Here is a 263,114-nt window from a genome sequence, read left to right as displayed (position 1 = left end):
GCGAGAGGGGAGAGAGAGAGAGAGAGAGAGAGAGAGAGAGAGAAGAGAGAGAGGGGAGAGAGAGAGAGAGAGAGAGAGAGAGGGGAGAGAAGCAACGTCCAGCCCCTGCAGTCACAAGCGAGCGAAGAAGGCAGCAGCAGCAGCATAGAGCACTGAAGGCAGCCCGAGTCTCCTCTATACACACACACACACACACACACTCACACACACACGCACCTGAGGGCCGCAGAGGATTACAAACCACGAGGAATAGTCTGACAGCCCGGGACCAACTTGTTTGTTAACATGAATATATATGTATAAATATAGGGGAAAATCCTGCAGCGTTTTTCCAAAAAAAAACTTCAACGCACAACTCCGCTATTGCAAGTGCACTTAGACTTTGCGGAGCCTTCATTCAGTAATCACTGCTGCTTGAGCCAGATATGGACTTTTTCCTCTTCTTTTTGTGTTGTGGATTGCGGTGAAATATTTGGACGTCAGTTTTTGACTTGCAACGAGGTCGGCTGGACTTCGCAGCCCTGGTGAGAATTTACTGGAAGAGCCTTTTTTTGAACCTCCATCCAACATGCGACCTATCGCATCCAAACTCAGCTATCTGTGAGTGCCTCTATCCTCCTGCACCTTCATCTCTTCACACACAGCTCCTCCGCGCAGCTCCCAAACCAATTCAACTTCCCTTCTCTTTCTTTGCAGGTGTCTACACTTGTTTGCATTCTGCTACTACGCTGAGGTATGTCACTTCCTTCCATCTCTTTGTCATTATTGTATTGTTTTATTTTATATTGAGCGTTAAAATGCGGATGATATCACTTGGGAATCTAAGAAAAACGCATATGGTGATCGAAGCGCGCGACGCACGGCGCAGGGGTAAAAAGGTGAGAGGTTCATTGCAACATTATATGATAACGATATCGGATGGCTGCTGGGGAGAGCGCGCGACCAGCTTGGCATGGTTTGCTGATTAACACGCACCGGGCCTGGCACGGGACGCGGTGGCACAGACGAGAGGCAGAGGGGAAACACTTGGGCGAAAAAATGTCAATGGGTTCAAAAGTAAGCACGGGGATCCAGTGTTTTCAGTCAGCAGCGAGTCATTCCATCACTGACAGGGAGATCCAAATTCAGATGTATGAAGTTAAAAGAGGCTGCGCGCATTCTCTCCTCATGCGCACAACCTGTAATCACACCGCGCGTCTGTTTTGGAAGCCGTTCATTTAATTTTGGTCCTGGAAGTTGTTACACTTGTCACTCGGGGGAGGTAAACAACAACAAGCTGTTTTTGCGTTAGGATATCTATCCTCTCTGTGATTCCCAACAGTAACCCCAACCCAATTTTATTTTTAATATCAGTAAAATACATAAATAATAATAAAAAAAAACTAAAAAGACGAATGAACACATACTGATGATTGTACATAAATAATAATAAAAAAAAAACTAAAAAGACGAATGAACACATACTGATGATTGTGGTGACATCTAATTTCTGACAGGTAACCAATCAGTCCCCGCCTAATTTCACGCAGCATGTAAGCGAGCAGAGCAAAGTGACGGACCGCGTGAGCCGCAGGTTGATCCGGGTCTACCAGCTGTACAGCCGGACCAGCGGCAAGCATGTGCAGGTCCTGCCCAACAAGAAGATCAACGCCATGGCCGACGACGGTGACGTGCACGGTAAGAGAAAAACACCCTGAACATCAGTAGACACACAAGCGTTCTGTGGTGCCCAACGGCGACAAAGATCCTCCTCTATAACCCACCGAGTTCTTTTAAATATTCAGTGGATCCCTTAGATTCAAATAATTACATTTTCTTTATTTTTTATACATATATGTTCAGCCCAAATGCAATGAATTATCTCGATACATGTCATGTTTATTTTCCATTCACGCCATATACATCTTCAATTGTCCACAGGCTACTCGTGCAATTTAAATTCGGGTTGGATTAAATGTCGCCATGCATTTTTTTTTCATCTCCCCTCATCACATTGTATCTCCGCTGGTCTGCACATCGTTTTACAATTCCGTTTTTATTCAAAGATATTTAAAACAAATCGTATCAGTCTACTTTTCTTTTCTTTTGAAGTCACCATGCAGTCTTCATTTCGATTTTGCTCTGTGATTGAAATTATTCCCAGAATTCTTTTTTTCTGACTTGGCTTGCAGCCAATATTCTACATGAAACTTGTGCAGAAGGCCTGAAGCATTAAAAAAAAACAAATCTGAGATGTGAAAATGAGATGAAATCACTAAATCTTTGTCGCATACTTTATTTTTATTTCTTTCATAAACAAGTGTGAATCGGCATAAACAACGAGAGAAGGGATTAGAATTGGTTCCCATTCATGCAGTCTATTTCCGTCTGGTTTCAAAACGGCAAAGTGGATCCCCTCCCTTATCATCCGCATTATGTGAAGCCTCTACCTTTAAACAAACCAGTTCACTGACTGAGGTGGGTTTTTGTGATCGAAAGTTTCTGTGAACTCCGAGCTCACAGAAACCGTCCGCCGGATTGTAGGCAGTGCTGGAGGTGATCCTCCAGAGATCCCACCCGGTCTGGAAGAGCCATTAGAAGGCATCTCAGTTCTCTACCTTCCGAACATTTCCTGCCCCCCCCCCCACACACACTCCAACCCTCCACCACCAACCCCATTCTGTCCGGTCTGAATCAAACTGGGCCTCGCTGAGCTTTGCAGCCGCTCCAGCCTGCACTTTGTTTTGTTTCAGTTCACTAGAGTACATATTCAAAACGATGCGTTTGCTGCACTGGGGAATCAAATTGTAGTCGTTGCGATCATGTCACGTTGTGCGTCCTCAACAGGAGAACGTGAGCTACTCGTGTCACCTGGAGGAAGAGAGAAAAAGTGTGTCACGGGAAAGACAGCCTCCCACGTCTGTCTTTGACTCAGACTCGGCTGAAGCTGCCACTTCTAGCCACAGCTGTAATTCTCGGACGTCGTGTAGTGGCTAGTCAGTGGGTTGACGACCCCGGTGACCCTTGAGGCCGATGCCATGGACGCACTTTTATATGAGGCGGCGTGGGTTAGAAAAGGTATCTTAATGTTTCTGGAGAAACATCGACGACAATGTAACATCGTTGCATCTGTCAAAAGTTATGATTTCTTGCTGAAAAGCAACGTTAAAACAAAAAAACTTTCCACAAAGTCCTTGCTCTGTGTGAGTATGTCTCGGGGAAATAGAGATAAATATGAAGATTTATGTGTGAGGTCAACGCAGATTTATTTGAAGAGGAATTCTCAATGGGCCTGCCAGGGTCGCTCCTCTTTAGCTTTCAAAGAATCGGGAGACACGTGGTTTCATCATTCTGCAAGAATTCAGCTCGCACAAAATCCCCAGGAACAGTCCCAAGGGTTCTGGTGTGTGTGTGTAAGCAGAGAGAGTATGCATGCTTGGAAACGCACTCAAGCATTTCCGCGTGTGTTGCATGCTTTTATGTCCAGCGTGCGCACGCTGTTGAGCCATTCATTCAGGTTATAATGTTTTATGGAATATCAGGAAAAAGGGCACGTCAACCCTTTTTTACAGAGCGTCCTGCTCTCGGCTCGCTCACCAAATTCTTCTTTTTGTTTCGATCCCTTTAGCTAAACTCATCGTGGAGACGGACACGTTCGGGAGCCGAGTGCGCATCAAGGGAGCCGAGACGGGCTTCTACATCTGCATGAACAAGAGGGGGAAGCTCATCGGCAAGGTGAGAGGAAAAGTCGATCTCGAGCAGCAGAAGGCAAGAGTTCTGTCCGGTGGACTTCTGTTTTGTAAAAAGGCAAACTGTTGAGAGCGGAGAATTCAAAAACGTCATTAGCTCCGGTGCTCCATGCCATAATCTTGGAATATATTTTGGGAGAAGTGTTTTTAAAGATTGACGTCTACAGTAGGAACCAATGAGCTTGGAGCTGAGAGCCACAGACAGAAGGTCGGAAAGTATGGAGACAGACACATCGTTTTATATGGGATTTGTTGACGATAAGATTATTAAAAAAGAATTCCAACCTTCAGACCATATCTTCAAAACCACTGGGAGCATTCCTTTTGTTTAGACTCACAACTTTTAAGGTGCTACACGCAAAAGTTAGAGGGAATCTATTGCCTCCAAGCAGCTGAGCCGCCGGCTTGCAGCTAACAGCGCAAACGACAGCAACGGTGCCGACGGAGCTTTTACCTGGGGGTGAGCGTTACGCTTCCGCGGACGACGACAAGCCTCCATTGTATTTTCCGCAAAAGCTTCTCGCACACACATGAGATGCCACGAAATTGTGACGAGTAAACGTTTTGGATCTTTTATCCTCCGTGTGGGTTCATCCTCTTGCGTCGAAACTGACATTCTCAAAGCTCCTCGAAGTTCTCAATTTTCTAGAAAATGAATCTTTCAGAAAAGATGACGTGCAAGATTATGTGTGGTGATTTCCTCTAGTTTAGAGGGCTAATGATAGTTATACATTTAAACATGAGCTTCTTGGTTTGGGTATAGTTTAGTCCCGGATGTGTATTCGTTGCTGTCATGTGAGTGTGTAGGTGTGTCTGTTTGAGGCTCGGGCTATCTCACTGTGACGGCTAACAAACAGAGCTGCCAGCACCCCCCCACCCCCACCCCACACTCACGTACACACACACACACGCACACACTAACCCCTCCACCCACCCAGCACCCTGCCTCGCACACCATCTGCCCCGAGCTACCGGCCCATGTCACAGCCTGTCCTGGCCCCAGCAGTGTGTGTGTGTGTGTGTGTGTGTGTGAATCGAAGAAAGAGAGAATGAACACAGAGTGTCTTTTTCGACTATTTTTGACACACTGCTCGCTACAGTAGGCCGGCACTGCGCGTCCAAGTCAAGAGCTGCGTCAGCTGACCCTTACTGTACCTTTGACACTTGCCAACCGGAATTCACTCCCCCCCCCCCCCCCCGAGCTGCACTGGCGTCTTCGTGTGGGGCCCATAACTGAACACATGAAGTGGGTCGGGCTCCATCGATTGTCATTCAATTTCAAGCAGACCCGCTCGGTTAACTTTAAACCACAAATGCAACAGGAGATCAAACCGGAGGGGGTAAAAGTGACACTTTTGGGGGGGGGGGGTTTATGGCTGGAGGATCCAGCTACTGACCCGCAAAGGGCCGCTGGATGTTTGCTGGAGGGGGAAGAAGAGTCATCGCTTACTGTCATCCCCCCTCTCTCTGATCTGTAATGACTGTAGCATATGCCGCATGCACAAGGGGGAGGGCTGTATGTGTGTTTGTGTGTGTGTGTGTGTGCTGCACAGGGAGGCCTTTATACATGCAATATCTTTCCCCATCTGTAAGTCTTCCCACTAACCGCATATCTTGTGTTTTTCCCCGCGCAGAATAACGGACACGGTCGCGATTGCATCTTCACCGAAATCGTGCTGGAGAACAACTACACGGCGCTGCGCAACGCCCGCTACGAGAGCTGGTACATGGCCTTCACCCGGCGCGGGCGGCCGCGGAAGGGCTCGCGGACGCGCCAGCACCAGCGCGAGGTCCACTTCATGAAGCGGCTGCCCAAGGGGCAGCAGCCCGCCCATACGAGCCACCAGCGCCTGTTCGACTTCGTCCACTACCCCTTCAGGCAAAGGACTAAGCGCACGCGCTACTCGTCAGAGCGCTGAGGATGCCGGGATATGGAGGAGAGAGAGAAAGAGAGAGAGAGACTCACGGGACTGACCGAATCATCCAGCAGCCTGCATCCCCCCCCCCCCCCAAAAAGACATTTTTATACTGAACATAGCTACTATATCTTAATATGTAGATTGTTTTATTTTTCTCTTAGTGAAAAAAAAGCTGTACATAGATGAAAACATGAGGAATCTATTTTTGTACTCCAGACATAGTACTGACCTGTGTAAAAAACAACAGTTTGAGGTAACACTTTCTATGACCATGTTTATAACGCATTGTAAACATACTTCATGCGTTGTTATCTGCTTATATATCAGATGGTAGTTATAAGCACCTATTATCACTGTTATAATGCATTATAATACGATAATCTAAGTGGTCACTGTTTTCTTTATGTAAAGTGAGAAATCATTTTACAACATGTTGTGTGTTGCGTAGATTTAATGATATTTTCCCCTTTACTTCAATAAAAACAATGGCCACTTAGAGTATCTTATAATCACATTATAATGTGCTATAACAAATATTTTAATGTGTCGTAAAAAATATCATAAAAATGCTCTAATGTATGGAAATTATAATACACTATTATCCTTTGAAAAAAGTAATTGTGAAGTATTATGAGACTTCACCTTATAAGTCATGATGAATGCTTTATAATTATTCTGACTATAAGCATTATGAATACAACTAGAATTATTCAGTGCTATAAGCAGATTATAAAACATTATTAAAACAGGTATTTTTAGAAGGCATTATAGACATAGAACGTGTTACCGGTTTGTTTTCAGATGCACATAACTAATTGTCTGACTTATTGGGACATCTTAGTACAGTGTGCGTTGTGTTTTTTTCCATTTCTTTATGACCACTGGAGTCTTTTTTTTGGACTCTCGCCTGCTGCTCAAGGAGACTTGAAGGGCCCTGATTGGCCGCACTGCCAGGAACATGCCGTGTGTTGCTGCGACACTGCAGTGTTCAGATTGTCCCGACTGTATCTTTTGTCACACGGTGGAACGATGTGGCAGCTATGTTTGATCATCGCAGGGTTTCCCGCTGTGACTGTGCTTCTGACGTGTACAAAATGCAGTGTGTGAGGAACCCCCGACACACCCACTACCCCCCCCCCCTCCTACACCCTCTTGTGTTTTCGTTGCCCTCTGAATGTCTTGTTTTTTTTTATACATATATAAATATATTTTTATTTGAGGATGTGTAAAATAATTTTAAGGATGGAATATTTATTAAAAATGTGGAATAAATGTACATTAAAATACTGATATTAAACTCTTGTTTGGTACACCCTTGTTTTGGGTCCATTTGTGTGGAAAACCCCCAAAAGACACAGAGCAGTTTGCAGAGCGACCTAATCCTCTCCCAGGATCATAAGCTGTGTGCAAAACACAGCATGAAACAAAGTTAACATTTTAACATATGCTCAAGGGTTGTCAAAGATACGTTTTGGACCAGCAACATCTGAAACGAATCGTGATTTAGCGATTTAATACGACACATTTAATGCTGTGTCCTGTCCATTTATGTGCACAAATCATTCATACTCATTCAAAGGCACAAATCAGTTCAATGTGTGTGTTTTCTGTTGGGCTCCTTTGTGCACTTGCTCTAAAAAAATTGTGTTTTTCATATGTAATATGTCAATGTGCTTTTCCACAAAAAGAGGCTAAAACTGTTTGAAAACAATCAAAACTAAATAGGGGATAATCGATATTATTGAAGTCGATATTTATAGTATGTTACTTTCCAATTAGTTCCTGACTACTGCTTGATGAATAAAGTACATCATAACCCTCTTGAGAATTTTGATGCTTTTAAATGTCTTTAAAAAAGTCGCTAGTTAAGACAACAAAAGTCATCATGCCGACTAACATTAGTTTTTTACTTCTGCCGATTGCATTCCCAATTCACAAATCATAAAAGTGGTGATCGTTTGTGAAGCTTATTTTGCTGAGCAAAACGTCTGAGCATCATAAAAGTTTTGTTTGCCACAGATGTTATTATTTTCTGCACGAATCCAAAATCCAATGAAAGAACCCCATTGGCTTTTTGTCAAGGGAACCGGTGTGATGCTGAATTCTGGGGTTGGCCGATACAAATATGTCACCCCTGCAGAACTTCATGGCTTTTGAGCACGGGGTTTTGGTCTCTGTACAGTCAGGCAAGATGGTGCAACATTTGGCGAAGTAACTGTGATGACAATGGCCTTCTTCAGGCAGCAGCGCAGTCACTGCTCCAATTGTTGTTGACAAGAAATGGTATCTGTTTGTGGACGACTTGAACAAATAAGTAGCCCAGTTGCCAGGGAGACATGTTGTTATTACGCATTTCTGCAAACCATGGATGTTGATTGTGGAATTCTTTTGCATTCATTCACTCTGAGAAAGTGTCGCAGTAATGTTATTGCGTCACAATGTTAACTGTGTGGCATTACGCGTTTCTGTAAGCGTGATACGAGGCTGATATGAAACATGTTCATTTTTTGGTTCAGAAATGTGCAATGCCAACAAAAGACATTGTCTATTCAGAGAGCTTTAGAGCTGTTTGTGGTTGTATTTTTTAACACAGAGCCAGGCTAACGCTTTCCCCCTGCTTCCAGTGTGATGCTAAGCTAGGCTAACCATGCCTTCACCTTGACTCCAGCTCTGTTCTTAACACAAAGACATGTGATTGATAGTTGATTGATAGTTGATTTAAGTTCCTTAATCTTGCATTCTCTACAATGACCAGCAGGAGGCGACTCCTACAGTTGCAAAAAGAGGTCAGATTATATGGAAGTCTATGAGAAAATTACCCTACTTCTGTCTTGATTTATTCCCTCAATAAACATCGTAATCATGAGTTTATGTTCTCAGTTGCTAGTTTAAAGTCTTCTTCAATACAGCAGATGTTCATTTCGTACATTATGGTCCCATTTAGAGTCTTGTGTGTTTTATGTTTTTAGTGTATAGCTTTTATTTATGATGGATTTAATGTAAAGTGTCTTTGAGTACTCTGAAAATCGCTCTATAAATAAAATGTATTGTTATTATTATTAAATGAACAATAAAGATGGGTATGTTTTAGGGCGGGGCTTACTGTGGTTGATAGGTTACTACAATGGCGATGTCCAGTTTGGGAGAAGTTTGTGTTTTCATCTAAGAACTTTTACCATTTCACCGTGTTTTCAGTTCATGAAAATAGTTTTAACACAAAAAAAAATAAAATAAAAATGTCTTATTCAGCATTTGGTCGTGCTCAACCCTCTTGTGTCTAGTTGCAAAAACAACAAGATGGAGAAGGCCAAAAACCAAGATGGTGAAAACCAAAATGGCACCCCTGAGGCTTCAAGACAGCAGTCCGCAAACCAGTAGGTGATGTCACGGTGACTACGTCCACTTCTTACATACAGCCTGTGCTGCCAGCCTACAGCAGGTGAGCTATTAGTAATGCTAACTATGCTAACCGCCGCTGCTAAATACTGCTGTGTACACGCAGCCCCTGCCAATCTCACAGGGCTCCGGTTGTAGTCTTTTCGTCAATACACCGTTGATGATTCATTTAGTGCTGACATCATGTCAACTTGTTTGTTAGTCGGCTGTATGTGGTCAGCTATCCATCACTGTCTTCTTGGTATGTCCACAGAAGCATTCAAAGTATATGCCAGTGATTGGAGGTGTTTACAGGTCTTCACATTTGTGGATACTTCACCTGACGTAGCCATGATATAAATACAAATCCAACAATAAGTGGATAGCTAGATATCTGTCAATACAATGGAGGTTTGTTTGTAGAAACAAACACGTGCTTCTTTTTTATGGTGTTGGCCTTAACTTTCTTACAGCATCTTCCAAACTGAACAGGAGGGAAACACTGTGGCACTTGGTTTTTCCTCCCCATATGAAACCTGACCAGGGACAGCTAACATAGGGAGGGTATTCTTAGTCTGATCCCAACAGGGATAACAAGGTCACCCCCCCCCCCCTTCCTTTTTAGCAGATAGCAGCATGTCAGTGTCAGAGCGCTGTTGTGGGGATGATACTGCCTGTTTGTTTTTAGGCTTTAGCTTCCATTGGGTTCTGTAACTCTCACTATCTCCACTGTTATTCTTTCATCTCCCGCCTTTATAACACCCCAGTGTATAATCTGATTGAACAATCCCACCAGGCACTAGCGTGTGTGTGTGTGTGTGTGTGTGTGTGTAGGCAGGTATGTTGCTGTGTGACACAGAGATAGTTCACTGTATGAATTTGGCGGTGCATGTGTGTAATATTGACCTCGTATTGGGTAAACGTCATCTACTTCTGAGATGACGATAAGATACGCTTTGATTTAAAAATATTTTTTTGCATTATTGATAAAACTTCATTATACAATATTCTTTAGCCTAAACGATATAAAACCTCTGCTGCATCCCTTTGTGTGTGTGTCTGTGTGTGTCTGTGTGTGTGTGTGTAAAACAGGGTCTGTTTCTCTTTGTTAGTCTGTGTGTTTGTTTGCCAGCAGGAGAGCAAATAGTTCCAGCATTGCTGACTTGAAAGTTTGCCCTATACATTTGTTGCAGACTGTTCATTCTCCTCTCACACTCTCACACTGGAGTTCTAAGGATCCAGCAACTGGCAACGCGTGCTATCAATTTCATGAACATGTTCCCACAATAATAATAAATAATTGCAACCTTAAAAAAAGAGGCTCAGATCAATTTAGGTGAATGTAGCAGTTTTTAAACTAAAAAAGCAGTGTGCACTGCAGTTCATTGGCTTCAGTGTAACTATGATGATAACAATGATACAATAACTAGACTCTTATGATGCGGTGCAATTGTTTGTGTGCATTCTGTGGCTGAGTCCACAACCTATCATTTTTCTATTCTCTGCGAAAATTCACAATATGAGACAAAACTGGTTTTTATTATGTAGGTGCAATGGACAGCGTTAGTCTTCAACGGGGCTCATGAACTAATGACTTTAACATGAAGCTATCGTTCAGCTATGGAGTGCAATCACTACAGTTTTATCTTTCGTACATATCCTTTGTTATATTCAATTTGCAATCACTTTCCACAATCTATCTTTAAATTCTGCATCTCTGTATTCTTTACTTTGTTTGTCATGAAGTGCTTTGTACTGGAAGACAAATAAATCAGCTGATTGGATGCCATTCTGGGTGAAGATGTTTGCATGTATGGTGGCTCTGAGTGGTCAAACAACTGACAGATGTAAAAGAATCACAGAAAAATCCAACCTGTTTTGAAAACGTTAATGATGACCGAAACTTTCGCAGTCGGTGTGTAAACGCAATTGACACAACGTTGAGGTCGTATTTATTTTTTAAACGTATGACAATTTCGGACAAAAAATACGGACTTAACCGACCCAGGCAGATTGAAGATATAGGCTAAAAGTTACAAATGATTTGGAGGAGTTAGAATGTTTTTGATGTTTAACTGACTTTAGCACGTACAGGAGGTGATGGCTGCAACTAAGAGTTATTTTCATCCGGCAACTGGTCGATTATTTCTAGGTCTATTGATGAATTGTTTTGTGTATAAACACTAGGTAATCCTGACCTATCAAAGGCTATCCGACCCAAAGCACTGAATTAAATGGTCTTGACAATACATGACATTAATCTGCTTAACTCCTTCCACATTGGATTAACAGAGGGATTTGTCCCTCAGGACTTCCCATAGAAGCTCACAGACACCAAATCAATCAATTAAAGCCAGTGCTCAGTGATAACTCAATGATGTAGCCTGATAATAAGGGGGAAAATACTGGTAAAATAGTTTTGATTGAAGAAAACAACAGTATGCAGATGACTCCATGAGTTTCTTCTCAAATCCAGGATTTGCAGATCCTCTGGAAGGCCCAGTATACTTTGTGTAAATTGATTCAATTAGGGTTCCAGTCTGCCCCCTCTCCATTACAGCCCCCACCATGTCCTCGAGTGTCTGTAAAGTCACAGTGAACCTCGGCGAACCTCAGTGAACTGGTTTGTGGGAAAAATCACACCTTCTGTGTCACCAATGCTGCCATGCAAATGTGGAGCAATTCCAGTGCCGAAAAAGCGGGGGGGGGACATCGCTTTCATCCATTTTATTGAGCCGCAACCATCATCCTTAACCCCGGATAAACAAACAGAGCTACCTTCTTCATTTGCTTAGGGAGCAATTTAACCCCTGCCTCGACCCCCCCTGTGGAGGCCGTAGAATAGCAGGGGTGACCGGAGAACGCGACCCTGCCTTCCTAAGCAGCCTCGGAAAAGCTACAAGCCGACACAGAAGCTGCCCCAATCTAAAAGCACTCGCAACCTTCAGCCACCTCATATACGCTCGGAAACATTCAGGAAGATGAGGATTTTTCCCAGGGAGCAGACCACTCTTGTTGACCCTCTGGGCTGACTTCCATATGAGCTCTAGATAGTCATATGACAATAGTAATCTCAACTTCTCCAAGGATCGTTGTCAAGAATATCAGTGGCTCATCAGGTGTGGAGAGACCTCCAAAGTTGCTGTTTTTTTAGATACATTTGGAACCTCATTTGCCCCTTCAAAGCTAAATTATGAATAGATTACTAGCCTCAGACTCGGTCTTGAAGGATCAAGAAATGATTTATCTTGAATCAAACAAGTCTATTGAAGTCTATCAACTGCTTTCAGAAGTGACAAATGGTACAAAAAGGGATATAAAGACAGCTTGTATTCAGTTGAAAACTTTTGTCAGGTGTTTATTGGATGTTGCTTGCAGCTGGGATGTCCACGTTCCAATTTTTCATCTTGACTTTTGCCGTCTGAATTTTATCAATCTAATCTTACTTTCTTTGATCTAAAAGTATGGACAACTGAATCAGAGGAACTTGAAAACTTGAATTTGTAAATCCTATAAAATGCTTTCATGACACAAAGGAGAAATTAAAACCACATAAATACAGAAAGATGGTTTGCAAAAAGTAAAGTATTTCAATTTCATAAACTATGTGCTGTTTAAATTTAAACATTTAGTACCTAACCTTTCTCTCCATATTTTTGATTCAGTGATTGTTTTCCTTCTCTTTTGGTCGTTTTGTTGTTGTGTTTGTTAGTTTCTTGGCTGTACAACTACCAGCTCTGGTGTTTTGACAGTGTTGTGACAGTTGGAGAGAATTATATAGAGACATAAAGCTCATAAAGGATGGTCTTTTGTGGTTCTTCTAGGTTTATTTTCATGACCCACCTCACACATTTAATTTTATTGAACTACAAAAAATGATTATAAATGACAAAACTAATTTACAGTATTGCACAATAGGAAAACGAAAAGAATAAATTCAATGTACAAAGAGTGTGAGTTATTTCTTACTGTACCGAGCCCACTAACCGACACTTGTCTGAGGATGTTCAGGAGCGCCAAGTGCTGAAGCGGTAAGGTGGATGGATTCTCTATCAAAAATGACAGGCTGCCCATTAAATCCAGGCCCCCATTCAGCAGCGCTAACAAAAGCCACCAGTCCGACCAGGCTGGATAATTGAAACGCAAACAACTGATCAAAGTGAAGCTCCAGCTCGTCAGTTTCATTGTTTGTGTACGGGCCTTATGCGGGACCTGTTGACTTTTCCAATTGGAGCTGTAAACTTTTGTTTGTCCATGCATTTCCAAGACTGATTGTCAGTCTGATCTGAACAATTACCAGCTAAATGTGTTTGCCAGCGCAGGCAGAGCACCCCTGTCCCTCTTTGCTGCCCTAAAAAGATCAAAAGGGAAGACCCCCCCTTCCATAGCCCCCTTGAAACACCCTCCACCGCAACCCCCAAACGTCCCCTCCACTCCCCCGTAACCCTCCTCCCAACCTCTTCATTTCCTTTTAGCCATGACAGTTCAGCTGGAAAGCCAACCATAAATGATTTTTTTCGACGGCCCAGTGTTTGGGACATGCCCTTTTTAGAGGGAGCAAGGCTTTCAACAAGGGGGCATGTCTTTTTTTTTTTTTTTTAAAGGAAGAAAGAAAAACGATCTGCATATTTCAATTATGTGCGGTTGTGCTCAGCTGATCAAAGAGCTTTGGGGATGCCACTCGTAACTGCAGGCTTGAGGACCCTCATGATGTGAATGAGCACAAATTGATGCTACTGATGCTAAACGGTTAAGCGCCTCACAAAATGTCATGAGGTCAATCAACTTTTGGTAGTCATTTGACCGTGACACAACCTTGGCAGTTTTAGTGTCTAAACAGCCCTCAGGGCCGTGCTGGGCTGGATTCCACTTTCATTCTATTGCTCAGTGTCTGTATAAATCACCATATGAGGCGAGGAGAGGAAGCTGGTGCACATTTTGGCCTGGAGAGAGATTTTGACCAAACAAAAACCAGATGAAATGATTCACTGTATGATCATACACTGAAAAACACCACAATAGAATTTAGTGAAATCAACGAGCCAAACTAATTATTATTATTGAGCAAGAGGAAGAGTGCAGTAGAAAGCCCTGGAAAAAGCCACGATTTTAAAGTTATTTTTTTTACTTTTGATGATTTCATAATATATTCTGTTTTTCACGCTCATTATTAACAAATACAAAATGAAAAGTCTTTTAATTTGGGTGGACTAACCCTTTAAATTTTTACTTTTTTTTTTTAAAAGACCCGTGTAGAATTTGAAATTAGTCCAATGAATGTCTGGCTGAGCGATCACGGAGCTCATTCAATTATTTGTATGTGGGTTAAAACTCTCCTGGAAACCATTTATTTTCAACTTTGAAGAAAAGTTCAAAAGTTAATTATCATAATTATAAGATAGTTGTGAAGATAAAGCTATCTATGTCACAATAACTACTTCTGTTTGTCATTTTTCCTCGTTTTCCTTGCATTAACTGATAATGCTCTTTGTTTGGGGCTTGGAGCAAGTGATGTTAGTACCTTTAAAGACTACGTGGTTTTGTATAATGCACCAGTGGCGGGCCGTCAGGGCCTGCAAGGCCTTCTCTGCTGGCCTAAACAGAATCACAAAGTTATATCTATTTTATAATTTAATAATTTTTCTTAAATACACTACATGTATTATAATTTATATAAATATTTTTCCCATTATCTTATTTTCTCATTGCACAGCTACTGTCTTCCTCAGTTGCTCTGCTTCCAGTGCAGCTTGTTTTAAGTAGAGCTTTTATCCAATCAGATCTCACCTCTGTGTCTCTAGGTAAGAAGACAGGCCGAGGCCTGCAGACTCACAAGTGAATCCCTTTGCAGTTTAAGTGAATGGGGACGATATTGTTGATTGTCATAGTCTTCAACCAATCAGATCTTTAGTTTGACATGCTGGGCGTATTCTTTGACGTGCCAGAACCTGCTAGCTGGCTTAGCCATACGTGATTGGTCAGTGAGCTAGCCTGGCATGTTGGGCGGTGACAATCCCAAAATCTGCTGCCTCTGTCGAGCGGACATTTTCAGCCTCAAACGCATTAAAACTTATTCAAGAAATACAACTGGGGAGGCTCGACTGTCTTCACTGACATCCATGAATCGAGAACGACTTCTTACTGGAGCTAAAAACGCACGGATATACTGAACAACCGTGAGATTAAACTCTTTGTTAACAAAGAAAGTAGGAAGAACAGCTAAATAGTGAACAGCAGCTCTGGTAAATTAACTGCAGTAGCTTTAACTGCCATAAATATTTAGCGGGTGCACAGTAACAAGAAGACGCGCGAAGTGGATGCGGTCGATATACTCCGTACAAAGTGTTAAAGTTAAACTGTTAAAGTTAAGTTTACGTTTTTAAGTGATCTACTTTGAAGATTCATGTGTTTTCAAGTGGACTCGTTTTCCCTCTCGGTGTTGACCGACAAATAGAACCGTCAGCAACAAGAACTATCGAGTCGTGTATTTCCTGGAGGGAGAGATAGTAGAGTTACTACTCTGTTAATTTGTCTATCGTGTCGTTTTCATGATATGGGTAATATTGTTCCCTCTGATATGAATAATATTTGAATGGCCCGTGCTCTTGAGTGTGTGGCGGAATGCATGTTTTAGCTGAATTGATTTTTGACTCATTGTTCGTTAATGCCGGTATTCATGTATCTGCACTCGTGTATTTGTAGGTGTTGAGCTTCATTTTTATGAGTGCAGGCCCAGGTATAAAATGCACGGCCCGCCACTGTAATGCACTAATCTAAAATTTTGACATTGGTAGTTGCGGGTGATCGGGAGACACTCTTTACTTGGTTTTAGCCAGGTTTAATCTGCCTCGCCAATATCCAACTGTGGTCATTCTATATCTTCTACTAATGAAAGTTGCCGACCCTACACAAACATTTGGCAGGAAAACAAAATGCCACAAGCAGTCGTTGTGTGCAACCGGGTAGAGGCTACACAGAAAGCTGCTGGGGCCAGGAGAAAACGGAGCTGCTGCTAGCTGGAGTGGCAGTTGGGTGAAACTGTGGAGTCTATTCTGTGAATCACATTTTATCATATTTAGTTACATTGCTCAAAACTGGGGGTGGGAGCTGGGATGGCAAAGCATATTTTTAGGTGTGGTGGCTGCCACTTCTTGCTACCCTCTGGAATCACCACAGCCTGCTATTCCCCACCTACCCCGTAGTTGCCCTCTGTGTGCTCCCACCATAGTCACCTGATCCCCTCAGTCTCCAGCATTCGTTCTCTTATCTCCCATCCATATATAACAGACCTCTTTGCCCCAGCCACTTCATCTCAGCCTGTCCAGTAAAAGGAGGTTGTTGGGGAGCTTAACTCACAACCCGGCATTTCCCCACTCTGCCTCTCCAAGCCCAGTTGACTCAGTCTGGTCAACCCCTCACTGCCTCCGTGTTCAGGACTCTGGTAAGGATGAGACTTTCATGAGCAGTGTTGGCCGAGCAGGAACGGAGCACCGACAAGGAAGCCAGCGTGGTGGACGGTCGACAGTAGGGTCAAGCATCACTCCACCCCCTTCGGACTAGTCATTATAGTCATAGACCATGCTGGTCGGGTAACCATTTTGAACATTGAAGTTTTCACCTTATAAGTTCCCCACATTCTTGGTCAACAATGGCTTGTTAAACACAACCCTAACATGGAATTATTCTGGGTTGGAGTAGTTTCTGACTTTCTACCTGCCTCAAATTTGACATCACCATTAACAGCATGTGGGTGAGTGGAAACAGCCTTTTAACACTCTCAGTGTAAGTATTCTGTCATGCCATTTGGCGTAACTAATGCGCCGCCTGTTTTCAAGGGCTTTGGTCAATGATGTCCTGCAGGACATGTTGAAATGCTTTCACTTTGTCTACTTGGACAACATTCAGATTTTCTTCCAGAACATAGGCGGTGCCAGGAAGGGTTTTGATGGTGCTGTAGTAACTCTGAGGACAGCCATAGTACCCCTCTAGCACCCATAAGAAATGTCTGTGGTTTATTCATCATTTTTATATAATTTTAATGCCTTAGAATACCTACATTTTACTTTACTGTGGATTTGTGCGTGTGTATGGTGTTGAAATAGAAATTAAACGGTGGTGACTTGCACATTAAGGGGAAACTCTAAATTTTAGAGCACCCTCACTGAAAAGTCCAGGAAACCCAAAGCACCAGCAAAAAAAAAAACTCTGGCGCAGGAACACTTGCTGGGATAGTTCCACATCCGGACAGTCACCTTACAGGACTTAAGGTTTTTAGCTGGGATCGTTCCAATGGATTCTGCCGAGGTCAGCACCGTCAACGTGGTCTCCACCCACCAACCGCAAGCAGCAGCTTTCTAACTTCTCTTGAAAACTCATCCGTTAATACAATTGTGTTGCCACCCCTTTACATTCCCATACCTCTTGTGGTCTCCCCAAGCCGAGGAGGGTTTCCAGACTTAGCGTCCATCCTGATCCTCCCAGATCCCAAAGAGCCGATGCTGATGGTTCTGATGTTTGGGTTGGGGCTGTGTTGTCCCAGGGCTTGGCAACCAAATGACTTCTCCCACGTTTTTACCGACAGAGCCGAATTAAGACATTGGCAATCGAGAGCTGCTGGTGGTTAAATTGGCATTGGAGTGGAGAAATTGGATGATTGGTGTAGACCAGGGGTGCCCAATACGTCGATCGCGGAGGTAGTGCGGGTAGATCGCATGCCATTCAAAAAAAATTAGATGTCCGCATGGCATTTGCCACTTGATTTTCTAACACACGGGTCACCACGCATGCGCGGTCAACCGCACGAGCTCCTGCAAAACTCCGGCGAGCTAATTAGTTAGCCTTCCAATTTATTTCTACTGAAGAAGCTAAAGCTGCAGCGCCATGATTTGGGAAACTTCCAAAACCTCGCGTCAGAAGTGGAGACTCGTGAGACTCGTGAGACTCGAGAAGGCGTGTGCGTAACTTGACAGCGCGCGCTACACAGAGCAGGTTGACAAGTGTCTGTCAGAGTTTGACAAACGCTTTCAAGACTTTGCTTTACTCGAGCCAGTTGCTACACTTACTGTATGTGCTGCACATTTCGGGAAGATATTGAGGTTGATTCACTCGCATCAAAAATGTCAACGCTGTTTCACCTGAACTCGTCTGGAGTAGAGGATGAGATGTTGACACTGCAAGCTGACATTCAGCTGAAGTCCAGGGCTCATGGACAGTTTCTCACAGAGGAAAAGTACCCAAACATGAGGACATGTGATACCTTCTTGACTGCATTATTCAGCTCTACTCATTTATGTGAGTCAGCCTTTTCCCACATGAAGAACATTAAGTCCAAACACCGTTCCACCATGACTGATGATCATTTGAAGTCTGCTTGAGGCGGCTACCAGCAGCTACTGTCCGGACTATGCAACTCTGGCCAATCCCATTCAGTGCAAGTCATCAGAGTAAGGGAATGACCAAAGATGTACAGAATTGTATTGTGCCATAAGGGTTCATGCAGTTATGTAAGGTACGCCAACATATATTGTAAATATAAAGTGTACTCAGTATATATATATATCTCTATATATATATATATATATATATATATATATATATATATATATATATATATATATCTCTATATATATATATATATATATATATATATATATATATATATATATATATATATATATATATATATATATATATATATATATATATATATATATATATATATATATATATATATATTAGGGGTGTAACGGTTCACAAAATCCACGGTTGGGTTGGGTACGATACAGTGGAGCCACGGTTCGGTACGTTTCGGTACAGTAGAAAACTATAAATGCCAGAGAAATGTACTTGATTTTAAAATGTATTTATTCATTACAACTAACATCATGAAGTTATTCTTTGACTTTGAACAATGATGGAACTATACCTGAGTGACTCATCTTCTGGGGTGTCTTCTTAGCAACACATAAGCATAAAAAACAAAAACTGCTCCTTAATGTTATGTAGTATTGTTACTTACATCTTCTCCATCATCATTTTAGTATGAACAATGATGGGACTAAACCTGAGTGAACGTGGCTCTTCATCAATAAAGGACGGATACGTTTGGAAACTCTGGGGTTGCCTCTTCGTGTGGGTGGTCGGAAACGGATAAGTTCGCTACTTGATTGGTTCTTAGCAGTCATGACGTGTCCTTCCCTGATTCGTGACACCCCTATCACGTGACCGTTTCCCGGAAAATCATCAGAATCAGCTTTATTGGCCATGTATGGGTACGAATACATGGAATTTGTCTCCGGTTTCCACTCTGCTCTCAATGTACATACACTATTTTACAATAAACAGGAAAAAATATATAAAGAATAAAAAAGGGCAGCAAAAAAGTAGGACAGATATATACAATAAACAACAACATCGATTATGGATCGACTACCAGGTTAATTTAACATGGAGCACTGATTACAGGCGTTTCTGACCTTATTGTATTTACTAGCAGCTGTTGTTCAGTTAAAGTCTACATTTTTGCGGAGGAAGCAGCTGTTAATGGAGCGATTTATTTCCTGATTCAACAGCGGCAGGAAGTCAGTGATGACAGTGGGAGCAACTCAACGCTGATAGGCTATCACGCCACAGCGTCACGCGATTATTTCGCAGAAGTTGAAAAATGTCAACTCACGCGTTGCCGATTTTGCCGCAAAAACGCGTCCAACGCGCCGCGCCATCGCAAAATCGCGGCGGGCCAATCTCATCGCGTCTGTGCATAGATTTTGTATGTAATCTCGACGCGTGTCAAAAAATTGACGCGTCCGGTGTGAACGCACCTTCAGACACTCTGTGGTTGTTTAAACTACTTACTTTTTCACTGAGGGTGACAGCTTTAGTTTTTATTGAACATCCTTTTCCCAGTGCAGATTTGTACACTTTGCCGATTGCAATTTTTAACTTTGTTTAACCTGTTTTGTTTTTACTTTACGTCTGACTGTTTTAATATTTTTGCCGTGCTCTAATCCTAATTTCCCCTTTCCTGTCTCATTATCGTGGCATGTTTTATAGTTTCATTTTATTGTTTTATTGAAAAGTAAAGTGCTATATACATATATATAACATAATATTGTCACATACAACACTCAAAGGTAGGTAAATATAACATTTTTAATTTAAATAAACGAATTTATTTCAAGAAATAAACGCACGATGAATTCACACAACGTCACAAGCTATTTGGACAGACAAAAGTTTGTGAAATGCAGAGACGCACAGGAGAGAGCCCAGCGCTACACGTCATCACGTCCAGTTACGTAGGGAAGTCGTCATCAGCTGTCATTGCTGAAATGACTTCCTGTTTCCTCTGTCATGATCACCGTACAACGCTAATAGTCCTGCTGCTTTCTAAAGATGAGATATTTAGTTTACTACGTTCGAAACCCGCTTTTACAAAGTAGCCCCGCGTGCGGGTGCGACGCACGGCAGAGACCCGGACACAGCGTGCGCGAGGAGGCAAGGCAGCGCTGTCAGCATGCTGTTATCGCAGCTGCCGGAAGATGTTCTCTATCATATATTGTCTTATTTGGGCTACAAATCCCTCAGTTGCCTCTCTCAAGTTTGTAAAACCACTTACCACTTTGTGAACCGGGACGCCGTGTGGAGGAACATTGCCAAAGAATGTTTAAACACTGGAATCTCTCGGAACGGGACGGACATGTAAGATAACAGTCGCACACTGATGACAAACCTGCTGTGTATTTTTCTTTATTGTTTTAGCCTCGCGTTAGCCTGGGCTAGTGCATTGACGGTGTTTACTGAATGTTCATCCTTGAGCCGCATTGACTGTGTGTTTACCATTAGTCAGTTTATTTACCTTCCTGGATAGAGTAGCAGGTCACAGAACACCAATGGCAGCAATATTTTTACACAAACCATTTGACAGACAATACGCATGGAGCTTACTGGCCCCTGGAGTTCTGGGGCCCTGGGGCCGGTGCTTGTTTTAGCTCTGGAACATATTGCTTTTTGTCTGAGATATTTTGGAAAACCAGTTATAAAAGGTTCTGGTATATTTGCTGCCTTGCAGCTGAAATCATCAAAGGAATACAGTAAATGTCGGAGTTGAGTTCATCAACTACTCAGTTAAAAGGAATGGTTGGCACCCCCCTAGACCGCCGGGGCACCTTGTGATTTATTATGTTGACAACAATGAGAATGATGGCTCAAAACTACTTCAGGGGTCTCCAACCGTTTAGAATCAAAATGAAAGTGGTTGACTCACTCCAGTTGCTGGGAACTTTTGGTGAAGTGGCACTCAACGCTACATGTTTACACTTGCACTGCAAATGAGGCACAGACTTTATTCAGTTTAGTGAAAAAAACAACCTCTGTCACCCATTCCTCATGAAAATAGTAATCTATTTGTGGATAATCCTGAGTTATGAAACCACTGACTTTGAAAACAGTTTTTTTTTTAAACAACATTTTTCATTACTGTGCGCGCCACAAAATAAATTCCATTCACCTCCATTGTTTTGGAGTTCAGGCAAAAATCACATAGACAGATATCTCTAAACCTCAGATCAGAAAACTTGATATAAAACTTTTTAACACAGTGTTCCAGTATGTCCGCTACCGTTGCATCGATGGGATGGGCATGTTTTAAATCGTAAACTAGCCAATCATTTCAAAATAAACAGTGGTGATAGGATAGTGTTGTATAACTGTCGCTGTCATTGCAGATATCCTTCCATCCCGCTGAAGGAGAGGGTGAAGATAGCTCAAAACTGGTACGACGGGGTCTGCAAAAAGGCAATTCCTCTCAAATGGAAAACAAAGTGAGTGAGTATTCTCCCTATTAACTGTTTAAAAGCTCAAATACTTTGACCTTATTTTCTACATATCACCTAGACAATATGCAGTGTAACAAATGAGAAAATCTATCCAAAAATTTGAATTCTGAGCTTGTGTACTGTGCATGATGTGTTTTACAGTAGGATAAGGCCTCTGGGCTGGGCTAACCTATATAAAGCTAGGCTAACCATGTCCTGACTGTCTCCATACTTAACACACATGCATTTGATTTAAATCCATCTTCTCAACTAACTCTCGCAAAGAAAGCACATCAGCGCGTTGTTTCTCTCAAATTTCGTATCTTGTTTTCAGATTGTTGCCGTGGTTGCAGCTTGATGGGAACGTACTGTTTCTGTCTCAGGCTGCCAATATTGGAGCGTACCATCTGCGCCCGGACTCTGGGAGGCTCCAGCGTAACCCGTTTAAAATCTACTTTGGCCACAAGGGCGATGTCTGCCGCTTCGTCCTGACAGACTCTCACCTGATCAGCGGTGGAAGGTTACCACGTGTTCTATTTGTTCTTCCCTTTTGAGTTTATAACAGTTATACAGTGATAGCTATCAACCCATGCTGGAAGATGACTTGCATATATTTTTTCCTCAATGAAGGCTGACGTGATAATCCTGATCGTTTCAAACTCGTCCTGAAAAATGACTCCTCTTTTCTCAGTGATGGCAAGATCCTGGTTCACAGCAGGAGGAGGGACATGTCGGTGGAGTTGTCGGGTCACAACCAGGAAGTCAACTGCCTGGACTCTAAAGATGGACTCATCGTCAGTGGATCCAGAGACCGAACAACCCGGGTCAGAACGACCTCTTACGATCCAGATTTATGGTTGCGATGCACAGTTCCAAACGACGAATTGGCGCATTAGCGCCACCAACTGGTTAAATAAAATAAGTCAGGAGAGGTCTTATTTTGCAAGAGAAGGCAAATATGCTCATATTTCTGCAAAATAATTGCTGAAGTTTGAAGCTGTAGTTTGAAGCCAAGTGTTTTGTATTTATTTATATTTATAGTATACTTTAACAGTTCGTATATTGTTCAATTTGAAGAAAAAAGTATCGGTTCAGGCACCGTTCAGGCACCGGTATCGTTTTAAAAGTATCGTTTTAGCAGCGGTATCGGAAAAAACCCAAACGATACCCAACCCTAATCTTACACAGCGCCTGGAAATTGCAAAAAACGACACTAGAAATTCATACAAAATTCAAAATGGCTGACTTCCGGTTGGGTTTAGAGCATAGTCCCCTAAGACCTTTTTTTAAGTCTACATGTGATACATCTGCTTACCAAATTGTATTAATCTCGGTGAAACGTACTGCGAGGGCTGCATCGTTGAAATATTGTAGGAGGCGCTATCGAGCAGAGTTGCCACACTGAAGCATTAAAATCACATCAGATAACTACATTCAGGATTTCAAATGTGTTTGGCATGGTAAACAAACAAATATGAGTACGTTGCGTCATGTCTACCAAGAGAAAAGGGCTCTATATTTCATGTGCATAACAGTATGGTCTTGTGATATACTGGCTCCAGCAACCCCACAGCCCCATAAAGATAAGCGGTTACAGATGATGATGGATGGATGGAAGGACATAGTATGTTTGTTTTTGTATACATTATTAAATGTCCTTACTAGAGACTTTTGTTTCTCTAGATTTGGAGTCTGACCTCCAGCTGCCCCAGAGACACCATCCCCATGCATGACAGAGTGTGGTCTGTTGCTATTAGTCCCACATTGAGGTAAGCATTTGCTCAGCATCACGCACAAGAGTTTGGTTAATAACAGGAGCCACAAGTAAAAAATATTCTGGTACGCTCGGAAGAGCAGCAGACAGAGGGGCAAGAATGCGCTTCTTTAAAATCAGTGATTGATGTTAGAGGCCGGTAGATTGATCACATTTCTATTTTCAATTACGATTTACGTTTGATTACGTTTAATGGACTGCATTCTGCATGCTCTTGTTTTGTCTTGTGTTATTTAAATCCAGCGCACCGCTTCGATGTTATCGTTCATATTAATATCCTCTATGATTAGTCTGACCAGCTATTCTGGCAGGTAACCCATGTTTGGCTGCTAAGGTATTTAACACACAGTAAAAAAAATAAAATAAAATTTAAGTTTAAACCTTTTTTAAATTCATCTATTTATTTATTTTATTTCTTGGTAACATTTTCTATGACGCCTATGTCGATAATGCATTAATAATAATGCGTTATAATGTGCTCATAGCCTTGTATGCTTATAGGTATACACACCTAAATATTCATAGTACTTAATAACAATAATCATTACACATTGTAAAGCATTTTATAATGACTTAAATGGTCAAGTACCATGATACTTCATAACTGCTGGTCACTCACTGACAATTTGACCTTGACATAAAAGTGAAATATACAAGTCAAAAAATTATTTTCACAATGTTTTGTGAAAATATATGCAAGAACGCACAAAACATTGTGAAAATAATTTTTTGATTAAAGGGCCATAACATAAAATAAGTAATTCAATTGAACACAATTTATTGAGGGACATTTAGATTTCAATAATTTAATGTTTCCCCAAAAACTCACTCTAAACCCTAAAAATATAGATAATAGCTGAAGCAATTCTACTTGACTTGTATATTTCACTTTTATGTCAAGGTCAATGGCCACTTATCGTTTATCATAATAGTGATTGTAATGCATGATAAAAAAAAAATACAACTATGGGGATTATAATACACTTTGATCCTTACAAAATGACAGGGAATGACCAGCAGTTATGGAATATTATTATACTTCACCTTACAAATCATTATAAATTATTATATATATATATAATATATAATTATTGCATATTTAATCATATTATTGATTAAAGCATTAAACATATTTTGAGTGCTTAAAGCAGATTATAAGGACATGATAACATTATCAGCATGTTTATAATGCATTATAGATATGGAGAAAGTGTTACCGCCATATCTTCTCACCAATCCAACTGAATAGATTTCGAAAAGGAATAATTGTATTGTATTTTAGGAAATGTAGTCTGCGATACTTTGAGATCTGTGATGTGTGTGAGACACGGCACCTCACTACTACCATTCAACATTGATTCAAGGACACATTTTTTTTTCCCGTACTGTAATTTGCTTCTTGCTTGTTCAGCTTTTTCTCTCTCTGTCTCTCTGTCTCTCTCTCTCTCTCTCTCTCTCTCTCTCTCTCTCTCTCTCTCTCTCTCTCTCTCTCTCTCTCTCTCTCTCTCTCTCGCTCTCTGGCATTGCATGTACACTAATCTCCTATTTTGTGTTTTAGTTTTTCAAAATGTATTGCTTACTCTATTTTGTAACGCTACATTTCTCACCACCTTTGTCCACGTTATAGATATCGAGTAAACACTTATAGAATATAGTGAAAGTTCCTGACTGAAATGGGCTTGAGGGAGCAGAAGCCAGCTCTTTGTAGTGGTGCTTTCGAGGAGCCCTTTGATTTCTCAGCCGCGTTTACACTCTTAATAACACACACCATTGACAACACGCAGGCAGATGCAGAGCGCTGTAACAGTATCCTGACTTCACCCACCTGCCCGTCCAGCGGAGAAAGGCAGGTGATCGTCCATCTCGCTGCAATGTTGGAAACATCACATATCGCACCAAATGATCGCCTGCTCCGCATACAGCTTCAGGAATTATTAGAAACAAAGCGCAGTGGTTAATGTAAGCGTCCGAGGCTTCCGCATAGCAGGACACGGCCTATGTTATATATATTCTTTGGCTGTTTTTGACCAAATTACGAACTGGCTACGTTACCGCATCACGACACGGACAATCTCCTGATGAGGGCTCCATGCGTGAAAGGGAAACTCCAGAAATCTGTCAGACGTTTATTTGACAAAAGGGCTTATTTTTTTAATAGTGTTTACTTTCCAGTGTCTCACAATATACAAAATCGCAACATCTGATAACTGTTGGATTGTGTCGGATGCACGTGTGTCCATCCATAACCCCAACATCACACCTGTAACTTCCCTACATCGAGGACACAGTACTTTCTACATAGGCACATCATTGTCGAGTCATCCAACATCGACAGAAACCGAGCCGTTCTGGAGCAGGTCTAACCCGAACCCATTCTACTCAATATTTTTACCTCTAACCCTAAAAGGAATTTGAATCATTAAAACCTAACCATAATCCAGTCATGGCTTGGTACTTAAACTCTATAAAAAAATACTAGAAGCTGATAAAAGGGCGTAATTTTCAGCCAAAAATTTTAACTGTTTCACTCAAGGGAATAGATCCAATATGTCAGCAAACATGCATGGGGGCCTCGTTCGTCTGATCCAGGCCTTGCAGCGTCTCTCAGATCTGAGAGTAGCCGGCAGATTATCCACATCATTAATTTCTCCAATTTGCTGGCTGAAATAGCAGGCCGGGCCTCAGCCCGCCGCCCCCTCATAATGGAAACTACCTCTCACTGACCAACGACCTGGTTAATTACAATTTCTCCTGGAAACCAGGTGTCAACTCACTGATAAACCTGCTTAACTTCTGCCCGCACACACCCAGTAAAGCTCCTGGTTTTCACCCCAGTCGCTGAAGCACAAGCCGAGCTAAAACTTACAAAGGATACGACGGCACAAATGATGATGCAGTAATTACACGTTTGTTGTAGAACTGAAACCGGCTTCACACTGTGAATGGTCTTTTAAACATCCTGAGAATTTCTATGTTGTTTTGTCTTCAGACAGATTTTTATGCCCCTGCGACAGCCGTGGCCCGAGGCATTATATTTTCGGGTTTGTTATTAATCCGTCTGTATGTACGTACATCCTATTCATTCTGTTGAAGTAGATGTCTCAGGAACGCTTGGAGGGAATTTCTTAAAATCTGGCTCAACCCTCCACTTGGACTTAAGCTTGAACTTATTAGAATTTGGTTGTCAACGGTCACCTCAATAAAACACATTTTTGGCTATAACTCAAGAATTTCTATGCGAATTTTGACAATTTCACACAAATTTTTAGAAAGATAAAATGATGAAGTGATAACATTTCGGACAGACATGTATGATGGTGAGAAATACTGGAATATTGCATCTTAACAAAATGGGGAGGAAGTGTGTGAAAATCACTGTCTTGTCTTTAAAGTCTCACCTTTTTTGAAATATCAAACCTACATAGTTTTTAAATATTCTGTGTGTACGGTTTCTTTCTGTAGGCTTTCATTGAAGACTATGCTTAAAATACTACTACAGAACTTAAACGATTGTTGAGAGATTACTGAATAATTATTTTAAAATGTAATGTCAGTTTAAAATTATGTTTTTAAACATCTGCTGAATATAGATATTAAAAATAGGTGACAGACTCCTTCCCATTCTCAGTGGACTAGTATGCCAATTTGTCCTTTTTCTGGTGTGTCTCGTTCAACGCCGGAAAACAGTTTTAGTAAACGGTGAATATGTCACGATGGTTACTCGTTTTTTTACACCTATTATTATTATTATTATTATTATTATTATTATTATTATTCACTCTCTCTTTCAATCCTTTAAACCAGAGTTGGTGATTTTTTTTGAACAGAGGAAAGACGAAGACAGTTTTGATGGGTTTTATTTAGTTTCTGGCAAGTTTGTATGAGGTGTGTTTCGATGACCAGCAAGGTAAAAATGACTGATGTCTGACTGGAGTCTGGTGGCTTTAAGGAGAGCATATTAATTGTATTTTTGGTTTGTTAATACATTTGAATAATTATCCAAATTCCTGTTGATAATATTATCGTATATTTCCTTTAACTCGTGTCGTGTTTCCATCACTGCCGAGAAGATACCCGGTACTTCTGACTGAATCATTTGTTCCGGCAACGAATGCTGATTGTAACCGTTTCCACTCCAGACAAAAGCCAGATGTTAGTGGGTGGTGTTGGTTGTTTTTTTGTCCAATGGGAAAAGAGGCTTTTCTTTCCTCTGATCACTTACAGGGAATTACCACAGAAACGTCACTCTCAACCAAGCAATTTATGGCAGTTCATGTGTGCTGAAGTTCTACAACCCATTCCTAATTCATTAGAAATAATGATTCAGATTAGGAGCATATCAGAATCAGCTACGCATACATGGCCAACGAAGCTGATACATATATAAAAATCATCACGTTCCCTTGTGCAATATCTATTTTTCATTGCTACATATTGTATTTTCAATCTTCAGCAGATCAGTGGTCAGCTCCTTGTCTGCCACTGTGCGTTATGATAGTTTGGCCGTGTTTTAGACGACGGTTTAATAATGACCAAAATAAATTGGCACTGTCAATAATTCTATCTGTACATTGTGTGATACAGGCATCAACTGGTGCACGTCAAATGCCGTTAATTACATACAGTGTATCGTCAACCACCTGGAGAAAAATCAACTTCTGTCGAGCTGATAATCTATATACTCAACACGACTCCATCCACCACACACATCTCAGCCCACCTCTGTTTCCATCCCTGTGCTTCTGTTGATCCACTGGATATCATCTCAAGGTCTGTGAGTGAGGATTATGTGACTGCGGTGAAATGCCAAGGCTAGTGCTGGACGGCCGCCCCCGTCCGCGCTGCCTCGGAACAGATATCGATCCTATCTGTTGCTTTGGACCATGCCCCCCCCCCTTACAGATTGCTTTTCTTGATCATATTTCTTTTTCCACACCATATTGTGTACTCGCACTCTATGCCCACTGATGGAGCTCATATTGGGCAGGTTCAATGAACTATGACGAGGCACTACAGGAGGTTACAGGGGTAAAATAGGCTCCGATACGTTTTTCTCACAATGTTACCCTCCAACACGTTGTCGTCACACACTGACGTTTGGTCAGGTCTCTTGGCGACACTGGGTAGCCCAGCTCGTCCAACTCTTAACGTTGTGAATTCAAATGCAAACTTGCTTAGGTTTAGGCAACAAAAGCACTTAGGTTTAGGAAAAACATCACGGTAGGGCTTAAAATAAGGAGGTAAACTAAATAAAATGGAACAAGGTAACAGAAGTACAGAAAACATATCACTTCAAAATAACGTTGGGACAAAACCGTCGGTCTCCTGGTAGAAAGTCCTGCTTTTGCTTGAGCCATCCACCTCCAATTCCTCCCGCACCGAGTAGGTTTCTTTGGTCTTTCTACTACGTTCACACTTCCGGAGCGTTTTCTCTGAGCATCTAATAATGAGGCGGATGGTTTTACATTATAGTTCCATGAAAGTCTGGTGCGTTTCATACAGATGCTAAAGGGTGGCTTGTGCATTGGTGTCGGATGCCGAGGGGTGTAACAAAGTTTTGGTATTTGATGCTCTTGATACATCATTTCGCCTTTTATGGTCAGTATATAAATTCCTTTTCCTATTTTACTTTGCCACTTTTAACTTTTTTTAATGAAATCAAAAATCATTCTGAAAACTTATTTAAATTTACCAAAATGGAAATAAATGAAATAATTAGTGTGCAATGTCTTGATTGGCATGTAGAAGATAAAAAAGGGCTGAACATACTTTGTATTGTTCATTGAGGTCCACGAGAGAATTCTACAATTGTTGATATAAATGGTGTTTTTCTGTCATTCCATAATTGAATAGTAGCCTTTGTTGACCTCTACTGCAAACAGACTCGGGTCTTAATTTGGAGCAAGCTTATTTGTTTCACGACATGTCTTTTATTTCCCTTGTACCATGAATAATGCAAACGCAAAACATCCTCCATTGCCTTGTTACATTCAGGATAATGTGCATTTCTACAGCGGCAATTCAATCAGTCGCCAAGAAAAACCGGGTCGGATCATATTCACCATACCTCTCACTTCCTCGTTTTAACACAAATACTTTAATCATGCACTTGTTATTTTAATTCCCCTCGACTTTTCTACAGTGATGTTGCAGGATCATCATACACCTTCCTCCAGGCGACACAGCTGAGGCTGATCAGACCTACTGTTGTGTCCAGGTGACTAGCTAGCTACTTCCTTTGTGGTTTTCCTCTTGCTCCACAGCTATGTCGGGGCTCTCTCTGCCGCATCTATGGTGTTGGCTGTCGTAGGCTCTGGGCAAGGACTGCGAAGCCCCTGCATCCAACTTCAACCAGGATTCAGCTTGCCCTCCTGCTAACTTGCCCGCATTCACAAACCAGAGGTGAGCTTCCTCTCGAAGGCCTTGGCCAAGCGATCTTCCCAGGGATCTATGACTTCCACTATGAGGACTTGCCTCAGGATTCGGACGTGAGGACAAGTCCCTTGCATCCTGTCCTGGCGGCACCCAGCTCTTGTAATGATGATGGCCTGTGTTGAGGGGCGGGACCTCTTGCTGTACTGCACCTCCATTGCTGCCTCCAGCTTCTCCTTAACTCTCGTCCTACAAACGTATTCAACATAAAAAGACTCCTGACCGGGGTCCCCAAGAACAAACTGCCGTAAGAGGCAACCATCATAGCAAAATGCTCACTCATTTCTTCTCAGTCATTGTTAGTTATGCAATTAATGTCATCTGATGGAAAAAAACTGTTGACCAGCTTCCACTGCTTGCCATCTCCTACCAGTCCTCAACTCGATTTTGACCACGTTTGGGTCAAACAACTCCCTGTCTTGCAACACCCCCCTAGTTTTCGTCATCTTGAAATTGTCTTCCAAGGATCTGATTGGCAGTCGCAGCCAGCTCAGACTCCTAGGCTGCCAAAGGCAATGTGAGAATGTATTTTCCTCTCCAAAGCCCTCAACTGTCAAGACCCGCACCACGTCCACCAGCCGGGGTCACATGATTCTGGGCCGAATGCCGTGCTGGTAAAGCCATGCTTTAAACCATTTAGCAATTCTGACCAGTCCACTGCTCACAGGCAAATCAATGCAGGTGGATCAGTGTTGATGAGGTGTCCCTCAGGGTACTTTCAAACATCTTGATGGTAGGGGTGCTAGAATAAAAGGAGAAAGTCCGAACAGCAGAGTTGTGAGTGCAACATGACTAATTAGAGCTGTGGAAATGGACATTAAACGGGATTCACCTCGTCAGACATTATAGTACAGTTGAAATTATTTGTATATCACCTTTAATTTGAGGATTATGGATAGATTCTATTAGAGATGAGTGTCCACTCTGTGTCTCTCTCTGCTCTCTCTCCTGCTGTATACCCGGTGTGTGTGGGTCCAGGCAATAGGAAGAGGGGCAGGTGGTTAGCGAATAGCTGACTGAGCTGTTTCCTGCAGACCCTGCTGTCATTCAAACAAGACCCAACAGGTCTGAGTGTGGGCCAGGCAGTTGCAGATGTGGAGCGGCAGGTCAGCTCTCGCACCAAGTCACCATGGACGATGAGGTTTCTTGGACAAGGCTGGCTTTGAGCTGGGTGCTCGTCCAGGTCATAGTTGTCTTCTGTGGACAAACGTTTTAGATTTGTTTGGGATCTCTCATTGGGTTTTTCTTCTTCCTGCCAGTCTGCATCCATGGTGCTGCTGCTAAATATAACCTTTTTGCAGATTAACTTTTTACAAGTCCTGTGAAATAAGAAAAGATGCCCAACAGTTGGGGATTAAGATGTATGGCTGTTTAAACACTGCTGCATGTATTTGTCTGCAGGATTCCCTTCACAAGAGTGAAACGTATAGACTTTCAGCTTCAGTGTGTTGATCGTCATAACATCCATCTTTTTATTTATTTATTTTTATTTATTTTTTTAAAGCTGGGTTCATGCTTGCCACAATGTTCCCGCCGCCAACTCAGAATGACTTCATCACATAAATTGCGCCAAGCTTGAAGGCTCTACAAGTTGAGCCCAGTTCACAGTTCATCTGGTTTGCAGAAACTGAGGTATGCTGTGCATGTCGAGAAAGTAATGGAGCACAAACAAAAGTGCTTTCTGCTGCTGAGCTGTAAAGTGCTGCTTGAAAAGACACTTTTGGAATGGCAAGTGTGTTCATCTTCCAAGAGGAAGGCTGGATGTGAGAAAGTATCCCTTTCTAGATTTCATCTCCATTAAAATAATTTTGAAAAATCAGTGTTGAATTTTGTTAAAACATTTAAACTCCTACAGTAAATAAGGTTTGGGACCTAAAATGTGCTGTAACTCCTCGGTTCATTTTCACATTTGCGGACTCCAAATTAGTTATTTTGAAAAATACTCAAGTCACCTCATATAGCAAGTATTGGGATGAAGATGGAGCGAGCTATGTTGCAGGTACCTTGCATAATCTGTATGGAAGAAGTGGATTTAGTGACATTATTTATTGGTTTGTTGACTGCCGTTTGAAGCCTAGAGTTCAGCATTTTGGCTGTTGCCAACTTTTGTGTTTTTGCTGTTACCACCTTGGTTGCAATGTTGGCACCGTGTTAACCGCGCCCTACAGCATACCCTGATATTATACTCTAAATCAGGGGTGTCAAACATACGGCCCGCGGACCGGATCCGGCCCGCCACGTCATTTTATGTGGCCCGCGAATCCGCCAGAAAAAAAAAAGAAAATGATTTTTTTTTATTTTTTTTTACAAAAATTTAAAGTTAGATGTGAAAATAAAAATATCCCCATGGTCGAAATTATGAGATAGAAAGTCGAAGTGATGAGATGGCATGTTGTCTGTGTGCCGACATTAAAACTATCACAACAGGTGGACAGGAGATGCAACAGCCCATAAAGAGGATTTCCAACAAGTTTCTCAACATGCGTACTTCTCTGTACTGAAACGTCATCAGTCTCAGCCCAAGTACTGTTCCAATTCAAAGTTCACATCGAGCCAAGCACGGCCCTAATGCCCGGATGTGGCTCGCTCTGCCCATTTTACCCGGGATGCATCAGAGGTGACTTGTCTGTACTTGGGACAGCCAAATATCCCAGAATGCATTTTGCACCAGCAACAGGAAACAATGGCGGAGGAGAAATCACACAACTGGAAGTACGTGTTGTGGAAGTCACAGATATCCCGGGAAACTAAACTAACTATGTTAGGAGTAACGTAGTTACATTTACACCGTCTTACATTTACAACCGGCCCTTTGAGGGCGACCGTGATGCTGATGTGGCCCCAGAGTGAAAATGAGTTTGACACCCCTGCTCTAAATGGACCATCATTTACGAAATGAACATGCTGGATTGAAGAAAACTTGAAACTAGCGATTGAGACCATAAACTCATGCTTCCAATGTTTACTGAGGGAATAAATCAATTCAGAAGTATGGTCGTTTATCGATAGACTTCTATTAAATCTGACATCCTTTTGTAACCAGAGGAGTCGCCCCCTGATGGCCATTAGGAAGAATGCAAGTCTTCTGCATTGGCTTCACTTTTCAAACCCGGAGGTTACTGCCTGGTACCATGTCTGAAAATTTGCAATTTACAGTCCAGTAAAATAAGAAAATCTTACACCCCTCTCACAATAAAACTCAGATGGTAACCCAGAAAGCCAACAGCAATATTGCCATCTGTCTGTCCTGCCAGACTAGGCGAGTATCCTGATTTGGAGCTTGGTTGGGGTTTGGCATTTTGGGGAAGGGGGTACGCTACACTGACCACTAGTGTGGCGAAGGGGAGGGGAGGGCAGGGCAGTGAAGGGAGAAGCTACCCTGAAGAGAGGTGAGAACGGGGGTGGTGGGGGGGCCGCTACAATTGTTTTGTCGAGAATTCCTCAAGCACAACTACAAAGATGTCGCAGGGGCCAAAAGCGCTTTTGAAAGTCTCAAAAAGAAAATGATTGTTTGATAAACCGTCCCCGATTCGGCACTTTCTCACCACCGCCGGGGGAGGACGACCTTTGACCTCCGGTATCAAAGTACAGGGTGACGCCACAGCAGCCACCCAGCCAGCTAGAGCTGGCCCTCTCTCCGACTGCGCCCCCACCACCACCACCACCACCCGGGCTCACACACTCAAATTTCACCCCCACTGCTCTGCCCCACTCAACCGCAAGAAAAAGCCCCAAAATTCATGTCTCTCTCTTTGGTCTCCCGAGCCGTCCCTGTGGCTCAGGAGTCAAGAATTCAATTAGTTAAAAAAGGAGAAGAAAAGAGCGAGGCTGCAACAATGCAGCGATAAGGGGGCAGAATGTGCGTTCCCACACGTTAAATACAGGGCGCTTTCCCTGGGGCCCACAGAGCCAGAGGACCCGCACCGCAGGAGGCGAGAATAATCACAGCTCCCTCTGAACCCCCTCATTACACACTCGCACACATGCACACCTTACATTCCTCACACACACAGATAGCTTCATGTCGACACGTATTACAGGCAGACATTCCCGTCGAAGAGAGACACACCTCGCAGACTCCCCACACTTACTGCATATATAAACACACGCTGAGAGAAACGTCCAGCACGCAAATTCACATCAGATAAAGACCTCTCATTACGTGCTGGCCTCATACAGGTGTTCTCAGGTCTCAAGTTTACCAGGGAAGAGTGTTTTCATGCCAGACACACTCATGCCTCATGTGAGACACGACAAAAAACACCAACAATGGTCCAAGTCTGGGACAATACAACTCATACATGCAGCTGAATGAATGATAGAGATGTAGTTTTGTCTTTATGTCGTTTATGTACAGCATATCATACAAAAATACACAAGACATGAGTTCTTAGCTTGTTAAACTTCTGTCATGACCAAGTAACGCCTACTGTTTGTTTCTGTTCATTTGAGGAACAAGTGTGATTTTCCTAAAAAGCAATGCATAGACTCATAGAAAAGTAATCATTTATGATACACGATGACTAACTCAAAGAGCTGGGCCGATCCATTCAATTCAATTCTGTGTTTTATATTATGTACAACACGTACTTTACGCTTTAACTTTAAAGATTTTTTGGGTGTTCTAATTCTCATAATATATTCTGATTCATTTGCACTTATTTGAAACATTTCGTCAAAGTCAGCAAAGTGATTGTTAAGTCAAACCTGATGTTGCCGTACACATAAAATAATCACCCCAATCACTTCCACACAGCGAGGCAGGCAGCTTATTGATCAAACACCGGTATCGGATCGGCTCTCGATATCAGCAGATACCTAAAGTCCAGGTGGAGGTGTCGTAACAAAAGAAAAAGTCTGATCAGTGCATCCCGACTCATGACCAACTGTGTGTGATGGTGTCTGTACGGCAGAGACGCTCCGCTCTGCCAGGAGTTTTTTTGTTTTCTATTTTGCTGTCTTCTGGATGTTTCTGGGCCTCAACCGGGCGCCAGATCGTGAGCAGGCATCCGAGGGGAAGCTTTGAAAATGGCGGACACAGGTGTTTGAAAAAACGCAACCCATAAAGTGCCTTTAAAGTTAGTTTAGTTCCACTTGTATTGTAATATTCTCCAGTATTGCTGATTTGATCAATGTAATAGGACGTTGCTTGATCTTTAGCTGTTGAGGGTATTTTTGGGATGTTTTGTCCCCAGGACTGGGTGAAATGGTTGAAAACAATTAATCAATCAGTTCACTGAGATAAAATTGTAAATAATTTTAATAATCAGTAAATCACAACATTTTATCACTGTAAGAATTGTTGTGCTTTTGACTGATGGTAGAAAAAAAAGTAAAGACATTTTGGACTCCATTATTCATTGATTCATCAACAATCACATCAATGGACAAATTAAATGAAACAAACATGAGCAATATTAACAAGCTTGATATATAAAACAATTTGGTAAAAATATGCAAAATGATATAAAATAACCAAATTGATTGTCAATGGAAGAAGCTGTTCTGTCATTTATTACATGCAACATACAGTAATGTAGTCATAAGCAGATAGAGGTGTTTATTTATATAATAACTATAACACATAGTGGATGCTGCTAACAGATACATATGTATTTTTAGGAGCAGTTATAGTTGTTAAATGCTTTACGTTAATAACTTCCTTATATAAACTGTGTTCTGAAGAAATGATTGAATGTTTATACACTGCTTATATATGCTCAAAGCAGTAACGTGTTACCTTATTTTATTATAGGTTACTTGTAGAAATGGTTGTTGTTTTACAATCTAAATAGTTTATTTATCCTCATAGTGGAGAATGTTTGGTACTTTCACTTAATAAATAACTTAAATCATCCGAATTTGTTGTAGATTAATTTTCAGACTAATGTGTGTGTTCAATGAATTGTTAGTTTTTTATTTGTGAAGGAAGGCTCGCAGGTTCATACAAATAATACTTTGAGGATTTTGAGTGATCTTTTCAATGGAATTCATTCATAGTTATTTTCCATTTGCTGAGTATATTTAGTGATTGAGAGAAATCACTGTTCCTGAAGTGTTAAAGTATACATGTGTGTGGTGATCCGGGCAGCGAGGAGCCCTAACAGCGTGGGAGTGTGCGCTGTGTACCGGTGGCGCTGTTATTCATACAGCACATTATCCTAATGAGCGTCACTCCCACCACATTTTGAGCAGGAGAAAGCTCTGTGATCACTGAAGCTCCGCTTCTAGTGCATCCCAATATAAAAGTTGTCGGTCGCGCTCCTCGCTGACCCCGGCCATACAAACACTTTCCACAGAGACCTCCTTCCACTGACTCGAAACCAGAATGTCACAGAGTGATTGTGACTTTAACTTGTGTGGTTTTCTCATTTGTTTCTCAACAAATCCTTCTCCAGCGTCCGTTCATTGACTTGCTCGTTCTAAAGAAGTCCAAATAGTTTTGCTGTGCTCTGGTCCTCATAGATGGAGCTCAGTGCGATGAAGTGTGTTTCCTCCTGATGAAGGCCTTTGCTCATTTCTGAGTATCCATTCATTAGTAAACATTATTCCATCAATCAATCAAAGTATCCGTGAATCATCACATCGTTAAGGATTTAAGATTAATAATTTCTCATTGGGTTGACAAACTCTTTTTCAGCCTCAACGTGTGATACACACGAGTCAAGAAGTTTTAAGGTAGTGTGTCTGTGTATGTATGTATGTATATGTATATGTATGTATATATATTGATCTATATATGTGTATATATATATATATATATATATATATATATATATAATAGCTATTCAGCCGGTGTTCACAACTTTATCTTCATGTGTAATCGATGCAATTTGAAATATACACCTTGAAAACTGCAAACCTATCTCCTTTTTTTTGTTTGTTAAATTCTCAGCAGCGATAACAATGATATCATACATATTATACATATTCCAAACAAAACAACTTTAAAAACTCAGAAAATATAATTTAAATTAATATTTTTTTGTTGTTGCTTATTTTGGTCAGACACGTATGCAACGCTGATTACCGTAATATGTGTGGTATTTGTTATGAATGTACGTTGGTACATAGAGGGTGATAAGACGCTGTACCTGGAGGGGCTTAGGACCCAGGGGAATGCAGGTGAAGGAAACAGGAAGAGACCGAAGAGACGCCACACAAACAGCTGTTCACCGCTCGCTGCCGGTTCTTGCGTTAAAACTGTCCGCTTAATAATAATAAAAAAACGTAACGCGTTGACTTGCCCAGCACTAATATATATATATACACATACATACAGAGGGGGGGTTTCAAAGTAAAAACTCTCAAAATATAACATAAATGGTTTCACTGTCCATGATTATATTTTGCCACATGCCACCAGTCGTGAGGGTTACACTTTGTCACTTTGTCATGACAAACATACATCACAGAATTCATTCATGACTCGTCAAAAAACAGAAAAAAAGATGTGAAATTACATCATGCTACATTTACAGTACCTTATCCCGTAAATGTTGCTCATGGCAACAGTGAGAGCTTTTATTATATATATACAGCGCTTAAGGGGACGGCTAGCGAACATTAGCGTGTTGTTGTGTCTGGTTTGTGTGTGTGTGTGTGTGGGTGGGTGGACGGTTGTGCGGGGTCCCAGTCTGTTCCAGCCGGGTGAACAGAGTCGAGGGGCCGGCTGAGGAATGTCACGGTGACCCTACACACAGGAGACACAAACAGAAGCCAAAAGGGCCACGGGGGTGGGGTGGGGTGGGACGGGACGGGACGGGACAACAGTGTCCAGGCATAGATGTGTGTGTGTCCATGCGTAACAGTGTGAATTTGTGAGAGAAAGTGCATGTTTGTGTGCATGCATATGTTTGCCCATGCATATCGGTGTGTAAGAAAGGGCTAGAGGGGGCACGGGAGAGGAGTCTGGGAGTGAAAGAAAGAAAGAAAGCCAGAGAGAGAGAGAGTGTGTGTGTGTCAGCGGGGGTCAGCTCTTGCACCCTTTGGCCATTGTCTCCCTCCCTGACCGATATAAAAGCATCATAACCCTTTGAGCTCAGACATATTTAGAAAGCAGATAAAAGCACTTTTTACAAACTAGATACACGTCGGGCACAAAGCCCGGGGTCAAGCGCAACAAATTAACAACCCTCTTTCTGACGGGAGGTGGGGGGTGGGGGGACGGGGGGGCTGACGGGGTAAAGCTAAACCGCCCCTGGAGTCCATAGCAAAATGCCTCCACATTCCCAGCGCTGGGATGTGGCCTGTTCTCTTGCATTCATGTGTAATTGGTCCTCTGGGCAGAGGCTGAGATAAATGCTGACTTACTTTTTTGTGTTTGCATTATGTCCTCTTAACAGAAGACTTGTTTGGAATTCCCTAATTTCAACAAAAGTCAAGACGGCCATTATGGAAGAATTTAAATAATTTGTCACTCAGGGTCACAAGCGCCATCACAGCCAGGTTGCACACATTGAAGTCCCATTCTGTTGAACTGTTGCATTGTTTAGGTAAACTTTTAAATTTGGAAAAATATCGGCCATATTATACCACGAGCAGAACTGTAGTTACACCAGCTCAAAGTGAAATTCATCATGACAGCTACGGCCACGTAAACGCGACAATGAATGGTTTCTCTTTTCCCCCTCTTTAACAGGGTTCCATCTCACGTTGACACAATAAGTTCATTTGTTTGACTAAGTAATCTAATCAAAACAATGTTGATTCAGGCAAAAATGCTCAGCATTTACCAAGCGAGTTGTAACATCATGGTAGAGTAAAAGGTCTAAGGTTTTGTTGGTCACACACATCAAGCACTTAACCAGTTTGCAAATTCTAACCTTTCATATGTTAAATGATTAACCAATCAATTGATGGAAAAATGCCATCATTGGGCCAGATGTGTCATCTCACTTCAATTATGTGCGTCAATAGAGCATTTCCATGTCTGCGCTTTTAAGCCAGACAAGTGTTCAGTCTTATTCAATGTCGATTCTCAAAAAAAACAAGAGAAAACACGAACTTCGCTCACTCCCGAGCATGTGACCACTTTGTAACCGGTACTGACAAACATCATCTTCACTTTATCAACATCACAGAAAATAGGATGGAGTGCCCTCTAGGATGCCCTTTCACTGGAGAAAACGTGACAAAGTGCCGTCTAGGATGTCCTTCCAGTGGTGCCATTTTTAAATGTTGTCACCTCTGTCACAGGTGGCAATGCCTGGGGGTGTTCGATCTGTAACCCTTGCTTGTCTCTGACTATAGCTGTTTAAAATAGAGATAGCGGGTTTGTTGCATTTGGGAATATTGTCATAGCAGCGGCGCTGATCTTTTAGCTGCACCGCTGTATGCAGGGGAGACTCTGGAGCCATAGAACTGCCACTGATTGCGTTTGCAAACGAATATTACTGTATTACACACCCCCACCGAACAATCTAACCACAAACTACTTTTTTTAGCAGCAGCTTAAATTCCTACACACTTGTTGATCAGTACATGTATGGAGGAGGGGCTTCATGTTGTTGGTGTGTGCTGAGCTGGGATCAGTGGATGCTGACAGTCTGGACAGCAGCAGTGTGTTGGTGGTGGTCTTGTGCGGTCAGCGTGTTGATTTGGAGCTAACAATGTTGGTACTGTTGGACTCAACTCCCAGCAGGTGCTCTCACACTTTCTATGCGTCTCTGTGTGTGTTATTGCTGTGTGTTTGCGCGCATGACAGTGTTGTGAACGTCTATAGATGTGTCTCCCTCCCTTCATTTCGGTGATTTTTTGCTTCTGTGTGCGAGGCTGGGTTCCCACTGAGGACTCCCTTAGTTTGTGTGACCCTGCCACACAGGCCCTTAGATAATACAGCCAGCTGATGAGGTTACCCAAACGGCAGCAGAGGCCCAGCATGCTGCTAATGATGAGAGGAGGAGTAAGGGGGGAGGCACACATCGGGACCCTGTTTGGTCAGAGATATGACAGTGTGTGTGCGCGTTTAGGGGGGACACTTGCCCCACATTAGGCGAGTGAGGCTCTGACCTTAGCAGCTATAATATCAGTGCAAGCTCTGACCCCAGATCAGGCCTGGTTGGCCCATCGGCAGGTCGAGAGAGCTTGGGGAGACAAGGGGGGAGTAGTACTTTCATTGTGTGGCCGATGTCCTCTGTCCTGCCTCTGCCAGCGCCACGACCCAGTGAGGGGTGAGTAATGTGAGTAATGGAGAGTAATAGGGTCCAGATAGTGAGTGTGACCGTAACCCTATTGTATCCTGTGTCAGCAGGGTCAGAGGTCCCCCACCGCGCATACTGGTCCCGGCCCCACCCGACCCATTTGGGTCATAAATGAGTTTACCCAACACTAATCACCGAGGAACTGCCGATGGGCTGCACTGCTTAATGGGCCTGACAGCTGCCTGTATGCCGCACTTAGACCCCCCCTCCTGCCACCCCTTCAACCCCCGCAACATATCCCACTTCTCACCACTCCCTTTGGCAGTGTATGTTTTGATGCCAACAGCGTCATGCTTGCTACAGTATGGGCCGCTGCGTAGCCTTTTTACGTCCTTTTAGAGAAGTGATTTGGGAGCCCTGCGGGATGAGCCCTGGCCTGGGACCTTTGTTGCCTCTCGGTTCACCGTCTCGCTCTCTCGCCTTGTTTCCTGTCAGTTCTACTGTCCACCCAAATGCTACGTTAACTGCAGAATAATAGAGCGCTGCAGGGATTATGTATTTTTAAAGGCCAACCAAAGAAGTTAGCATTATACTGGTTCCCTCGACAGAAGGTCAATGGGGTTTTTCTTTTGGAAAAGTAGTCTCATTTAGCCACTAGTTAGCAACCTTTTTTAAGACATGTAAAAGCTTAATGATGTATTTTGTGTCGTAAAACTAAACTTTAATATCTCTTCAGCTTGTGTTAACCACAGACCTTATTTTAGGCATCTTAAAAAAATATACCAACATTCAAAAAAAACATTGACTTTGGGATGAGGGAACCAGATGTGCAAAAATGCTAACTCATAGTTTTAGGACTCATTCCCAGAGCGCTCTCTTGATGCACTATCCATAATTAAATTCACATTTAGTTTCATTAATAGAGGCTTTGCAAGATATAATGTATTTGTATGATTATGATCAAGAAAACTTTCTCTAACTGATTTTTCAATCCTTGCATCTTTCAGTAAAGTAGCTGACATGAATTACAAATTCAATGATTTTATGCAGCTAGTTGATGTCAAGCAGATCTTCCTTTTTAGGCAAAACCTCATCAATTCGGGGTGCCCTGGTGGATTTAAAGTTGACATTTAGTTTGAGATTGAAAACTTTTTCATCGATGAAGAATAAACTCTTACGCCTTATTGATGGTTGGTCGCTAGAATCATTTCTGCTGCTTGTGCAGGCCATGACGAGACCCTTTCCTAGCAGCTGATATAAGTAGGGGTGCAGATAAGGCTGCAATAATGCATGTGCAATACAAATCAGAAATCCTTCACATCAATTCTAAGTCAGGTCCTTTCCATAATGTTGTCAGACAGTTATGATGATAATAATCTGAGCCTGTCGGTGCAAAAACAAGCACCATTAGTTGACATGCATTGATGGTGAGGAGTTGCTTGATATTATTACTTTGCAGCCCGTTTCATGAGCGCGCTCCCTCAATACTGGAGCAATTTAAAAAGTTCGTTAAAAAGTCTAAATAGGCCAGTAAGCGCGGCCCTTAAGCATAAACTGCTTTATGGTCTGTTTTACTCTAAATGGACTGTAATTTGCTAAATGAATCATGCTGTGTTGAAGAAGACTTGAAACGAGCGATTGAGACCTTAAAATCGTGTGTGATGAATCTTACTGGATACCCGGAGCTTTATGACTTCACCAACCGTAGTTATCATGATCTGAACCGAAAACACACTTTCTGGGGGCAGATTTTTCCCATACTCGATATTTCCGGTAAGTTGTTTTTATTAATTTATTCATGTACTTATTGTAACTATTACGTAGCGTACAGTTTTGGCATGCATTTGGCAAATGCCGAACAAACAATGATAATTTAAAAAGAGACAGCATACTGTACAAACGCATGTCTGTTCGGGCAGCAAAAAGACAGTACGGTACGACTGTCCTTCCTGATCAGGGCCTCACAGTGTTTAAATATCACATGTAAAAATAGTGCTTCTTTTTCGTCAGCCAAGATATGTCTGCAGGCCCATCCTCTGGGGAATTAAAAGCACACTGCTGGTGGGAGAAGCTACATTTCACATTCTGATGAGGTCAATTACCATCATCACTGTAAACAAAATGTTTTTTGTATTATCACTACTGTATAGACTTTCTTTTAGGATGATAAAGAGAACGTGGGTGACGATGTGACAGCAGCACTGGTCACATTCTGACAGTGTTCCTGACCTATGGCTCTACCACAGCTGGAGCTAATCGCTTCCTTCCCTTCACTGTGGTTAACAGGCAGGGAGTTAACCTTGGGGTCAGCATAAATGTGGTTTCTGCTTTGAACGTACATACAGTTCACACCCTGAAACAAGAAGCTGTAAAGCTGTCATAATCGTCAGATTTTCATCTTTTCGACGGTCCTTGAACCCATCATGTGTGACTAATGCTTCCGTTAGAAACCGCAATAAATCCTAAAATTGTAAAATTCCATCAAAAACATTTTATTCTTTATTCCTCATCTAAAATTGTGCTAAAATTGTGTGTTAATTTGTTTTAACCAGATCCTGTAAAAATCATTAAATTCTGACCTCAGCGATACTAGGAAGCCATGATTGATTTGGCTGAGACAGTCACTTGACTAAAATTCTGTGAAACTTCAACTTAACTGCTTACTGCTGAACACAGAGCATCGAGGAGAGGTTGTATGTAGAGGTTGTAAAAATGTGAATAGTTTAATATGTAGCACGTGGAGCCTCTTTTCTTTCCCCAAAATTGGTAATACTTGTGGCCAATTTTTGTAAACTAAATGATCAAAGAAATGACGTTACGTTATGCACAACAGACATTTTAGAGTTCTACTTCTAGTCATGTTGTGCCGTTTCCATAGAGGTGCAGGATATTGCAGTGAAAAACAAGGCCACAGAGAGAAAAGTGTGACAGGAGGGAAAATACTCCGAAACCGCTTGGGGTTCAGAGGGTTAATGTGTCCTTGTGTGTGAACTGTTTTAGTAAAGGCAAGGCAAGTTTATTTGTACAGCACATTTCAACAACAAGGTAATTCAAAGTGCTTCACATAAAACCATTAAAAGCATCAAAACATAAGGCAAAAGAAAAGGAGATTTAAAAACAATTAAAGAAACAGTGTAAGAAATAAAATGCAGTAGTAAAATGCAGAAATGCAGGAAATTGATTAATATATGAATTGAATGTGGTTCAATTAAAGGCAGCAGCAAACAGAAAAGTCTTCAATCTTGATTTAAATGAGCTGAGGGTCTCAGCAGACCTGCAGCTTTCTGGGACTTTGTTCCAGATATGTGGAGCAGAAAAACTGAACGCTGCTTCTCCATGTTTAGTTCTGACTCTGGGAACAGAAAGTAGACCGGTCCCAGACGACCTGAGGGGTCGGGATGGTTCATAAGGTAGCAGCAGATCAGAGATGTATTTTGGTCCCAAACCATTCAGTGCTTTGTAAACCAACAGCAGGATTTTAAAGTCAATTCTTTGTTGGACAGGAAGCCAGTGCAAAGACCTCAGAACTGGAGTGATGTGATCCACCCTCCTGGTCTTAGTGAGGACTCGAGCTGCAGCGTTCTGAATCAGCTGCAGCTTTCTGACGGACTTTTTACAGAGACCTGTAAACACACCGTTACAGTAGTCCAGTCTGCTGAAGATAAATGCGTGGACAAGTTTTTCCAAATCCTGTTGAGACATAAGTCCTCTAATCCTTGATATATTCTTCAGGTGATAGTAGGCTGATTTTGTAATTGTCTTGATATGGCTGTTCAGGTTGAGGTCTGAATCCATAACTACACCTAGATTTCTGGCTTGGTTTGTGGGTTTTAACATCAGTGACTGAAGCTGAGCGGTGATTTTCAATTGTTCGTCCTTGGTACCAAAAACAATTACTTCTGTTTTATCTTTGTTTAATTGAAGACAATTCTGGCACATCCAGATGTTGGTTTGTTCAATGCAGTTACCCAGCCCTTGTATGGGATTATAGTCCCCTGGTGACATAGTTATGTAGATTTGGAATAAGTACAGAACCATGTTTGTATTTTAAAATCCAAAGTCTTTGAATTGACGCCCTTAGATTTAGAGCCCTCCTTTGGCTTACCAGAACATAGGGTCTAAATATCGGCCTGGCAGCGTCGTTGATGCTGGCAGCGAGAAGTTACTATGTTCAAGGTTCAGAGGTGTCTGTGTTTAAAGACTGCAGTCAGAGCTGCCCACCCTCCTGCAAGAATTCAACAGATATGTATCTCCGTAGCAATCTCGCTTCTCCATCCGCTTCGTGATTCCAAAGAAATGGAGTTTATTTTTTCACTCTCTGCTTCCGTCTCTTCCATCTACAGCACATGTGTCAAACTCAAGGCCCGCGGGCCGGTTCGGCCCGCCACGTAATTTTATGTGGCCCGCGAATCCGCCAGCAAAAGAATTTAAAAAAAGATTTTTTTTTCTTTCTTTTTTTGGAAAAATTATTAAAAGTTAGACTTGAAAATAAAAGTATCCCCATGGTCGAAATTATGAGATAGAAAGTTGAAATTATGAGATAGGATGTTGTCTGTGTACCGACATTAAAACTATCACAACAGGTGGACAGGAGAGGCAACAGCCCGAAAAGAGGTTTTCCAACAATTGAAAAAGATCGACAAATAATCCCGAAATGTCCACGAAGAGAAAAATTGATGCAGAGGGAAGAAAATGTAATGAAAGATGGGAAAGAGAATACATGTTTGTGCTTCAAGGAGAAAAATGGGTCTGTCTTCTGTGTTATGAGGCGTGTCGGTGATGAAGGATACAATTCACGTCGGCATTTTGACACCAAACACGGAGCTAAATTTAGCCTCCAAGAAAAACATCAAACTGTCCAAGAATTAAAAGGCAGACTGCAATCACAGCAGAATATATTCACACAGCTACAGCCCAGTGCATGCTGAAGGTATGTGAGCAGAGCTCCGACCAGATACAGACTTTTACAAATGTCAGTTTCTGAAGAAACACCATCGCAGACCGAGTTCATGAACTAGCAGCAATCTAACAACACAGCTAGCTAAGAGACGAGCAGGTACTTGTATTGTTAATGAACTGTTGATGAAAGCACAGACAACACGGATACATCATCTATCCATGTTCATCAGACCTGACTCTCAGTGAGCAGCTCTTGGATGTAGCTGCCATGCACAGGACGACGACAGGGAGGAACATTAGTGATGCAGAGAGGTGACACAAACAGCTTTGAACAAAGTTAATGTCATAACTTGTGTTTGATATTTGTCTTTGTTATTTTCTTTCATAGTTTGATCTTTGATAGAGTAATGTGGGTTTCTTAACCCTCAATTAAAATGATTTATGTTATAATAACAGAAATGTGTTTAAATATCATTTTTCATTCATATAACTGCATGTACAATATTTTTACACTTGAATAAACAATAATGAAATGCAGAGAGTTATTTAACAATATGTTAGGGAGAAGTTAGTTATACAGTCTTACAGTTACAACCGGCCCTTTGAGGGCGACCGTGATGCTGATGTGGCCCAGAGTGGAAATGAGTTTGAGACCCTGCTCTAGAGTATTCGTCATCCAGCCAACAGCATTTGTCAGTAACTATCTCCGTGTGTAAAAGGTGGGCCCTCCCCCCTGTCCGTCAACCCTGTAGGAGGTCACTAAGCCCTGAGACTCGGGCCCGGCCCAACAGAAGCCCCCCTACCACCAGCACCCCTGGCCACCACCCCACCCTCTACATAGCTTCTAACACCCCAACACACCCCGTCAGCCCCACTCCCACAGCTCTCCTCCCCTCTCCTTTCACTGCTCCCCCACCTCTCCACATGCGTGGTATTCACCGTGCATACCTAGGCTGCTAATTCCAACCTGCCACTCCAATCAAAGGATCACGACTGTTGTAGTTTTCTTCTCCTTTCTTCTGCTGGGAAACAATGTTTGGTGGATGGAGGCAGGGACTAGTTTGTGTGTGTATGTGTGTGTGTATGTTTTGTGCTGTTTTGTGACGAGCAAGGAGAACCATTCTTTGTGTTAAACCCAAGAGTGGTAGACAAGTCCTACATGGCAGTGTGTGCATGCCACCAGTGAAGTGCACTTTCACAGTAAGAGTTGACAACAGCGACAGATGTGACTAAAAGTGTGGCCCTCCTAATTGATGACATAAAAATCACCATTTCCCTTTTTGTACAACGTTAACTTGATAAATCAAGTCAAACAATGTAGTCAAGACCACTTAAACAGAGACCAAGCCATGACCGAGATCTGAGTTTATCGAGACCGAGATAAGAGCAAGACGTTGACGTGTTAAGACCAATGCGAGTCCCACACTGCATGACACACTTACACTATTGCACAATCACAGGTAAATCAGACAATCCTCTTTGCCAGAGACAAAGACATGACCAAGTATAAATGCAGCCGATTCCGAGACGAGACCTTCAAAAAGTGGTCTTGAGATCGGTCTCGAGACCAAGAGAGATCCTTGAAAGAGATACTTGTAAAAATAAGCATGAATTCAGTCAGCTGAAACTACATACTACTGGGAGGTGAAGCATCCAACCATGTTTGAGCTGGACGTAATTATTATTTTTTTGCACCAAATTATACATTTTTTCATCAAAAAACAAGTGACAAATAAATAAAAAATGGAAATAATGGTTCGTTGCATCAGTTTGAGTTCAGCTGGTATTAAGTGGTTTGTGACTATTCATTCTCTCTCGCTCTCTCTCTCTCTCTCTCTCTCTAGATCCTTTGTAACGGGCACTGCATGCTGCGAGAACTTCTCCCCTCTTCGCGTCTGGGATGTTGAACGGTAAGTCGAGAAGCTGCTCTGACATGCTACAGCATTGTAACTTGCAACACTCCAGATGTTCAATCATCCCACACAAGTCTCCTGCTGAATGATACATGCATCATTGAAAGAATTGTGACTGTGAACCATGGTTGTTGTGAGTTGCACAGCCCAGGCCCTTCAGTAGCATCACCTGAAAGGGTTCCAGGTGGAACCTTGAAAAGGTCCTACCAGAAACCCAAAAGGGTTTTCCTATGGGGACAAGCTGAAGAACCCTTTATTATTTCTAAGAATGATGAATGAATGCTGGTTTGAGGCAGTTCATATGACAGTTCAAAGACCAGCCCACCCTCCTCTTGAAGAATTTATAAAGTCTTTGCTGCTTAGACCCAACATCATTCAACTGATATTGCATCTATATCGATATTATATCTCAATATATATTATTTTTACACAAGTAAGGTGTGATTTTGATCATTGCTCAGATATGTCTTTTTTTTATCAAACAACTTTAATAGGCCAAAATTAATTAGGAAATCAGGTCCGTTCATAAAACAACCAAAGTGTCAATAGCAACTGAGCTATCCTATAAACATTTATCATCTTTGACATTAGTAACGTGCATGCGCACGAGTTGAGATGTTGTAGGTCATTTTATCATGGACATTATACATAGTGTAAATTTAACACAGATTTGTCCAAGTGATTAGTTTGTGAATGTCATCCATCACTCTCTCAGTGAAATCCTGGAAGCAGCAGCCTGACACACAAACAGGTGAGAGCTGATGTCACAGTGAAAGTGTCAGGCTATGCACTTTCTCTCACTGCCTCACCTTGTTGGCTTCCTTGTAGACTAGCCCACCTTCCTCTTCCTCCTCCTAACATTTCTTTTTACGATCGACACTTGAAATGATGAAGGCACTTGCAAATGAAAAGTTAGTACAAAATGTAAACCATACTTTGGTAATTCAATTTTTACCTCGATATTGTTCTTTTTCTAAATGTACCAAAACACTGGCAACGAGGAAGATCTTCGGTGGATAATAATGAGAATAAATATGAAACAAAATTCAAATCATACCCTCTAAAATAAAAATAAATCTGATTTTGAATTGACATTTAATACCATTGCTAAGCTTGTAGACTAGCCCACCCTCCTCTTCCTCCTCTCCCATTCAACCAAACCTTGTCTCAGTAGAGACACGCTCATAATAGTCATCATCATCAACTCCTCTTAGTATATCCTTTTGCACACATACATATGTGTCTTACTACAGTACAGGTGCACTACTGAGTCCAGTGCATTATAGGTTAAACATACTGTGATTATGGAGAAGTTGAACACCTAATTTGCCAGATTAATGTTCCCACACGGCTTCTGTTGATGTGACTTTTTCCAACGTACAATATGACTGCATCAGTGCTTGTACGCGGCGACAGCATGGCCCCTTGAAGCGCTGGTTTCAAAACACCATGGGACGTGCTATTCTTGAGCGAGGAGCAGCTCAAAATGAGGGGGCCTCTGAAAATTCCTGTCTCTGAAAAGCGAGGCTTAAACCTGATACATCCCCTCCAAGGCTGCTGTAATTCCCAGCTTTACCTGGGCCAATTAAAACAGCCCGACGCGACAACACAAAAAAAGCTGCTTCCTGCGCCCAAATGGCCTGGAAATCTGAGGAGGGGAGAAGACAGGAGACACGGGGAGAGGAAAGGAAGGGGCGGGCAGGCAGGTTATGCTGGAGATTGCAGGTGGTGAGGGGCAATTGACATGGTCACAAGGTGTAGCAGATTATGCATATATCCTCCAAAGGTCCAAGTGATTTCTTTCTTTCTTTCACTGAATCTTTACTCTTTACTGTAATGAGCTGTCATTTTTAGATATCCCACGTCATCAATTCGTATGTAATCCACGTGATCGTGAACCATGAAGTATAAACACTGCAAAAGCCCACACATAGCAGGTGGGTTGGAAAGTGGATGAGGATAGGTCAAAACTACGAGCGGTGTTTCACCCAGGCGACCACTGTTCGTGCCCCATGTGGAACAAGAGGTCGACATAGATTTATTTGTATTTCATGATCTGTTCCTAAACCTAACGAAGTAGTTTTGTTGCCTAAACCTAACTACCGGTAAGTAGTTTTGTTGCCTAAACCTAACTACCGGTAAGTAGTTTTGTTGCCTAAACCTAACTACCGGTAAGTAGTTTTGTTGCCTAAACCTAACTACCGGTAAGTAGTTTTGTTGCCTACACCTAACTACCGGTAAGTAGTTTTGTTGCCTACACCTAACTACCGGTAAGTAGTTTTGTTGCCTAAACCTAACTACCGGTAAGTAGTTTTGTTGCCTAAACCTAACTACCGGTAAGTGGTTTTGTTGCCTAAACCTAACTACCGGTAAGTAGTTTTGTTGCCTAAACCTAACTACCGGTAAGTAGTTTTGTTGCCTAAACCTAACTACCGGTAAGTAGTTTTGTTGCCTAAACCTAACTACCGGTAAGTAGTTTTGTTGCCTAAACCTAACTAAGTAGTTTTGTTGCCTTAACCTAACTAAGTTGTTTATTTGAAGACAGAAGTTTATTTTGAAAAGACTGTGTGCATGTAAAACACTGAAATTAACATGTGTTCCTGGCCTTTCTTAGAAAACTGCGTGATGAGGAGCAAGTTAAGATATTATTTGAGGATACTTTGTTTTCTATTAGCAATCAGCTGGAGCTTTTTCTATCTGCAGGTCTGTCAGTAGAGTGGTTCAGAAGGCATTACAAGTCTGGAACAAATGAAAGAATGTCATCTTAGGAGTGGAAATGGAAATAGTAGCTAAAAGAGTTTCCCTCTTGCCTTAGCTTACCTTTAAAAAAAGGTATTGGTCATGAATGGCAGGTAGACACATCCTTATGGTCTTTGCTGCTATCGTCCTTACATACTGTAAGTCCATGGTAAACAAGCACCCTGAGGGTGTCTTACACGGTCATACCAGGCTGCGTGTGGGATGGGTGCAGGGTGAAGGTGATCAGGGTGCATTGTTCATGCTTACGCTTATCGTATATGTCGAAGCATTTAAACTGTGTACACACGCTTTAAAAGTTAGGTTCAAGAATTGCATGTTGTTATGGATTTGGAGAATCAGTTGACCCGTAGCATCTCTGTCAAACCGATTTTCACTCTACAAATGTGTCAGTTGATCCCGTGATAATGACACCATGCTGACACAGATGCACCGAGGCACCCTTGAGCGTCTGTATGAGCCACACCAGACATTCAACTGACTCTAATGTAAACCCATCCACGTCAGTAGTAGAGGGTCAGTTTTAGGGACGTAGTTTAAAGAGAAAAACTGTCCGCTTAAGGAGGAGGTCCAGTTGGGCAGACGACTCAAAAAGCAGACTTTCACCCAGGAGACCGTTGCTTGTGTCCCACATGAAACCAAGTCAAGGTTGACTTATTTTACCTTACTTTTGTTATGTAACTTATGTACTTATCCAGCGTGTATGTAAGGTACAAGCATACTTATTTTAACCCAAACCACAACGTTTTCTAAACCTAACTTAGTCATTTTGTTGTGTGAGTAAACGTAAACGCTAGTCAAACCTGCTGTGCAAGTTTATTTTGAGAAGACACTATGCAAACAATTGCAGACTATCACTCAGGAGAACACTGTTGGTGTCCCATGTGAAACCAAGTACATTTTTGACTCATTTTACTAATTTCTGTTACGTATCTTACGTACTTAACAACCAGTTTCATAAAACATACCTGCTTCATGTAATTAAGGTACTTATTTTAACGCAATGATGTATACTATGATGTTTTCCAAAGCCTAACTAAGTTGTTTTGTTACATAACTAGACCTCAAAAGTAAGTAAACCTACGATGGAAGTTTATTTTGAAAAGCATGCATGAAACCGTCCCTGACACGTCCCAAACAGCCGCTCGAGGGGAATCTGTGGCGGCATAGTTTGAAGCGTAGGGCCAAGCGTTGATATTGGACCGAGAATGTGTTGCTCATTAATGGTCTGTTGCAACAGCCTTCTTTTGGCCATTTTTCGAAATGTTTTCTCAAACTGGAAGTTGATTTAAAATATGATTTTACTGTCAAGAATTTTGTGTATGGAGAATACTCCACAATGTGTCTGTTGTGAGGAAAAATAGCTTGTAGACAAACCGGCTTCAGCCACTGCAGATACCTTCTCCCCTGCCATGACACAGCACTGTCAGACCCTACACACCCACCAGCATTAAACTACACCCTGTGCATTAGCGCAACAGCATGTCCCTTTGATCCGACAGGCACCTGAGCCAAAACACTGTTACACCTGCAGCGCCTAACAACGGCTGGCAAAAACAGCTGCTGCCGCCACCGCTGCTAGATCACAGCAAAGAGGCCGCAAACTTCCAGGAAGGATTCCAGCAGTCACTTCCTGTTTTTGTGTGAAGAGAATTGTGGCGGCAACGTCTCACTGTCAGGTCTCATAATTCTTCCTTTTTGTCAAATCACGTCAAATCATTTTTATTTTACTTTAGACGTGCTGTTTTACAAGTTTCAGTTGGGGCTCGGTGAAGAGCAGAAGTTAAACATGCTGAACGATAAGTAGTTTTTACTCCAAGATTTTGCAATTTGAAAGAGTTTAAAATCCAAGATTTTTTTAACCAACTGTAAAAAGTGAACTGCTAAAAGAAAAACTTAAGTCAGGTTTACCAGTAAGCTTTTTTCAAACAGTTAATTTGAATAAAGAAACCCTGGAGCTCCTCAACAATGAGTAACTTTGATCAGTTTTTCTAAAAAAAACTTAAAATAATCATTTGGATCACAACTACAGTTTTGGTCAGGAAAATTCAGATGTTTTTCGGAAATGATCCACCCGTCAACCATTTTCCCTTTGTTGGCACCGATTGACTAACCGCAGGTTGAAAAAGCTTTGATTTGATTGATTTTAATCGAATTCAACACTTTCTCTTATTCTCTCTGTTGCAATCAATTCTGTCTTTTTTGTTCTTTTTTCATCTCGGCGGCACAAAGAGCTCTTACGATCAGCCGTGTAGGGGGGGCGATCCCACAGAAGTAGCGCCATTGGAGCAGCACCCCGACTTTTTCACAGCGTCTTCGCTCATGGCTAAACACAGAGGGGGTGAAGACAGCATCAAAGAGAAAGGACCCTGACCATCGTTCCCAACTCGAAAAAGTCCCCACTGTTACTTCAGAAAAGGAGCCCTCCTTTTTTTTCCACAATCAAATGGCCAGGCTAGGATTCCTCACATTCCTGACACTGAAAAGAGCGGAGTGAAATGTCGGGGTGGACGCTCTGTTATACAAATTGCAGCAGGCATTGTCTTTGCAGTATGCAAACATTTTTTTAAAAAAGGTGGTCGTTGCTGATGCGCCCCTTCCTTTCCACAAGGAAAGCTCGCCTTCCTGCCGCGGGGAGCTCAGAGGTGCCGGGTAAATTGGATTGACGTGCAGCAGGTTGCTCCCCTCTTGTTTGTTTTAGGGAGTAAAAACCTCAGCGGGGCGTCTTTTCTCTACCTGTCTGACGGCTTTTGACGAGAGGGCCTGTTTTCCCAGTGCGTCCCCCGGGCTCCTGTTTAGAGCTCAACCTCCTAAACACACACACACGCACACACACACAGCTTTTCTTTGGCCATCCCCACCACTAAAGGATAATGCCTTCAGCTTCTTCTATTTTTTCCCTCGACATTGTCTGTTCATTAATGATTCCTTTCACAACTCGTGTGTGTGTGTGTGTGTGGCCCCTATAAAGCCAACCAGACTCCTGCAGAGAAACCAGACAGGCTTAAATCAGGACTTAGACCCTGTATGTCACACAGCCAGCAGCCCCTTCATAACAATCACTAAGTCCCCCCCCCCCAAAGGGCCACTAGTCTGCCCATCTCACAAAGTAGCTGCAGCTCAAACTGCAATGATTCTCGTGATTTGCATTTGAATCTTTGTGATTTTATTTTTACATGAGGCTTAAAGGATCATTCTCATTAGGTTACACTCTGGCTCCTATTCTTTATAGTTTGCCATCGTGTGTTCCTGTTGCAATTACATTGTAAATCCATCAAAATGAAATCGTAGTATGACTTATATATTTTCCAGTAGACGATGTCTTGTCTTCATCATGGTGGTATTTGGTTCTCAGTCCATCAATTAGCCACGTGACCTATGATTATAATGTCATGTATACATAGTGTTTATGGTGATTTATAAGTTCAGTAATTCAATATGATAATGTATCATCTTAGTCATTGTGACATCACCCATTGGTTTGTAGACTGCCGTTTTGAAGCATCCATTTTGGCGATTTAGGTTACGGCCAGCGCCATTGTTTCGCAACCAATGAACGGAAGTTACCATATTTGGAATGCAGAGGAGTGACGTAGGGACGCCATGATAGCTCGCGAGTAGTTCTTCTCTTTGACACTAAGTGGGCGGACCCAGTCACCATTGTAGAACTACATTTAATTGGTTACAATGCTCATTTTTAGATTGGCCGGATATCAATCTTACAGAACGGATCATTTGTATAAACATGGGACAGAGTTCATGATTTATTCAAACATGTTACAAAGGTAGTGGTTAGTACAAACGAGACATGATGTGAAGATATGACAGTTAATGATTTCCTAAAAAATGTTAGAAGTGATCATTTGTACAAAAATATAACGGGTGTGATTTTGAACAAAATACACAATCATTGTTAATAATTATTGTGAGGAATAATTAACATTGGCATGTGATCAGACAGTCTCTTCACATATATTATTATTATTATTATTAAAAGGTGCTCTGTGCAACTTTGTTATTCAGGAAGTTTGTATCAAACAAGTAGCCCTTTGTACTACTCAGTACCCTTGAAGTAGCTCAGTTGCCAAAAGGTTGGTGACCCCTGCTCGAAATGGACCATAATCTACCAAATGAACATCATTCAGTACTTGAAACTATATGTTGAACCCATAAAGTCATGTTTACAATGTTTACTGAGGTAATAAATCAAGTGAGAAGTAGGGTAACTTCTTTTTGCAACCAGAGGAGTCGCCCCCTGCTGGTCAGTAGAGAGAATGCAAGTTTTAAGACACTTCCGCATAGGCTACACTCGGCAGAATCTGAGGTTGCCGCCTGATTTCAACGGAATGATATCGTGATCAAATCATATGTTGAGATATCGTGATGCACAGCTCCGTCGTCTAAATTGATAATAAGCACATAACTACAATTTCTCAAACTCTGAAGAGATAAAAATTCTGCTCAGAGTAATATTGCGTAAATAAAGTTGTATTTTGAGTGAGTCATTTACTTAGGTACACAATGTTACACTTCAGAAGCAACCAAATCAGTTTGGTGATCTATTGTAGTGTTTAGTAATAGTAATGGTTGCGAATTAACAATCTCAGATCACACGTTTAACAGAGCACTCTGTTAGTTAATGAAAATTCATAATGGTTAGAACTTTCCAAAGTCCGTAAAAGATCAAGTGTTTTTTCTTGGCCAATCATTTACTATTTTACCACTATAACAATCTTGACTTCACTCGCCTTTCTGACCTGGTTCTTCCTGTTCTTGCTTTCTTTCTCTCTGTCCTCTTCCCTTCCTCTTTGCACTGACAATCACACACAAACATATCGCATTCAGCGAGATAAATAAAAGACGCACAATCAACAACAGATCAAGTGTAACTTCTGAACACTGTATTTGTAGATCAGAGCCTGCATGTCCCAGAAGGAAGTTCTGTCTTTTCAGAAGGTTAATGTGTTGGCACAGAGCTGTTGCGATCCGGCCCCCAGTAATTGAACTTAATTCCAATAACAAACCAGTATCATGTGAAATTTCGCGGATGACGGCAAACAACAAATTCGGTATCCGCATTTCTACATCTTTGGTAATTACGACCAATTTGACACAAAGTTCTCTGTCAGAGCATTCACAAATTAGATTTGTTAACATGATCAATACCTACTTCTTCTTTTCCTTTGCATTGGCGGATTTCCAACCTTAAAGGTGCATTGCGCCACCTACTCTAAGCCTATGTAACATCATGACTTCATAAAGGACGCCGGATATTATATCACTTTAAATAAAGTCCTTTGAACCTGCAATTCTATGTCCCCTGCCTCTAACAGACAAGTTCGCAAAATGTATTGTTAGAGGGCTAAAAATGATTTCAGCAAATAATAATAATTAGCCTAAATATTACTAATAATTATTAGTGTTTATTCGGGGTGTTGAAAAAGAGTGTAAAATAACCAATGGAGCAGACACCATTTATTACTTCTTAACTTCAAGGATAACTACAAGAAGAACACTCCCGTGTTTGACCCCTCCACCATCCTCCCCTACCTCCTCCCTATACGCGGTCTTTAATCAAAACATCTGTCTGTCCCGGGAACTCATGTATCCGCCGATACAACAGATCCAAATTCATTGAGTTGTTGCAATGTGCTGTTAAGAGGTCGCAGCCATTTCACGTATTCCTTTGAGATCCGACTGCTTACAACGTCATCCTCATACAGTGTGGCGTCACCACATTTTCCCACCGATTCAGGGTCGTTGACTTTAACAGCGACACGGGCCAGCTCACACCTTATGATGTTCTTGCGAAGTGCATCGCCAACGCTCTGAGGACGCGCTCTGCACGCCGGCTATGACTCAGCCAATCAGCTGTGACTTTAGAGCCTGCTTCAGGCCAGACCCAGGTATGCAACATTGCTGGACCCAGACAAGCCATTAGAGAGGATGGTCAGATCAGAAACATTGCACCGCATGCTCACTGACAGATGCAGTCATTTTGACAGATTACACGCTCATGCCTCCATCCTGTAATCACACGCGGCCTCATAAAAGCCAGCGACCTACCAATTTGAGAATCCCTGCTGTTTTTGCGCTGTGATACAGCTCGTTCGCATGGTGCTATTACCAGCTTTAAGATCCCCGCGCAGATGTCGGGTCAGTTTTATGGACGCCCAGCTTTTATTTTTCTTTCATATTTGGGTGTTTGTAACTGTTTTTGACTTTCCGAGCAGATTGTAATCATCTTGTTTGAAGGATGTTGGAGGGTATGGGGTTATGAATTGAGGATCTGTTTTCAGTTAGAGTGGCCCGTGCTGTGATGGAGACATCATTATTTAGTTATGAATGAACAGGCTCGTATCCCTTTGGCTTGAATGGGCTTCTTTTTGTGTTGCATGCGCTAAGCTCCTTGGTTTTAGTGGTAAGGGGAAAATGAGGGGTCACTACCCCACACAGACACAAACTCAGCCTCATCACAGACTCCCCATTGGCCTGGGCTTAGTCATGAGACCCTGGCAATGAGAAAGCTCTCACCCAATAAGGTGCCCTGTGGGGAAAGCCCTGGTCCAATAAGAAGGCCCACCTGGGGTAAGGCTGGGGGATTACCAGCCTGAGCCTGCGGATTGAGCTCCGGGGTGAGGGAGGCGGGGCACGAGTCACAGCGCGGGGGCTACTCGGTCGCCAAGGCTGGCGGCCTCCTTTAAATGGTTGCTACGGAGCAGGTATCAAACGTGCCAGAGTCGCACACAGTCACGGTCATGGAGGGTATTAAGTGGCAACAAAGAGACAGTTATTCTGCAATAATCCGCCCTGCTGAGTGCAAGTTATTCTCCAATAATCAAGAGGCGAGGAGCAGGCAGGACGGAGCTGTGATCACAAGAGCATGGTGCTGCATGGAGCTTGACTTGCGTGCGGCACACACACACACACACACATACACAGGTCACACCACATCAACCCAGGCACACAAACTTTATTTATCACTTGTACATATCCCCAGTCCCACACTCACTAACCCAGACCGGCTTTGTCAGTGTGTATTCCAAGTTACCACAATTGTGTTGAAAATGTCGCTGAAATCCAATCAAGACAGCAATGATACTATTAGTAACTACAAGGCACCTGCAGATCTCAGCCAAGGCCAATCCACTCCAAAATGTAACAGGCTCTTCCTTCAACCTTCCACCAAAGGTCATGGAAATCAGGCCAGTCGTTTTTCAGTGATCTTGCAGACAGAAAGACAAACAAATCAAACAAAAAAAAGAACCTCCTTGTTGGCATGGTGATAATATGGTGATATAATTATGCCATATAAATGACAATATAATGGTATTTATATCTTACAAGTATTTGAGCAAATGTGTCCAGGATTCCGCCCAGTGTACGGTCAGATGTCTGTGAACCTGAACAATTAAAACATGTAATTATGACATATTTGAGATTTGGAGGATTTGACAGTTCAATGTAAACGTATATATGCATTTGCATCAATGTGATGAAGTTTCTTGTTGTCAATAATTAATGAATAATAATTAATAACTTTCTCATTTGATTTTCCATCGAATGTCACCACATATTGATGTCAGAATATGAAATTGCACTGTTTTAGGGGATTAGGGAATTGCCCAGGTCTACAATTTTCTATAATGTGAAAAATAGATTGTGGAATGAAGTTGCTGAAAGGTGCACAAATAGGTCATTTCCAACCTTCAGTGTATGCATGACACTAGATAGACTGATAGCTAGATAGCAGTCAGGCATGTATTCAGTGGATGTCTGGGGCCTGCCAGGGTTAGTCCCATGTCACCGATTCCATTTGTGATCTTCAAGGAGAGGATCTAAAGACACAGCCAGTGGGAGGTCAGTCTTCGTTTTTGGGAACCTCAAAATTCCTCCATGCTCTTTGCAGACGATGTGGTTCTGTTGGTTCGATCAGTCCGTGACCTTCAATACTCACTGGGGTGTGTTTGCATTCAGGATGAGAGTCGTCAGCACTAATAGGGTACTATTAGGCGTACAGGTACAACATAAGCGGGAAATGGAATGGTAGACAGATGTAACATACGGGATCAGGGGACATACCATGCCTTAATTATATTCCTCACGCTAAATGTGTGTACATTCTTTTTAGGTGCTGTGTGATACTAAATGCATTTGAAGTGGCTTCACGAGATGTGTTTTTTTTAAAAAGCAGAGCACGGAGCTTGTCAGAACATTCCTGTGCTGTAGTCACTCACAACAATCTCCATAGCTAAAGTGAAAGGTAATTGATTTAACCAATTCAATCAGTAACTGTTTGTGAATTCTTTATGGGCTGGGAGAGTCAGTAGCATTCCCATCCATCCAAAGATGCACGGTATGGTTTCCTCTATAGATCAGCATTGACAAAATATCTTCTAAACAAGTTTGTGTTGGATTTCGAATCAAACCAAATATCTTTTCAGTTTAGAGCTCATGATTTATAGTTAGTTTCATATTTATTCTCATTATTATCTACCCAAGATCTTCACTGTCAGTGTTTTGGTACATAAAACAAAACGAAATAGTTTAATGAAATCTTAAGTAAAGAGGTAGAAATGAAACACGAAAGTATGGTTTACATTTGTACTACCTTGTGATTTGTATTACTTGTTAGAAGAAATGTTATAAAAGTCAGTTTTAGGTGAAATGTAATCCATTTTAAATGAAGCCAAACTAGAGAAACAGTGTTCTCCATTAAATAATTGTCACATTCAATTTTTCGTTCTTGAATTCACATGTGGTTCCCAGATGTGTCACATGTGAATTATCATATCCCACATGTGAAAACACAGATTTCACATGTTCCTTTCTGCTCTCTTTTCACCCTCTTCCCCTCCCTCCCCCACCAGGTCGGAGTGTGTTTGCAGTCTGGGCTCAGAGTTTCGTCGCGGGGCCGGTGTGTTGGACATGGTCTTTGAGTCTCCGTTCCAGCTCTTCACATGTGGCTACGATACCTTCATCCGACTGTGGGACCTCCGACTCAGCCCACGGTACGCCACCATGGTGATCTCAGTCTCCCTGAGACCTTGTAGGATCTGTTTGTTAAATAGTGACACCTACAGTGCACCTACTGTACAGTGCTTCAGACCTTTACCACACCATGCTTGACACCAAATCTACCACTGAGGACACTTATTATGGGAATTCGCGGTCTTAGCACGAAACACTTGGGGAATTTACATTCTACCACAGCTATGAACATTATCTGTGAAAAAGAAAATGTAACATTTTCTGAAAAACACAGTAAATGGGTTCAAATGTCCACAAATGTTTTAGCTTGTGAGCTGTTTGGAATTGCAGTGCTTCAGTTTTTATTGCACTGAAAGTAGTTGAAGTGTCAGATGAAGTGGAAGCATTTAAAATGGGTTGAGGTGTAATATAAAGTGTAATTACTGAAAGTATTTGAAATGTTAAGTCCAGCAGTTGCATTGTTTGACGAGTAAGCACTGAAAGTTTTATTAATATAAATCTACAATTCAATTTCTACTTTTCATGAAAGAAAACCAAGTTGTTTTTATAGTTTTTAGAAATGTCTTTCTATCGTAAATGGAAGTTGGGCGTCCAGCTCTTTGAGCTGTTTAGACACATTTTCGCCTCTTCCTCCGGCACCACCACGTAGCATGAAGAGTAGGCGGCAGTATGCACCTTTTGCTTTATAACTTTGCTTTGTGTTCTGCCAGCACCATCTTCTTATATAATATTAACAGGAAAATGCATTTCTATCAACAAGGTCACGTAAACTCATTGCCTTTACTGGATGAGGACCGATCATCACTGTTGTGCATCGTCAAACCTAAAAGGCCCATTCTGAGCCAGGAGGAACCCTGTGATTTTAGCTGACAGCGGTATTTCTAAAAACCATGCAGGTAACTTAAAGTGCAAAAGCTTATCATTACTCATCTTTGTGACTAATTAGTCAAATGTTAGGGCGGCCCTAATAGCAGTATTTATGATTGCTAATCATTTTGACCTTATTCAAAACCCACAATGCCACGGGGAAAATTTAACTTGGGTCTCAAGTCCGTGCATCAGATTTATCTTGGTTCTGAATCTTGAGCGATCCAGTCAGCTGGCCAATCTTAGTGTATTTATGCACACAAAGTTTGGTTACTTTATGCAAACATGTGCAATCATGAAATGTGAAATCCACCACAGTTCCCTAATTATTGTCCTATTGTTCAGAAATAACATTCATGGTGTAAAACTCATTCTGAGCCGAGGTTTTATCTCCAGCAGTGTAAGCACGGGGAGCCCACATTCAGCCCCCCCTGTGGTATCCATATTAATGCAGCAGCCCTCACTTCGGTATATGTCGGCAACATGACTGGGGAGGGCAGCATTTATTTCGGACAGCAGGGGTTAGAGGGGTTTCAGGTTGTATTTGGGGGGGGGGGGGGGGGGGATCAGTCAAGTGAGACAAATCAGATCTGATTGGCAGATCGCTCTGGGGACTTCGCAAGGGGCTGGGTTGGGGTGAAGGTTGGCAGAGGGGGGTCCCTCTTTAGATATCAATAATTCATGCGCCCAAACCGAACTGGCCTCCAAAAAGGCTCCCAGGGTCAGCCAGGAGGTTCAGGTTGTCTGGAAGTTGGGGGCTCAACACCAAAGAGAAATGCACTCTGACAGATAAAAAACAAATGGTTGCCATGGTGATTAATACATCTAATGAATGATTGTTGTCCTCTCCTCTATATAAACAAGTAACATATAGTTATATAAAATCAGAATATATGTGATTTTATATTGTTATATCTACGTATTCTACCATGTTGTGATAGAGCGCATTTTCTCTCTATAGATAAACTCACCAGACTGGGATGTTTGTCTTTGGTTAGTCCTGCAAATGAAATGCCTTCATCACGTCAATGGAAACATAATATTGACATAAATCAGTCCATGGTATGAATATTGACATGGACACAAAAGAACCATGGATCTGACAGTGAAGACGTTTAGATTTTCTCACTTTATATGCCCAACCATAACAGTATATAAAACAGCATAATGGGTTATGGGTGATGAATGTCAGATACAGTGTTACGTAATTGATAATTAAAGTTACATTTTCAGGAATGACAAGTGGAACACGGCTCAATGAAGATGAGAAGTAACGAATGATTTTCTACGTTGGACTGAGGTTCAAAAATGGAGCGATGTGTTCCAACATAGCTCAGTAAAGCTGGGGAATACTTCAAATGATCATTCATCAGCTTTCAGCTCGACAATAATGTGAATATGATGCCGTTGTGTTATCTTTCTACAAATGACTGATGGCCACACAAATGATTCAAGCCATGATTTGATTGAGATTTTGTTTTTCAACATAAAGTTTTGACTCGTGCATTGCAGTAGAACACTGTTTATTGCTTTGAACATCAGTTTATTTCATGTGCGATTCTTTTGTTTGCCATACATCAGATAATTAGCCCTATTTCTCTCCAATATTTATTCCCATTTCACAGTTTGAGTTGAATGTGTGTTTCACCTTCAAGATGCAATGACAATGGGTGACCTCCCCATGTTCTAGAATGAGTGTGCATTTGTATGTATCGTGTGTGTGTGTGTGTGTGTGTGTGTGTGTGTGTGTGTGTGTGTGTGTGCGTGTGTGTGTGTGAGTGTGTGAGAGAGAGAGAGAGAGAGAGTCCAGACGTCTTTGCTGCCCCATTGTCTGCCCCTGGTGTCTCTCCATCACTTATTGATGAGGCTGCACTAATGGAGGATCAATGTCTATTGGCAGAAAATACTTATCCCCAAAATACTTCCCCTCTCTTAACCACAGCCACTGCCAGCACAGCCCTGCTTTACTGCTCACTCAGCCCCCTGCAGCATGTGCGCACATGCCACTCACACACAAACACACACGCACACGCAGCTTGACCTCCTTGTTAACAACAGTATAGAGCAGGGGTCTTCAACGTTTTTCAGACTAAGGACCCCGAAACTGATAGAGAGATGGAGCAGGGACCCCTGACTATATATGTTGTATAAAATTGTGTTTTATAATGTGTTTTCTCACTCTCTTCCCAAACACACCCGAGACTGCACCGATCTTTCCATGTTCAAATCACAAATCAAAACTCAGCTTTTCAGAACTGCTTTTAATGTGTGACGGATGTTGTGTGTTCTATGTGTTTAGTGTATGGCTTTTTTATGATGATTTTAATGTTCGGAAAGTGTTTTTGAGAATTTTGAAAAGTGCTTTATAAATAAAATATATTATTATTATTATTATTTTGATTATATAACGACTCAAAAAAAAGTGACTGTTTTGTGTGTTGTTTTTGCATAGATTTAATGACCTATAACTTATAAACACATTATAATGCATTGTATGACTGATTATAGTGTATTAGAACTATGGGACTTATACACTTACGCACTATACAAATATGTAAATGATACTCTATGATATTTTATTCTGCAAAAATGCCTCTGGACACAAATATAAAAAAGTAAAACACAACTTTATCTTCAGTCCAGACTTATACATTATCTCTGCCAGTTGAAACCCTTTGAGAATCGGACATGATGTGGTGCTTCGTCTCAACGCGTGTGTGTAAACGCTCCCATCCTTCCAAAACAGGAAGTGTGTGATGGAGTGGGAGGAGCCTGATGACAGCGCGCTGTACTGTATCCAGACGGACGGGAATCACATGATAGCCAGCGGCTCCTCGTACTACGGCGTCGTGCGACTCTGGGACAAACGGCAGACGGAATGCCTGCAGGTATGTGGGCTATGTTACGTTCTCAATGTGTGGATTGGCTACAGTACCGTGCTTTTAAAGACCACTTTAAAACAACATCATATGAAGTGAATACCAGATGGTAAACAATCAACTTAAAACTGTGATGATGTGATTTCATGATCTGTTTTGTGTGCAGTTCTTCCACCTGAGCTCACGGCCGGTGAGCAGCCCGGTGTACTGCCTGAGGTTTAGCAGCTCTCACCTGCACGCAGCCCTGGCCACCTCCCTGCACTCACTGGACTTCAGACAGAACCCCATCCACATTAGATGATACACACACACACTGTTCAAATTAATCTGTTCAATAAAGCTGTCTATTTTCACACAAAAAGGAGCTGCTTATTCTGAGTATTTTCCATGATTTTGGTTTTGGGAGAACTGAGCTTTTTCTCCATGTCACAGTGACATAATATTCCATAAAGTGGGTGGGCTTATAAGAGAGAAGGATGGTGAAAGGGGCCAAGATATCCAGATTTTTAGTCCCTGGTGCTCTTTTAGGCTCCAAGAACCCTTAACGACTACATTTCCTATCATGCAACCGTATAGCATCTGTCATTGGTTAATGCCAGGCTGCAACCTTTGGTTCTGAAAAGTGAAGCCAATAAGGACGTCCCTTGAATCTGCATTCTTTCTAATTGTCATCAACTATTACCACTTTCGTGGTTCATCCCAGAAAGTAGAGAACATGATGAATGCAGGTTCATCACAATTTTGTTTGTGTCCATGTATGTATATATATACATATATATAAATGTATATATATATATATGTACATTCATATATATATATACATTTATATATATACATTTATATATATACATATATATAAATGTATATATATATATTTATACATACATATATATCTCATTCAAAAACCTCTGTTTGCATCGGATAAATATCAATGAGATTTTTGAATCGCAACAATCTGTGTTGATAAACTCAAAAGCGCTGAAAGCGAGCTGGACAGGACTCGTTTGTTGGAGGTGAGAAGCATGCTGGTGCCTGCTGGGGGAGAAGGGCTAATCCGTTAGCTTGAGGCACTGAGAGCACAAATGCTCAACACATTCAAAAAAAAATCATGTGCGCACTCTGTCTGCAGAGCCAGTGAATAAGTCCCGGTGAGGAAAAACACAGATCGGCCCTTTTCCTCCACAACAATTTGGAGTGACTGCCCCGAAGCTTTTTGAAGGGATTAAAGCGCATTAGCCTCTTGACAAAAAAAACATCTCATCACTGTGGAAACACACTGTTTGGGTTTACATACATTTGACCCCTGCACCTGAGATCACACACTGGAGGGGGAACCCCCCCCCCCCAAATCCACACTGTACAATGTTAGGATCCATTTGATGGATGTGGATCAAATCTACGTCATCGCACATCTATGATTATCAAACCACACGTACAGTGCACATGGTGTTTCACACACTGGAACGGAACAGCTGGAGTGTGTGTGGGTGTGTGGGTGGGCAGTCGAAGGAGTCAGTGGAAAGGAAGGAAGGTTCAAACTGCACAGGACTGTGGAGTAGATTTATTTAAAGTAGCGGCAGCAGTTTCATTTCTTGTGATAACAGCAGTGGTTTTTGGCCGTTGCCAAAACAATTGTCTTTCATCAGAATCACCTTTATCCTCCAAGTATTTGTACCAGGCGACAACCTCCAGTTCTGAAGAGTGAAGAGTGTGTTATACTTGCATTCTCTCTGCTGACCAGTTGCAAAAAGAAGTCTATGAGAAAATGACTCTACTTCTCACTTGATTCTTTCCCTCAGTAAACATTGTAATCGTGAGTTTATGGTCTCAATCACCAGTTTCAAGTCTTCTTCAGTACAGCTTGATGTTCATTTAGTAAATGATGGTCTATTTCGAGTCAAATAGACCATAAAGCCGAGTATGATTTAAGGCGGGGCTACCTTGTGATTGATAGGTCGCTACCGCTGTCAGAGTCGTATGTGGCGTCACTACGTCACTCTTCCTCAGTCCAAATATGGTCACTTCCATTCACTGGTTGCAAAAAAACCAAACTGTTGACGGCCAAATTGCCAAACTCGTGGCACGTCCACTTCTTATATGCAGTCTATGATTTGTACACATACAAGGAATTCAACTCAGTTTTTTGCATTGCTCTCATTGGGCCTTATGCAATAACCACTCAACAGATTGGTTCTTAAGTGGCTCATATGAAAGATTTAGGAGAAAGGTTCGCATTATATCCGACAAGTTACTATTTTTTGTGCGTTTTCCTGCGAGTAGCCCACAAGTAAATACATACATGACCAACAACAACACAAGAACAGTAGTGCATTCCTGTTATTTGAAATTGCATCAGGAGGAATGCAAACAGCAGCAACAAAACAATTTTCTGGGCAATATGGCCGATCTTCACATAAAGAATTAAAAATCAGGGAATTATTGGCCATCTTACTTTTACTATGTTTGAGCACCAAGCATCATTGATTTAAACACAGAGTCCGCCTCCTCTCGTCCCACCGGAGTCCTGCGCACTCCTGCGGTCTGCCCGTCGAGTGCAGCCTGATCCAGGACGCCACAATGGAGTCAGTCAGCGACCTCACGTTGCTAGGCTTGCCTGAGTATTCCAGCGACCGGACATCACGAAGAAGCAGACTGGGTGGTGGAGCAGCCTCCTAGCTGGGTTAGCTTGGTTTCCATCTCGGCTCTCCTCCCTCTCGACCCCGCTTTCATTGGCGTTTGGTTCAGCAGGTCTGGCCGGGTGGTTATCGTGTCCAGGGCCGCTCCCCACGAATGTATCCGGTCCCCATGCTTCTTTCTCCGATGTTGCTGAGTGTATTCTGTCATGTGCCATTAGTGCTCCAACAGTAAAGACAAAAAATAGGAAAATTCATGGGAGCTGCCGGCCACAGCATGTACATGCGCCGCAGTTGCAATTTATTCAAAATAAACCTCTGGTTTCACAGGAAAGATCTTACTTGGTCCCATCCACCGCCAATCCTGCCCGCCCTGTGTGGACCTTTGCAGTCGTTATACTTCGTGGGTCATGATTACGTTGATAACATACGAAATGATTTCGTGGGATATCTTCGAATTACGGCTCATAATTTTAGGTATAGCTTTAGGTATAGCTACCAACGCTTAATGGGAACGGCCTGTACAATATTCTTGTATTCTGGAATTTTCTCTCAGATTACGAACACAATTCGCGAGTGATCCAGACCTGTCGTAGGAGTCATGTGCCATTAGCCTGCTGTTTTCCAGGTTTGTCTCTCATGGATTGTATATTTCATTTCTTTAAAGCAATTTTGAGTTAAAAAAAAACTTTATTATTTACAGTTCATAATTATCCTGTTTGGCTTTTGAATAATCAGCTAATTTATATAGCCTTACAAGATTACCATTCATTTACTATTATTATTATTATTATTATAGTATAACACTACAATATCCATATTGACATCTTAAATGACTTCTCTTACTGTAGTTTGATGTAGCTCACTGGTTCTCATGTCCAACAAGGGATTATTGGCATCATTTCATCCGAGCTCACTTTCACTTTGACATTCAAATAAATTGGTTTCGGTCATCTGGATAAAATTGTTGTTTGTTTCCATCCTGTCGACCCGTTGGAGCAATCGTCATGTTCCCAGATTTAAGAGAGTGAAATGGGACAATAACTGATACAACTTGATGAAATAATGGACAAAACTCTGAGAATAAGACTGACGTTGGAGAAACAAGACCCTTCAAGCCTTCACATAGAAGGTGTGCGAGTGTTTGAAACATACAGTAGAACTCTAACAAGGCCGTGTATGAGTTTGTGCGTTGCTCTAGCAGTCACTCATGTCCGGGGCTGTCCACACACTGTGAGTCTGGGCTGGCCATTAATGGCATATATTAGATCATGTCGTCCATTAGCTAATATGCCAGGGCCACATAAGAGGAGTGGCCAAGGTGCGTACAGACATTGCACACTCATGCAGGAGATGTGACCACCAGGGACTCCTGACACTTGAATTAATCATAGAGGGCGGGGACGAGGGCCGTCTCCACAACAACACGCTACACGCCAGATTTTCTTGGTGGAGTATTTTATCAAACATGATCAGTAATTAGTACTTTAGCCAGGGCCAGTAATATGAAAGAAAACAACGTCTAATTAAGCTTATAACAGCAGCAGCAACAGTAGTGGTGTGGCCGTACTACAATCATTGAATTATTCGTAACATTTGATACAGTAAAGAATGTTAAAAATACAGGTACTGGTGTCCTATCAGTCATTGCAATGTCCCTGGTTCAGATCTCTCTCACCTCTCGAGCACCTTTGCACTTAGCACTCCAATCTGCCTTGTTGTCAATGTCAAATGTCTCTGACTGTATGTTTTATGATGGTTTTATGTTAGGTTTTTTATCGAAAGGACCAGACTGTAACATTGTGCTCATCCATCCAACCAACAAAAAAAACAACAACCAACCAACCAACCAACCAACCAACCCACCCACTGGTTGGAAGGAAATCTTCTGCCATTTACATAAAAGTACTGTCGTACTGTCAAAAGTCCTAGAAAGAATTCTGCTGGACAGAATACAGGACTTCATCACCTCCACAGATAACCAGTTGGGCTTCAAAGCCAAACATGGCACTGACTTGTGTATATATGCCTTAAAGGAAATTGTAAACAAATACAGAGGTCAAAACTCATCACTTCTTATGTGTTTTATTGATGCCTCCAAAGCTTTTGATCGTGTTAATCATAGTAAATTATTTTTTAAACTGAGCCAAAGAGGTGTCCCCACATACACAGTGAGAATTCTGGCTTACTGGTATGCGCACCAGAGTATGAGAGTAAAATGGGGTAAAAGTGTGTCAGCCCCATTTGGGGTTAGCAATGGTGTCAGACAAGTTCTGTTTAATCTGTATATTGATGATCTGTCCAAGCAACTGACAGCCTGTACTACTGGGTGCATGATGGGTAATACTCTGGTTAATCACATCATGTCTGCAGATGATCTGGTGATCTTTAGTCCTTCTAGCGCTGGTCTTCAGCAGCTCCTCACTATATGTACTGTGTACGGTGTGGAACATGACATCAAATACAACGCCAGTAAGAGTGCTCTCCTGATCTGTAGAACTAAAGAGGACAAATGTCTAAACTTCCCTGACTTCAAATTGTCTGACAATAATCTTGGTGTCTGTGGTGAAGTAAAATATCTTGGTCATTTTTTAACAGAACACATGACTGATGATAACGACATTTCCAGGCAATGTGGTATGATGTATGCACAAGCAAACAGTCTCTCACGTTAGTCTGGTCTGTGTACAGATGGAGTGAAGATGTCTGTTCAGAGCATATTGTACTCCACTCTACACTGCACACTTGTGGTCAAACTACAAAAAAAAGAGTCTACAGAGACTTCAAGTAGCGTACAATGACGCCATGAGAATACTTTTAAAGAGGCCGAGATGGAGTAGTGCTGGTGAAATGTTTGTGGCTGCACGAGTCAACACTTTCCAAACTGTTTTAAGAAATCTCATGTATAAGGCAAGGCAAGTTTATTTGTATAGCACATTTCAACAACAAGGTAATTCAAAGTGCTTCACATAAAACCATTAAAAGCATCAAAACAAACATCCTGTTGGACAGGAAGCCAGTGCAAAGACCTCAGAACTGGAGTGATGTGATCCACCCTCCTGGTCTTAGTGAGGACTCGAGCTGCAGCGTTCTGAATCAGCTGCAGCTTTCTGGCTTGGTTTGTGGGTTTTAACATCAGTGATTGAAGCTGAGCGGTGATTTTCAATTGTTCGTCCTTGGTACCAAAAACAATTACTTCTGTTTTATCTTTGTTTAATTGAAGAAAATTCTGGCACATCCAGTTGTTGATTTGTTCAATGCAGTTACCCAGCCCTTGTCCTACACATGACATCATTGCACTTCTGTCCATCCTGGGAGAGGGATCCCTCATCTATTGCTCTCCCACAGGTTTCTTCCTCTTTCCTCCCTGTTAAAGGGGTTTTTGGGGAGTTTTTCCTGTTCCGATGTGAGGGTCCCGGGACAAGAGGATGTCAAACGTGTAGATATTGTAAAGCCCTCTGAGGAAAATTTGTAATTTGTGATTTTGGGCTGTACAAAAATAAATTGAATTGAAATTGAATTGAATTGTATGGGATTATAGTCCCCTGGTGACATAGTTATGTAGATTTGTGTGTCGTCTGCATAATTATGATAACACACTTTGTTGTTTTCCATAATCTGAGCTAGTGGAAGCATGTAGATGTTGAACAGAAGAGGCCCCAGTATTGAACCTTGGGGAACACCACATGTCATTTTAGTCAGCTCTGATGTGTAATCAGCTACAGACACAAAGTATTCTCGGCCCTTCAAGTAGGATTCAAACCAGTTAAGTGCTGTGCCAGAGAGTCCATCTGTCGACTGAAGGACTCTGTAAATGGGATCATACTTGTTTTAACCAACATAAGGTTTAGCACCACATGCTACCAGTCCCAGCTGTGGCGACATTGGTACAGCTGTCTCTTTGTAAGGAATTGCTAGGCCTATGTACTTTTATTGTTTGTGTCTGTCTTTTTATATATCTGTCTGTATGGACCCCGAGTCTGAAATAAAGTCTATCTATCTATCTGTCTAAAAGGTCAAACAGGCTTGTGAAGTATACAAAAAACATGATTAATTCTGACAGAGAAATGTGGCAGGATTGCTTTCCCACACTCTGACTTGGGTTAGGGTTAGGCTACTTGGTTAAGGTTAGAAAAAAGATTGTGGTTTATCTTCAAATAAAAACATAACTTAATTCAACATAAAATGTTGGTTTCACGTGGACATTGCTTTCCTGGGGGAAAGTACCTTCGACCCGCCCGAAGTATATTGTCTTGCTTGTTGTACTCATAATTATACCACGTTACTACCAATAACAGCCGCTTGTCACTTGTCCTGAGCTAAAGCAGAAAATAAAAAAATCGACATTCAATGCATCTGTGGTTTGTAGAAACATACAATGCCAACACTGTTTTCCTTGCAACTTGGCAGCCGAAGTGCAACCAGTAAGAGAAAACTTCATTTAAAATCCCACTGACATTTGTAGTAACGCAAATAACAAGAAAAATTCTGCCTGCCTCTCTTACAAAACCATTCTAATGTTGTTGTTTATTCAATATTTTTGTCTTAACTGCCTTTACCGACTATCAACTTCAGACGGACCAAATGGACAAAACTACGTTACAATTACAAAAGTGACCATGCTGCTACTCCGTTAAATCTCAGCTTCTAGAATATGCATCTACCTTCTGTAGTAGATGTTTGGGTCCAGTGGATGAACGGCCTGGCATTGAGCGGTATGTTTTCTTGTCTGCACATGTCTTTCCTCCTCTGTAGTGTCACTCAAGGTTTTGGAGCTTAGACCGCCGCCTTGCCCTCTCATCCCTGATACCTGTGTGTCGGGTGACATCATCCATTTCAGAAGGTGCTGCTACATCATGAGGCACAAAGCTGCTGTCGAGCATCGGCCCCATAAAAAAACATGCCACACACTTCAAACGAATCTTTGTTTTTTTAAAGCAGCTGCATTATGCTCCACCTCTCTTTAGTTTCTCTCTTTCATGGAATATTGTCAAGCACATAATGGCTAACCTTTGACCTGCTTCGTTTTAGTTGAGTGGCAGCCATACGTCTAAAACATAATTGCTGTGTAATTAATGGGTCAGTTTCTGATTGGTCTTTATACTGCAGAATATATATAATTATACTGAGAATCTGCAGAAACGTCCAATCAATGTGATTTCTAGCCTACTAGGTTGACTCAAACATATACATGGGTCTGTGGCCCAAATAAAGTGTCCAAACAATTCAACCACCCACTGATACACCTATTGAGGCTGCTGCTACTGTTGTGGTCCTTGATTTTTTTTTTGTAAGCAATCGAGGAAATGCTACCCACGGAGCAGGGACCTTTTGACTGGCCCAATAACTGAATCTAGGCCCTGGCTCTTCTGATTCACATCATGAAGGTCAGGTAAAAGAAGTTCCTGGCCCCCTGGGAAAGTTTCTGCAGTGGAAATAATCAAAATCAAAGTGGTGCCATCCCAACAGATGCATCCACACCCAGCCAAAAGACAATATTTCACAGGAAATTATACAAAACAATCATGGCGGCGACAGGGAGATGATGGTCGGCCACGCTGACGCGTAAATCAAACTGGGGTCCTTTATAACTAAGTCTTTGCTCACTAACTATCTGACAAACATGCTGCACAGAAGTGCTGGGCGGACAAATTTCCATCAAGAAATAGTTTCAACATATACAGTCAGGGCGTAAGTATTTGGACTGTGACACAATTTTTCTAATTTTGCTTATTTACACAACTCCAATGGATTTTAAACCAATCAGTCAACATGTGGTTGAAGTGTAGACTTTCTGTGAGGGTTCACGGTTTTCTGTGAGGGTTTCGGGGTAGAGCAGAGGCTCAGGCGCAGACACAGGAAACAAGGTGAGGTAGAATGCAAGGTTCTTTACTGGGCACCAAGCAATCAAGAACAGGAACCAAAAACAACTCCAACAGGGAAAGGAAAAAAATCCAAACTGAATTACTAAAAATAGGGATAAAAGTGCCTGTAATTCCTAAACGGTTCATGTGATTTTTTTGTTTTCTGCATTGAATTAAAGCTGAAAGTCTACACTTCAACCACATATTGACTGATTAGCTTCAAATCCATTGGAGTTTAGTAAATAAGCAAAATTTGAAAAATTGTGTCATAGTCCAAATACTTATGGTCCGAACTGTACCTCCAAAACTACAAACTGTGTTTTTTGCATGTTTGTGAGCAGACTAAATGAGATGTAACATGTGAATCGCTAAGCTTAGAGCTGTTGGAATGTGTATTTTATTACTTACAATAACATCAAACACTATGACTTTTTTATGATTTCTTATGTTGAAGATAGTGTGCGATTACTTTTTTGACATGCTAGGACTTTTTTTTTTACATGCTAGGACTATTTTAGACATATTATCCTATGAATTCTTTGGGGCACACCTTTTTTGACATGCTATTCTATGCTAACAGGCTACCAGGTCCACCTGTTTCCAGTCTTTATGTTGCGTGAGGCTAACCTGGTGTCTGACCCAAGCTCTGTGCCTAACACACGGGCATGAGTTTGACATCCGTCCTCTTATCACATTCAAGCGGTTTTCCCAGAATGTTGAAGACATTCTGTCCATGTTCTTCTGTCTGGCAAAAACTGTATCAGCATTCAGGAGGGTCACTGTCTTTGGTCACCACTCGTTTGACACCTCACCTGAGCCCATGGGAACTTCCACAGCTATCGACTCCAAGTGCCGCTCCAGCTCGCCTAAACAAACACGGAGCGTCCACTGCAGGCACCTGTCACACATGGAAATCCACCAGCTTAATGACTCATTCCCTTTCACACAATGGCTAACCTGTAATTTACCCCCAGCACTTAACAGGACCGCCACCGTAACACGAGGAGATGTGAAGAATCGACCGCTGTTTTCTTTGGCCAAGTTCACTGGAGCTGAATGGAACGGACCGCGTCTCTTTTCACTGGATGTGAGGCTTGCTTCCTCCAGCTCTTTACGGGCCGGCTCTCGGCTGCGGAGGTGGTGGCAGAGACTGTGGGGGGGATCGGATATCAGAAGCAAACACTTATTACTCGAGTTTTTTTGCGTGGTTTCTGGACACGTTATTGGGTTCAATGTGTTGGTTCACGGAGCAGTCTGTCTTTCTTGTGACCTGAGGAGCTTCAGCTTGGCTTCCGGGGGGGGACACTTCTACTGGTTGAGGCCTACTGAAGACATATGTGTACCAACGGGGCCATCTGGTGTTCACACAGTGATCACGGCAGCAGTGGGACAGTCATGAACACTTTTTCTTTACCTTGAGACACTGTTTGTATTTGTGCATTGTCTGTCACACCCCTTGTTGAATCCCAATCTTAACAATATTGCTGTTGATGTGAGAAATCTCTAACAAGTGAGCTGCATCTGAAATTCATTTTCACATTTAGAACAACTGAAAACTACTTTGCGCTTCTGTCACATGAGACCAAATTCATGTCACTTTATACCACGATGTACCACAAAGCACACGTTCATATGTGAGATCGATTTCGTCGCGTAATACTTTCATTTTTCAGATATTACACACTCGATGTGAAAGAACGTCGGGAACTGCATCTGAAATTCATTTTCACATTTGAAATAACCAATAACTACTTTGTGCTTCTGTCATGCGAGTCCAAATTAAGGTGTCACTTTACACCATAATGTACATATGTACATATGTATGTATGTGAAATCGATCTTGTCACATAAGACTTGTTGCATTGTTTCATTTTTCAGATATTACACGTGACGTGAAGAATGCTGAATGAGCATTAATCCGCCGCTGAACATAGTCCCAAACGAATGCGCTATTTTCTCCTGTTTGATTAACGTTTGCTTAAAGCTACAGTGACCGGCTGTTTATTTCTTTAAAAGTAAAAACATGTTTGTGAGGAACAGTGTATTGATCAATTATTTGTGAGGTAAAAGGGTGTCTCTGTCTTCCCCGCTACAGGGAAATATCTTTATCGATGCAACCATAGTGGAACATGAACAAACTGCCACACATGGGTGTGTGTGTAGCTGTCACATCAATAATACACACACTCACATCATCTAAAATACCTTTTATAAAATAAATTAACTGTATCTGTGCCCCCCCCCCCCCCCCCAAGCCCACAGCCCCCATATCAAACCCTCCCAGCCCTTACCCCTCACCTGTCAGTCATTCCCGTATCCCTGGTGCTCAGGGGACCACAGGCCTGTCAGACCTCCAGCAGCCCCCTCAAAGCCCGTCAAAAACCCACCCGTCCCTCCCCTACCTCACCCCCCATCCTTTTCGGGCCCTGCCAAACAAAAATAAAGTCACATTAAAGGGAGAGTGGCCAGGGTCTACTGCTTTGCAGATCAGTCAGTGGATACCTGATTGTCACTCACGGGGCCGGGCCCTTAATCCTATTGTCTCTCCGACAGGATTACTCTCTTGTGGTCCTTCTCTCCCTGTGGCTGCGTGCGGGAGAAAGGCCAGATTAAGGGGATTAGCGCGTATCCTCCTGACTTGTCAAACTGGGATGTAAGGAACCATTGACTTTCTTGGGGGACACTGAATGAGCGAAGGCTGAGAGGTGCCTATAAGAAGAGGTCATGAAAGGCGGCGAACAAGCCGAAATTCCCTGAAAGGACAATGTGATTTGTTTGCTTTTGTTCCCTCGGACTGGGCCACAAAAGTTCAAAGGAGAAGAGAGATGGAAGGAAAAGGGAAGAGAGAGGAGGGGAAGTTAACTCGGCCGATTTCATATCACTACAGAGATTCATGACAGTCAACTAACTGCTTCAGCATAACTCTGCTGTACGGGACTATTAAACTGGCCGACTTGTGTGGAGTGAACACTGGAGGGGGCAAAACTCCAGTGACACATTAAGTATAAAAAACAGCTCTGTAAATTCCCTGAGTTACAATCCAAATTTTAAAGTCGCAATGTGTAAGATCTGATCAGAATTTAGTTTTAAACATTTAAAAAAAGTAACTAATATTATCAACAGCATGTGATGAGGTTACAGTGTTGGCGTTATGTCAAAGACGTCTATGTGATGCGTAGCAGAGATGTCTACTGAAATTAGCATGCGAACCAGCTAGCCCCGGACTCATCCTGTCTTGTAATACCACTTGTACCTTCGAGAGGTGATAGTGAGTCACTGTAGTGTCCAGTCTGTCCTCAGTCCAGCATAAGAGGACAGAGAAGTAGAGCTGCCTTCGAGGGCCTCTCCATAATGGTGATGGTCTATGTACGCTTTGATAGTTTGTTGACTGGATGAAATCCAATGGGGCAGAAAAGAGTGGTGCCTCCAGGGGGTGCTCGAGAGGAACAATGTAATGGTGGTCTAATGGTATAATAATTGATATTAAATATAATTTTTTTTAATTTAAGTGGGATTTTTCACAAAACATGAATTATAAAAATTCCCTTTGTAACATTTTAATTAAAAAACTTACAATTTAATAAATAAATGCACTTCTGTCTTTTATGTACACACTAGCTAGGTTTTGGTTGGAGAGATTTAGTGATATTTTACTCCAGTAAAGCAACACCAAAATATAGAAACGCTCTGTTACAAGTAAAAGTCCTGTATTCAAGGTTTTGCTTAAAGGAACAGTGTGTTGCATTCAAGGGGATCTATCTGCAGAATTGGAGTATAACATCAATGATACGTCTCCTTTAATGTGTAATCGCCTGAAAATGTAAATGGTTGGGTTTTTGATACCGTAGAATAAGCTGTTTGTATCTACATAAGGACAGTACACGCTGCACATTTAATTAAAATGACTTCAGTAATAGCATTAAAATATGATACTCAAGTATCAGAAGTATTCTGCAGGATTTGGGGGATTATTGTTAATTCAGATAAACACAGCATATTTTCCCCATGCAAACTTTTCTCAGATCTATCGAGATAATTACCTCGTTCATCAGAAAAACAGGGCAAATATTGTTTGCGTGAATTCAACACTTCCGTATTTGAAAAGACTGTTGACTGCTGGTGCTGAGGTAAAATAGACCCCGCCTGCCTGGTGATCGATGATGCGCCAGTCATTGAAAGCACCATTTCAGAGTGACAACAGAATTGGCCAATTGCTGTCCAAAGAAATACCGGCTACCTTGAATAATGGACCAATGGCTGAGAGTTCTCAGATTGTTTAACCGAACTTGTTTTGTTTTGGTTAGCCACCGAGCCTGACGTTTTATTAACAATGCGACTGTTAATTTACAGTTTAGCGGTTAAGGTATACTAGTGTCTGATATTTTATGGCGATGGGGTCACTTAAGTTCCTCGTTGGACAGGAAAATTCAGCGACGGAGGCCACAGTCACAGAGGTAAAAGCTAACTTAGCCGACGTTTTTTGAACAGCTAACGTTAGCTTAGCTAGTTAGTTAGCTCCATTAACTTAGTTAGCGTGTTGACTAAAACTTATTACCCCGAGTTTGACTGAAAAAGTATTTTTTTTCATTATTTGGTTGCTACTTACTAGCTTGTGCGTTGATATACTAATACACGTCGCTGCTTGGAGGCCAGTTTTATTCGCCCCAACAGTTGCAAACATGGGTAATGTAACTAAAGTTAGCAGTGCTGTTGAAATAGTAACTTATATTAGAAGCTAACTCGGGTAACGTTAGCAATAATACTCGTTTTGATTTCTGTTTTCACGTTAACTGAGGTGAGGTGTTTAAGGAAATACAAACCGTAGTGACACTATCTAACTTAGCTAAATGTGGTTACAGATATCAAGATACAGACGATGTATTGATCACTTATGGTATCATACTCATGCTGATGGTTCAGAGACTGTGAAATGGGACAACAAGGTCTGCCAGCACTAGCTCCAAATCTTGAAAACTGTGACACATTGAAATCGAATCGAGCTGGTGAGCTAGTTTAATGTGGGGTCTCATCCACAGCAGTGGCTGCCTGTGTTACACAGTTCCAGTGAGGTCTGAGTGATGCAGCAGTGTTTACAGGCAATGTGACATCTGATTCCAAAGGCTCTGCCCAGTTGGATCCAGACAGGATTTCTGGGCAGCTGAGCTAAAGTTTGTTTACTTCAGCAGGAGAAGCAACAACATGTAAAACAGAGACAAAGGTTAGAGGTGAGACGGTAAAGCCATTATCTACAGAAAATTAATCGGAAACAATTTTTGACAATCAGTTTATTGTTTAAGTAGAGGGCAGGACTGTATCTCTTCCCGACATTAAGTACCCTCAGTCAAATTTGACTTGTGCATAACTCATTTATTCCGTATGTATCACAGGAAAGCTTGTGTAGAATGATTTGATCATTCCACAACTAGGGTTGTAATGATACACCAGTATTACTATAGTAAAATTACATTTGCTTTTCTACAGTATAGAAAGAAACTGACATGAGTGAGTTCGTGTGAGGCAAAGGTAAAAACAGGAGCAGTCTGAGTGTGTTGTCACGCACCTACAATATGCTAATTGTAAATAATCATAGGACATTATTTAAGTAGCTCGCAGCTGATGTTGTTCATTTAGTAGATAATGTTACATGCTATAGTGCTGCTAACATGTCAACTATGTTTAAGTATATTAATACATACATCAGTTTTATAATTGCATTTTTTATTGTAATTCTGTTTTCACTCTGACTAACATATAATAGTGATAAAAGTGTAAACCATGATATTTTCCGAGATGGTTATTGTACCGTGACAATCTCCTACCAAAACAACCTAAAATAATGGTGTTTGAATAAAAAATGCTGCTCAAAAGTACATTATAAAGTAAACACTTTGCGAGTGTATGGTCATATTTATTATAAAAAGTAATAAGGAAAGTATTTATAATGTGCTTGCGATGCAAGAGGGTGTTATGGAAAGTAATTTGTGTTTGTTTTTTGAATGCCCTGCTCTTGGTATTTCCGTGCCAGAATGCTGCAAGTTGTTTCCATTGCCTCTTCCATCCAGTGTGTGTAACAAGAGCGGTATGTCTGTGTATTTACAGGCCAGGCTGGTGTGCCAGGGAGTAAACAATCAGAGCTACATCTGCGAGTCGGGTCACTGCTGTGGAGAGACACAGTGCTGCAGCTACTACTATGAACTGTGGTGTGAGTTACCTACCTCCCCTGTATCCAGTGATAGTGTTTGAATGGTTTCTCGTCATGACACTTCTTAAATGACATGAAGCAGGAATACACAAAACCACAAGCGCATAAATGTGTCAACAAATCAATCCATACAGCTTATACTATGTACATTTGCTTTATCGTTTATTACTTTATCCACAAAGAATACACTTTAAATGAGAGTAAATCTGAAACAAAAGGGATGGCATAGATTGAGGATCTGATGTTTGATCACGATCAGGAGTTTTACCAGTTGAGCGAGTGGAGCCGGGCCCTGTGACTAATCTTTCACCTACAATCAGCACTTGTTTTGCCGTGCGGCTGCCCGGTTGTATCTCCTTAAAATGGCATGTGGGTGCTTCTGTAACTTAAGGACTCCCAGCCCTTCAGAACAATCTCTGGCATTTTTGATACAAAGAACGTCCAAGCCAACCAGTGGCCAAAGATTTATTGTAAAACTTAGTATATTTTTGTAATCTCTGTCATGGTGTGTGTCGGAGTAAAGCACAGAGAGAGGAGGTTTGAGGCGAGGACCGCGGTCCGGACCCAGACGGCGTTGTATCCGGACCCTGGCCCTACAACCGATAGATAATTGATAATTATTATATTTTGACAGAGCGCAGCTTTTCTAGCCTTTACGGCAATTGTTCAGCGGTCCAGGAAACACACCGACCAATTATATGCATTGTAAATCACATCATGTGATGCTACTCAGCCAATCAAATATGTGTATTTTGATAGACTCAAGTGAGATTTACACACACTGACTCACATCTTATTCATCGGCGAATAAGATGTGAGTCAGAGAAGTTATTAGAATTAGATTAGAATTATAATTCATCCAGTTCAAATTGAAAACTGACAATATATATTGTTCAGATGTTATTCAATTGAACTTTCTTCATTTGATTTGACAGTCAGTTGTTGAGCATCCCTATTGACCAATTTGTCGCTGCTTTAAAGTGGTTTACACTTGAATTTGAATTCCTGTTAATCTTGAGGATCTTTTATCTTTTTAACAACTCGGCACATTTATATCTCTGTATTCATTTGTTACATTTTGTTAAACAACGTTAAGAAAGCAATGTAAAGTGAAGCTTGATATTGAAAACGTCTGATTGGTGCATCCATAAGTTTTGGGTGTTATTGTCATACTGTTGGTGGTGTGTTTGTGTTTTTGTTCTGTGCTCTGCACTGATCTGACACCTGCTCTCATTCCCGCCTCTCTGAAGCTCTGTCCACCGGCCAGCAGACAAGAACCTGATATTATAGTATGTTATCCCCTATTGCTGCCTGCCGCATTTGGTCTTTACGAACAGAAATCATGTGTATGTGTTTGCGTATCGAACGGAGCAATGAGATCCAATCAAGTGGTCACATTCTAATGCCAGGTGTGAACTGACGGACATAGAGCTGTCCCCTTGTGGGGGTGCATGTTAAAGTCTGTAGGGTCTGACCAAAGACAGATCTCACCACTTTTTCAGCAGTGACACACCCACTGAAAGTTAGCACGTCATAGTAAACAACATTAAAATCGGACTTTTGGCCTATTTTGTCAATTAAGCAACGAAAAATATCATTTTTTAAACACATTTTATATTCGTTTGTCAGTACTGACGCTGATATTTTGACAGTTGTATGTATAATTCTTTTTTTTCTTTGCACTTTGCACCATTTGTCGAGATATGGATTAAGTGTGTTCTGTACTGTGGGCTCCCTGCAGGGTTCTGGCTGGTATGGACTCTGATCATTATCCTGACGTGCTGCTGCGTCTGTCAGCACTGGCGCTCCAAGCAGCGCTTCCAGCAGCAGCGCCGGCAGAACGAGATCAACCTCATCGCGTACCGAGAGGCTCGCAACAACTCCCAGCTACCCCTCTATCTCAGTGAGAGCCTGGCACGCTGCTGCCTCCGCACATTGCACACTTAGCTAGGCTCTACGTCTCTCACACATTGTGCATGTTTGAAAGTCCAATGAGCGGCAAGTTGTCAAACCTTCACTCACAAACTCCATCTACAACACACAAGACTGAACTTAGGTTCACATTTGCTCGTACTATTCTAGTACAATGCTCCAATATCTATATGTGTAGGTTCTCAGTCCTTGATTTGTGTAAAAATACATTCTCAAATTTAGCTGAAGATAACGAGGCTTTAGCAGTCAGCAGAGGAAGACAAATAAAGTGGGTGTCTTTTAGGGCTGCAACAACGAATCGATAATAATCGATTATTAAAATAGTTTTCATTATCGATTATCAAACTTCATTATCGATTCGTTGTGTCGCGCGATTATTACGCCACTCAATAAGTCGCGGAGATGTCAGTACCACCTAAGTCGGCCAAGGTGTGGGCGCATTTCACACTTAATAAATTGAAAAGGTGTGTTCATTGCAAGATATGCAAAAGCGACATGATATGTAGGGAGCAACACGGTGATGATTCAGTTTGTGAGTGTAGTGTAAAGAACAAGTTCTGACGTTCAAACAAATCCTGTTAAGTTTTGTGATTTGTATTTTTCTTTATTTTTTAGAAATTATTTATTGTTCTGACAGCTCAGGTCCCTTTAAACAAAAATATACATCTTTTTGTGCACATATGTATGTTTTTTGTGTTAGTCCATTTGTTTTTTAATTATTACTTTAACAGCTCAGGGATGTTCAAGGAGCAACCTGTTTGTGCACTTTCTGAAGATCAGTTCTGTTTTTGAATAAAGGGTTGGAAATTAATGCTTTTTTTTTTTTTTTATCCAATTAATCGATTATTAAAATAATCGTTCGTTGCAGCCCTAGTGTCTTTAAAAGTTACAGTCGTGCGTACAAAATTCCTACAAAAACACAACGTAGAGCTGAGGGGAACTGAAGAGTTGGGGATGTTTGACCTTTTTTTCACTGAAATCATGTCATTTGATTCGTGCAGCTTTAAACCCTACATTCCTTTGCGATCGTGAGAATGTTGGAGTAGAAAAACGAAATGGAATTAAGCTACGCTAAACATCCTCAGTCACTGTACACGACTGAGGCCCAATCCCAATCTCCACACCGACGAACTCTCAGACTTTGAGGCACGCTCCCGAAACGTCCACGTGGGTTTAGGGCTGTCTCCCCCCTGTCAAATCGTCAAGTGTTTTTTGGGGCTCTCTTGCAGACATTTTGAACTTTTTATGAACAAGTCTGCCCACAATTCATATCAATGTGACGTTAAACACGTGGTTATCAGGGGGGAAAAAGGGGAAACAAAGACGACGGCAAAATGTTCAGCCTGGCTTAATGAATTTACACAGACACATTAACATTAAGGATTTAAGATGGTTCATAAATACACATGAAGTCAGAGGTATGCTCATAGTAGTCATTTTGTTGTTGAAGCTGTTTTGAGAAAAACGAGGCAATAGATATTTGACGATCTTGTAAGGCCAGAGGCTGGAATACGCTCAAATCAGGGAGTCAAACAAATAAAAAATACGACCCACAGTTTATGACATTGTCAAGGTAATGTGATATGTCGCAGCAAAGTGTTTTTGTATATTATTTTAAGCCCTTGCAGCTGCTCACACTCAACCATTTAACAGGTGACATCAGTTAAGTCTCTGAGGATTCCGGGTTTAAGGCTTTAGGGGGGACACTGAGACTCGTCTTTCATTCTGGTCTGTATTGTGTCATTCTCCAGGATTCCTGCCCACCTACCTGCTGCCGGCCTATGAGGAGGTGGTTGACCGTCCCGTCACGCCGCCTCCCCCCTACACCCCTCTGCAATCAGCACCCTCACCCACGGACCCACCTGAGGAATCTCCCCGCCTCCACCTGGCCATCTCCGTACCCGGCGACGCGCCACTCCCCACCACTCCGGAGGTCGCGCAGACCCATCTCCACAGCGCTCACAATCCCAGCAAGGACTCGACACCGGGCAGGTACCGGCGCTTCACGGGGGACTCCGGCATCGAAGTGTGCGACGGCCAGGAGCTGTGGGATCAGCGCAGCCTTTTAGAGACAGAGGAAGAGACGGTGGAAGAGGGGGCGGGGCAAACGGAGGACCCGTGCGATAGCTGCGGTCCCGACTCCTTTGAGCGCAGCCACGTTAGCGATGCAGTCATTCATGAAAACACAGATGGACACACGGCTGTGGAGACAGAGCCACAGTCTCTTAGGTAATCCGCAATGATGTCTTTTAGTATAACAATGTCACACCGTTGGTGCTCAGGGGTTTGGTCTGTTTGATTAACACCAGTGTGTGTGTTACAGGCCTGGAGACGAATGGCAGATATGAGTTTGACTTTCTAAAACTTTAAAGTTACATCATGCAACTTCTGGTTTGAAGCAGCATTTACGTTTTTAGCCTAGCTCCTCTCCGCTCCTCTTCATTGTTGCTCATGTTGATCAGCTGTCTGCTTTGAAATGTTCTCCTGCCAGGAAGCAGCACTGATGTTCATTTTGTTTTCACATTTACTGAAACGGTTCTTTGCTCGGTGGTTCTCTGAGACCCAGAGCCCCACTTAACTCTGTCACTGACTAGCATTAGACTAGATCAGGGGTCTTCAACGTTTTTCAGGCCAAGGACCCCCAAACTGATAGAGAGATGGAGCAGGGACCCCCGACTATATATATTGTATATAATTGTGTTTTATATTAACTGGGCCTTGTGCTGTGTATAAACATACCTCTTTACTGTGCATTCAATACTAAGCTATTCAAATAATACACAGGTTCATATATTCACGTTTTTATTTTAAACATGTGCAAGGTACAGTGAGTAGGGAGGCCGTGCCACTGCCATTTATAAACATACCTTGTCAGCTGATACCAATGCCAATATCAACAATGTCTGTCAATTGCATGAGATAATCATGCACACAAGCTATTCAAATTGACGTTTTAATTTTAAACGTGGAAATGAAAAATGAGTGATGGCCTATTAGTGCCACTGCCATGCATATACATACCTGTTATCTTGCATACAATACTGAACTATTAAGATAATGGACACATTCATGTTTCGAGAAAAAAATTTAAAATATTTGTTTGTTTTTTTGTTTGTTTTTTAAATTGTTTAATCAACCAAATTTTTCGCAGACCCCCTGTTGAAGACCTCTGGACTAGATGATACCATGGTAGCTCAAACTCAACCAATACTTTGGTTTTTGCAGTGCTGATACTTGAGTTGTTTTTTTTCTCAAGCCAAATGCATAGTGATGAAAAATTATCCTGAATTTAAAAAGATGTTTGTTTCAAAAAGGATCCCTTCGTTCAACCAGACTGAGTGTAAAAGCAGTTATGTAATGTAAACCACCTTAAACGGTTCTTTTTGATTGTGGCTTATATGCTGATACTGATATCTGCGATAAACCCTACTACTATCTGTTATCCTTTCAATATCTCAGGTTGTAGTAGGGCATTACAGTTCTTCAGCATCAATGTGATGAACAAGAGGATCCGGGACAAGAGGATGTCAAATGTGTACATATTGTAAAGCCCTCTGAGGCAAATTTGTAATTTGATTTTGGGCGATACAAAAATAAATAGAATTGAATTGAATTGATGAAGTACCTCAAATTGCCGGGTACTTTTGCTGGATTCTTTTTTTTGTTCCAAAAACGGACTCTTCTGGCTGGTTGCTGCGTCTATAACAGCTTCTAGACAGATTTTCCACAAAGATGACTGTGACACGTGTTATCATCATGATCTAAAATGACATGTGGGTCTCATCCAATTTGCCCACAAGTTCGGAACGAGTTTTAAAGTTGAACTGGTAACTCAACTCCGTGCTACGTTTGGTGTAACTTATCGGTGTCAAAACTGCAGCCTAAGAGCCACACCGGCAACATTCTGTAGTTCTGTTGTCCACGGAGTTTTCAACTTCACAGACAAACCTATAAAAGAACTTCTACCTGTTGGACTCTGGTGTCTTCAGCTAGGCCTCTGTCGCAGACACATGCTGAATCTATAATTACACAAGACTTCGTTATGTCACACTTAATAGATACAAGCGTTGCAATAACAATGCCACACACAGAGACAACATTCAGTTTCACAGGACCATGTGAGCTGACGACGGAGCTACAGCCCCCAAAAACATCCACGTCTGTCCACTCTGTGAGATGCATGTTGTAGCTTTCAAGGGCAATTGTCATATGATTGGAGGTTTTGTTTCTTTGATATTGATGGCGACATGTTCGCTCTGATCAGAAGGATTTAAAGTCAAGTCAGTCAGCGAGACTTGACTTTAGTAAATGATTGAGCACTTAATGTGCTACAGTTTTGCAGGACAGTCGGAATTTACAGGGATCTCATTTCGAGATGCCATAGTGCCATAACGTGTAGCCTTGTATAGCTTTTTGAGGAGAAAGTTTAGGTGAACTTGATCACAGCTCAAGAGTCTCTTGGACTTCGAGTTAACTTAAGTAGCCCTTCAGTGCACCCCAATAATGGATTCATGTACCTGTAGATATGCAAATGAGAATATCTCAACATGTTGCTGTCAGTGTGTTTACTCTGCAAAAGGACACACAGGTTTGTGTCGGGAGTGTAGATCCATGAGCGTGTGTGTATGCAAAGGGCATGACTGACTGAAACACTCCATATCCCAATCTCCTCACTCACACGTGAGGCTTTAGTTCTGTCCCACTGTCAGATCATCAGTGTTTGAGGGCTCTCTGGCAGACATGTTGAGCCCTTCATGAACCCTTTCTGTAAATCAGCATTAGATGCTGACTTTGCCCAAGGGCATTACCCACAATTCATTGCAGTGGGTGTTAAACACAGGGTAACCAAAAAAAGCGCGGAGACGTAAAAAAAAAAAAGGTAAACAAAGAGAATGGCACAGGTGTGTTCAGCCTGTCATATTAAATTGACTCAAACATTGAGGGTTAAAGATGGAACAAAACAAATGAAATCAGGAAATGTATTTATTCATTGAACATTTAATTTTGTCATTGACGCTGTTTTGACAAAAAACGAGTCATTGGATTATTTGAAATGACCTCTCACCTTGTATAAAATACCCACAATTGGTATTGATTGATATCTTGCAGCAAAGTGCTGTCCCATTCGTATTTACACCATTTCAAGCCCTCGCAGTCTCTCACACTCAACCACTTACACCAGTAAGTCTCTGAGGGTTCAGGGTTTGAGGCTTTAGGGGGCATTGGGATTGGGACTTTTCTCCAACTGAGTCAGATGAGCACTTTTCCACGAATGCAGCATTTAATAGTGGTCTTCAGCACCCTGTGCTACACTCTGTATATATGCTCTTTATAACCTGCTAAATAAAAATTATATTTTTCTGTCGCATTTTTGTAAAAAATATGGTTATTAAAAGTTATGGAGAACACATGGCTACTGTCTTGTTTTTTAAGCAAAGTAAAGCTTTATTTATGCAACACACTATTCTAGCAGAGATCCATTGAGCCTCACAAACATTATAAATCAAGCTGGGCACTATATGTTGATTCTATACACAGTGTATACTGTATTTATACACACTGGATATTTTATCGTGCGTTAATGCAGTTTAAAAAAAATGCAATACACACCAATGATGTCAGCAAATCACCCAAACAAACAGTGGAGGGAGGCTTTGGCAGACTACGTTGGATGCAACGTGTGAGAGTATGAAGGTATATTTGTGTCTGTATTACGCAAACAAAAACAAAAATGTTTTGAGAGCAAATTTCTCGCATTGCAATCAAAAATCAAGTTTGTAAGTGAAAATATATCAACTGAGAATACATTTTGCTTATGAAATGAGAATTTTTGGCTGCAAAACAAAAACCTTTGCGCTCAAAAAATGATGGATGTAGTGGGCAGGGCATACGCTGCTGAATGAGCCAGGAGTTTCTATTGGTTGGGTTCGACTTGGCATCTGCTTCCACTGTAAACAATGAGGGGATGTACGTTGTAGCCCACTGTGGGCTAACGTTGCATGCACTCAGAAAGTGCGGCTTCATGTCAACACAGCAGCCCTCCATGTCGTTCTTAAAAATAAAAAAAAAACAGGAACAGGAAAATCTCCCCAAAAAACCTGTTTAACTGGGGGAAAACAGGAAGAAACCTTAGGGAGAGCAACAGAGGAGGAATCCCTCAAACAGGATGGACAGAAGTGCAATAGATGTCATGTGTACAGAATGAACAACACATTATTGAATGCATATGACAAAAAATATTTATGAGTAGTAAGCAGATGGAAAAATTTCAACTACGAATAATAACAGCAGTGGCTATAGTAGAATAACAATGATAACAAAAGCAGTAATGGTGTCGGCAATATAGAAAATATACAAATGTAGGGATTGGTCGGGGAGAGCCAAACCACTTCTCTGGTTTTAATCAGAAGTTCCACAGACTCTCTGACATTGGTTGGGAACAGCACTGGTACTTTACGGCCCCTCTTTCCCCGTACCTCTACCCTGATGAGATACCCGCATAGTTTCTTCTCAAAAGGTGACAGGCTCTCCAGAATTTCATCCTGCATACTGTGCAGGTATGTTTGGACTGCCATCCTTGGAACTTCTCCTTCACGACGGCGACTAAATAATATACCGGTAAGCTGTGTCAGAGAGCTTTTTTGTTACCCTCTTCAAGGCATTTCAAATGTGTTGAAATTTCCTGGATTGATCAAGTCCTTCAAATAGACAATGTCTTTGTCGAGTTGTCTTGCAACCATAACAAGTCTGGCAAGTTCCCTCATCTTATTTCTGATGTCTGCCCGATGTCGTCCAACTTCTCTGTTTTTAAGGAAAATTCTCACTCCCAATGAAATGATCAGCATGTCAGATTTCACCACTTGAGACACAGTGTCATATGTCATGTCTTCAAGAATTTCTTTAAGTCCGTTGGAAATTGCAGTGTCCACGGGCAACATCAGGGAACCACTTTACTGAACTTTTCTTTTCCCTGGTCCATCCTTTTTCACTTGTAGTTTGCAGCGCTTGTGATGCCTCCAGAGGTCTGTTTTGACATACATAGCAAAGCAGAACTTGCAAGGCAGATAGTCTGTTGCTGTTGATTGATAGATTGCTTGCCTTTTAGGTTTGATGTTTCCGTTACCGGAGGACAGAACTGAACAGTTATGGTGGTAGTTTCCCATCTTAATTTGCTCAAAAGAAGTTTGCGCATGGTCGATCCTTGATTGTATGCAAGTGCCTTAGCATCATCAAAAATTATAATAATCATAAATCATACAAATTGTCAATATTTGTGTTTTTGAACTATGGAATGTACCCAGTAATGTGTGTAAAATATGATATCTGCGCAAAATATATGCTTTTCCTGCTCGTCCTCTGCCCCTGTGTGCTCTCTGCTCGTGCTCTCTGTCTGTGTGTACGACACTCTGAGAACGCGCAGCTTGGGGGGCCTAATCGTTTTGGCCCAAAAGAGGCGGGTCTATGAAGCAGTTTAGCCAATTGCTGATTCAAGATACAAATGAGTGACATACAATTTAGCCAATCAGCGCCCTCAAATAGATTCAGCTTGGGGCCAGAACGATCAGGCCCCCTTAGCTGCGCGTTCTCGTCAGGGCTAGTCTCGAGAAACGCCATTTTAACGTCATGACAATGGCGAGTGCGAGCAGTAACGCTACTCTTCCAAGACTCAATCCTAACTCGGTAAAATCTCTCCTCCAAGACCCGTTTGAGAGGAGAACTTTGGCAGAGAAACTACAGGTAAAAGAACTGGGCCCAGAACAACCTGACATCACAATAACAGAGCAGACTGGCATGAAAGGGAAGCAGCACACGCGACACTTCTACAGAGACTGGTACACCAAGAAAGTTTGGCTAGCTGGATGCAGTCGTGCTAATGCCGTATTTTGCTTTCCATGCTTGCTTTTTAAAACAACGGGAGCAGAATCAGCATAGACAGTTACGGGAGTGAGGGACTTGAAGCACCTGTCTGAAAAAATAAGAAAACATGAGAACACCAGGACGCACATGGATAACTCCGTCAAGCTAGCCATATTGGGCAAAGTGAACATCGCAACTCAGCTGGACGACGGACACAGGATTGCAGTGAGGAAACACAATGAGGAGGTGGATAAAAACCGGCACATTCTATCCAAAAGAATTGATTGTGTGAAGTTTTGTGGGGCTTTTGAGTTGGCCTTGCGTGGGCATGACGAGACTGACTCCTCTGACAATCCTGGCGTTTTCAGGGGATTGGTGGATTTTGTTGCCTCCCTCGACGGTGTGCTGGAGGAGCACCTTAAGACAGCTAGCGTTAAAGTGGCAGCTGCCACATACAGTGGCAATCACTTCCTGTTGCAGGCGCAGCTGCCACATACAGTGGCAATCACTTCCTGTTGCAGGCCCAGCTGCCACGGAAAGTCGTGGCAGCTGAGCTTGCAACAGGAAGTGCCTGTACTAGCTGCCGCTGCCACGATTTGAGCTTGCCCTTTCTCCCTTGTTCTCTGCTTCTTGTTTCCTGCTCCTCTGACGACACCAGCTCTCCACCAATCACAGCTCCTCGGTGGCGGGCTCTTGTGGTGCCTTCAGGTGCTGTAGGAAATGTCTGATATTAACGTTTTTATTTTGTGGAATAAAAAAATCCCCTTTACAACTTTACAAATCAAACAATTTAGTTTGAAACAATATGAAACAAAATACGTTTACATGAAATATCAATATAATAACATTAACATCAAGTTACATGAGATCAAGTTAAAATGTTATTGATTACTTACATCACTTTTATGTTTAAAGTCTATAATCAATTTTTCTGTATTCTGAACACTGATCTTTGATATTTTTATCTTCTTCTTGTGAATTACTTTTTCTTTTTGTTCTTTTCTTTTAAAAGCATCAAATTTAAAACATGTCACATGTGAAAAGTCTCTCATATATTCACATGGAACACATGCACAAAAACATATATTTAAATTGTTTAAATGTAAACTACTTCAAACCACTTGAAAATAAACTCTTTCCAGTGAAGAAGCTCATGAGATGCGGTTGAAAGCAACAACCAAGCCCTCTCCTGGCAGATCCCATCAAAGCTTTATAATGTTATTTTTTACTGTTACAAAAAAAGTTTCGTTTTTTTTGTAATTTTTAGGAGCAATTACAAACACTGCAGGCCATCCTGTATCATATTACCATATATTAGATCGATTAGATAGATACTGCATAGATTTTGGCATTCATCTCCTTGTATAAATTCTGCTATTTTGCATGTTTGGGAGCAGAATTGCAGAAAAATACCAGAAGGCAATTCGTGTGTTTAACATTTTTTTTCTGCAAGTATGTATTTTCATTTGTTAAATTTTGTAATTTCTAGTGTCTGTTGTTATAATTTCTCACACACCTTTTTACTTTAACCACCAGTTGTCCCTGTTTTTCCTCTTGTAGATTGTATTTCAAGAAAATGTGTTATTATATAGGTTAAAGGTTTTCCTTGGTTGTTTTGGTAGCCCTTCACTCGTAATGTGCACCCTGAACAGAGTACATACTGTCGTGTTAAGTTGTTGTTTCTGTGTGTATTTGTAGAAAAGGAAAGAAATCACACAGTTCCGTTTTGCGTTGCTGAGGGAGCAGAGGTGTAGAAAATGATCAGAAGGCAAACAATTGGTGATATTTTGTCTTCTACAGAAACAAATAAATATTAGAAAACAATCACTTGAGTCGTCTCTTTCCATGCCCTACCCACAACTGTTACATATGGAAAAGATGGAGGGTAATTTAAGATTGGAATAAGAAGTTACGATATTGTATTAGTTTAAGTGCTTTTATTTTGTAGGTAACATACCACGTATCAGCGGAACCGGATGTTCTGCCATTAGCAATATGGCGCCTAACGTTAGTGGAAACAGCAGAGTCTCTTTGTTGTGTTGATAAAGTATCCGTTAGCTCCACCAGTACTGATCCATCAGAGTCTCTGTACGTCTGGATAAACCTGTCTGAATGGACTGTTAGCTCCACCTTTTTTTCTGGATGTTTTTCCTCTGACCCATCTCCCGGTAGCCTACAAAGCTATTGAAGTTAGCTTAGCATGCTAGCTGGAAACACACAGACAGGGACGGGAGTTAGCAACACAGCGCTAGTCAGAGTTTAATGTAGAGTAAGAGAGTTTGTGTGGAGAAAATGTCTAAAGTCCAAATGCTGAGATCTTTTGTCAACCAGCGACTAACTGCGGCTGCTGAAGAGATATTTGGTGTGTTTGAAAGAACGATAGCAGAGTACGAGGAGGAGAATGAGCGACAACGGAAACTATTGGACGCTGTTTTCAACCCTCAGCTTCGGTTACACAGAGCAGGTTGGTTCATTAAACACTCAGCATCTTTATGGCAGAAAGTAGATGAGATGAGAATGTGCAGCAATCTAAAATATGTTCATGTCACATAAGAGAGTTAATGGAATTGTTTCCTGGTCATGACAAAACACCAGCTGATGCATGGAATTTAACAATTATGCACATATATTGTATATAACAATTACTGTAGTGACTTTAACAAACATCCATTTTATATCTTATATCTTAAAGCCACTGGGGGGCGAACGGGAGAACTTGTTTGGACGTGTGTTCCACAATCATTTCACTGTCCAGTGCGCTGTCTTTCGATCCGTTGATCCATTTAATCCATTTGCACATTGACACCATAACAGAACACCACAGGGTAATAAAACACCTTGAAACTCCACATTGACACGGTCAAAAACTGTTAGCGTCCCGTCCACACACCCGATTTGTTTCTTCTTCTTCTGTGTTTAACGGCAGCTTGCATCCTTTTTGTTGCATTACTGCCATCTTGCGGTTTCAGTCAGTTCCTATGTTCCTACTACTAAACTTTCCCCATCAGTCCCGTTGCTCACAAAAAGTTTGTCAAGCACCGTCTTCCCAGATTACTAGATCCTCACCCTATTATATTATTCAACTATCTTCCTCTCATCCATAGTCTTTGCATTTCTCCCAGCATGCCCCTCCTTTCTGAGCTGTGTCTAATACAGGAGGTGATAACATGTTGTACAGTCTCTGGTGCCTGGCAGTGCTCACAGAGACCGGTTGGATGCTTCCCGATCATGTTTAGTGTGCTGCGTAGGTTGATGTGCTCTATTCTTAATCTTGATATTGTCACCTCTTCTCTCCTGTTTCCTCCCCTGTATCTTACGCTGCTCACTTTACCCTGAATTGATTGTAGGTGTCTCCTCCTCGTCTCCTGGTCCCAATGTTGTTGCCATACTTTGTTATTTTTCCTGATGATGCCCTTTCTCTCTGCTTTGGATAACTTGATACATACGTCTACTTTGTTTTCCTTTAGTGCTTGTTTGGCTAGTTTGTCCACTTTTTAATTTCCTCTGATACCTACATGGGCCTATATATATCTTCAGTGCCTCGTTCTATTGCTCTAGAGCAGGGATTCCCAAAGTGTGGTGCGCGCACCCCTGGGGGTGCGCGAGCTGCCTCTAGGGGGTGCGCGAGAGAAAAAATGTAATGGCGGTGCAGTCCCGTCTCCTAAAAATTACGTTCCCCCAAAACTAAAATGCATTCTCAATTGTGTTTGACGCATTACAAATACGTTTCTCATCAACGTATCTTTGCCATAGTCTTTATTATTTTTCTGTGATCTGCCTCGCCTCTACCCCGCCACCCACAAGTTATTGACCCGCGGCCTGTTCCGAGGGCTGACAGACCTGACGATCGGGTGCCTCGAGGCGGGGACGGCTGGAGACCATAAAACTAAGTCCCGGATTTCACCCGGGGGATATTCTGGAGGTATTGTGACCGGGTGATGTGCCGGGTGATGTGCCTCGTTGCTGGGGAGGTATGAGCCGAGAGTGGTGGGGTGTTATGGAGGTATATATTACAACTCGGTGTTGTTCCCGTGCGTGGATGAGCGCATTTCTGCCGGAGACAGGCGGCGTGTTGTGGTAGTATTCTGACCGCGTAATAGGGAGAAGGAGAGGCGGTGGTGGAGAGGGAAAAAAATGTGAAAGAGATGGTGGAATGTATGATTGGAGAGATAGAAGCAAACAAGTTGGACGTGATCCCGCGTCCAACAACAGTGTCGCGCCGCATCGATGCTTTGTCCGAAGACATCCTGGCTACATTAGTCGGTCGCGTGAAGAAGAGTGAGTTTTAGTCTCTGCAAGTAGACGAGTCTACAGATGTGGCCAATCTGGCCAATCGTCTGGTGAACGTCCGTTACCTTTTCGAAGGCACGGTGCAGGAAGAGTTTTTATGCGGCTATAAATAGGCTCTGTTGCTTTTTTTTAGGTGTGTGTGTGTGTGTGGGGGGGGGGGGGGGGAATTGGGGGTGCGTGAACCCGGTCTGGATGTAGAAGGGGGTGCGTGGCCTAAAAAGTTTGGGAACCGCTGCTCTAGAGTAATTTGCCATTATTTTAAGTAACAGATCTTGTCGAGTATTAGACACACCTGACTTCAGACTAACCAGTGCAGACATGAAGTCACTGCAAATGGTGGTCTGTGTTGTTCAACCCACTCTAGGGCCAAACAAATTGCATACAATTCAACTGTATACATCGCTAAAAAATTAGAATTGCGTTTAAATATTTCAAATTTGTGAACTGCAACAGCAGATCCTGTACTGTCTGTAGCTGGATCTTTTGATCCATCGGTAAAAACATGCACGTGCTCTGGGTATTTTCTGTGTATTCAAAGAACTCACTCACTAAATCAGTATCTTGCTGTTCCTATCCAGCCAATTAACCTGTGCCTTTCTTACCTCATCTTCCAGACATAATATTGAATCCAAGGTTCCCCTACCTTTCCGAAATCCACTCTGACATCCTACTAATATCTGTTGTTTCTCTAAATAATATATTAATCTTTCGTTTACCATGCGTTCCATAAGTTTACATATTTGTGATGTTTAGGGTTGGGTATCGTTTGGGTTTTTTCCGATACCGGTGCTAAAACGATACTTTTAAAACGATACCGGTGCCTAAACGGTGCCTGAACCGATACTTTTTTCTTCAAATTGAACAATATATGAACTGTTAAAGTAGGGCTGGGCGATATGGCCTAAAAAAAAAATCTCCGATTTTTTTACAAAAAATCCGATTCACGATTTAAATCGATTTTTTTCCCCCAAAATTTTTTGCAGATGACAGAAGCTGTTGAAAACAATTTTTTCTTTTATTTTGTGATGATTTTCCCAAGTAGGTTGATAAAAATAAAGTGCAAACAAAACCTGAACATTGTAGAAAGGTGCCTGTAGTATACAAAAAGTATTTGGTCACTCTTTTGTTTGCCTGAATCATTTAAATATAAAATTAAATTAAACATAACATTAAATGGCATTAAATAGTAGCCTTCCATTGTAAACAACTGTGCAAATGTAACTTTTTACAGTAAGCTTTTCTAACTGAATACACTGATACAAACACAGCATGAAATAAAATGTATATGACCCTTTAACATTCACATTTTCAAAAGTGCAACATCTGATCTAACATCAACATAACATATTTTGCACAGTAAATAAGTGCATGTAAACAAAATCAAGTGCATTCACAACATAACCAACAGTATTAAACAGTAGTGCATGTTTTTTCTAAATATTTTTTGCCAGGAAGACAAGCCTGTCTACTACCTCTGGCTTCAGGCATGCACGGTGGCATGTAACAATGCCCCCCCCCACACACTGAAAAGCCTCTCAGAGGGGGCACTTGTAGCTGGCACAGAGAGGTATTTCTTTGCTAAAGTACTTAGCCTTGGAAAGTTAAGTTGGTGACGCTTCCACCAGTCAAGTGGATCGGTGTCTGGGTCAACCTGCTGGACCACAGGTCAGTTGTTGCGGAGTAGAATGACATCCCCTCCAGCTCCGCAGAGATCCTTTGGCGTGTACTATTGTACAGCCGAGGCAAGGCAACGTCAGAAAAATGTTTACGGCTTGGTAGCACGTACCTGGGGTCCAAAGCTTTGAGACGGTGAATAAACCCCGGCTTTTCCACGGTGTATATGGGCACCATATCTTTTGCGATATACATCGCGACTGCATCCGTGATGGCTTTCCACCGGGCACTCTTCTTCTCATGCGGAGTACAGTTGGTGAATGTCTCCAAAATGCTGGGTTGTTTTTGTGAGGTGGCGGCGGCAGCAGTGAAGCTGCTGGCCGCCATTGTTTTAGTTTGTAAACAATGCGCGCGCACTCTACTACGGGAAAAAGGGGTGGGGGCGATTTTCTCGATTTTCAATAAAACACATCGCCTTAAAGCACACATTCGAATTAATCGATTAAATCGATTTATCGCCCAGCCCTATGTTAAAGTATACTATAAATATAAATATAAATAAATACAAAACACTTGGCTTCAAACTACAGCTTCAAACTTTTAACTATGAACAATATGTTAACTGTTAACATTTTACAGTATACTTAAATAAATATAAATAAATACAAAACACACACTCTGTACACACACTGCAGCTTCAAACGTCAGCAATTATTTTGCAGAAATATTTTCACGGCATATTTTCCTTCTCTGGCAAAATACGACACGTCTCATGACTTATTTTATTTTACCAGTTGGTGGCGGTAATGCGCCAATTCGTCGTTTGCCAACCGCCAGTTGGTCTCGAAGAAGAAGAAGAAGCTTTTGCGTGCCTGTGTTGTTGTGCTTATGAGCGACAGCGCTAAGTACCCCGTTGTAATAATACTATGAGTGAGGAGCGGAGGACCGAGTCCTGCTGCCAGGATGGAGTCATCAGAGTAGTGTAAAAAAAGTATTTCAATCGGCGCAGGCACCGAAATCTGCGTTACGTTTCGGTCCGGTAGGTACCGGACGTATAGGAACCGGTTCCATACCGGCTACCAAAACAGGCAGGGAACAGCCAGTGAGAGGGCAGCGAGGACACTCTTCACTAGCACAGTCGCTGTAAATATGAGCGAGAGCACTCTGCTACTGTAGAAACAGGTCAGAAAACAGTCCGTATAGTGAGAGGGGAGCGAGGACACTTATGAAAGGAGCGTCCGCTGGTCCGGCGCTCGATGGTCCGCTTGGTGAAACACACCGTTCCCTCTTAAGACAGCGATCGCTGTCTCTCATTTTCCATGCAGTTGATATGCACAATGTCCAACTCTCAGACACAGAGAGAAGCAGGTTTTTTATCTTTTCATGACCATCATTATTTTCAGTCAACAGTCACCATTAGGTTATGCTTCATTACGTTTTGGCAGCTGTGGAGGCTTGAATTCTACCCCACAGAGGGAAGGCTGCAGCTCACGCCACAACTGCTGTTTACAGTAGAGACGCTGCTATAATAAAATCTACCATAAACTGGTTTACAATCAAAAAGTATTGAATCCTACTGAATCTAATACAATTACATAGTGTAACACATTAATTACAGTATCTATAGATATTTATTCTCTGCGCAGAGAGGCATTTTACCCTGATCCCAGTAGAAGAGCTGCTGCCCTCCCGGTGAGACCAGAGGAAAGAGACCGAAGTCTTTCCGAAGTGACAAAAAAGGGCGTACAAAAATGACACAGGTCACACCTGGCTCCTACAATACGAAAGCTAAGGATTTGCAACTTTTGGCAAATACATCACACATTTTACAAGTATAGATGGTAAACTCCAAGTACTTGCTATCATTTTAATAACTACCTATAAAGAATATCTACCTGTAAAGATTCTACTCAGATACACTTCTAACTACAAATTCTAAAACAGTCCTACAATTATGAATCTTCTAATTATGAATTCTAAAACACTTCTAATTATGTTTTCTTAATTATGAATCATTGAACACTTCTATTATCATTTCTTAAAACACAGTTCTAAACCTATTTTTCCTACACAGCAGCAAGCACATGAGCATTTTAACAAGAACAATTCCTCCAAAGGGAAACTTTGTCTCACAGCCAGGTGAAACACACAACAGTTTTTAGTTTGTTTTACTTTCAATGAGGTCCAAATATGTCCTACAAAATGTGCAACATGTCTTCCCACATTATAGGAAAGTAGTGATATTAGTTGTTAACATGAAATTATAGTTTTCTTTAAAGGTGTGTATGTATTTAATTTCTTTCCACAGATGCCCAGCAGCTGGTGGTGGTTAAAGAAGAGCAGCAGGCGTGGAGCTCCAGTCTGGACCAGGAGGACCCAGAGCCCCCACACATTAAAGAGGAACAGGAGGAACTCTGGACCAGTCAGGAGGGAGAGCAGCTTCAAGGGCTGGAGGAGGCTGATATCAAGTTATCATTCCCTTCTGTGAAGAGTGAAGATGATGAAGAGGAAGCCCAGTACTCACAGCTTCATCAAAGGCAAACTGAACAGATGGAAATAGATGCTGATGGAGAGAACTGTGGAGGACCAGAACCAGGAAGAAACTCAGATCCAGATACTGATGAGAAGATTGAAGACTCTGTTGAACCTGAGACTGAACACAGTGATGATTGGAAGCAGACCAGAGAACCTCAGTCAGGTTTAAACTCTCTGAATAATGATGACGTGTGTGTCAGTGATTCAAGATGTAGTGATGGTGAGAAACCATTAAGCTGCTCTGAATGTGGGAAAAGATTTCGCCTCAAGAAAGATTTGAAGAAACATATGAGAGTCCACACAGGAGAGAGAACTTTCAGCTGCTCAGTCTGTGATGAACGTTTTTCACAGAGTGGATATTTACAGGTACACATGACATTTCACACAGGGGAGAAACCGTACAGCTGCTCAGTCTGTAATAAATCTTTTTCACAGAGGGGACATTTACAGGTACACATGAGATTTCACACAGGAGAGAAACCTTTCAGCTGCTCAGTCTGTAATACATCTTTTTCACAGAGTGGACATTTACAGAGACACATGAGAATCCACACAGGAGAGAAACCTTTCAGCTGCTCAGTCTGTAAGAACTCTTTTTCACGCAGTGGAGGTTTACAGAAACACATGAGAATCCACACAGGAGAGAAACCTTTCAGCTGCTCAGAGTGCGGTAAAAGTTTCACTGAAAGTGGAAGTCTGAAGAAACACATGAGAATCCACACAGGAGAGAAACCTTTCAGCTGCTCAGAGTGCGGTAAAAGTTTCACCAAAAGTGGAAATCTGATGAAACACATGAGATGTCACACAGGAGAATAACCTGCTCAGTCTGTAACAAATCTTTTTCACAGAGTGGACGCTTACAGAGACTCATGCTAACTCACATGGGCGAGAAACCTTTCAGTTGCTCAGTTTGTGATAAAAGATTTGTGTGCAATGCAGAACTGAAGGTGCACATGGTAAGTCACACAGGAGAGAACCCCCTTTAGTAGTGCTGGGCGGTATACCGGTTCTCATTTCTCGTATGATATCTATTTTTCACACACCGTCATACCGGTGCACAGCCGAAACAACTGCTGTCACTCTTCAACAGGCAGCAACATATATAGTTAGCCGCTAAGCATGCTCCGGTTGGAGCTAGTTGTCTTAAGTGTATTGAGAGGGAACCCTAGTCATGGTTATAACTTTATAACAACAATTAATAACCCTCTTTAACAGAGCAAACCACCACGACACAACAGTTTGTGACACAAACAATTTGTAACACTAATACATACATTTATAAAATTACACCGCCGAACAGCATGCTGGGTACAGCTCCCTAGCTAGCTAGCCCCCTAGCACAACAGTCTGCTAACAGCTAAAAGAAGCTCCGTCGCTACATTAAAGAACAGAGAAGAGCGATGCAGGAGGAACAAAGAAAGACCGGAGATGCACCAATACAATTTGTGCCCAAGAGAGGAGCTGCGGCTGCTGTTTGGAGGTTTTTTGGTTTTAAAACATCCGACGTAGATCAAAAGACGATATATTGTAAAGTTTGTTGAGCCGCTGTTATTGCCTCTGGTGGCAACACTAGCAATTTACTCCATCACCTCAGCCAAAAACATCTGTTAGAATACAAAGAGTGTATGCGATTACGGTCCTCTGATGCTTTTTTGGGTATTTTGGTCAGACACGTATGCAACGCTGATTACCGTGTGGTATTTGTTATAAATGTACGTTGGTACATAGAGGGTGATAAGAAGCTGTACATGGAGGGACTTAGGACCCAGGGGAATGTAGGTGAAGGAAACAGGAAGAGACCGAAGAGACGCCACACAAACGGCTGTTCACCATTTGCTGGCCGGTTGGCCGGCCGGTTCTTGTGTTAGTTTTCGGCGTTAATTAATTAATGCGTTAATGCGAAGAAGAAAAAATACCGTGAAACCGCCAGAATCGTACAAAATACCGTGATACACATTTTTGGTCATACCACCCAGCACTACCCTTTAGTTGTTTTGATAAATTTGACATTAATTCCACTCCCTCACTTGTAAACAAGACCCTGAGATACTTGGAATACCCTCTCTTGGGGCAGTGACTCACTTTCAACTTGAAGGGCGCGATCCACCGATTTCTGTCAGAGAAACATGGCCTTAGACTCGGAGGTACTGACTCATCCTGACCGCTTCCCACTGGGCTGACAAAGTGTCACGGCCCCCGGTCCTAAGCAGGAGAAATTCCGCTGAACAAGTCCAAAGAAACACACCAACCACTACGCAGTGATCTCAAGTCAGAGGCTTTTGTCCGGGCAGAGATAGGTCATCGTGTGTTTGTATTCTTGTTTGTTTTGTTTTCAGTTTAACTGTACTATTTACCGTATTATTGTGTATTATTCGGCCCACCGAGTCCCGGTCAGTGCTGTGTAACATAACTGTTGGGCTTGTTGCTGCTAGTGTAGTTCTACGCCGCTGAGCTTTGTTGTGTTTAAATCCGCCACCACGAGTAAAGTCAGTAAACTCTACTTTATTAGTTAAAGGTCCAGTGCCAAGGCTGCCGAACCTGAGTTCTCCAGTCGGGCTTCGGTGTGATGAAATTATAGTTGCTGTACTTTACTGCTGCGGTGAAGATCTGCTATGTTTTAGTGCTTTCTTCTTTTTTTCAAACCAACCCACGAACAAACGTCCGCACACACATACACTCCCCTCACAACGTGATTGCTTGTTGCTTTTAGGTAGTATAATTGTAACTGTATGACAGATGTTTTGTTTGTTTACAACATTATTGAATTTGATCAGCATTGTTGAGATAAATAAACTCTGTTATACTTTTTAAGAAGCAGTTTCTGTAATTATTTTTTCTCCACACGTGTTGTGATGATAACAGGATGTTATTGTCAGTGCTTGGATTCAAACCTTCACTGTTCACTTTCAATGTGGAATAGTACCGGAATGGTTCTGTAAATCCTTCGATACTGTGGGAAACTACTAAAGTATATTTGAGAGGGCTAATTATTTCATCTTGTAGCAGAAAGAAGAAAAAAATCATATCCGAACAGAAAATTGGAGGCAGAATTACAAGTTAAAGCTTCCTAGTTGACATGTGATGTCCGTTTAAAGTTTTTTTTTTGTCTTTTGTTTCAACTACAACAAATGCAGTCACACAATACAACATCCTGAACAGATGCACAAACAAGAAAGAAAACGACTGTTGTAAGGGCTGGTCTTAATACTTTAATTCCCCAATTAACTGTTTTATTTTCAAAAAAACAAAGGTTGTATGAATACGGCAACAAACGAGGTAATTTACTTTCAGAACTTTTAAACAAACACAATAGCCATAACTCTGTCTCATGTCTGAAAAACTTGAGCGGAAAACGTTGAAAATCTGAGGAGATTAATGCCATATTTACCAATAATTAGAAATGACTATTTAAATCAGAAATACATAAAAGTGACTCTCAAATAAACAGCTTTTTGGAACAACAGGCTTTGAATAATTCAATTACATTTACAGAAATAGAGAAAGCGATTGATGACATCCCCTCTGGGAAAGCAGCTGGTCCAGATGGTTTACCCCCAGAAATATACAAAGTATTCAAAGACATTTTTAGTCCACTCTTAAGTAAAATGTACGAATATTCCTTCCTGAATCAAAAACTACCTGAATCAACACAGACGGCTGCAATTTAATTAATACCAAAGCCTTATGCTGCGTTCACACCGGTCGCGTTGATTTTTTGACGCACTGCACAATCGCGTCCAACGTGCCGCCGGTTGTGTTCACACCAAACGCCGCAAAATCTCGTAGCGCCGGAGAGGGGGCGTGGTTTATCGTCCTGGAAGCCTCCATCTGGCCGCCATTTCTTTCCGCTGTCAACCATGAAAGGAATAAGGACAATTGCTGCTTTGTACGTGTTGTGGAAGTCCCTCAAACATCGGAATGCCAAACGCCGTCATGTCTGGTTCATAATATTGTTCAGAGGAGCTCCGTGGATTGTATCGAGCTGTATTCACTGTCTAGCAAGCCACCGGTCGCTGTTTACTACAGCTGTAGGAACACAAAATAAACTGATTTGGCTGTGATTCAACGGCAATAAACCGACAAAAAGGGACTTCGAAATAACTACATAATGATGCCGATTTGTACTTGTCTTCTCCGACAAAAAGGGACTCCGAAATAACTACGTAATGATGCCGATTTGTAGGTTACTGGTCTTCTCAATGGAGCTCTGATGGATCGGTGCTAGGCTATGCTAACAGTGTAGCAGCTCCACCAGCACTCAATAACGTCACGTAGACGTAAATACGGCAGCGTCTATTCATTGTTTGTACCGTATGGTTTACACACACACACACACACACACACACACACACACACACACACACACATGTATACACATAGTTTGGTCCGGTCTCTGTTGATATGAGGTATCGTAGAGCTCTGGGTGAACACAGACGGCTACAGGATTTATTTCCTGATTCAACAACGGCAGGAAGCCAGTGATGACAGGGGGAGCAACTCAACGCTGATAGGCTATCGCGCCACAGCGTCACGCGATTATGTCGCTGAAGTTGAAAAATTTCAACTCGCGTGTTGGCGATTTTGCGGCGTCCAACGCGTCCACCGCACTGCAATAACGCGTCCAACGCGCCGCGCTATCGCAAAATCGCGGCGCGCCAGTCTCATCGTGTCTGTGCATAGACTTTACGTAATCTCGACGCGCGTCAAAAAATCAACGCGACCGGTGTGAACGCAGCATTACTCATATACACCAATTAGTTTGCAATGTGTGGAAAACCAAATATTGACTAAGCTTTTAGCTAAAAGACTCGACCCCATCCTACCCACCGTCATCGGGCCTGATCAAACAGGATTTATGCAAGGTCGACATTCCTACACTAATGTGAGGCATCTATTGAGGGTCATTCAATATGCCAAAAACAAACCTCTAGACTCTATGATGGTCTCCTTAGATGCTGAGAAAGCGTTCGATCGTATGAAATGGCAATATATGTACAACATTTTGGAAAGTTTCTCTCTGGGTAATACATTTATAAGTTGGGTAAACTTATTGTACACCTCTCCACAATGAATGGGTATGGCTAACGGTCTCACTTCCCCTCCGGTTCACTCTCATCAAGGTTGTCCACTGCCCCTTTTAATGGTATTAACAGTGGGAAAATGGAGCATATTATTTTGTATGAGGACGATATACTGATATTTCTCTGCAACCCTAAACAATCAATTCCCTCTGTGATAGAAACAATCAATGAATTTAGTAGTCTCTCCGGCTATGAGATCAATGAGGGTAAATCTACTGCCCTACCACTTGGAGGCAGTAGAGACCCAGATAACAGTATATTATCTCCATTACATTTGTACTATAATGGCTTTAAATATCCAGGAATCCATATATTCTACCAACTGGTAGATCTGGTGAAGATGAATCTGTCTCCTATCCTTAAACTGGATTGACTTAGATCGGTGCCACTTCCTTGGCTCCGACGGACAGCTGTTACTAAAATGAATATACTTCCAAGAATTTTGTATCCCTTGCAAATGATACCTCATGACCTCCCAAGTAGCTTTTTTTTAAGATCTGCATAGGATCACATCTAAGTTAATGCGGAAAAACAGACGTCCTAAAATGAGACTGGAGAAACTCCAACAGCCAGTGGTAAATGGGGGTCTAGCAGTACCAAACTTTCAATACTATTATTGGTCTATACAGCTGGAAAAATTATCGGAATGGGGGGCGCAAGACCGTAAATCATTATGTTGAGACTTTGAATTGCAAGGATGTAACTGGTTCTCATCATCAAGTATAGCATTCTTAAATAATGTTAAACAAGCATCAGGCACTAGGGACGACTTTATTGTATATCAATTCTAAGCATTGTATTTGTGTAAAGAAGGCATTTTCCATCAACAGAAGATATTCTTTTCATGCACCAATTGTTTTTATTCCTTCCTGTGTTGACCCTGGTTTTAAAGAGTGGAACACATCTGGAATTCAGGTGATAAATGATCTCTACGAAGGTGGTACCATGAAATTGTTTAATCAACTTTAGGAAGAGTACGGGCTACCCAAGGTGCACTTTTTAGATTTTTACAAATTCGCAGTTTCTTAAACTCTGTACCCCAATATCAGGAGGGTCATGGACCAGAGCAGATAGACACAATGATTCCCCAGGTCAGCTGAAGAGGAAAACAATACTCACAGCAACATGCAATCATAGGAACGGGAGCTTAAAACTGCAATCACTGACCACCAATGGAAAACAATCATGTTAAATAGCGAAGGTATATGAAGTAATTACAAATCCCATCCTCAATTTAAGAATTTCTGTCCGGAAATTCATAAATTCAACACAAATACAAAAACACAAAAGACAAAACTCCACAAATCTCCTGCACGCTTCTTCTGTGCTTCTTTTTCTTGCCACCAAATTTCCCTTCAAAGTAAAACTTTGAATACCGTTAAGGCATATTTTGTCGATGGTGTGGTTGACTTAACTTAAGCGTCAATGATTCCAATCACAGCAGCTCCTCTCATCAACAGCAGACAGTTTAATGAGCAAAGCGTTCGGGAGTTTCACTAAGAACTGAGCTTTTTACAGAGTTCTTCTGAGTTTGGTTGGACCATGTCCTTTGAGGGATCTGAATCTCTTGTCCTTCGCTATAAAGCCAAATGTGACACTAGGTGGCAGAAGCTCCATTCTTTTACAGCTGTTGTGATTGGCTATCAACAGTCAAGCGCTTGTGTTACAACCAACAAAAACGATCTAAAATGTTGTTATGCTTCTTCTCCCTGTCTTTTCCCTCTTCATCAAAGTGCCCTTCAAAATAAAACTTTAAATACCTTTTAGGCAGACTCTGTGCTCTGTACTGGGAGAAATGAAAGGCTGATTCTCATGAATATATTTGTAGAACGTTTAAAGTCCTTTCTTTTATTGAATAAACACCTCAGTCATCATATTGTAACTGGTATGTGTAATCTCTAATTTTGTCTCTTATAGAACTTGAAGCCTGCAGATATAAATGTCCACTACAAAACACACTGCATGCACCAACAGAAATCTCTCTGTCTCCTGAAACAGAAACTCTCATCTGGTCTGGAAAGCATATTTGGGATGCTGTACGATAAATGTGAGATGTTTTATATTCATATTCGTATTCATTCTGCTTCTGTGATTGGAATCGTTGAAGCTTCCATTAACTGCACCTGCAGTATTTGACTATTACTTTGAAAAATCTGGTGTGATTCATTTCAGCTGCATTAAAAGCTGTAATAGTGTCATTCAATGAAAAACAACACACAGTTGTTCCTCTCTCCATTCGCTCTTGTCTTTCTTACAGCTGCTGTTATTATCAATACACCATGTGACCTTCATAATATGTGATGAACACATTTGGACTGAACTATTCAGCTCGACAGCAGCTCCTCTCATGAACAGCTTTTCTACAAGGACAGCTTATTTATATTTTGTAAATCATTTTTTAATATTTTTCACTTCTTCTGTGCTTCTGTTTGTTGTCATCTGAACACTGTCCACCAAATTTCCCTTCAAAATTAAACTTTGAACACCAGCATATTTTGTACCACTAAAAAAACATAGTGCTTGGGTTACACCGAACTTAAAAGCCGAGACTGTTGGTAGAAGCTGGATCTCTAGAGGAGAGCCGGGAGCCTCATGCTCTGGCTGACTGCTGACACAGACCTTTTGCTGGATGCATCAGCGGCTGCAGACGTTTTTGAACAAGAGGCGGGCTCATTGACACATGTGTCACACTTTGGCAGCAACTCGTTTCACAGAGCACAGGACCAGGAAGCTGCAGAGAGGGAATTTGCTCTACAGTGCCGAGATGTGAGTATACTGCTGGACAATGCTGTCAATAATCTGCCACAACTTTTTAAAGATGGACTGAAGTGCCTGATTGATGTTACAAGGAGACATTGTCAGCACTGATGTGTTTTTATTTTATCTCCTTCATCTACTTGTAAATAGGTCGAATATAGAATGTGAAATGAACACATTGCATTGTTATTACAGTCCTGTATTTGACTACTGAGGATGGATTCCGTCCTCTCTCCGACCACGGAAATGTCACTGATGACAATTATTTTTCGACAGAAGAGTTTTGGAACAGCTCTTGCGAGCCAAAGCTGTGATGATTGACATCATGTGAGCAGATTAACTGCAGACGGAAGATTCAGAAGAATTCAGATACAGCAATACAAGTCAAATACAGGAATATAATCACAATGCAACAACTAATTCTGTAGGTTTCTGCTTTTAGGGAAGTATTTAACTTGTGCTTGATATACAGAATTAGAAAATACCAAAGATTGTCTTTCTTTGATAATTAGATGTGTGCAGATGTCATTGGATCATATGAAAGCAAACGTGAGCTGCTGCTCTTAGCTAAGGAAGGTCATGCTGAGGAGACTGAGGTCTTTTGGAGTACAGGGAGCTCTCCTGAGGACCTTCTTTGACTCTGTGGTGGCATCAGCCATCTTCTTTGGAGTGGTCTGCTGGAGCAGCAGCATCTCGGCAGCAGACGGGAAGAGACTGAACAAACTTATCAAGAAGGCCAGCAGTGTGCTGGGGTGTCCACTGGATACGGTGGAGGTGGTGTGAGACAGGAGGATGATGGCTTAGCTATCAAATATACCCAGAGGGTACATCCCAAATCTCTTAATTGCATCCCTGTTTCCCTCACTGCTCACTTTCCAAGGAAACCATGCAGGGAGAGCGGAACGAGGAAATATGTTTTCAGAGACATGAGACGTCCTTTCCTCTGAAGCGTCACGTGAAGCGACGTCTGTTTCTGATGACGGAGGATCAGCTGATCACAGCTGGATCAGCTGTCAGTCTGCTTTAACAGCTGGAGATACTTTTGATAAGTTTGTGTCTGTTCACATGATCACTGTACTTAATAACAGTAACTAACTGAAACTTGTGTTTCATAGACCAAAATCCAAGACAGTGATTCCCACGCACATGGCCAAAGAATAAACATCAGTTTTTTAGATAATGCAGATTTTTGTTGTTGAATGTGGTTGTTCCATAATGTACCCCACAAATTCAATGTGTTTGAGACAATAACACCAATCTTTTGCGATTTAAATAGTTATCAAGGGGCTCAGTCCGAAATCTCCACGGACACCAGATCCCACCCTGCTTACACGCTGCGTGGGCTTGAGCTGCATGACTGCTGGCCATTTGGGTGACCTAAGCGTGTGTGCATTGCAGTGCCTCCTCCCCCAAAACGAGGAAAGACACACACACACGCACACACACTGTTAGACGAGTTGGAGTGTTTTGCGAAACTGTGAATGCCTTCTACACGGAATGCCCTGGTTATTAGGTGTTAACAGGCACCGTACTCCTGCTCAGCAAATCAACGAATAAAAAATGTAGAAAAACTCAAATGTAACCTGGAGAGGCATAGGGCTCTGTGTCTCGTGTAAGATGGCGCCTGCTGCACGGACGTGCAGTTACGAGACACACACACACGGCCCCACACATTAGCGGGGCTTTCCAGGTAACCAAGTGGTTGGGTATGTACTGAAGGTACCTTCCTGGTGACAGAGCAGGGTGACGTGGTGTTTTCACAGCCTTACACATCGTTTCACACAGGCTTCAACACCTGCGTTCTACATTAACCCTGGAGCCTGTCAACCATTAGCCCTTGGCCTGGCATGATGGCCGCATACCTACACACACATTTTTACTTGTTAACTTTTTATGTTTACTTTAAGCTTTGGTTAAGCTCGCATACAGCCTTACGTAAGGCATCGGACCACGTCCGCATTCTTGCCCCTTAACAGACAAGGGTCCCTTAAGGACAAGGGCGCAATTTATGCAGAATGGTACATATATATGAGAATACCCTGGTCTTACGTTGGGCAAAAAGGTGTATTATGTTTTACATCGTGCATTTTTTGTATTATCCTGTATCCCTGTAACCTGTTTGAACATACGATGATGTAAATGTGTCTGAGTATTATTATCAACCAGTGAGCACGGTGTGTCATACGTCCTGAGTACCAGTAGAGGTCGTTGTGTTAGAAAACGATATGTTTATCAATGTATGACTAAATTTAAGGGGGGTTACCATGCCCATGTCATGCCCCACAAAGGCACCAAGAGGGGGTTGAAACTTTCCCCCGGTGTTGCTCGAGTATAAATATTCTCGGTTTTAGACAATCGGGGCAGTAGTTGGGGAGAAGTCCACCAGGTCTGTACCTGCGTGGGGTTCAAATTTGAATTCTTACAAATCTCCGGACATTTGAAAACAGCTTGCTTCAGGGTTTTTAAATTATTGTTGATTTTTCTTATATATCTTTTTGTTAATCGATTTTTCTCTGTATTTGGACCAAAAGAATATACTTTGAATTGGACAGAAATAGATAAGTAACAACTTCTGTTCTGGGAAGCACGGCACGCACACCTACACATACTAACATCCGTTTCTATAGTTAAGAGAGACCCGGGGAAGTCCCGCTTCAAGCCGGTCCCAAAAAACGACCGTGAGTTTGAAAGAGCTTCATATCTGTTGGGCTCTGAGCAGGAAAATTAAGACTTTAAAACCGATCGAGCGATAGATTATACTATTTAGTATGTCAATGTTTGGCGATTCAGAGAAGAAAGCAAACGAGCTGTTGATTGTGCTTTTGTTGGTGATTTATTACCATTTGGTGCAATTGGCTGCCTACCGGTATAGGTTTCTCTTAGCGGAGGCTATCGAGGCAAATTTGGGGAAGTGCGCGGGAGCCACTCTCCCTCAGGCCAGGTGAGTGAGTCATATAGAGAGAGAACTGATCCTCTGCCTCTCTCCCCTTCACGCAGTCCCTTGCTGCACCAGGGCACTCACAGGGGGCGACCGGACATCGGGGCACGAGTCCTGTGATCCGTGGTCACCCCGGCGGCAGCTCGGGTCTACCGGCGAGGTCCTCTCAGTACGCCCACACACTTCTGAGGGATCCTCGTTTCACTTTTGTTCATTTCAAACAGAAGGCCTCCTATTTATTTTTTTTAGAAAGCGCGCGGGGGCGCTACACACACATACACACACATATTTGAAGGTGCAATCACATGTTTAAAAAAGGGATTGATGCGTCTCTGACTTTCTGAACTGTTTAGATAATCTCCGACTATCTCAGTTACTGCTAAAATTTCTCCATTCTTCATGCAAAAAAAGTAATGATTTCATTTAATGGTCATACTTCTTTTATGATTTTCAGTGCAACTGTAAATGAATGAAATTTTTTAAATATGGTGTCATTTGACATGAAGTAGAGAATGTATTCATCAAAGTGAGATTTGTTATCTCTGGCTTGAACTGAATGCACTTCCTGCCAACCAAAGCCATGGCCTCGGGCCAAACGGTCTACAGATAAGTGCAACACCAGGTTGGTGAGGGGTGTGTACCGTCTGTACTTTTCAGGGGACTGAAGAGGGAACTGTTGTGGAATATTTCCTTAACAAGTTCAGGAGTGAAGTTGGTTTTATCCAAAGTGTCTAACATAAAAACAGAGTCTCGATGAATGATCAAAGTTTCAAGAAGTCAATTTAATGTTTGCAAACAGAGAACACAAAACACCACCACGTATTGCAGTGAGCTGTGAATATGCTCTCCAGACACAAAATCCAAACAAGATATTTATACCGGCCGGCAGAGAGGAACAGATAAAACACAGGAGACTAAGGCAGAAATGTTTAGTCTAACAAGAATCAGTTGATATAGAGAAAGAACACGTCGGCTGTTTGTCCCGACTAAGATAGAAAAGTGACCTTTGTCCTAGACCAAATAGGTCAATGTGTTCAGACATCCAGACGCCTGTACAAATGAACTTTCTAAACAGCAATATGTCTCACAGAAAATATGACAGGAGGAGGTTAAAACATTTTCTATCATTACAGAACACAGAGAGATGGAGACCGGAGTGACAAAGAGGGAACAGTGGAGGAAGAAAAGAGAATATATCCTGGCATCAGCAGGAAATGTGGTGGGCCTGGGCAATGTGTGGAGATTCCCCTACCTGTGTTATAAGAACGGAGGAGGTAAGCTGGAACGCACTAGGTCCATAATAATGGAATATTTGAGATGATTTTTGAGATGACTTTTATAAGAATCACCAATGAGGTCTATATATACATGATTAAAGTTGCATATTTGATTACACAAGATAAAAATCAATCATTTATAATAGCTCTCACTCTGTAGACGATATTTGTTGACAACTCAGTATCTCCTCATTTTAATCAGCAAAAAAGCATGAAATAGTTTGAACAATGTACCAAGCGCATGCATTTTTTTCCTTGTTATAGGAAAGCTCATACATTGACTTTTCTGTTGGCACAAAGACGATTAATTGAATTGCTGTGGTTCCTCTCCTGCAGATTGAGGAACATGTTTATGGTGCCTTCAGGGGAAGTGGTTAAACAGCTGATTGGCCATGCTAGCTTCCCTTGTACAGTGAAACGTTCTTGTTATCCCTCAGGATGAATTGTTGATAACTTTGGCGATCCTCTGACATTGCCATCAGATCAGATTTCCTTTTCTTAGTGCATTTGTCCAATATTTTGGTTTACGCCGAATGGCGTGAAATGGCTCATGGTTCAAGAAAGTGTTTGATGATAACAATATAATAACATTCCAAAGACGAAACAAAAACTTTTGGAGCAGGTTTAGTTTGAGGTGAGGGGAACTCTGGGAACTCTGGAACTTCGAGAAAGACAGGTAATTTAAACGAGTTTCTCTCTGACTCCTCCCCCTTAAAGAGGCAGACACGCTGCTTTATTCCCTCGTTGATTCAGTTTGTATCGAAGAGCGAATCGAAGCACATTAATTACGATGATTAAATCCTGGGTGGATATTAGCTTGTGTTCTCTCAGGACAGTCTAAAGTCAAGTTTATGCGTTGTCAGTCATTTCTTTGAACAGCCGGGGGTCTTGCCCTCACATTCAATCATTTTGAACAGACTGCGTATAATCTCAACATTTTCAACAGCCTTTCAAGTGACGTGTTTAACTCAATTACATTTGTTGAAATAACAAATGAATAAAGAATGCTGTTGAGTCAAGATCCAAATAGATGTCTAACATTTCAAATCAACTGTCTTTTCACCTTTGAATCAAATAATGATTGTTAGTGGCAGCATAATATTGGATCAAATACTCTCGATTTTACTCACTTTATTCATACAGATTTATTTCCTCATCCCATTGCACAGCATTACTGGTCTCTGGTGTATTTTTGTGCATGCAGGTGTCTTCCTGTTGCCTTACTGTTTCTTTGCTGTGCTGTGTGGCGTGCCACTCTTCCTGCTGGAGACTGTGATTGGTCAGTACACACAGGAGGGCGCCATCACCTGCTGGACCAAGCTCTGCCCGCTGGCACAGGGTAATCACATTGTTCAATGATTGTGAGCATGAAAACATTGTGTCATTTAAAATGAACTAGAGCTGAAAACAAATTGCTGTTAGGATTAGGTTAGGGTTAGGAAAATAAGATCATTAATTCTCCTGCAACTGATCAAAAACCCAGGACCCACTGAGTCTTATCAAATTATTATTTTCTGTAGCCGACTTTTGTTAACATGCCACAGTACCATCACCTGAAACAGGACTCATAGCAGCGCAACAAACAGAGGAAGAGACAGTTAGAGACAAAAGAGAAAAGTGTAAATATATAGCCACTAAAGCGTGCTTTTGATTGGTAACCCTTGTGTTTTGCTGTATTGGCTTTACTTATGTTGGGACACACAGTCATGCTGGAAGCAGAGCCATTTTGACCCAGTTTCCCAGGATCCTTTAATTTTGACAGAAAGGTATTTATTTAGTGCCTAGCTGCTGTCACTCAAGGGACAAAATACAGGTTTTCCCCCAATCTGCAGAGTTGGGGCCTAATCATAGATGTGTAGAGAGAACTGGATACAGCATTAGAGGTGGGGCCCCATTCATTCCTTTAGAAGTGATCAGTTGCACACAAAGCAAAAAAAGTTAGAAAATGATACCTCGAATCTTCTGCAAACCAGAGGGTAATAAGCGCACTAGCTCACTTCGGTCCAGCTTGTTCAAGAGCTCATTCACATGAAGGAAGGAAGGAAAATATGACATATGTTGATTCGGCTATTGGGGCATACAAATGTAAGGACCTAATGATTTAAATAAGGGCTATTTAAGTGTGCTCTAGGACAGTGATTCTCAACTGGTGGGTCGCGGACCCATTTTAATCAGGGCAAGAGGTCCTTTTGCATTACAAATGGACGAATCTACAGACATAACAAACAAATCAGTTTTACTTGTTTACGTGAAACATGTGTGGCACGGGGGATTTGTCTGCACAAGAAAGCTCCCTACTACTACGACTGCAGAGGACATTTACAGCTCAGGTTCAAACTGAACTATTTAATGAAAAGATGGTGATCTTTTCATAAAATACATTTCAGAAGTTGAAAATTTGGGTTGCGGCTTGTCATTAAGGGGTGATGGTGGGTCCTGCAGCCAGACCAGTTGAGAACCACTGCTCTAGGAAGTTGATTTACCTCAACAACAACAAAAAGTATCAGCTGATTCTCTTTCCCAATGTAAGTTTAAGTCACTGGGCCCATCACTTGATGGACCATAGTTGTAATGCAGTTTGATGTTATATACTTTGTATAAGACACTGAAATAAAACAAAGATAAAAGGGCAGCTGCATTTATCTTTGGTTGGCTTAAACTAGACTTTCTTCCTGGACAGTACTCACAGTATTATCACGGTGCTGTAAGTGTTATATTTCGTAGTGCTCTATCAAATCACATCTTAAACTGAGGTTTGTCGGATGTCCTCTCCCTCCAGGGGCCGGCTATTCCACCATAGTGATCCAGCTTTATTCCAGATTCTACATCATCATCCTGGCCTGGGCCCTCCTCTACTTCTTCTATTGTTTCAGAGACCCTCTGCCCTGGGCCACCTGCAACAATCCGTGGAACACAGGTCAGTATGGGATGTAGGATGGTGGATCCGCAGCTGAAGTTAAAAGACCATACCGTGCTTGCTAACTCATTGTTAGCTCAGCTTCTCCACCTCACTGAAAACTGTCCTGGAGAAGTTCAGACATAGATTCACGTATTATGAGGGGGGGAAGCAGCAGAAAGTTAAAGCAAAGTGCAAGTGCCAGCAGACAAATTATATCTGCATTATGCTTTCTTTATACAGAATGAGCAAAGGTGGGGGCCGATGGCCAATGTTACAGACATTTTGGTCTCAGACTGATAGGAACAACAATGAAAAACAAACGACCAGCAACCAAAACAAGGGTCAGGACGGCATTTGCCGGTGAAACATTTTCACACAACACAGTTAGTTAACTTAGGCGCAGGCAAGAATGAATTCTTCTCCTGCACAACAGAGACCCGGTGAAGTTCAACAAAGTTCAGAGCAAAATGACTTATGCATGAATAAAATACACTGAGTAGAAATATATACTCAGTAAAAGTGTACCATTACACCAGAATACTAAGGGCTGTCACAAATCTGTCAGAGAGCGGTTTAAGAGCTAGGATTTATATACAGCGGTTGATGAGGCTGATGGAAGGCAGGTCTGCTGGCTGGGCGGAGTGACAACTGATGAACCACAGGTGAGGGAAAGTAGAGCCGGGAACTGAGTAAGGACACCCACACCCACAAAGACAGAAAGACAGATGGGGTAGACAGACACAGGAGGGAGGGGGAAACATAGGAGAACACTGGGAAACAGGTTGACGAAAGTCAATTCCTAACAAAGTCGCCAATGGCCAGAAACCAAGATGGTGACACACAAAACATCATACTAAAGGTGTCAAAACGGCAGTCCAATGGGTGACATAGTCCACTATGTCTACTTATCTCCAGTCTATAGAGATTTATAGAAATCCAATTGAAATCAGTTTTCAAACCACCTCTAAATGTGTTTTGGATCAATCTATCATCTTGAACCGCTTATCCTGTTCATGGTCGTAGGGCGGCTGGAGCCGATCCCAGCTGACATTGGGCGAAGGCAGGGTTCATTACATTACAGTCATTTAGCAGACGCTTTTATCCAAAGCGACTTACTTCACCCTGGACAGGTTGCCAGACTATCGCAGGGCTGACATAAATAGACACACAACCATTCAGTCTCACATCAACACCTACGGGCATGTGTTTGGGCCGTGGGAGGAAGCCAGAGAACCTGGAGAAAACCCACGCTGCCACGGGAAGAACACGCAAACTCCACACAGAAGGCCCGTCTAGCCCAAGAATGAAACCACTGTGCGGCCTCATTTAATGTGCTTTTTGCTGTTCCAGACTTTTAAAATCAAGCTTGATGCAATCTAGATATGGCAAAACACGAATTTGAGCGTATCTATGTGAATCAGAGAGGCTAAATTGGCCTCAGTGTGACTTTACACACACTTTCCAGCGGGCCACTTCAGCTGTCAGGTATGAGCAAATCAACGAGTGGGCGTTCGTCAAAGTTATTCTGCATTTTTGTGTGACTGGAGCCACCAAGCGAGGAAATAACCATGGCGGACAGCGGAGTAGAGTCACTCAGTGTTCCGTGGATGGTCACCTCGGAGGTAGTGCTATGTTAAGCAAACCCCATAAGATGTCACATGGAGAGAGAAATATGACTGGCTATTTTGAACACACATTTCCTGACAGAAATGGAGCAAAGAAAAAGAGCGAGGACGGTCAAACTTTGTGGATTTCCAAACACGCAGTGGATATATATTTTCAAAGCAGATTTTTCATAAAAGTTTTAAACTTGCATAGTTTATATCCACGTTTACTTGCTAGCAAACTGTGTTTCATGACTGAAAATAATGAGCAAATGTCAGTAACTGTGTGAGATCAACACGTAATCAGTGTGCTGTTCTATCAACAGACCGATGTGTGGACCTCGCCTCTGCGAACTGGACTGCAATACACAGTGGCAACCTGACAGGAAACTGGACATCTGGAAATCTCCCCAAGTCATCAGTCTCTGAGTTCTGGGAGTGAGTCAGTGTTTTCACAAAAAGCTAATAATAAATCACATGGGGCGGCAGCAGTGGATCAAGTATTGAGTACATTCTCTTTTCTTCTCAAATATGCAACTATTAATGACTGTCTGGTGTCCCCGTGCAGTAGAGGACTGCTGTCCATGTCTGGGGGAATAGAGGAGGTTGGCTCAGTGAAGTGGGAGCTGCTGCTGTGTCTCCTGGCCTGCTGGGTGGCCTGCTACTTCTGCATCTGGAAAGGAGTCCGTTTGACAGGAAAGGTCTGTCTTGGTTGTGAGGATTCAAGGGCCAAACCTTTGAAACTAAGAAAGCGCACTCAGTAGAGTTCAGTAGAGTGCAGGTCTCCAGGTGTGTCTGCAAAGACCGCTGCTGCAATGTTTGTTTGATTGAATGAACACAACCCACAATTGGCTAACCCCCCCCCCCCCACACACACAATGTGCAATGTGATATGAGGCACATGAGCTACGTGTCAGTGTGGTAAATCACAGAATGATGCTTCCAGTTACTACTTATGGATAGCTAACCTCCGTGGGAGGCTGCCGCAGTACAATATGTACATGAACATGTGCAGTACAGTATTGCAGCATTAGACTGAAAGGGCATGATGACAATCAACCTTAATTTAATATGGTGATTAAGGTCATAACATTATTGTTTGTATATTAAACAAAAGTCTGTTTGGAAATTTGCTGCTTCTGAAATTTCCAGGTGGTGTATTTCACGGCGGTGTTCCCCTATGTGATGCTGGCCATCCTGCTGGTCAGGGGGTTAACGCTGCCAGGAGCCTGGCAGGGCGTGGTGTACTACTTGTATCCAGATCCTTCTCGCCTGCTGGACTTTCAGGTGAGGCACTGTGGACAAATCATGCAGCTTTACAGTGTCTAGTTTGTTTGAGGGTAACGTTTTTCTTTTGTTGATGCTGCTGTTAGTGTCACAGCTACCTGCATTTAACAGTGACACACTGATATGACACTGATAACCTAACTACGTGTGTCTTTTATATGTTCATCAGGTGTGGCTGGAGGCTTGCGCTCAGGTCCTCTTCTCCTATGGTGTTGCATCAGGAACCCTGATCACACTGGGCAGCTACAACAAAGTCAACAACAATTGTTACAAGTAATCAGAATCAGAATCAGAATCAGAACCGTTTATTGCCAAGTACGTTACACATACAAGGAATTTGACTTGGTGTATTACAAAAGTATATCATAAAAGTGGCAAGTGTGTTTAAATATAGAAACATGTGCAAAGGGTATGTAACAGTAGGAAATTGTCCTGGGGATGTAAGAATGAGAGTCAGTGGGGAACCCAACTGCGGAAGGGTAGAAACTGTTCTTGTGGTGTGAGGTCTTGGTCCTGATGGACCGCAGCCTCCTGCCAGAGGGAAGAGGCTCTGCTCCAATCTTTCTTGCCCGCTTCAAGGTCCTGGAAGCGACAATGTATTAGAGGGACGGCAGATTGCAGCCAACCACCCTCTCAGCAGAGCGAATGATACGCTGCAGTCTGCCCTTGTCCTTGACTGTGGATGCAGCGTACCAGACGCTGATGGAGGAGCAGAGGATGGACTCAATCATTGTCTTTAGAAGGTTGAACTTCATCAGCTGCCTCATGAAGTACATCCTCTGCTGAGCCTTCTTGGTGATGGAGCCGATGTTAAGCTCCCACTTGAGGTCCTGGGTTATGGTGGAGCCCAGGAAGCGGAAGGACTTGACAGCGTCGACGGGGGAGTTACAAAGGGTATAGGGGCAGGTAGGCCTGTGTTCTTATGGAAAGCCAGAACCATCTCCACTGTCTTTAGAGCGTTGAGCTCTAGGTTGTTCAGACCGCACCAGGTCACCAGATGGTCAGTCTCCCACCTGTAGGCGGACTCATCCCCACCAGAGATGAGTCCAATGAGGGTGGTGTCATCCGTGAACTTCAGGAGCTTGACGGACTGGTGACTGGAGGTGCAGCTGTTGGTGTACAGGGAGAAGAGCAGAGGGGAAAGAACGCAGCCTTGAGGGGAACCGGTGCTGATGGTCCGAGAGGCTGAGACATTCCCAGCACCACATGCTGCTTCCTGTCAGACAGGAAGTCTGTAATCTACTTGCAGGTGGAGACAGGGATGTGCAGTTGATAGAGCTTGTCATGCATCAGAGACGGGATGATGGTGTTGAAGGCAGAGCTGAAGTCCAAAAAACAAGACAGTGACATATATTTTGTCTCTCCACTGTGTCCCCCCACTTCTGAGACAAAATATTCACCCTTGAATCGTCCCTTTTTGTGGAATGTCCGCATAGGTTTTTGTCTTTTTAGTCTCATTGTGGTGCCACAGTTCTCATTACTGCCCCCTGTGGCTCATGGGGGGAAAAACATTGCAGCTGTAAAGATAGCAGCTGTGTTTTTCCCTCCAGTGGCCACTTGAAGCAGCAATGAACCCATTTTGGCCACAATGGAAAACAAGCCACACAAAATTCAGCTTGGTCTGCTTGACATACGGTACTCGATCTACTTGATCAGCACTAGCTCATACGACACACTGTCCACCTCAATCAAATACGTTTACAGTTGTTTCGAACAGCCAGTCTCTCCTGGAAGACATTCATGGCGTTGCACTTGGTTGATCACATGAAAGATAACATAAATAGTTGAGTCAGTAATAAAATAGAGCAAGAGAGAGAGGTTCAAACCCTGCCTACTTTCTTTACTCCATACAGCAGTGGGTGTGCATGTCAGATTGTCGGGTTTGTAAAGTTACAGAAACGGTCAGACACAGCCCTCCAATTCGAATGTCGGAAAAGGAAATTTCAGATTTGAAGGACCTACAACCTGAGGTCTACCAGTTGCACAGCTGGGTCTCTGTCCTATTATACTGTCAGCCAGTGGCGGGCCGTGTATTTTATACCTTCAGTGCTGTCCTACTACAGTTGAACCACCTCCTAATAATCTTACGCCACAGCTACGGGTTATTATTTGTTTCGTGTAAAAACTGAATATTCACATAACACTGTAACATTTGACAAGTTAAATACAATGTTACATGAAGCTCAACACCTGTGAGGGCTACAAATACACTAACTGCAGAGTGCAGATACATGAACACGCGCATGACGGGATACTGCGTCATTAACGGACAATTCATATGGTCAAAATCAATCCAGCAAAACTGCGTCGCATAAACACGCATTCCGCGACACACTCAAGAGCACAGGCCATTCAAATATTATTCACATCAGACGGAACAATATGAAACATATAGAAACGATACGATAAAAAACGCTACTGCAGATGTAAAAAAACAAAAGCAGTTCACTTACCAAAGCTGCTGTTGGCCATTTGAAGACAAAGTATATCCTCCTTTGTTTCTTAACAAAGAGTTCAATGATGCAGTTGTACAGTATCCGTGCATTTCAATCCCAGTAAGAAGTCCTTCTCGATTCATGGACACCAGTGATGAAAGTCGAGCCTCCCCAGTTGTATTTCTTGAATATGTTTTAATGCGTTTGAGGGCTGAAAATGTCCGCTCGACAGAGGCAGCAGATATTGGGTTTGTCACCGCCCAACATGTCACGCTAGCCCACTGACCAATCAAGCCGCATGTTAATGCTGACACACTCGGCTAGGCCAGCTAGAAGGCTCTGGCACGTCAAAGAACACGCCCAACATGTCAAACTAAAAATCTGATTGATTGAAGACTATGACAACAAGACAGTAGCTATGCAATGAGATAATAAGCTAATGGGAAAAAGTATTTTGAATACATGTAGTGTATCTATGAAAAATAATTAAATTATAAAACAGCTATAACTTTGTGATTCTGTCGGGGCCAGCAGAGAAGGCCTTGCTGGCCCCGACAGCCCACCACTGCTGTCTGCACATTGCCCCACTCAGTTCTGCTCTGTGTGCTAAGCTCTGTGCGTGTCTGCAGGGACAGTCTGTGGTTGTGTGTGCTCAATAGCGGCACCAGCTTCATGTCCGGCTTCGCAGTCTTCGCGGCCCTGGGCTTCATGGCCGACAAACAGGGAATTCCCATTGACATGGTGGTTGATTCAGGTATGATTTAAATCCCAAAGCACCCGTCAAACAGCAGAATCAAATAAACCCTCGCACTTTTCCTGGAAAAGGACAAAAATCGAACACGAGACAATTTAAATGTCTCTTCTGTCCTCCCAGGCCCTGGGCTTGCATTCATCGTATTTCCTCAGGCTGTTGCCATGATGCCCCTTCCACAGCTGTGGGCCGCCTGCTTCTTCATTATGCTCATTCTGTTGGGACTGGACACAGTGGTAAGACCAAGGGGACACACGATGTACAGTCGGTGTCCTGCACAAAGTATTCACTTGAAGTAGAAAGACATGCTGCAACTGTTTATGCTGGATCAGTGAACACTTATGTAAAAATGTAGCTTCATATCGTTGTTGCTCGATGCTCAATGTCAGTCTGACGGTCAGTCGACTAGTTTGATTCACTCTGAAGTATCTCAGCATCTCAATATCTCAAATATTGGATGGATTGCCATGCAATTTTGTACAGACATTCGTAGTCCCTAGAGGATGAATCCACTGACCGTTCCTCCTTTTAGTGAATGTCTTGACAACTATATGATAGATTGCCATAAAATGTCATAAAGATATCCAGGGTGTCTGGAGCATTTTAATGACTTTAGTGGTGATCCTCGGACTTTCCATCCAGCGCAACCATCAAGTCAAAATATGAATTTGTCCAATATTTAGATTTCACATGGACGGAATAAGAAACAACTAAATCAGATTTTCTTATCAGGATCTCAAGTAATAAGTTTGTGTCTGGACCACCGGTGTGTGGACCAATCAGCGTCCTGTGATGAGCTACTGCCAGGTACAGCTGTGCCACATGTCATATTTAATTGACGTATCTTCAAAATGGCAGCTCAGAGGCATAGAATCAGAATCAGCTTTATTGCCCATGTGTGCGTACGCATACATGGAATTTGCCTCCAGTTTTCACATTGCTCTCAACGTACATACATAGAATATACAAATAAACAAGAAAATATAAAAACAAGGACATTAAAGAAAACAATGTAGAACAGAGAAACTAAGCATAAACATGTAACTTTAAACATTTATATTTAACTCATTTTGTTAAATGTCTCATCTGCTCTCACCTCTCGTCTCTTCCCGGCCTTCCTCCGCTCGCATCTCTCGTGGGCGGGAATCAAACGAGAGGAGAGGAGGCAAGGAAAGGAATCGAGGACAGATATATAGAAATAACAGAACAAAACTTAAAAGCCAGTCGATGCATTTAAAATAGTTTGGTTGAAAGTAGGGGACTGCCTTTAAATCAGTCTGCATTTACCTTTAAATGAATATGAATGATTCCAACAGTATCTGCTGTCCATACCTGCTTTATATTGAATGAAAAGCTTCACCCTCAGTTCATTCAATCCCTGCAGCCATCATTAAAAAGTGCCCCAGGTGTAGAGTGTATTTATCTGTCACCCAACCCTTTCCACCCAAAGGCTTCTATTGGTGGTTGCACCTCCACCTTTAAAATAGGGTCCCACACTTGTTTTGGAATGCTTTCCTATTGGTGAACTGTCATCGAGTATAACCTACACATGGAATGCATGTTTGATGTAAGAATTATGTAAAATTTGTCTTTTCTTTGTCTGTTTGTTTGTGTTAGTTTGCAGGTCTGGAAACTATCACGTCGTCAGTGATTGACATGTTCCCGGGGCAAATGCGCAGACCGTGGCGCAGAGAAATCTTCCTCTTCTTCTTCTGCTCCATCAGCTTCATCATACAGATCTCTCTCACCACTCAGGTACGACACACAGACCCAAACCCACCAGCCAACACTATTGGAGGCGTATTTTGACCCAACACACAACACTACATTAACGTACCTCTTCTGTGTTGTCCAGGGAGGAGTGTACCTCTTCCAGCTGGTTGATTACTACGGTGCCAATGGAATATGTATGTTATTTGTGTCTGCGGTCCAGTGTGTGGCTGTTGGCTGGGCCTTTGGTAAGTGGTATCATCACCATGTTTAAATGAAGCTGTAGCTCACGAGATGTAATAGCACTACCCAAGAATATGTCCAAGAGCTTTATAAACCACAGGAACTTTGTGCGATTCCACCAAAAGAACAAGGGGCCAAATTGACGACTCCACACTTCATAGTTTACATCCAGTACCAACATTTAGTGCCAATGCTTGAAATAGTCTGTCTATGATGTAGAAGGGCGGATACATTTTGACTTCCGGGAATCTCGACTGATTGCACGGCAGCCTCAAAGCGACAGCAATAGTGTCTTGACTACACCTTGCCAAGAAATAGGCCACGTACAGTATCGTTGTCATTGAACATAATTCATGATTTTGCAGAATCATCCCCACATCAGCGTTCATGTTTGAGTTGCCAATTTAAATTACTTTGTCATCCTTCCTGAACCCCAAATGGTCCTCTTGTAGGTGATAGATGTTTGATAAATCGTTAAATAAATCGTTATGTGAATATACAGTACGTTATTATTTTCTAGTTAGGGCTGTGCCACATCCAATCAATTTCATTTATTTATTTTTTTGTCGCTCAAGGGGGGTGCGGCGCCCTAGCGCCCTCTATTGGCACATGCTCGACACATTCGCAACCTGTCAGGTTGCCACTGTGTATTGCAGTCCAATTCGCAGAGGCGAGGTCCAAAAATCGAAGAAATAACAGACCTTGAAGCCTTCATCGATCAATATTCCCACGGACATGTAAACATGGAACCCAACACCGGCACCCAAATCCCGTACCCAGAGGCAGAACAGGCATCTAGTGCCAGTCTAATAACCTTGAGTTGCCTTTTTTGCTGGTTTTGAGGCTCCATATAAACCTGCTATATTTTAACAAGAGGTTCCAGGCCAATCTATGAGTCTGACATTCATCATGCTTCTACATCATACAGGGGCTGAGCGGATGTGTGACGCGGTGGAAGTTATGACGGGACAGAGGCCATGGGTTTTTTTCAAACTGTGCTGGCGCTACTTCACCCCTCTGATCTGCACGGTGAGTTACACACGGTCAACAGCTGCAGGTGACATGACATGAGGATTAAGATTGGGGTAGGGCAGCAACAAGGTAGCGAGTGTCTATCCAGGGCCCTTATATATATCAAGAGGCTCCTTTAGGACTATACGAAAATGCATTTTGTCAACTCTCTTAGCTTAGGAAATTACTCCTGACTCGTAACTCCTAACTCAAACAATCCCGTACCACCCTCTTTAAGTCTGCATGCGCCTTTATTTTCAATAAAAAAAATTGTATTTTTATGCCAATATTGGCTCTGAAAACACAGACGATAGGCTAACATGATGCAAGCCCTATGGATTATTCATATCAGAATAGGCCTAGTCGTGTTGACGGGGAGGGCCTGGGTCTACTTTATCGGCCCAGAACTGGTTTTCTTGGGGAAGTTTCTGACTTGGCACCATAAGTCTAAAACGAGGATAAACTAAGTGTTGACGTCCCCCTGCTCGTAACTCTGTCCACCCAGGCACCCACGCAACAGTGCTGTTTGAAAGGAGCTTTGATTGCACAAGCAAAACCTGTGTGACCAAAAGACTTCATACCATTTTGTCTTGGTTTACAATATCAGCAATACATTAAGGCAGAGCGACGTCACAGTGTTAATGCAGCCTATTTGTCTACAGAAGTATGAGTTTGTCGCTCTGCTTTTCCCTCAAGGTTTGCTTCTTCTGCTTCTTCCTGGACTACCGGCCCCTGACAACCAGTGGGGGGAATGTGTACCCAGACTGGGCCTACTGTCTGGGCTGGGCTATGGCCCTCTCCTCCGTGGTTGCAGTACCCATATGTGCTGTCGGCAAGATCTGCCTTGCAGAGGGCACCCTCAGACAGGCAAGAGCACCAACACATCGCAAGAGCACCAACACATCCCGTTTACTTTTTAAACATTCTGCTTTACTTTTGTAATATTTGTCATTGCCCCCAATAGACATTGTGTTAATTTAACTACCATTCTGTTTGTTTGATTGTGCTTTTTTCTTGTCCAAAACAGCGTCTGTTGGTCCTGTGGCGTCCAGTCAGTGATCCTGTTGGTCCTGAGACAAACGAAGAACCTGGAGATGAAACCGACCTTATGAGTCAGAATGAAGTGTCCGCCAAATGAAGCCTTTCATATTTGGATTTCAAATCTCAAAATCTCAAAAACGAGTGTCACTGTGTTCCCAAGCACTTCTTTTTCAGACACGACCGTCTTGCCGTCAAAGTACGTCACAACATTGAAAAGGTCAGAAAAATTGTCACAGACGTATCAGGCTCTAAAGCAGGGGTGTCAAACTCATTTTAACTCTGGGGCCACATCAGCATCACGGTCGCCCTCAAAGGGCCGGTTGTAAATGTAAGACGGTGTAAATGTAACTACTCCTAACATAACACCTACTAAGCAGAAATAGAGGTTATTTGTTCCATGGTTAATGGTGGACAGTTGAACGGCTTTCAGGGCGATAAGCCACGCCCCCTCTCCAGTGCGAATGAACACAAATAGCCTGACCGGCGGCGCAAATGGCTCAACTTTTTTTACACTCAAACATCTCCGCGACTTATTGAGTGGCGTAATAATCGCGCGACACAACGAATCGATAATGAAATTCGTTGCCAACTCTTTTAATAATCGATTTTATCGATTCGTTGTTGCAGCCCTACAGACAAGTGGAACAGCAGCTTACTTGATGACATCACCACCTCAGCTGGTCTCATGAGTTTAATCCGTTTTTTTCTGTAAAGTATTTTTACAATCAAACTAAATATGACAACCCTGCTATTTTCGTTTTCATTTAAAATCAAAAATGATATATTATTATTTACATATACATATATATACATACAATTACATATGTATATATATATATACATATATAAATAAATATATGGATCAGATCCCGCTAGCAACACCTCACATCTCCGAAATGTTGCATCTCCTGTCCACCTGTTGTGATAGTTTTAATGTCGGCACACAGACAACATGCTATCTCATCACTTCGACTTTCTATCTCATAATTTCGACCATGGGGATATTTTTATTTTCACATCTAACTTTAAATTTTTGTAAATTTCTTCTTTTTTTTTTAAACAGATTCTATTGGTCAAACCGACCAATAGAAACTCCTGATACATTCAGCAGCGTATGCCCCGCCCACTACACCCAACTCAGCTTTTGGCTTCAAAACTTTGGCTTCAAAACTTTAGTTTCAATACTTTTGGTTTCAAAGCTTTTGGATTCAAAACCAAAGCTTTTATTTTTTTAACCAAGCAAAACTGACAAATAAATTATTCTCAGTTTATATATTTGCTTTTAAAACTATTATTTTGCTTTTGAAACTTTTTTTTGCTTTTGAAACTTTTTTTTGCTTTTGAAACGTTTTTTGTTTGTTTGCGTAATAAAGACACAAATCTACCTTCATAAAATTATGTGGCGGGCCGGATCTGGCTCTAAAGCTACTGTGAGGGATTTACGGTGCTGGGAATTCATTTATTATTTATCATTGTTTAGTTTAGTAAGTGAGACTTACTGCTAATTTACCACAACTTCATCATCATAAGTCAATGAAGTAAATAACTAGGTTGATCTTTAATTCTTCCAGCGTTCTCTGTACTGAAAAATAGTGTCACAAACAAATAGACACGTGAACCTTCTTCACAATAATTTGACACCACTCCGTTCCGAAAAAAGCCATGATCTTCTTCCACACAGTCTTTTATTTGTAAATAATAAAAATGAACTCTTGAATATAAAACATACACATCGGTAGAGCCACATCTGTTGTACAAACAAGAAATGTTGCAGTGAATACTTCAGTCTTTCATCTAAAATCGTGGTTTGGGAGTGGGCTGTAAACAATCAGTAGTCCTGGAGTAATACTGACAAAGGAAAGGGCAGCCGGCTACACCGCCGAGGGTTTTTCAACAGAACCATCCGCAAAATATGTCCGCAAAAAATCACATTTCTCGTTGGCTTTAGAAGTCCAGTCCAAACCGTGATAGTGATGAACAGGAGGGAGGAGGATTTAAAGAGAAGAAAAGTTTGTTCCGATTAGTTAGCTTGTTTTTTTTCTGCAACTGGGACAAAAAAAAAAAGGCCCGCTTAGCGCCCCCTTGTGGCTCGGTGCCACTCAGCGGCTCGAGCACATCCACAGGACGCAAATTCCCTCGACGAGACCAGGAATGTTTGTGTGTCAGCGATGTTCCGTTTGTTCATAACTCAAGTTCAAGCTGCTCCTCCCGGTTTGTATGTACATGGTGTACAGTGTGTGTGACGGGTGTACGCTCAGATACACTCTTTATATTCATATATCTATATCTTTATAACTTCTGTCAAACTCATAATTATACTTCATATACATTTAGCTGTTATACACACATTCTCTATCTCTGTCTCTAGCCCCAACTGTCTTAAACTACGGTTTGGATATCGACGCCCTCAGAGATACGCCAGGGGGCTCCAGTGAGCTCAGTACTACAAAACAGCACTGCTTCTCAAAAGGGTTCGAAGAAACAAGTGAAAACAAAAGGAGAATTTGTTTTTGTTCCGGAGCCTTCCTAACAAGGATATTTCGACCCAGAGTGAAAGGCGTGGCCTGGGCGGAGTTTGAACCCCACCTTCCCCCCCTCTATCTGTATGGTTCGCTCCTGTCGGGGGGGGGGGGGGGGGGTGATGGCTTGGCTTTTCTCGATTTGTATTCATATTCAGTACGAGCAAAGTGTACAAGAACATGCAACATACAAGCTGGCCTAAAAGTATGTGGAACTAACACACACACAGTCTAGTCCTTTTATTTTTTTTCCCTGTTTTCTTTTATTATTATTTTTTTTTAGAATTGTTCGTTCATTTGTCTTGTCTTCTTATTTTACAAAAAAAAGAAGAAAAAAAAGTAGAAAACAAACAAAAAAAGAAAACGAACAGAACGAAAGAAACATGCATGCGGCTCGGGGCCGGGGGTGGGCTGGGGTCGGGGCGTCCCCAGAGTCATGCTGCTGCTCCCTCCTGGGGGGGGGGCAAATAGTGCACCATTGCTTGAAACACACACGTACACAGAGGGAGTCTGCACCTCGTGGTACCATTCTGAACTCTAAACAAAGACAGAAAAAAAACGATTCAAAATGAAAAAAGAAAATTGTCAATTACTCTGTCCGAATAAAGGCGTTGAGCTTTCCTTGTGCTTGCTGTCATCTGTCAAAACAAGGCTCCCTTCATCTAAAGAGCCGCCTCGGTTCGCTACTTGCTAGCTCCGGCGCATTGTTTACACCACTCATCCCCGTGGCCTAGCAGCAAGCTCTACTCTGATTGGCTGGAGGGCTAGGAGGTGGAGGACATTTTGTTCGGGGGGACTCTCATTGGGCATGCACCTATACCGATATCGGGCCGATACTGACTCAAATAGCTGGATCGGATATCTGTGACAAAGGGGCAGATCTATTCAATTTAGTTCTGTTGATGTGCTGAACATTACATCCTGGGATTTTAATTTGTGTCTAAGTTTTGATACATTTTGTTGCTGCATTATAAGTGATACATACAGCATATTAATTAAACACTGGTAGCGGATCGTAACTTGGCATCATCCGATACCCAAAGCCCAGGTATAGGTGGGGGGGGGGGGGGGGGGGGGGGGATCGGCACATCCCTATCTCTGATTGGGGCTGCACCAGAAAGGAAGGAGAAAAGAAAGAACAACATCAGCAAGAGGTGAAGAATGTCGGACAGGATCCTCCACTGCAGCAACAAGAGGAGAGCAACAAAGAAAGCAAAGCTTCGAAAAAACAAAGAGGAATACGGACGAGGGAAGGTGTGAGACGTGATTGTCGGACTCCAGCTAGGCTTTGATTGGCTAGTTCTGTCTCTGTCTCTCCCTCTCTCTCTCTCTCTCTCTCACACACACTCCTCTCTTGTTCCCTGTTGCTCCGTCTAGCTTTTTCATTGGTTGACCGAGGGCCCGTCATTCTCGCCCTCTGCTCAGTCCCGGTCCATCAGCTGTGGGTCCATTATTTTGTCATTTAAGGGATATTGAAAGGGGAGGGGGGGGGGGGGGGGGTGTTGCGGTCACCACTCGGTCACTAGGACCGAACGCCATGTGGCGGTCCTGAGTTGTCCAGTGACGTCTGAGACGCCAGTCGCGTAAGCGGAGCTAACGTAGGGTCCACCAATGAGGATGGTGGAAACAGTTTGTACCAGCCAATCACCGTGCTTGAGAGGTCCAGCTCCTCCAATAAGATCTGTGCTACGCCCATGAAGCATTTGTGGTCCAATCGTCCATAGTCACCCCATACTATCACCTAGAGGAGAGAAAAGAAGAGACGAGTTAGGCTATTTAAACCCAGTTTAGCTCTAAACTTGAATTCCACTTTTAACTCCATATTAACATCAGTTTATCCCTGGTTTCATTCTAGTTTAAATCCAGTTTAATTCAGGATGAATCCTGGTTTAACTCCACCTTAGCTCAGGTGGTTTATATCCTGCTTAAAATCCAGTTCTATTCAGGTTTAATCCTGGGTTATTTCGGGTATAATCCTGATTTGTTTAGTCTGCAAAGCATTGAGCTGGGGAAAGACATACAAATTATGGATATGTTTATCAATCATTTCTTTTCCCAAAAAATGCAGCCATGTGGACTCCGAGGCTTCAGAGTGACAAATCTGAAGTCTTTGAGACAAGTTCAAGTTAAGTCTCAAGTCAAGTCAGTGGCAGTAATGTTTAAAAAACAACAACTTTGTATTTAAGTTAGCTGCTACTCAAGTATTTTGTCAGTAAATAATTTCGTACTCAAGTAGTTATTTTGACAATTATTATTTTTGCTTCTACTTGAGAACTTGTTGTTGCAACATCAAAGTTGAGTCCTAAATGGGCATTCTCATTACAAACAGAGCAATGGTTGGTCGTTCAGTCTTTTTGAGATTAAAGTGAAGACACGCGCAGAAGATTACCTGAAGCACCTTGCCCTGGGGACTCTCCTCGAAGAGCAGGTGCTGCTGGTAGAGTGGCTCCAGGGTCTTTCGTGCAATCTTGGTTTTCTTTTTGGCTTTACAAGTTCCAGTATCCAGCAGGTACACCTTGACGTAGGGAGCTGGGGGTGTGGGGACGGGGTTTAGAGGGAGGGAAAAGGGAGAAAAGAGGGAGTGCAGATAGAAGGATGGAGGGAGAAGCTTTGTCAGGGTTGTGCCTGTGTTTAAGTTTGACATTCAAGCATCTTGTTTAAGGTTTGCGTGTGTGTGTGTGTGTGTGTGTGTTACCTGGGAGGGATTTGGAGCCTGGTTTGGAGGTAAGGCCTCGAGCCCTGATCACCTCCACCTCCAGCTGACCTTTCTTATCCATCAAACCGATCTGAACATCACCTGTGTGTATAGGAGGATATGTTTTTAAATCAGCACATACACAGTATATACAGTACGGTGGAGATGAAGTTGTATGTGTAAAATCAAACCTTATATCTGTAGTTTTCATTTTTGTATTACAAAGGTAGAAATGTCTGGGTGTGGAATGTGCAGTGGATTGAGAGGGAGCCATCACTCACCCATGGCAGGCGTGGCCAGTGTTTGCCGGCCAACCAGCTGACCGGGGCCTAAACCGTCCAGGAAGTCACTGAATTGACTGTCGGCACCCAACCGCATACCTGAGAAGATCAGACTGACACGCGCACACACACACAAAATGATTCAATAATTCCTACATCATCGCTCAAAACACACCATAAGATGTAATTAAAGGTACAAAATATGTTCCGAAAAATGGGTCTCTATTAAGTGCTTTTTTGGGGGGTTTTCGAGTGAGCAACTCAAACAATTCAATTCAATGTATTTTGTACAGCCCAAAATCACGAATCACAAATTTGCCTCAGAAGAAGATACCTGCAAGTAATTGTTGGGAAGTGGTTATGGCGCAGTGTGCGTCTGCTCGTGATGCATTCAGGCACGTTACACACGTAAAACGGCATTAAAATTGACGCGAAGTGTAAAAAGTATGCTTCAAGTCAAGCGTATGTGTTTGTTACGTGTGACCAGAAAATAATATTCTGTCGTAGTGGTTCTCCCCAGAGCTCTACGACACCTCAGATTAGTAGAGAGCGGATTAAACTACGTTTAAAAATGCATGTGTATGAACCATATGGTATAAACAATAACGACGTTCTCGTATTTACGCCTCGATGCTGTTATTTTGAGTTTTGATGGAGCAGCTACAGTGTTAGCATAGCCTAGCACCGATCGATCCGGGCTCCATTCACAAATTAAGAATTGTCGCCTTGCGGAGAGAACTAACAAAGCATGGATTTAGACGTTTTACAAATTGGCATCATCGTGTAGTTTGATTCAGATTCTCGTCATGGAAAGTCAAGTTTCGGTAAAATTGGCTTAGAATTTAAGCTTTAGACTAACCCTACTGGACGACACATTTACGGTTAAAGTAAATAAAGACACATTTATTAGAATAGCCATTAACACAGCCAACACATGTTTAGCCATACAACAGAAAGATGAAAAACCAGGACTATGGTTAAAATGAATTAACACAATGTATGCCAAACGGAAATCTGGCATCTACGTTATTTTATCCCCCCCCCCTAACCAATGTAGTTTAATGAATATTACAGATCCAAGACGAATCTGACAGAAAGGTGGGAATCAGTTAAAAAGTCGCAAATACCAAATCTGTTTACTACTTCAGCACCACGGACAGCGCTGTGGAGCGCTGATATTTCGGAGCCATGGAGTCTTTAGATTCCAACTTGCAAGAACCTCATAGATTCAACTGAACAAGCCCTCCACCCCTGCACTCTCTCTGCTTCTAGGGGATGGAGAGGTGGGTGGAGTGGGGGAAATTGTCATACATGAAGGTCTATGCTTCTCCGTACGTACTTCCCCTCAGAGCTGTAGCTGTTCATGCTGCCATCGGTCGACTCTCTGCTGGCCTGCCGGTTCATGGTCGACCCTCCCCGCGGGTACTCCACCGCCATGCCCGTCTCCACGCTCCTCTGGATGCTGCTGCTGCCGCCGCCCTTACCCACCTTCTTCCCTGCCGGTGCTTCTGTAGCAGAACAAGAGGCCGTTAAACAACTTTGCACAAGCCATTCTTTTTAACCGAGGCTCAGTTATCAGGCGTTCTCATGTGCACTGGGAATATGAGAAAAAAACTGGGACTTTAATACTTCTTTTTTGCATCAAGTAGTAACTCTGACAGGCCTGATAACTGTAGGCTGAGGTTCATCATTACGCAGGCCACCCCGTGCAAATCAGTATCCCATGTGACCTCAGCAACATCGCAAGACAGAATTTCTGTTACAAGATAAATACATAGCAATCTTTAGGATGCTAGAAAATTGTGTAAAAAGCATTTTTGGAAAATAGGAAGTAATATCGACTGTTTTCAGGTGATGAGGTCACTTCAGGAAGAAAACATGGCTGCGTCACTCTGCCCAAAACCAGAATGCTTGGCAGGGATGTGAAGGTAAAAACTCGGAAGGTTGAGGAAATCAAACATCTGGACTTAAAGGGGGAGTTCAGATCTTTTTAAAGCCTGACGTCCTTTCAGTCCACCCAAACAAATACCGGCGGTTCAGATTTAGTTCCTGCATTCTAACACGGAACAATTCGACTATTGAAACAATCTTTTGGTTCAGGCCAGGCTTTCTCGAAGAACTGAACTCGGTGGGGACAGAAGAGGGTGGAGTAAGGGAGCATGCCGGAGACAGAGTTCAGGAAGGGGCTGGGAACTGCTGTCTGTCTAACAGAGCTATTCTACAACTCGACCTCTCTGCCTCTGTCTGTCGGTCTGCCTGAGTTTGTTCTATTTTATCTGCATCTGTGTCTCTTCAAAAAAAGGTTTTTAAAGTGCATTGTGATGCTTGATTATTTAACTCTTGAACAACATAAAGAAAAAGATCAGAGAATGAACATAAATGCTACAGAAATGTATTTAATCCTGCTATACAATATAAAACCATGCTTGGTTTATTATTTACCAACAATGCACATTTCTGACCTGTAACTCCTTCGAAGTATCACCTGAAGTAAGTGTCTGACTGTCCTCCTTTCAAACTGACTGTCTGTCTTTCAGCCCAACTATTGCTTTACCTTTCTGTTTGTCCGCCGCCTTACCCGCCGCCGCCTCTGCAATAACACACAACAACAACAACAACAAAGCCAATAAAGAACAACATCATCATAAACAACAGCAACACTGGTAAAATTACATATATCAAATATTGGTTTCTGTGCCAAGAGGAGATCATTTCACGAAACTGTGATGCAATCGAGTGTTTTAACTGGGACGTGCAATGTACATACAGTGCAATTTATTCAAAATGTATTCGAAACATTTACATTATTACAGTCATTTAGCAGACGCGTTTATCCAAAGCGACTTACAATTGAGTTTCTATCACACCGTAGGCACGGTGCGGGAGCAATTTTGGGGTTAAGTGTCTCGCTCAAGGACACATCGACATGCGACTAGCGGAGCCGGGGATCGAACTGCCGATCCTCTGATTGAAGGACGGCCCTGCTCTCCACTTAGCCACAGTCGCCCTTAATGTAGTTTGTTTTTAAAAATGAAATGCGGGCAATGCATACTTTATTTATATTTTACATTTCCCCCCAAACACATTCTGTGTGTTGTCAAAACTCGACGGGGTAACCTTTGAGTTCACCACCGTGACCAGACACTATGACACGATGAGATACGAGTGTGGTGAAGTGAAACTTTCCACCAGAGGAAGCAGTGACACCCTGCTGCTCTTGTTACTCTTTAAAGCCATTCCGTGTATATAAAAAAAACAGAACAGATTTGCCCCCCCCCCCCCCAGAGGAAGTATGAAAAAAAGACACTGTAGCTGACAGTCACAATTGTCTCCTCTAATTGTCTCATTTTCCTAAAAAAACACGTATGCTTGAAAGATGCCGTAATCATGTGAAAATAATCTACATTCATTGAGTTAAGAAAAAAAGCTTTCAAGATAAATTTACTGCTTCAGCTTTACTGATGAACATTTCATATTTGCCTTTTAGTTTATCATCTTCCAAAAGCGAAGAATAAATCGCCACGCAACATGAAACAGACTGGTTGCCCTTAGAGGCTGCCAATCTTCTTGGCGATGGTATTATTTATTTACAGTAATTACACTAATGTCTTAAAATGATTACGCTGCTGATTCTCGACACAACGACACACCCAGCCTTCAGTAAGGTGTCTATGGTTGGTGTTGCCGTGTGGATGACTGTTTCTCTGACCTGTCTGGCTGAGTTGCGAGGTGCTCCGGCTGCGTCTGGACGGCAGGATGGCGACGACGCGCTGGCTGAGGCTCGAGCGCCGCTTCTTGATGCCGCTCCCCAGGCTCCCGAGCGCCGTGTCCGATTGGCTGCCGTCTGCATGCTCCGTGCCGTAGATCTCGCCGCTCACGCTGGTGCTCTTCATCATGTGGCGGCCCGATGCGCGCATGGCCCTGCTGATCATCGCTCGTCAAACCAAAGCTCAAGTTCGTTTTATGTGACTTACAATACCGAAAAGTATACGGGAATAATACACACAAAACTAAAAAAGAAAAGAGAGCGAGTTTGTGTGTGTGTGTGTACCTGAAGCGTCCCCGGGGTCTCTCCGACTGGATGGACATGTAGCTGGTGCTACTGATGCGAGAGGCACTGCTGGTTCGAGAGATGGCTGACACGTCGCTGACATCACTGTCCGAGGACTTATGGGAGACGTTCTCGCTGCTCCGCCTCTGGTCCTTGTAGAGCTGCGGGAAACACACATCACACAACAGGCTGGTGTCATCCAGCATTCATAGCAATGGTGGCAAGAGATAGCGCACCGTCATTCGTAGATGTGCCAACGGGATTTTTTAGTATGTTATCCACGTAATCTTGAACGAGGAAGTATAAAGACCGCTAAATTCAATTCAATTCATCCATCCATCCATTTTCCTCTGCTTATCCGGGGTCGGGTCGCGGTGGCAGCTGGCCAAGCAGGCTGACCCAGACCTTCATCTCACCGGCAACATGTTCCAGCTCATCCCCGGCGCCTCTCTTCACGACCCAGAGTTCGTGACCATAGGTGAGGGTAGGAACGTAGACCGACCGGTAAATTGAGATCTCCTGCTCCATCTTACCCTCACCTGAACAAGACCCCGAGATACTTGAACTCCTTCGCTTGAGGTAGGCACTCCGTCCCCACCTGGAGGGAGCAATCCACCGGTTTCCGGCAGAGCACCATGGCCTCAGATTTGGAGGTGCTAACTCTCATCCCCACCGCTTCACACTCGGCTGCAAACCGCCCCACTGAATGCTGGAGGTCATGATCCGAGGAGGCTAACAGGACCACGTCATCTGCAAACAGCGATCCCAAGACCCCCGAACCTGACGTTACCCCCCCCCCCCCAAGCTGCTCCTACATATCCTGTCCATGAAAGTCACGAACGCGACCGGTGACAAAGGGCAGCCCTGGCGGAGGCCAACACCCACCGGGAACGTGTCTGACTTATTGCCGAGAATACGGACACAGCTCCTACTGCAGTCGTACAGAGACCGGATGGCGCATTGTAACGGGTCCGGCACCCCATACTCCTGCAGCACCCCCAACAAGAACCCCCGAGGGACCCGGTCGAAAGCCTTCTCCAAGTCCACAAAGCACATGTAGACTGGTTGGGCAAACTCCCAGAACCCCTCCAGTAGTCTTGCGAGGGTAAAGAGCTGGTCCACTGTTCCACGGCCGGGACGGAATCCGCACTGCTCCTCTTGAATCCGAGGTTCGACAAACGGTCGGAGCCTCCTTTCCAGCACCCTGGCATAAGCCTTGCCCGGGAGGCTGAGTGGTGTGATACCCCGGTAATTCGAGCACACTCTCCGATCCCCCTTTTTGAAAATGGGAAGCACCAGTCCATCGACATTGAAGAGGTGTGCATCTCAGGGCGTATCTCATCCTACCCCCGGCGCCTTGTCACCAAGGAGCTTTTTGACCACCTTAGCGGCCTCCGCCATGGATATGGGTGTTAAGAAGTCCGATACACACAGATAGCAGCTAGCTGGTGACCTTTGTTGAGTATTTAGCAGCTAACGAGCCACATATTTAACAGAGAAGTGGGAAAAACCACTGTCTGCTGGATGTGTAAACAGGTTAACTGTTTTCTAATTCACACCAACTGTGTGAGGCCGTAACATCAAAGAGGAAAAATCTGTTTGCAAGGCCGGAATTTCCACGACAAAAATAAAATTGAATATTTTAATGCTTAATAGCTGGTTAAGTCTTAAAGTCCTGGTTTTACATATTCGGGCAAATATTTGTGCCCTGCTCAGTTTTACGTAGTCCTTACACATGGTTACAAAACCATGGTCCATCAACCAATCGGAATGATAAAGGTATAACTTCTCCACGATAAGACAAAGTGATCTGCCTTTTAGCGTGTCGTGGCAGGAAAAAACAAAGGTGGAAAATCATAACACCTGTGCTTTTTTTGTGCTGAGAAACGACGTCCTTTTATGTCTGTTCTTAACCACATTTCCTCGATGGAAAACGTCATGAGGAGTCATCAAAGAGAGATGTGGAGGACACAACCTGCCTCGGAGGCCAGCAAAAAACAGACGGGACGAAAGGCCCAAGCCGCGTCTCGGGAGGGAAACAAATAAACAAATCACACAAATTTCAAAATGACATTTTTCTCGCCGAAAGGTGACAAGTTTGCAACCCCTGGGAATCATTGAAAGCACATGTAGAGTTGAGCTCACAGAGCTGCCTCGGATAAATGCTTGCACATTCAAGGGAAAGTCAGGATATAAAAGCACAAAGTATATACTCAGAAATCAATAGTTAAAGTGTAATCAAAAGATAAGGTTTATGATCATTATATAACAAAATGTTTAATCAATTTGTAACGAATGTTTAATGCATATGTAAAACAAATGTAAAAACTGATTATAATAATGTTCTGTGTGACCGGAGCCGAGATGTGGGAAAAGTGTTTTGTCATGATGAGTCAGCAGAAAGAGTGAAGTTTGGAACAGATGTTTTTGGGTGTGGATCGGAAAAGCAGACGTGGCAGCAAAAGACTGTTGCAAAAGATGAGTAATATAGGCATAATATATATGATATAGAATAAGTCTGGTCATGTCCCCCACCCACTCAAGTGGGTGGGGGAATGAGATCATGTGTTGGATAGGAGGGGGCAGAACAGACAGCCCAAATCATGGATAAAAGGAGACGCTTGCAAGCTGCAAACTGGGATTTCTACACGAGAGCCGTCCAAGTGCTCTGAGAAGAAGATACGGACGATCATAACTGAAGTATTCGAGGACTTCGTCTCTGTTCACGGAAAGAAGACCGCAGTTCGTGGACAATAAGATTTAAAGACGGAGATTTTCCTCTCCCCACTGCTCGCCTTTAACAACTGAACAACGGAGAAGACGCAGCAGCCCTAGAAAGACTTTGTACTGAGTTTTGAGGACTGTTGAACGGACTCTGCTGCAGAGCAGGAGGACCGAGGGTCTGGCCGGACCTTCGCTCCTAACAACTCCAAAATAACCTTTTTCGTCGCACCTTTGGAAATCCAGCTCCAACCGAGCAGTCTCGGCATCTAAAAACCAATGAGTATAACCTGAGAAGAAAATTAAAGTAACGAATCAAGTGTAGTGACATTTTATGTGAGCTGTAGCTTAACCCTTGCAAACTAACTAAATATAACCTGCAATAAATATCTAATCTGCATTTAAAGTAAAATTCTCAAGTGCATTTATTTGCTTAAGTAGTAAAAGTTCCTCGTGGCAGTAAAAAGTTAAAGCCATTGTATGTCTAACAACTGAGTTCTGTAAGGTTATCCTAGAGACCGAATCCACTTAACAACCCCTTACGGTTTTAGAAAGAAGAGATCCTAGCCGTTAAAACCTAACCTGGCATTTACCAAGAGCACGGATCCATAAGAGGGAAGCTGCCATAACCGACGCGACTGGTGGGAGCGCCCGGGGTCAGGACTGGTCTCTCGGCCGAGCGCGCTCAGACCGGAGGAAGCAGGGTAGACGTCGGGAGTAACGGCAGTTAGCGGAGCCAGGCGAGTTCCCTCGCCAGAACACCAGCTCGACAATCTTTTAATAGAGAGCTGAGTCAGTAAGTAGCCCCGTATCGGGCCAGAAGTACCCCAGGATCTAACACGTGGCGCCCAACGTGGCGCCCAATTGTTTAGAAAACTTGACCAACTCTTATCACTTCTGGGTAATTTCGAAAGCCAAAAGAAACTGGCCTATCGTGATATCAATTATACCTGTGACTTTCCTGCAAAGAAAAAAACATAGGTAAGTGTATAAGCTGTGCAAGTAAGTTACACATGTGTAGGCATTTAACAGGGTGCCTTTAAAAGTAGCCTAAATACTGCTTATTGTAATATGAATCCTACTAATCAGTCTTACATGCAGAGTATTACTCAAATATTGGGGAAATATAATGAAATTCACTGCTACTTCAGCAACATTATGACAAATGCTCTCTGGCTGGAACCCTTATTGTCCTCTGTTCTCCCGCCGAGTTGGTTTCAAAGTGAGACTGCATGAAGCCCCCAAACACCCCCCACCCTACCCCCCAAAAAAAATAAATAAGAGTTGTGGCCCACCTCCCGTTTGTTCTTGAGGGGTCGGTCCAGGTCCTGTTGGCTGGAGGTGGCGGTAGCTGACGCCCGGTTGGAATGGACCCTCATCTGGAGCTGACGAACGCACTCCTCTGCTACCAGGGCTACACACACACAATACACACACAATACAAGACACTTAAAAAACACTGAAAAAACTTAAATCAGACACCGCACTGCAAGTTGACCCTATTTGCAGAACATAAACATGACGTCCTGAAAAAAAGTTGCAAACGCTATCACCGTGTTCATTAATCTTTAGCTCAAACAGCAAGTGTAATATTTCAGTCAATAGAAGCAACAGCCAATGCGAGGTTGCCAGGCAACCGGGAGATGCTCCAGAAAGTAACAGCGCCCGGTCCCCTCCCCCCCAAAGAAGTGTCCAGCACATAACCCTCCTGAAACTCTGACTGATTTCCTTCCTCTTTCCCTTAACACATCCATACATCATAGAGAGCGATGGAGAAAATGCCCCGCTGACCTTCAGCTGGCCTGTTTCGGACACCAGAAAGGATTCCTTAAAGGGATAGTTTGGATGTTTTAAAGTGGGGCTGTGAGAGGTACTTCTCAATAGTCGGTGTGTTGCTACAGTAGATGACTTTAGTGTTTGAGAGTTGGTTCAAATTCACCAAAGTCACACGGTAACACGAGCAAACTAACCTGTCGAGGCAGAGGTAAAATGACAGTTTTTTGTCAATGGAGTCTAGCAGCTTTGAAGAGCGTACAGATGGATATAACGGCTTTGGTTCCCCTTCTGAAAAAGGCTGTTTGAGGGCATGTAAAGTGGTGAAAATATTCTTAATATACACTTAAACTGATTTTTTTTAGCTTAAATATGTTTTGCTAGTGCCCTCTGTCCACAGCAGTACATTACTTTGCTCTCGTGCTGTTGCGTGCCGACCGCCATTTACTGCAGGTAATACACCGACTATTAAACAACCCCACTACGAAACATCCAAACTGGCCCATTAAACCACGATTTATATGTTTTTCATTTTCATACAGCATGTTCTGATGTGGGCATGTGAGTTTGCGATAATACAATTAATGATGTCTGAATTTCACTGCATCAGTCAACGCTGTACATGGTGATGAAGAAATCCCTCCTCACCTGGACTCGCGAATGCTTCAGTTGTAACACATAAAACCAATAGACCTCCGTTACCTTGTTCTACAGTGCTGCTCTTGGGGGGAAGCTGTGGGAGTTGCCTCACTCTGCGGGCGGAGCAGGACATCACTGAGGAGGAAAGAGACGCACCACCTTGGAGGTAGCCCCTGACACGGGATGGGAGTGATAGTGAGGCAGACAAAGGGTGGGGGGGAGAGAGAGAGGGGGGGGGGGAAGAAGAATGAAGGATGAAAAATATGGGGGATGAAAAAAAAGAGAAAATGAAATTAAAGTCAATATGTTTGTGACACTGCAGCTCCGGTTGGCACTCGCTGGATGGAGTTCACATTTCTGGAGTTGATCCGATTCAGATCAGCAGCATTTTCGACATTAAAAGTGGTTGAAATTCACGTGAGAAACACAAAACACTGAGCAGAACAACCACCAATGGAACCAGCTGTCAGCCCACATTTCTTTTCTTAAGACGTGCGACATCAAATATATAAAGTTGCATTTTTTGAATGAATGAAGCGACAGAATGTGGCTAGAGGGAAATAAATATATGCCGTCAAAATGAAAGAACAGCAACAATAGTTTGGTGAAAATCAGGAGCAAATTCACAAAGTGAAGCTCGTTCAGGGGGTCGATGGTGAGGGATCCTGTCGCAGGAAGAGCAGCAAATAAAGGTTAAGAGTGGAAGAACACAGAGAAGGTGAAAGCCTTGAAGCACAAATCCCACCACGTCTGCAGACACCCATTCATTTGTAATCCATTCTCACGACAGACCCGAGACCAGGCGTTCTTCAGAACCACCCACAACTACTCTGTCAACTCCATGTCTTTTGGCACGAAGCCAATCAAACCCATTGCATATTCTTATGATAATAATAATACTTTGATTATTCCATTAAGTATTAAATAAAATAAGATAATATAGAACTTCATGATTCCCTTCTTGTGCCAGAGTTTAATCGACGATTACAACAGAACAATAGGAGTAAAATATAAAACATATATGATCAATAGAGTCATAATTATGAAGTGACACCAGTGCAAAATAAAAATAGCAATAAAAGTGAGGTAAATATATTAATTTATAATTTTATATATAAAATAGAAAACGTTAATTACAAGAACATGAGATTAAAAACAAGAGTAAAAATATAAAATGTAAAAGTATTACTCACACCACTGCAAAAATTTGGATATTATTTCTTTCATCTTTACACGGATACAGCAACAGTTCCATTGTAACAAATTTCCGTTAAAACAATTCCATTTTACTGGCAATCCGCTCTGCCGTTTTACATTGAACAAAAAAAGCTTAACTCTACACTTCCAGGTCCGCTTCGAGCGTACACAGTCTTGACAACACGTACACACCAAATACACAAACACACAACAGCAGCTGCGAGGGCTGCGATGTTGCAAAGACGGGTCACAGAAACACAAAACACGTAAAACGCACGAGGGAGTGAGAGAGCAGCCCTGTCTTGTCCCTCTCCACCACAGTATCTATCTATCATTCTCGGGGAATCCCCTTACCAAGGGGCCGCAGTGGGGCCTTCTTTCCTCTGGAGCCCCTTAAGATGGAGGTGGGCTTGATTCTGGTACACGCACGCACACACACGCATAGTGACACAAGTGCCATACAAACCCAAAGCACCCGCAACACAGTGTGGAAGCAGCAGCGTGCAGGAACGGAAAAAAAAACGGGAAGAAAGATGGGGTCGAGAGAAAAAAAAGCAAAAGAATACAAATAAATATAAAGGTCATCCAAATCATGTGACATTCAAGTGAAAGTATTGGATGGGTAGCCATCAATTTTTGTACAATGTCCACCACAAGATGAATTCTATTAGTTATTTTTATATAAAACTTCCACCAGGTAAAAGTTTTTATTGACTTAAGTTTGCGACAAAGTAAACTGTAAAACTAATGACATTCCCATCATCCTAAAATGTACTTTGGGTGTAGTGCTATTGTAATTCGCAAATGTCAGCATATAACCTGCCCCAAACATAAACATTATACCTGCTAAATATCAGCATGTTAGCATTGACCAGGCGGCAACTTCTGGCTCTGAGAAGTGAAGCCAATGAAGAAGTGCCTTAAACGCGTGTCCTCTCGAATGGCCCGCCTCTGATCGTATAGAATCTCTATGAGAAAATGACTCTGCTTCTCACTTGATTTATTCCCTCAGTAAACATTGTGAACATGAGTTCATGGTCTCAATCTCTGGTTTCAAGTCTGATTCAATACAGCATGATGTTCATTTAGTAAACTACGGTCCATTTAGAGGCAAATAGACCATAAAGCAGGGTGTGCTTTAGGGCGGGGCTACCTTGGGTTTGACAGGTTGCTACCACGGTGTTGCCCTGTCTGGGAGTTGTCCCTGTTTTTGTCTTCGAATTTTATACCTTTCACAGTTAATTGAAACCGTTTTAGGCGCCTACACATCTCTTATTCAGCGTTCGGAAGCACTTAGCTCCACCCACTCGCGTCACTTCAGTTTGCTAGAAAACCATGGCTGGAGAGAAATTTAAGACAGTCACAACACTAATGACCGTAATTAGTTTGGAATTGATCTGGGCGTGAACTAAAAATGAACTTAATGCCTCAAGCTACATAAACAAATTCAACATTATATTTAACACCATTTGCCAATTAAATACCAATAAATGTTCACATTTCAACCATCAAACGAGGTCCAAGATTTATTGTGTGTCTATGAATTCCTGCTTTAATCTCAATCCCCATTCAGACTGGATTTGTGTCTCTTGGAGAGGTGGGGTGCTGACATGTGTTGGTCAGTGATGGCATCTCGTCCGGAGCACTCATGTGGGTTATTTTTTATAATTACAGCCAAGGGGGAGATAATACAAATCCTGCTATGGCGAAGGCAATGCACGCCCCACTCTGCCTCTGGTTGGCTTACCTTGATATTCTTACACTAACCCAAACCAAGCAAAACAAATTCAGATTCTGATAGATGTAAATAAGCCAACATCAACATTTGAGAACGAATATGACAACAGAAAAATCTAAATCCATTTTGGGAGACGGACACTGGTATTCTCTTTTGAGTGGGTTATATTTGTTTACATTTTGACAAATTGGCGCCAATAAAAGTATGCCAAAGTCAATATCTGTTTCTGGGGAGGCTTTTGTCTATCTCTTTTGGCTTTGCCCTATGGAATGTCTTTGTGTAGTTCAGCTTTGTCCTGTAATATCCAATCAGATACATTTCAGAGAAGCACAGTGAATATTGTGTTCCCCCCCCCATCCCCCTGTAATGGTAAGACAAGATGGCTTCTTTCAAACTGGTGAGTCGGGATGAAAAGCTACCAGCTGTTTGACATGTGCTGAGCCTGCAGTACATGCCTTACCTGCCGCTGTCTCCGAGCTTCCTGCCAAGAGCGTGACACTCTGGTGTCTCCAGGGTCCGAGGCTGCCTGGAGAATGGTGGATGAGTCAAAGGGGACAATACACAAAAGAATGAAAAATATGGATGGATGGATGAGAGGATGAGAGGATGGAAGAGAGCACGACGGAGGAGACATCATTTAGATTTAGAGCAGTCTGACTCTCTCAGGGGTTTGTCGGAAACAGGAAATATGGGGGCATGCTGTGATGAATGGTGTGATTGTGATATGAATAAGGGGTGTTACACACTCATGCATCATCTGGAACTGTGTGTGTGTGTGTTTGTGTATGTACCTCTTCTTTGTACTGAGGTGAATTAAATTCTCTGCAGAAGGCAGTAGCATCCACATTCTCCATTCATGGACATGAAGATGACAAGGATGACACACACACACACACACACACACACACATCTGGTATGAATTTATGGACATCATGGATTCGAAGTCATTGCTGAGCACTTTGCCTTGAAAAAATGAGAGCCTTCGTAGGACAAGGGAAGCACACAGAAGCTGCAGAAGGCGATTCCCAGAACAAAAAGTGCACTTTGGAAAGACTGAGGAAGCGAACTAAACAAGCCAGGGTTTCACAGCAAAACCAGTACAAACTACTAAGTTCAGAAGAAAACAAACCGGAAGGATAGGAAAAGCCACAGGACAGAAACGTTGGCGCCAACAACCATAACCAGGGACGAAAAACTATCGCTACAATTCTGCAACAAATTACAAACCAGAAAGACAACACCCACAAACTGAAAAACCATACAAGCAACCCTTTACACAATGTGAGTGACACAGTCCACAACAAAGTAGAACTTGTCTATACGCCTATACATGGGCACTCAGACTTTCATTTCAACAAGTTCTACATTGTATATCATGTTCACTTTCACTGTGTCCAGCTTATTGACCACAAACCAGAAATGAAGGCAAAGCGATAGAAGACTAAATTGAAAAAGAAAGTCAGGAATAGCTTGTGATTTTATCTTGTTTTTGTAAAAGAAAATAAAGTGAAACCCTGCAGTTGCAATTGCTGCTATTATTAGTTTAAAGAAAATAACAATTTATGGAATGACAAAGTTTAAACCATTTAGGGATGTATACGATTATCCGCCTTTTTTGTCGAGAGTTAGATGAGAAGATTGATACCACACTCAAATCGTTGTAAAATATGAAGCTAAAGCCAAGAGATACTAGCGTAGCATAGCATAAAGATATGAAATAGGGGTAAACAGCTGTGGGTATGTTCGAATTATGTCTCGTCTTTATAATCCATCCCCTTTGGCAGAACCAAGCTAGTTGATTACCCCAGTTACGAGTCTTTATGCTAAGCTAAGCTAACGTTCCCTTAGCTGTAACTTCATACTCAACAGGACAAATATGAGTACGGTGTGGATGTTCTCATCTAATAGTCAGCAAGTAAGTGAATAAGTGTGTTTTCTAAAAATGTTGAACTGTTTCTTAAAAGGGATATGAAATTTTGAGAATCAGACATTTTCCTGTTGTAATAAATGTGGCTGAAATAAGTCAGATTAAGCTTGTTCTTTATGATGCAAGATAAAGTCACTCACTTTTACCAGAGTAGAAAGAGTTGGAATAGTTTAGGTGGAAAATTCACTACCAGAGATATCACAACTCAGCAAAGAGATTAGAGCTAGCTGCGAAAATGCGGTAGAGCTTGACATCTGCCTGAACCCAATAAGACCCAACTGGACCCAGAGTATTTCAGTCAGTTCCTTACAATACTAGGGGTGGAAAAAACCCTTCTGTTTACACTTTGGAGGTTTGGTTAATAATGGCATCAGATTTTGAGGCATTAGTCAAGCTCTAAGAGGAAGCGGCTGAGGGGGTCCACAAAAGGGTACCTGTCATCTTCAGGGGACGCATGTTGGATAAGAATCCTGGGACTTGCCGGACGTCTCCGGGGCAGGGAATGGGATAAAGATTTTCTATGTGTACACATACAAAGTATATCACCCATATGACCAAATCAGCAAACCATTGCAAAATCAGAAAGCCACGCTATTCCATTATTCGGTATTAATGGGTGAACATATTTTTGGCCAACTTGGGGGGCAACAGAACACCTGACATACTATAATGTTTTTTGTTTTTTTTACCTGTGCCAAGGAGGTTATGTCGATGCCGTTTGTTTGTCCGGATTACGTAAAAGCTACTGGCCCAATTTTCAGGAAACAGAAGTGTGTTGCATGGGCCAAGGACCCAGAGTGCAAACGAATCACGGGGCGGATACACAAATCATTTGTGTATCCGCATTATAAGAACGTGCATGGCACTGGCGGAGGTCTGCGCTCTCTGAGTGCCCTACTCCTTACCTCCGCCAAGGATGTCATAATTTCAGTTTGTTTGTTTGTTCGTCAGTGGGATTAGGGAAAAACAGCTGGTCCAATGTTCACGAAACCTGGTGGAAAGGTGTAGCATGAACCAAGGAAGAACTCATGACATTTTGCAGCAGATCCAAACCACAGGGTGGATACACGAATAATCTTTTACATTTTGCCTTGGCGGAGGTCTCCCCTTCTAGTTATTTATAAATTTGTTGCCAACAAAATACCAACAATAAACCTGCATGCGACTTCCAGGATGAAGATGAATGGAGTACTGAGTATGTTGAGCCTTATCTTTTACACTGCAGTCACACTAGGCAGTTGTCACTTGACAAGTCAACGCCAATTGTGGACAGGATGAATCATTACAGGGACCCACAACTCTTTCAACGTACATATAGCATGTGAGTATCCTAACAAAATACACTTGAACACATTCCAACATATCCTAGAAGGTATTTTGATTACATTCTGGGTATGGTTTAGCAAGAAAGACGCCCTTGCAGCAGAAATCCCTGGATCAAGCAGGATTAGCTATTGCCGGTATTAAGAACTAAAGCTAGCAAATTAGTTGCATGAGTGGTTGAAGGGTTGATTCCACTCGAGCCGGGACTGTGTGACACTGTGCAGGGTGATGTTATCTTTAGATACAGTGATTAGGTAAGGTGCACAAGAAGAGGTGCACCGATTCTGTTGATAGGGTGCCGATCTTTGATGGGTCAACAAAGGTGTCTCGATGGGGATCTGAATAAATGATCGGAAATTTGGCAAAAAAAAAAAACTGCAGTTGAGCAATTCAACAAATGCAAGGATTACTAATGATCCTTGCCGATAGATCTACCCATGTCAGTTTTAGAAAATCATTGCACCTTCATAGACAGCTTGAGGATTGTGGCGAAACATGAGGGCTGCAGGGCAAAACAGCAGATATTAGAGTGGTGTACAGCGAAGGGGTCTTGGCTAGAGTGAGGATGGGGCAGGCTTAATCTTCAGCTAGGACCATTCAGAGGGCAAAGAACTACAAAGACCAGGAAAGGTAGAGGACAAGAGACTACTGGAGCTACAGGAGGGTTGGGGGGAGGGAGGGGGGGGGCAGAGGCTGGTACCTTTCAGTCTCTGGTGAGGGGGCGTGATTGTCTGGAGTCAGACAGTTGGCGCTAGCGCTCCTAACCCTGTCCAGAGAAGGCTGCAGATCACTAGAGGCACCACAGCACAACATGCCAATCCAATGGAGGAGGAGACAGGAGGAGAGGACAGACACACACACGGAGAGAGAAAAACAATTGACAAACAGAAAAAAAAGATGTTTTTAAGGAAAGGTTCGATTCCCAAAATCATAATGCTAGACTGAAAATGAAACTATCACTGGCTGGCTGGCGTAGGGGTTCGGAGTGTCTGCAAGTTGTCATGGAGATGGGGTACAGTGGAAACCTTTGTTTTTTGATTGCAAAGGATGGAACGTTCTCCGCACTTTGTCTCACAACCCGGCACTGCCAACGCTCATAATAAACCGTGAATGATAATCTGTGCGCATGTACGTGTGTGTGTGTCTTACCTAACGGTCACCTCATCTGTGAGCATTACGACGCGGTGTGTTGTGATGGAGCTGCGCGTTGCCACGACCATGTGCGATCCCGCGACAGAGCGTATCTTTCGGCATGCAGGCAGCGAGGAACTAGTCACAAGATGACAATTTCAAAAACAGCATGCATTTGCAAACGAAACAAAGAAATCTCAGATTGGAAAGGAATACGTGAAGCTCCTGCCGCTGCAGAAGATACTCACAAAAAAGGAAGTCCAACGACTTCTGCAGATAGCTCTAATATTGGAGATGATCAACTTTTGCTCCAATAAAAGAATGATGTGTCCTCTCAACAGGTTGAGAAAAATTCACACTGGCACCACGGAATGCATAAAGGACTCAGTATGCTTCAAACTAAGTGCTTGTCGAATCGTCTAACAATATCTGAAAGACCTTTTCCCAACATTGGAAACCCGACAATGTTTGCTAGATTCCATTCCATTGCAGGAAGGCTAGGTGTGCAGAGGTGCAAAGGCATTCTTTGAAATCCTTCATTCTTCCTCTGAGAGTATGAAAGAGTGCGCAGGTATCCCCGCTTTATTGCGTCAAGACTACAAAGGGGCGCAGAAACACACAATTCTTGGAAAAGGGAATTGGAGAGGCAAAGAGGAGGCTATGGTGGCAGACTTTTTTTTTAGAAGATCCAATTTTGCGAACCCCTTGTTCTGGAAGAAAAGTTGCATTTGTTTTCTCCAGAGAGAATTTTAAGGCGACTCATAGTTGTTGCACTTCCACAACTTGGATGGGAACGAAACTCTCTCAGTCTGATTAATAGTAGAGAAGACGAACACCCGTGTTAGACGATATGTGGTTCTTTGATTAAAAAAGTTGAATGTATAATGCTGTTTAAATTGATAATTTATCAAATTGATTATTTTCATTGAGACAAATATGAAAGTTAAATATGAAAATGAGGCATTATTTTTCATCAAATAAGCGCTAATTTGCAAACATTTCCAGAACAGAAAATTTTATATTTAAAGTTTTTATATTTGGTTTTTACAGAGGGAATTTGGGATATTTCTTTGGATCACTCCATAAATCAGAAAATACTGTTAAAGCCATTAAAATAAAAATCTGTTTTTGTGTCACAAGTTTTCCGGAATTGAATGTTTATATATGCAAATGAGGCATTATCTAATACTAACTTTTGGTGAATATGTTGGATGTCGTCTGTCCACTAGTCTGACAGAAGAGATATGGAGGCCAAATAGCAAAAAATCTCCAAAATTGAATGCTGTATTCTTGTCTGTAGTGTCTCCTCTTCCAAGTAAAAATTGAAATAGGACTACCGAGTATGGCACGTTGTTGGTTTGAAGCACACTGAACCCTTACCTGTGGACTTACCTGTTTGTATGTTTGTGGGTGCCGTTGAACAACAAAAGGGGCATCTTAGGTGGCAGTGTGTTATTGTGCCTAGTAGACCTCCTGATGTTAGCATGCATGCAGCAGACAGAAGTAGGAGAATGGGAGGAATGGGTGAAAGAGGAGAAAAAAACACAAGTCTGTGGGATTGTTGTGCACAACAGAAAACAGAAGGTTGTATAGGTCTAAAGAGGTGCCAACTTATCCAGTGATCTTATGTAATATGTCGTCCACATGCGCGTGTAACCAGCTCTATCGCGCTTCTATCTGAGAGGACCCGGTTGTAGAGGGAGACTTGTCTGTCACTTACCTCGATGACCGTGTGATCAAATAGCAATCTAAGACCCATGTGGAGGATAATCCAGTACGTGTTGATGAGCACATGTTAAATGACGGTAAAAGTCTTGACATGTCAAACTGTATTGTACGGTAGCGGAGTGCAGAGACAAGACCTGCAGAGAGACAAGCTTGTAGGAATAATGGAATAATGCAAGCATGGTCCTGTAGTGTCCTCTTGTGGATCTGAGTCAGCAGTGCAACTAAACAACCAGCTTGTTGGCTCCCTTTCCTCAATCTGATCTACCTGTTTCATTTTTCATACCATTACATTATTAAAAAAAGAAATGATGCTTCCAACACATGCTACTTTCCTGGCTGTCCACATTACCACATTACCCAAAGTCATCGTCACTGCTGTCAGTGGTCATAGTCTATATCTTTTCTTACTGTCCAGAACAGAACGCATGAAAAGACTAAAACCGCCATTGAATGCATCCTTGTGTGTGCCTCGATCCCACGAACACCGTCCTGGTGCCACAAATACTCACTACAGCACAGAATGTGGATTAATCCGCAGCTGAAAATAGTCCCCCGACAAATTCCCTCCTGTTTTGAATAATGTTTGCCAAAAACTACAACGCCCAGCTGTAAGTTGTTTGCCTTTCTTTTTTTTAAAATAAAAACCTGACCAGATTTTTAGATATTTACAGCATCAGTAGAAACAGATGGACTTGGGGCAGGGAGCCACAGACAGAGTAGAGAAGTGGGAGAGTATTGCGAGATAGAAAATTAATTCTTGGTTATTTGTTTTTCATGGGAATTGTTGACGATAACAAAACTATAGACTATCGGCGACCTTATCTTTTAAGTCCAGTTAACAATTTTACTTTTACTTGTGTGTGGTTTTTTTAAGTGACTTCCTTGTTTGCATTACATTGTGTAACATTGTGTCGCTGTTTAGACACACTTGTGTTACTTTTACGGCAAAAAAAAATAAGAGCCTCGATTTCAGCCGGATCATTTCTCACTATGCATGGAGAGACAAAATCGGACAAAAAACACTACGCACATACAATTATAACTGATCCCGAAACCCAAAATGTAAACAACGTGTCGTGATTGGCCGGGTTTACCTGGTGTGCAGGCACTCGGCACTTTTGCCTCGCATTGATTGGTGGATCATGATGACCTCACTGTGGTTACCATGGGTATGGATGACACATCAGGAAATGAACAACAGTCAAAAAATAAAACAGAAAAAAGACAGAAGAGCAGAAGGAGAAGAGGGTGAATAGGAAAGAGGAGCTGTGGCTGATCGCCATACAACACGACACACACGACACTCAGAAATGAACCGATTTTTGCGACCGAAGCCATTTTTGTCGAAACACTCCCCTTCAGTCACTTTATACAATATACAAATCAACACAGAGAAGCACACGTGGTTCCAGGCCCAAAAACAACAGGCATGAAAAAGAGAAATTCGGCGAGAAAGAGGGCAGAAAAACTAAATCAGGAAACATCTTTTCTTCATGACAATGAAAAGTGAAATTTTAGAAAATCTCATGATCGCGTTTACACTTAGGTGTCAAAACAGAATGAAGCAGAAACAGTTCTTGCACAAACCTCTGCTATCTCGTTCCAACTGTGTACACAAATAAGCAGTCAATGTCATACAAACAAACAAAAACATACAGTCAGAGAATTTCTTTTTTTTTTGCCAACCCAGCAACTCTGATGCCATTTATAGTCTAATTAGATACAAGCAGGTGCTCTCACCTGTCATCCAGGTACTCCTCCTGGTGGCGGCCCCTGGCGGCATCGTAGTGCCGGGTCGGAGAGCGTGAGCGGCGTGCGTGAGGAAGCTCGTCATCCAGACTTCTGAAAGACAAAGGAAGGAAAGAAGGCTTATGTCAGGTTAGCGGCCAAGCGGTATTGCAGGAGACTCTTGGCAGGCCTCGTTTGGCTCGGGCCAGTAAAAGCAGAGCTGGCAGCACTGTGTGTTCTGCATCAGACAGACATTTCATTGGTAGATGGACTCTGTTTGCTGGCTTCCAACAAACTCTCTCACTCGTCCTCTCTCCCTCCACCATGTGGCTTTTACCTCTTACAAGTGTCTCAATATCTTCCCACAAGGCTGATATTGGTCCTTCATTATCCATTGCTAGACTTCAGGCCATATCAACCGCCTAATTCGAGCAAAATATGCACGATATTTGGCAAAAAAAATGCCCATTTGGAGCTAAAGAAGTGGATTATGCTAGCATTAACTTGTCACTGTTGGAATTAATTGCAATCATTGTGACCATGAAGGGTAAATGTACAGCTTAACAGCTTAAAAACATTTGTGCGTGTCTCCCCAGCTCTGTTTTTGTCAAACTGGTTCATGTATCATGATGTTTCCAAAAGAGAACGAATGGTAAAATTCGGTATGTTGCTTCTTCAAAATAAAGTTCTCTCACCTCTGGGCGGGAACGTTGGGCGGCCGGGAACGCGTCCGCCCCTGCTCCTCGCGGTGCGGCGAGGCCGAGCGGGAGCGTATGTGATGGGCGGGCGTCCTCTGCTGGTCTGGCACCTCCAGGGTGGACTTAGACTCTCGCTGCCTCTCCCTGCCACGCCCGTCCGCTGCTGGGGGGGAAACAGCGGTACACACACACACATATATATATATATACATGAGGAAAAATGAAATCAGAAATGAGTGTAAATATGTCATATATAAAGGGAACTATTCAGTCGTCTGCAGTGGAAATGTACAGCCCAGACCCGCAGTTGATTTGCAGTTCAGTGAAATCTACAACCACCTCTGCAGCAAAACTGCAGAATATGAATTATAATTATCCAGGGACCCAGAAACATCAAAAAGTAGACATTATAAATTCTATATTTTATCCCGAAGGCTTGCATGAAATCAAACCCAATTTTTCCGATCTATTTATGGTCACATGCTGACATGAATATATTCATGTTTGGCAACTACAGCAGGAAAGTCTGTCTGAAGGATACAGACTATTTAAAGACCAGCTTAATAATAGAACTACTGCAGCTAGTTTTCTTCAGTGGTGTCCTGTATTTTTTAAATGTAGTGAAATCAAAACAAATAAAAACATTCTCTTTCTTTGGTGGCGTAGCGGAACTATATCTGAAGATACAAATAGAAACAAAGACTGGTCAGGGATCTGTGGCACTGTGCCAGGCTTTGTTCGTGGTGCCATGGCCGCTGGTTTTGTTTCCAAAAGAACAGCACTTCACAGCTCACAGCGGGGCCGCTGGCTTTGCTTTCAGTGCGACCAAGGTTTTTCATTCATTCCTGCCATGCATGGGAATGAAAAGAAAAAAGTTGGTCCAATCGGTATTTATTCCATCCCTTCCGTCTCTCTTTTCTAACTTGGGTGCTCATTTACAAGAATCACAGATCCATAGTCGGCTTGGACTGATACGTTGACACGATGAGCCGATACTCAACATCATAGAATTTGACCAGTTTTCAGGGATAGTTTCCGTTTTTTCCGCCTTTATTTTGGAGAAACAGAGAGTAGCGAGCACGGCGGTTGAAACGGAGCAGCAGCTAAATGTATTTAAGACATCTAAAAAAAAAAAAGCATCACCTGACCCGCCAGATGGTTTGTCGCACAGAACCATCTGAGAAGCAGTCAAAAGAATCGAACCAATCGAGGCAGCTGTGGACCAGCAACTCTCAAACCGTGTGAGGTAAAATGACTGTTTCTGTCAAAGGAGTCTTGTGGTTTTGGATATAACGGCAACTGCAAGGTGAAGCAGCGGAAATATTCTAAATACAGCATCCACTAAAAGTGATCGTGATTTTTTTTTGGAAGTGTCGAAAATATGTTTTGCTGCTGCCCTCGTCCTCAGTAGTACAACACTGAAGTATTCAGGATTTCCACCACAAATTTACTGTCAAGGTACAAAGTGTCCGAAACAGGCACAAATGACACGTTACTATGATATCCAGGATGATCACATTTTTCACTTTGATATGGAATTTGGTTAAACACACAGGTATCCACACCACATTTTACTTGTCAGGCGGAAATGGTGTTAAATCCTGGAAATAAATAAATGATATCAGCCTACATCAACACATCTACCAGTCCAACCCTACCACACAGACATTTTCAGTGTAGAGTTTACACTTAAACACACACACAAACAACAGGCGGAGTGTTTCAACAGACACAGTAAGAAATTACATTTTATATTTTAGATGGAGCCTCGTTCCATTTCCGAGGCAGCACCATGCCTGAGAGGTGCATGAAGCCTGGAGGGGTTCTCCCCATGGCAACATGGAGTCTATGACATCATAGCGTTTCCCATACACATGATTTATTTGTGGTGGCCTGTCACATTGTTATATCTATTTTGATTTTCGATTCTATTTCAAGGCAATAACACCGTCGGGCAGAGGTACAATAAAAAGCTTTGATGTCACATGACGACTTGAGTGTCATTAATCACAGTTTTTTCCATTCATTTCAATGCAATAAAACACATTTTAACTTCAGCTTTTCTTTAGTTTCTGCTGCATTTTGTGAAAAAATGACGGGACTCATTTTGGCACAAAACGTATTTCCATTCAAAAATGTAAAAGAATGCCAACACCTGTATCCAGCCAAGCAATGGCTCATAAACAAACACCACAAATAAAGTCGAGTTTGCGGGAAACACCGACAGTAATACTCAGAAGCAATCCCCACCCACCTTTAGACACTACTGCTGTACCTTCATCAAATGCAGGCTCTGTTACACGCTGAGAACCTAAACGTTATAGACACACACACACACACACATATGTATACGCCACACACACATATACGCATGCACGACTGCAGTGTTAAAGGGAAGGGTGGGGGAAAACAAACAAACATGTACATTGAAATACTTTGCTCACTGATAGTAAACCATACGCAATCCTTTCTCTCTTAAACAGTGAAGCACACACACACACACACACACACACACACACACACACACACAGGGGTAATGCATAAATATATACAATTCAAGGCATTTGCAGACTCAGACTTACGCTGCAGCTTCTTGCCGGGGGCGTCTGTGTGTCGTCGGGGCAGGTATGGAGAGGGTCGGGGCAGCGGTATGGATGAGACGTCGTGGGTTTGGAGTGGATACCAGTGGGGCTTGTCGTCCAGCAAGGCCGTCTCCAGCTCTATCAGGATCTGCTCAAGTCATAATCCACATAGTGATAAAAAGCTTTTGCTGCCGCGTCGTGGCCGCCAAAGGATTCGGACAGTAGAAGCCGTTTATGAAAATATACACTCACTGTCTGGAATTTAGTGCAAGTGATGCATTTCATGTTGTGAACAAGCTGGCATACTGACATGTATCGCCTCATAAAGTCAGTATGGCAAAGATGTTAGCAAACTATTTACACATTCAACAGACATAGAGCAACCCGGTCATTTTTATTTTCCAGGTGACAAATCCAAGTCCAATATTTGGTTTGGGCTCCATCAACTCTTGAGGGAGATGTCTGGCTCTTTGTCAGCCATCCGGTACTGAGAGCAGGTACGGTGGCTTTACGTGAGCTCATTTGATGGAAAACAACTCCCTGCTGTGACTGGAGTTCGAGCCACCGCGAACGTAAAAGATTTAAATCATCAGTGGAGAACCCCAAGAGTCAAAACTCATTTTCTTAAATCCCTGCACTTTTTTTCATTCAGTTGCATCACTGTGATAGGGTTGGACCAAATGTTTTAAGCTTCTATTGATGTTTTCAAATTAAACTTCGAATGTCTTCCAATCACTCTTAAAAGATTTGAAAAAGAATTGTTTGGGCCACATTCGAATGTTGATTTAGAATTTGATTGTCAACTTAAGGAACGAATCTTCAAACTATTTGGTACAAATACACAGAAAAATCCAAGATAACAGTATTTTTCTTACATAAGGTATTTCGTGTGTGTGTGTGTGTGTGTGTGTAGGTGTGTGTGTGTGTGTGTGTGTGTGTGTGTGTGTAGGTGTGTGTGTGTGTGTGTGTGTGTGTGTGTGTGTGTGTGTGTAGGTGTGTGTGTGTGTGTGTGTGTGTGTGTGTGGTACCTCTCCCATGAAGGTGCTGTCCTCGTCCGGTGACCTGGGTTGATCCCATATAGTCAGCTCCAGCATGTGGTTGCGGAAATCCCTGCGATGGACGTGAGGGTAAACGAACGTCTGGTTCCACTTGGGCTCACAGGTCTTCTTCATTGTTTTCGTCCTTCGTTTGCTCTTGTCACTGTGTTAAGCAATACAGACACTCAAGCCAACCAAGTTCCATTTTCAGCGGACTCACATCCACTGTTTGTCCAAACTTCCGAGCCACAAATCACATGCCTGCAGTGTATGCTATATTTGGAACTGAAGCCGTTATATCCGCCTATGTATGCTCTCTTCAAAGCCACGAGAATTCTTTGACAAAAACAGATACATCCCATCGCAGAACACTGCAGTTGTTGGTTTTACCGCTTAGATTTGTGTTTTTGTGACACTTTAGGGTTTTAAAGTGTTAGTTCGGATTCATCAAAGTCACACAAAAACACAAACAACCAAGGCAGAGGGAGAACAGCAAGTCCTGCGAGGTGAACATTTTACAAAGGAGTCTGGTGTCTTCACAGAGAGTGTAAATGATGGCTTTTCTGTCAGCATGGGTTGACTGACGGCAAGGTAAAGTGGTGAAAATGTTCCAGATATAATGTACACTTAAACCGATGCTGATCGTTTTTAGGCGTCTACAACATGTTTTGCTTCTGCCCCCGTCCACAGCTGTACACTGCTTGGCTCCCGTGCTAGTGCTCCGTCTGTTTCTCCAAACTCCCTCTACTCTCGGTGATACGCCGACTCAGTATCTCATGCAACCCGAACGTCAAACCGTTTGACCTCCTTTGGAGGATTCTCAATCGATCACAGTCAACTGTGGCTGCCGATTGCTTGTCCCAACTTGGCTTCTTCTCGTTTGCACAAATTTGAATTTCAGGACTCTAATGAACCGAAAAATATGGAAGCACGCTTTAAATCCCTCACCTCTATGGAAACAGAATAATTATGGCTAGAAGTAGAGAGAACTCTTTACTGCAGCATAACATATATGATGTCATAAATCATAAAATGAAAAAAAAACTAAGTTGAATTTCTTTCGTAATTTCTTTTACAAAGATTGGCAAATAATGGAACCTATATACTGCATACAACTTGTTTTCCAAGTTGCCACAAGTGTTACCAATGTTTAAAAAAGTGGAGGCTCTATGTGTCACATACATGAAACTATTTACCTTTTTACAACCTCTACATACAGCTTCTCTGCTCCTCTGTGTTGAGCAGCTTGAAGGTCAGGCGAAGTTTTACTGAATTGTTGTGATGTGACTGTTGGTCTGAGGCAAATCAATCATGGCTTCCTAGTTGCGCTGAAGAGCTCAGAATTGACTGTTTTGTACAGAATCTGGTTCAAGCAAATAGTTTATTTGGGGCAAAATTTTAAATGTAGAATCAAATGTTTTTGAAGAAATATCACAATTTTAGGCTTTGTTTTGGTTACTTTTTTCTGACGAAAGCAGAACCGGTCCTCCAGAACCGGTCCTTTTCAACGGTGTTCAAGAAACGTTGAAAAACAAGACATTTTTACAGCTTCTGGCTGTGATAAATATTGTAGTTTTGGTGATTGTTTGAAGAAAACATGCTCTTCCATCCCGTCGGCGGGTTGATCGTGTGTTTTAGATTGTGTGTTTGTGTCATTTCTACACTATGTGGACTGGAGATGTAATGTATTTAGACTCGTGTTAGTGGTTCTTGTGTTGTTCTGGTCCATCGGAACTCACCACCTAGACTGTATTTAATCAGTAAGACTCCCTTTAATAGGCGCGGCATACCTGCGGTCAGGTAGGAAGTACATTTTGACATAGGGGCTCCTGGGACGCCCGTCAGACCGAAGAGGAAGTTCTGCGGCTTGCAGCACGTTGACTATTAGCTGATGACCCACTTTGTCATACCACAGCTTCACCTGGGGTTGGGAAACACAACGAAAAAATTCTGATGCTTGGACTTTGTTTGAACACAATCAACGGCGCCAACACACTCATAATGTACACACTCACTGAGAGTTGCCCTGGCATTAACTGTGGTGCATCTTGGAGCATCCCGGGACTGGAGGGAGACAGGACATTTAAGGATGGTCTCTCCATCTTCTGGGACTCAAAAGAACTGGAACCTGCTACAAATACATAAGGGGGGGGGGGGGGTGTCATCTCTTTTTCTGACCAAAAAAAGTCAAGTCTAGACAAAAGGAAAGGACAAAAATGTCAAAAAATAAGTTATTAAAGAGGGAAAACATCATCTGGTCCATGTGTTCATATCTACCAAATATCTAGCATCCATTCTTTTCTTTGGACAACTTAAAAGGAGCACGGACTATTCCACAGCTAATCTGTCCGGATGACAAATTACCAAGCTTCTGTCCTACTTTGAGTCTTCTGTTTAGAAGTATCGAGGACTCACATTTGCCTTATGTGTGGTCTTATCATCTACTATCACCAACTTCTGACTAATGCGCAAATCCATCTCCTAACTTTTGCAGGGTTCCTACACATTTTCCATTTCATACATTCCATACTTTCCGGTCGATTTTTCCAACCACTGACAGTGTTTTTGCCCTTTCATATGGCAAACAATTGCTGTCTGTCCCATGTTGGAGACATCAGACAAGGTTTGCATTTTGCTTCTTTTCCCCATTTGGAATCCGAAACCAACCAGGCTTTATATCTGGGAGTGTCAGGCCAGCCCTCGGAAAACTTGCATCTGCCCAGAGACTGTATATAAGACGTAGTCATCGGGACGTCACCCATTGGTTTATGGACTGCCGTTTTAAAGACTCTAGTTTGGCAATTTCACCGTTGCCATGTTGTTTTTTTCACAACCAATGAACGGAAGTTACCATATTTGAAAAGCGGAGGAGTGACGTAGGGACTCCGTGTACGGCTCTGGTAGCAACAGCGACCTGTCACAGTAAGCCCTATTTTACTCAAAATGGAACATAGTTTACTAAATGAACATCATGCCGTATTGAAGAAGACTTGAAACTAGAGATTGAGACCATGAGGGAATAAATCAAGTCAGAAGTAGGGTCATAGACTTCCATACACTTCTTTTTGCAGTCGGAGGAGAGAGAATGCAAGTTTTAGGACACTTCCACATTAGTCGGCAGAACTGGAGGATGCCGCCTGCATTTACCCATTGTGGCTGCTGTGTCCACAGTCCTACGCAGCAATTTAGAATTTTGTATTTTAGAAAACAGAATAGGGGCAATAGTCTGGAAACAATAAATATTTTCCATGCTCTCTTTTCTTTTTTTCCAGACCTGGAAATTACTAAAATATACAATTCCATATGTCTTCATACTGCCTAGAAATCCTGCTCTTGACTTACACCATTGACATATGACATAATTAATTTCCTGCAATGTACGCAGTTAGCGAGTTTACTGGTTAAAGTCACGAAGAATTTACATTTTCAACTGCTCGTTTAGAGGGGATGAACAGCAGCTTTTGTCCTTGTGATGACGAGCTACAAAAGGAGAAAGAAATGGGTCCATCATTTTAAGAAGCGGATGCACTGGAACCCTGTTGTAAACTGCAGTATTGGCAAAGTACTCCTAATTGAACCCATGTGGTCAAAGTCAAAGAAAAAGGTTCAATCTTTTGGGATATGTTGTAAATCTATTTGCTTTCATTCTGAGAGTGAGCGGAGAAGATTAATAACACTCTTATGCAAATGACTTATTACCGGGAGGTGATTAGCCTAGCTTGGTTTAAATACTGCAGCTAGACTGGCTCCAAAGTTAAAAAACTACACCTACCAGCACCTCTTAACATCACTCATTAAATCGTTATATCTCAAATATGTAATCATAAAACAACAATGTAAAAGTGACAATTTGGGGTTTCATAAAGTTTATATGCAGATTGTACAAATGAGATACGCGCTCATCAGTGCTTCAGAGGTGTTGATTGACATATGAACTGCAGAAAGCAGTGTTGATCAAATTAAGTACATTTAAAATTCATCATCTCCTGCAATACATACACTCAAACCCCTCTCTATTACATTTGGAAGTATTTTTATGCTTCAAACATGTCAATTATTCTAAGATTAAAAAAAACAAAAAACAGACAGAAAATCAGCCAGACAGAGATACAGACAGACCTACAAACATAGATGTTCCAACATCCCACAGGCGATACCTACTAGATTCTAATGGAGGGTGGGACGTGTCGGGGATTCTTGGGATATCACTGGAAAAGAAGCAGAAAAGGGCTGAGTCAGCCACTCTCATATTGGCATCGAGCTGGATTCAACAAAGTTCGTAGTGTTCTCGATGCACAGGCATGCATGCATAAAAATGTAGTAGTAGTTAAGTGGAAGAAAGTAGCACTGCGATTCAAAGTTATTTGGAGATTCAAATGTTGTGTGGTTAAAGACGACATGGAGAAGCAGAGGGAAGATGTGAGTAGAGACATGTGTTTTTTTATGACTGCAGTGTTTCCCAGACTCATTCAGATATTCTGGCTGGCCAATGATGATCTGAAGTAATAATGGATGGGAACCAGTTGCTCAATTCTATCCACACCACTATCTTCTCTTATCCACCACCACAATTAAACAATAGAATCCATTGCACCAGCTCCATGTAATATAAAGAAAGCATGGTATTTTGTGAAACACTTAGCAGTGCAATTTCATTTTAGAATTTTTGTTTATTAATACACATTTTTTTGCCCCAGTTTGTAGCACATAATAAGGCAGTATTAGGCAGTTAGATTCCTTATTCAACCAAACTGTAATGATAACTGTTAAACTTGAATTTTCTTTAAATTAATAGTGAAACAAATTGGTAATTTACATGTAATCGCTATCTTTCTGAGATTTAGATGAGAAGATGGATACCACTCTCATGTCTGTGCATTATGTACAGAGCTGGAATTGGGATGTGGTTAGCCTAGCTTAGCATAAAGACCGGAAGGTGAACGGCCTCCTAGCTTCAGAGCTTTATTTAACATGCAAACATAAGATATCCATCTTCTCATTTCACACTGGGAAAGAAAGCAAATAAGTATATTTCCCCCAAAAAGTTTTTCAATTTCAACTTTTGATTTAAAATACAAGTATTACACTGATATGTGTTTCATGGACCCCAGGTTGCCTCGGGGCCCATTCCAAAATCAAAAATTTAAAACATGTAAATGAAACAAAATGAAAATATTCCTTGCTTTATGAATCCCAACGTCTCAACTTTCAAACCAGGGCATTAAGAGTAAAAAAAGAAATAAGCATTTCTTATTTGAAACTGTAAGTGCTGGATTTCACTTTGGGATCCTAAGACTTTACCAGGAATGCAAAAAGAGGAATTCCAGACGCTGCACGAAGAGTTTAAAAAGCTTGCAAAAGCAAAACTACATTGATGAACATTTCCCATTGGCCATTTTGCAACCCTTCAAATAAACGTTTGGTTCAATTCAATTCAATTGGAGAAGACAAACTGCAGCAGATTTCACAAAAGCCATTATTTACATAACTTGGCCTCCTTACCAAGCAGGATTCAGTTCTGTTCATTTAGGGATGCAAAATGGCACCAGCAAAACAAAAACTATTTCCATAAGCGTGAGAGGATTAAGGGGTCCTTATAAAATGGGCAGATTACTTACTGATATTTTCTATACACCCTTCGCAAATGTTTGGAGAGAAATTAATACATTCAACTCTTTTCCCCATCAAAGAGTACATTGGGTTAAACGTTTAGAGAGGCTGCAAGAGCTTTAAGAAACAGTGAGTATTTTTACTGTGAAACATAAACCCGTTACAATAATCTAAAGGTGCGTTCACACCAAATCGCTAATCGCGTCATTCGCACCACGTTACTCGTGGGGGACCATTTGTGGTCATTTCGGTGAATCGCGCCATTTGAGAGCGACGCGCCGGAGAGGGGGCGTGGCTTATCGCTCTGGAAGCCGTTGTTAACTTAAGCCATTTATTTCCGCCATCGATTTCTGCTTAGTATTTGTTGTCGAAGTCCCAGATATCACGGAAAACTAAACGCCGTCATGTCTGGGTTCATAACATCATCCAGAGGCGCTCCGTGGGTTTCATCGAGGTGTATTCACTGTGTCTAGCAAGCCACAGGTCGGCTGTTTACTACAGCAAAATAAACTGATTTTACTGTGATTTAACTGCAATAAACGAACCAAAAGTGATGCAGAAATAACTACGTAATGATGGCGATTTTTTAAAAGTTCATGTTTTGTTAGTTCTCTCCGCAAGACGACAAGCAAATGACTTTTAAAATACTTGTTTTCTCAATGGAGCTCGGATCGATCGGTGCCATGCTAACATTGTAGCAGCTCCATCAACACTCAAAATAACGTCATCTAGACGTAAATACGGCAGCGTCTTTTTCATTGTTTGTACCATCTGAGCTCTGGATGCCCACCTACGTCAGTGATGACAGGAGGAGCATCTCAACACAGCGTCACGCGATTTTTTTCGCCCGAGTTGAAAAATTTCAACTTGCGTCATTCGCGCCATCGCAAATACGTATCACTCCAGTATCATGGCGTATGTAATCTACTCACACGAATAAACGCGCCGCGTTTGGTGTGAACACGGCTTTACTCACAACTAGCTCATCAAAAATACTGAAACTCAACTTGCACTGCACATTTGTTACTCAATGTTCTGTGTGAGGTAACTGAAGTATCTTGAGTAATAACACCACTTGTTGGAGAAGATTATCCTGGAAAGTTTTCCAGCAAACCGAAAATTCAGAGAGATTCTGTGTAGGATCATGTACGTAATCAAACAATTATAGATTATTCAAAGTGCTGTGTGTAAATGTACATATTTGAATTTAGACTTCTGTGATGATGTCTGCCATGTCCTATGTGACATTCCTTTTTTCAGATATGTGTGCACTTTATTTTACGGGTCCATAATATTTTCATACATTTATTCTGGACGATGTCATTTGTTACTAATTCTAGGCAAATAGAGAAATAGACACGATGTTCAATTGGTCCACTCGGATTCATCATTTCAAACTAATTGTAAGCAAAACCCAGGAGGGCGACCAATTCAACATGTGACGAGAATAAAGTATCTATTAACTTAGTTTAAGTGAAAAAATGATTAGTACCAAATTACTTAGTTCTTTCAGGGAAACTTCCAAAGAATATCATAAGGATATTTGGAAATGACAGACCTGTAAAATAAAGCGCTAACTATTTTCTATACATACAGTAATATCTGCTGCAGAGGTAAAGTTGAATGTGTCTTAATATTACAGTGTAAAAACAAGAACTTATCAATGTGGCTCAAGTGAAATAATGTCTCTCACATCACAACACACTGAATGCATCATTTATCCAAACACGGTCATTTTCTCATCTTCACACAAACTTAACTAACCCTACAATAGTTTACTGGAAAAAAACTAAATGCATTTTCAACAAATTATCATCAATATCAATACATATATTACAGTATCTGTGACTTCAAGACATTTGATATCCAGAGATAAATCAGGAAGTTAGCATCAGTTCAGTTATGAGCTGCTGTTGATGTGCAATTATTAGATATTTCCTGTCTGCATGGAATAATGAAATGCGTCCCTAATTCAACATACTCCACCTTATACTGAGTCATTCAATTCAATACAATTCTATTTTAATAAGTCCTAAAGACAACATCCTCAACATTTTTCAAAAGTATCGAGCAAAAGAACCTAAATTAGGATGCTGAGCTTTCCCTTTGTGGACTAGTCATTTCAGAGGGAACATATAAACCATTATGTGTCTTAGATATATGCATTTTATGACGCTCATGGCTAGAAATGATGCATTATTTTAAATCAGTCACTTTTAAAACTGTAGGAAAACTATTGCACTCACAAATAGAATCACGCCTGGCTTGGTTGAGTTTTTACAAGGCGTCAACCAACAAAAAAATATGAGTCTTACACCCGCTCAGCGATGATTCACCTTGTGTCATCCGAGAAATAAACGCAACAAAAGCGGAGGCGCTCCTGTTACAAAGCTTGGCAGTGTAAAGTCAGGGTAATGGCAGACTTTTCTTTTTGTTCATTTTGAATGCAGACACACAGTCGCGGTCAGAACACAAATAAACGTCCCTGTCTTCGGTCCTATCCGAGGTTGGCCAACTCTGAGTCAGTCTCACTAAACACGTCTTGGTTAGATAGGGGTTCAATTCAATGCGACATTTAGACTGGCCAATTTTTTAACATCTAAATATGACACTGACGGGTGTATAAGGGTGTGTTTTTATTCCTGACTTACCCAATAGGCCTGGATACCACCAGCTCCACTTGCGGCTCGGCTTGAGATTCCAGGATGATGTTGTAAACTTCCTTCATGGTCGCCCCTGGTAACAGCTTCCCGTTCCACTGCAGAACTTCATCCCCTGGAATTTGGACATGCGTGTGAAAAGTTGGTCATGAGGGCTGGGCGCGGTCAGGGATTCGGACGAATTTAGGGACTTTTCATCTTTATTGTATATTTTTCGTTTCTGTCACCAAATCCCATGAAAAGACCAAAAGCAACAACGTGTTACTCCCTTTCCAAACAACCCATCCATGCCAATCAGACAGGCAAACAGGCCACAAATGTAAAACTTGTTTTAAAAAAAAGGCTTTGTAGTTGAATATCAGGATTGTTATAAATTCCTCATTTTGGCCTTTTTATGAGATTTGTTGACAATTAGAAACATATCGAATATTGACCACCTTATGCGTTTTATGTAAAACCAATGATGCTAATTAAAGATATGAAACCATAAAGCTACAATGTATTGAGCTAAACAGCCCTGCTTAGTCTCATACATTGCATTAGAAGTATAGAATAGACATTGCACTGCGTTAAACAAAACCTCTAAAACTGATTTTAGGATGTCATGAAAGGCCACGTGTTGGTCTTTTTGCTGTCTTTGCGTGCCGATTGTGTAACATACGTGGCGGTTTAGACTACCTGCTCTGAGATGTCCCACCACGTCAGCCAGGCTTCCCTTCTTGACTTTAGTGATGAAGGCACCTAATCTCCCTGACTCTGTTATTCTGCCTCCCACCACCTGGAGAGAGCGAGAGAGAGAGATTTGTGTCACAGATCCGTCATGGGTGACTTTAAAATAATAATACGTTTGCTACCCGCTCTGACCTTTAACCCCAGCAGAGCTCCGGCTTCTTTTGGCATGGTGCCGCTCCTCTTGCTGAGGGTGATTCGTCCTATTAGATGGTCTCCCTCCTTGGAAGGCTGCCAGGTGACAGGATGCTGCGACGGGGGAGACGACAAGAGACAGAGGGACATTTACCCAAATATATATATATATATACACATACATATATACATACATATACATATACACATATATACACATACATACACACACACACACATACATACATACATACATATATACACACACATACATACATACATACATACATACATACATACATACATACATACATACACACACACACAAAACTACAAGACCAGCTACTGCTGGAGGAATATTAAGTTAAGTTTAAATGTTGTGATATTCTATATGCACTGGCCATGGTTTGGCTGCTGAACGCCTCATGAAGTCTGAGGTGTTTTCTTTGTGTGACGGACACTGACATGGATCAGCATGTCAAAGTGTCCCTTTAAAATAATTGTTTGACATCTGCTGGTGTAAACACACGGATCTGGAAAATATTTCCTGAGAAAACTCACGTGTTCTACATTAATGGATTCCTTGGGATAAATAGGAAACACAAAAAGCACAGTACAGAGAAGTGCACACCAACTCTCATCATCTCCTTTGAAACGCAAAGTAAACTTCTGTTCTCCACTAGCTCGGCTTCATGCGGATCGGAAAACTTTTATGGTGAATATGATCCAAATAAAAAAAAGAAATAAAAATGACTTACATGCCATACGGTGGGGTCATGGGGGTAGCACTCCCAGTCGCCTACAAGAGAAGAGAGACTGGTTCAGAATACTGTGGGTGAAGCTGAGACCTCCTTCATACATTCACACACACACAGATACAGGAGTGACTGTATACACAGCACATACCAGCCCGAGTCCTCTCATACACAGCCAGGCCAAATGTGGAAGGTATTTGTTTACAGTGGAGAGGGTTAAGTTTATTGAATCTTCAGGCCTGAGCTGGAATTAGAAATGTAACCACCACAGTGGTAGTGATGATGCCAAAAGAGCGTTTAAAATGCTTGACATCATTCCTAGACATGATGCTGTTGAATTACTCCATCCTTTGGTAAATGGTGGCCAAATGCTGATGATCATTATAAGGTAATATCACAAAAAATGAAGGTTCTGACTGCAAAACGTTGCAGAAAAGCAGTCATATTACTTTCATTTATTGATGCTTTCCACCGTGGTACAGACGCTGGAGTTGATATTAATCAACTTGAGTAATTACATTTTCAGTTAAATGATACATCATAAAACTCACAAACAAAATAAAAACACAATTACATTTTAAATAAATCGAATTATTCTTTTTACTTATTCGGTCTTACAATTATTTATTAATAAATTAATTTAAAATCGCAATTTTATTCGAAAATTTATTTTGAGCCAGTTTTTAAAAATATGTAAAAAGAAAAAAAAGAAAAAAAAAGAAAAAAGCTTTTAATTTGTATTTTTTTATTACATTTACCATTTGATTTTAAAAACAATACAGCCGAAAGCTTTGGAAATGGCTGGTAAGTGAATTTTAAGTAGGGATAGTTTTGCTATAAAGGGTTCCTTTAATTTGGTAACTGGCCCAGTTTCACACCAATTCAACAGGTGCTTGTATTAATACTACTATACAGCGAGAGTAAACAGTATGCATGCAAACACAAGTTAAAATGTGTTTTTCCTTTCAGTAACAGCCATGTTGACAGACTGGAACTGGTGCATTGCTCTCATGTTCAGTGGGATATTTCAGAGAATTACACATAGTATCCTGCTTCAGTCCGTACACATGGGCCGAGGGGCGGCGTTCGAGACAACACTGTTATGACACAGAGCAAAACAGAGCCAAGCGTTCCTAGAAGCCAGGAGGCTATGAAGTTAACGGGTTGTGACAACTTATAGTGACGTTATGTCATCTTAAAGCGGACGCTCCAACGATAGACAACTGAGTTCTCAGTTGCATGACTCCAGCGTGAACGTGAGTCTGTGCAGTGGGTTGGGCCACATGGGTGAATGTGTGTTCTTGTGTTTCTCGTCCTACGAGGACCTGAATGAAGAAGACATAGGCACCATGGGGTCAGGCCTCCGTGGAGGGTCAGGCCTCCGTGGAGGGTCACTTGTTGTGCAGAAGGATTAGAATCAGTATCACCTTAATTTGCCAAATATCTGAGCACAAAGAAGTAACTTCCATTTTTGTTTTGTATCAATCAATGTACTGACATAGAAATATAAATAATAAGGAACAAAGACAACAATAAACAGTAAAGAATAAACAGGACTGTTATGTAATAAAAGGTTTGAGAACAGAAAACTGGGGGGAAAAAACTAAAAGAAACTGAGAAAATACTAGAGGGCGCACCACAAAATCTACCTCCATATTGCCTGAAAAAGTTTAATAGAGTATTAAAGTATCAATCAATCTACATTGAATCTATTAAAATGGAATATCTGTACTTTGACCAGTAAATGCCAATTGACCGTGAGCTGAACCTCGCCCTCCGACTGAGATTTCTCAGTCATAACTTCGGGACAGCTGTTTTTTTTTACAAATCTAGCAAGTGCTGCAGATTTTGGAGGTCTATAAAAAGATTGACAAACTCTGGGATAAGCAGTTGAAAAGCAAAAGTTGTGAATCAAGGTGCATTGTATGATGATGTGTTGTCATATTTGGGTTGTGCTTTTTCCTGCCTTCCTTCCTGTTAGAGGATGAGTTGGTAGCATGTAGGAGGATACTTGAACAGATCATAATAGGATCTACTGTACTGTGACTGACTCCATATTTGAGTGTGTGTGTGTGTGTGTGCACGTGTGTGTGCACGCGTGTGTGTTTCCCTAAGCTGATCTTACAATGATTTACATGCCAGGACGCTTCTCGGCTGCCAGCAAGCGCATCTCGGAACTGACCTGGCTTCGGTCTCGAGCTAAAAAAGGAAGCAGCATCTCGCTGCCACGCCGGTGTTGTTTAAAACAACCTGGCCTGACAGAACACTCTCATCCTAAACGTCCTCTTGATCGATGTCAAAGGGGACCTGGTCTGGGTCCAACCCCTTTTATTGTTAGAAAAATGATGTTTGCTCATTCGATTGATATGCTCATCAAGGGCCAGCTCTCCTATAAAGGTTGATGCTGGTGTATCACCGACAATCATTCATCGGATGACCAATCAAAGGCATACAGAAAACTTCAAAAGAAGGAGCATCATTTCTGGGGATGAACTCTGTTTATGGACATATGACATATTCCTTTTGTGGAAGTGTCAGAACCATAGAGACTAGGGTTCAATACGACACAGTGGTGCCACGGTTCGGTAGCTTTTCAATACAGCAAAAAAGCAGAAAGGCCAAATCCTTGTGAGACTCTGAAGGGGGCGTGGCTGAAGAACATGGCTGTTCATCTCCCATTCAGCAGTGAGGTAACGTGTCGTTACAGTCAGGTAGCTTTGTGTAGTCTGTGACATCCGGTTGTCTGTTGTCAGAGGAACAGCGGGTGCTTCGGACATTTCTCTGTTTGGGCTTTTGTTTTCTTTTACAAAGCAGGAATTATGGTCTGGCGAAATGGGCTCGTGAATGAGTGGTGTCACGGGGCTCAATAACATTAAGCATGTTTGTTCAGCCTGCGTGTTCCACTCTAGAGTAGGGTCTCATATCCATGGCTGTAAATATAACAATCGTGTATTGTTCCACCCCTAATATAGACTGTGTATAAGAAGTGGATGTAGTCGTCGTGATGTCACCCATTGGTTTTTGGACTATGGGTTTGAAGCTTCGAATTTGGCATTTTGGCTGTCGCCATCTTGTTTTTTTGCAGCCGGTGAACCTAAGTGACCTTATTTGGACTGTGGTGGAGATAACGACCTGTCAATCACAAGGTAGCCCCGCCCTAAAGCATACACAGCTTTATTGTTTTGACTCTAAATGGACCATAATGTACTAAATGAACATCATGCTGTATTGAAGAAGACTTGAAACTAGAGATTGAGACCATAAACTCATGTTTACAATGTTTACTGAGGGAATAAATCAAGAGAGAAGTAGAGTAATTTTCATACAACCAGAGGAGTCGCCCCCTGGTGGACACTAAAGAGAATTCAAGTTAAAGGCACTTCCGCATTGGCTTCACGAGAACCGGAGGTTCTAGCAAGGAGGTCTACTAGAATTAAAAGAACAGTAGAATACTACTCCATGAGCCAGAGTGCCTTGCAGTGGTTACTAGTGAAGTGACATGACCCAGCTTGGACATGACACCAAAGTGTGTTTCCGAGGTTTGAAGACGTAGTTGGCAATGTGATGCCACATGCGGGATCAACTGGGGTCAAGCTGCCCCATCACACACACGCACACACACACACACACACACAAAATGCATTGCCTCATAACGCATACATTGCAATAATTAAACCCGAATACAGTCGTTAAAGACAAGCTGTATTGTGAAGTTTCAAGTTATTTAACAAGGCAAAGCATTTTGTAAAACAATTTGCATTAATCTCCAGCAATCTTTCTTGACTTCCAATAACAGCCACTGTGCTGTAGCTGTTTGGGAGCTACTTGTTGGTCAGCCGGGTTTTAAGTTCACTCACTTCTTTCTTCCACACCTTTTTGAGGTGTCAGTTTGGAGTCACTACTGTTTGTTGTTTTCTAGCTTGACTGTGTGTTGAAATTGATCCACGCAGCGCTACAGTAAAAAATACTTGTGATGTAGTTTAGCATTAGCCAACAGTACCTTCATTCATGGTGTGCCTCCACGTTTTACTTCCTCTTCGGTGTCTCATATGACAGGAGAGCATCGCTATGAATGGAAAATCCCTTCCTCTGAACTTAGAGGTGTGTGCAAATTCCATACTTACATTCTCACACCGGAAAAAGAGAAAATTAAGTTTGCTCAAAAAGAAGGTACACAGGCAAAGAAACGTCAGATTTGTAAGTGTGCCGTAGGTGTACACTATTGTCCCACAATACACTACACAGAGAATATGAGGAAGCTGCTTAAAGTTGCAAATAAACACTTATGTCGAACCACTTCATCTGTTGAAAGTCTTTAAATTACACTTAAAATGGAAGGGCGAAGCGCATGCTTTCTTCCGACCCAAGATTTTCTGTTTTTATTCATTTTATTCAGCTACATGGTCTGTATGAAATGTGCTATTCAAATAAAGATTATTATTGTTGCATCAGTTTAACACGTGATCTAAGAGATACGTTTGTGGTGATTTAAAAATGTTTCAACCTGTAGTTAAAAGTACCTCCTTGGTCCTAAAAGTGTAAGAAACTGCCATGAAGCAGTGATGAATTTTCTCAAAAATATAAATTGCCTCAGATATCTCGTGTGATGATGGATAAACTAATGAACGAACTGACAGATGTCGATATTTTCTACACCCTCCCGGGTGGAAGTTAAAGGCAGTTTGTTTACTTCGGTCTCTCACCTCTCTCGCTGACACTCTCGATCTCGGCATCCTCACAGCTGCTGTACTCGGGCGTGGTCCCTCCCTCCTCCTCCGAACTGCTGACGCTGGTCTGCCTCTTCCCCCCGGCCCCCAGCCCCCGCTTCGACTTGTAGGGCCTCGGCGGTGGCGGGCGCAGGGATTCCGATTGGTCGGAGCTCAGCGAGTCGTTGCGCAGCATGCTTTCAGCCTTCTCCCGTTTGGTCCGTCTCACCATGGGCCCCTGGCCGGGGGCCGAGCTGGGAGGCTCTCTGAGTTCAGGGGGAAGGGGTTGCTGAGCGAGGGTGTGTTCGTGTGGCCCGCCCACCCCACCCACCGTCCTCTGACCGGGTCGCACGCCATCCCCAACATCCCCTCCCACACCCCCGCCGCGACCCTGCACAGGGTGGCCCCGGCCTCCAGGTGGGACCGGCCCTGCTTGGCGAGGGGGGGCACCGCTGTGGTCCATGTGATAGTAGCCCCCCTCTTCTGTCCGCCTTACCCCGCTGACTCCTCCCACAGGATCGTGCTCCAAAGAGCGTCCCTTCGACAGCCGCCGGCTCTCCCTGCGCTCCCTGGACTCCCCCCGGAGGTCCCGGTCCATGGAGACCTGGGTCTGCAGTCTGGGCTGACCCGGCTGATGCTCTCCCCGACCAGCTCCTCTGCCTCCCCTTCCATTTCTCCTGGGGAGCAACCAATATGGGAAGAGAGAGAGAAAAACATTTCATTGTTAACGTTCGTGGTCCACTGACAGAGAGTCCCGAGTGCCGGCCCATTCTACTATCCGGTGTTTAGGAACTGACTGCATTCTTCCATTACAATCATCGGAAACAACGACACAGGCCGCTTACTAGAGACACCGCTGTATAAAAACAAAACATATGATGAATGCGCCATAATGTAAATATTAACATATTTTACAAGGGCTGTTTTCTTCCTGGTGGCTAAGAGGAAGCAATTTAAAAGGGGCATTCCACCAATTTCACTGTACTAGTCATGGTTAGTCAAACTCTGCCTGTCATAAACAATATAATCATGACTTCTGTGGCTCTGGGTGAGCTTTTCTGAAGTCCAATTACCCTGATCATCTTGGGTGTGGAGCAGGCGGCAACCTCCGGTTCTGATAAGTGTCTTAAACTTGCATTCTTCCCAATGGCCATCAGGGGGCGACTCCTCTGGTTGCAAAAGCAAGTCAGATTGTATAAAAGTCTATGAGAAAATCACCCTTACACTTGATTTATTCCCTCAGTAAAGATTGTAAACATAAGTCTATTGTCTCAATCCCTAGTTTAAAGTCTTCTTCGATACAGCATAATGTTATAATAATTTATTAAATGATGGTCAAATTTAGAGTAAAATAAACCATGAAGCAGAGAATGCTTTTGGGCGAGGCTACCTTGTGATTGACAGGTCGAAACCACGGTGGTGTCAGGGTGTTGTCCAAATTGTCGTCTTAAAACTTTAACCCTTTCCCAGTGTGTTTTCAGCTCATGAAAGTTAATTGTAACATTTTGGTCAACTAAAAATGTCATATTCAGCGTTCGGTTGAACTCCACCCTCTCGTGTCACTTCTGGATGCGGAAAAACAGGTGATGGCGACAGCCAAAACGCTGAACTCGAGGAATCAAAACTGTAGTCCATAAGCTTACGGGTCATTTTCTCATATTTATATACAATTTATATTCACATTGGCTTCACCTTTCAAACCCGGAGGTTGCCACCTGGTTAAAGCATGTCAAATGTTGGTATAGGGTATGATACCTTTTCTGCATCACTTTAGCAAAACTGAATATTTCATCAGTTTGAATGCTGCCCTTACGCCCGTCTTGTCCTACAACAATTGCTTCAGCTTACGTATCTCGTGGTGGTTCACTGCGCGACCGGGTGTCGACGCCGGGCACGGTCCCAGGCGCACCGGGTCGGTTGGGGTCTTGGATCACCGCGGTGGAGCCCGGGGGCGCTTGGGAGCGAGACCGAAGCTTCTTGTCGCCGAGCGTCTGGCACACGGACGGCTCGCTGATGGCCGAACCGAGTCCGGTGGGCTTCCCGGCCGGACCGGTGAACCATTCGCCCGGCTTGGTCAGGAGCTCCTGCTGCTTTCGGCAGTTATTACACACCCAGATCACCTAGTTCATAAAAAAAAGAGGGCATGGATAGAGATTAGATTAGAGACTAGGAGCATTGCTTTGTCGGAGATAAGTAATGCGTCCGACACTGGTATCACAGTAATGGTTCCAACAGGAACTATACGTTGACAACCTCTTATCCGATGCCCGACTGTCTAACAGGAAATAGAACATTGCACCTCCTAAAGAGCTGCACTGCTGCCAATGAGTGGTCCAGAAAAAAAGCCTTTTGTAGAAGGTTTTCTTTTTTTCCAAAGAGATGGTGGCAGTTGTACCAGGGAGCAGCTTGGCTTCCAGTGTGGGCTGCGTCTGGCCTCCAAATGGAAGCACACAACGCCAACTGGATAACGAGAGGATATTCAACCTGCTTGCCAAAGCAATATCTCCCGTCTTCTTGCTTTCTATTTGTCCCGTCACACATATGCACACCGACTATAGGTTGGCGCGCTACAGCGGAGAGTCCAATTTCAGATCGTTTTTTTTTTTTTACACTCATGTCTACAGTCTTCATTTTTAATTCCAGCTCATATTTCTCTTAAAATCATCATTTCACATTGTGTTCCCCAGAGAAACTTTGATTGACAGGCAGTTTTTTTTTTTAAAGATTAACAATAAAGTGTTTTTGCGTGTCAATGCATCCAATGAGCACAGAGACAAAAATGCTATTTTTTGGTACCTTAAATGCCACATTCATTTTCTTTTTTTGATCATTTACCAAAAAAAACAAGCCGCACTGCGCAGAGTTTAGAAACAACTCAATCGCTTAACAAAAGAATAAAACGGCCACAATGTTGCCAATCCACTGCATCGAAGTATTTTCCGCTTCAGCAAAAATACCAGGTTCTTCCAACTTGGTATCGACTCAACAATAAATCAATACATTATTGGCAGATTGATATTGAATGTGATTGTTGGTTACAGTCCTAGCTGTTTTTGTTTTTTTTACAAACTTTATTTGACTTAAGCGAGAGGGATAAATTGCATGGTGACAGGCAATACAATAAAACCAATCTACAGTGATACACCAAATGTTTTTTTTTTAAAGAATCATAAGTCAAGGTCCAAGTTATTCCTGCATCTCACAAGTCTTCCTCGGTGGATGGAGTTTGCTCAGTTTTGCAAATTCAGTTTGCAAAACACACGCACCTTTTTCTGCTCCAGTCCAACAGCTGTCCAGTGATTTCTGCTTCCCAAAGACTAGCAACACTGCACAATGCTCCCTTTAAGAATTTCACTTCATTTCATTTAGAGACAAGAACAATGTTTTAAGCCCAAATTGGTTCTTCATTTTTCTAAATGTTTTTTATTGTTATTATTTCAAGTGAGCATTCTACAGAGTTTTGTCTTTTGGAATCAGATTTAAAGAGGAATGGATGATTAAGTAAATAGGATATTTTTGCATGTTAAGATATACAGTGTGCTAGTTGGTGTGCTACAAAACTGATGATACCTTGACATCGTTTTCAAATATGAATTTCAAAAGGTTTTTATATTTTCCCTACTGAATGGCAACAATTCTGATCTACAGCGCTTTCAAACAGCTAGAAATAATAGAGACAGCGGATGGAGGACACGGAGGTTAGAGTTGGTCCCTCTCCTCCAGCCACCAGGGTTGTCATTACTCCTGAACACTCCCCGATGACTCTTTAAAAGAGAGCTAAAATAAAACACTCTGGCATCGACCACCCCTTCCTCTACCCCCCCCCCCCTCCCTTCCGCTTCTCCCTCCTCCAGATTGCTTTTGATTAAAGCTACAAAAGCCGAGGAGAAAAACAGCTTTACACCAACACGCGGCTATATTTATCCTGCCAAACAGCCCAGCACCACCAGGGAGAGGGGGAGAATGTGTGCTCAAACACACACACACACACACACACACACACACACACACACACACACAAACACAGCAAAGAAAGCACAACACTGCCTCATGTGGAACATTATAGATTTGGTGAAAACATCCACCAATCTGTAATTTTTCTGCAGCCAGACCAACGAGGTGGACGAGGCTGCTAGATGGACCCCGTCTACTTGTCCGTGCATTAACAGGACAGGAAGTGAGGCCTTTGAACGCATCCTTTTGTTATATTATTGTAGATTCTCAATTTTATCTCCGATATTTCATCTAACCGAAAGGCGAGACGACTTCTGAATTCAAAATACTGTCCACAAAGAGAAACACTTCCAGAAAAGCAGAATAAATCAAGTTATTTAATAAAACATTTAGAATGGAATATAAAAAAGGGCTGCAACTAGTAATATTCTTTGTTGATGAATTGTTTGACAATTGCCCATCACAAGTTGCCAAAGTGTAATCGGCAAATTACGAGCTTTGTTCGACAAACCGTTCAAAACCCTAAAATATTAGAATTACAATCATACAAACCAGAAAAGCGACAAATAATCCTCCAAAACCTGGAACCGTCAATTTTACTTGATAAATGGCCGACGAAAGCAGTGAATCATTTATCTGAATAGTCGCAGAGTAATCTTCTGTCAATCATCTGATAGTTTAAGTGGTTCACCGGTCAACGTAACTGCTTAAATTTACTTCAAGCACAATTGTGAGGTGCTAGTACAGTGACATGTCCGGGTAGGAAAGCCACAGGTGTAAATGATTAAATAAATGATGGCTGTATTCCATTTCGCAGCTGTGTGGCTCGTCGTTATGGTTCATGTTGTGACGCCTGTGCTTTTCTTTCACTGCGACAAGTCAAGTCCCGTAGAACATTTTCAAAGCTAAATTGTCACGATATAATGCATTGCTAAATATCACTATCTAAAAATGAAGGTAGTGCTCGTACAGTGCTTTGTCGAGGTTGTTTTGATGAAGCTCCACCTAGACCAGTTACAACATTCATTCATTCATTCAACAAAAGGTGCACAGAAAGAAGCCATTCTAAATCATACTTTTATTAAGTACATTTAACACAAATCTGGAGATGTTTTACTTTTTACTTGAGTAAGACATCAGCATGCTTCTTTCCACTACTGTTGGTTAAGTAGACTTACAAGTCAAATCCCATACTGTACGCTGACTTTGGTTATTTACCGTCACAGTTCTGAGGTTGAGGCCTTCTGGCAACTTCAGAACTGTGACGCTAAATAACCAAAGTAACACATGTGGTCAACTCAAGACTTTAAGAATAAAAAGCTCTTACAGGGGAAAAAAAAGTCCATTATTTCTCATGCTGCAAGTAATTTCCTGGACGCAAAGGAAATCCAACTACAATAAAACAAGATGGAAACCACATTCATTTAACGTGTTCTTTTGTTTTTGTCGCAATTTGCAGTAGACATTGTCAAAACTACACTGGGTGTGTTTTCATTCAGAGACGCTGCAGACAACAGGGAATATATCTTGGTTTTGGATCAAGCAATACAATGAATAACCTCGAAAAAAAACGACTGCAGAACATTCAGCAGTGCTAGATGGAAAGCAGAATCTCATATTAAACCAAATGAAATGTTTACTGGGAGTTATACGTTTAAACTAAACACTGAAATCATGCCGCCATCTTGCAGGTGGCCAACGTGATGAATGTGTATGCGTCTTACTGGCTTCCCATTACATTGTGCGACTTCTGGATATCAATGTTCAGTAACATCTTTTTCACTACAACATTTAGCCTCCTAAATGTAAGTGGTCTAAAGATAAAGCCAAACAACCACATGCAACTTATCTCAAATAAAAGTAGAAACAAACAATTACAGAAACTGGAAAAACTCAATAGAAATAGTTTTACCATAAATCTATAATCCCAGTGGGAATATGTGAATAATAATGGGGTGCAAACCAGTTGACCAAACCCCTAAAGAAAACATTTCTCCAGAGAATTTTTCCTGTACTCTGAAGGAATTACTCAGAGAAAGTAAAAACAAATGTGGTGCACTAGGAACCTCAACTTTCGATGCCTTTCCTCCCTGAACTTCCACCGTCTGAACTCAACACCTCTGACCGTGCCACTTGGCGTAGCAGTTCCTATACGGCATCAGACACAGGGGCACCTGGCATCTTTGGCACAACCAGGACGTCATCTGGTGTCTCCCCTCGCCTCTGCAGTGGTTGCACTGCATGCTCCCAACAACCTGCTACCACTTGGTAGGCTGGATGACCACAGGAAGGTGCTCCCATGAAGTTACGTCTGGCTGGCGTCCTCTCGGCCCGTATCGCCATTGGCTACAATTGCGGCAGCCGCCGCGCCGCCTGTAAACGGGTGCTCTAAATTGACGGTGTCCTCTGGCCTTGTCGGGGTGGGACCCAGCAGCTCCCCTGGCTCTCCGATGACGAGACCGGGGCCACGGAGCTCGGTGGGGTGGTGACCAAGGTAATGTAGGGGATGAGAATGAGGCACTAGGAGATGGAAGTGGATCCACATGGGAAGATGGATCAGGAAACCTGCATCCATCATCGTTTGGATCTACTAGGTCCTTCTCTTCGGGGCTGAAACTACACACATGCACACAGACAGGGATGAATCAATTTTAAAACCAAACTGTAACTAGCAGTGGAGGTGCAACAGGAGTCTTCTACATATGCTGCTACAAGAAAAGAGCTTGGTTCCAGACCTCTGCATCACTGACCATATCTGCAAATGTTTTAACTTCATTTGAAAAATCAAGAATCATTTTGTAAACTGTATAGTGCCAATTCAGACAGATAATAAGGAAACCAATCGAAACTGGAGCTTGTCAGAGTTCAGGAAAAAATGTTTTATTAAAATGATTATAGCATGAGTTGTGCACATTTCACACATATTCTGCAGGTCATGGAGTAAATGCAAAGCCCTTAGTAGCACTGCTTTACATTATAATAAAGTGACGGTAGTGTTAGCGACCTAATAGCTAATGTCAGCCTATATACCGGGTACACACACCTCTAAAAACAGGCATACTAATAGCGAGTTATCTGCTTGACGTAATACGAAATTGAATAGCCCCAAAACATGCTACCGTGTTTGCCAACAAGCTAACGCTAGAACACAAAAACCGAATGGGACATGTTAATGTGGCGAGCATAACGTTCAAACACACACACACATATTGAATAATAAACTACAACAATGTTGTAACATTGTTCACACGGGATAACGGCGTTGTTGTGCTGTTTTACATTACTTTTCAAGACTAAGCAGTGTCGGCTATGCTACGGCTAGCTAACATCAAGCTAGCCAGCGAACGCTAACTAGCATAATTCTCCCCTACACAAACAAGTTAATTTCCGAGACATTGTAGGTCAAACATAACACACTGAAAAATGTGAGTGGCCAAACTAGCAGTTCAGAAAGCAAACTGGCACTGAATGCTCAATAGGTTGAATGTTAAGCGTTAAGTGGCCCTGCCACTCCTCTCTGTTGCTGGTGAAAACTGTGCTAGCTATTGCTGAAGAGTTGTTGGATGGAAGCCACACTTACTCATCCCATTTGGACTCCATCGCTGATCGAGGCACGTCTGTGTCCTCTGCGAATAGCCAGTCCGCGGTGTGGACGGCGTAACATTCACCCCATACGGGCTTTTTGTTCACTTTATCCAGATGGATCCAAGCGTTTTTGACATGTCTGCTGGACATTTTTCATTGGCGGAAGATCAAGTGCAACTATTGTGCTACCACGCGTTCACGTACCTGCCGCTGCGACGTGACCTGTCTGCTGCTGCTGACAAACACTAGCTTGACCTCTCACCTGATGACGACACTGTTGTTCTTCTTCTATGGTTTTTTAAGGCCTCAAAATTGTTTACATCATTATTTCTTTATTTGTACTGTCGTATTCCTTCCCAAATAGTATAAACTAGGACTATTGGAAAATATCATGCTTATAGTAAATTTACGGTATTCAGCAATAGCTTCATGGTTTTATACCATATAGGTTTAAGGTATATTACAAAGTTATCATGCTGAGAATGAGTAGCCGTATTTGCGACAGAGCTTGTAAGTGTTTCATGCTCTATAGATGGCATTGCGCTGGCATCCAGCAGCACTCTGTTATGATGTTCATTCTGTACACATGACATCTATCCAGTGGTGTATAAAGTACCCAAAAGCCAAACTTGAGTAAAAGTAAAGATACTTTACTGGAAAATCACTCCAGTAAAAGCAAAAGTCAACTATTAGAATACTACTTGAGTAAAAGTCTTAAAGTATCTGATATTTATTGTACTTAAGTATCAAAAGTAATTTTCTGATATTAAATGTACTTAAGTATTGAAAGTAAAAGTACAAGTAAATGATGTTAATAAAAAAGCGAAGAGTCAGAATTTTGAGAATTATGAAGTTTATTCTTTTAAGTTCTGTGGCACCATGACCAAGGACATGGAGCTGTGTTGACAATAATTGGGTTGGCTGTGATCCATTCAGGAGCAACAATGTTCAACATAATGTAGAATAAACGAGCTACAGATCATCATACAAAGGTCTCTGTGATGTGTCGAATGCACCACACCTCACAGGTAGTTTAGCCTGCAGCGAGCGCGTCAACCAGGCGACTCCGGAGGGAGCAGCACCTCAGGAGCTTACAGCCACACGACTGGGCTTCTTTAACACATTGTATTAGAATGTAACTTCTTTACATTCTATTAGAATGTACAGAGTAAGTCTACAGTGTATAGAATGATTCTATTGAAGTTATTCCTTTTTTAAATGTTTTAGACGAGTCACTAATCACTTTAAAATAGTGATTATAGCTGATTTAACTTACAGACATGAGATTGATCTTCTCATGTCACTCTCTTTATACAATGATATAAATTCATCATCGTTTTATTGATATCTTATGAAAAGTTACTCCTCATTTTTCGTGCGTTTTTCCTGCAAAAGTCCAGCAACATGAGTCTGTTTTGGGTTGTTACATGCATACTGTCTTTTCAAAATAAACTTCCATCTTCACAGGAAACAACTAAGGTTTAGGCTTTGAAACTACTTAGTTAGGTTTAGGAAAAGATCGTGGTTTGCGTTAAAATATCGACGGAAGTGGCACTGGGAATCACAACACCGCGGCTTTGAGAGCACTTGTTTGCAATTGCGCATTAACGTGATTAACCAATGATTTAACTCGCTGCTCGGACCACTGATTCACCAAACCTGCTCGCTTGCAGTCTGTGTTCCACCACAGTCCCCGACGCTGCTCTCATGATTCATTTTGTTTCTAAAGATAGATTTGATTTTGTAGCGAGTAACGAAGGTTTCAGGGGAAATGTATCGGAGTCAAAGTATCAGTTTTCTTTGCAAAATGTAGTGAAGTAAAAGTAAAAGTCCACAGAAATATAAATGGTAAAGTAAAGTACAGATATGCAAAAAAACGACTTAAGTACAGTAACGAAGTATTTCTACTTCGTTACTGTACACCACTGTATCTATCACACTTCTGTCCATCCTGGGAGAGGGATCCCTCCTCTGTTGCTCTCGCTAAGGTTTCTTCCTTTTTTTCCTCCGTGTAAGGTTTTTTTGGGGAGTTGTTCCTGTTCCGATGTGAGGGTCATGGGACAGAGGATGTCGTATGTGTACAGATTGTAAAGCCCTCTGAGGCAAATTTGTGATTTTGGGCTCTACGAAACCAATGATTTACCTTCTAATTCAGGGGTATCAAACATACGGCCCGCGGGCCGGATTCGGCCCGCCACGTCATTTTATGTGGCCCGCGAATCCGCCAGATTAGAAAAAAGAAGAAAAAAAGATAAAAGTTAGATGTGACAATAAATATATCCCCATAGTCGAAATTATGAGATAGAAGTCGAAATGATGAGATAGAACGTCACAACTATGAGATAGAAACTCATAATGATGAGATACTTAAACACAGAAGCAGCTCTTTGGCTGGTTACTGTACACTTGAAATGGAAATGTATTGTGAGTACATTGAAGACTACTTCAAACGTGGCTTTAAAACACATGAAATACTTCACGTGGGATTGTGCAAAAGCACCCTTGAAAGGATTTTAATGTAACGTTACTGGCGCAACAGAGTTGTTAGCTCCCAGCAGTTAGCTCCCAGCGGTTAGCGTGCATTGAAGAAAGTTATTGTAATAACTTGTTTGATATTTGTCTTTGTTATTTTCTTTGATAATTTGATCTTTGAAAGAGTAATGTGGGTTTCTTAACCCTCAATTAAAAGGATTTATGTTATAATAACAGAAATGTGTTTAAATATATTTTTACATTTATATAACTGCATGTACAATATTGTTACACTTGAATAAACAATACTCAAATGCAGAGAGAGTTATTTAACAATGTTAGGGAGAAGTTAGTTACACAGTCTTACATTTACAACCGGCCCTTTGAGGGCGACCGTGATGCTGATGTGGCCCAGAGTGGAAATGAGTTTGAGACCCCTGCTCTAATTCATCACCAGGCCTTGGCATGTAGTCAGGGATTGGACATTCCTTCACCCAGCCATTAGGGGTGTTGGGGTTTTTCCTGCGGGGTCTTTAAATTCTGAAGGCATTGATGTTCATGACTGCAAGATTTTGTGCAATGAAGTTTGCGTCATGAACCAGGTCTCTGAAAGGCAGCGCTGAGTCATTGTAACTGTTAGGCTCCCTACCTGGGATTACTGTTACTATTTGGTGCTCTAGTTCAGTTCATTAGTTTAGAGCAGCGGTTCCCAAACTTTTTAGGCCACGCACCCCCTTCTACATCCCGACTGGGTTCGCGCACCCCCCCCCCCCTTAATAAAAAAAATTAAAAAAAGAAGCAACAGAGCCTTTTAAGCCTTCATAGCCGCATAAGAATCGGACCAATGAGAGAACAGTTTGCTCGCGCGTGGCATTTGTTTACAAGATTTTGTCCGCTGTTAAATGTTGCAGTGTGAACACAAACCGAACAAAGGAGCAACTGCAACATTGTATCATATTAATCCCTGAATCAGAACAAAGCAAACGAACTGAAGGTGTGAAAACGCCCTGAAACACTGCAACAAAGTTTCAATAACTTTCAGTGACACAAGGCGTCACTTTTAAAGAGCAATACGGATGCGAGCACACACGCACAGGCTCAGAGGCAGATTATCACTTTAATTTACAATTAATGAGCGACTAATGTAGCCAGGATGTCTTCGGACAAAGCATCGATGCGGCGACACAGTGTTGTTGGACACCGGGATCATGTCCAACTTTTTTGCTTCTTTCTCCCCAATCATACATTCCACCATCTCTCTGGCAGCTGGCAAGCTCACGTCTTCAGTGATTGTGTGCGGTAGCCCCTTTCTCGCTATTCTGTAACCAGATATGAAGCCCGTAGTGCGTCATTTATAGACCAACACATGAATGAGACTCCAGTTGTTTTTGGCTGTTTTGTAACTCCTCCAATTTCGATATAAACAATGTAAGGGGCTTTTGACTTGCACTGGCATGCTTGGTGTTCAGGTGGCGACATAAATAAGAGCTTCAGACTGTTAGCCAGAACCTCACTGCACACCACGCACTGTGGCTTTGGGCAATCTGTGTTGCCAATCCAAGTGAAGCCCAGACACACATACTTTTCATCATATTTCCTCTTTTTTTCCCAGTCTGATGCTCACTCTCGTTTCCTCTTTTTTCACCTTGACTCCGCGATGGGCCGATGTGCTCCCGATTTGTCTGTGCTGCACCTCTCCGTTCCCCTCGCCTCCGATTCCTCTCTCTCTCTCTGTCCCTCTCCTCTTTTACGACTGATAGCTTCAGATGTCCCACCTGACAGTTTTAAAATTAAAATTACATTTTTTTTTAATATTTAATATTATTACACCATCAGACCGCCATTACACTTTTCCTCTCGCGCACCCCCTAGAGGCAGCTCGCGCACCCCCAGGGGTGCGCGCACCCCACTTTGGGAATCCCTGGTTTAGAGGGTCGATATTTTCACATTCAATTCCATTATGAAATACACCACCAAAAAAAGCTAAAGGTTATTCAATCAGATTTTACTTCATCAGAGTCAAATCAGAGGGCATGCTTAGGAGTGTACACACTGTTGTTTTTGTAAAAAAAAAAAGAAATGCTTTTTAGAGCTGAGAGACACTTGAATGTCAGGTCATACTTTTTTTTCTGTGGGTCTCTGCATGTAAACCCCTATGCGACACCATTGTACAATCTCCATGCCTAATGAGCCAAACTCATTTTTATAGTTTATAGTACAATACAACCTAAAATGATGACATATCTGGACAGCATCTTAATGTTGTTCTTAACCCATGGCCTCCAAATGGAAGCACACAACGCCAACTGGATAACGAGAGGACATTCAACCTGCTTGCCAAAGCAACATCTCTCGTCTTCTTGCTTTCTATTTGTCCCGTCACACATATGCACAGCGACTATAGGTTCTGGACCCATGCTCAGACACCGGGACAACAGGGTAGGTGAAATAAAAGGTTTTATTTCGTTTGTTCGTCAGAGTGAGTTGATACCGGCAGAACAAATGGCCAGCGTTGTGGAGATATGGAGCGGCGAGCCGTTATTTTTACAAGAGACTCCCTAAATCCCAAAGTAACCCCTGTATTAGATCACTCTACGATGGTGAAACAAGCACCGGAGAGGAGGAACCCCCCCCCCCCCACACACACACACACACACACACACACACACACACACACACTCACACACAGGATGGACACACATATACTGCGGACGAACACAAAACCATTCATACAATGAAATATATGCACATGAGCATGGATGCATACACGCAGATACAAACGCCTGCTCTGATCCAAACACACACACACACACACACACTTGCAAAGTGTCACATGACCACAGCAAGAACCCCCCCCCCCCCGAGATGAGTTAGTGAGTGAGCCAGAGAGAGAGAGAGAATAGCTTCTCCACAGATGGAAACTAGGACACCAAACTCCTGTGTGTGTTTGTTTTTTTTGCGTCCTGCTGCATCTGTGTGTGTGTGTGTTTCCATCTGTGCGTGTGTCTATTCGCGTCTGTCAAGGAGCCCGAGTGTGTATCCTCATGTGTGTGTGCCGTCACTGCTCATGTGTAGGGCCTGTATGGTGTGTTTGGGTGCATGTGATACAGTGTAACGATGAAAAATCCAATGCTGTTTGCAGTTTGTGGGAAAATAAGAGAATGGTGAAATCGTTTTCCAGGACGAGACACAATTTTCCCAGGATCTCTTATATTTTTCCTCTAATTTTTTCATGCGTTTTCAGTGACTGGAAACTGGGGGAAACCCTGAGAATGGCAATTGTAAGAAAACTTACAAAACTTTCCATGTCGTTTTTCCTAATTCGACACGATAAGCCAACATCTCCAGAAAACAACACTAAAGGGGTTTTGACGGCCTTGAAAGTCATTCTGACAGTTTCAGAGTAAATCTAATCGTGTACCATCACCACAGACTGGGGGGCAAAACACAGAGACAGCATGGTGCCAAACAGGCGTGACCACGTGTATACCCTAAAAGGTTCACACACGAATAAGTGCGTTTGCAGACGCACCGTGTTTGCACTATAACACTTGGAACACTAGTCCTTCAAGCAGGCACAATGCATGATGGACTGCACACACTTTCACCAAACACACACAGGTTATAAGATAAAGACTTTATCAACATGCATGGATGCCAGGATGCGGTGAGTGTGGGTACTCATAATGCTGCACTTCCCTTTTCCCACCACTGAATGTCTCTAGTTAGCAAAGATAGCACCTGGTAGTGTAAAGGTCTGCCTGAGTGTGTGAGGGAGTAATTGAGTGAAGTGCGTGTGTGAGAGAGAGAAAAATGAATCAAATGTGTGTGTTTGGTGGAGTATACACGTTTTTTTAAATGTAAACTGGCTGGAGGTTTATTTGACTCTAAATGGAGCATAAGTTACTAAATGAACATCATGCTGTATTGAAGAAGACTTGAAACTTGAGTTTGAGACCATAAACTCATGTTTACAATGTTTACTGAGGGAATAAATCAATTTCCTCAGACTTCTATACAATCAGACTTCTTTTTGCAACCAGAGGAGTTGTTCCCTGCTGGTCAGTAGAGAGAATGCATGTTTTAAGACACTTCCACATTGACTTCACCCCCAGACCCGGAAGTTGCCGCCTGATGTGCACACATAGACATCTAGAATGTCCATTCAAGCAGTGACCACTGATTAACTGTTTCTGCTGTCAACGTCTTCCCGTATTCCCATAACGAGAGAAAACTTGTCTTCATCTCCGGCCAATACTAGCTGACATAAAATGGACAATTACAGCTTGTCCAATTGAAACAAATTCCTAAAGAACTCGCTACATTTTTCTATGGTCGTTTGGTAAAACAGCAAATCTGACTTGTTTCGTTTCCAGTTCACAACCTCTACTTATTCCACTCTGTTTAATGGTTAATTACAACCATGCGCCAATACCGCCACCTTCTGAGGAAACTATGCGTCATATAGCCAAGTATATTCGCTCCAAACTGTGTTTAAGTATCTCATCATTTTGACTTTCAATCTCACAAATTTGACTTTCAATCTCATAATTTAGACTTTCTATCTCAGAATTATGACTTTCAATCTCAGAATTTTGACTTTCAATCTCATCATTTTAACTTTCTATCTCAGAATTTTGACTTTCTATCATAGTTATGACGTTCTATCTCATAACTTCGACTTTCAATCTCATAATTTCGACTATGGGGATATTTTTATTATCAAGTCTAACTTTTTTATTTTACTTTTTTTTTTTTTTTTTGCTGGCGGATTCGCGGCCCGGGAGTTTGAGACCCCTGCCATAGACATCTAAACTAACTTATCCGCACACAACTTATCCATATCCGTGTCATACTTATCCGTATGATATTTTACCGAATGTTGTTCTTTATTTTTCGTGCATTTTCTTACAAAAGTCCAGCTCGTTACGTGACTACAGTCTTTTTTTGGAATACGTTTCCGTGATCACAGGAAACAGCGGTCCCCTGTAGGAACGCTGTATGAGAACAGCCTGATTAAAGCTACATGACGCTTTCTGTCTGAGCAAACAAAGTGAATTTGAAAGGAATGCGTCTTCCTTGTAATTGTGTGTAAACAGCGCTGCACTTCGGAGGGTGTCTGCACGACAGCGCGTACATGTATGTGTAGGCAAACGACATACTGTGAGAATGTGTTTGTGTGTGTGCACGTGTGTCAGGGAGTGTATACAGCAACAACCAGGAGAGAGAGATGGCCCCCTTAAGACCAGTCAATGAGAGATGGACGTGGAGACGGACGCAGCTAGCGAGACCGGCGATCAATAGTAATCATGAGGCGCTGTGGCGTTAACAGCTGATGACACATCGCTCAGGCTTTTTCTAGCACGCTGCACCCCGACACAAAGCGGCACGAAGCCATAATTCCTTGTAAGCTTTGAATCAATAGATATACATTAGCACAAGTAGGCACATGGTAATATTGTTTTTCCCGTATTTTTTCTTTTTGGCTTTATTTGACAGCTCATTCCTCTCAAGGTGCAAGACGGTCACGGTGGCTAAAGCATAGGGAGCCGCGTAAACTTACATCCTGGTCATTCCTTCATCCAACAATACAGTGTTAGTGGCATCGTGACCCAGACAAAAGTAAATGAGTGTGGCACTCTGTGATGTTTCAGGCAAACCTACGCAAGCATGACGCAGACTTGTCTCTGAGCTCATAAACACCCCCCCCCAGGGCAAGCTGTGTCTCACAACTATGACGTTGACATGATGGCAAGAAGTTTGAACAGACATGTGATGAATGAACACGCCGAGTGTCCGATGACAAATTCCTAAAAGTGAGACAGGAAGGGGCTGTGAGGGAGGAGGAAAAGTAACTGCTAAGATGCTGGGAAGACGGTCCTCGCGAAAGGGGTACGATTATACGGGCTGCTGCAGTTGGCCGACAGTGAGGTTGTATATGACCGGTGTTTGATGTGTTTAGCCTAGCTTAGCATAAAAGCAGGAAGAAACAAATGGCTTGGCTCTGTCCAAAAGAAAAAAGTTTCATCATATAGCTTTTCCTAAAACAACAGATTGTAGAGCAGTGATTCTCAACTGGTGGTCGCGGACCCGTATTTAGTGGGTTGCGGGCCTTTGCCTGAAAAATAATAATAAAAATAACAATAAAACATCCTGTGCTTTTATTTTGAAGGGGATTTTTCATGCAGCGGAGTGCCGTCTATTCACACTCCTTAACAATATTTGGCGTTAATGCCTTGTAATGGTAATATCAACAGAGAATAAACTGAAAACTATACCTCTGTCAAATGACACTATAAGTGGGCGAATTGAAGACTTGTCGGACGACATCAAACAGACCACAGCTCGAAGTGGTCATTTTGCATTACAAATAGACAAATCTACAGACATCACAAACAAAGCAGTTTTACTCGTTTACGTGAAACATGTCTGGGACGGGGACTTACAGGAACACTTTCTCTGCACAAGAGAGCTCCCTACACTACGACTGCAGAGGACATGTTCAGCTCAGGTTCAAACTGCACCATCTTTACATCAAATAAATTTGAGAAGTTGAAAATCTTGGTCCATTTGTGTCACGGCTTGTCATTACGTAAGGGGTGATGGTGGGTCCCGCAGCCAGACCAGTTGAGAACCACTGTTGTAGAGTATACATTTAACAAACAAGATACTTGTGGTATTTTGTTTTTATTTAAGACAGAGCCATACTAGTTGTTTCCCTTTGTATACAGTCATTATGCTAAGCTAGGCTAACTGTGCCTGCGTTCAGCTACTTAATGCAGAGAAAACTACTATAATAATCCATTACCACCACCACTCTATACTCCATAAAGCACCATCGTACCTGCTTGGACCTTTAAAAAACATTCTCCTGCTGTTTGAAATTTCCAAACTTAAGAAAACGATGTTTGTGCCCCCTGTGAAACGAAAGTCAACATTGATTTATTTGTCACATAACTTGCGTATTTTAGTTACGCCACTTACATAATTATCTGAACCCAAACCACAATCTTTTCCTAAACCTGACTGTGTTTCCTGGAAAGACAAAAGTTGAATTTAAAAAGACTGTATGCACACGAGGAGCGAAATTAACTCGTTGCTGAACTTACGTCTTGCTGAACTTTCGTAAGAAAACACAAAATGAGAATAACTTTTCGTAAGATATTCAAACCGTTGTATGAGGATACGTTGCTTTAAGTGTCTACGGCTTTTATCAGTGTAATGAAGTAGTTTTGTTGCCTAAACCTAACAAAGTAGCTCACGATCTTTCCCTAAACCTAACTGAGTTGTTTCCTGTGAAGACGGTAGTTTATTTTGAAAAGACTCTATCCGTGTAATGCGCCAAAATTGACACGTGTTTCTGAAATGTCTTTGGAAAACGCGCGAAAAGGAGTAACCTTTTGTAAGATATCATACAAAACATTGTATGAGGATATGTTGCTGTGGTTAACAGCACCAGTGGGCTGGAAACACCAGTGGATAAGGCAGCCATGCTAGTAATTCTGAATCAGAACCGGTCTAAAAACAGATGAGCAGTGTAAGTTATAGCCATATAAAAGCACAGAACCCCGACATAAATACATCCCTGGACATTACAATTAGAGAGAGGAGAGGTGTTAGTGAGCGCGTGTGTGTGTGTTTGAAAAATAAAGACACAACACTCCTGAGTCTCCCATGAGAAGAGGAATCAAGACTTCAAAAGTGGCCCTTTCTGTGAGAAACACTTGGCTCCAGTGCAACAACACACACTCATCTCTCCACGAGAGCTCAGCCAACACTGCAGATAATGAGCCCCGAATATCATTAGCACCACACACTAGGCTGCATGCACCGCACACTGTGACATATCTAACATCTCACTGTGGTCACTTAAGTGAAATAAAAGTTACTCTCCACCTACATATTTCCAGGGACTGACCCACGGAAACCCAGTTTGAAAAGCACTTTATTAAAAAACAGATTTTGGTTGTTAGTTATGATTAAGGCCATAATTCAGTAGTTGTCAATGACAGTTGAGGTAAACATAATTTTAAAGAAAAAGCAGCATGTGTTTACATTCAGTATACCTTCAGGAGCTAACATACCATAGACGTGTTAACGCTCGTTGATGATGTGCTAACATACTCTGCTAATGTTAGCTCAGCAGGTCTTTACGTAGAAATGTAACGTTTTAGAAACATTTATCTCCCTCCAACCTCTCCGGGTAACGAGTATCGCTGTAACACAGCGTTTAACCATGTCTAGCTCCAAATACACAAAAACCGGCCAGAAAATGAAGAACATCTGAAACCATTGCATGAGAGTCTACGGAGCAGAGCTTGATAGCTGTTCGATGCTGGTCGGAGCTGGCCAATGCGACGCTATTATTTGCCAGTCTGCATTTTTTGGGGCAGCGGGCGATACTTTAAATGTTGAAATTAAATGATCACCCATTTTTCTGGGGACCACCTGGAACTCCCTCAAGGACCCCTGGGAGTGTCGGGAATGTCTGTGCCAACACTTTCACTTTGAGTATTTCATTTGAGTAGAATGGAAAAAGTGGGTAGAGTAACTTTGCATTTTTGGAGCGCTGTGCCAGGCAAGATGAATCAATCCCCAAGTAATTAAACAAATCCATATCCAGCTATACGGACAGCGCTACATAAGGCCTCCATTCTGCCTCCATTCTGCCAAAACCTTCCTCTTTAGAGCCAGTGAATGCTGTACGGAGCTTTAGCAGGGGAGTGAGACTGCTATGTACAGCACACCAAAACACTCTTGGACAGCCGTGGCATTCAAGCCCAGCCAACTATCATTAAAGTGCCAGTTTGGCAGCTGCCCTGAGGGAAAGCAGCCAAGGCCAAGTAAGGTTCTAAACCTGACCCAACTACCCAAGCAGAGGAAGGTGTTAACGGCATGTCCACTGGGAACGTTTCTCCAGCAGTATCATTTCGGATGATTCTTCCCAACTCCTGTTGAACCAGGCCACACAACAGAGGAGATTTTCCCTACAGCTATGGAGCAGGCCAACACACCAATGGCTTATGTGTCACGATCCACAAGAAACAGGAGATGGTTAAGTGTCCAAGTCCAAGGTCAACTATGCGTCTCCCGCTGTGGCAATGAAATAGGTTGCATAGCTGGGGTTTGGTTGGGCGCTTGGGTCTGGGTTTGATGCGGTCAAGCACAAAGCCCAGCAATAGTTTGATATTTTGGGATATTGGTTTATTAGAGATATCACTTCCTGAACTCTCTGCTGGTTGCTTGGCAACCTCACAATGATGCCAAGACCCCAAATAGTCACTGCGCCCGGCCAAGAAATAGTCAGACACAAACCCTGTAAACCAAAACATAAGACATAATAGATCTATTTTTTTTCTCTGTTCTACCTCTGAGGTCCAAGTTGTTTCCCTGCATCAAATGCATGCTGAGTGATGCTGTAGGAACATCAGTAGGTATGGAAAACAACTGATTGTTTTAATCTAGATGATGTAGTAGAAATATTCAACCAGGAAGGTTCCTGCTACTACTCATTTTTACTACTACTACCGCTACTGCTTCTACTGACACAACTTAGAGATCAAGATAAAGATAAAGAGGTTTTTATTGTCATTGTAGTGATGCAACCAAATTCCATTTGGTCGCCCTCAGCCAGCCAGCAGCAGCAAACAACGAACAACTTGTGATAATAACAGACACATGGACAGACAGACAGATAGATACATACATACATACTGTCTGAACCCATTAAGATGGATTGTCTTAAAGGTTGCAGGCAGAGTTATGTAGTCCAGAAATGACACACACAAAAAAAACACAGCACTCACCACTTTGTCCTCCTGCAGCCCAGTCAGCCATCCATGTATAATGAAAAGAAAGACAGAGAGAATGTGAGCAAAGATGATATCTGAAAGCATGGCAATGATCCTACAGCCCTACCAGCAACAAACACTGTGACAAACAGATATCTCAGTTTCCAATAACGTTACAATTACCCAACAGAAGAGAATATGCTGCCACTCTTTTGAGCCAGATTTGAGTTGAAATGTTCCAACAAATCCTGAAGCATAAACAACTAAACACATTAACTGTTGGTAGTCCGAGACATGATGCGAATCAATTGTGCTACTTTTGATCAAGTCGGTCTGGGAAAAATAGCCTTGGGCTGGTCGATGAAATTTGGGGCTGCTTTTCGTCAACAACCAAAGGTTCTGGTTCAAAAACCAGAGAATATTGGGCTCAAAACCTTCGTGTTCTCCGTGACGCTTGCTGGAAGTGACGTGATGCAGCAGCGGTGTGTTTCAGATGAAGTGAGCTGGCCTTTTCAATGCTACATTGTTGTCAGTTTCGGTCACTGAAGTTAAACCATACCATCCATGGTGTATTTTTTAACTTGGAAGAGCGCTAGACTAGCTGTTTCCCGCCGCGCCCAAGCTTTAAGCCGAGGTAGGCTCAGCGACTGGTTCCGCACGTAGAAACAGAAGCGAACTGTCAAGCAAATGACTGTGTTCATGAAATATTAAAGTATTCTTTAAAGTGCTTGGACAAGCAGCCAATGCTGTCATTTGTTTCTGGCAAAGACAGTGTCACATTTCCAAACTGTATTATTTTCTTTTTAGTTCTTTTTTTGATCATTACTTATCGCAATGTGCCCCTCTCACAGCTCTACACGGGAAAAGTAATTAAATGAACACTGCGAAGACACATTGCTTACATTACTCAATAACAACAGTATCATATTAAGAATTACATATACACAAGTCTGTGAAGATTTGGCACATAGCTTCTGTGTATGGACAAGTGCAAAATCCACCTTTCAAAAGCCTTCTCCTGCTGAATGCAGCCGCCACCCGCCCCAACACACCACCCAGGACCCCACAGCTGAACTCTCCCCATGGCAGGCAATTAGGATGTACTTTTGAGCAGGTGTGTGTTTGTGCAAGCGTGAGGTCATTAAATGCCACGCGGGCGATGTAGGGGAGGGGAGGGGGGCGGGAGAGGGGACGTCACTTATTTTAGAGGAAGGCTCGGCTCCCCCGAAGCCAACGCACACGCACCTACACCCGCTGTGTGTGTGTATAGGGCACCTCCGGAACCCCTGGGAGACCGAGACAGAGTGGGAGACCACCCCCATCCGTCCACAGCTCAGTTTAATGCCCAATTAACCTTTACTAGCTCCTGCCTGGGTCACACACAAACACACACACACACAAAACCAGGCATGGATCACATTCACACACATGACCGGAGGCACACGTAAATACAAGGTAACACACAAAGGATGGGTGTCGATATCGTACACACACACATCCACAGCACACGATTCACTTAAATACACACATAAAGAGCACACATGTGCACACATGTACCACGGCTCATCACCTCCACCAGAGTTTAACACCTCAGGCCCAGCTGCATGTGCTATACATGAAGTGCATATTTTGGATTCAATGATGGATATGACCTTGTGCTGTCCCGCAAAACTTTTTGTTTTTGTTTATCAATTCATACAACAGTTGGTCCAGATCATTTGACATAACTGTTATAGCATGTACATATGAACAATTTAGATACAATATTTAAAATGTTTGGCCAAAAGCAAAAAATGATCGGACAAGTAAGACAATTTACTGAATATTTCAATAAATAACGCTGTAAATTAAATAAATTAAATGGATTAAAAAAAATTCAAAAAATGAGCTTGTGAAAGAGAAATTGATGACAAAAATGAATGTAAAGTATCAACTTATTTCATCAACTGACTAGTGGTTAAGGACAAAACATATTTTAAAAACTTTTTTACCAACTGATTACAAGTTTACAAAGCTTCATATTTCTTCTAAAAGAGAATCTTATTCATTGTTGTGTTCATTTCGATTTTTGATTAGTCTGCCTTTTACTGCCTTTTGTCGGTTCTGGGGCTTCATATATTTTTTTTTTGCTTTGAGTCACGGCAAATCAACACAAAGTTCGTCTGAGTGATCAACGTGATATTCTCTATGATTAAAAACCCATCTATCCTAATGGGAGTGGTCTCTCCTATGATGACAAAGCCACCCCATCCACTGGGAACGATGGCTCACTGAATGGTTTGATGAGTATGAAAATAATGTAAATCATATGCTGTGGCTTTCCATTCACAACATCTCAACCAGTAAAACCGACAGAAGATTTTGGATCAATGTGTTGAACAGTTCTCCCCACCAACATCATCGAAACCAAAGAATGGATGGAAGAGTTCTGTTCAAATGTTGATAACATGAGAATTGACTATTTTGTGATTTTCACAGGATATGTATGAAATGTTGCCCGATTGCATTGACACACCATGGTCCATTGCCACACCCCCTTCCGTCTCTCTTACCGTGTTGGATCGTAGCGACACTCGCCCCCCACAGCGGGCACAGAACTTGGTCTGGCAGTACGAGCACAGGTTCCCGCAGCCGTCTGCGAACTTGGTCTTGTGGCAAATGCCGCATGTCGGCGCATCGTCCCGGTGGACGGTCGAGCCTGCCGCTACCGTGGCCTGCCGGACCACCGTCTCCCTGTAGCTGGACAACTGCTGCTGGATTCCTCTGGGAATAAAATAAAACAAGATGGAAACATAAAGGCTTTGGCATCTTTGAAAGTTGATTGTGTTTTCGAATTAGTACGTCGACACTGGGCCAGTCGTCGACCAAAGATATTCTATGTCAACTAACAAACTCATCGACTGTTTAATTTAATTTGACATATCTGTAAAACTTTCTCCACAAAGAATCACACAAAAGCACCACTTTAAATCTTGTGTTTACCAGAGATGCTCTCTTAAGTTTTTTGGAAATAAGTCATTTAGTATGAAAAAGCATAAAAAACGACGACTGGACTCAAGACATCTCAGTCGACTCAAACCAAAATGACCGATTGGGGGGACTAATTGACTGAGAGGGGGCAGCCCTAGTTAACACAAACACACGCAGTGTGGGAATACACAAAGAAGACTTATGGTAGGCATTCACAAGACAATTGACCTGTATTCATAAAGACACCCAATATTGAAGGTCAAACGCCTAATACATACAGATGAAGTAGTTAAGGTACAGTAACTGGGACGTGCTGCTCTTGGAAGACCATTTGCTAACATTAATGCCTTCATGAAAAACTAAATGCATGTCCACACTTGAAATAGGACAGTGATGTATCCCAACTAGTTCAAGTTGTATTGCGGGTTGAGCTAACATAAAACGCAATGGTTGTGGGTATTTTGTGATGTGTTCCCTATAGACATGTTAGCATCCATATGAGGCTTTACTTAAGCATAGCGTTGATTTGAGCTAAATGCTAATGTCTGCATGCTAACATGCTCACAAAGATCATTTTGACATGCGGATATTTGACAGAGAATGGTCGCCACAGTCGTGGTTTAAGGTGTTAGCATGCTAACAGTATCTATTGTGGCAGCCGGAGGGGCAACCTCAGAGGAGAAGTGGTAGAGGGACGATATTGCCTGACATGGAGGCGGAGCCCCCATGTCAGGGAGTGGAAAAGAGCGCCAAACCACCATCAGCCCAACAAGCAACACCTGAGGAGGAGAGACGAGGGAGCGACCACACCCTATCAGAGGAGGAGGAGGGGACTATAAAAGGGCCCCGGACACAGGAAACTAGGGGAGAGTAGGAGTGGAAGGAGACGGAGAAAAAGCAAACCCATTGGAGACAACTGCCTTACCCCTTGATCACCCTGGAACGTCTGACTACCCGCCCGGCTCCCGACCCCTGCCTGTACGACTACCCTGCTCCTGCCCGCGCCCTGGACCGTATGAGGAATACCCGTTGTGCACCGAACCGTGGAAGTGAACACCGACCATCCCTCTGGAAAGCGGACAGTGTATTGTTGAGTGTCTATCCTACCTCTATCCACTCTCTATATTCAGTAAAAACCTCACTTGCACCATTTATCTACCGACTGGTTGTGTTTATTGGTCCGTGTTGTCGTGAAACCCCCTTGCCACCCCGGGGGCTGTCACAATTTGGTGGAGAATGTGGGCACAGTCCGGTTCTGGCAACACTGACCGATAGACCGACCGACCCAGTAAGCATGGCCACCCCGGTGCCATTTCAAGAGCTGCTAGCGGGGCTAATCGCTAGCAACCAGGAAACCCAAAAACGCCACGAACAAGCCATGCAAGTACAAATGCAAATCCTCCAAGCACAGCAGCAACAACAATACCAACAGCAAGTACACATGGAGAAGTATATGGAGGTACAAACCGAACGCGCGGAGGCGATGCAAAGCGAAATCAAGGGCATGTTACAGACACAACAGGAGCAACGTACCGTGGAGAAAGCCAACCCAGCGCGCTTCCTTCTCAAGCAGACGGCAGCTGACGATGTTGAAGTGTTTTTTCAGATATTCCAGACAACGGCACTCCGGGAAAAATGGCCAGAAGAGCACTGGGCTGAGTTGATAGCCCCCTTTTTGATCAACGAAACGCAAGTAACGTATCAGGACTTAGAGCGCGCTGGAAAAGTTGACTTCCGGGTGTTGAAAGCGGAAGCGTTACAGCGATGCGGGGTCACGCTGTTAATAAAGGCACAACGATTTCATGAATGGACATATGACACCTCCCTTTCTCCGCGAGCCCAGATGCATGAGATCAAGAGGATTACGACGGCCTGGCTGCACGCAGAGCCAACCGAGGTGTCGCCCACCGATCGTGTCGTCATGGACAAATTCCTTAGATCCCTCCCGTATGAGGCAAAAAAATTGGCCGGCCAGAGAAACCCCCGCAACCTCGAGGAACTGGTAGAGATCATGGAGGGTTACCACGCAGCACAAGCGTTAGTGCGTGGGGGAAGAAACCCGAAAGTGGAGGGGTCCACCCGCAAAGAAAAGATGAGAACGGAGGAAACTACCTATGTGTCTCCCTCCTTTCCCCCAGGCTTTCCCCGACGTCGGCCGGCGTTTGGACCGGAAGAGAGGAGGTGCTACCACTGCGGCGAGATCGGGCACATCGCCTGGGAATGTCCTCACCGCCAGGACGCACCCATGCCCACGGCCAGTGAGGGGAGTCGCCCATGCGGACTGATTACCGGATGCTGGGCCACTCACGAGGACCACATGCCCCTCACCCCGGTCAAAGTAAACGGCCGCGACGCCTCCGCGATGGTGGACTCCGGGAGCGCTATTACCTTGGTGAGACCTACGTTTGCTCAGTACCCGCTCCTAACCGGCACCCGAGCGGTCACGTGCATCCATGGGGAGACCCGCGAATACCCCACCACCGCCCTCGAGATATACACGACGAGGGGTAGATACGTCGGCACTGCAGGAGTAGTGGAAGGACTCCCCGTAGAGGTGCTGGTCGGCCGAGACCTGCCCGTGTTCCAGGAGCTGTGGCGCAGCCTGGTGGTGAAACCAGGTACGACCCCTCACCGAAAGTACAAGAAGAAAGCCATCTGTGGGCTGGGGGAGGAGATCTCCACCGATCCCCTATCGGAAGGAGTCGCCAGTGCCGTGGCCCGGGCGTTGGTGGAGGCCACCCAACCCAACCCCGAGGACGTATATGCCACAGCCGTCGAGAACGACGGACCCTCCAGCCCCAGTGAGCCCGAAGGAGAGGCGCCGCCCATCCCCGAGGAGGCAGATACCCCCTCCCTCGAAGAAGAGGAGCTGGCCGGGCTGTTTCCCCAGGACCCGGAGGAGCCCATCTTACCCGGGCCCCTCACAGGGAGGTTTGGGACGGCCCAGTTGGAGGACCCCAACCTAGCCCACGCCCTTCGGCAGGTGGCCGCCGTAGACGGACGACCACTGGACGGGGTAAGAGACCTCCCTCCCACACATTTCTCCATTTATAACGGGCTCCTCTACCAGGTAGTAATAAGGGACGGGGCCCCCCTCAGGTTGTTACTGGTACCCCGTCCTTTCATACCCTCTGTCCTCCAGTTAGCCCACTCCCATATCCTAGGTGCCCATCTAGGAGTGGAGAAAACCCTGGAAAGGGTGAGGGCCAGGTTCCACTGGCCCGGAATAAAAAAGGCCGTGGAGGATTACTGCCGGAGCTGCCCCGAATGTCAACAAGTGGCCCCACAACCCCATCACAGAAACCCGCTGGTGCCCCTGCCGATCATCACCGTCCCCTTCAGCAGGATCGGGATGGACCTAGTGGGGCCACTACCCAAGACCAACCGGGGACACAGGTACATCCTGGTGATAGTGGATTACGCCACCCGGTATCCCGAAGCCATTCCCCTACGCTCTATGGCCACCAAGGGCATTGCAAGGGAGCTGGTGATGTTGTTTTCCAGGGTCGGAATACCGGAGGAGATTCTCACCGACCAAGGAACCCCGTTCATGTCTAGGATCATGAAGGATCTGTGTGGCATGCTGAAGGTGACCCAACTGAGGACGTCGGTGTATCACCCCCAAACGGACGGACTAGTAGAACGATTCAACCAGACACTGAAAAAAATGTTGAAAAAAACCATGGACCAGGACGGGAAGAATTGGGACCAACTGCTACCCTTCCTGATGTTCTCCATCAGAGAGGTGCCCCAGGCATCTACCGGATTCTCGCCCTTCGAGCTCCTGTACGGTCGACGACCCCGGGGGCTACTCGACCTGGCCAAAGAAGCCTGGGAACACCAACCCTCCCCCTACCGCACCATGGTGGACCACGTCGAGGAGATGAGGGTGAGGATGGCATCCCTCTGGCCCATCGTCCGAGAACACATGGCCGAGGCACAGGCGGCCCAAGCCCGCGTGTACAACCGGGGAACCCAACCCCGAGTGTTTAACCCAGGGGATCGGGTGTTGGTCCTGGTACCCACGGCGGAATGTAAGTTTCTAGCCCGATGGAGGGGGCCGTATGAAGTGATGGAGAAATTGGGGCCGGTAAACTACCGAGTCCGGCAACCAGGTCGGAGGCACCCGACGAAGGTTTATCATGTGAACCTGCTCAAGAAATGGGTGCGTAGGGATGCCATGCTCTGTTTCTCTCTCTCTACCCTCCCAGGAAAAACGGAGCCAGTCGAGGTACCCGTGGGAGAAGAGTTGACCCCCCGGCAGAAGCAGGACGTCCGGGAAATGGTGGATCGGTTCCGGGACGTGTTCTCCCCGGACCCCGGATACACCACACTGGTGCAACACCGGATAATCACCGAGCCCGGGAAGAAGGTGAAGCTAAGGCCGTACCGCATCCCCGAAGCCCGCCGGGGGGCGATAGAGAGGGAGGTACAGAGTATGCTGGAGGCCGACATCATCGAACCCTCGACGAGCGAGTGGTGCAGCCCTATAGTGTTGGTTCCGAAACCCGATGGCTCAGTCAGGTTCTGCAATGACTTTAGGCAGCTCAACGCCATCTCAAAATTCGATGCCTACCCGATGCCCCGGGTGGACGAGATGATAGAGCGCATCGGGAGGGCCAGATACATAACCACCCTCGACTTGACTAAAGGCTACTGGCAAGTGGCAGTAGCCCCCGAAGACAGGGAAAAAACGGCCTTCACTACTCCCATGGGACTGTACCACTATAAGAGGCTGCCGTTCGGTCTCCACGGAGCCCCCCCCACGTACCAGAGACTGATGGACCAGGTACTACGTCCCCATCGAGAATACGCGGCAGCCTATCTGGACGACATCGTCGTGCACGGGGAGGAATGGGGGGCTCACCTCCAAAGACTGGAAGCCGTCCTGAAAGCTCTGCGAGGGGCGGGGCTGACAGCCAACCCCAAGAAATGTCGCCTCGGCCTCCGGGAAGCTGACTACCTGGGGTACACCATCGGCCGCGGCTGCGTCAAGCCCCAGGTAGGGAAAGTCGAGGCGATCCGGGAATGGCCCCGCCCCCGCACAAAGAAACAGGTACGAGCATTCATTGGGCTAGCTAGCTACTATCGACGGTTTGTTCCCCAGTTCTCTGCTCTTGCAGCCCCCCTGACGGACCTAACAAAAAACCGGCTGCCAGATCGGATCGTATGGACGGCAGAGACCGAGGACGCCTTCGAGAAGCTGAAGGAAGTACTCTGTTCTGAACCAGTGCTGGTGACCCCGGACTTTACGCAACCGTTGGTGGTACAGACGGATGCCTCCGAGACCGGGGTGGGTGCCGTCCTGTCCCAGCTGAGGGATGGAGAGGAGCACCCGATCACATACGTAAGCAGAAAATTATTACCGAGAGAAACGAGATACGCCACGGTCGAGAAGGAATGTTTGGCCATCAAATGGGCTCTGGGGGAGTTGAGATATTATCTGCTGGGACGACACTTTACCCTGGTCACGGACCACGCCCCCCTGGTATGGATGTCCCGTTCAAAAGACAATAACGCCCGGGTCACCCGCTGGTTTTTATCCCTTCAACCGTATGCTTTCTCTGTTGTCCACAGATCCGGGGCCGCTCATGGAAACGCGGACGCCCTGTCAAGACGGGACGCCCTAGGTTCCTGGAGCAGTCCTCCCCCCAGGTCGGATTTAAGGGGGGGGGTATGTGGCAGCCGGAGGGGCAACCTCAGAGGAGAAGTGGTAGAGGGACGATATTGCCTGACATGGAGGCGGAGCCCCCATGTCAGGGAGTGGAAAAGAGCGCCAAACCACCATCAGCCCAACAAGCAACACCTGAGGAGGAGAGACGAGGGAGCGACCACACCCTATCAGAGGAGGAGGAGGGGACTATAAAAGGGCCCCGGACACAGGAAACTAGGGGAGAGTAGGAGTGGAAGGAGACGGAGAAAAAGCAAACCCATTGGAGACAACTGCCTTACCCCTTGATCACCCTGGAACGTCTGACTACCCGCCCGGCTCCCGACCCCTGCCTGTACGACTACCCTGCTCCTGCCCGCGCCCTGGACCGTATGAGGAATACCCGTTGTGCACCGAACCGTGGAAGTGAACACCGACCATCCCTCTGGAAAGCGGACAGTGTATTGTTGAGTGTCTATCCTACCTCTATCCACTCTCTATATTCAGTAAAAACCTCACTTGCACCATTTATCTACCGACTGGTTGTGTTTATTGGTCCGTGTTGTCGTGAAACCCCCTTGCCACCCCGGGGGCTGTCACACTATTGTATTTGGCATCGAACATAAAGAACATCTAAATTGATGAAAATGTCTTAGGTTTTGCTGGTGTTTGGTTGTAAGCCAAAGCACTGGATGAAAAGATATGTTGAACAAATGATGACACAAGATAAAAAGTTAAGGGGATCGGCAAAGCTGTTACAATCCATCCTGAGGGGGACATGAATACCAAATGTTATGGCAATCCATCCGAAAGTTTAAAAAATGTCAAGACTGTTGGTGGTATAGAAAAATTCAGGGGATCAAGATTTATTTCTAGGAAACCATGAATGTCTGTACCAACTCAATCATGTAGATATTGAGATATTTCAGTCTGTAAGTAGTGGAACAAAAGACCAAACTTTGAGTCACTGGTGGTGCCAGATAAAAAGACATCATTGAAGAAAATCATTACGGTTCATTCTCTGGGGACCTGTGTGTTCTCTGCCAAATTTCTACTAAATCCAACTATTAGTTGCCACGTCATTTCAGTTCCAACCTGAAAAAAGTCAACCTCATGATGGCGCTAGAGGGAAAGTCAGCGGATAACCAGTCATTGACATCCTCTGGCAACCATGAATGTCCGTACAAAATTACACGGCAATCCCTCAATAGTTGCTGAGACATTTCTGATTTACTTGACCAACCAACCAAACAACAAACCTTTCCATTTTTATAGCTACTGTGACTAAAACTAAAATATAGGAAGAAATAAACATCTTCCTGCATCTTTTGTAAAAAAAAAAAAAAAAAATGGGATGAAAAACCATGACTCCATACTGATCTTTTAAGGCCATTAGTTTCAGCATAGTCATTCCATAACCTGTGACTGACTGCAGATCGAGTTAGGGTGATCAGAAAGAATAAAAAGCAGAAAAGAATGGTAAGAGTTTTTACTGCATGAGTAATACATAAATAAATAAATAAATAAATAAAGGAGAGGAGAAGTGACCTGAAACCAGAGAGCGAAGAGAGACAATTGTTGCATTAAGTCCAGTCGATATTACTGCTCTCAGTGATGTTTGTGTGTTTTGGTGCAATCAACTTTTTTTTGTGTCCGCTATTGTTTCAGGCTGACACAAGGACTCAAATCGATACCAGAGAGAGAGAGTATTGGTTTTTATCTAAGGCGTTACAGTATGTTGATTAATTGGATTTCACACCATGGAGATTGAGGCGAGAGCAAATAGAGGGGAAACAGACCAAAGAAGAAGCAGAACTGATGTGCTCAGAATCACAGGGAGGAGAGGAGATGTACATACATTTATATTTTGATTCCATCTTGCAGGTAGATTAGTTAAGATCACATACGAAGATGGTAGGGGACAGAACAAAACAATGACACATCCCATACTTAACATATTCTGTACATGTCTACATATGTGTAGCTTAAGAAAGAAAGAAAAAAAGCCTGCAAAGACAATAAGTGAGTAAAAATGGGAGGAGAGAAGAAAAAGAAAATAAATGGTTGAGGTGAAGGAGAAGATTGGAGATGATGATAGGACACAGCATACCAACAGAAAGGTAGGGAATAGAAAAAGTCAGAGAGGAAAGGAGAACAGGGAGCAAAAAAGAAGCGATCCTAAAAAAAATCATAAGCGTTAAGATGCTTATGATTTTGTTAGGAACACTATCCAGGAGCCTCACGCCATCAAAGTGGCAAAAAAAACAATCCAACTCAACCAAATTATACAGAAAAACACACACAGACACAAAACTACCGTATTGAACTGAAATATGCCAAACACAACACAAACTCAACTGTTATTTGGCCCTGAAACACTTGACCCACATCCCACCACTTTAGCGAATAAAAAAGCTGAGTTAAACATTGACAATGTACCCACTCAGCTGTCGAAACAAACGCTGACAAACATGGCTGCCAAGAGAAGACAATCTGCCTTACATCAGCAAAAAAACAGTTCTCCCGAGCTACAAAATATGTATTTGCACCTCCTTCAGTTTGTGTTAAATCAATTCAATTTGTGTATGTTCTGAAGGATGGTGTGTTTGTAATCTCACAATTCTATGTTTTTTTTTGTTTTCTTGTAAAATGTTACAGCTCAATAATATAAAATTCAGCTTAGAAGACAATGTGACATTAACATGCGTGCTAATAAAGAGCAAAATCTGAGAAGAAGAAAATAAGTAAATGGAGAGGAGGGGAGATGAGAAATGATGAAAGAGGGGCCAAGTTGGAGGGAGAGAGGAGAGAAGAGGAGAAAGGGAAAGTGAAGAAGGTCGGCGAGAAGAGGAAGACGGGAAGGAAACACAAGGAGACGAGAGGGAAGGAGTAGAGGGGATGACGGACAAAAAGAGGATAGAAGAGGAGACAGAAAAAGGAGAAGAAGGGTTAAAAAGGTGGAGAAGAGATGAAATGAGAGGAGAGGAAAGGAAACAGGAAGAGAGGGAGGACAGAATTCAAGCAGAGGAAATGATAAAGGAAAGAGTGGAAGGAGGGAAAGAAGAGGAGGAAAGGATAGGAGGAGACAAAACAAGAGAAAAGGAGAGGAGTGAAGAAAAAGTGGAGGGGAGGATGGAAGATGAGGACAAGTCATTATTAGTGGTTGTGCATGAGAGCTGGACAATGTTTAATGTGGCCCAATTATATGTCAGAAAAGTAAAACGGCTCCTTTAACATGTTTGTCCTTTTCCCCAATTCATCATTTAGAAAAAAGATGACAAAAGTGATGGAATTATACAAACACAAGTTTAAGTTTAGACACAGCATATGACTCCAAATATGCCTTTTGCAATTTACAAAATGCACAGAGTATGAAATCATGAATAGAAAAAACACAAAGATCGGAAAAATGTCCTCAAAATGTTATAGCTGACACAGCTCTCATTCAATCACAGAGCATTCAACCTGATATGACATCCAAAGCATTCCACATCATTTGCTTTTGGCTGCAGTACTTACAGACTGGGAGTCAGCGGTGCAGCCTCCTCCCCCATTGGCCCAGATGTTAAAAAACTACAAATCCCAGCAGTAGAGTTAGAGGCCACAAAAAAAAAAGAAGGAAGTCCAACATTCAGTGGTTCGATAGAGAAATCACTGTTGCTCCATCGCGTGTAAGAAGACAAACTGTTTCTCTAAATACGCCGTGAAGAAAAACGCTTCAGAGACTCCATGACCCGGTGGGTGAAACTCTACCTAACCACACACGCACACCATCTCCGCTCTTGTAATCTCGACACCAAAACAACATCCACACATTTGGGAGCTAACTAACACATGGGCACTTCCTGGGAGCAACAGCCAAAAGGTCACAGCGAGGTCACCTGCTGCTGTGGCACCACACGATTCACTTCCTGATCCATGGCTCTCACTGAGTCGGCCCCAACCCCTGGTCTCCGTTCACAGCCCAACCAAGTTGGACCAATATACAGTGTGGGCTGACAAGTGTGCTCGATTGACAACTGAGCCAGTGTGATCGATTATATGTTTATTGATCAATACATTGGTTTTTGTGGAAAGCCTTTAAATGGAATTGAATCTGGTGATTTCTGGCGAGATTCAACATGAATATGCAATGAATATGTCTCTCCAATAAAATTACCTTCCCGTACAATTAAACTAAATTTTGTTTTGAGGAAAAACCAGGCGGCAACCTCCAGTTGAGTGAAGCAAATGATGTTCACAGAGTAAATTATGGTCCATTTATAGGGGTGGGAATCACCAGAGATCCCTCGATACGATATTATCACGATTGTTATGGTCAGTTGTTCTGGACCCATGCGCAGACACCGGGACAACAGGGCAGGTGAAATAAAAGGTTTTATTTAGTTTGTTCGTGGAGCCGGTGGAACATGCAGGTAGGAAGGTGAGGCGGTGTGAGTGGCTCACTTCAATCATTTTTATTGCAGCAAAATAGGATTGTCAAGCAGACAGACTGACCAACAATATCATAAATGTTGCATGAACCTGACAAACTGTTTGTATTACTACATAGTCCAACTGAACTAAATGCAAACGTGAGGACTCAGCATATGAACTGTAACTTATATAAGTAGGATATACGAGTTATATTACTCAGTATAACTTGCGATGCGTGGACGTCGAGGGCAGAGAGACAGTTATGCGCTGCACTCTCCCCATGAGCCGGCTACTGTTGGCAGGTTTCACCCCGTTGTGAGGCCAGATGTCTCCATCTTTGTTTTGACCAACTTCCTACCAATCATGCTGACCCGGGACCTTTGCTGACCTCACCAGAAAACAACTCAGCACCATCTAGTGCAGTGATTCTTAACCATAGAGCGCCACCTAGAGGGCCGCGAAAAACTTTCAGTTTTGCACCTGTGGGCCGCATAGGTTATCAATTGAAGACACCAGAGATATCACTGTTATCCATGAGACGCTCAGTTACAATATAGCTTCCCACCACCTGGTGGTGGTAATGCGTCAGTCAGTTGTTTAACAAGCTGCAATAAGCAGAAGAAGACACTCAGCTAGCCGCTAGCCTGTAGCGAAAGTTATGGATAAGTTAATTAAAAAGAAAAAATGAAGACGACAGTGGTGCCATACAGCCCAAAAGTCTAAATGTGTGTGCAAGTACAACCCTGACTTTCTTAAGTACGGCTTTGTGAACGGAGGCAACGAGGCAGAGCCGAGGGCTCAGTGTGTGGAATGTGAGCTAATGCTATCAAACGAAGCACTGAAGCCTTCAAAAATAAAGCGACACCAAGCGACGAAACATCCAACGCTCGTGGGAAAGTCTGTTGGGCTTCTTGTTGTGTATGCAGGTTTCCATACACATGATACAGTTTTTCTCGATTGCTAAGACACATTTCTTGAAACGGTCCCCCATTCTCTCAAAACTGTAAACACAAAACCTCATCTTCAAGCACTATTTACAAAACCTCTGAATCCTCTTGCAAAATGAAACTTTCGCCTCAAAACAGTTTTACCTGTGCTCAAAATCAAACACTGCTCTCAAATCATAAACAAAGTGATCAAAAGAATATACACCATCAAGCAGTCTGTAAACAATACACCAATAAATAGAAAGCACATTGTTCAAAACATATAGTTCTCAGGGAGAAGTCGATTTTTAATCTCAAAACAAATTTCATATGAACGAAAACATGTTCCATTACAGTAGCTCAAAATTGATCAGAAATGACTACTGTGCTTTGCTCTTTGCAATTTCTTTTGTTCTTCCTCCTCCTTGTACCCCTATTTTTACAGCACTGTACCCTGCAGCTCACAAACGTGTCCTTTGTCTCTGTGATACTGTAATTCTTGTTCTTTGTTGATATGAACCTGCAACCAGTCAACATCTATTGAGCAGTCAGTACTGTTACTGTAACAAATAGAAAGCACGATGTTCAAGGCCATACAATTTGTTTATTGTACATTATACAGCCTACAATGCACTGTAGGCCTACTACAGTATACAATACTACAGTGAAAGGGACAAAAATCAAAGGAGTCAACATGTCATCAATGTGCTTCCTCTTGTCTTTGGGCTGGGTCAGGCCAGAGCACTTCGTCGACATCACCTTCAACCACCTGTTTGCTCTCTAAACTGGCTTATATTGGTTGTGTCACATCATTTGATACAAGTGAAATCAATTTTGAGTGATTGTGTTTAATCAATGACATGTGTTCTCTATTTCTATTTGATTGTTGCCACTTGTGTTTACCAGTGTGGATGACATGTGCATTAGAGTGCAGAATGTGTTTTGAGACTGAGAATGTGTTTAGAGTTTTGCTGAAAAATCTAAGTGAGATCTGCAAATTGTGTTTTACCATGTGAAATAGTTTAAGGTATTGACAACAGACTGCACAATTAGCTAAATGAGTTCAGGCAACTGAGAACTTTGTTCAGCCAATGGGTTTTAGTGTTTTAGCAATTGAGAAATACTGTAATAAATGTCTTTGTGATCATCACATTGTATCATCTCATTTATTTAACAAGGGTTTTGCCTGTTCAACACCGGCATCCTCGATCCCCTCCCCTTCCGTTCCTACGGCTTGTTTGCGCAAATACGTCACAAAACATGTCCGTGTTTGGTATCCCAGCATGCCCAAAATCCTCATCTTTGCAAAGAAATCATCGATTTTCTTTCATTTCTTATGGTTTCTCCACAAACGGAGCCCACACACACACTGTCCAAAGTCGCCATAACCGCTGCAAGTCGTATCTTGCAGCATTTCGACGGAAAAAGACACATTACAGACCCGACAATGTGCTAGCGGATGTTACCATGGAGCTACTGCCTTCAGAAAACGCTAGTACTTATAGTACAAACCCTATCTTCCTCTTCCAGAAGCCGTCAACCAACGTTTGCGTAACTGAGCTATTCTCATTGTCGTTCGTGCGCTCGGTCGCAGCCATTACGCACAGCAAGTCCGCTACTCACACACCATGTCTTGGACCATATATACATCGTTTTTGCAATTTGCAAAGGCTAATAATAAAAGGAAAATAATATAATATCAAAATATAAAGGGAGAAACACCTTTAGTGTGTCAGAATATCATGTGGTTACCATGTGTCCATTTGGGTCTCCAAATGTCCTTTTAGAGCTCCGCCTGGATCTCTTCATGAAGAAACACTGTAGAATGGTCATACTTTGTCCAATCTTCTTCAGATTTGAGGCAGTTGTTCACTGATAGTGTAGTTACAGCCCTATACTGTCCTTTACCTGTACAGATACAGCCACCGGCAGTTATTTATCCTGAAAGATACTTTTTTATTTTATGCGGACAAAAGTCTTAAATTTTTACTGACTCCAAAGGCCCACTGCTCTGTTTCTGTATGACCTACAGGTTGTCTGACACTTTTGATGCATATAGTCAGAGTGGGCCCCGGGACACTTTGTACTTGAAAAGTTGGGCCCCGAGGTCAAAAAGGTTAAGAACCCCTGATCTAGTGGACTGAAAAAGCAATTGATTTGATTTTTCTAGTAAATTATTATTATTATTAATTTTTTTTTAATAGTTTATAAAATAAAAGATCGATACTTGGCGTCCATGTATCGATACAATATCGCCACGCAAAATATCGCGATACCATGCTGTATTGATTTTTCCCACCACCCCTATCCATTTAGAGTTAAATAGACCATAAAGCGGAGTATGCTTCGGGGGGGGCTTACTGTTATTATTGACAGGTCGCTGCCGTATACTGCGTCTCTATGTCGGTAACTTCCATTCATTGTTTGCGGAAAAACAATGGTGACGGCGAAATCGCCAGTCTCGAGGCTTCAAAACGGCAGTCCACGAACCAATGGGTGACGTCACGATGACTACGCCCACTTCTTATATATAGAATAAGGGGTTGACTATAGTACAAGTCAACAATGACTTCTTTTAATTCAACCTCCTCATTTTAAGTACTTCAACGAACTTTGATTAGAAACCTATTTGTGGTACGTCAAAACTGAATCAAAGAGAAAATACGTTTCCCTCGAAATGTAATTGACTATACAGTTTGGTTGACTGGGAGGGTAATCTTATAGGAGACAGGGCTGGAATATGAAACCCGTATGTTTTGTTTTATTATTGGTGTCTTATTAGTTATTTCAGAGGCATTTTTGTGGTGGCTTCAATCCAAAATAACTTCTATTGGTATTAGGCTTAATAATGCCTGGCTGGATGTAACTACACTCAATCTTAAATGCATAGAGGGATTCGGGGCAGTCTTTCATCCTTACTACACCTCTGCTTTTAATGTCATTCTCTTATTGGGTTCATCGAGTTTTTTGATTATTTCCAAAGCTCTTTACTTCCAAATCTATTTTTCTATTTTATTATCTCATGGCACAATTCCACCTTTTTTGCCCAGATTTCTTACATTTATTTATGTTCGATTTGTAAATTCTAAGTGAAAGTAGACTATCACAGTTGTTTACTGAGACTTAACTGCTAATGAAGAATGAAACATAAATGTGTACGAACAGGACTTTTCTTACACTTACACTTCTTACATGTAAATGTGTGGACAGAGCGTACTGCAGAGAGTCCGAATAAAAGCATCATAGATGACAAATAAACTAAAAATGTAAAGAATAAATGATATGGGAGGGGAAAGGGGATGGAGAGAGGATACTGAAAATGATTACTGTAGAAAAGAAATAGGATTAGAAAGAACAATCTTATCCCATTCAAATCAACATAGCTGGATTGTCAGAAAGGTGGCCATTTTTAGGTGTATCGTTTCCATTGTGATCGCTGTAGCGGGCTAACTTCCGTACAAAGTAAACCGACTTACTGCAAGTCGCGGACTCACCGAGGTGAGATTTTGCAGTAACGACTACAAGAAACAGTGGCGTCGTAACATTACAAAGCGTGGAAAGGCGGAGTAAATTAGTTTAATTGAACAACTTAGTTTTCTTTATTCCTTTCTTCTCCTGCCTGGAGTACCAAGTATCGTTGGAATTAGCAAGCTAGCTATGTAACTAGTGTGCAGCTGCCTAGTTGGCTAGCTTGCTAACTCTGCCATGCTACACTGCTAACAGCAAATGAGCAGAACGGTGAGCCGTTGGCCAGCGGTGCCACCCGCCTCGTATCCCCGCCGCTCTGGGGAAGGACAAGCTAGTCACATATAGCTAACCAGCCAGCCATTCGTCTCCAGAGCTGCGTACGCTGTCTTGCAACGTGCGTTGTCACTGGAACAACTATCAACAATTGCCATTTTCTTTTGTACAAGCAAATGACCACAGACAACCGTTCAATGACGGTTCTATTCCTTATTCTATTTATGTGGTTATTACAGAGTACATGTACAGAGGTCAAAGGCTAACCTGGTAGCCTGCTAGCACACGCTGTCCCTCACTTAGGTTAATGTGAAATTTTTCGCACAACACATGCTAACCGATCATTATACACTACTATCACTCGACATGCTAAAGTGAGTACCAGAGGCAATAATCTACTGTAAACGCATGTCTCATTAGGTATCTATGGTCTCCTCGTGAACGGAAACTTGGTAGACAACAGACAATTTAACAGATGTGAGTCTGTGTGTGTGTGTGTGTGTGTGTGTGTGTGTGTGTGGCAAAGTAGTGCATACTGAATAAAAGCAAACAATGAGAACAGGAGAAGGAAATACATCACATCAGTCAACCACAACAAGTCATCAGATTCATGTGGCCGAGTATGAGTCACTCCTTCTGGTTCCTGGATCGATATTCAAAAAGCCGGCAGACATGAATCAAATAACAATGAGTCAGTGTCAGAATAAAATCACATTGAGGCCATTTAGAAATGAAGCACTCCGGCTCGGTACCATTTGTTCTCCCAACACTTATTTTGAAGGAAACTCCGTCCCTTGTTACTCAGTTCTGTTGTGAGATGCTTGAAGTAAAGACCTTGAAAAGTTTTCATTCTCTCCAACTCGCTCTCCCTCTTAGCATCCTTTTTACCTTTCCGGTCCTATCTTTTAATCTAGTCCCCACACACACTCACACACACAAACACACACACACACACACACACACTCACATACGTGTTTGCTGTAGAGCAGTGATTCTTAACCATAGGGCCTAGAGGGCCGCGAAAAACTTTCAGTTTTGCACTTGTGGGCCGCGAGGGCCGCGGGACCGCATAGGTTATCAATTGAAGACACCAGAGATATTACTGTTATCCATGAGACGCTCAGTTACAATATAGGCTCCCACCACCTGGTGGCGGTAATGCGTCAGTCAGTTGTTTAACAAGCTGCAATAAGCAGAAGAAGACACTCAGCTAGCCGCTAGCCTGTAGCGAAAGTTATGGATAAGTTATTAAAAAGAAAAAATGAAGACGACAGTGGTGCCATACCCCCCAAAAGTCTAAATGTGTGTGCAAGTACAACCCTGACTTTCTTAAGTACGGCTTTGTGAACGGAGGCAACGAGGCAGAGCCGAGTGCTCAATGTGTGGAATGTGAGCTAATGCTATCAAACGAAGCACTGAAGCCTTCAAAAATAAAGCGACACCAAGCGACGAAACATCCAACGCTCGTGGGAAAGCCTGTTGGGCTTCTTGTTGTGTATGCAGGTTTACATATACATGATAATAAATGTCTTTGTGATCATCACATTGTATCATCTCATTTATTTAACAAGGGTTTTGCCTGTTCAACACCGGTATCCTCGATCCCCTCCCCTTCCGTTCCTACGGCTTGTTTGCGCAAATACGTCACAAAACATGTCCGTGTTTGGTATCCCAGCATGCCCAAAATCCTCATCTTTGCAAAGAAATCATCGATTTTCTTTCATTTCTTATGGTTTCTCCACAAAAGGAGCCCACACACACACTGTCCAAAGTCGCCATAACCGCTGCAAGTCGTATCTTGCAGCATTTCAATGGAAAAAGACACATTACAGACCCGACAACGTGCTAGCGGATGTTACCATGGAGCTACTGCCTTCAGAAAACGCTAGTACTTATAGTACAAACTTATCCTCCTCTTCCATACACCGTCAACCAACGTTTGCGTAACTGAGCTATTCTCATTCTCGTTCGTGCGCTCGGTCGCAGCCATTACGCACAGCAAGTCCGCTACTCACACACCATGTCTTCGACCATATATACATCGTTTTTGCAATTTGCAAAGGCTAAAAATAAAAGGAAAATAATATAATATCAAAATATAAAGGGAGAAACACCTTTAGTGTGTCAGAATATTATTTGGTTACCATGTGTCCATTTGGGTCTCCAAATGTCCTTTTAGAGCTCCGCCTGGATCTCTTCATGAAGAAACTCTGTAGAATGGTCATACTTTGTCCAATCTTCTTCAAATTTGAGGCAGTTGTTCACTGATAGTGTAGTTACAGCCCTACACTGTCCTTTACCTGTACAGATACAGCCACCGGAAGTTATTTATACTGAAATATACTTTTTTATTTTATGCGGACAAAAATCTTTTACTGACTCCAAAGGCCCACTGCTCTGTTTCTGTATGACCTACAGGTTGTCTGACACTTTTGATGCATATAGTCAGAGTGGGCCCCGGGACACTTTGTACTTGAAAAGTTGGGCCCCGAGGTCAAAAAGGTTAAGAACCCCTGCTGTAGAGGAGACATCTACATGATTGATTGGAACTCATTCTGTGTCCTATAATCAACGAGAATTAAAAAGTTTGTGAAACGTTCTCTCATGCTATTTGTGAAATTGAATGGAAGGTAAAATGCATTCCAGAATTAGAAATGGTTTTCCAGTCTGCAGCAACTGAGTGTGTGTGTGTGTGTGTGTGTGTGTGTGTGTGTGTGTGTAGGTGTGTGTGTGTGTGTGTGTGTGTGTGTGTGTGTGTGTGTGTGTGCATGCAGAAAAGGGATTTGTTTGGATGCAAAGGCGATCCACCTACACTCACTTTAGCACCTTATTATTTGCAGATAAAATAGTTGATCACCTTTCCAGGATTATGAAGCTGGCCTGAATTGTGCTAGGTTATATCAAACGGACATGAAAGTCTTTTAATTTAAAAGACTTTAAAAAAATGGTTTAATTATAAAATTGAAATCGATTTTGTATCGTGTTTGGAGTATTGACATCATGATACAATAAGCTATGTTTTCAAGAAATATGCGCAACATGCACAAAATCAATTGACCCTTTGCTAAGCCCCGCCCCACTCTGCTGTCAGACCTACCATGGAGCTCACTAACTGCACTCCCTGAAGAAATATTTGTTTGGTCAAACGAAAAAGCAATTTCTGAGAGAAGCTGACAGAAGAGTCTACAATGTGTTTGAAGGATAAATCCAGGATGTCAAACTGATTAAGCAGTGAAAACGGGTTGAAAAGATGAAGATAGAAGCTGAAGTGTAAAAGTAAACCACCGCATCACCTGGTGATCCAGACAGAAGACAATGAAATGAATGAGCAGCTGTGCGTGAAAAGCTGGGTATGTCTTAATTCACTGTTACAATCATTAAAATGCAAAAGCAGCATGTGTTTATATACCTTCAGTAGCGAGGGTTAGCTAGGTTAGCCCGGCTAGCTAGGTTAGCCCGGCTAGCTAGGTTTTCATGTGAAAACATAAAGTTTTAGAAACGTATATCTCCGTCCAACCCCTCCGGGTAACAAATATCACTATTACGCAATGTTTAACCATGATGAGATCCAAATCCACGAAACCAGCCTGAACATGAAGAACATCTGAAACCATTGCATGAGATTCTATGGGGCAGAGCTTGATGGTTGTCGAACCATGGTCAGAGCTGATTGGCTAGTCTGCGTTTGATTGAGGACAGGACTTAGATAAGGGTCAATGAGGTCACCTTTAGTTCTACTGGATGAAGTTAAAATTACTTTTTGGTAATCATTGTAATAATTAAAACCGAATTTTCCAAAGCATATATACATTTCCCCTTTATCTTACTGTAAGTACTAACAATAAAATATACAGCAATTGAACCTGCATCAATTAAAGGGTTGCCCTTAACAAGCTGTGAACGCAGCATTGACATATTACCACGTGTTAGCAAACTGTTTCCTTTTTAAACACATTCAGCAGACAGAGCCGCATAAGCATTTATTTGGAGTCGTGTTTCTGGCCACCTGATGAATATAAGTCCAGTTCACTCTCCTTTTAACTCTGTTCTGGCTCTTTAGCTGCTAAATGCTCCACTGAGTAGTGTTTTCAGCTATGTTTTTTATTTAGTCCTAGTCCTGTGAGAAATGGCCTCGTTATCATATTTGTTCAACCTCTTAGGTTTTCTTTAGTTTTAGCTGGTTAGCTATTCATTGTAATTAACCAAGCGATTCGGTCATGTGTCTCTCATTAAATTAAAGTATCTATACATGCAAAATGAATAAAATGGAGTATTCCAGTTGGAACATGTATTCTACTTAAAATAGAAAGCTCTATCTCTGCATGAAGAATATGATGGATGTGATTATTTTCGACAACATAATTAGCCTTTTCAGTGCATATATTATGTGTTTTTTCTGTGGCCTGGCTGCTCACCATATGGCAGCAGGGACACGGAGAATCTCTCGCCCTCTAGTAGTCTCTGTCCGTGCCAAGCTCTGTTGTTCCTCCTCCATCCCATCCCTTCCCCTCACCCTCACTTCCGTCAGAGAACTCACCATGCTGAGCTGCTCGGATGTACTCTCACCTCCTCCACTCCCCCATCCTTCCTTTCAACCTCCCATCCTTTCCTTATATCACACTCTCTCTTATCCCCCTCTGCTTTTTTGATAGTATTTACAACTTATTGGAGAGGAGACACTTGTCCTTCTTCAGCGATTTTTATTTATTTTTTAACGCTTTGGGATTTCAAGTTTTGGTTATAATATATACTAAAGAAGAGCAGATTTGGGTTTTCGGGGGGAATTCCCAAAAGAGACGAAAAGTGATGACTCATGCTGAAGCTGACAGTTGTGATTTAATGCGGTACGAGTGGATGTGATGCCTTCAAACTGTAGCTCACCAAACTAACTCCCTCCTGTGCGCCTCCTGCACTTTTATCCTTCCTCCTCATTCCCTCCTCCACTCTTCTTACCTCCCCCTTCCACCTCCTTTTGTGGATGTGCCTCACCCCTCATCCTCGCTCTTTCTTTGGAATTTGTTTCCGCTCGTTCTTTCTTTGAAATGCTGCTCTCTATCAGGAAACGCGTGATTCTCAGGAGCTGATATCGTCACTGCCCCGTCACTGTCTCTCCAGGAGTAATCTCTGTAAACAGAATCTTCATATGAATGCAGAGACGGAATGCATTGGCCAAAATACGAAAAATACATAACTGCAAAGAACTCAAAGTTACTTTTCCGTAGTGTTTATAGTTCATATTAGACCTTCTCGGGGTGAAACATAGTGCTTCTCCAAGTATTTTATTGATGTTTGCCCCTACAGTATGAGGCTAACCATCTCCAGCTCAGTGCTTATAATCCCCTTATAATTGATCCCAATGCACTTCAGGTAACAGGTAATGAGAACACCATGTGCTGCTGCACACATGATGAACCTGTGGACGCCCAGCATATCAGCTGGGATGAGGGAAGGCTGGTTTGGATTCAGAGACAATCTCAAATTCTGAGAACTACTGGCCAGCAGGGGGAGACTCCTGTGGTTGCAAAAATAAGTCAGATTATATGGAAGTCTATGAGATAATGCCCCAACTTCTCACTTGATTTATTACGACTTGAACTGTCGCCAAGATAACTATGGGCCGTGTAATAACACGTAAACCAAACTCATCGTTTACTGTTGTCTGCTGTCTTTTTTCGTGTGGGACTTTTGTACGGCAATAACATGAATGAACTAGCTGTGAATGACAAAGTAAAGAAGTAAACATGGGCGTTCCTGTACCCAACGAGCCAATGGTAAGTGTTAAATGGTTGAAAAGTGAAGCCAATGCAAAAGTGTCTTAAACTTGCATTCTCTCTACTGACCAGCAGGGGGAGACTCCTCTGGTCCAAAAAGAAGTCTGATTGTATAGAAGTCTATAAGAAAATTACTCTACTTCTTACTTGATTTATTACCTCAGTAAACATTGTAAACTTGAGTTTATGGTCTCAATCTCTAGTTTCAAGTGTTACAATACAGCATGATCATTTAGTAAATTATGAGCCAATTAGAGTTAAATGGACCATAAAGCAGGGTATGCTTTAGGGTGTGGCTACCTTGTGATTGACAGGTCGCTACCGCTACCAGAACCGTATACGGCGTCTCTACATTACTTCATCATAGTCCAAATATGGTCACTGCCATTCACTGGTTGCAAAAAGCCAAGATGGCAACAGCCAAAATGCCGAACTCGAGGCTTCAAAAAGGCAGTCCACAAACCAATGGGTGACGTCAAGATGACTAATTCCACTTCTTATATATAGTCTATGGGTGAATTAGGAAGGTAGCTCGAAACATGCACTGTGGTATCACTTTTTATCAATAACCCGTAAACAACCCCCCGGCCGTTTCATAGATTATTGGCTCCGGGATCTCAACCTTCCCCTTTAAATAAATGGACCGTTGTTGGAGCCCACAGGAGGGCGTTTGCCAGCTATAGTCGGTGTTGGTTCAAGCTCCGAACCCCGTCGCCATTCGCACCGGAGTGGATGTTCAAGAGCACGGTGGCTGCGGGATGATAGCAATTACCACCAAATGGAAAGAAAGTGGGTGAAAAGGAGTGCTTGAGAACACACTTAGCTCTGTCATGCACACTTGATTTATTGGAGTGCACACACCAACATACAAACACACACACACATACTTGTAATTGGACAAATACCTAAGGAAGACTATTTTTGGCTCACGATGAGATGAAGCACAGAAAAGAAAAGAGAGAAACTAAGAAGAGAGCGAGCTCCCAGATATAAAAAAGATAGATGGAACAAAAGACAAAGATGAGAAGAAAAACAGAGAGAGGGAGGGTGGGAGAGCGGGATGAGAGAGAGAGAGAAGGGACAGATGGAGAGAGCACCAGAGCCAACAGCAGAGCTAAGTGGGTAGTGTGCTCCCCAGACAGCGCTCCATATGGCCTGGCAACGCCATACACAGCCAGGCAGCACAAACACACATATACACAGCATGTATACACACGGAAACATACACAGAGCATGTATCCACACGGACACACACATACAGCATGTATACAAACAGACACACATAGACACACACACAGTATGTATACACACAGACACACAGCATGTATACGCACAGACACACACAGACAAACACAGATACCCGAATACTCCTCAACACAAACAATCACAGGTCGTGCGTGTTCACACATTGCCATGTACCCACACATATACAGAGTTTGGCCACTCTTTCAACAAAAAAATAAATAAAACATCAAATGTGATCCATTGGTATATTCATTTGTAGTCCCCTTGTTATTGATGGGTTGTTCAAAATGTGACTTTTAGCACAAATATGATAACTTCCATTCATTGGTTACGGAAAACAAAACATGGCGACGGCCGTAATCCAAGATGGCGAAAGCTAAATCGTCAAACTCGAGGCTTCTAAACGGCAGTCCACAAACCAAAGGGTGACGTCACGGTGACTACGTCCACTTCTTATATACAGTCTGTAGTTGAGGCAACAAAACCATCTATTTAGGTTTAGGAAAAGACCGTCATTTTGGTTTGAATAACCACCGAAGTGCCGTATTATGCAAGTTACTCGACTAAACCGTAAATGTTGACTTCTCATTTCACGTAAGGGTTCGAGGAGCGGCCCCCTGGCTGAACGATCGCTGTTTGTTGGACCCATCCACCTCAAACAGCCGCCTGCCCAGTGTGAATTTCGTAGCGTTTTCTGTGAATGCTGGATGAAACCAGCCTGTGAGAATTATTTGTGTGATTTGGAAAGGACATGTCAAGTAATGGTTTTTTTTTATTATTATCATTGCTCCCAACTTGCACATTTGTCCAAAACAAGACGGGTCTGATTCCGAGCCCAATAGCTACTGACCTTTTGTTATTTTTGCTCAATACTTTATTGTCCTGTTCGTGTCTTTGGTTGTGAGTCCAATTGGCTCACTTTTCTCAAATTCTTACCATTATTTGTGACTTAAATGAAACAAGTTTGGCAAACTAAGCAAACTAACTGCTTACTGTTACATATCATAAGTAATTTGTACCAACTCCGTATTGACAGAGCTAGCTAGCTTGCTAGCTTAACAAAGCTAGTTAGCTTCTAGCAAGCAATTCAACATCCACTGATACCAATAATAGCTAGTAACGATCCTGGTAGTGAAATGTATAGTGGAACTTTGAACTGTGTGAAATTAATTCTCTTTTTTGCTGAGTAGCATTGTTTTAGTGAGCTGGCTCAGATACTGGAGACAAATCTTGGGTATGGCTGACATTTTTTGCTGTGGGCGAGGTGGCAATGCAGAAACTCACACATATATCCAAATGTGTAGGCTTAAACTGCTGCCATGAACGTCCCCACATAGCCGAGCCCAAACTTTAAAATCAAATACCTACAACAAACGCACATCCGAATAGTTGAGTATTTGGGTCCAGCCCTATTTAAGTTGTCTGAATGCTCATGTTTGTTCCATCAGACAATAACACAATAACGCCGTTCCCAAATCTCACCAATTAACTTCTGTACAATGTTATTTACTACTAGTGGATGTCTTTTTTTTTTCAATAAGATAAACATAAATGTGTAAAACCCAAGCATGAAATACTCTACACTGTGTGATAATAAAACTTTGTGTTCATACTAGTGGTGTAATGGATCACGGATCGATCCGCCACGGTTCGGCACACTTGTAAGAACCACGGATACATTTATTTTTTTTGTTCACAGTTTAATCATATTAAAGTGTATTAAAGTTATACTGCTGCTGTTCCTTTTCAAGTAACAAGTCCCAGCCCCCGCCGTCATTTAAGTCGCAAATTTGGGAGTATTTTGACTTCCCTGTAACTTATAATGACAGGATAAGGGTGGTGGACAAAAGCGTTACGGTATGTCGGCGTTGTTTAAAGAGAAAGACATATGACAACGGCAGTACATCGGGCATGTCCACACATATGAAGAGACACCATCCCAGTCTGTCAGCGATGGGGGCTAAGCCACAACAACAAAAACAACAACAACTTATCATCGCGGCATTTAACAGACCGTTTGTGGCAAAATCCGACCGGGCTGAAGCTATTACAACATCTGTTGGAGTCTTTATTGCTGCAGACATGAGGCCATTCTCAGTTGTGGAAAACAAAGGATTTCAAAATTTTCAAAATCTTCTTTTTTCACTTTTTTGGTTCTGTAGACACTGGCTTTTTTCCTTTCAATGTTGATCAAAAGAACCTCAACATACCTCATGTTGCACATAAACTTAACAGAACTGAGTATTCTAAAATGTTTTATTTTTATTGATATATTTTATTTTGTTTCAATTTGGACATCTTAAGTATTTTTCCAGAAATATTTTTTTTTGCTGATCCGAAAAATGATCCGAACCGTGACTCAAAAACCGTGATACGAACCAAACCGTGAGTTTTGTGATCCGTTGCACCGCTAGTTCATGCCATCAATTCATTCCTTATATAACAACGCAAAAGACCCAGTTATGGGGGAAAAAAATAAAAATGAAATGCTTCCTATCCAGTAAAGATGGAACTCTCTCAAGCGTGCAGAAATGTAAGTGAGAGTGTTTCAAGTCCCCCCCCGGGGGTCCCTGCTGGAGCAGAGACTCATGGGAAGACCAGGATAACAGCCAATCCCTGAAGGAAGTGAGGATGTGACTCCTCGCTAATCCCAGGGGGTCACCGAGGTTACTATGGGGCTGCTGGGCCGTCACCATGGTACCCTGCATTCAGGGGACACCTGACACCAATCGCATTTAGCGATGTGGAGTGTAAACACCTTTACACCGCATTACATCCATGTTGCCTTTAAAGAAGCTTGGGGTTTGCCGTGTAGACATGGGGGTCGGAGCAGTGACCAAAAAATTCTATGAAGCTGTCCTAATTCACCCATTTCATCTCACAACTTATATTTTGTGACCACAATATTTGTTTCATAAATTTTGTTAAAGCAACACTGGTATGCAAAACAACTTCATTATTAACGTGAGAACTCTCAATGGTGGACCTTCAAGAGAACATACAAGACTAAATAACACGGAGAACAAAATGCTAATTTAAAAAATGCATTCAGTAATACAAGGTCGTTAATGACACACCCTGTTGCATGTTCCCCTACAGACTCTGAAACGTCTGCAACTCCAAGAGATGGACTCAAAAGTACACAGTGGTCAAGTTTAGAACAAGCCGTTCTCTCTCACAGCGCTTTGAGATCGCCAGCAACTTCATCGGCGGCTCACCAGAAGTCTCTACTGAGCCGATCAACCTGACGAACATCTGGCAAGAAGACCGTCAGCAGCCATGTTTCCCTGCCCACTTTATTTCCTACAGACTGAATAAGTCTGTGAATAAACATCATGCCTTGAGAAGCACACAGCGAACAGCCTGCCATCCAGGGTTTCCCTGAGCTTTTTTACGAATTGAAATGAGTAAAAGAATGACCAAAACGTTCCATTATGAGATACCGATATTAAAAGGAAAAACATTTGCCACCGTGGACGTCAAATCAGTGTTTATGGTTAATTTAGTCAATTGAGGCAATACAAATTCCTCAGTGTCCACTACACTGATCAAGAAAGCTGAGTTCTCCTGCTCACGGACCTGCGCCGGCAGTACCTCTACCAAGATGCATTGCGAGCTAGCTTCTGACACCGGGGGGGCCCCCGTCGGCCATATTCTCTTGCACGGCTAATGCAGCCTCCGCCTCTCTCCGCTGCATCTCTTCAGCCGTGTACTCTAGCTTGAGTAAATGCAGCTGAATATCCGAGTCGTCCAAAACACTGTAGTTGTAACTGATGGTCGGGGCTCCTGGCGCAACTGTCAACCGTGGCGGACTGTACTCAGTGCGAGGGCCCGATGTCTATGGGCCTATGGTTTGCCTGTGTCGGCAAACCCACCGACCCATTTGGAAACATGGATCCAGGGTCGTTAACCATGATTGTGGGTGTGATTTTTTCACCGTGCCATTGCCATTCACTTCTATTAAAACAATGTGTTATTATGAAATTGTTTACTAGAAGTTGTTCATCTTGCCTCTTACTTTTGTTTTCAAAGATTGGTGCATTTAACTTTAAAAAGCAGTCTCCTGTATTGTTTCATATTGCAATATATTTTGCAGAAAATAGAATATTGCAATGTCAGTTTATTTTCATTATCGTGCATTATCTTTATTACTCAGACATGAAATAAAAATGTTTTTTTTAAAAGCCAACAGGTCGGCGGGAGGTCGGAATCCGCCATGTTGCACCGCAACTTCACCACTAGATGCTACTAAATCTTGCACACTGCTCCTTTAACAGAGTCAAGTCAAGCCAATTGTATTCATGAAGCCCGACATCATGAATGTGCCTCTAGGAGCTCAGGAACAGTCCTCCTGGTTTATAAAATCACTTTATAGACATAATGTTATTTCAGTCCCACCTCAATAGCCCCTGCAGAAGGACTACTGCAGGATTACTGACTGTAACGTCTGGTGAATAATGTGAGGGAATACTGACCGGAGAGGCACAGATTGTATAATGTTATAAACAGGGGGCCATATTGTGGGATTCCTCAGAGAAGCAGATGTGCTCCAGCTGACTTACTCTGTAATCCCACCTCCCTCTCTGATCCAACAACACACACACACACACACTCCAACACACACATACAGTGCACACAGAGAGAACATAAACAAGCTTTATCCTTTGATCATTGTGCGGCAGAAAAAAAGAAGAAAAAAAGACACGACTGGCTGCAGAGGTCACAGCAAACAGCAATGCGTGGAACCTCGTATTTCAACGCGCAACCAAGTCAGCGGGGACATTCATATGATATCAAAGAGTGTTTCAAATATAATTTGCAATTCAAGTCTGTATTAACAACCAGTGATCAAATAACCAGATACACACACACACAGCGGTAAAGGGAAGACGATCATTGAGCCTAGAAGAATGAGCTCATGAAGAATGGCTCCTGACCAGCCCATCAAGCATCCAATCCCCACTAATTGGAGACGAGATGGGAGGCGATGTTTCACTGAAAGCTAACCTCTGACCACCTGCATTCTCGGTATGACGCTAGTTGGCAAGCTTGCAAAGAGATGGAAGTGCTCCACGGTTTTGCAAGTCTAGGAATATAGAAGTAGAGAGGTTGGCACCACTGACTATATTTCCCAATGCAGATTTGCATATGAAAGTGTACTTTAAACTCACGGGGGTTTCCTCGATAATATCAAGGGGAATAAATATTTGGACGAAATATTTCGACTTTGTTCCTGAGGAATTTCATTTTTTTCTGTATGTGAAATAGCATGAAATACGACAGTACCCATGAATCTCAGGAGCACTAGCCATGGCTATAAATGTGTTGCAAGTGTGACAGGATTCGAAGATCGATCGCATTCTGATCGTTTTGCTGTCACGATTGGTAACAAACGCAGATGCACCGATCGATCAGTCTCATATATTTGTTTTTTTTTGCAGGTCATATTTACACACGTGGTACTGCATGGTAGTATTTACGTAGTGCAGACTTGTGGCACAATACGAGTCTGCCACGTGCCACGGACACACATATATTGTCAGGTGGGTCAAAATGTGAAAGCAGCATTCCTAGTAAGAAGTGTATAGTTTACGAGTTAATATATATACATATATATATATATGTATATATATATACATATATATATATACTGTTACACCTATTTTCTTCTGGGAAAGTAAAACATGTTGGATAAAGGGGACATTTTGCAAGAATAAAGACATTGCACTTAAAAAAGCTCAACTTTTCCACAAACCGGCTCACAAATCTTTCATGATGATTCAACTTTAGTTAACTTGTGCATTCCATACTGGCCGTCGAAGGGGAAAGAGAGCTAAGTTAAACAGAGGAAGCTACAGTTTATTAGCACCACTCATTTTTATATAACCCTGCTCTTCCAGATTATAAAATCCTTCACAAAAGCGGCACGATTTGTAGACAATTAAGTGACAGCAGTCCATGGTACAAACAGTCTCTCCAATAAGCTGTGTTGTCCTGTTAGTGACCAACTGAGCTATAAAGTAGCAGCCAGTTAGCTAGCTTGGAGAGCAGTAGCGGCTAGTGTAGCCGGCTAGTGTGTGGTAAGCTCTCCTGCCACCGTTGTTTTGGGGGCTTTACTATGGGAAAATAGAACTGGTTACTGATTTTGTATATTATTCAATCTTATCAAATATCACAACGTCACGCATTGTTCAACTGTTTTCCCAAGCGCACATGATGGAAAGTCATTCCTCCAGACAAGCAGCTTGGCAGGAGAGCTGAGCAAACCGTGAGACACCCAGAGCATCTGAATCCAGCCTGAGCCAATTCTACGGAGGAGGACGGCAACATTAGCTGATCTCTAATGACTCAACAGGATCTGGACAGGATTTACCACGCTGGCCACGTCCGTCTTTACAGCGGAAGCAATGTAGTTTCTGTCTCATAAATGATGGACGGCAACTGGGCTTGTGTGTGTGTGTCTGTGTGTGTTTAACAGGATATTAACTCACTCCGAGGGTAAAGAGGTGTGTGGCTTTGATTAAATATTTTTTCAGTGACACAAACTGAGGCATAGTCCCTAAATATAAATCAGAACAATTATAAATGAGTACCACACAAATTCCATAATAATGGCTTGAGTCATGCTTGCGAAAGATAGGTAACCAGAGCACGAGTTTATCTATTATACTGTTGACTCATCCAAGGTGTGAAATATATTTCACAACAATAACGTGAATGTGAGGCAAGGAAGAGACTGCCAGCTCTTGATTGGAGGTTGTTTTGGGCCACTTCGGGAAATATCAGTTATACAGTGCTTGTGCACACGCATTTGAGTATCTGAGGTCCCTACCAATCCGCAAAATGTGAAATAAGAAAATCCAGTCAGTTGTCTGTGGAGCAGCCTAGATCAGAAAACATTTTATTCAGCAAGCCATTCAGATCTAGCTTCCTATGTCACATGCAGGCTCATTGGAACCAGCCAGGCGGCAACCTCCGGTTCTGCCAAGTGAAACCTATGCAGAAGTGTCTTTAAACTTGTATTCTCTCTACTGACCAGCAGGGGGCGACTCCTCTGGTTGCAAAAATAAGTCTGATTGTATAGAAGTCTATGAGAAAATGAACCTACTTCTCACTTGATTTATTTCCTCAGTAAACATTGTAAACATGAGTTTATGGTCTGAATCTCTAGTTTCAAGTGTTCTTCAATACAGCATGATGTTCATTTAGTAAATGATGGTCTATTTAGAGTCAAATAGACTATAAAGCATAGTATGCTTTAGGGCAGGCTTACTGTGATTGACAGGTCGCTGCTGCTACCAGGAGACGTATACGCATTCCAAATATGGTCACGACTGTTCATTGGCTGGCAACGAAATCGACAAACTTGAGGCTTCAAAACAGCAGTCTACAAACCAATGGGTGACCCCACTTCTTATATACAGTCTATGGAACCAGCGCACCATATTTTCCTCGCAAGTCAATCACAGCAGTCTAGGTTTTTTCGGGAGGGGTGCTTAAAGAGACAGGCGCTTAAAAGAAGCGTTTCAGACAGAGGGTGATTACAAGTATATTCAGACAGACAGTGTGAGAAAAGTAAAGACTGTTTCGAACCTGAAAGCATGTAAACATGTTAGAGTAGAAACTCCAAATACATGTATGAACCTGAAAATGAGTATGATATGTCCTCTTTAAATTCCATATCGACGAGGTGATACAGAGTTGGTGGTTGACAAAAACGACTGTTGCCACTCACCGGACGTCATTTTGCTGTGGTTTCTTCTGCCCAACCAGGTTCACCGTTCTTGCTTGGATAGGCTTCTCTTCTCTGAAACACACATAGTTAGGAAAATGTCAAAGACTCTTACGTTTCTGTTTTTGGTTTTTGGACAGTATGACGCTCTGACTTTCTGCCTCTCTTATGTTCATAGGCTTTCCTATGAGTAACTGCTGGCTTTCAAATGTCAATATTCACCTTCTTCTCTTCATATAACCATGTGTATTAAGGCTCTATAGTTAGCTCTGATTATGTTCTCACTCCTAATGAATTGTAGCATGTTATGATTTAAAAGCATAGAAGCTCAGTACAGCTATTTTGCATCACCTGAGTTTGAAAGACATTCTACTCGCTAAACCAAACGGGCCAAACCAAAAGAGCAAATGCTCCGAATACGAACTGAACTGCTCCTTTAGACTCTCACTGCGGTGTCACAGGTACCCTTAGGCATCGAAGACAGGCCTTAGACAACAATGATGTGCTTTTGATACGTCCACTGACACATTTGCTGTGCGATTGGAAACCATCTCATCCATAAACATGAGCTCTGATCAGTCAGATCACACAGGGAACTCAAGAGAGAAATCCCCGCCAACGCCCACGCTGTCGAAAACAGACATGTCTTACTTATTGTCAACACTGTCGGTACCCCTCTCTCTAAGAGACACTTTCTGCACATTAGGAAAAGCTGATATCTCTTTGTACCTCATGCATTCGAACCTCGCAAAGTAGAGATTGAGGTAGATGTGATGTCCTTGGATTAAACCGTAAAGGACACTGCGTTACTTGCAAAAGGGACTGAGTACAGTTATGCTACTTTTTCCTGAAGTGATGTCATTTTTACTGGAGTCTGTTGTCTGAATACAAGATTAAAAGGGACCATAGAAGTAGCTTTTATTTGTGTAGTCTGCATTTTTCTGACATTTTCAAATTAATCCCACACTTTTTTTGATTTCTAATCATCGTTTCAGGCGTCCATTGGTTTCAGTGGGATCTGCATTTATCCCCGTAACATCCAACATAACAGCACTACTGTTTGTACAATCTCAGCCACTGTCTGCCATTAATATTTGCAAGAAAAATCAATGTTGTTTTTGCGAATCGATATGGTATCACGAAACATAATCATCACAAAACTCACGGTTGGGTTGGGTACGATACAGTGGAGCCACGGTTCGGTACGTTTCGGTACAGGAGAAAATTATAAATGCCTAAATACATCATAAAGTTATTCTTTGACTTTGAACAATGATGGAACTATACCTGAGTGACCCATCTTCTGGGGTGTCTTCTTAACAACACATAAGCATAAAAAACAGAACCGTGAGCGTCGTACCGAACGGTTCAATACGAATACGCGTACCGTTACACCCCTAATAATCATGCAAGTGTAATAATATTTTCTTACACTCCTACTGTATCGTTAGATTCCCTACACTGAAGTATCAAAAACAGTATCAGGAGGGAAAATTTGGATCAATGCATCCCCAACAGTTGAGGGGCTAAAACACCCTGAGGGTCCTTAAAGGTCCGGTTTATTTTTTTAGAGAGACTCAACTCCTGAATATAAGTAAAAGCCTGACTTTAGCTTGTTTTGTTTGATTTTCTGAGATGTGTCCCAGCTCTCTGGAGTTTGCATTTCATGTAGATCAGCTAAAAAAGCACAATGCATCGCAATGTACCCTACAATAAGTAGCACATCTTGGTCATCTAATCGAGAGAAACAACAGATGCAAGCAACAGACGCACAAACATACTTGAGCTTTTGCAACGGAAATATAATTCATTCCAGAGAGTAAAGATAATACTGACATTAAAGGGACAGTTCACCCCTAAATCAAAAGACACATATTTTTCCTCTTACCTTTAGGGCTATCTGTCAATCTATATTGTTTTGGAGTGAGCTTCCTAGTTTTGGAGGTATTGGCCGTAGAGATATCGGTCTTCTCTCCAACATAGTGGGACCAGATGGCCCTCGGGTTGTGGTGCTCAAAGCGCCAAAATAAAACATTTCTAAAAAACTCATCAGCAATGTCTTTTCCCAGAAATCATGACCCGGTTACTCAAAATAATCCAGACCTTGTTGTGCGCAATTTCATGTGGGGACTATTTTCTTTCTAACAAACTATACCCGCCAACCGAACTAAAACGAATATTACTGCTAGCTCACCTAGCGCCACTGAGCTAGCTAATGTTACAGCGTCATGAATGTTTACCTCTTTACATCAGTTTTATCAAATGTATTTTTATTCCCGTCTAGCTCCATTATGTTATAGAGAAGGCAGACATCTTTCCGGTTGATATCTCCAACACTCTGCAACTCACACCAGAACAATCTAGATTGACAAATAGCACTCCAGGTCAGAGGACAAGTGTATATTTCTGATTTTGGGTGAACTGTCCCTTTAAGAGATTGCAATGCAATGCAAAAACATACATACACTGAGTTTCCGGTTGCATCAGTTCAGTGCAGTGACCTGCTAAGCTGTTTGATCACTTGTGCTTGAGTGTATCAATAAAATGCACACATCTTTAAGGGCAATTCTTATCTTTCTAATGCAGTGAGCGAACGCCAGCCATTGAAGCTTTGTTATGTGGCTGTAGGGAGGAGCTTTACTGTACTCTGGTCCTGTACTTCCCATTTGTGTAACTGGGATTGAGGCTTTTAAAAGAAGGGAGGTCATTTACAGTTCATCCATCTGTCTTTGTGTAAATCACAGGCCACTTTACCTCATGATGATTACGGACAGGACGCAACAATTTATCTACCGTTACATAATTGCCGCTATGGCTATACACCAACAGGGAGTTATGCGTACACATATACTGTGATACTGCATGCTTTAACAGCTGATGGTGAGCGTAAGAGCAGTGCATTCTCTGCCTCTCTGCATTACAACCCACACGGCCCTACTGCTAGTACACTCACCATGCATGTATTCGTCAAACAGTACAGTGGAGATCGTAAAGACACGCACACGCACACCGCTTTGCTGTGGCAATCTCCATCCAAACAGTGATGAGGGGGGACGGGGTACGGGGAGGGGGTGGCACAGAAGCCAATATAGGTTAAGACATGCATGTGCTGACAGCCTGCCTTTTATTTTTGCAGCCGCTACAGTGCGATACGAGTGGATCCACGGCCTCTCCACTGAAAATGATGCATAGCCACTTAGAGCCGGAGCTCATGTGTTGGACATTTCCTTCTTTTAGATGCAATGAATCGATCTTCCGTTTCCAGAGCCGGGCCACCAGTCCGGCACACACAGGGGCTTAAAATAGAACAGGGACGTAAAAATGCTTGAGGAGCATCTGGCTTAAGGTGGGTTTGGTCTACATCTTTCTATCTGCCCGGTCTGTGCGTGCCGCTCCAATGCAGAAAACGCGGGGAAAGGCATCGACTTGATGCGTTCTCTGGGTCCTGGAAGGAAGCGGGGGCGGCCGGATGTGGGTCCGTTTCTGCAACGGATTCGGGGGTGACAAATAAAATCTGTAGGAGGCCGCTCTGCATGCATGTATGGAGGAGGATGCACACCGTGGATGCACACTGATGCAAAATTACATTACACACATAGCCCCCCCCCCCCCACACACACACACACACACACACCCTGTTATAGGCCTACTGGTTCTATAACAGCCTGTGTGATTGCTGTTCTGCAAGAGCACTGGCCTACATACAGCGCATACGGCTGAGAAAAGCGCTCAACCGCACCCCAGGAGCTGAAGACAGCAGCTGTTGAGATTGGATGCTGCACAGATAAAAGCCAACAGGAAGGGTTCTACTTCCACTACACCCTCAAAGCCGGGGCCTTCGGTGAGCGGGGAATTTAATAACTGCTGCATCCGTAAAAATGAAACATCCTGGGGAAAATGTCCGAGGCCTCGCCGGCTCGACTCGGGCCGCCGGCGTAAATGACATGCGGTGACATTAAGGGACACAGGTGCAGATGAGGAATCGGAGTGGAGTGTGACGCCGCTGCTGCTGATGATGCATGCAAGGGTGACACGCCCCTTTCATCCTTCCCATCACATCCTCGTCGTCCTCCCTTCCTGAGTTACACCTGACCCGCCGCCGCGCCGATCTCTCTCTCACTGTGACAATCTGTAATGAGGCAATCTGGTGGTCCTGGTCTACACTGCTTGTTTTTTCTCTGGCACCACAGCTGTAGCCTGCATGGGCCTGTAGTGAGTGAGTGAGTCAGTGAGTGAGTGAGTGTGTAAATGAGTGGAGTGGAGGGGAGGGGGGGGGGGCTGCAGGATGTGGACACACACACATGGGCTACACATATGCATGATCAGATACAGTGGAGTGATCCTGGAAACGTCTCATCCACGAACGGAGGTGGATCTTCAGAACGGAATTAGCTCAGGCCCAGTCTCTCTCTCTCTCACACACACACACACACACACACACACACACACACACACACTACCCCTCTCTCTCCACCTTACTTTATCATGGCTTCCTCCTTCGCCTCCTCCTCCCGTTGCCGAGCCAGCACAGCCATGATGATCTTCCTCTCCTCCTCCGTCAGATGGCTCAGGTCCGGCTCCGGGATGGCCGGGGCGACCGGTGGGCGCGGGCCGCCCCGAGGGCCCACCGAGGCGAACATCTTCTCCACCACCACCACCACCTTCCCTCCCTCCCTCCCTCTCTCCCTCTCCTCCTCCTCTTCCTCCTCTTCCTCCTCTTCCTCCTCCTCCTCCTCCTCCTCCCCCTCCTCGCCTCGGTCGGGATCACGGATAGAAAACCCGCTGGCGGAGCCCACGGATCACGACATGGTCCACGGACAAAGCGGCGGTTGGAGCGACTGATGCGGAGTTCCCATGGCGGCGACGGGGGGCACCCAGGGCGGCGGGGCCGGTGGCAGCAGCCCTGTCGGTGCTAGCTGCGGTAGTAGTAGCAGCGGTGACGGCGGCAGCAGCGGCGGCGGTGGTGGTAACGCTTCGGTTCCCGGTTGCCGCTTTCAGCCTCTCTTTCTCCCTCTCGCTGCTCCGCTGTCTTCTCCCCCCACCCCCCTCCCACCGCCAGCCCGCCCGCCTCTCCCCTCCGCCACCTCCGTATTACGGGGAGCCCATATCTCCGGCAGTCGGTCGGGATGATGGCACACGGGAGGGGGATCTCGCTTCCTTCCTTCAGGCCGGGGCAGAGGGGGGTGGGTGTGGGGTGGGGGTGGGGGGGGTCCTCTGAAGGCGGCTCAGGTCTCCGCTCGGACCAGTGGCCCGGCTGCGTGGCTGCGAGGCGAGGCGGTGACTTCTTGTTTTGCAGCGCCGCCGCTGATGCTGATGCTGATGCTGCTGTCAGGGAGACGGAACCGTCAATGGGACCGCAGCCCCTCAAGCGCGTTCACTTCTCCCGCGGCGGGAGCGCGCAGCTCTCATTTGAGAATGGGGGGCTCCACTCACCGTTAAGATGCGCGCTCACGCCAGCCTATCAGCACACTTAGGAAATAAAGGGTTCCTCGAGGGTGCATTGTCGGGTTTGTAGGACCATAACGCATGGACGTTTGGTAAGAAGAGTCCTTCAAGCCTATTTATTCCTTTTTAAATCACCAAACATCAACACCAACAATAGATTTTGGACTATTGTGCTTCTTTAAACATCCAAAATTAGGTGTTTATTTGTCTATTGGCATCTAGATTTCTCCTAAATTCACCAAAAGTTAGTATGAGATAATGTCTCATTTGCATATTTAAATACAACAACAAAAAAAGTCTTTGTGTAAGTAATCAACTGGTTAAAGCTTCATGGTGATGTCATAAATTACACCCCCCCCCCCCCCCCATTCACCTCTAGTGTCTCCTTCGATATTCTGTAGGTTTTTACTCAGGTTCTTTTTTAATATACCATTCATAGCCTGATTTACCACACTTTATTACTAAAAACTTGTCAAAATGTTTGATGGCTGCTGACAGTATTTTCAAATTCATGGAGTGAAAAAAGAGATATCCCAAATCCCCTCTGTAAAAACCTTTGATTCTATGTCAACAAAATAAAATAATTTTTAACCTTCCTTTATCCCATGTTCAGATTTCTGTAAACGTGTAAAACAAAAAGTAATTACCTTCATTTTCAGTAATCAACGGGAGTTACATATGAGTTAAATGTTTTACCTTATTGACTTCTCTCCTCTTGATGCATGGATGGATTTTAAGGGACTTATCCTCCTGACCAAATAACATTAAAATGGTCCCTGAATTGTCAATGAAAATTCAGCCCTAAATCACAAATCACCGGATGGCTTTTGTCATTTTCTGTCATTATTTATGGATAAATTAATGGAATTATAAGAATTTAAAAAATAAGGTATTCGGTATTAAAGTCTGGCTTAGTTTAAAGGTGCTAAATTTGAAATTCAGAACACATACATTGCCTCCACACGGGTCTCAACATGGCCATGCCTAACAGGTCAAACAACAGCAACAGTGCTGACAGAGCTTGTGGGGGAACCGGAGGACGGGTGCTACGCGGATGACTCCATCATTCCGGACGGCGTTATCAGCACTCTCAAATTAGTTTGATGCTATATCCATTCTCTGAATGTTGTGTAGAGAACCTTTAACCGTTATTTCAGTATGTCAGGGAGCAATAGAACAATAGTAGAACAAAGACAGAACAAGATTTTTGAGATTAACAAAAAAGTAAACACACAAAAAGTGACAAAAAAATTGGTCAAAGTTGGTGAAAATACAGTGGCATTAGTAATATGAAAGAAATAGTGAATGCAAGTCTGAAGAACCCTTTTCTGGTATTGTATGAAACCCTTTGCAGTGAGAGTGTTTGCACCCTCCCCCTCCCCCTCCTCTCTCCCACCAATCATTGTGTGTTAGGATGACGCGCATCCCCCTTTTTTCCCTTTTCTCTTTCCTCCCTCCCGCAGTCGTAAATATGGAACTATATAGACTGTGTGCTGTCAACAAGAAGCTCCCAGGACATCATAATGAGAGCAGGGCACATTATGTCTGTATATGTTCACTAAAATACAACTCAGTGTTTACTGCTGGACTACGCATGTGCACGGACTCTTCCATTTTTCTAAGGTAGAGGCTGGAAACACGACAAGTTTTGAGCTAGCTAGCTCTTACTGAGTGATGAGGAAGTGAACGAGCTGACGGAATAAACGAGGCTTCACGCTAACGACGTACTCTGTAAGTACTTGAACTACTTTATTCCAATATTGCAAACCGAAATGTCATTACCATACCATTACTATCATGTTATGATCATCATGCGGGCGAGGCTGCTAGCTTGTTAGCATGTAGCGTTAGCATGTTGCGAACAGTAAACCTAAACAGTAAACAGTAGACATGTGTGTTAGTTAATGTGCTGTACTAATACGATCATGGTCAAAACATTGTTGTTTGGGTTATGGCAATATATAAACAATATTGTGTAATATCCAGGTCAGCATCGTTCCGTTGAAGACACGTTTAAAAGACATCTATGGTCTCCGGTGAAGAGGTTCAAAACTGGTCTAAGTCAATATATAGAACCAAAAAATGCTCACTGGGTCGGCGAAAAACCACTTGATCGGGGCATCTCCACTTATGTTAAGATACACTGAGCGACACTTGATCCGGAGGTATTGTTTCTGTTAAACAGCTGTTTATCACAGTCCCTACCAGCCACCAGACAACATGCTTCATCGTATAGTCCCACACAATTTAATATAATTAAATTATTTCTCAAGCTCTACTCATTTCCTCCCCAGGTGATTGACATGTTTCCAGTGGTGGTGGTCCACGGAGGGGCGGGTCATATCCCGAAGGAGCGGTCCGAAAAGTCCATGTCGGGGGTGTGCTCGGCGGCCCGAGCCGGGTACGCAGTCCTCCGGGGAGGAGGCAGCAGCATGGACGCCGTGGTGGAGGCTGTGAGCCAGCTGGAGAACAACCCCTCCTTCAACGCAGGTAACGTAAAAACATTTGAAACATACGTAATGTCGCTTTTCTTCCTCGTATCAAAGTCTGAACGTTTTGCACTTGTTCGATACATATTTCATCTTTTTTTGTATTTGTTTTCATGTTCATGGAGTGCTATTCTATCCTATTGCTTAAGTGTATGATAATAATGTATAATAATTAATTGTTGTCATACTTTTGAATTAAAAGAAAAACACATAGCAATACATTTTAAAAAACTTTTTTTTACACCTCTACAAAAGTCGTTACTGTTACCTGCAATTAGTTGACGTGGCAGAGTGTTGACGTGGCAGAGTGTTGACGTGGCAGAGTGTTGAGGTGCTGCTTCCCTTTTTACAAATAGCCACATCTTGTTTTGGCCAACCAAAACAAGGTGTGGCTATTTGCTATTGGTGTTTTTAGGCACTTTTACATTGGTGGCTTGTTCAAGAGTTGAGTTGAGCTCTGAGGAGTGTTTTTCTGTTTCAGGAACGGATTAACTAAGTAGCACCACCATCAGGCAAAACGTGTACACAATAAATGCAATGGACAGATTGTTGTCAAACATATACAGTCTGGGCCATAAGTATTTGGACTGCGACACAATTTCTCTAATTTTGCCTCATTACACGACTCCAATGGATTTGAAGCTAATCAGTCAACATGTGGTTGAAGTGTCAACTTTCAGCTTTAATTCAATGAATAAAACAAAACAAATCACATTAACTGTTTAGGAATTACAGCCATTCTTACACAGCCACCCACATTTTTGGACAAACTAACATAATTGTGAATATAATCATTATTTTTAATACTTGGAGGAAAATCCTTTGCAGTCCATGATTGCCTGAAGTCTGGCTCCATAAACATCACCAAAAACGATGAGTTTCCGCCCTTGAGATGCTTTGCCAGACCTTTTACTGCAGCCTCCTTCAGCTGCTGCCTGTGTGTGGGTCTTTCTGCCATTAGTTGTATCTTAAGTAAGTGAAAAGCCTGCTCACTTGGGTTGAAATCAGGTGACTGACTTCGCCAATTGAAGAATATTCCATTTCTTTGCCATAAGAAGCTCTTGGGTTGTATTCACATTATCTTTTAGGTCATAATCCATTTGCACTGTGAAGCGCCGTCCAATCAGTTTTGTAGTCTGAATCTGAGCAGATAGTTTAGCCCTACACACCTCAGAACTCATCCTGCTGCTTCTATCAGCTGTGACATCACCAATGAACACCAGTGACCCAGTTCAATTGGCATCATGAGCCGTTCCTTTCCTTCTCCACACTTTTCTCTTCCCATCATTCTGGTACAAGTTAATCTTGGTTTCATCTGGTCAGTCTTTTTCAGATGTTTTCTGTTGAAGTCTAATCGGGCCTTCCTGTTCTTCAGTGTTACACAGTAAAATCGGCAGTGTCAATGAAACGCTTAAAGAGTCAATTTTAACACTGATTCAGTGAACATATGGTCCCTATCTACAGAGTGTTAAAGTCACAGTGGACATAGTGTTACATTTTTAGAGTCAATTTAACTCTGGTTAGAGTTAATATTTTACACTACACTACACTGAGAAGTGTTACTCAAGTTTGACACTATGATGATTCTCAACTGGTGGGTCGCGACCCAAAAGTGGGTCGCGGGCCCGTTTTCAGTGGGTTTGCCTGACAAAATTTTTTTTTTATTTGAAGGGCATTTTTTATGCAGCGGAATTATTCCAGCGTTTACGGCACTTGTTCAGCGGTGCAGGAAAAACACCGACCAATGCGTTGTGAATCACATCACGTGATGGAGCTTGTTGTGGAATATTTCCGTAACAAGTTCAGGAGTGAAGTTGGTTTTATCCAAAGTGTCTAACATAAAAACAGAGTCTTGATGAATGATCAAAGTTTCATTATTATTTAATGTTTGCAAACAGAGAACACAAAACACAACCACGTATTGCAGTGAACTGTGAATATGCTCTAAATGACACAGAATCAAAACAAGGCATTTATACCGGCCGGCAGAGAGGAACAGATAAAACACAGGAGACTAAGGCAGAAATGTTTAGTCTAACCAGAAGCAGCTGATATAGAGAAAGAACACGTCGGCTGTTTGTCCCGACTAAGATAGAAAAGTGACCTTTGTCCTAGACCAAATAGGTCAATGTGTTCAGACATCCAGACGCCCGTACAAATGAACTTTCTAAACAGCAATATGTCTCACAGAAAATATGACAGGAGGTTAAAACATTTTCTATCATTACAAGCTCAGCCAATCAAACATGTGTATTATGACAAGTTTCCTGACTCGAGTGAGATGTACACACACCGTGACACACGGGGAGAGACGAGGATACAGAGAGCAGAGCAGGACTGTTTATTGAGGTGTGAGTCGTGAAAGTCAAATCATAGGACGATCTCCAAAAGAGAGAAATGGCCAGAGAGACCAGAGTCATTCGACTCTGAAGAATTCACCTCTATGAGTCTGTCCAGTCAAACACTAATTTCTCTTTTTAGAAGATGAGAAAAATATAATATTATGGCTTTTTCACTTCATCCTGAATGAACTGAATTTAAAGCTGGAGGGTGTAAATAAAATATTCAGTGAAAATTATTTTGCTAAGATTCATTTCGTTAAGTAATTTACTTTTTAATCCAGCCGTTATTTTACTTGAATTGAGAAGAACATTTATTCATGTATTTCTATGTATTATTTATAATCCATCCAGTTAAATTTGAAAAATGACAATAATATTTGTTAAAATATAATTGATGTGTACTTTCTTTATTTGATTTGACAGTTGTTTACTACACAGAGACGTTACTACCACTAGACTTCTTGAATATAGATATACCCAAATTATATATATAATTAGGGTCCCGGCTTGTCATTAAGGGGTGATGGTGGGTCCCGCAGCCAGACCAGTTGAGAACCACTGATGTAAATAACACTTGTAGTGTTATTTCAATTTGACACTAGGTCTTTTTGAGTGTTAATCAGAATTAACTCTGATGAATTTACTCTTCATGAGTGTTGGACCTACTTGACACTAAGTGTTGATTAAGAAATTACTCCAAATACAGTGTTGATTTTTAACTGACTCCTGCCAGTGTTAAAACGTATTTACTCCCTTAGTGTAATTCTTACCCAACACCTTATTTTCAATTTACTCCTTTTTAACTCTTCAACAGAACACTTTTATGAGTTTTGCATTTTCTACTTTACCATGTCAGCTAACACTTCAAACAATAAAACTAAAAATGTTTGCAGGGGAAAAAATAACAAACACCATTATATCCATATCTTAATAACAATTTATTAAAAATAAAAAACATTTAGTTTGCATACAATTTTTCATTATCAGTTTAGAGATGAAAGTGTAATTCCAATTTGTGCTACATTGTGCAACAATTAAACTTCACTTTCAGTTTCAAAGATGGAAAAGCAACATTGTTCTTAAAAGTCATGATATATTTAGAATAGTACAATCTTAACAATGTCTGTAAATACTGAAATATGTGTGTTTACAGTGCATTTAGAGGATACACACATCCGAGTACAAGACCTTTTCACCTTCGAACAAACTGCGCTATCATCTGCAATCTACCAAGCAATTCAAACAAAAATCTGATTGGCCACTGAAAGAGTTGGGATGTTATTTTGGCTTTAAATATTCTGATTATCTGCTGGGAAAACTGGGAAATGGACTACATATCATATCAAATTTGACTGCAGTTAGATTTAATATTGGATTTTTGGTTTGCCACAGATAGTCTTCTATACCAGCAGGTGTTTGAAATACATTTGAGAGATTCACAGATTTCTACCTTTATTTCAATTTATCTGCTCATGGTGTAAATCGAACTGCACTCAAATTTGGTATTAAAACATACAGTTACAGATACAATATTTTAAAGTGACAGCCCTCATGACTCTATTGTAAAGGTCTTGGTTGGAATTCATTAGTATCTTGGCAGATGATAGAAAGTTGTCTCTAAGTTGAATAACAATAACTCTATTTTAACCACAGTAAATGCAGAAAAATCATCCTTAGGAAAATACAAATGACTGCATGGCAAAATTTGTATCTTCGTATTGAACAGCCAAATCTGATTTGAGAGACAAAGTTCTGAGTTGAGTACAGCCCTAAAATAAATATATATATTTTTCCCACAAGCGTAGAAGAACAGATGTGCTTGAAGAAGAGATATCTAAATTACCTCAGAGCTTCAGTCACCTTTCGTCCGGTTGTGTTCCGTGACATTATGGTCTGGTCTCTACCAGGTTTCTTGGCCAACGCAGATTTTTCCAACTGTGAAACGATGATTTTTGTTTTAAACAACATGATGGTATCTGTAAAAACTGCAAAAGTGAAATGGCATTTTGACCTACAACACAATTCATTCTGAGACACTGAAGTTAACTGTAACACGAACTAGCTTTCGTCAAACACATTAAAAACGACTGAATGTAAACGTAGGCAGCAATATATAACGCTCACGTTACTTTGAAAAGTGCTGATTCAGTTTAACAGACAGAAAATAAACTATTAAATTAAACTAATTGGCTTTAAAGTGAATCCTATGAGGGCCCATGCACTCAAAGGGAAGGTTTGATAATATAACAACTCCCCACACACGCAGTATTTGCTATTTTACTGTCATCTATCGACATTGAAAACAATACAACACTGTCAGTCCTCCACATTGACCTCTCTTGCCCACATTGTGGAGTTTGATGTCAGCTAGTTAGCCTAGCTAACTTAATGTACGAGCACATGTGAGCTAACGTTAGCTTAAAACTCGGTCAGGTTAGCCCTCTGCTATTCGGTATTTCAAGACACAAAAACAACTGGAGTGTATGTTGAACTACAATATTAAGTTGTTCGAATCATTCTTTTCTGCTGAAATGCCAAAATTTGGTTTCATAAGTGATTTAGAGAAACTTACCACAGGCTGTCGAGAAGTGCAAGATGGCGGCACGGTGAAACTCCTGATCCGTTTGAAAGGAGAAGGAGGGGGGCGGAACTTACCAGAGTACAGAGTTCTTTCCAGAGTACAAGTGAACAATGACATCAACACTTGTACACACGCGTTTTACTCTTGCTGTTGTTGTAATAACTCTGAAATAGTCAATGTACTTTGACACTGTATATTATACACTGAAAAGTTTAACTCTGATTATTTTCACCAACACTGGCCGATAAATTGGTAGTAATTACTCTTGCCGTTGTTGTAATAACTCTGAAAGAGTCCATATACTTTGACAATGCATATTTGACACTGGGGAATTTACTGTGTACCAGTGGTTTGCACCTTGTTGGAAACCCTCTGTATTTAGATTCATGAAGATCGTAGACTTTGACAATGACACGCTTACCTCCTCCAGACTGTTCTTGACTTCGGTAGATGTTATGAAGGGTTTTTCTTCACCAAGGTAAGAATTCTGCAACCAACCACTTTAGATGTCTTCTGTGGTCTTCAGGGCTTTTTGGTGTTGGTGAGCTTGCCTGTGCGTTCCTTCTTTTTAAAAATGTACCAAACTGTTTTTGGTAGGATTTGGTCAATCCTAATGTTTCTGCTATCTGACTGATAGGTTTGTTTCGTGTTTTCAGCCAAATAATGGCCCACTTCACTTGCATCGACACCTTTCTGGTCCGCATGCTGAGAGTTCCAAGGACCAGCTACCAAATGCTAATTTAACATTTTGAATCCTATTGTCGGCATCATCTGTCATGAAATAGTGACAACAGGCCACACCTGGCCATGAAACCGTTTATCAGACAATTGTCCAATTACTTTTGAGCCTCTGAAAATGTGGGGGGCTGTATAAAAATGGCCATAATTCCATAACGGTTCATGTAATATTTTTGATTTATCCATAAAGCTGAAAGTCTACACTTCAACCACATATTGACTGATTAGTTTGAAATCCATTGGAGTCATGTAAAGAGTCAAAAATTGTGTCAGCAAAATCTTTCCCCTCCAGAATTTTCCTGAATGAGCCCTTTTAACTTTCCCTTCAACTATATGTGTAAGTCTCTCCATAGCCAGACAATGCAACAACTATACTAGACCCAACTGGATCACATACATCTTAGGTACTTCATGAGCTGTCCTGCAGCTCTAGCTGTAGGCCAAATGTCTCCTCTGTGCACAAGCGATTCTTTGTCCCCAGAGGCTGGACCCTTTCAAATCGTCTCTTAACTTCCAGGGTGTGGGTCGGTGCTGAACGCCAAAGGGGAGGTGGAGATGGACGCCTTTGTGATGGATGGGAAAGCACTGGGCAGTGGTGCCGTGTCTGCTGTCCGCAACATAGCCAACCCCATCCAGCTAGCAAGACTGGTTATGTACAAGGTGCGTACATTTAGATCAGGGATGACAGAGAAAACATGCTTAAAAAGTATCAGTTTAAAAAGTGACCTTGAAACACACCTCATGCTTTCCAAGAACAAATAGCTTCTGTAATAGTTTCTAGATGTGTTTCATGGAGGGACATTTTGATACTCTATTTCAGACGAGTCATGTGTGTCTGACGTCAGAGGGGGCCAATCGGTTCGCCCGGTCCATGGGTGTCCCCGAGGTGCCCCCCGAGTCCCTCATCACCGAGTACTCCCGCATGCGCTGGACAAAGAACCTGGCACTCGACGCCGACCCCGTGGAGTGCCAAATGTGAGACGAAACACGTGTGACCTCTTTGTTTGTTGACGGAGCGTTTTTTGGATTCACAGCAGTCGCAAGTGATTCCAGTGGTGACTCGGCATAAAACACGTCCTGACGTTGATAGAAACTCAAACCAGCCCTGCTGCACAATCCCCTTCCCTGCTGTTGATTAGTACTGCAAGTCATTTAAAAAAACACTGCACAGCAATCAATCCTTTAACTGTCTCTTCAGACCAGCTGACCAAATACCGAGCAGATTGTGATTGAAGAAACTAGGATAGGATACACCCGGGGTTCCTCGCTGGAAACTCCTCTCTCCTCGTCTCCTCTGAGGCACATTTAAGGGACGGGAACATCCTCAATGATGGCAGGTTTTCCCAATCGAGGTGGGGGTGGGGGCTGAACTAAGAGCCCCCACAGATTCCCCTGGACGTAACTAAATACACTCCTCATGCCTCACAACCTCTTGAGTGAATATTTATTGGAAAGTGAGGAATCTTTGGAGCACACGAGCTCCCGAATCAACAATGGCAATTTTGATTTTGCAGCTGTCGTAGTTTGAGGAGCTTCTATGGATGTTTGCACAGGTTTCTTTTTTTATTTATTATTTTGCTTTGACTCTCGGTCATCATTGAAATTCATTGTTATTGCTGCAACTCCCTGCCAAGCTCTGAACATTTCACAGCTGCTTTTTACGCCTACAAGCAGAGAGGAGGAAAAAGAAGAAGAAAGGCCGAGCAAAGCAAGAAAAAAGGTGTTTTTAACTGGTTCTAACTTGGTTAATTCAATTAAATTTATGTTGTATCGCCCAAAATTTGCCTCAGAGGGCTTTACAATCAGTACACATCCTCTGTCCCAGGACCCTTACAGGCAAGGCAAGGCAAGTTTATTTGTACAGCACATTTCAACAACAAGGTAATTCAAAGTGCTTCACATGAAACCATTAAAAGCATAAAGGCAAAAGTAAAGGAGATTTAAAACATACATTGAAACAATAATTGATGTCTCCCTGAGACATTACGCTGCACGCAATCAACCATACACTGCCGCAATTCTGCAATTACTCGCACACAAACCACGTCTGGAAAAGATCTCTGCCGATCTGCGTTTTATAGTGTACGCCTTGCACGAACTCGGTCCCGGAGGAAATGGCGATATTTTGTGCACTTTCTAAATTTGAATCGATGTCTCCCTGAGACATTGCGCTGCACGCAATCAGCCATACACTGCCGCAATTACAGGAAGAACTCCCCCAAAACAAAACCTTTAACGAGGAGAAAAGAGGAAGAAAGTCAGAGTTGATTCTTCTGTTCCCGTATGTGTTGTTGTGTAGGGGGAAGATGGGCACGGTCGGAGCCGTGGCAGTCGACGGCGAGGGCAACATAGCCTGTGCGACCTCCACCGGGGGGATGCTGAACAAGATGGAGGGACGGGTGGGCGACACGCCCTGCATAGGTCAGTCCTCACATATGAGAGAGAGAGAGAGAGAGAGCTCTCTTGACACCCGTTGCACGGGGCAACCTTTGATTCTTTTGTAGAAACATAATGAAACGCACGTTCCTTTTGGATCAAAAGGGGCTTCCAGTTGACGACCAGTGTGATCAGACCAATTTATACAAGTGATGTCGGAGACACCGCGCCGACTGGCTCACACTCATAACCCTGCTGTTGCCAGACTCCAGAGCGACTTTTGAGAGGACGAGTAGAGATTTTTAACTTTTGTTTCGGAAGCATGTAAGAGAAAGACACAACTCTTTTTAACATGTATCTATTTGTGGCTACGTCATCTTCTGTCCGTTGCGTGAACCTCAGTGTGCTGTAAGCTGTGAAGTAGACGTCTATTGCTGCTGCTTTTCTATAACAATGGCAGCATTGCAAACAAACTTCAGTATGGGATATTACAGTATTGAGGCCAGATTGAATTATAGCTGTAGAATAAGTGTTAAAGCGCCACAATGTATTTCAAAAGACCAGCAGCTGAAGCATGACTCTCCCATCTAGTGACCCAGATGTGCAATTGCATCCTTTTAATAACTGCCGCTCCGTCGTCTTTTGCAAAGAAGGCTTTAGGCATTAAACTGTTAAACTGTGCCCTCGTTTACTTTATTTCTTACATCTTCACATTTGCAAATTACTTTAGAGGGAAAAAAAGTTGTAAATAAACTTTATTATTTTGTCCTATTCACCCAATTGATCACAATAGCTGACAGTTTTTTCCCACACCTGCCTTAAAGTCACAATGAAACTAAAAGTAAAAAACTTGAAATTCAATTATTTTATTTTATTTTATTATTGAAATGTCGCTGGCTGCAGGGAGTGGAGGTTATGCTGACAACCAGGTGGGAGCAGTGTCAACTACAGGCTACGGAGAAGCCATCATGAAGGTTACTCTAGCCAGACTCATCCTGTTCCACATGGAGCAAGGTAACACATACACACGCGCACACACACACACACACACACACACACACACACACACACACACACACACACAGTATTTCTGCAGTGGGACATGGTGTCACGGAGAAGGTGATTTGTTCTTCATGTTTCACTGACTTCTGGATGAACACTTCATCCTAAACAGTAACCTCATTATTTCTTCTCTCCTCTGTTCTCAGGTCAGTCGGTGGAGGCCGCCAGTGATTTAGGCCTGGCCTACATGAAGTCCAGAGTTGGTGGGCTGGGCGGGGTGGTGACTGTGGACCCTCGGGGCCACTGGGCCGCTCGCTTCTCCAGCCTGCAGATGGCCTGGGCTGCAGCCCAGAAAGACACCGTGCACTACGGCCTGCGCTCCGGGGAACACTTCACGCAGAGCACCGATGACCCACTCTGACAGGAGGTGCAACACTTCTATTTTTAGGATTCAATGAATCAAGAATATTAATACCAATGGTCCTGATGAACAATCATCTTCGTATTGATATTACCAATATGTAGTTATCTTAATAATCATGTGAGAGACATTAGTAAGGACACATACAGGCAGACTCAACTGATTAGGCACAATCATGAAATTATCTCCAGCACTCAGGCAGCCTATGATTTCTCTTAACACTGTCGTGAAGACCCATCATCAACAACCTGCATGATATCAGACACACTGGTGACTTATCAACATTCAAACCTGCACAAGCACAAAATGTCTGTCGATCAAAAATTGCATTTATCAGAACTATCTATAGACCAAAAGTTGCTTTTATAGCGTCTGTAGAACAAAAGTTGCTTTTACAGCAACTGTCTGTAGACCAAAAGTTGCTTTTATAAGAACTGTCTATAGACCAAAAGTTGCTTTTATAAGAACTGTCTGTAGACCAAAAGTTGCTTTTATAGCGTCTGTAGAACAAAAGTTGCTTTTACAGCAACTGTCTGTAGACCAAAAGTTGCTTTTACAAGAACTGTCTGTAGACCAAAAGTTGCTTTTATAGCGTCTGTAGAACAAAAGTTGCTTTTACAGCAACTGTCTGTAGACCAAAAGTTGCTTTTATAAGAACTGTCTATAGACCAAAAGTTGCTTTTATAAGAACTGTCTATAGACCAAAAGTTGCTTTTATAAGAACTGTCTGTAGACCAAAAGTTGCTTTTACAGCAACTGTCTGTAGACCAAAAGTTGCTTTTACAACAACTGTCTGTAGACCAAAAGTTGCTTTTACAAGAACTGTCTGTAGACCAAAAGTTGCTTTTATAAGAACTGTCTATAGACCAAAAGTTGCTTTTATAGCAACTGTCTGTAGACCAAAAGTTGCTTTTATAAGAACTGTCTGTAGACCAAAAGTTGCTTTTACAAGAACTGTCTGTAGACCAAAAGTTGATTTTATAAGAACTGTCTGTAGACCAAAAGTTGCTTTTACAAGAACTGTCTGTAGACCAAAAGTTGCTTTTATAAGAACTGTCTATAGACCAAAAGTTGCTTTTACAAGAACTGTCTGTAGACCAAAAGTTGCTTTTACAAGAACTGTCTGTAGACCAAAAGTTGCTTTTATAAGAACTGTCTATAGACCAAAAGTTGCTTTTACAGCAACTGTCTGTAGACCAAAAGTTGCTTTTATAAGAACTGTCTGTAGACCAAAAGTTGCTTTTACAAGAACTGTCTGTAGACCAAAAGTTGCTTTTATAAGAACTGTCTGTAGACCAAAAGTTGCTTTTACAAGAACTGTCTGTAGACCAAAAGTTGCTTTTATAAGAACTGTCTATAGACCAAAAGTTGCTTTTACAGCAACTGTCTGTAGACCAAAAGTTGCTTTTATAAGAACTGTCTGTAGACCAAAAGTTGCTTTTACAAGAACTGTCTGTAGACCAAAAGTTGCTTTTATAAGAACTGTCTGTAGACCAAAAGTTGCTTTTACAAGAACTGTCTGTAGACCAAAAGTTGCTTTTACAAGAACTGTCTGTAGACCAAAAGTTGCTTTTACAAGAACTGTCTGTAGACCAAAAGTTGCTTTTACTAGAACTGTCTGTAGACCAACAGTTGTTTTTACAAGAACTGTCTGTAGACCAAAAGTTGTTTTTACAAGAACTGTCTGTAGACCAAAAGTTGTTTTTACAAGAACTGTCTGTAGACCAAAAGTTGCTTTTACAGCAACTGTCTGTAGACCAAAAGTTGCTTTTACAAGAACTGTCTGTAGACCAAAAGTTGCTTTTATAAGAACAGTCTGTCGACCAAAAGTTCTAAACGTTCTTTAAAGTTTGAATCAAAATCAGCCATATAGGCAACAGCTTTGGAGACAAAATGTCAGCCCAACTGAGGAGAAATCATATTTTCCCTACGTTTTAAAATCATTTTTAATTCTCTGCAATCAAGTAGAACTCGAGGTCCATCTATAATTTCCCCCCAAAAGTCTTTAAACTGTCATACCTGGACAACTAGAGAAGTATTGAAATTGAAAATGTTCTACTGTTAAAAATAGATGAATGAATCGAAACATTTTGGGGTTTTTTTTACACCAGAAAGCTTTTTCAAATAAAATGAATAATAGATGTTTTTATTGCAAGTGTGATTTTCAAATGACCTTTTGACAAAAATATTTCCTCTATAATAGAAGACTTGTGTTTCTTGTTTGATCATATCTTCATCTTGTGTAATAATAATCCGTATTATTTGTGATAAGAACGGAGCATCCATGTGATTTATCTGAACTGTCTGTGAAGCGGCGCCATCACTACCAACGTTTGAACCAGAGCCAGTATTAGTGAATCGCTGCTGAAGCTTTGCGTTAAGAAAACACTGATTGTTGACAATAAATGCCTTCTAATCCCTGACCATTGTGACTTCCATGCTTCATTCACTCATAAAGCCTGTGTGTGGAGGTGCACTGATGTGTAGAGCTCTGACTGCATGCGTTTCCCTCTTAGTGCGGCAGATTAAGTCAATATTCCATTACAATCTTTCACTTGGTGATACAAGCACCAAATTTGGCATGAATAATGCCGAGGAACTAGGGGCGTAACGGTTCACAAAATCCACGGTTGGGTTGGGTACGATACAGTGGAGCCACGGTTCGGTACGTTTCGGTACAGTAGAAAACTATAAATGGCAGAGAAATGTACTTGATTTTAAAATATATTTATTCATTACAACTAACATCATGAAGTTATTCTTTGACTTTGAACAATGATGGAACTATACCTGAGTGACTCATCTTCTGGGGTGTCTTCTTAGCAACACATAAGCATAAAAAACAAAAACTGCTCCTTAATGTTATGTAGTATTGTTACTTACATCTTGCTTACATCTTGTATTGTTACTTACATCTTGCAAAAGAGATTTTTAATCTCAATGGGACTACCTGGTTAAATAAAGGTTTTTAAAAATGTTATTTTTTATTTAAAATTTTTTTATTCAAACGTATTCGGTTCGTCATGCGTACCGAACCGTGAGCCTCGTACCGAACGGTTCAATACGAATACGCGTATCGTTACACCCCTACTCGGAACTACTCTTTCAGAAAAGCCCGGTATCCACCTGAGAATCCAAGATTTTTCAAGATGGCCGTCGCCGAAAATGTGAATAGGTTTTTCAGTGCAGAAATTGAATGGCTGGACATATTTTAATAATCTAGACATCAAAATGTATGTATTTTGACACAAGAAATTCAATGGTGCTAATACAAATTCAATATGGCCGCAATTTTTCAAGATGGCACAATCCGGACAGTAGCTGCTGGTATCCGCCTCAAGCAGACTTCAAATGATCATCAGTCATGGTGGAACGGTGTTTGGACTTAATGTTCTTCATGTGGGAAAAGGCTGACTCACATAAATGAGTAGAGCTGAATAATGCAGTCAAGAAGGTATCGCATGTCCTCATGTTTGGGGACTTTTCCTCTGTGAGGAAACTGTCCATGAGCCCTGGACTTCAGCTGAATGTCAGCTTGCAGTGTCAACATCTCATCCTCTACTCCAGACGAGTTCAGGTGAAACAGCGTTGACATTTTTGATGCGAGTAAATCAACCTCAATATCTTCCCCAAATGTGCAGCACATAAGTGTAGCAACTGGCTCGAGTAAAGCAAAGTCTGGAAAGCGTTTGTCAAACTCTGACAGACACTTGTCAACCTGCTCTGTGTAGCGCGCGCTGTCAAGTTACACACACGCTTTCCGCTGAGTCGCCAGCTCTGACGCCAGGTTTTGGAAGTTTCCCAAATCAAGGCGCTACAGCTTTAGCTTCTTCAGTAGAAATACATTGGAAGGCTAACTAATTAGCTCGCCGGAGTTTTGCAGAAGCGCATACGTGGTGACCCGTGTGTTAGAAAATCAAGTGGCAAATGCCATGAGCAAATCAAATTGTTTTTGAATGGCATGCGATCTACCCGCACCCCTGCACTAGATGGTGCTGTCGAAACACAAGCCAACACCTAAAGCGCAGAATGGGATCAGGTTCATCTTTGCTGTGCGACATTATCATACATTAAATACATACATAAAACTGATTTATGGAAGCTGATCTGTCGTAACACCAACCGGTGTTCTCAGGAAATGTGGCTCCACCCCCTCAGCTCCGCAGATCTCGCTGTCTCTCCTATGGTCTCCGGTGAAGAAGTCCCACACAATTTAATATGATTAAATCATTTCTCAAGCTCCACTCATTTCCTCCACAGGTGATTGACATGTTTCCAGTGGTGGTGGTCCACGGAGGGGCGGGTCATATCCCGAAGGAGCGGTCCGAAAAGTCCATGTCGGGGGTGTGCTCGGCGGCCCGAGCCGGGTACGCAGTCCTCCGGGGAGGAGGCAGCAGCATGGACGCCGTGGTGGAGGCTGTGAGCCAGCTGGAGAACAACCCCTCCTTCAACGCAGGTAACGTAAAAACATTTGAAACATACGTAATGTCGCTTTTCTTCCTCGTATCAAAGTCTGAACGTTTTGCACTTGTTCGATACATATTTCATCTTTTTTTGTATTTGTTTTCATGTTCATGGAGTGCTATTCTATCCTATTGCTTAAGTGTATGATAATAATGTATAATAATTAATTGTTGTCATACTTTTGAATTAAAAGAAAAACACATAGCAATACATTTTAAAAAACTTTTTTTACACCTCTACAAAAGTCGTTACTGTTACCTGCAATTAGTTGACGTGGCAGAGTGTTCACGTGGCAGAGTGTTGACGTGGCAGAGTGTTGAGGTGCTGCTTCCCTTTTTACAAATAGCCACATCTTGTTTTGGCCAACCAAAACAAGATGTGGCTATTTGCTATTGGTGTTTTTAGGCACTTTTACATTGGTGGCTTGTTCAAGAGTTGAGTTGAGCTCTGAGGAGTGTTTTTCTGTTTCAGGAACGGATTAACTAAGTAGCACCACCATCAGGCAAAACGTGTACACAATAAATGCAATGGACAGATTGTTGTCAAACATATACAGTCTGGGCCATAAGTATTTGGACTGCGACACAATTTCTCTAATTTTGCCTCATTACACGACTCCAATGGATTTGAAGCTAATCAGTCAACATGTGGTTGAAGTGTCAACTTTCAGCTTTAATTCAATGAATAAAACAAAACAAATCACATTAACTGTTTAGGAATTACAGCTATTTTTACACAGCCACCCACATTTTTGGACAAACTAACATAATTGTGAATATAATCATTATTTTTAATACTTGGAGGAAAATCCTTTGCAGTCCATGATTGCCTGAAGTCTGGCTCCATAAACATCACCAAAAACGATGAGTTTCCTCCCTTGAGATGCTTTGCCAGACCTTTTACTGCAGCCTCCTTCAGCTGCTGCCTGTGTGTGGGTCTTTCTGCCATTAGTTGTATCTTAAGTAAGTGAAAAGCCTGCTCACTTGGGTTGAAATCAGGTGACTGACTTCGCCAATTGAAGAATATTCCATTTCTTTGCCATAAGAAGCTCTTGGGTTGTATTCACATTATCTTTTAGGTCATAATCCATTTGCACTGTGAAGCGCCGTCCAATCAGTTTTGTAGTCTGAATCTGAGCAGATAGTTTAGCCCTACACACCTCAGAACTCATCCTGCTGCTTCTATCAGCTGTGACATCACCAATGAACACCAGTGACCCAGTTCAATTGGCATCATGAGCCGTTCCTTTCCTTCTCCACACTTTTCTCTTCCCATCATTCTGGTACAAGTTAATCTTGGTTTCATCTGGTCAGTCTTTTTCAGATGTTTTCTGTTGAAGTCTAATCGGGCCTTCCTGTTCTTCAGTGTTACACAGTAAAATCGGCAGTGTCAATGAAACGCTTAAAGAGTCGATTTTAACACTGATTCAGTGAACATATGGTCCCTATCTACAGAGTGTTAAAGTCACAGTGGACATAGTGTTACATTTTTAGAGTCAATTTAACTCTGGTTAGAGTTAATATTTTACACTACACTACACTGAGAAGTGTTACTCAAGTTTGACACTATGATGATTCTCAACTGGTGGGTCGCGACCCAAAAGTGGGTCGCGGGCCCGTTTTCAGTGGGTTTGCCTGACAAAATTTTTTTTAATTTGAAGGGCATTTTTTATGCAGCGGAATTATTCCAGCGTTTACGGCACTTGTTCAGCGGTGCAGGAAAAACACCGACCAATGCGTTGTGAATCACATCACGTGATGGAGCTTGTTGTGGAATATTTCCTTAACAAGTTCAGGAGTGAAGTTGGTTTTATCCAAAGTGTCTAACATAAAAACAGAGTCTTGATGAATGATCAAAGTTTCATTATTATTTAATGTTTGCAAACAGAGAACACAAAACACAACCACGTATTGCAGTGAACTGTGAATATGCTCTAAATGACACAGAATCAAAACAAGGCATTTATACCGGCCGGCAGAGAGGAACAGATAAAACACAGGAGACTAAGGCAGAAATGTTTAGTCTAACCAGAAGCAGCTGATATAGAGAAAGAACACGTCGGCTGTTTGTCCCGACTAAGATAGAAAAGTGACCTTTGACCTAGACCAAATAGGTCAATGTGTTCAGACATCCAGACGCCTGTACAAATGAACTTTCTAAACAGCAATATGTCTCACAGAAAATATGACAGGAGGTTAAAACATTTTCTATCATTACAAGCTCAGCCAATCAAACATGTGTATTATGACAAGTTTCCTGACTCGAGTGAGATGTACACACACCGTGACACACGGGGAGAGACGAGGATACAGAGAGCAGAGCAGGACTGTTTATTGAGGTGTGAGTCGTGAAAGTCAAATCATAGGACGATCTCCAAAAGAGAGAAATGGCCAGAGAGACCAGAGTCATTCGACTCTGAATAATTCACCTCTATGAGTCTGTCCAGTCAAACACTAATTTCTCTTTTTAGAAGATGAGAAAAATATAATATTATGGCTTTTTCACTTCATCCTGAATGAACTGAATTTAAAGCTGGAGGGTGTAAATAAAATATTCAGTGAAAATTATTTTGCTAAGATTCATTTCGTTAAGTAATTTACTTTTTAATCCAGCCGTTATTTTACTTGAATTGAGAAGAACATTTATTCATGTATTTCTATGTATTATTTATAATCCATCCAGTTAAATTTGAAAAATGACAATAATATTTGTTAAAATATAATTGATGTGTACTTTCTTTATTTGATTTGACAGTTGTTTACTACACAGAGACGTTACTACCACTAGACTTCTTGAATATAGATATACCCAAATTATATATATAATTAGGGTCCCGGCTTGTCATTAAGGGGTGATGGTGGGTCCCGCAGCCAGACCAGTTGAGAACCACTGATGTAAATAACACTTGTAGTGTTATTTCAATTTGACACTAGGTATTTTTGAGTGTTAATCAGAATTAACTCTGATGAATTTACTCTTCATGAGTGTTGGACCTACTTGACACTAAGTGTTGATTAAGAAATTACTCCAAATACAGTGTTGATTTTTAACTGACTCCTGCCAGTGTTAAAACATATTTACTCCCTTAGTGTAATTCTTACCCAACACCTTATTTTCAATTTACTCCTTTTTAACTCACAACAGAACACTTTTATGAGTTTTGCATTTTCTACTTTACCATGTCAGCTAACACTTCAAACAATAAAACTAAAAATGTTTGCAGGGGAAAAAATAACAAACACCATTATATCCATATCTTAATAACAATTTATTAAAAATAAAAAACATTTAGTTTGCATACAATTTTTCATTATCAGTTTAGAGATGAAAGTGTAATTCCAATTTGTGCTACATTGTGCAACAATTAAACTTCACTTTCAGTTTCAAAGATGGAAAAGCAACATTGTTCTTAAAAGTCATGATATATTTAGAATAGTACAATCTTAACAATGTCTGTAAATACTGAAATATGTGTGTTTACAGTGCATTTAGAGGATACACACATCCGAGTACAAGACCTTTTCACCTTCGAACAAACTGCGCTATCATCTGCAATCTACCAAGCAATTCAAACAAAAATCTGATTGGCCACTGAAAGAGTTGGGATGTTATTTTGGCTTTAAATATTCTGATTATCTGCTGGGAAAACTGGGAAATGGACTACATGTCATATCAAATTTGACTGCAGTTAGATTTAATATTGGATTTTTGGTTTGCCACAGATAGTCTTCTATACCAGCAGGTGTTTGAAATACATTTGAGAGATTCTCAGATTTCTACCTTTATTTCAATTTATCTGCTCATGGTGTAAATCGAACTGCACTCAAATTTGGTATTAAAACATACAGTTACAGATACAATATTTTAAAGTGACAGCCCTCATGACTCTATTGTCAAGGTCTTGGTTGGAATTTATTAGTATCTTGGCAGATGATAGAAAGTTGTCTCTAAGTTGAATAACAATAACTCTATTTTAACCACAGTAAATGCAGAAAAATCATCCTTAGGAAAATACAAATGACTGCATGGCAAAATTTGTATCTTCGTATTGAACAGCCAAATCTGATTTGAGAGACAAAGTTCTGAGTTGAGTACAGCCCTAAAATAAATATATATATTTTTCCCACAAGCGTAGAAGAACAGATGTGCTTGAAGAAGAGATATCTAAATTACCTCAGAGCTTCAGTCACCTTTCGTCCGGTTGTGTTCCGTGACATTATGGTCTGGTCTCTACCAGGTTTCTTGGCCAATGCAGATTTTTCCAACTGTGAAACGATGATTTTTGTTTTAAACAACATGATGGTATCTGTAAAAACAGCAAAAGTGAAATGGCATTTTGACCTACAACACAATTCATTCTGAGACACTGAAGTTAACTGTAACACGAACTAGCTTTCGTCAAACACATTAAAAACGACTGAATGTAAACGTAGACAGCAATATATAACGCTCACGTTACTTTGAAAAGTGCTGATTCAGTTTAACAGACAGAAAATAAACTATTAAATTAAACTAATTGGCTTTAAAGTGAATCCTATGAGGGCCCATGCACTCAAAGGGAAGGTTTGATAATATAACAACTCCCCACACACGCAGTATTTGCTATTTTACTGTCATCTATCGACATTGAAAACAATACAACACTGTCAGTCCTCCACATTGACCTCTCTTGCCCACATTGTGGAGTTTGATGTCAGCTAGTTAGCCTAGCTAACTTAATGTACGAGCACATGTGAGCTAACGTTAGCTTAAAACTCGGTCAGGTTAGCCCTCTGCTATTCGGTATTTCAAGACACAAAAACAACTGGAGTGTATGTTGAACTACAATATTAAGTTGTTCGAATCATTCTTTTCTGCTGAAATGCCAAAATTTGGTTTCATAAGTGATTTAGAGAAACTTACCACAGGCTGTCGAGAAGTGCAAGATGGCGGCACGGTGAAACTCCTGATCCGTTTGAAAGGAGAAGGAGGGGGGCGGAACTTACCAGAGTACAGAGTTCTTTCCAGAGTACAAGTGAACAATGACATCAACACTTGTACACACGCGTTTTACTCTTGCTGTTGTTGTAATAACTCTGAAATAGTCAATGTACTTTGACACTGTATATTATACACTGAAAAGTTTAACTCTGATTATTTTCACCAACACTGGCCGATAAATTGGTAGTAATTACTCTTGCCGTTGTTGTAATAACTCTGAAAGAGTCCATATACTTTGACAATGCATATTTGACACTGGGGAATTTACTGTGTACCAGTGGTTTGCACCTTGTTGGAAACCCTCTGTATTTAGATTCATGAAGATCGTAGACTTTGACAATGACACGCTTACCTCCTCCAGACTGTTCTTGACTTCGGTAGATGTTATGAAGGGTTTTTCTTCACCAAGGTAAGAATTCTGCAACCAACCACTTTAGATGTCTTCTGTGGTCTTCAGGGCTTTTTGGTGTTGGTGAGCTTGCCTGTGCGTTCCTTCTTTTTAAAAATGTACCAAACTGTTTTTGGTAGGATTTGGTCAATCCTAATGTTTCTGCTATCTGACTGATAGGTTTGTTTCGTGTTTTCAGCCAAATAATGGCCCACTTCACTTGCATCGACACCTTTCTGGTCCGCATGCTGAGAGTTCCAAGGACCAGCTACCAAATGCTAATTTAACATTTTGAATCCTATTGTCGGCATCATCTGTCATGAAATAGTGACAACAGGCCACACCTGGCCATGAAACCGTTTATCAGACAATTGTCCAATTACTTTTGAGCCTCTGAAAATGTGGGGGGCTGTATAAAAATGGCCATAATTCCATAACGGTTCATGTAATATTTTTGATTTATCCATAAAGCTGAAAGTCTACACTTCAACCACATATTGACTGATTAGTTTGAAATCCATTGGAGTCATGTAAAGAGTCAAAAATTGTGTCAGCAAAATCTTTCCCCTCCAGAATTTTCCTGAATGAGCCCTTTTAACTTTCCCTTCAACTATATGTGTAAGTCTCTCCATAGCCAGACAATGCAACAACTATACTAGACCCAACTGGATCACATACATCTTAGGTACTTCATGAGCTGTCCTGCAGCTCTAGCTGTAGGCCAAATGTCTCCTCTGTGCACAAGCGATTCTTTGTCCCCAGAGGCTGGACCCTTTCAAATCGTCTCTTAACTTCCAGGGTGTGGGTCGGTGCTGAACGCCAAAGGGGAGGTGGAGATGGACGCCTTTGTGATGGATGGGAAAGCACTGGGCAGTGGTGCCGTGTCTGCTGTCCGCAACATAGCCAACCCCATCCAGCTAGCAAGACTGGTTATGTACAAGGTGCGTACATTTAGATCAGGGATGACAGAGAAAACATGCTTAAAAAGTATCAGTTTAAAAAGTGACCTTGAAACACACCTCATGCTTTCCAAGAACAAATAGCTTCTGTAATAGTTTCTAGATGTGTTTCATGGAGGGACATTTTGATACTCTATTTCAGACGAGTCATGTGTGTCTGACGTCAGAGGGGGCCAATCGGTTCGCCCGGTCCATGGGTGTCCCCGAGGTGCCCCCCGAGTCCCTCATCACCGAGTACTCCCGCATGCGCTGGACAAAGAACCTGGCACTCGACGCCGACCCCGTGGAGTGCCAAATGTGAGACGAAACACGTGTGACCTCTTTGTTTGTTGACGGAGCGTTTTTTGGATTCACAGCAGTCGCAAGTGATTCCAGTGGTGACTCGGCATAAAACACGTCCTGACGTTGATAGAAACTCAAACCAGCCCTGCTGCACAATCCCCTTCCCTGCTGTTGATTAGTACTGCAAGTCATTTAAAAAAACACTGCACAGCAATCAATCCTTTAACTGTCTCTTCAGACCAGCTGACCAAATACCGAGCAGATTGTGATTGAAGAAACTAGGATAGGATACACCCGGGGTTCCTCGCTGGAAACTCCTCTCTCCTCGTCTCCTCTGAGGCACATTTAAGGGACGGGAACATCCTCAATGATGGCAGGTTTTCCCAATCGAGGTGGGGGTGGGGGCTGAACTAAGAGCCCCCACAGATTCCCCTGGACGTAACTAAATACACTCCTCATGCCTCACAACCTCTTGAGTGAATATTTATTGGAAAGTGAGGAATCTTTGGAGCACACGAGCTCCCGAATCAACAATGGCAATTTTGATTTTGCAGCTGTCGTAGTTTGAGGAGCTTCTATGGATGTTTGCACAGGTTTAATAATAATAATAATAACTTTAATTTATATATCGCCTTTCAGGGGACCCAAGGCCGCTTTACAAGAGTAACAGTTTAGACAAAAATAGTTTAGACAAACAGTCAGAAAAACAGAACAAGTAAACTAGGGGCCGAAAGCCTTGGCGAACAGATGGGACTTGAGGGCCCTTTTGAAGGCGTCCAGAGTGGAGATGTTGCGGATCACCGCAGGGAGAGAGTTCCAGAGGGTGGGGGCTGCCACACTGAAAGCTCTGTCCCCGAAGGTTCGCAGTTTGGTGCGGGTGGTGGCAAGCAGGCCAGAGTCTGAAGACCGCAGGTTCCGGGGAGGGGCATGTGGGCGGAGGAGGTCCGATAGGTACTGGGGGGCATGGGCATGGAGGGACTTGTAGGTGAGGAGGAGGATCTTGTATGAGATGCGGGACTTGACCGGGAGCCAGTGGAGGTTGATGAGGGTGGGGGTGATGTGCTGCCAGGGCTTTGTGTGCGTGAGAACCCTGGCGGCAGAGTTTTGTACATACTGGAGCCTGTCCAGGGTTTTGTTGGGTACCCCGAATGACACCAGGATGACACCCAGGTGTCATCCTGGTGTCAGGATCTCCGGACTTCAGGAGATGGGGAGATGGAGCAGCCGTCAACCTCGAGGATGAAGTCACCAACCTTCCGGAGCAGCGCCTTGGGTGCCACAACCATGAGCTCTGTCTTCTTGGTGTTGAGTTTGAGGAGATTTGATTACATCCAGGTTTTTATTTCATGCAGGCAGTTGACAAGGGACTGAGGGGGGAACTGGGAGGATGGAGTAGTACTGAGATAGATTTGAGTGTCATCAGCATAGCAGTGGAAGTTCAGTCCTTGATGGCGGATGATCTTGCCGAGGGGGAGCATGTAGATGGTGAAGAGGAGGGGGCCAAGCACAGAGCCTTGGGGCACGCCATGATTGACTGGGGCTAGGGGGGAAATAGAGCCGTTGATGGAAACAAACTGTTCCCTGTTATGGAGGTAGGATGAAAACCAGGAGAGGGCGGTGCCAGTGACCCCTAGAAGGTCAGATAGGCGGTTGAGGAGGATGGTATGGGAGACAGTGTCAAATGCTGCAGAGAGGTCCAGGAGGATGAGGATGCTGAGGCGGCCAGAGTCAGCAGCAATGAGGAGATCGTTGATGATCTTAATGAGGGCAGTCTCCGTGCTGTGTTGGAGTCTGAAGCCGGATTGGAGGGGCTCATAGAGCTCATGGTTGGACATGTGGAGATGGAGTTGGCCGGCGACTACTCTTTCCAGAGTCTTACTGAGGAAGGGGAGGTTGGAGATCGGCCGGTGGTTGTGGAGGTCATCAATGTCCAGGCCAGGCTTTTTGAGGATGGGGGTGACTGAGGCAGTTTTGAAGCTGGTAGGGACAATACCAGATGCCAAAGAAGCGTTGATGATGTCCACCATGTAGGGGCAGAGGGTGGGTAAGCAGTCCTTGACCAGGGCTGTAGGCATGGGGTCCAGGGAGCAGGTGGACGTCTTGGCCGAGCTGACCAACTTGGCCAGTTGGGGAGCATCCACAGGGGAGAAGGAGGAGAGGTCACAAAGGGAGAGGTGCGGCGCTGAGGGGGCGTTGCCAGGTGGCTGAAGTGCGGGTGGAGGGGGAGGGGCTGGTGTCAGGAGCTGCTGGTGGATGGAGTCGACTTTCGCCTGGAAGAAGTCGAGGAATTTGGAGCAGAGATCGGGAGCACCAGAGGGATGGGGGGCGTCAATGGGGCGGAGTAGGCGGTTGATGGTGGAGAACAATGATCGAGGGTTGCTTTGCTGGGCACCGATCAAACGAGAGTAGTATACTGTTTTGGCCTGAGAGAGAGCTTCCTTGTAGGTTTCCACATGGTCATGAAAGGCCAGGAGGTGGACCGTGAGGCCAGTTTTTTTAGAAAGCCTCTCCAGCTGGCGACCAGAGGCCTTCATGCTGCGGAGTTCGGAAGTGAACCAGGGGGCAGGGCGGGTGAAGGAAACAGTCCGGGTTTTGATGGGGGCGAGAGAGTTGAGACTGAGGGATAAGGCAGCGTTGTAGTGGGCTACCAGGCCCATTCTTTTTTTATTTATTATTTTGCTTTGACTCTCGGTCATCATTGAAATTCATTGTTATTGCTGCAACTCCCTGCCAAGCTCTGAACATTTCACAGCTGCTTTTTACGCCTACAAGCAGAGAGGAGGAAAAAGAAGAAGAAAGGCCGAGCAAAGCAAGAAAAAAGGTGTTTTTAACTAGTTCTAACTTGGTTAATTCAATTAAATTTATGTTGTATCGCCCAAAATTTGCCTCAGAGGGCTTTACAATCAGTACACATCCTCTGTCCCAGGATCCTTACAGGCAAGGCAAGTTTATTTGTACAGCACATTTCAACAACAAGGTAATTCAAAGTGCTTCACATGAAACCATTAAAAGCATAAAGGCAAAAGTAAAGGAGATTTAAAACATTTGAAACAATAATTGATGTCTCCCTGAGACATTGCGCTGCACGCAATCAACCATACACTGCCGCAATTCTGCAATTACTCGCACACAAACCACGTCTGGAAAAGATCTCTGCCGATCTGCGTTTTATAGTGTACGCCTTGCACGAACTCGGTCCCGGAGGAAATGGCGATATTTTGTGCACTTTCTAAATTTGAATCGATGTCTCCCTGAGACATTGCGCTGCACGCAATCAGCCATACACTGCCGCAATTACAGGAAGAACTCCCCCAAAACAAAACCTTTAACGAGGAGAAAAGAGGAAGAAAGTCAGAGTTGATTCTTCTGTTCCCATATGTGTTGTTGTGTAGGAGGAAGATGGGCACGGTCGGAGCCGTGGCAGTCGACGGCGAGGGCAACATAGCCTGTGCGACCTCCACCGGGGGGATGCTGAAGAAGATGGAGGGACGGGTGGGAGGCACGCCCTGCATAGGTCAGTCCTCACATATGAGAGAGAGCGAGAGAGAGAGAGAGAGAGAGAGAGAGAGAGCTCTCTTGACACCCGTTGCACGGGGCAACCTTTGATTCTTTTGTAGAAACATAATGAAACGCGCGTTCCTTTTGGATCAAAAGGGGCTTCCAGTTGACGACCAGTGTGATCAGACCAATTTATACAAGTGATGTCGGAGACACCGCGCCGACTGGCTCACACTCATAACCCTGCTGTTGCCAGACTCCAGAGCGACTTTTGAGAGGACGAGTAGAGATTTTTAACTTTTGTTTCGGAAGCATGTAAGAGAAAGACACAACTCTTTTTAACATGTATCTATTTGTGGCTACGTCATCTTCTGTCCGTTGCGTGAACCTCAGTGTGCTGTAAGCTGTGAAGTAGACGTCTATTGCTGCTGCTTTTCTATAACAATGGCAGCATTGCAAACAAACTTCAGTATGGGATATTACAGTATTGAGGCCAGATTGAATTATAGCTGTAGAATAAGTGTTAAAGCGCCACAATGTATTTCAAAAGACCAGCAGCTGAAGCATGACTCTCCCATCTAGTGACCCAGATGTGCAATTGCATCCTTTTAATAACTGCCGCTCCGTCGTCTTTTGCAAAGAAGGCTTTAGGCATTAAACTGTTAAACTGTGCCCTCGTTTACTTTATTTCTTACATCTTCACATTTGCAAATTATTTTAGAGGGAAAAAAAGTTGTAAATAAACTTTATTATTTTGTCCTATTCACCCAATTGATCACAATAGCTGACAGTTTTTTTTCCCACACCTGCCTTAAAGTCACAATGAAACTAAAAGTAAAAAACTTGAAATTCAATTATTTTATTTTATTTTATTATTGAAATGTCGCTGGCTGCAGGGAGTGGAGGTTATGCTGACAACCAGGTGGGAGCAGTGTCAACTACAGGCTACGGAGAAGCCATCATGAAGGTTACTCTAGCCAGACTCATCCTGTTCCACATGGAGCAAGGTAACACATACACACGCGCACACACACACACACACACACACACACACACACACACACACACAGTATTTCTGCAGTGGGACATGGTGTCACGGAGAAGGTGATTTGTTCTTCATGTTTCACTGACTTCTGGATGAACACTTCATCCTAAACAGTAACCTCATTATTTCTTCTCTCCTCTGTTCTCAGGTCAGTCGGTGGAGGCCGCCAGTGATTTAGGCCTGGCCTACATGAAGTCCAGAGTTGGTGGGCTGGGCGGGGTGGTGACTGTGGACCCTCGGGGCCACTGGGCCGCTCGCTTCTCCAGCCTGCAGATGGCCTGGGCTGCAGCCCAGAAAGACACCGTGCACTACGGCCTGCGCTCCGGGGAACACTTCACGCAGAGCACCGATGACCCACTCTGACAGGAGGTGCAACACTTCTATTTTTAGGATTCAATGAATCAAGAATATTAATACCAATGGTCCTGATGAACAATCATCTTCGTATTGATATTACCAATATGTAGTTATCTTAATAATCATGTGAGAGACATTAGTAAGGACACATACAGGCAGACTCAACTGATTAGGCACAATCATGAAATTATCTCCAGCACTCAGGCAGCCTATGATTTCTCTTAACACTGTCGTGAAGACCCATCATCAACAACCTGCATGATATCAGACACACTGATGACTTATCAACATTCAAACCTGCACAAGCACAAAATGTCTGTCGATCAAAAGTTGCATTTATCAGAACTATCTATAGACCAAAAGTTGCTTTTATAGCGTCTGTAGAACAAAAGTTGCTTTTACAGCAACTGTCTGTAGACCAAAAGTTGCTTTTACAGCAACTGTCTGTAGACCAAAAGTTGCTTTTATAGCGTCTGTAGAACAAAAGTTGCTTTTACAGCAACTGTCTGTAGACCAAAAGTTGCTTTTATAAGAACTGTCTGTAGACCAAAAGTTGCTTTTATAAGAACTGTCTGTTGACCAAAAGTTGCTTTTACAAGAACTGTCTAGACCAAAAGTTGCTTTTACAAGAACTGTCTGTAGACCAAAAGTTGCTTTTATAAGAACTGTCTGTAGACCAAAAGTTGCTTTTATAAGAACTGTCTGGAGACCAAAAGTTGCTTTTACAAGAACTGTCTGTAGACCAAAAGTTGCTTTTACAAGAACTGTCTGTAGACCAAAAGTTGCTTTTATAAGAACTGTCTGTAGACCAAAAGTTGCTTTTATAAGAACTGTCTGTAGACCAAACGTTGCTTTTATAAGAACTGTCTGGAGACCAAAAGTTGCTTTTACAAGAACTGTCTGTAGACCTAAAGTTGCTTTTATAAGAACTGTCTGTAGACCAAAAGTTGCTTTTACAAGAACTGTCTGTAGACCAAAAGTTGCTTTTATAAGAACTGTCTGTAGACCAAAAGTTGCTTTTATAAGAACTGTCTGTAGACCAAAAGTTGCTTTTATAAGAACTGTCTGTAGACCAAAAGTTGCTTTTATAAGAACTGTCTGTAGACCAAAAGTTGCTTTTATAAGAACTGTCTGTAGACCAAAAGTTGCTTTTATAGCGTCTGTAGAACAAAAGTTGCTTTTACAGCAACTGTCTGTAGACCAAAAGTTGCTTTTATAAGAACTGTCTGTAGACCAAAAGTTGCTTTTATAAGAACTGTCTGTAGACCAAAAGTTGCTTTTATAAGAACTGTCTGGAGACCAAAAGTTGCTTTTACAAGAACTGTCTGTAGACCTAAAGTTGCTTTTATAAGAACTGTCTGTAGACCAAAAGTTGCTTTTACAAGAACTGTCTGTAGACCAAAAGTTGCTTTTATAAGAACTGTCTGTCGACCAAAAGTTGCTTTTATAAGAACTGTCTGTAGACCAAAAGTTGCTTTTATAAGAACTGTCTGTCGACCAAAAGTTGCTTTTATAGCGTCTGTAGAACAAAAGTTGCTTTTACAGCAACTGTCTGTAGACCAAAAGTTGCTTTTATAGCGTCTGTAGAACAAAAGTTGCTTTTACAGCAACTGTCTGTAGACCAAAAGTTGCTTTTATAAGAACTGTCTGTAGACCAAAAGTTGCTTTTATAAGAACTGTCTGTTGACCAAAAGTTGCTTTTACAAGAACTGTCTAGACCAAAAGTTGCTTTTACAAGAACTGTCTGTAGACCAAAAGTTGCTTTTATAAGAACTGTCTGTAGACCAAAAGTTGCTTTTATAAGAACTGTCTGGAGACCAAAAGTTGCTTTTACAAGAACTGTCTGTAGACCAAAAGTTGCTTTTACAAGAACTGTCTGTAGACCAAAAGTTGCTTTTATAAGAACTGTCTGTAGACCAAAAGTTGCTTTTATAAGAACTGTCTGTAGACCAAAAGTTGCTTTTATAAGAACTGTCTGGAGACCAAAAGTTGCTTTTACAAGAACTGTCTGTAGACCAAAAGTTGCTTTTACAAGAACTGTCTGTAGACCAAAAGTTGCTTTTATAAGAACTGTCTGTAGACCAAAAGTTGCTTTTATAAGAACTGTCTGTAGACCAAACGTTGCTTTTATAAGAACTGTCTGGAGACCAAAAGTTGCTTTTACAAGAACTGTCTGTAGACCTAAAGTTGCTTTTATAAGAACTGTCTGTAGACCAAAAGTTGCTTTTACAAGAACTGTCTGTAGACCAAAAGTTGCTTTTATAAGAACTGTCTGTAGACCAAAAGTTGCTTTTATAAGAACTGTCTGTAGACCAAAAGTTGCTTTTATAAGAACTGTCTGTAGACCAAAAGTTGCTTTTATAGCGTCTGTAGAACAAAAGTTGCTTTTACAGCAACTGTCTGTAGACCAAAAGTTGCTTTTATAAGAACTGTCTGTAGACCAAAAGTTGCTTTTATAAGAACTGTCTGTAGACCAAAAGTTGCTTTTATAAGAACTGTCTGGAGACCAAAAGTTGCTTTTACAAGAACTGTCTGTAGACCTAAAGTTGCTTTTATAAGAACTGTCTGTAGACCAAAAGTTGCTTTTACAAGAACTGTCTGTAGACCAAAAGTTGCTTTTATAAGAACTGTCTGTCGACCAAAAGTTGCTTTTATCAGAACTGTCTGTAGACCAAAAGTTGCTTTTATAAGAACTGTCTGTAGACCAAAAGTTGCTTTTATAGCATCTGTAGAACAAAAGTTGCTTTTACAGCAACTGTCTGTAGACCAAAAGTTGCTTTTATAAGAACTGTCTGTAGACCAAAAGTTGCTTTTATAAGAACTGTCTGTAGACCAAAAGTTGCTTTTACAAGAACTGTCTGTAGACCAAAAGTTGCTTTTACAAGAACTGTCTGTAGACCAAAAGTTGCTTTTATAAGAACTGTCTGTAGACCAAAAGTTGCTTTTACAAGAACTGTCTGTAGACCAAAAGTTGCTTTTACAAGAACTGTCTGTAGACCAAAAGTTGCTTTTACTAGAACTGTCTGTAGACCAACAGTTGTTTTTACAAGAACTGTCTGTAGACCAAAAGTTGTTTTTACAAGAACTGTCTGTAGACCAAAAGTTGTTTTTACAAGAACTGTCTGTAGACCAAAAGTTGCTTTTACAGCAACTGTCTGTAGACCAAAAGTTGCTTTTACAAGAACTGTCTGTAGACCAAAAGTTGCTTTTATAAGAACAGTCTGTCGACCAAAAGTTCTAAACGTTCTTTAAAGTTTGAATCAAAATCAGCCATATAGGCAACAGCTTTGGAGACAAAATGTCAGCCCAACTGAGGAGAAATCATATTTTCCCTACGTTTTAAAATCATTTTTAATTCTCTGCAATCAAGTAGAACTCGAGGTCCATCTATAATTTCCCCCCAAAAGTCTTTAAACTGTCATACCTGGACAACTAGAGAAGTATTGAAATTGAAAATGTTCTACTGTTAAAAATAGATGAATGAATCGAAACATTTTGGGGTTTTTTTTACACCAGAAAGCTTTTTCAAATAAAATGAATAATAGATGTTTTTATTGCAAGTGTGATTTTCAAATGACCTTTTGACAAAAATATTTCCTCTATAATAGAAGACTTGTGTTTCTTGTTTGATCATATCTTCATCTTGTGTAATAATAATCCGTATTATTTGTGATAAGAACGGAGCATCCATGTGATTTATCTGAACTGTCTGTGAAGCGGCGCCATCACTACCAACGTTTGAACCAGAGCCAGTATTAGTGAATCGCTGCTGAAGCTTTGCGTTAAGAAAACACTGATTGTTGACAATAAATGCCTTCTAATCCCTGACCATTGTGACTTCCATGCTTCATTCACTCATAAAGCCTGTGTGTGGAGGTGCACTGATGTGTAGAGCTCTGACTGCATGCGTTTTCCTCTTAGTGCGGCAGATTAAGTCAATATTCCATTACAATCTTTCACTTGGTGATACAAGCACCAAATTTGGCATGAATAATGCCGAGGAACTAGGGGCGTAACGGTTCACAAAATCCACGGTTGGGTTGGGTACGATACAGTGGAGCCACGGTTCGGTACGTTTCGGTACAGTAGAAAACTATAAATGGCAGAGAAATGTACTTGATTTTAAAATGTATTTATTCATTACAACTAACATCATGAAGTTATTCTTTGACTTTGAACAATGATGGAACTATACCTGAGTGACTCATCTTCTGGGGTGTCTTCTTAGCAACACATAAGCATAAAAAACAAAAACTGCTTCTTAATGTTATGTAGTATTGTTACTTACATCTTGCTTACATCTTGTATTGTTACTTACATCTTGCAAAAGAGATTTTTAATCTCAATGGGACTACCTGGTTCAATAAAGGTTTTTAAAATTTTTATTTTTTATTTAAATTTTTTTTATTCAAACGTATTCGGTTCGTCATGCGTACCGAACCGTGAGCCTCGTACTGAAAGGTTCAATACGAATACGCGTATCGTTACACCCCTACTCGGAACTACTCTTTCAGAAAAGCCCGGTATCCACCTGAGAATCCAAGATTTTTCAAGATGGCCGTCGCCGATAATGTGAATAGGTTTTTCAGTGTAGAAATTGAATGGCTGGACATATTTTAATAATCTAGACATCAAAATGTATGTATTTTGACACAAGAAATTCAATGGTGCTAATAAAAATTCAATATGGCTGCAATTTTTCAAGATGGCACAATCCAAACAGTAGCTGCTGGTCAAGCAGACTTCAAATGATCATCAGTCATGGTGGAACGGTGTTTGGTCTTAATGTTCTTCATGTGGGAAAAGGCTGACTCACATAAATGAGTAGAGCTGAATAATGCAGTCAAGAAGGTATCGCATGTCCTCATGTTTGGGGACTTTTCCTCTGTGAGGAAACTGTCCATGAGCCCTGGACTTCAGCTGAATGTCAGCTTGCAGTGTCAACATCTCATCCTCTACTCCAGACGAGTTCAGGTGAAACAGCGTTGACATTTTTGATGTGAGTGAATCAACCTCAATATCTTCCCGAAGTGTGCAGCACATACAGTAAGTGTAGCAACTGGCTCGAGTAAAGCAAAGTCTGGAAAGCGTTTGTCAAACTCTGACAGACACTTGTCATCCTGCTCTGTGTAGCGCGCGCTGTCAAGTTACACACACGCTTTCCGCTGAGTCGCCAGCTCTGACGCCAGGTTTTGGAAGTTTCCCAAATCATGGCGCTGCAGCTTTAGCTTCTTTAGTAGAAATACATTGGAAGGCTAACTAATTAGCTCGCCGGAGTTTTGCAGAAGCGCATACGTGGTGACCCGTGTGTTAGAAAATCAAGTGGCAAATGCCATGAGCAAATCAAATTGTTTTTGAATGGCATGCGATCTACCCGCACCCCTGCACTAGATGGTGCTGTCGAAACACAAGCCAACACCTAAAGCGCAGAATGGGATCAGGTTCATCTTTGCTGTGCGACATTATCAATTAAATCCATTGTGCAACATATTCATAAAGAATAAATGTCAGTAAGCATTCATGTGGTGATACAGATGTCAAAAGACATGAAAACGGGCCTAAAATCAGAGTTTATTGGAATATATATATTCTTTAATAACCCTGAGTCTGAACTTTTAAATGACGATTCAATTTGGAAAATATCTGTATGGTAGACACCTAATCAACTAACAAGTTTCAACCACATTTTTCCCATTGATTGATTATGTAAGATCATTATTTATCCCAACACCTGACTGAACTGATGACGTCATCCATGAGGTAACGTGACAGGGTAAATATTAGTCTAACAAGAGGCATGAAGTCTTTGTGACTTCTTGAGGAATTTGCCCGGCAAATCCTTCCATTCCGACTGTACGGAGCGGTTCAACTTTATGATTTGAGATCCATGACAGATCTTCATCACTAGACTAGTACAGAGAGGAGCAGGACTGAGTCCTTCACCAGGAAATGAGTCAGCATTTTTGCACTTCGGCTTCTCAGGTGTCGAAGTCAAAGGGGTTTTTGTAATGGTTAGATCTTTGAAGTAAGATCTGTGGTTAACAAGAGCTTAAGAGATTTTAACTTTGTGTTCTACGACATCAAATACAACAATAAGTAGCACACTTGTGGGTTTTGAAGCTTTTGCGTGTGCCAAAAAAAAAGGCGGGAGTTAACAAGTGGGTAAATGAGACGACGAAACGTCATCATTCTCGAGTCCCCCTTTAGTTTAGTGGTGGTGACGTGAAGTCATGTGACCGTTGTGTAGTTCAGAAATCATAAAAGTGCTGTTCATTTGTGAAGATTATCTCCCTGAACAAAATGTGTGAGTATCATACAGGTTTGTTTGCAACAGGGCTTATTTCTGAAATAACCTATTTGCTTCCTTATTGTCAAAGGAACATGAGCTTTAGTTCTGCAAATAGACAGACTACTGGGCCTTTCACCTGGTTGATCACCGAGATCACACTCAAAATGTCCTCCTGGTTTATGACATCATTTCGTCTCTCATCTACTCTGACGTCCCTGCAGCTCTCCATCTTCTCAATAGAATATCTGCTTTCTCATCTCTTCTGCGACGCCTCACACAGATCAGTGAAATTGGACCCACGGCTTCTCTCCTCCCCTTCCTTTGTCTCTTCTCTGCCGTGTTTGCATTCTCACGCATACGAAACACACATTTGGTTCGACGCATAAATACCGCCTCTCTACACTCCCACGGTTTCCTTCGGTGGTATGAATTGTTTTGCTTGCAGATCATCGTCCATATTGAGATTGTGTTGTTTTATAGTTGTGTGCTTTTAACCCTTGCATGTTTGTCTGAACCTGCTCGATTGATGAGAGGGCGGTATTTCAATAAATAGTAACATTAAAATGTAAAAAATACAACGTTCCATGACTTATTTTGTGACTTGTGACCAGTATTCTAAGGCCAGAGCAAAGAAATGTACATATGGATTTAATATTGATATTTTTGGATGTGGTAAATGTACATTTAGTAGACATAATTAAAGGTATCAGACGAAAACTTTCATTCTCTCTACTGACCAGCGGGGGAAGCAAATCGATTGTATATATTTACTACTGCATTTTATTTCTTACACTGTTTCTTTAATTGTTTTTGAAATCTCCTTTTCTTTTGCCTTATGTTTTGATGCTTTTAATGGTTTTATGTGAAGCACTTTGAATTACCTTGTTGTTGAAATGTGCTGTACAAATAAACTTGCCTTGCCTAGAAGTCTATGAGAAAGTGACTCTACTTCTCTCTTGATTTATTCCCTCAGTAAACATTGTAAACATGAGTTTAGTCTCAATCTCTAGTTTCAAGTCTTCTTCAATACAGCATGATGTTCATTTAGTACATTATGGTCCATTTAGAGTAAATAGAACATAAATAGGAGTATGCTTTAGGGCGGGCTTACTGTGATTGACAGGTCACTGCCAGAGTTGTATACGGGTCTCTACGTCACTCCTCTACATTCCAAATATGGTAACTTCCATTCGTTCGTTGCGGAAAAAACAACAACATGGCGACGGCCCTAATCCAAAAACGGCAGCCCACAAACCAATGGGTGATGTCACAATGACTGCGTCCACTTCTTATATACAGTCGATGGTATCATGTGACATTTTTCACCTCTAGTAGCGCGATGGTGTGTTTTTTTTCTTTTTTCTGAATGGGTCCTCGTGCACACCACGCGGCCACTTGTGGTGTTGAAAACGTTTTGTGTGCCAAAAACTGGAGTTCCTCAAGTGGCCACTTGCTCCAAAAGCAAGTCAATCCCCATTGACCCTCTTTGTGAAAATACACAATTTAACAGAGTTTTAAACAAGTTTTATAATCTGGTACAAAAAGGGGTTTTGACATCTGACTATAGCCAATATCCCCGTCCATGACGACCGTACGGGGGTTGAACTTACCCGTTTTCATTATATAAGACCGGAAGTTCGGCATAATTGAAGTACAGGAGCCTTACACTCAGCTCCTACAGCAAATATCAAGATACATGGACGGCTTTCTGACCACGTGAAACTGGAACGATCCTTCCATCAAAGATACCCCCGATCGCCAACACATTCACATTACTAACTTCACATAAATCCTTATTCTATTATTGCAGAAGTAAACAGAAAAGACAACAGCAGGAAATCGAGCTCAATAACGCTGAACACAAAATAGCGTTCATACGACATCGTTTTGCACATTTTTGGTCATTGATGTATGTGAGTATTGTCACGCAATCAAGTAGGTATTGTGACAAGTAAAGTAATGCACACATTTCAATTTTGACTTGATGGTGTTCACAATGTCATCGTCATTTGTCCTGATCTGTAAAGCCTAGCGGTGAAGTGTCCGACAGTAAACTGAGAGGAGTATCCTCTGTAGGTCACACATCCCGCCTCTGCTTTGAGTGTCAACGCTCTGACTTGATCCCCATGTCCTTATGGTGCTTTGGGTATAAACACGAATACTTCAAACCTAGAGGCAATTTAATCTGCACTCAGATCCTGATACCAGTAGGCTTCTACTCATGTTTGTACCCTAAACAGAGCGATAATGAGGGTTGGGGTAAAAAGCAACCGGCACAAATGTACACTGCCATTTCAGGTTTATGGAACGAGGTGTGTGTGTGTGTGTTCTCGTCCATACTGTACAGTATCTGTGAGAGAAGCCATTTCAGAGACATTCGGGGCCGACTCTCCCTTCTTCACGGGGGCCGGTTCAGGGTCAGGGCTTGCGCTCGCCCGGGGTTACCCAGGCAGCACACAGTGCTCGGACAAAGGCTCCCCAACCCTCGAAGGCTTAAAGTGAGCGAGCGAACACATGGGCCAACGTGTCCTTTGTTCACTTACATTAGATGCAACACTTTACTCCGGACGACTAAATGGTGTCCAACTTATGCGTGGCCATATTATGGCATCGCCTCTACACCACCTTATTAACACCAGTGGAATGTAACTGTATTACACAGCTTTGTGACTTTTATTTGAGAGCAATGTTAAAACCTTTAGACGTTAAGTACTGTACTACCACTTTGTACTTCTACTCCTCCACTACAGTTCATAAATAAAAAGACAAACAAATGTTTGTTAAAAATATAAATATATATGACAGCTGATGAGCATTTAGAATACTTCTCTTATCGCTGATTCCATGGTACTTAAAATGCTTGCTGATGCATTTTTACCAGCCGCGGCAGCAATCCAGGTATTGTTTTCACCTTGTGAGTCTGTGGGAGTGTGACCGAGTTTTGTGACTGCGATAGCGTCATAACTAGGGATGGGTATCGTGAGGATTTGATCGATACTAGTACTCTTATCAATTCTCCTTACCAGTTTGTTTTTATCGATACTCTTATCGGTTCTTTTGGATTCTTTTCAGAGAAAAAGAGACAATTAATTCAGAAAAGAATCAGCATTGCTTTATTGTTCTTGTATGTAAACAAATAGTCTTTCTTGAGCAGCAATACAAAAAGTTACAAAATCTTTCAAATACATTCGCAGATAAACAATTCGTCACAACTGTGCCAGGTTGCAGTCACACAACTTTACAGATGTGTAGTTAACATCGTCGACTGCGAAGATGAGTGTGGTGGTCAGAGCAAGGCCGTCGGAAGGAAGGGGGGTAGGAAATGGTGAAGGGGCCCCCCAACTTTACACCAGTGGCCAGATTTGGCCCATCGCAAGAAGGTCTCTAGTAGTTAGAGATGACAGGGTATAGAGGAGAGAGAGATGGGGAGTGACATCCAACGAAGGACCCCACCTGGATTTGAAACTGGGTATGCTGTGGTTTACGGTCAGCACCTTGAGCCATGCAAACCCTTTAATAGGATTTTTACCAGCCATGATAGCGACGCTGTGTCTGTCTGTGTGTGTATCATCACAGCATAATGAGGTCCTGGAGTCATCTACTGGAGTGGGAACTACCTCTGAGGGGGTTTTGAGTACTCTGCCAGGTGTTTATGTCTGTTAATGTCTGTGGACAGATTTTGGCACCGCAATAACGTCACAATCGTGCATGTAGAGCAAAGGGCCTTTGCCCCCCTAACACACACACTTTGCGTCCCTGCCCCCTTTCTATGTTTTTTTTTGTATGAGCAGTGTAGTACAAAGTCAGAATAAACCCTTGCAGAGTGAAGTGAGACCCTGAAACCAGATTCTGCATGAACATCACATACCTTCTTCAATACAAATTGAACTTTGAACAACACAATATAGTATAATATAATATGTCATCTGATTGACAATGTAATATAATCTGATTGATGATTGTAGTTTGATTTAAGGTTAGAGTTTTTGGTGTTTCGGGGTTAAATGCGGTCAATTATGGCTTCCTGCAAGTTTAGTGAAAGGTGTTCCCCTTTACATAACCGACACTACGAGCCGAAGAACGTCTACACATAAAAGGAGACGGGCTATTGAGACACTGTCAGCTGATCCGTGCGGAATGAAAAGGACATCAGCATACAGTTGACCTCCCAACAGTCAGCAGTGTGGAGGTCGATGCACCGTCTGCAAAGTGAGATTAGGCCTATCCTTTCCTCACTGCTGGGCAGCTATATGAAGGTTGTGTTCAGGGCCCAGTGGGACACACCAGGGTTTTTTGTTTTTGTTTGTACAAGTTTTTTTCTAAACGAAGCAATAATGTGAGTTTGGGCTTGTTTTGAGATATATGGTTACAGTATGAAGGAACAAAGGAACAAATAGTCTATGCAAAGGCCTCATTAACATACATGTTTTGTCTCTGCTTGTGTGTGTGCATGTGTGTCTGTGTTCGTGTGTGTGTGTGTGTGTGTGTGTGTGTGTGTGTGTGTGTGTGTGTGTGTGTGTGTGTGTGTGTGTGTGTGTGTGTGTGTGTGTGTGTGAGTGTACTGGCCCTGACTCTGCAAGGTAAGATTTTGATTTGCCCCGGCTGACCTACAGCTTCCTGGCTTGGTCAAGTTAAATATAATTAGATAACATAGTAACGTACCGGAAGGGATATTTTTGCCTTTGTTTTCCGGAGGAATTACGCCATGTTATATTAAAACAGCATTGTAAAAGTGGTTGGATGTAGTGTGGTTTCATGAACATGTCATAGTATATATATTGTCCATATTTTGTATATGATTTTATTAATATGGCTTTTTTATTGTGAAAAGAACAACCGGAAACTCATTGTTGTTGTGGCTAATGATTCTGAGATGACTTTCACACCGGTCATTGAAAAAGGGGCCGGACTCCGTCCAGCTTTCTCCCTACAAAAACCTCCGTAGCTGACAACGGTCAGTGTTAACCGAGACAGAAGGAAGTAGGCCTCAGAAAGTACCATTTAAAATAAAATGTATGAAATCTTCTGATTTCCTGAACTTTGAAAACAGTTTTGTCGTCATCAAGTTCACCCCCTGCCCCGGAGGAGGAGTCGCGGAGGACAAGTGGCCGGCATCGACAGAAGACCAAATTGAATTCGTGACACACGCCGACCTCTTAACATTTATGCCAGAGTTTGTCAAAGGAATGTCCGCTGCTATTTAAAATCATCCCGAAATGTAAAGAGCAGCTGAGCTGGTCCGCTGTCTGCAACTGCTGTCCGAAAGGGAAGTGTTCATGGTGAGTTAAGCTGCCTCCGGACTGGTTCCGTTGTCTCGCGCACTGTCCGGGCGAGACTATCGTGCCAAACTCCAATCACAAATGAGTGAAGTCTCAGTTACCATAGCTTTTAGCACACGTGCATACACTGTAGAACACTCGTCAATATATTCCCCACATTAAAATATGCCAATCCTAAATTCGGCATAGTTTAAAAATCATAAACCCTACTAATATTGACAAAAAAATATCTTTAGACTTTGGTTCTCACCACTTAACTAATCATCCATGAACTAACATTCCGCTAATGGGGACGGTGGAGGGTTGTCAGAACCACAGAGTGCTTTTAATTGACAATAGTGCTGTTTAGGGAATTATCTATAAGCAGAACCTGCAAGAAGACTCAGTAGAAACTCTGAGCACCCTAACGCGGCCTCTATCTATATAACTATGCTGGCAATCAAAATAGTTCTAAATTGATGGATTTTTGTCTTGAGTTTGTTGTAGCATCTTTAACACTTCCTGAACGTATCCGCGTCAGATACACACATGGAGCTCCGGCTGGTGCTGGAATGAACTGTGATGCCTGTCAGAAGTGTTCTACAGAGTCTTTGCTAAAGAAGAGAAGAAGAGCTCAGTGTAGGCCGGTAAAAAAAGACTTCAGGGTCATCCGATGACATTAAATCAGATCTGACCAATCATATTCAAACAGCTCAAATGTCCCGTGTCCAAAGTATATTTTACTGTATGAAAATATACAGTAAACAATAGGATGCATGACTAATTCAACAGAAAAGGCCAGTGTGATTGGAATACCAGCAGTAACCATAGTAGCCACACCGAGGGAAAGAAGTAATCAGATTACATTGAGCCATTTTTGAGAAAATGTATTATCTATTTAAAGTTTTTACATTTTGTTTGGTAGAGACAAAAATGGCATTCATACGGAGTATTGTCCGTGTGTGCCACTTAGCTCTGTATTTCACGGAATCACGCTACTTTTGAAGTATGGGCTCCTCTAAAAACGAATGTGAAGTAATCCGGTCCCACATTGATAGTGTGTCTTTACGTTTGTGAAGTCAGTAGAACAGTAGAAGAAAGGATAAACCCAGTGGTGAGGCGGCCCTTTAGG

At 42.4% G+C, this 263,114-nt stretch overlaps 7 protein-coding genes across 8 annotated transcripts; 6 read left to right on the top strand and 1 right to left on the bottom strand.

Moving 5' to 3' along the window:
- Positions 1-568: 568 nt before the first annotated feature.
- On the top strand, positions 569-5,647 carry fgf8a (fibroblast growth factor 8a; the record flags this gene model as incomplete). Its single annotated transcript, XM_079279607.1, has 5 exons — positions 569-600; positions 697-733; positions 1,497-1,677; positions 3,608-3,714; positions 5,363-5,647. 5 exons carry the CDS (start codon positions 569-571, stop codon positions 5,645-5,647), a joined length of 642 nt encoding a protein of 213 aa, XP_079135733.1.
- A 14,727-nt stretch (positions 5,648-20,374) lies between these two features.
- Positions 20,375-82,654, top strand: fbxw4 (F-box and WD repeat domain containing 4). Its single transcript, XM_079279685.1, has 11 exons — positions 20,375-20,722; positions 21,748-21,843; positions 22,172-22,357; positions 22,529-22,661; positions 23,521-23,606; positions 46,929-46,994; positions 58,625-58,765; positions 62,359-62,500; positions 77,088-77,190; positions 78,932-79,093; positions 80,874-82,654. The coding sequence occupies exons 1-11, from the start codon at positions 20,538-20,540 to the stop codon at positions 81,353-81,355; spliced, it is 1,782 nt and encodes a 593-aa protein (XP_079135811.1). The 5' UTR covers positions 20,375-20,537; the 3' UTR covers positions 81,356-82,654.
- A 6,368-nt stretch (positions 82,655-89,022) lies between these two features.
- On the top strand, positions 89,023-98,093 carry LOC306785340 (uncharacterized protein). The gene is made up of 2 exons (XM_079279684.1): positions 89,023-89,443; positions 95,192-98,093. The coding sequence occupies exons 1-2, from the start codon at positions 89,272-89,274 to the stop codon at positions 96,232-96,234; spliced, it is 1,215 nt and encodes a 404-aa protein (XP_079135810.1). The 5' UTR covers positions 89,023-89,271; the 3' UTR covers positions 96,235-98,093.
- A 9,245-nt stretch (positions 98,094-107,338) lies between these two features.
- Positions 107,339-120,549, top strand: LOC306786030 (sodium- and chloride-dependent GABA transporter 3-like; the record flags this gene model as incomplete). The annotated part of the gene is made up of 14 exons (XM_079280656.1): positions 107,339-107,468; positions 108,676-108,810; positions 110,251-110,388; positions 112,301-112,412; positions 112,543-112,675; positions 113,127-113,261; positions 113,431-113,534; positions 116,326-116,450; positions 116,571-116,683; positions 118,065-118,202; positions 118,303-118,405; positions 119,329-119,429; positions 120,108-120,278; positions 120,439-120,549. 14 exons carry the CDS (start codon positions 107,339-107,341, stop codon positions 120,547-120,549), a joined length of 1,749 nt encoding a protein of 582 aa, XP_079136782.1.
- A 3,944-nt stretch (positions 120,550-124,493) lies between these two features.
- Positions 124,494-221,708, bottom strand: rims1a (regulating synaptic membrane exocytosis 1a; the record flags this gene model as incomplete). Of its 2 annotated transcripts, none has more annotated exons than XM_079279683.1 (34): positions 124,494-124,712; positions 125,361-125,500; positions 125,667-125,768; positions 125,948-126,060; positions 127,287-127,455; positions 128,502-128,537; positions 129,657-129,868; positions 129,999-130,159; positions 134,015-134,133; positions 135,195-135,304; positions 138,527-138,592; positions 140,428-140,511; positions 142,017-142,106; positions 143,840-143,920; positions 145,270-145,329; positions 145,916-146,017; positions 146,599-146,764; positions 148,856-148,912; positions 149,184-149,331; positions 150,212-150,383; positions 152,011-152,141; positions 152,236-152,351; positions 154,382-154,428; positions 155,839-155,856; positions 158,482-158,605; positions 159,169-159,268; positions 159,355-159,468; positions 160,113-160,153; positions 164,813-165,492; positions 166,664-166,935; positions 184,633-184,644; positions 187,170-187,380; positions 217,072-217,143; positions 221,548-221,708. In XM_079279683.1, 34 exons carry the CDS (start codon positions 221,706-221,708, stop codon positions 124,494-124,496), a joined length of 4,506 nt encoding a protein of 1,501 aa, XP_079135809.1. The 2 variants fall into 2 exon arrangements, with proteins under 2 accessions (XP_079135809.1, XP_079135808.1); XM_079279682.1 differs by lacking the exons at positions 148,856-148,912; positions 155,839-155,856 and adding exons at positions 138,858-138,914; positions 142,466-142,585 and having other exon boundaries at positions 129,657-129,871.
- Positions 221,709-224,000: 2,292 nt separating this feature from the next.
- asrgl1 (asparaginase and isoaspartyl peptidase 1) lies at positions 224,001-234,934 on the top strand. Its single transcript, XM_079279681.1, has 7 exons — positions 224,001-224,244; positions 224,808-225,003; positions 231,181-231,323; positions 231,484-231,638; positions 232,963-233,084; positions 233,943-234,053; positions 234,248-234,934. Exons 2-7 carry the CDS (start codon positions 224,817-224,819, stop codon positions 234,460-234,462), a joined length of 933 nt encoding a protein of 310 aa, XP_079135807.1. The 5' UTR covers positions 224,001-224,244; positions 224,808-224,816; the 3' UTR covers positions 234,463-234,934.
- A 3,724-nt stretch (positions 234,935-238,658) lies between these two features.
- On the top strand, positions 238,659-250,730 carry LOC306785337 (isoaspartyl peptidase/L-asparaginase-like). Its single transcript, XM_079279680.1, has 6 exons — positions 238,659-238,918; positions 245,093-245,235; positions 245,396-245,550; positions 248,928-249,049; positions 249,930-250,040; positions 250,227-250,730. The coding sequence occupies exons 1-6, from the start codon at positions 238,681-238,683 to the stop codon at positions 250,439-250,441; spliced, it is 984 nt and encodes a 327-aa protein (XP_079135806.1). The 5' UTR covers positions 238,659-238,680; the 3' UTR covers positions 250,442-250,730.
- Positions 250,731-263,114: the final 12,384 nt, after the last annotated feature.

The sequence above is a fragment of the Melanostigma gelatinosum genome (assembly GCF_949748355.1).
Source record: "Melanostigma gelatinosum genome assembly, chromosome: 12".
NCBI classification, from domain to species: Eukaryota; Metazoa; Chordata; class Actinopteri; order Perciformes; family Zoarcidae; genus Melanostigma; species Melanostigma gelatinosum.
This window is presented reverse-complemented; position numbering and strand designations above follow the sequence as displayed.

Excerpts from the sequence above, each read along its gene's own strand:
- LOC306785340 (XM_079279684.1), top strand. The coding sequence starts at position 89,272 with ATGTCTAAAGTCCAAATGCTGAGATCTTTTGTCAACCAGCGACTAACT. Across the intron at positions 89,444-95,191 it reads GCTTCGGTTACACAGAGCAG|ATGCCCAGCAGCTGGTGGTG; the intron begins GTTGGTTCATTA and ends TTCTTTCCACAG.
- LOC306785337 (XM_079279680.1), top strand. The coding sequence starts at position 238,681 with ATGATTAAATCATTTCTCAAGCTCCACTCATTTCCTCCACAGGTGATT. Across the intron at positions 238,919-245,092 it reads CAACCCCTCCTTCAACGCAG|GGTGTGGGTCGGTGCTGAAC; the intron begins GTAACGTAAAAA and ends CTTAACTTCCAG. Across the intron at positions 250,041-250,226 it reads CCTGTTCCACATGGAGCAAG|GTCAGTCGGTGGAGGCCGCC; the intron begins GTAACACATACA and ends CTCTGTTCTCAG.
- fbxw4 (XM_079279685.1), top strand. The coding sequence starts at position 20,538 with ATGCTGTTATCGCAGCTGCCGGAAGATGTTCTCTATCATATATTGTCT. Across the intron at positions 21,844-22,171 it reads CCTCTCAAATGGAAAACAAA|ATTGTTGCCGTGGTTGCAGC; the intron begins GTGAGTGAGTAT and ends TCTTGTTTTCAG. Across the intron at positions 77,191-78,931 it reads CTACTACTATGAACTGTGGT|GGTTCTGGCTGGTATGGACT; the intron begins GTGAGTTACCTA and ends GGCTCCCTGCAG.
- asrgl1 (XM_079279681.1), top strand. The coding sequence starts at position 224,817 with ATGTTTCCAGTGGTGGTGGTCCACGGAGGGGCGGGTCATATCCCGAAG. Across the intron at positions 225,004-231,180 it reads CAACCCCTCCTTCAACGCAG|GGTGTGGGTCGGTGCTGAAC; the intron begins GTAACGTAAAAA and ends CTTAACTTCCAG. Across the intron at positions 231,639-232,962 it reads GACCCCGTGGAGTGCCAAAT|GGGGAAGATGGGCACGGTCG; the intron begins GTGAGACGAAAC and ends GTTGTTGTGTAG.